The 288,358-nt window shown below is 37.7% G+C and overlaps 8 protein-coding genes and 1 long non-coding RNA gene across 13 annotated transcripts; 3 read left to right on the forward strand and 6 right to left on the reverse strand.

The window, feature by feature from the left end:
* Positions 1-18,447: 18,447 nt before the first annotated feature.
* LOC135083368 (gloverin-like) lies at positions 18,448-21,985 on the reverse strand. The gene is made up of 6 exons (XM_063978110.1): positions 21,895-21,985; positions 21,239-21,330; positions 20,949-20,987; positions 20,633-20,783; positions 19,705-19,890; positions 18,448-18,911 (listed from the first exon to the last, which is right to left on the reverse strand). Exons 2-6 carry the CDS (start codon positions 21,322-21,324, stop codon positions 18,783-18,785), a joined length of 591 nt encoding a protein of 196 aa, XP_063834180.1. The 5' UTR covers positions 21,325-21,330; positions 21,895-21,985; the 3' UTR covers positions 18,448-18,782.
* Positions 21,986-31,005: 9,020 nt separating this feature from the next.
* LOC135083367 (gloverin-like) lies at positions 31,006-34,030 on the forward strand. Its single transcript, XM_063978109.1, has 6 exons — positions 31,006-31,052; positions 31,343-31,430; positions 31,786-31,833; positions 32,147-32,297; positions 32,802-32,987; positions 33,362-34,030. The coding sequence occupies exons 2-6, from the start codon at positions 31,348-31,350 to the stop codon at positions 33,488-33,490; spliced, it is 597 nt and encodes a 198-aa protein (XP_063834179.1). The 5' UTR covers positions 31,006-31,052; positions 31,343-31,347; the 3' UTR covers positions 33,491-34,030.
* A 5,461-nt stretch (positions 34,031-39,491) lies between these two features.
* On the reverse strand, positions 39,492-113,883 carry LOC135083372 (myb protein). Its single transcript, XM_063978113.1, has 15 exons — positions 113,689-113,883; positions 97,266-97,379; positions 61,730-61,859; positions 61,093-61,242; positions 53,136-53,233; positions 52,606-52,740; positions 51,896-52,043; positions 50,385-50,590; positions 48,695-48,795; positions 48,145-48,293; positions 47,506-47,655; positions 45,482-45,573; positions 43,948-44,143; positions 42,988-43,188; positions 39,492-42,442 (listed from the first exon to the last, which is right to left on the reverse strand). The coding sequence occupies exons 1-15, from the start codon at positions 113,709-113,711 to the stop codon at positions 41,798-41,800; spliced, it is 2,538 nt and encodes an 845-aa protein (XP_063834183.1). The 5' UTR covers positions 113,712-113,883; the 3' UTR covers positions 39,492-41,797.
* Positions 109,373-110,232, reverse strand: LOC135083292 (uncharacterized). The gene is made up of 2 exons (XR_010259565.1): positions 110,047-110,232; positions 109,373-109,535 (listed from the first exon to the last, which is right to left on the reverse strand). It is a non-coding gene; the product is annotated as an uncharacterized LOC135083292 (long non-coding RNA).
* A 2,666-nt stretch (positions 113,884-116,549) lies between the features above and the next one.
* LOC135083360 (checkpoint protein HUS1) lies at positions 116,550-121,817 on the forward strand. Of its 2 annotated transcripts, none has more exons than XM_063978097.1 (6): positions 116,550-116,716; positions 116,790-116,996; positions 117,117-117,217; positions 117,868-117,978; positions 119,156-119,333; positions 120,899-121,817. In XM_063978097.1, exons 1-6 carry the CDS (start codon positions 116,665-116,667, stop codon positions 121,126-121,128), a joined length of 879 nt encoding a protein of 292 aa, XP_063834167.1. In that variant the 5' UTR covers positions 116,550-116,664; the 3' UTR covers positions 121,129-121,817. The 2 variants fall into 2 exon arrangements, with proteins under 2 accessions (XP_063834167.1, XP_063834168.1); XM_063978098.1 differs by having other exon boundaries at positions 117,886-117,978.
* A 33-nt stretch (positions 121,818-121,850) lies between these two features.
* On the reverse strand, positions 121,851-126,781 carry LOC135083366 (nuclear pore glycoprotein p62-like). Of its 2 annotated transcripts, XM_063978108.1 has the most exons (6): positions 126,660-126,781; positions 125,832-125,961; positions 125,128-125,169; positions 124,196-124,371; positions 123,176-123,287; positions 121,851-122,652 (listed from the first exon to the last, which is right to left on the reverse strand). In XM_063978108.1, the coding sequence occupies exons 1-6, from the start codon at positions 126,764-126,766 to the stop codon at positions 122,494-122,496; spliced, it is 726 nt and encodes a 241-aa protein (XP_063834178.1). In that variant the 5' UTR covers positions 126,767-126,781; the 3' UTR covers positions 121,851-122,493. The 2 variants fall into 2 exon arrangements, with proteins under 2 accessions (XP_063834178.1, XP_063834177.1); XM_063978107.1 differs by lacking the exon at positions 125,128-125,169 and having other exon boundaries at positions 121,853-122,652; positions 125,790-125,961.
* Positions 126,782-127,981: 1,200 nt separating this feature from the next.
* LOC135083210 (uncharacterized) lies at positions 127,982-137,943 on the reverse strand. Its single transcript, XM_063977944.1, has 8 exons — positions 137,754-137,943; positions 137,399-137,455; positions 136,858-136,950; positions 135,352-135,476; positions 133,269-133,344; positions 132,158-132,276; positions 131,464-131,602; positions 127,982-128,961 (listed from the first exon to the last, which is right to left on the reverse strand). Exons 1-8 carry the CDS (start codon positions 137,821-137,823, stop codon positions 127,982-127,984), a joined length of 1,659 nt encoding a protein of 552 aa, XP_063834014.1. The 5' UTR covers positions 137,824-137,943.
* Positions 137,944-139,811: 1,868 nt separating this feature from the next.
* On the reverse strand, positions 139,812-159,766 carry LOC135083356 (E3 ubiquitin-protein ligase MARCHF8-like). Of its 2 annotated transcripts, none has more exons than XM_063978091.1 (5): positions 158,969-159,766; positions 158,562-158,672; positions 147,501-147,588; positions 140,748-140,850; positions 139,812-140,241 (listed from the first exon to the last, which is right to left on the reverse strand). In XM_063978091.1, the coding sequence occupies exons 1-5, from the start codon at positions 159,661-159,663 to the stop codon at positions 140,033-140,035; spliced, it is 1,206 nt and encodes a 401-aa protein (XP_063834161.1). In that variant the 5' UTR covers positions 159,664-159,766; the 3' UTR covers positions 139,812-140,032. The 2 variants fall into 2 exon arrangements, with proteins under 2 accessions (XP_063834161.1, XP_063834159.1); XM_063978089.1 differs by having other exon boundaries at positions 140,715-140,850.
* On the forward strand, positions 153,631-205,846 carry LOC135083363 (uncharacterized). 2 transcript variants are annotated; one of them, XM_063978102.1, is made up of 7 exons: positions 153,631-153,760; positions 154,170-154,401; positions 199,577-199,761; positions 200,423-200,582; positions 204,399-204,572; positions 204,892-205,058; positions 205,658-205,846. In XM_063978102.1, exons 3-7 carry the CDS (start codon positions 199,591-199,593, stop codon positions 205,799-205,801), a joined length of 816 nt encoding a protein of 271 aa, XP_063834172.1. In that variant the 5' UTR covers positions 153,631-153,760; positions 154,170-154,401; positions 199,577-199,590; the 3' UTR covers positions 205,802-205,846. The 2 variants fall into 2 exon arrangements, with proteins under 2 accessions (XP_063834172.1, XP_063834171.1); XM_063978101.1 differs by lacking the exon at positions 153,631-153,760 and having other exon boundaries at positions 154,110-154,401.
* Positions 205,847-288,358: the final 82,512 nt, after the last annotated feature.

Below are 288,358 nucleotides of genomic sequence, written 5' to 3' on the forward strand. Positions count from 1 at the left end.
TCGGCTCTAACAATACCTACTTATGATTCGCGCCCCAAAACCCCTTATTCCGCCCCTGTTTTTAAACACTTACCTATTTCTCTTTAAGAGGTCCTTCCCTCGACAAAATGTTTCTTCAATTGTATCAGGGAAATTGTCTAAAACGAAACGTAAATTACCGAAAGCTTCAATCGAAACGACTTTTTAGTCGAATAACTGTTTCTTGGAAAAGCTCATTAGACAGTAAGCTTTCATATCCGTTTGGAATGGGATTTATTGGCTTTGGAATTGGAAGTTTTAGATGCAATTGAATTTTACGACAATCTGTCTGGAATGGTGTTTGATTTGTGTTTTGTTTTCTTTCCAGAATGGCTAGATGTTTTATCAATAGGCCCTTTTCAGTGCACCTTTAGACGTCAAAATTATAGCTTGACCTACCACAAGAAGTGGCGGAAGAAGTCATTTTTAAGGCTGGGTTGCTGCACTATCTTACTTTAACTTTAACGAACGTCAAAAATTTGTCAAACTCCATCCAAAAAATACCGGTTATCGTTATTTATCGTTCATGTTAGGTGGTGCAACTCAGCCTTAAAGTTGTTTCATTTATCAAAAGTGAAGATACCAAACATTAATAAAATTACACTTTTCTATTAAAGAAAAACTGCTCCTATCATTTCTGTATACGATATTCCTCAACGGTTCCCTTTGAATACATCGAAAGTAGAGTGTAATAAGTGTAAGTATCGTCAAATATGTTTGCTGTACTCTCCACGAGTCTCTGAATCTTTCAATTTCAAGAAGGGGAATGTCACTCCGATCAAAATAAATGGCGGCACAGTCAAGACCTTTTTGGCCCTTTTTCCCGATTTCAATAGACGCTGTTTTATCTAACATCTTAGTGCTTTCCCACCAAGTCTGTCGATCTTATTTTGTGCAGGTTAAAGTCGAATTTGTAACAATGTTTTCCAGTTTTCGATTCTCAGTTGAGGTTTTATCTGAGGTTTTTTATTTAGTGCGATATGGGTAACGTAAGGCCTGTATAATATTTGCCCTAACTAACATAACATAACATAACATTTCATACGAATATACACCTTATTTTTGAGAGTTTAACAGCGCTTTTTGTGTGTAAAGAAAAAAGGGTTTTGTAACTTAGTACGGTATTGGAAGTTCATTTGACTCTTCGAGGAAAATACTCGTATTCTTTGTTCGGAATATGAGAAATATTTGGTTTAGTTCGGAAGCGGTATCATGTTTGAGTCATGTTTCATATAAAAGTTACACGCGGTTAATAAAATGTGGAATGTTTGCCGTTCTTCGATACTTTTAGTACAAATTGTAGGTATTAGGTTTGTATAATACAAGTCGATGACTTGTCTTTGAAAGTGTTGGTTAAGTGACGCCTATACGAAGGTAACTATAGTGGAAATGGAATATTGGTGTAGGGGTTGAAGATCTAACGCTAAAACTAATAAATAGATTTTGAGAAATAACTATGATGCCAGCAGCTAATATAAATAAATATTTAATAAGTCTACTTTAGGTTACATTTTTAAGGCATTAAATCCTATCCTACTGTAAAATGTGAAAGTAAATCCCTTTGAATGCCTAACCACTGAGCTGATTTCGATGTTAGTTGGCATAGAGAAAACCATTTTATCCCGGTTTTTAGCGCGATAAATTTTAGTCTTTCTCTGACCGAAAACGTAGGCGAAACCTTGAAAAAGCTAGTAAATATAGAGATACATCCCAGAAGACGCCTCAAAACCTGTGTGTACCAAAGACAAACATCCAGGTCCGCATTCAGGGGTAGTTGGGGGTCTCTTTTTGCCAGAGACTGATTAAATTTTTTGTCTTCCTGTGACCGAAAACGTAGGCGAAATCTCGGAAAAGCTTGTAAAATATAGAGAAACGTACCACAAGACGCCCCAGAACCTAGAATCTCCGAAAATGCTAGTAATCTATACACAGATAGGTTCCAAGAAGCCTCAGAACCTGGGTGTGCTAAAGACAAACATCCAGGTCCGCAGTCAGGGGAAGTTGGGCGTCAAAAGAATGAAACATCGTAATAAATGTTCTAAGGTTAAGGAGGAAGATATACGGAAAAAAAGATGGAAATAGCACATTTTATTACAAGGAAATAAAAAGTGAACTTAGCAGTGCCAACCTATCACAACAGCGATGCCAATCGCAGTACTTAAACTGATGTTGTAGTCTACGGATTTTGGAATAAAAAAAATATTTCTTTCAATGGGACCCCACTCAGCATATGCCGTGGCTCACGTTGAGGAAGGTCACGACGCTAGTTTTTAGTGTGCCCCATGCCGAGTAGCCCATGTGAAGATACGTACCACAAGACGCCTCAGAACCTAGGTGTGTTTAAGACAAACATCCAGGTCCGCATTCAGTGGTAGTTGGGCGTCTTTTTTTGCCGGAGACAGACAAAATTTTTAGTCTTTACAGGAAGACACAGGCCACAGGACTGAAAACGAAGGCGAAATCTCGGAAAATATCTAGTAAATTATATAGAAACTTCTTAGCGATTGGGTCGCTTCTAGGAATCGAACCCACGCAAATCGAACGCGGCCGCATCCACGTATTACACTTGAAAATTTCGACGGGTTCATCCAGTGTCTAAGTAGGTCAGATAGAAGAGCAGTCGTCCTGCAAGCGAAAGGTTGTGGGTTCGATTCCCGTCTTAATAGGTTTGATTTTTTCAAGTTGTTTATTTATAATTATCTAGAAATACGTCCCACAAGACGCCTCAGAACCTAGGTGTGTTTAAGACAAACATCCAGGTCCGCATTCAGGGGAAGTTGGGCGTCTCTTTTGCCGGAGACAGACTGTGCTAACAAGTTGCCCGGCCCATTTCGCGCAAGATAGAAAAAAAGAAAGAATTATTACGATGAACATGAAGATATACGGAAAAAAGACAGAAATAGCACATAAATATTACAAGGAAAGAAAAAGAACTGAGCAGTGACACTCTGTCACAATAGCGATGCCCATCGCAATGGGGCTCCACACAGAGCATATGCCGTGGCCCACGGTGTGGAAGGCCACGACGCTGGTTTTCAGTGTGCCCCATGCCGAGTAGCCCATGCCAAGATACGTAGTAGGTATAGTCAGCGTCAAATAGTTCACGACACCTAAAGTGGTCAAAAACTTTACAACACAATCTTATACCAATTGTAACAAAGACGTATTACTTTTTGGCTACTTTGGATGTCACGAACTAATTTATGCTGACTGTATGTACCACAAGACGCCTCAGAACCTAGGTGTGTTTAAGACAAACATCCAGGTCCGCATTCAGGGGTAGTTGGGCGTCTTTTTGCCGGAGACAGACTCAATTTTTGGTCTTTACAGGAAGACACAGGCCACAGGACTGAAAACTAAGGCGAAATCTCGGAAAAAGCTAGTAAACTATATAGAAACTTCTTAGCGATTGGGTCGCTTCTAGGAATCGAACCCACGCAAATCGAACGCGGCCGCAACAGCGTATTACACTTGAAAATTTCGACGGGTTCATCCAGTGTCTAAGTAGGTCAGATAGAAGAGCAGTCGTCCTGCAAGCGAAAGGTTGTGGGTTCGATTCCCGTCTTAAGAGGTTTGATTTTTTCAAGTTGTTTATTTATAATTATCTAGAAATACGTCCCACAAGACGCCTCAGAACCTAGGTGTGTTTAAGACAAACATCCAGGTCCGCATTCAGGGGAAGTTGGGCGTCTCTTTTGCCGGAGACAGACTGTGCTAACAAGTTGCCCGGCCCATTTCGCGCTTCGACGGAACACGCGCTCCGGTGATTCGGCTGAGGTACACCGAGGGATGGGAATTTACTGAAAATTAAACCTAGATTTAATATTGGTAGAAATATCGGGCGATATTCTCGTAGTTGTTTACGGTCATTCTCACGATTAGGCGTTCTCAGCCTAATTACCATATCATTTTTGAAATTTGGCTTAATTGGCTTAAACGCATTTAAATATAAAATACATGAAAAGTACGAATTTAACAATCGTAAAGGCGTCAAATTATTCAAAGCGGTTTTCGCGTAAATGAGACCCAAAAATTTTATGGTCACGGTAATTAGATAAGGCTAACACTTAATCTAACGGTAATTAGAAAAGATATGTAAAATAGCAAAAAAACAACATCTTGCATTGATAAATTTGTATACAAATATATGGCATCACAAAAAAAGTTGTAGGTACTCTTAATAAACTTTGCAAAAAGAAAAACACTAATTACTATTATTTATTGTATCAAGATATTTTCAGTATACTGCAAGAACAGGAACACTTAGTTTCAGCAAGAAGGGGCTACGTGTCACATTTCAAATGAGAGCATTTAGCTGAATCTCCACCTGAAGCTGAATCACCTCGATTCTTTTACAATAAGTTTTCTTATTAATGCTATTCGCTTTCTCCTTAGCCTGAATGCAGAATTCTCAGAATAGATTTCATGATGGTCTAGTCTTTGTCTGTTAGCTTTACAGGAATTTTCTACACCCTCTTTGACGTTTGGTATCACTTCAGTGGACTTTGTAAACCAAGATGCACAGCTCAAGATTTTTAATACTTTATTTTAAAAACGTTAAAGTATTTCTACATTTGCGAGGCTAAGTCGATTCCATATATGTCTACATGGGTCTTAGGATGCATTTGTACACAGTTTGTTCTCCAAGCTTCTTCTGCCCAGTATCCATTGCATATCACGAAATTTTTTTTATGCATAACAATGCAGGTAGGATGCAGTCTAGGATGGTACAAAGTTGCTATACACTCTCGTCTTGAAAAGTCCCATTGTTTGTTGATTTGTTCCCTTTTGTTCTTAATGTGATCACGCCAGGTAAGTGTTACTGTTGGACAATCTCATCTTCTTAGGGCAAAAGTAATATGGATAGATTTTAATATATTAGAATTAATTAATGATTAAACATGTTAATATCAATGATAATGATAGGAAAAATAAATATCTGGTACGAGACATGTTTCACGCAGGGGTGACATCTCCTGGTTATCAGGAAGCCCCGATTTCACTTCAGCTAACTTTTTTTGTGGGGTTACCTTAGGGGTTAAAATAAACTCTAAAATCCAACAACCATGCAGCAACTGAAGCTGAACATTCGTCATGAAATCGAATCTATTTCGAGGTTACTCTAACGAAAGCTTTTCAAAATTTTGATGTCAGATTGGACGTAAAGTTGTTATGCGAAAGTCTAGGTATATTTCATATTTTATCATCATACTTATTCAATCGTGAGTGCAATTTGTAGGTAATAATTTCATACAACGGTGATTATAAATATATGGTAATTAGTACATGGAAATTATAAAACGATAGTTTTTCTTCAAAATTTCCAAAATCTGCAGGGTATGCAAATACTGTCTTACTACAACGTATGGAGGCCAACGTACTGATTCTATTTAAATTAACAACGTGGATCTACCTTCAAAAATCTAGTATAAAAATAAGGACATGGTAAATAGAAAAATTGAAAACCAAAGATATGGTAATTATACTCCAACGCAATTCATCGACGGTACGCCAACGCAATAAACGTCTACTTGCTAACAGGTCATAGAACTAACTAAGGGCTCGCGCCGTATGCGTAAATGATGTGTCAAATATTATTATTTAGGATTGTGTGCTCAAAAACAGAAAACGTCACGGAAATTAGGAGTTTCGCTCGGACAAGCATTTTTTTAATTCTAATTATTTACAGAATGGTTCTATTGAATAGATATTTTGCTATGCATAAGACAATCTTTTATACTTTTTAAAATGTTGAATGGAGTAAACCAAATCTATACGACATAAAAATTACAGCCAACTTTTAACATTAAGTCGGTGTGCGGACGCGTAACGGTAATTAGACACAAATACTTAAAATAGAGGCCTATGATTTAATGCACAACTGGATAGGGTTGTTAAGTAACATATAAAAATACTTGCATGTCTCTAATTTGTCATTTTTAACGATTTAACGGCCCGGACACGCAAAAACTAGCTCATCTGAGAATGGCCGTTTACTAATCGACAGAGAGATACTCTACACAACACAAAAGAATATAATTACAAGAATCAAAAGAATATCGACTGGGTTTCTATTACTTCAACAACTTCGACTTGGCTATCACATCGGAGCCAGCCATGTTGAGCAGCGTTCTAGAAACTTTTCACGACCAAAAAAAACCTTATTGAAGTCCTAGTACCTATCACGGCAATCAGACGTGAATCTTGATCCATAATTCTATGGAGAAATGGGCGGCCAAATCCCTCATAGAACTGACTTTTGGTGAAGGTTCTTGACTGGCGGATTGGAAAACTGTGCACTCAACGTACTAGTAATGACTTGTTAAATAAGGTAACTGGATGCCACTAGACAGAAACAGACTATAGAGTCGCCTGGTGTAGGCATTGCTTTTTTTCTTATTATGTAGTTAAAATTTTTGAATTCAAATCTGATTATCTGCTCCCAGTGCGCCCCGGGCCTCTGCTTATTTTCATAAACTTCTCTCTCGTCTATAACGAACTCCGCATTTCAGCTGTGCAGCCAACTGTTACAATACTATAAGAAAATTGGCATTTTCTCGCCATTACCGAGATAGTACTAGCTTTTTCACGTGGCTTCGCCTGCGTGAATTCGGGCTGTCACCGATAGATTAGTTAAGTCGGATGGCCAACCGGTTGATCACGACTATTAGTCCAGTCAATCGTGGCAAGGCAAAAAATACCACATGATTGTGTACTAAACTATGCTGTTTCATTTGATTTCAAGAAGTATGTAAGTGGTAGATCGCCCAGGGTTTCGTTAGTAAACAGATCTTATGTCTAATCAAGTTGGCCACTCCTGGTATAGATCGTGTGCATGTCATCCACGAAGACGCGCCCCACCAATTTTTGGTTGATGAAAGCGCGGGGTGTGGGGAGTTTGATCCGATCAATCCGAGCCTCATTATTGTAGTGTGCGTGTGCACTCATGGATAATTTTGCGTGTACCGATAACATTCAAACATTCGCGGAAGAATGGTGGGGCGAGTCTTCGTGGATGACACGATCTACACTGGTCATCATAAAAATCGACCCACCCGCGACAAGCACTTTCAAACGTATGCATCCCCACTTCCCACCAATATTACTATAACTATATTACCATTTAAAAGCCTAGTTCTGAACTTCATTTCATTAAAGGAAAGGTTTTTACCCCAAAAATGTGTCTGTAGAAGAATCCTTAAAAAAATAGGTAGTTACGCTTGAGTCAACTTTTATGGCTATAAAACTGTTAAGTTGGGATTAATCGCTATCCATCTGTTAAAGAGGACACGTGAGATCATTATTTGGTTTTATAACCATAAAAATTGGTCTAATTGATCCCAGAGGTGAGCCCAAAGTGAGGTCTTTTTTCAAGTTTTTCAAGTCACATTTATTGTATATGTTAATCGTTTATTAGGAAATTAAATGTGTTTTTCTTTAAGGATATTAATTGGGCTTTCAAATAACACCAATATTGTTGGGGCACCATGATTGTGTCAGTAGAAACGAGTTTTCCTGTAAAACGTAGGTGGGCCGATTTTTGTGATGACCAGTGTATTATGTTACTCAAGAATTATGCAGCTTTCTACTGGTTGAAGAATTTTCAAAACCGGTATTGTTGTACTTAGTAGTCAGAGATTGCCTCCTACAAACAAACTATCAAACTCTTTATAATGTATATTCTTGAATACAAGTAGTATGCTACTTGTTTGAAGTTGAAAGAGTTACAAGAACGTTGCTGGCGTAGCTAGAGTCGGACACAGGTTTTGATGATGCGTGTCCGGGCTTAGTGTCCGGCCTGTCCGGTATTTGTTGGATAAGATTTTTAAAATATTAAAGTTACTATTTGCAATATTTTGTGGTGTCATTTATCATGTCAAAAAGCGAGTTCCAATGCACCATCCCTGAGTGCATAGGTACACTTAATAGCTAACGAGAATGCCTTTCAAGGAAATTTCCATTAAACATTCCATACTATACTACAGCTCTGGTCACTAATGTAGTGTAATGTAGTCTGCGTAGCTCTCCGGTAGTGCCAAGATGTTTCTTATTAACTACAAAAACACTCGGGCTTGTGTTCGCAGCAATTTTTAAATGCCAAACGCGTAGTCATTTATAAGTGTTATGGCTATGCTAGTGGATACATCTACTACTACTTAAAGCACATACTTTATTACAAGAGTAACAACTCTTCCACGCAAAAGTTACGCACGAGATAGTTAATGACCATAACAGGGAAAACATAATATTTTTTACCCTGGCTGGTATAAAGAAGGAGTGCGGTAAAATGTCCTATGCCAGACTAAAATTTAACCTTTTTTACCCGTGTTACTACTGGTACTATTATGTTGTAAGATTGGTAAGCAAGGAACCACAGGCAAAAGCTAAAATGTAGTATTTCACTGACGCCCGTATTCACAAACATTACTATGAGGTCTCACAGTGCGCGCGGACGCACAGGGTGACACACGAATCAATCACAGAGCTCTATTCAATGTTGTGTATTCAACATAAGCAAGCATCGTTTATGAATACGGGCGTGTATTTCTTACGCTGCTTCTTCTCAGCACTGGCCCATATTACTATTCCGAAATAATTTACATTGTATTTTAAATCTGTACCTAGGTAGATCCTTACCTTAAAAAACCTATTAGAGATTATAACATCTACCTTGTTGTATTACCTTGTCTCGGTGAATAAATGAAAAAAAAAATTACTTTCATGTAGGAAATATTCTAGACGACTCTATAGTTACAAGAATAATAACTAGAGTTTAATCGATCCGTTGTCTTCTCGGAATATCACCCTTGTGGCGGGGCGTCAATCATGTAGCTTTTAGAGTCAATTAATTACAGAAGCGCGACTTGCTCTAGAATCTTAATGAATCTTGGGACATCGAAAGCAGGGCTCTATTTGAACTGTATACGTATAATGTACAAATATGAGCACTAACAGCAAAATATATTTGTGTGTTAGTCTTTATAGTTATAACACTAGAAGAGAAACCACAGTGTTTTTGTTTTAACACTGTTTATATTCGTTAGAGAATTCATCTTTATCGGCTTAGAAGTTGTGGATTCGATTCCCAGCTGGGACACCAAATGAATATCCTGTAAATGTCCTGAGTGAGATTCATGAAAGTAAAAAATTATGTTATGAAGGATCCATTTCCAGTTCCAGTTTGACTGGAACATTGCAGTCTAAAGGTAGCAGGAAGGCCGCTACCAACCGGGCCATGTGGAAATCATTGAGGAGAGCCTATGTTCAGCAGTGGACGTCCTGTGGCTGAAACGATGATGATAATGTTAAGATAAAAGATGTTTTAACTGCAACTAGAATTCGCAGGACTGTTGCCCGTATTCACAAACATTACTACGAGGTCTCACAGCGCGCGTGGACGCACAGAGTGACACACGAACCAATTACAGAGCTCTATTCAACGCTGTGCATTCTATTTACTGCTTTACTTAAGAAAGCATCGTTTGTGAATACGGGCGTGTGTTTACTTGCACCCCGTGTGTTTCCAATGTAACCTACTTATTTAGTTTAATACTGGAAGTTTCAGTTTGCTCGGCGAACTTCGCAGAATCTAATAAGTATTACTTTTAGTGTTTTTCTTGGAGATTGCATTTTCACTCTCCTCTTCGTTGTAGTGTACAATATTTAAATTCAGTACTTGGTATTTGGCAAAGTTTTGAGATTTTCGCAGCTTGTAAGTTTTGCGTTTTGGACTTCTTTATGTTTGTTTTACTGTTATCATGAGAGTTAATGTTGGTAGCTTTTGTTGTTTGTAGTGCATTTTATAAGTAGTACGTATGTGCTACGTCATATTTACGTCATACTTTTGGCGTTACGGATATTTAATGACATATGAAAGTACTTAATAGATATTTATAACAATACATTTTTGTCCCAAATAACATACAATTAAACATCCGTCCAGATACAACAGATAATTATATATTATTATTATTATGATGCATACAAATTTTTGTATGGTGCGGGTATCGAACCCGCGACCGCTAGCAACGTCAGTCAAAGTGTTTATTATGTCCTATATTATTATGTGACCCACCAGGCAGGCTACCGTAAGATTTTTCAATTGTTAAACCGATTTCTTTTAACCTTTTTAACATTTTATTATTATTACACTAGAAACAATGAATACTGTATTTGTAGCTCCACCCTGTATAAATATAGCTACTATTTACCAAACTACATCTATTTGTATACAGCCTAATCAATATTGCTAAAGTTTCTCTCGGCCCGAGTCTGTTTATCTTGGGGGCGAATACAATGAGATAGGGCTGTCTTCTGAAATAAAATGGAGAATATTTTCAGTCACTGCGGTAAAATGGTTTGAAAGTCTGTTACGTATTTAATCTTCTTATTTGTCGGGTACTCTTGTCAGAGTGGTCGTGGTTGCGCTGACGAGGTACATGGTGGGGTGATGTCATCTCCGAGGGTAGCTCTTCTGGCGATGTGCTTCCAATTCTGACGGTTAGAGGCGTCGCGAGGACACTGGACCATGGTGGACTCAGTGGCCTTTGTGATGGCGTCTATCCAGCGGGTTGGCGATCGACCGCGTGTTCTCTTGCCTTCAAATTCAATAATTTCTTGTTATTTCAATAATTTTTACTAAAATGGGAACGATTTTGGCCTGCGACTTTTCTAATAGAAAGAAGTGGAATTTAGAATCGAGCTTCATCCCGAATTTTAACTTCAGAGGATTGGATACTTACTTTGACAGTTTAACTTTCCCCCGGGATAAACTTGACCTTCACTGGTTGTGTTGTAGCCAGCTACACAGGAGTTGCAGCGGTGGGAAAGAGAGGTGGGAATAGTCCCGTTACTTACCTCCAGCTGCTGAAACACAGCAATGTTGTAAACATTACTGTACCCAATAGAGTTTGGACTGCTATTTTATAAAGTTTAATTAAATTAGGAATTTTGGACATCCTTATAGTAGGTTGACTGAAGTGCTGGCATTGTACACTTCAATGAGTATAGGTACTTAAAGACTTTTTGCTCATTTCGTTCGTTTGTTCGTTTCAGTCGAAAGACGTCCACTGCTGGACAAAGGCCTCCCCCAGGAAATTCCACAAAGACCGGTCCTGCGCCGCTCGCATCCAGGCACCTCCCGTGACCTTCACCAGATCGTCAGTCCACCTAGTGGGAGGCCTGCCCACGCTACGTCTTCCGGCTCGTGGTCGCCACTCAAGAACTTTCCTGCCCCATCATTTATTGCCGTTTGCTTATTTATTCATTTTATAATGTATTTCATTTCACACAAAACACAGATGACTAAAACACTGCGGGTTTTAAGTAGGTAATTGTAATCGATGCTATTTTCTGACAAAAACGTATACCTAATGTGCCGTCGACAACGAATGCATTTTTAAACAAGGAAAACAGAATCCAAATTTTTATGACCTTCAATTTACCATACATCACGCACATCCAAAAAAGGTAAATAACCATTTCAACAATCTAAATGATTTATCCTTCTACCGAATCAAACCAGATATGGAGTCATTATTCGCGTGACTTTTGACTCTAATTATCTCATTGGATGGGGGACTTTTCGCGTATCATCTGTCGTTAAGATAATTGAGACGTGTGCTATCGTTTTGTATACAGACAGACATACGTAATATGTCGCCTTAGTAACGTCGATGTAACACTACGTAATTACTTGTTGGCTAATTATATTATCTATTTTCCTTTAGAATTGATGAAAGGAGTATGAATTGGTATTTAAATTGTCTTTTAAGTGTTAGTTAATTCAAAAGAATTTAATTACATAGATTTTTTTGTTATAACCACATCACATTCACGTATCACATTCACATTTTAGTGCTTAACACACCGAGTATTACCAACTTAATTAATTACAAAACTCAGTCTTCTTTACTTTAAAAATATTCAACATTATATTCCCATTCCACCTTGCATTTGTAACATCTGATACCTTCCTACCTTCCTTTTAGCCTCATTAAGCTCAGCCATAGAAACAAACGTAGCTAAAAGCTCTGAGTTATAATTACAGGAATCAGAAGTTATTCGATTACACCTGTAATATCCATTTGCGTTGTTCCGACGTATTAGGGCCGCCAATTAAGGTCTGCTCTCCATTTAGGCGAGACGGTAGGGTGACTGTGCTTTAGAATTAGTTAGGATAAACCTGAAAAAAATATTATTTATTCAACACAAATCAGGTTCGTTCGTTCGTTTCAGCCGAAAGACGTCCACTGCTAGATAAAGGCCTCCCCCAAGGATTTCAACAAAGACCGGTCCTGCGCCGCTCGCATCCAGGCACCTCCCGCGACCTTCACCAGATCGTCGCTCCACCTAGTGGGACGCTACGTTACGTCACGCACGTTAGGTAGGTCCAACTTCGAGTTAAAGAGGTCAATCGTCGAATCCAACTCGGCTGGGCAGCGTTCGGGAAGCTTCGCCATAAATTCTCACGTCCGAAATACCGCAGTGTCTCAAGACAATCGCACCTGCTGTTAACTGAGATGCAGTCTAGGATGACACAAACTTGCCCTGTAAGTACCTATTCAATCTCGCCTTGAAGATGAAGAAGGCCGGATTATAATGCTCGAGAAAGACAGAAAGCAATGTAAAGTAAGGAAAGTACTTTAGTCATAGGATCCATTAAAACTAATTTTCTGCTGAATAGTACTCTTTTTGGGTTCGTTCGTTTAAATTTAATGGCGTCCACTGCTGGACAAATGACTCCCCCAAAGACTTCAAAACGACTAATCCTACATTGCCCGCATCCAGGGTGTTTTCGTTCAGCCAAATCACGTCCAATGCTGAACAAAGGCCTCCCCCAAGGATTTCCACAATGAACGGTCCTGCGCTGCCCGCATCCAGGCTCTTCCCGCAACCTTTACCAGATCGTCGGTCTACCTAGTAGGAGGCCTGCCCATGCTACGTCTTCCAGCCCGTCGTAATTAAACTTTATAAAATAGCAGTCCAAACTCTATTGGGTACATTTAACAGTAATGTTTACAACATTGCTGTGTTTCAGCAGTTGGAGGTAAGTAACGGGACTATTCCCACCTCTCATTTCCACCGCTGCAACTCTAAGTCGCCTTTCTGCCCCAACGATCATCGTCTCCATTCAGGGTTCAATTGTTAAAAATAACTCAAAAATATCTTGAAAAGTTCAGTCTTCTCACCACTTTATCATGGCCACCCTAGTTAAAGGCATGCGGTTTGACGGGCCTGGATTAAATGGCACTCCCGCGAGGGTAAATATGCCTCAATGGCTGTTCAGGTACTATTATAACGCCGGGCCAGGTGAGGGACTATTAGACTCTGGTTTGTTAGTGGATCCGTTGACATCACAAAATCATTCGAATTTGAATATACATATAACAATAGCAATAACTTGACGCTCTAAAAACTCTACATATTAATGTAGGTTACTAATAAACAATTGTAATTAATTTGAGCTACAAGTGAATCTCATCATTTCACCCTACGGCAATCCACTGCTGGACAACTTTCTAATGAGCAGGGTGCTCATTAGAAAGTTGTCCGTTCTAGTCCTTTTCATCCAAACTCTATCAGCTGCTTGGTCTTCAAATAAATCTAGCACTTCAAAACAGCTCGCGAAAACGGCAAGATGATGAAGAAGATGAGCCTTCCATTTTAGAAACATCTACAGAAACTTATAGCAACATTTTCATAGCTCTAAATAACTCTATCGTGTACATCATCAAGTCATTCATTTAGTCGCCACTGCAGGAGCACGCTCTACAATTATTTTATATTACTGATTTATCTGCACTCCCACGGCACAAGATGAGTTGGAGAAGAGACAGAATTCCGCGTGTTTGTCCACAAAGTTTCGAACAAATCAACGCGTGCAGCCTGCGTGCGCGATGGCGATCAGTGTGCTTACCATGAGTTTACGTTAGGTGTGCTCGCTAGCGACTGCGTAAAAAAATGACATTAATTGTATGACATATTGTGCAGCGCCCCTAGCGGCTACTTTCAAGAAACAAAATCTTCATAGAGATTTTTGACGTATTCGCTAGCGAGCACACCTAACGTAAACTCATGGTAGGTACACAGATGTCGTTTATGAATTTGTAGCGATGACTTCACATCAACGCAATCTATGCACGCGCAGTGATCGCCATCGTCGACGCGAGCTACACGCGTTGGTTTTTCCAAAGCTTTAGTCGCCTTTTACACCATTAAAGTGGGGGTGGTCCTACTCTATAACCCTATGCCTTTAACCACATCCGCGGGGTGCTCCTACCCTACACTACTGTCAGCAATCACGGATGCATCCCCATCCGCAGGGAGGTAATGCGATCAGCAGTGAAACGTCTTGCAGATTGCCTCCGGCAACCGGGACCTATTAGCATGGGGCTGAATTAAATTGTAGCGAAAGGGCGGTGATGTTTGATAGGAGATAGCGTTTTACAGCATTTGTGTAAATAGAACACCTTATCAATAGATAATTCTTCTTCTTATCGTGTCGACAAGAAATCATATTCATATTCATATTAATTTATCTACACAGTGTCAGCCCAAAACTCTAAACAAGAGTGGCGTTGTCAGTAACCTTCATTAAATCTTCCTGCGTGCAGTTGTTTGGGCACGCAGGGCACGACATCATGTGCTTTGTCGACTGGGGAACAAAACCACACTTGCACTCCAAGTTTGAGCCATCCAAGAATCCCTACTTGAACAGATGTCCTTACTACGGCCGAGCTGCGTCAGAAGTCTATTTAAAGACTTCCAGGTATGCCAGGGGAGCTCATGTCCAGGCTCAGGTCCAGTAGACAAGGATTGTGAATGTCGAAAAACTCTAGTGAGCGTCGGAAGATCATTCTTTTTTAATGGGTTTTTACGGCTCTGGGTGCAAGCCCTTTTTTCATGAGCCGCAGTGAGTGGTCATAGATACCTTTTTGTTTGTTTTTCCAAATATTTTATATCAAAATACTTTTCCAAAGAATGAATGTTTTTAGCCATTATATCCAGGCTGCTGAAACTGAAAATGATAAATGTCCTAATTAATTATTAATTAATTATTAAAATATAAAACTTTTTGGCTGGTGTTCTTAGGTAACCTTGAAACTTGAGATAGGTAATTTAGTTTTAATATTTTTTCAGAGCTTGTGACACGTTACTTGATTATAAGAAAACTTTTGAGATTAACTGATTCAATTCGTTTGTTGCGGCGCTTCTTCTCAGCACTTGCCAAATGTTGGTCTTGAAGCGCTTTGGTAGGGTAAAAAGATTATGAGACTCATTATGAGCAAAATATTTGACGTTTTGTAAGTACTATTTAATCTATACTAATATTATAAAGCTGAAGAGTTTGTATGTTTGTTTGTTTACTTGAACGCGCTAATATCCGGAACTACTGATCCGATTTAAAAAAAATTTTCAGTGTTAGATAGCCCATTTATTGAGGAAGGCTATAGGCTATACAACATCACGCTACGATCAATAGGAGCAGAGCAACAATGAAAAATGTTGCGAAAACGGGTTTTCACGCGTACGAAGTCGCGGGCACAGCTAGTAGTCTATACAAATAAAGAAATTTTCACTTTGACTTTGAATAAAAACACCGCTTCCATCGTCACCATAGTCTTCCCCTGCCATCCTGCAAACGCAATCCCGTCGATGCAAACTGCACCGTCCGCCTCCCCAATTAAGTGCAAAACTGCTCGCTGCAAACGCCAGGCGCAGCAGCCTGGCAATTAAGATTGCATGTCACTTCAAATTTGGTTAGAGTCAGTCCAATTTATCGGTCGGTTTGTGAGGCATCGTATTTGGAGCCTAATTCTGGGAACATGTTTCGAGACGCTCCTTTGAGACTGAGTTGGTTAAGTTTGGATTTGATACGTCCTGAAGTGGCTAATGTAGAGCCTAGTTTACTGAAATTTGACTGAGTTAACTGAAATTTAGTGGATTAATCAGTAGGTAAATTCTAAGATCTAAGTTTATCCTCGCACACTCAAATCAGTTTCTAGTCGCCTAATTATACATATAGTAGCCCTAGTTTCTGTAATGACAGTTTAACTTTCCCCCAGGACAAGCTTGACCTTCACTGGTTGGGTTTTTATTGGTCAAGCTGTAGAATGTAGATCCTGGCTACACAGGAGTTGCAGCGGTGGGAACGAGAGGTGGGAATAGTCCCGTATGTAGCCTAGTTTGCAAAATAAGTGGATTAATGGTAAATCTAAGTTCTAAGTTTATCTTAGTTTTAGTAATTAGTAGTTTCCAATAGCTTAATGTTCATATTTTTAGTAACCTTATTCTTATACTCGTACAAGCTATACAATCATCATCATCATCATTTCAGCCACAAGACGTCCATTTCTGAACATAGATCTTCCAATGATTCAAGATTGATTGGTTGGTAGCGGCCTGCATCCAGCGCCTTCTTGCTACCTTTATGAGGTCAGAATCAAATGGTTAAATTCGTCGTTACAAAAGGTTACCTACGAGTATTTCTATCTTATTTAACCTTAACTGCGAGAAAGTCTCAAAGAACGTTGTTATAACAAATCCTAAATAACGTCTACAATAAGATTTAGCTTGGAGCTCAGGATTACACAGATTGTGTTATTCAACGTTTCATCTTAGTTTCATGGAGGGCCGGAAGTTACGCATGTAGCAGGAAATTGCTCGGCAGGACAGGGCTGGATTTGGGAACATAGCGAATGGACAAACCCTCTAGTTTATTTACACCTGCTTTTTGAGCGTATCGGGACTAGCGTTGAAAATGACCAAAGCGGCTGAATTTGACTGATCGTCATTTACGGTCAAATTGGTCAAAAAAAATCATAAACTGTCAAAAACTGTCAATTTCGGTCAATTTGATTTCAGTAATAGTTTTTAAACCCATATCGACACATATTACTCAATGTACTTACTAGAATGTACGTAGGTAGGTAGGTATAGCCTGACCAGGAACATAAAAACCCTGGCATAGAGGCGCGTCAATTGCATTTGATAGAGCAACACTGAGTACAGTCGTACCTGTGTTAAATTAATAGGCTAACTTTATGTATCAGGATTCAGGATTACGGGCTAATTTGATATTTCATAAATTAACGGAAAAATATTATTATGTAAATTAAATGAAACTATCAATCGAGCTAGTAGGATTTATTTTATTATTCATCAATAATCAAATTCAGAACTTGAATATTCAACTGCAATGTCTGCTCATGAACGCTTCAAACTCGGTACTTCTTTCCCAATTCCATAAAATTCAACACTTAGAAAGTGACAAAAAACTTAAAATAGGTGGTTGAAACAAACCACAGCTAATTTTCATAGTGGACTGTACTATACGATAAACATGTCAGTCAATTTGACAACCTTTGTCGGAAACATTATTCAATGAAAATATTGTCCGAACCCTTAGTATTTCTCTTCGACAAATACTTTAACACATTGTGAACCACTTTTCTTTCACGACTATAAAAATATTTTAGAAATTTAATTCACAAAATCAATTGCGCACATTTAAAATAAAGTTTGTTTACACTTTGACAGCAATAGACTGACATGCAAGGTGACATGTCAATGAAGTTTTCAGTTACTGTTGCCATTAAAAGAAATTAGTACCATTAGTTTTCCGCAACATGGCGAGGGTTTTTATGTTCCTGGTCGGGCTATATAATATGTGCCGTCTTTTTTTATTACGCTGATTCTGCTCTACACTGATGGCTGGAGCCTATAATAGATCGTCGTATTGTTTGTTTACATACACATACAATGTCACTATTTTATGTAATAATGATTATGTAAAATCATCAAACTTCTAACGCTCCTAACTCAGTTCAGACTGAGTTTAGAGGTATACATGTAATAGTAAATTTGGTTTATTACACTATTTTGTAACCAAAAAACAAAGGTTGGTCGATGGCCGAGCGAAAAAAAAAACGCCACTTTCCATACAAAATCTGGCATTGCCATTTAATTTTGAAGCGACGCCGTCGTACGTACAACTGTAACAGCCTGAGTACGCATCTGTTTCTCATGCTACTTTGAGCAGTTTTAAACTTAGGTTATTATCATATTTCATGTTTCGTCGGTCGGAAGGACTACAGAGGTGCTCTGCGTAGTCATTGTGAACTTTTAAATTGTTTTTTATTTAATACGATGTGAATTTACTTATGTCATTTGCTTTTATAGTGGAAGTTATTTTAAAAATAATTCAATATATTGTCAAATCATAGAGCGATTGCAACTTGTAGCTAAGTAATACCTAGCTAAGTCTTCCACGTGAAAATGTTTAAAACTAATTTAAATCATTTATTTATAATTAAATCATTAAATATCATTATAATTATGATTAAATCAATCTAATCGTATCTATTGGATAATAAAACACTTACTTAAAATTACTTGTTTTAAGGGGCCATAGAAGAAAAAACGTAGTAGGTTTTAAATAAAATAATGTATTTCTAATATTTACATAGTAAATTAACTTATTCAAAAATGAAATTCAGAATAATTAAAGTAGCTATTTACAGTAATAAATAATTAAAGAAAACTTGTAAAAACATGGTCAATTCAAGAGTTTTCACATGACTGGTTTCTAAGTTATTTGTTGGATTTACATGATATTTTAAATCCAAGTTAATAAAATAGCCTCAAACGGGACAAAAGAACCCGCAATCAGTCTTAAACTTTCTACAAAGTTCAGATCTTTGATGATGATGAAGCCTTTTGACGGCTGATGATGATGATGCCTCAATACTGGTTCTACTTCTTCACCAGCGGTAGTTGTATGAAGCCCTGCCGCCGTAGTCCTTCATGCCTCCCATGCGGCTGTAGGTGCCTTCCAGGCCGAAGTCTCCGTTCTTGCCTACGGGCCAGCGACCGCCGCCGGCTGCGGTCCACTGTGGAAACCATAATAGTAAGTTAAAAGTCATAAAAGTGCTTTTACTAGCACTAACTACTAACCCTACCACTGCTTCGGGACAATAAATGGGCAGTAGAAGATGTAGCGCTAAACTTAGTCACCTCTTCGTGGTTTGATGTTGATGGCCTTTTGGAAAATGTGATAGTGAAATAAATTAATATGATCTAAAGCTGTATTTGTGGTCTGGTAAGACCACTTGTATCCCGTCCTAGACACAGAGGTCCTGGATTCCCAGGGCATTTTTTTCTGCTCAATTTGTTTGGTGGTAGGACTTGTTCTTAGTAAGCCTGGCTAACTATCATCACCATTTATCAAAGTCTGTCGCCATGACAATAATATTTACAGTGTTATGTTTCGGCTGTTAGAGGTAAGATAGCCAGTTCTTCAATGGTTGAGGATTCCAGGAGAAACTTGCTTTCACCGTCGGCTTGACATCAGGTGAGATGCAGGCCAAAGATATCAGCGTTGCAGTTGAATGTACCTACTCGTAAGTTGACTGGTAACAGTTACAATAATCAATCTATACTAATATTATAAATGCGAAAGTAACTCTGTCTGTCTGTCTGTCTCTCTTTCACGCCTAAACCACTGAACCGATTTTGATGAAATTTGGCATAGAGATAGTTTGAGTCCCGGGAAAGGAAATAGGATAGTTTTTATCCCGGTTTTTGAAACAGGGACGCGCGCGATAAAGTTTTTCTGTGACAGACAAGATTCCACGCGGGCGAAGCCGCAGGCGGAAAGCTAGTGTTCTAAGATGTGGTACTAACCGAGGTGGGTCCATGGACCTGCTTGTTGATGTCGAAGGAGGCCTGCGCGTGGTCGTCGCGCCACTTGAGCGCGCCGCCGAGCGCGCTGGAGTCGCCGTAGGGCCCGAGCGTGCGCGTGCCGAACGCCTGCGCGTCCATTTTGCCGCGCCCGTCGTTGAAGATGTTGTGCTCGTAGCCCGCTTTGCCCTGGACATAAGGTTCATATTCACACAGATGCTAACTCTTCCTTCGTTCGTTCGTTTCAGCCGAAAGACGTCCACTGCTGGACAAAGGCCTCCCCCAAGGATTTCCACAAAGACCGGTCCTGCGCCGCTTGCATCCAGGTACTTCCCGCGACCTTCACCAGATCGTCGGTCCACCTAGTGGGAGGCCTGCCCACGCTACGTCTTCCAGCTCGTGGTCGCCACTCAAGAACTTTCCTGCCCCAGCGGCCATCAGCTCTTCGAGCTATGTGCCCCGCCCACTGCCACTTGATTTTAGCGATTCTGCGGGCTATGTCAGTCACTCTGGTTCTCCTACGGATCTCCTCATTTCTGCTAACTCTAATCATGAACATTCGTAGGCAGCTTTGCTCGGGACATACGGTTCACTTTAAACTGGTACTTAACTCATAAAGTAATCATTAACATACAGCCTTCATTCCTCAAAAGAAGATCGGGCTGCGAAAAAGCATTCTGCCAAATTATACGAATCAGGTCTCCCCAACCCGTCTGACCAGTGTGGAGAGTGCGTGGCCCGAATCCTCAATTTACTTCTGGTTTCCTACAGTGACTGCTACAGCTGATCATGATGATGAAAAATCAGTTATAAGTTTCAATTTTATTAATACTCTTTCTCTCTTGAAAAGGGATAGCTGAATGAAAGGCATCAAACTAAAGGTAAGGCACAAGAGAGACGAGAAAAGGGACCAGAAAAGGCGAATACTTACAAATAGCCCAGCGTCGTTGGAGCCAACGGTTCCGAACACTCGTCCGTTGTCCATCTTGTGGGCAGCAGTGAGGTCGCCGGTCTTGGGGTCGATGCTGACGTCTCTACGGACCCTAGGGAGAGCTACGTAGTGCGGTACTAGATACTCGTCACTATAAAAAATATTAATCAGCATTAATTTGATCCCATATTGCTTCAAAAGAATAAGACAAGAAAACAAGCAGTCAAAGTTCATTTTGTAGAATTTCTGAAGTAGTTAAGCTTAATTTATTTAACTCCAAAAAGCAATAAGAAACAAGATCATGAAGATGACTAACCTGGACAATACGTGTTCACTCGCAGGTTCTGGGATTGCACTGGAATTAAAAAGAAAGGTTAAAATAAAAAAAGACAGAGCTACAGAATACAGAAAAAATAACAAAATAAGTTATGGACTTTGACGCCCGTATTCACAAACGATGTTTGCTTAAGTGAAGCAGCAAATCGAACGCACAGCGTTGAATAGAGCTCTGATTGGTTCGTGTGTCACCCTGTGCGTCCACGAGCACTGTGAGGCCTCATAGTAATGTTTGTGAATACGGGCGCTAGTCGTATTATGGTAAGTTACCTGAATATACTGGTATCATCATCCTGGATGAAGTACTCCTGAGCAGCAGCCACCATCAGGCAAGCGGCGAATACGATAAGTTTCATTTTTATCTACAATAAAGAAATTATTAATTAATTCAAGCTATTACTTGAAAAGGATAAAATATTGTTTATGATTATTACTGATTTTATTATAATTTGATTAATCACGAATGAGGTAGGAACGAAAGCTTATCAAACTAAACACTATTTTCAGTCGTTTGTAAAATGCAACGATAACAATGAGTGTCCATTTTTTGGAATGCCTTAGGGAGCGTTATTAGGACCAATGTTATTAATAATCAAAACACTATGTATGATAAGTTTGGCTAATGTAAAACTGTAAAATAGCTCAGAAATATATTTACACGTTATTATTCTCTGATATTCGCCTTACTATTTATGCATTATAGAATTGAGCATGTTTACTATACATAGAGATGTCGGAGGCACAAATTATATGGAAAGAGATAATTTTGTAATTTGAACTATCAATCCGATATCAATATCTTCGGTTCTAATCCCAGGTGTAGCGAAAAAAACCAAAGTTAATCACTATTCTGACTCACAATAATTGAAATGAAAAGTGAAACGTTATAAAAACATAAGTGTTTTTTACTACACTTGCGTACATACCTGATTGTTGTGTTGAACAAAAACTAAAGTTCTTCACTCTCCAACGAGTTGAAATCAAATGATACCAAATCCAGTCTCCTGTATGACTTTATACTATTCCTGGACCCTATCGGGGATTCCTTCTTTACCAAAAAGATTAGTGTAAAAGCGATCTTATACACTCCGAAGAAAAGGTCACTGCATATTAGTTCTTATTGCAGGTCCAATAGAGTTGATATTGTAATGAATATGAGGTAAGTGATTCCCCTAACACGTTCAGTTAAATGATAAGGCGTTTACTCTCGTGAAATTGTTATCAATGTGCTGCTTTAATTATCTTTATGACTAGAGGTTAGTGGTCAGAGATTTGGACTTCCTCAAAATAGAAGTTCTGTCTGAGTTCGATTCCCAGGTGGGGCAAAGAAAAAATTACTGAGTGTAGGTACTTGTTTACAATTTTTTTTTGAGATATCTGGCTTAGATTATAACGATTTAAACTTGTTGATCTGTGAAATTGTCACAACATTTTGTAAACTTTTTTATGTGCCACCAGTCACCACCGCGCCTTTACTAATCTACTTCCAAAACCTGTTATTAATGATAACGGTATTTTTTACTACAGTTTTATTGACGACTATGAATAGTCTGATGTGTATTTAGCTTTTAGCTTTTGCCCGCGGCGTCCAGCAGTGGTTTCGTATTTTACAGTAAGACCAAATCGTGGGCTTCCCCATTTCAAAATCGAAGATAATCTGGATACTAACTAGTTAATATCCCGTGTTCTTTCCTATAAGGTACCTATACATATATGCACTTTTTGAATAAATAATTTAAAAGAAACACCTGTTTTCATATACATTAAACTCGTTCGTACTGCACGTACTCGTGTAGTTTACATAATTATTTATTCCATTTAGTCATAATTTATTCTGACAGTATGTAACTCATTCATTTGGCTTAATTTAAATTAAATAAATATTTAATGCAAACGTACACATCATAAATGTTTTGCATACCACAAGGGGAATATCACACGGTGGGCTCACTTAGTTTTAACGATAGAATGTCTCTCTCTAATGCCGCCGCTGTCAAACTCTATAGAAAAACAAGTGCGCCCGACACTTCTCCGCTCGATCCATTTCCACCGAAGCGGAGAGGAGTGGAGATGTGCAAATATGCAATAATGGACCGACGACCTCATAAAGGATGCAGGATGATGCTGGATGCAGGCCGCTACCAACCATCCGGCATTTGTGGAAATCTTTGGGGGAGGCCTAAGTTCAGTAGGGAGTCCTATGGTTGAAATGATGATGATGAATGTAATTGCTCTACTATTCATACTTCTATTGTGCAAGTTACGAGCAGGAAAACGAAAGAGGCTTATCAAAATGTATTAAAGTCAGCGTTTCCAGGAATATGGGAAGCGACGCAAAGTTTGACGCAGGATTCCCCTGGGAAGTTAGTTGTTAAAACTAATAATAGGTCCCTAGGCTCCATTAATATTAATTTACCATAGGTAAAGCAATTTCATAATAGGTACTATTAAAGTTTTGCATAAAGAATTTGATCCTATGAGTGATCGCGCCGGCGATGGCGATTTGCACGTGTTGGTGTGGTTGAAGCATTAGTCATCCACATATCTGTATTTCTGATGATATTAAACTAAAAAAAAAATCCATCTAAAGAAAGCATGAAAATCTGAATGTAATGAGAATGGATTCCCAATCCGATGCACACATAAAAAAGTATGAATAGGACAGATAGGAGATAACCCCTACCTTCCCTCCAAGGTTTTACCTCCCCTCTTCAAAATTTTTACAACAAAGTTCATCTACCAAGCTATTCTAAGCCATTAGGCCTTTCAGGGTCCTCTATATCTGGGATCAGATGCGTGCCATGAAAAACTTTTATCGCGCCATTTTATCGATTTTACATGATAAGCCCATACGTTTGTCGTCTAAAATCATCGAAAAGATTTTATTACGGCGTGGATCTTTTGGCCAATACAGGACTCCCCTTATTAGAAAAAGTTAGACTCTGATTGCTACTAACTACATAATTATCTGGTTTAAATAGACATTGTTCAGGGAATTTAGACGAACAATAAAAGATTTGGATTTTAGAATATTAGGTTTATAGATTTACCAAGTTTGAATATAAATACAATGCAATCAAGTTAATAGTTCGGGAGGCGAAAGAGGTCTGTCGTTGGAGTGCGAATTTGACAGCTCGGCGCGGGAGCGCCCACGTTACGCGCTGTGATTGGTCCATAGATCAGCAGCGACATTATGGCGTAGACATCTTGCCGGCCCTTGGAAGCTCTAGCTAAATAGAGCTTTCAAAACTGGTTCTCTGATGTTGGTAGAAGGCAGAGGCGATTGAGTGCTCTCCTGATCGTTCCTTGCGAAGTGGTGACGTCAGCGACGCGAGGCACGCAGTCGGTTCCAGGATATATCTTGGCAATTCTGCCTAATCGCCAGCATAGGGGTGGGGTGCTGTCATCCTTGACGAGCACTAGATCATCTAGTTTCAAGTTAGTACAATTGGTTCGCCATTTTGTGCGTTGTTGTAGCTCAGCAACATATTCGGTGGCCCACCGCTTCCAGAAGTGTTGTCTGTATTGTTCGAGGCGTTTGAAGCGGTCGAGGCGATTGCTGTTGTGGTCCATGAGGCTCGGCGACGGCAGCGATGTCAGCGACCTACCGATCAAAAAGTGAGCCGGGGTAAGGGACTGATAGTCATTAGGTGAGGAGCTGAGGGGACAAAGGGGGCGGCTGTTGAGGATTGCTTCAACTTGTGCAAATAGAGAACTGAGTTCCTCGAATGTCAAGTGAGTTTGTCCGAGAACTCTAGAAATGTGATGTTTAGCTGATTTGACCCCCGCCTCAGCCAGACCATTGAAATGAGGAGCGTATGCCGGAGAAAATTTAAATTCGATGCTCCGACGAGCTCCAAAGTCTAAAATAGTGTCTTTATTGGACTCTACAAAATTAAAAATTTCCTTGGCTGCGGCAACAAAATTTCTACCGTTGTCACAATATACAATTTTTGGCATACCTCTACGTGCAATGAATCTATTTAAAGTTAAAATAAATGCATCCTTACTTAGTTCACTTACTGCTTCTAAATGAACACATTTGTACCGAAAACACACAAAAATACATAAGTAACATTTTGTGATTTTGCAGCCTCTCCCCTTTCTATCTGTAATGTAAAATGGTCCAGCAAAGTCAGTGGCCACTGTGTTAAATGGATAGTCAGGCTCAACGCGTTCATTGGGTAGATTTCCCATGATATTAGACATGGTCTTGCCCGTGAAGCGTCGACATACATGACAATTACGAACTGTTTTTCGTGCCAAGTTACGACCACCTATAGGCCAATACTGATCCCTTATAGAGGCTAACAAATGCTGGGGACCGCAGTGTAGGAGTCGCAGGTGTTCCTGTTGAAACATCATTTTTGTTAGAGGGTGGTTAGCGTTTAAAACCACAGGATGCCGTTTTTCATAGGCATAATTTGAATTGTCTATGCGACCCCCCACGCGCAGAGTTCCAGATTGATCTAAAAATGGATTGAGGGATGAGAGATGCTTTTTGGGTGAAATAGACTTATTTAATTTGAGACGATTTATTTCGTCATGAAAGCATTCGTTTTGAGCTATAATTGTGAGCATTTCTTTTGATTTAGTTAATTCATTTACTTGGAGTTCCTTAACAAATTTATTTTTAGGATTTTTGCAATTGTGAATGAATCTGAATACCCAAGCATAGACTCTTTGTAGAGTAGAGAGTTTAGAGAATCTATCAAAATCGACCACCTGTTCCACAGGTGTCACTTCCGCCGCCAGAACGGTAACGGGAATAGTAAATGTAGGCCAGGAAGATTCTGGCTGAAGAAGGAATGTAGGCCCGTGCCACCATAAAGAACAATCTTTTAGGTTTTGAGGATCTATGCCTCTAGAGGCCAAGTCTGCTGGATTGTCGGCAGTGGGTACGTGTCGCCACATAGAGAGATCGGTGAGTTCTCCTATAATAGCTACTCTGTTGGCTACAAAGGTTTTTGCTTTACCTTCGGACTTGAGCCAACCTAGGGCAATACTAGAGTCAGTCCAGTAGAACTGCCTATCGATTTTGCACCTTAAGGCCTTTGTTACTGACGAGCTAAGCTGTGCACCTAGGAGACAAGCACACAGTTCCAATTTTGGGATAGTGATGGTCTTTATGGGAGCGACGCGCGCCTTGGCGGTAAGCAAATGAACTTGACTGTTACCTGATGTGTTGGTTGACTTTAAATAGACACAAGCGCCATACGCTTGTTCTGAAGCATCACAGAAGCAATGCAGCTCGATTGTCGATCGATCTTGCATTAGAACAAGCCTGGGAACATTTAAAGCTGAAATGTAATGTACATTTTGAGCAAACTTTAACCAAGTTGTTTGAATGTCATCAGGGACAGGTTCATCCCAATCTAATTTTAGAGACCACAGTTTTTGCAATATTATCTTGGGTTTTATAGTGCATAATGAGAGCAATCCCAGTGGGTCGAATATTTTAAAGGTAGCGGAGAGAATAGATCGTTTAGAGATCTTTTCGATGGGATGAACTTCGATTTCGAAGTTAATTTTGTCTAAACTAGGCGACCAGCCGATACCTAATGTACTAGTGGCATGACTGATTATTAGGTTATCTTTTTCAGTTTGCAATTCATTTGTAGGAAATAAATCAGGAAGGTTAGATCTGTATTTCCTGAGGTTAAAACAGCCTTTGGATAGTTCATCTGACACTGAGCGCTGAATGTGACGAAGTTCTGTAGCCGAATCGCTTCCTGTAAGCAAATCATCACAATAGAAATCTCTTTGGATAATAGTTTTAACATTTGGATCGTCACATTCCTCCCCCAATTGCCAGATACACCTTGTAGAAAGGAAACTTGCACTCGAGAACCCATAGGTTACTGTATTTAATTGAAATGTTTTTAAAGTTTCGCCTTCATTGTTACGCCATATAATTATTTGAAGGCTACGATCTGATTCTCTAACATTGATTTGGCGGTACATTTTCTCAATGTCCCCCGATAAAATATATTTGTGTTGGCGAAAACGAAGAAGAATATTAAATAAAGAATCCTGTACTATAGGTCCAACCATTTGCAAATTATTAATAGAGAAACCAGAGGAAGTGCGAGCTGATGCATCGAACACAACCCTTAATTTTGTGGATTCACTCTTTTCTCTAATAACCGGGTGATGAGGTAGAAAATAACAATTTGTAGGTAATAGTGAACTCTTAGTTTCAGAGAGATGACCGAGTTCAGCATACTCTTCAATAAATTCTGAATAGGCTTTTTTGAGTTCTGGTTGCCTTTTGAAACGACTTTCTAAGCTAATAAATCTTTTCTTTGCTAATTGATAGGAATTACCTAAACAATCTCTATCGTCTCGTAAGGGTATAGCCACACAAAAACGGCCACTGTCCTCACGAGTGGTGTTGGCGATGAAATGTTGCTCACAAAGTCTTTCCTCACGTGTATAAGGCTTAGTGGGTGGAAGGCTCTCTAGCTCCCAAAAAATTGACATCTGTTTTTCTAGATTAGGGAAATCTTGATTATTTTGTGTGAAATTGCATATGATTTGCTTATTAGGAATAGGTTTGGTAAAACTTGGCAGAGGACCTGCAATTAGCCAACCTAATTTTGAATCACGAAGTATAGGCATATTTTTCCCTAGAGTTATTTGTTTGGACCCTATTAGTTGCCAAAATAGATCAGCACCAATCAACATGTCAATAGTTGAAGGATTGTGAAAATTAGGGTCTGCTAGCTTGACATTAGGCAGTTTTAGAACATTTGAATCAATAGGTAATTTAGGTAAGTTGTCTGCAATTTTAGGTATGACTAAGCATGATATGGATACTTTGAATGAACTTTGCTTGGATTTTAGACGAAGAGCACATCTCTCCGTAGTTTGCTTGAGTGGAGTTTGACCGATACCAATTACATTGACATTTGATGGCTGAGAAGTCAGTTTTAATTGTTGCATAACTGCTGAACTTATAAAGGATGACTGGCTTCCGCTGTCAAGTAAGGCTCGTATTGTCAAAGATTTGTTAGTGATAGGATTGGATATTATGACTTGAGCTGTACACAGCAAAACTTCAGGGGCTGAAATAACAGACATTGAAAGCGAATAATTAGTGCTGGTATTTTCATTGCCTTTGGAAATGTGTAATAATGAATTGTGGCGCTTTTTACAGACACGACAAGAACCTGAAAGTTTACAGTTGTCAGTGTTGTGTCCGGGCCGAAAACAATTTTTACATAAATTTAGTGACGTTACAATGGAGTTCCTATCTTCTGGAGATTTAGATTTGAATGTGGGGCACTCATAGAGGCGATGATTTGCCTGGCACACTGCACACACAAAATTTTTGTTATAATTAGGAATAGACTCCTTAGACGTAACGACAAGAGACCTTGTTTGAGTTTTAGGCTGAATTGGAGAAACTATAGGCTTCGTTCGGTCTTGCTTGTTACGAAAAACAGTTTCCAAAACGTCAGCACGACTTTTCAAAAAGCTAAAAAATTCATTGAGAGTAGGTATTTCTGAGATAGAATTCCTATGTTCTTCCCATTTAAAACAAGTAATGCCATCTAACTTTGCTGTAACCATGTAGATTATTAGGACGTCCCATTTATCGGTGGGTAGTCCTAGCGTACAGAGGGCACGCAGATTTTTAGTTACATGATCAATTACATTACGCAAAGACTTGTCTGACTCACGCATTGGTTCAAAACTAAATAAAGATTTTAAGTGATTATTAATTAATTGTCTTTTGTTGTCAAAGCGCTCGCACAGAAGTTGCCAAGCCTCTGGGTAGTTTTTCGCTGTAACTTCTAAATTACAAAGTACTCGAGCTGCTTCACCTTCCAAGTAAGAATTTAAATAGTGAAATTTATGTATATTGTTTATTTTATGATTGTCATGAACCAATGAACAAAACGTTTCTTTAAACTCTAACCATTTGTAATAGGTGCCATCAAAGCTGGGTATTTTGATAGTAGGTAGTTTAAACCCAAGTGGATTATGGCCCTCGTCATGGCAATGGTGATGAGTGGCATGAGTTGAGGTATTTGAAGTTATTTCATCTTGAGAAGATTTAGAAGGTGAGTACTTTTTTATAGTTTGTTGAGCCAATGAAATGTAAGTATCAAAATCTTGTTCAAAAATATCACGAGTTGTTAGTTCGACACTTAAATCTGACACATTCATTAGTTCGATTTGGCTTTGCAGCTCGTCGAACTCAATGTATAATGACTCCATTCTAGATAATTTCATTGAAAGTTTGCTAATTTCTAATTCAGATACAGTTTCTAGCGTTAATAAATTATCAACGTGATTTTTAAACTTTGTTAGACGTCCCTTGGCTATTCCACGCCTAGAATTAAGCGAAGAATACCCTTCGGGGGTCTTTGAGTCATTAGACATTGTGGCAAAATAAGTTACGTTAATGGAAAACTACAAAAAATAATGAATTTGAATACGATACGCTCCTCACTTCGTGTTCCGGCCGAGATGCACGTTGAATGCGCAGCGGGTCGATCAGCTGATGCGCTCGAGTCGTAGGTAGCAGGTGGCCGCGAGAACAATAGGCCGAGTGCACGTTCGTAGCGCGTGGTCGGTCGATGACCGCACCCGATCGAAGCACACTGGAATGTTATTTTTTGTGCACTTATTATGCGGAAATTTAATTAAATTAAGAAGCGGGGCGATATTTATGTACGCGTAGTAGCTTAATAATATGCTAAAATCGTGGTTTTGTCAATTTAAATGTACAAAATGAGTGCAAAATATTTAAAATAAATGCAATTGTAGCACAAAATTTAGCGTAGGCGAGCAAATTATTAAGCTAGTGCGCAGTATGAAAGAAGAAGTGATGGAAAATAATTAAATTTGAAATGAAGGTAGGAATATAGTGCCAAAAAAAATCGAAAGTTCTTAAAATAATGGAATTTAGGCAATTTAGAGCGTGAATTTGCAAATGAGAAGAGTTAATTTGAATAATTAGGCACAGAATATTGATTTGAAACTGCGAATGTAACGGTAAAACACCACTTGAATGCAAGTTACAAAGTTCACTAATATGCACAAGTCAAAGGGGACGAAATTAGGATAGAAGAAAAGGAACGGGCTCACAGTTAGAAGGGCAGGAAGCAATGCTGGGAAGAGTAGTCCAGGCTGTTGGCTGCTGTCCGTCCACCTCGTACGTAGGCGTGATCCGTTTTCCGTGATTTCTTCGATACTTCTGTTATGGGGCGATGCGGGGCGCGAACTGGCTGCGTGTGCGCTCCGTTGTAGTCACCGCTGATGGTTTCCGTCCTTGGTTAGGCTTGACTTGGTTTCAAATAGTTCCGCGCGCAGGCGATGACCTTTGCCCTCCACGCGTTCGGTTGACCGTTGGATTGAGACTTCGTGTTTTAGGCGGAATATTAGTCCTGTCACGGTTTTGTTCAGGGAATTTAGACGAACAATAAAAGATTTGGATTTTAGAATATTAGGTTTATAGATTTACCAAGTTTGAATATAAATACAATGCAATCAAGTTAATAGTTCGGGAGGCGAAAGAGGTCTGTCGTTGGAGTGCGAATTTGACAGCTCGGCGCGGGAGCGCCCACGTTACGCGCTGTGATTGGTCCATAGATCAGCAGCGACATTATGGCGTAGACAGACATTAACTTTGTTCTTTTAAAAAAAAAAAAATAATCCTGATCACTGAACATCTTATTCCTGAAAAATAGCATTTAATAAGCAACTGTTAGTAAATCAAAACAAACATTGATTAACCATATTATGTTTATTATTAATTGCACACTGATAACACGGGAGTGAACGCCTTATCACCGAAATTGCACGTACAAGGGGATTCACAAAGACCTCAGAATAACTACACTGCAATATCAACCATAATAACTTGTGATACGACTCAAATAGCAACTGTTTACTTTTCTGGACTCTACACACAATTGGTTCAACAGAATCTTTATTTGTTAATATGAAAGGATTCCCCGTTAACATCCAGGAATGGTATAAAAACATACTGGAGACTGAGTTTAATATCATTCGACTTACAAACTCACAAGAGTACGCATCGGTAGTTAATTGAAGAGCACAAATTAATCAGGTATGTAGGTATACCTTCTTAAGTGTTGAAATGGTTACAAGTTTTAATTAGTTAATATCAACATTTGATTTCGTAATTTTTATTTTAACTATCTGGTTCAATTAAACCACCCGAACTAACTGTGTGCAAAACCCACTTGGGAATCGAATCTAGAGCTCTCTTACTTTCCATCAAAGTTCTCCTAGATTTTATTGTGCCTACTGACATTCTGGAGTGACAATAACGGTAATATTATTTATTAATAACTCGTTATTATGATGTAGTAATTAATTATCTTCTTATTCTTCTAGACACAATGCAAGTCATCATCTTCTCCGCCTTACTGATGGTCGCTGCTGCGCAAGAGTTCTACGTACCACCGTACGCTCAAGATACAGGGTAATTATATTAGCTAGTTACATCAGCCTACAAAAGTTACAAAAAGTAGCCGCTGGGGCAGAAAAGTTCTCGAATGGCGACCACGGGCCGGAAGACGTAGTGTGGGCAGCCCCCCACTAGATGGACCGACGGCCTGGTGAGGGTCGCGAGAGGTGCCTGGATGCGGGCGCAGGACCGGTCGTTGTGGAAATCCTTGGGGGAGGCCTCGAACGAATAAAAGTTCACCGAATCAGAATTCTATGGGACCCAATTGGAATTTCTTGAAACTGCTGCCAATAACTTCTAAATACTTATTTACATGATTTTCTACTACATTTTTTATAGTATAAGTTTAACCTTTTCTTTCTCTTTTCAGTTATCTCCTTGAAGAACCAATGTATAATGATGAACACGCATTTACCAGGTATGAAACTTCTCAGTCACATTCTCTTTTTATTTTTCTTGCATTTCATAAGTAAGCTATTTCAGGGTTTTCATCTTCTGAAGTTTTGTTTATTTAATTAGCAAAGTTCATTTTTTATTACATTGCACATAAAATAGGCGAAGTTGTGATAGTCTTTCCCAGTCATCCTCTGAACATCCTTCCTTAGATTAGGTACTTACTATGCTCAAAAAGTTAAAATTGGCTAATAACAACTTGCACCTACCTAGTTCTATTTAGACTAATTTTCGAGCTCCTGAAATTGAAACTAACAACAAATTATCTTTGTTTATAGTGACGGGGAAACAGACCCGTTGTTCGGAGTGCACCCGAGGTTCCGTAGAGAAGTTAGCATCGACCCAAAGACTGGTGACCTCACTGCTGACCACAAGATGGACAACGGACGCGTGTTCGGAACTGTTGGCTCCAACGATGCTGGCTTATTTGTAAGTATTTAATTTCCACGTCGTCTTATACCCAGGTAATATCCTGCTGTTCCGGTATGATCAGAAATTTAACTACATTCTAGGATGTCTAAAAAGAGGGTCTACCTAAACACTACAATTTCATTTGTATCCTGAAATAATGCTCCATCTTAGATCGATATCCTCCTTTACCATCAGGAGAGAATGTGGATTCAGGAAACAAAAGTCTAGTACCTTTCTCCCCTATGCCTTGAGTAGGTACCTCTTATAACTTAAAACCTTTCCTCATTCAGAAGAGAGGATGGGTAAAATGATCAATTTAAAACTGTTACTGGAATTGTTATACCTACTTTACAAGTTGGCGGCATTATTTTTCTTGATCTTCGGTCATATTTAGGCGAATAAAGCCTCTATCTTCACAGTAGAGTTAACATCTGAAAGTGAACTGTAAGTCCAGGGCAAAGCTGCCTACCGAATGTTCATTATAAGAGTTAGCAGCTGTGTGATTGTGAACCTTATGTCCAGGGCAAAGCTGGCTACGAGCACAACATCTTCGACGACGCGCGCGGCAAGATGGACGCGCAGGCGTTCGGCACGCGCACGCTCGGGCCCTACGGCGACTCCAGCGCGCTCGGCGGCGCGCTCAAGTGGCGCGACGACCACGCGCAGGCCTCCTTCGACATCAACAAGCAGGTCCATGGACCCACCTCGGTTAGTACCACATCTTAGGGCAACTAAAGTAGTTACTTCAATCAAATGAATCCCACTGCTGAACAAAGGCTTCCCTCAAGGATAAACAATAGCCAGTCCTGCACCACCCGCATCCAGGCGGTTCCCGCGACCTTCACAAGATCGTCGGTCCACCGAGAGAGGCCCTAGCTCTTACCAGTCAACTTACATCGTGTTTTTATCACAATGGGAAAGCTTTTGGCCTGCATCTCGCCATCAGACTCTTTCAAGAGTGACTATTAGGCCCAAAGTTGAAGCTGAATTGTCAAACACTTATGAGCTTCCCATTAACTGCGGAAACATACTCCTCCACTCCATCAACATCTTTAATTGACTTACCATTTTCGCTTCCACAGTGGACCGCAGCCGGCGGCGGCCATTGGCCCGTAGGCAAGAACGGAGACTTCGGCCTAGAAGGGACCTACAGCCGCATGGCAGGCATGAATGATTATGGCGGCAGGGCTGTTTACAACTACCGCTGGTGAAGCAATAGTATTGAGGCTGTTGTAATATCCATGTAAAGCGCCATCTAGTAGTCTTTAGAAAAATTAGTATTGACGGCCATCTTTAGTCATTTAATTTGCGTGGAAAGCGCCATCTAGTAGTCTATTAAAAAAGTAATATTGAGAGCCATCTTTAGTCTCTAATTTGCAAGGAAAGCGCCATCTAGTAGTCTATTGAAAAAGTAGTATTGAGAGCCATCTTTAGCTAATTTGCATGGAAAGCGCCATCTATTGGTAATAATTGGTGTATAAACACACTTCTCTGAATTTTTCCTTTATCCTACATTGTTTCCGGCAGAACCCAGAGATGGCGCGATGGCGTAATTTTCCGAATATTGATTTTCATGATAAAAATTCTTAATTCCAGGCTATACTTTAGCGTTATAATTCTGTCCATTTATTATACTTACAAATAACAATGCATTTACAACTAGATATGTAATTATTTTTTTAGAGAACTGAATTTTGTAAATATTTTATTTGTAAATATTAGAAATTAATAAAAATTGGTTTTAGATAATACATTTTCTTTTTATTCCCTAATTAATCCTTCGTTTAAGACTGGACTTTAGACTATATTTCATGGGCAAAGAACAAAACACCGTACCTATTTATTCAATACTTTATTTCCTCCATGCCGCATACTCTATTTACAATACAAAACTATATTTAGTCATAATGTAAAACAGTAATATTCTTTGCGAAAACAATGGCTGACGAAATTATAAAACGCGACAGAAATCTAATTGAACGTGGCGAAAAAAAAACCACATGCATTGTTTATAATTCCCACATTCAATTAGATACTATTCGCATTGTACAGTCCGCATAAAAAGTCTGTCGTTTAAAAAGCATGCTCAGGAAGAACTAATCATATAGCATTGAATTAGAGTGCACATTACCAGATGTTAGAAAACATTCACGACTCTTTTGATGCTGACTGTACATAGGTTTTAAACAGTTGAAATAAATTTTAATAGTCTCAGATTAAAATGACGCTCACAATAGTAAGATGTGGATTCTGGATTATCTTGTGAAATTAAATTCAAAAAGCGCATTATCAAATCAAATTAAAAAATAAATTACTATAGTGTATTATTTTGTTTTGGTTGGACAGTTTGGACTATAATGACAGTACTATAAAACCTGTGCGATTAAACAGTATTCCTAAAAGTTAGTTTGTAATAATATGGTCCCATAGAGAGACAGTAAACAGATTTACAATAAGTAGGTACCATGTTGTGTACATTTTTATTGCAAAATACTACCTATTACAACTAAAGAACATAAAAAAGGCACAGTGGTTACGTTTGATGTGCCATCCATAACACATAGTAGGTAATATTCGAAAGCTACTCAAAGATTATCCAGAATCAACATCATATATTTATCTTATTTTGCTGTACGATACATTGAAACTCGAAAACACACGTTGAAGGCATTTTCCAAAACGCGCAAAAAATATACCAAAGCAAAATAAACACTACAAAATAAAACGTAAAATAAAGTTGTGTATAATATCGTTAACATAATAAAATCGAAATAAATATTGCCTCCTTAACTGCCTACGTAAACTAACTAAAAAAACTAAACTTAAAATTTACTCCGTAATTTTAGCGTAACCCCAGGTTTTTAACTAAAACTTTTAAAATTTACCAAATTAAAAACTAAAAATAAAATAATATACAAAAAACTAAACATTTATACGCTCGCAGCGAAGGCATTTTTAGTCAGAGGATAAAATATTCCTAAAAGGAATAGAAAAGAAACTAAATACTCTAAAAATGTATTTTCATTTACAAATGTCTATTACACTTGAATGAAACTACACTTAAACCTATGTTTGTACTATATTTCTTCTTTTTATACAAAGGACCCATAATTTTAAAATTTTACACCGGTAAATAATATGACACCTAAAATAAATCCTAATTTTTATAAAAAAAAAATTTCAAGCATTTTGTTGTTGGCAAGGAAAGTAGATTTAAATGCGGAATAAGTTGAAATGTAGTACTAAGTTATTTTATGAATGGCACTTATGTAATTCTATTTTATTTGGTCACAATAATAAAATCATAATATAAAACCTCGCAAGACACACATAAACACGCACAAAATGCTATAAATATAATGTATACTAAAAGAAACTTAATTATTAACTATTATACTCTGTTAAATAATTGACATAATATGAATTCTGATAGAAATATAATTACAAAAACAAAATAACTTGCAAATAACACTGAAGAAAAATATTTTTCTCATATTATATCAATCATTACAAAATGACAATTTTAAAACTAAGAAAATATACTCTAAAGGCTTACAGCTAAATCACACATTATTTTTTATTTACACACATTAAAATTACTCATATAAAAACTTCGATCAATATCAAATTGACAATAATTTCCAATTTCACGTGAAAATGTATTTTATATTGTATTTAGTGACCTCTTAATAATACATAAGCGTAATTGAAAGATGTTGGTGCACTGCACCGGGAAATAAATAACGTGTAGGTATACATACTATAGACCGTATTTTAAAGACACGAATCACTGTTGATCCATTCTGGAATAAAATTACAAGTATAGATCGTTTCATCCACGAAGACGCGCCCCACCAATTTTTGGTCGAGGGAAGAGCGGGGTGCGGGGAGTTTGATCCGAGCAATCCGAGCGTCATTATTGTAGTGTGCGTGTGCACTCATGGATAATTCAGCGTGTACCGATAACACTCAAACATTAGCGGAAGAATGGTGGGGCGCGTCTTCGTGGATGAAACGATGTATAAGGCCCAGGGCCAGCCAGGCCCGCCTAAGGCCCAGTTTCCACCAAGCTGGAGCGGAGCGGTGATGTGTTTTCAATAACCAATCAGATTTAATTATTCAGGAAACCAGGAAAACACATCCCCGTTGACGGGGATTGTCAATGGGGAATAGTGGAATAAGCCGTACTTCTTCTCCGCTCCGCTCCGTCTCGGTGGAAACCGGGCCTTACTCGACGCAAAGACTCATGGCAGGCGGGGCCATAAGTAATTTTTGAAACAAAGATGCACATTCCGCAATATTTTAATAATTATTACGTAATAAACAACGCTATACCTGCCTTTGTGTAACGTAACCCATAACCAGTGTATGTGAAAAATAATGCTGTTTTATTATAACACCGCCTGCCACGAGTCTTTACGCCGATTATAAATGAGGTTTATGCGGTAGTGAAGCATTACGGGAGGGGTTACATAACAGAGCTGTCACGATCTGACGTCTCGTAAATTACTTTTATACATTTCAAATGGGTGGTAGGTATAATGAGTAGTTTTACTTTTTTATCCACAAGAAGCTCTTGGCCTGCAGCTGATCGAAAGTGATGATCAAGGGGCATAGTGTACGTCAAACGCATTCGATATAGACTGCGTGAAAAAGTGACATTAAATGTATGACGGATTGTACAGCGCCCCTAGCGGAAACTTTCAAGAACTAAACTCTTCATACATATTTTTTAACGCAGTCGATATCGAGTGCGTTTGACGTAAACTCACACTACGCCCCCAGGACGAATGTGGAAGCGAGCTTCATACGGACATCTCAACTCAATCAGAATATCCGCTTTAATTTAACAACGAATACATCAGAAATGGATCGCGAGTTCTTGGCTGTAGGTAAGTGTTGTAACTTAAAAGTTAAGGGATCGCGGTTTGAGCGCCGTCTTCCTCAAGTACTGGTGAGCCAGCACTGTCAATTCGAGTTGGTCTTGAGTCTTGCCGCACGCGAAAATCTCCCATTTATCGTCCTTGTCACCCTGGAATATTACCACAAAATTGTGTCAAATTAGTACTTTATAGCCTGACCAGGAACATAAAAACCCTGGCATAGAGGCGCGTCAATTGCATTTGATAGTGCAACACTGAGTACAGTCGTACCTGTGTTAAATTAATAGGCTAACTTTATGTATCAGGATTCAGAATTACGGGCTAATTTGATATTTTCATAAATTAACGAAAAAATATTATTATAGGTAACCTGGTTTAAATAAATTAAATGAAACCATCAATCGAGCTAGTAGGATTTATTTTATTATTCATCAATAATAAAATTCAGAACTTGAATATTCAACTGCAATGTCTGCTAAGAACGCTTCAAACTCGGTACTTCTTTCCCAATTCCATAAAATTCAACACTTAAAAAGTGACAAAAAACTTTAAAATAGGTAGTTGAAACAAACCACAGCTAATTTTCATAGTTGACTGTACTATACGATAAACATGTCAGTCAATTTGACAACCTTTGTCGGAAACATTATTCAATGAAAATATTGTCCGAACCCTTAGTATTTCTCTTCGACAAATACTTTAACACATTGTGAACCACTTTTCTTTCATGACTATAAAAAGATTTTAGCAATTTATTCACAAAATCAATTGCGCACATTTAAAATAAAGTTTGTTTACACTATGACAGCAATAAACTGACATGCAAGGTGACATTATAATGAAGTTTTCAGTTACTGTTGCCATTAAAAGAAATTAGTACCATTAGTTTTCCGCAACATGGCGAGGGTTTTTATGTTCCTGGTCAGGCTATACACTGCTTTATCGAGTCTGGTTTTTTTTTAATTTTACTTCTTAGCTAATTGGAAACCGGATGACAATACATAGCATAAAATATATTGTTGTAATTATAACGCCTATGCCTCAAGGACCTGAGTGTATTCTCTTTTTCTTTTGTGGACCTTTCAGAAACTAAAAAGACCATAAACTAAAATACATATATTTTTATACAAAACAAAACCGTTTGAGCGCGCGAATGTGTTAATAATCATAATCGTTGCTCTGATGAAAGACACAGAACAGTGAATTATTAAAACACTGTTATGTATATTGTTTTAAGTTTTAGTTTTTAGTATTGTTGTTAGTTTTTAGTCAATATAGTATTAATGTTTTGTGTAATATTTTGTGTGTCTGTCCATAGTATAACTTGCTTGCTATGTAATATATTATTCTGTGGTAATACTAACCAATAAGAAAGACACCGGTTTATCTTCAATATCTTCCTCGAACTTGATGGAGCGCACTGCTGACTTCTTGATGACTACCATCTCATCGGAGGTCCGCTTCACCTATAAGACATTTTGTGTAATCGTCTACTAGTTTGTTTCACTTTAATTGCAAATATAAGCTTTTTTAATACTCGTGATAGTGAGATAAGCCTTTGATCTACACTGTTCAGTCCCATTTATTGTTCTAGTACTTATGTTTCTATTTTTTTTGTTATTTAAAAAAGCCAAGCCAAGCTCAATTTCGAAACCGGTCATAGGTAGCCCGGTTTTGAAATTGAGATTATTGGCTTGAGCGTGCTCATCATCTAATCAAAAATTAATTTTTCATACTAAATTCATTCTTTTGTACAAGATAAGCACGCTACAGCTAAAAATCTCAATTACTAAACTAGCCCATAGTAGTAACTTATTTTGTTTTATTGCATGTTATTTCGATCATTTCTTTCAAATTCATTCAACAAGTTTAGTGTTCAAAAAATGAGGTGAAAGTTTTGCCAAGTTTATGAGTGAATAATGTTGAATAAGGACATGGAATTCATTTTCAAAACATAATACGGTATGTTATCAGTGTGTAGTTAATTTGATTTAAGATCCACTATCCTTGGGTTGGAAAGGACTAAAATTCGTTTCATTTTATCATTAGTAGCGAGTTATTATCTACGTTTATTTTCTCTAAAATGCAGTCGCCAAAGATCAGTCAATATTACACGGTACAGTCGCTAACAGATCAGAATTAATATTTTCAGATAAGATGCTACATTGTTAAGCTTGATCTGCTGTCGCCGGCACAAGCCGTCAAGTTATCCATCCCTAATTACTAAAAGCTACCAGGAACGCAAATCTGTGGATCTAATATCAATTACAATAATAATGCAGAACTTTCCCTATGAAAGGTTAAGGCAGCAAGAAAAAATAAACCAAAGTATACTGTGAAAATACATTTATTGAAATAAAAAATGACATTGGATCAACTTTTGGACAGTGGATTGGATCACAAGCAATATTGACAGTGACACTATACTAACTCAAAATAAAAAGTAAAAAAAAAACACAATTTGTAAAATACAAAATGTTACCATAATACAAATATAGGGCCTACCACTACAGAATAAATTAAAACAATTTATATAAATCATAAATAGTAACAAAAAACAATCGTATTTAACAAGTTTAAATAAATAAGTTTTAAAAATAAGAAAATATGTAGATTCAACACTGGTCTGTCAATATTGTGATAGGATAGGACATCGGGAGGACGAAGGCAAAGAAAGGAATTTGGAGCAGGATAATGTCATTTATTTATTTCAAATAAAGTATAAATTAAGTATAGCTGCCGATTTGTATAAAAATGTTAAAAATTTAACAAAAAAAAATGATCGAAATAAATAACTTCACAACCGTTGCGACAGCAAACGAAATTTTTAATGTACGAAAAGTGGGTCTTTTTTATATTATTACTACTTCCACAAATATTATGTAAAAATTTACAAAAAATGTTGTAAAACCAAAGGTAAATATCGATGCGTTCGCATAAAAATATAATAAAGAAAACACAACTATTTCTTCAGATTATTTAACGTATTTTATGACACAACACTCAGTGTATTTGACAATTTATTTATGGAAGTGCTAACAATATAACACGTTTTAACCAAAGTTCGACGTAACCCACTTTCCTTGTCATAAAATGTTATACTTTAATGCAAATTACAAAGCAAAATACTATTATTAATAGACTTTCTAAATAAATAAATACAGGGGTAGGATAGGTGGCCTAACACAGGGATTCGTTAGTTCCTACCTAGATTTCAACATTTTTGGCTCAGAGGAATTTAGTCCTTACAGCCACGTTTTAAAATACTGCAAGCGAAGTTATCTCCGTGCCTTCTATATTTTTAGTCGCAAATCAATCTACCACAAACTGATCAATGTGCTGAGACTATTTGACACCATCTATACTAATATTATAAAGGCGAAAGTAACTGTCTGTCTGTCTCTCTGTCTCTCTTTCACGCCACAACCAGTGAGCCAATTTTGATAAAATTTGGCATAGAGGTAGTTTGAGTCCCGGGAAAGGACGTAGGATAGTTTTTATCCCGGTTTTTGAAACAGGAACGCGCGTGATACAGTTTTTCTGTGACAGACAAAATTCCACGCGGGCGAAGCCGCGGGCGGAAAGCTAGTTCCCCAATAATTCGAAATCACAACTTTTTAAAAATACACTTCATTATGGTCTTGAAAAGTTAATTGTAAATTTAAGATTTTTGGTTGCATTGTATGTAATTGCAAAAAGTAGTTTGAGTTGACAAAATAGTGACGTCACTTGCTTGTATTGCCCTACAAAATCTATGCGAGTCTCGTTTTGACAGTTTTTAAAGTACGTCAATTGATTGGTGGTGTCAACACGTCTATTGAATTTATGACCTTTTTTGAAGGAATAAAATTCAAAATGCTTTGAGAAATTCATCATTTTGTGGCAGATACATCTGCTGATGACCCTACTCGTTTTTTGTTACTACGCCGAACAAGTATTTAAATCTAAAACCCTATTTAATACTTGAAATCCTTAAAAAAGACGAAATCCTAACTAATAACACTAAAACGATTTGGTGCATGGTAAACTTGAGGTATACTTTTTGCATTAAATTAACTAAATTAATAATTTTAAAAACTAAACTTCACCAATATATTAATTAAATTCACAACGATATTCATTTGATGAAAATTTCATCTTTGGTTACTTACGACCTAATCTCGTTTTACGTTAAAATTAGTTTTAGTTTGGTGCTCTTATAAATACTATGAAATGCTAAAATTAAAAACGCGAATTAATATTACTTTTATGTTATATCCTAATTTTTTGTAAATTCATTCGAGAAATTATACGAAAATCACGAAAAAAATTAACACGATATTAAAATTATGATTGCGTCGTCGCGTCGCCAACATACCTATCACTAAAACTTATAAAAAACGTATGATTTCTTTCATTCCGAAATATTTAAAGTGTTTATTATGTGTTATTTTAGTTTATTTACAAAACGCAATAAAGTTTTTAGTTTTCAATTAATTGAAAATTAGTATTAGTTTTCATTTATTTGAAAATTAGTTTTAGTATTCATTTATTTTATCATTTAGTTTTAGTTAAGTACGATAAGCTTCACTAAATTAACTCTTAGTTAACATTGTACCATAAGCAATTGAAAAAAAAAACCTATCTACATTATGGTCATTCCCCATACCCGGTTCCGAATATAAAATAATCGTTCGGATATATCTCTTCGTTTTGATTCGTCGTCTTCTCCATTTGCCACCACTGGTTTTCTTTGTCTACATATTCGTTGGGTTTGTTCCCCATGATCTTATTCGTTAATATTTCGTCTATCCGAGACGTGGAAGGCTTTTGATTGGTGACTTTATAGATGTGGTCAGCAAATGCATTGGCTAATACTTCTTTAGGCGCTATTAGATTACTCTCGCACGCTAACTCGTTTGATGACGTAATAGTCCTTAGCCTATCCGCGTTCAACCTTGCAAAACTCCGCGGGGACTCATTAGTAATATCTCTAAATACGTTTTGGTTATCTAAATTCGTATAGTTTTGGTTTGTTTCATTACTGTATTGGTTCTCGTACATTTGGTATATTAATCGGTCGGGTAAGTTAGGTGTGGGATTAGTAGGGATCGAGGACCGGTGTTGTACCTTAGTTTTTTCGGTGATCACGGATTCTATGTCCAGGTCTTCGTATTTCGTATCCGGGGTGTTTTCAGCTGAGATTAGACTGTGGAGGCTGGTGGATTCTTCTAGAAGGGAGTGCTTGACTATCGAAGGTGGGGAGAACATGACCGAGCTGTCACCGGCCAGCGTTTTGCTCTGAAACAATTAATTGAATAAATTAATATTAGTGTTCAGTTGTTTTTTATTAAGTCATTTTAACTGAGTCGTGATAATGGTAATGAATGTGATGAGTAGAAGCAGCCAGCGCAAGAGACATCGATATTAGTCTCGTTTTCATACATTAATATAAATAACATAAAATTCTAGAACTTGAATTTACAATAGGCACAAATCAATCAACCTTTTTAACCCTTTAACAGTCATAACAAACAAATTTTTCATTGTTTTTGGACATTAAGACAAGCGAATAAGGTACAAAATGTGGTGGGAACTATATTCCCACTGCCTTTTAAAGGCTTAAAGATCAATGTCGTAGTGTCTCATTATTTTTAGGACATGTACTGGTATCGTCTAGTGTATCTTCCATACTTATTGTGCTAGTTGCGGCCCATATGTGGGCATCCCAGCCCACGAATGGGCTTCGCAAGCACACCGGCGTTTCACTATGAACAACACCACGTACTCTAGTTTTAATGCATGTAGCATGCTAGTAGCCCAGCCGTGGGCATCAATCTACTCACCGGTGTCTCCACAATAAACGAAACTTCAGGCACCAGGCTCTGATTAGAATGCGCGTGCGGCGTGCTAGTTGCCGCTCCCCAGCTGTTTGCCAGAGCCTTTCTGGCTTTCTTGTGGACCGTCCCCGGGACGTTTTCCTTGCCGGTTTGCGACGTTTCGGACACGCGACGCTTCAGGCTGCCTATACCGGAATCGTTGTTTACCTGGAAATGGGAAATAGGTTTTAGTTTTGTGATAGAAAAACTAAGTTTTGTTTTAGCATCCGACAGATGGAACAGAACAAACATTTATTATGAAACGCAGTGATGAGTTTACATATCGCCAACTTGATACCTATATGATGATGAGGATTACAAATCATCATTCCTCTATTTTAAACCACGTATTTTTTGCGACATAAGGTACCTTCATCAGTCCGTAGTTTCGTTGTTAAACTTAAGTAGCAGTGGGCGGGGCACATAGCTCGTAAAGCTGATGGCCGTTTGGGAAGAAAAGTTCTCTCGTGGCACGGAAGACGTAGTGTGGGCAGGCCTCCCACTAGGTGAACCAACGATCTGGTAAAGGTGTAGATGTATCTGGATGCGGGAAGCGCAGGACGAGTCGTTGTGAAAATCCTTGGGGGAGGCCTTTGTCCAGCCTTTTCATTAATAACGTCATTTGGGTTTGTAATAGACAGTTTGACACCATACTCCAATAATTCGAAACCACAACTGTTTTAAAAAGACCCTTCATTCTGGTCTTAAAAACTTAATTTATTTTCAATTACCTGTAAATTACGATTTTTGTTCGCATTGTAATTGAAAAAAGTAGTTTAATTGAGTTGACAAAATAGTGACGTCACTTGCTTGTAGTGCCATACAAAATCTATGGGAGAGTTTTGTTTTGGTAGTTTTAAAAAGTACGTCAATTGACTGGTGGGTGGTGTCAACATGTCTATTTAAGTAGGGTTTTTTGAAACTGACCTGTACATTGGCAGCATCTTGGTCAGCAATGGACGACAGTAGCGAGTCATTCAGTTGCACAGTGCTGTCGGAATTCTCCTCGCGTTTGATCATCTCGGTGATATCTTCTACTAATAGACCAGGGCTGGAAGGCTCGTAGTTCAGTCCGGACTTTTTGCCGATCTCTGCCATCGCAATTTTGAAGGGGGTTGGCGTTCTGGAAAGAAAGAAAGTTATTTATAGATTAGTAAAACCAGAACAAAAAGGGTCCGTGGCCGAGTCCCCCTGTGTTCGACGCACCCGTGGTCGACGCCCCCGGTCAGATAGAAGCAATTTTTAATCAAATGTACAGTCAGTCACAAAAATATTTATAAACGAATAAATATTTAAACTGATCGTACAAATAAATGTTTAATATTATTTTACCATAGTGATACCTAAAAATATAATAGGTTTTATTTTAACCTATCATATTTTATCATAGGTTTTATTTACCTATAATAACATGTAAATCGTTTTACCTAATCAAAATAATTGTAACAATCAGTCTTTAAAATAACTCTACTCTCTCTACATTTAACTAACTACAAATAAAAGTTTTAATTATAAAAGTTTTAAGTATTTTTAACAAAAAAATAAAAATTAAATAGCGTCAAACATGCATGGTTTTCGTTGACTGTACTTAGTGCAAAAGCCGAAAAAATATGATATTAAATTTATTCAAATCGGGGGCTTCAACCACGGGTGCGTCGAATACTGGGGGACTCGGCCACGGACCCAACAAAAAATCTTAAGTGTAAAAGTTGAGCGGCGAATCTATGATCATAGAAAATAGAAGTAAAGAAAATTGGCTAGTTTTGCGGCCCTACTCGCGCCTCATCATATTCTAATAGCAAAATCTACTTTTAATGTAATCATCACATAAGTTTTTGTCAGTCTAGTTAAACATTGTATAAAATCACTTCTCTTTTGGATTCCGATCGAACAACATCAAAATTGTAACGTCTCAAGAATACAAAGAAATAAGCAGTTTCCGAGTTTTTTATTTATAAAATTCCATCGCGTCTACAAGGCCCGAACAGCTAGCTTTATATACGTTTAGTGAAATATAAATCAACATGATGAAAATCTATTATTTAATATTTTGGATTTATGTAAAAATTAAATTATTTCCAAATCATAATAATTATACAAATTATTATTATTTCTTTTACTTGTCCTTTTCTAGAAGTTTGGTTTCTATCTTTTTTGGGAAGTTTATTAGAAAAATAGTGGTGTCCAACATTGTTAAAAAACTGTGCCCAGCATTGGCTCAATATTGGCAGCATTGGAAAGAAAAGAAAGAAAGAAATACTTATTACGATGAACATCACTTAGAGAACAAAGAAAGTATACGGACAAAAGACAGAAATAGCACATAAATAAGTATTACAAGGAAATAAAAGGTGAACTGAGCAGTGCAGTGCATTGGCTCAATAATGTTACACAAGCCTATGTCCAATATTGGCCAAACGTTGGCCCAATAAATCATTCAAACCAGGTAATATCAACTTACTTGGGAGTCGCGTTATTCCTAAGGTTGCTGTTGTTCCCTGGAGTGATATTAGCTGGCGTTGGAGTGTGCAGCAACGGACTGGCCGTCCAATCCTGGATGAGAAACAAACAGCATTAGTTATTTAAAATATTCCGTAAGATTAGAGAACTGTTATGTAAAGATATTTCTTTTGTAAGCTGTGAAACTATGTGCTTTATAAATTATTGTTTGGTATGAAGAAAGTAAAAACTGTACCTCTAGCATGAAAAACTTTCGACTTCGAATCGTTTGCGTATTCGACAAAATTCGATATTCAACCTTCGAATCAAACGATAACGTGACAATTTTGATTCTTAAAATAAGTTTCGTTCAACCATTTCTCATACTAAGTTCACTTTACGACACGTTCACAAGGGCGCTCTTGTAGTTTTCGTACTAAAACTTTTGACGGCGATTCGAGTACGCAAACGATTTGAACTCGAATGTTTTTCGTGCTAGCCGTACTGTGTGCTTCGTGCGAGTTTGCATTGAACGTCGCCTCGTCGCTAGCGAGTGCGCTAAAAATCTATGAAGATTTTAGTTCTTGAAAGTATCCGCTAGGGACGCTGTACAATCCGTCATACATAAAATCATTTTTTGTCGCTAGCGAAGACGTTGGATTTGATGTAAACTCGCACTAAGCCCCCTGAAAGTGGGAAGTCGATCTTTACTTCGAACTCCTTTGTTCTTCAAAGAAATAAATTTCCAATTACAGTTTAATTTTCCGTCGGGACCAACTTGACCTTCATTGGTTGGGTTGTTATTGGCGGTCAAGTAGATACTGCATACACAGGAGTTGCAGCGGTGGGAACGAGAGGGAATAGTCCCCATCTCTATCCTCTTGAAGACTCTTTAAACTCGTTTATTTATGCAAGTAGGCTTTAAAAAAGAACTTTTACACGTCCCAGTATTAACCCTACCACTGCTTCAGGACAATAAAAGGGCCAGTGCTGAGAAGAAGCAACGCAAGAAACTGTCACTATTGTCAGCCACTTTTTCAAGGGTTGATTCTTTTCGAGTTCAGGAACTGCGAGGGACTGAAGGGCAGCGCCTTGATGGGAGTCACTCCGCTGTCACTCAGAGTGAGTCCTGACACAATGAGCCGACACTCACTTTGTGCTGCGAGGGCCTCAAGGGAGTGAGTTCCCTCGGCGCGAGGCCTCCGGGCGAGTTCAGGAACTGCGAGGGACTGAAGGGCAGCGCTTTGATGGGAGTCACTCCGCTGTCACTCAGAGTGAGTCCTGACACAATGAGCCGACACTCACTTTGTGCTGCGAGGGCCTCAAGGGAGTGAGTTCCCTCGGTTCAGGAACTGCGAGGGACTGAAGGGCAGCGCTTTGATGGGAGTCACTCCGCTGTCACTCAGAGTGAGTCCTGACACAATGAGCCGACACTCACTTTGTGCTGCGAGGGCCTCAAGGGAGTGAGTTCCCTCGGCGCGAGGCCTCCGGGCGAGTTCAGGAACTGCGAGGGACTGAAGGGCAGCGCTTTGATGGGAGTCACTCCGCTGTCACTCAGAGTGAGTCCTGACACAATGAGCCGACACTCACTTTGTGCTGCGAGGGCCTCAAGGGAGTGAGTTCCCTCGGCGCGAGGCCTCCGGGCGAGTTCAGGAACTGCGAGGGACTGAAGGGCAGCGCTTTGATGGGAGTCACTCCGCTGTCACTCAGAGTGAGTCCTGACACAATGAGCCGACACTCACTTTGTGCTGCGAGGGCCTCAAGGGAGTGAGTTCCCTCGGCGCGAGGCCTCCGGGCGAGTTCAGGAACTGCGAGGGACTGAAGGGCAGCGCTTTGATGGGAGTCACTCCGCTGTCACTCATAGTGAGTCCTGACACAATGAGCCGACACTCACTTTGTGCTGCGAGGGCCTCAAGGGAGTGAGTTCCCTCGGCGCGAGGCCTCCGGGCGAGTTCAGGAACTGCGAGGGACTGAAGGGCAGCGCTTTGATGGGAGTCACTCCGCTGTCACTCAGAGTGAGTCCTGACACAATGACCCGACACTCACTTTGTGCTGCGAGGCCCTCAAGGGAGTGAGTTCCCTCGGCGCGAGGCCTCCGGGCGAGTTCAGGAACTGCGAGGGACTGAAGGGCAGCGCTTTGATGGGAGTCACTCCGCTATCTCTGCCTTCAAACGCTCGAAGGGTGTCCGACCATGGCTGGAAGGAGAATGGTATGCGTTAGTATTGATTGACAAATTAAGTATTCTATAAAATCAATTTTCTGGAAGTTATCACCTTTTAGAATCACACTAACCACCAGCGCGTTCTAAAACCCGCCTACTTAATGATTATAAATAAAGATTATATTTTCAACCGAAGCTGAAAAGCTACTGGACGGATTTTGATGTCATTACATTATCGCGACATATTCATTTAACTATAATTATTTAGTTACTTTTTTTCGAAATCTACGTTTTAGAAGTCAAAAACTTATCAATCAATCGAAAAAATTCAATTAAATAATAACCACGGATCCAATACTCCTAACTCACATTATGGACTACTTTTTACAGAAATCTACGCTTACGAAATTGCAGGGAAAAATAACTCTTTTATAAAAAAAAATAACCAAAAACATCTAATTGAATTTATTAATAAAGATGATAAATAATAAAATATAACCACCGATACAATACTTTAACTCACATTACTAGGGTTGGGCGTGAGCATCTTCTTCGGCTTTCGCCTCAGTATGGGAGGGGGACTGTTGGTTTCCATAGACTTCTTCTTAGGGGACGAATACACTGACGGCACCACGATTTCTTTGATGCCTTCCGACTGGACGGAGTATGTTACTGCAAGAAAAGAAAAAAATAGTATTTAAGAAAATCACGTGGATGTCGTGAGAGACGACAGGGAAAAATATGCGAGCTTCAGGCTTCGCCAAACTGTATGGCCAGCATTGGAAATATGGACCAAAACCTTCCAACAAAATTCCTGTTATGTGTTACCTTAGGGGTCACTTAAAAATGGGGGTTGATGGTGAAAACGGACATAAATGACCTGATTATGATGATGATAGCATTAGGTTTGTAAGTATAGCAATAAGTTAAAAAAATGAGTTCACTATGGGACAATTACTTTCAATTAAATATTTGGTTTGATTGTAGATTCACTGGGTATTTAGGACCCTGGGGAATTACATATATTCAAGATTTTTTCATGTTATTAAGATAAATCACAAATTATTAATTACCTCCATTCGAGTTTTCCTGGTTATTCTCTTCATTAGGATACGTTTGACTTAAATAACTTCTAATAGGAGAGTTTGTTGGCAACGATTCGATGTTGATGAATCTGTAAAGAAATATTTACATTTAGCGAGTCAGTTAAACATTACTTCAAGATTTTAGGAAGTCAGTTAAGGGGTATTATAATTAGCAAAAGATTGCGTGTAACAGTATTATATTATCTGTGGTGTAAGTGACAGATCAAAATTGATGGAACATAAAATAAATGAAGTCAAACTCGAGGGGTGGTTTGCCTTCACAGTTGTCGCACATGTTTATAGCGTCCAGGTTCTTAAACTTATGTCACTTCTGTGGTCTTGTCAGCAAGCATTTGTGAGACATCTATGTGGTCAGATTCGTGTTTTCGAAACTAACGAGTTTCTCTTTGAAGTCGCTTAAAGCATCCAAGCTGCCAAAAGAATAGTTGCAACATTGGCAACTTACTGATCATGTAGGAGCTTCGATGTCTTCATCAAGCACAAAATACCCTGATCAGGTGACTGTTGCCTCGTCAGCTACTGTAATATAGCACACTGACTGACGACCGTATCCACGAGCGATGCTTGCTTAAGTGAAGCAGCAAATCGAACGCACAGCGTTGAATAGAGCTCTGTGATTGGTTCGCGTGGCACCCCGAGCGTCCACGCGCACTGTGAGACCTCATAGTAATGTTTGTGAATGCGGGCGACTGTTGCCTCGTCAGCTGCTGTAGTATAGCACACTGCCTGATTCGCTACACTCACTTGACGCGGCCGCGGTCGCGCGACTGTTGCCGCGGTCGGGCGACTGTTTCCGCGGTCGCGCGACTGTTGCCTCGTCAGCTGCTGTAGTATAGCTTATAGCACACTGACTGAGTCGCTACACTCACTTGACGCGGCCGCGGTCGCGCGACTGTTGCCTCGTCAGCTGCTGTAGTATAGCAACTGCCTGAGTCGCTACACTCACTTGACGCGGCCGCGGTCGCGCGACTGTTGCCTCGTCAGCTGCTGTAGTACAGCACGCTGCCTAAGTCGTTACACGCACTTGAACAGCCGCGGTCGGGCGACTGTTGCCTCGTCAGCTGCTGTAGTATAGCACACTGAGTAGCTCCACTCACTTGAACAGCCGCGGTCGGCCGACTGTTGCCTCGTCAGCTGCTGTAGTATAGCACACTGAGTCGCTACACTCACTTGAACAGCCGCGGTCGGCCGACTGTTGCCTCGTCAGCTGCTATAGTATATCACACTGACTGAGTCGCTACACTCACTTGACGCGGCCGCGGTCGGCCGACTGTTGCCTCGTCAGCTGCTGTAGTATAGCACACTGACTGAGTCGCTCCACTCACTTGAACGGCCGCGGTCGGGCGACTGTTGCCGCGGTCGGGCGACTGTTGCCGCGGTCGGGCGACTGTTGCCTCGTCAGCTGCTGTAGTATAGCAACTGACTAAGTCGTTACACTCACTTGAACGGCTCGTGCAGGATCTCGATCTCGTCGGCAGGCACGAGGGCGCCGCGGTCGGGCGACTGTTGCCTCGGTCGCGCGACTGTTGCCTCATCAGCTGCTGACTGAGTCGCTACACTCACTTGACGCGGCCGCGGTCGGGCGACTGTTGCCGCGGTCGCGCGACTGTTGCCTCGTCAGCTGCTGTAGTATCGCACACTGAGTCGCTACACTCACTTGAACGGCTCGTGCAGGATCTCGATCTCGTCGGCAGGCACGAGGGCGCCGCGGTCGGGCGACTGTTGCCTCGTCAGTTGCTGCGTGTGTTGAATGCTGTTCAGTTGTTCCTTGAGCACTCGTCGGAAGTGCAGCACTGTGCTTGGCGTTTGGCTGGTTGATGAGGAGTTGCTTTGGGTGGACTCGTTGAATGGGTCCGTCCATGACTGGGTAGAGAAAAAAGATTGTTAGTAATAAAATTAAACTTTCATCAAACTCTATTTCTCATTATTATTGTTAACCATAAACTCTATGATCTATTGTTACTTGTGATTCAAAGTTATGAAACTATTGGACAAGTAATTTAATATTTGAATTTAAATTCTTATTTTGCAAAAAAAGGGATTTATAAACACAAATATTACGTACATTTATTTATCCCGAACATGTTAGGTACTAGCTTCTATGCTTTAGCAAAAATATTTTAATTTTGAAAGCAACGATTGATAAAGTTTTTAGTTCCGTTAAAAGTTATACTATTTTTTAAATCTAACTAATTTATTAAATCAATCCACACGACACTGCAATAATTTACACGCAAAAACATAAAACTACAGAGCTAAAACTACATAAAAAAACACAAAACAAACTATTTACAGAAATTACATACACTATTTACAGAAGTGATATGTACAGCTTTAGAAATAGTACACAAAATGGCACAACAAATATGTAACTTAATGACCTTGTCACCACCTTTACTCTCTAAGAAATAAGGGTTACTTTAAAATGAAAATGTTAAGATTTATGTAATAAATTACCAATGTGAAATGTCAACTAACAAAGCCCACAAAAACAATAGACAACTATGTATTAATTTGTGCACAAAAGCATTGTGAACTGCATGAAAAGAACATTGCGAAAAAGACAAGATCAGAAAACCGGTTATCATTATAACTTATTAAATTATTTCAAACTTAGTTACACAGAAAAATAATGCAATGAAGAGGCATTTTCTTTAATTATTTTTGTATAAAATGGCGTAACGGTTTTCTGATCTATAGGACAGTGTGAGAGAAATCGATGGTTAGTATTTAGATTACCTCTTTTGCATCGATATCTTTCCCATAACGACCACTTTGGCTTTTGCTGTTAAATTAAAATTTGTAAGTAGATAAAATAATAGCAATATAAAAAAAAATACTGTCACTTTATACTTAAAACTCGATTCAATTTCGGTTATAGTTATTCTGTGATACCAATCAGTCTAAATTATTGCTTAATTATAAGTACTTAACTGCAAGTGAAGTATATTATTCAGTGTTTCATTTAGCTAGTTACATATAATGTAATAAAACTTTTTCATTAGGTGAGATAGATATCTTTACACCCTCTAAAAACCATTTTATTTGTTACTTGTTCGCATTCTACTCTTATGGCGCGACGAAAATTTTGCAAAAGTGCCTATAAGGCTTATAATCGCAAGAACCAAAGTGCCGAAAGTGTGTGTAAAGCAAAGCAAACCCACTAACGTCGTTGTATGCAACTTGGACTTTCTCGTCTGCCCTTACGTCTCGCTTGGGCCGCTTTCGTCGGAGGCACTCGTACGAATCTATCATGTCTGGCTCGTACTTCCTACGCATTGTTGAGTTCCAGTGGTTCTTTATGGCGTTGTCAGTTCTGTGGGAGATAAAAAAAATCATTAATCTTTTTTTTTTTTTTTTTTTTTTTTATGTGATAGGAGGCAAACGAGCAAACGGATCACCTGATGGTAAGTGATTTATCGTCATGATAAAATCTTATCGATTTTAGACGACAAATGTATGGACTTATCGTCAAATCGATAAAAGTTTATCACGGCGCGCATCTTTGGCCTACAGGTCATTCAATAAGACTCTTCCCACGCTGGCCAGAGGTGCGTTCTAACGTATGTGATTATTTTAGAGATAATAAAATTTTGGATATGTAATCCATCAATCGACTAATAAGTTAAAGGATGAAGTTTTATATTGCTTTTGTTTGGTAATAAATCAATTTGTGTCTTGTGTATGGCACAATAGCGATAACTATAAGTACCTACAACATTTATTCAATAGGTAATGTCCATGTGTTTCTTCAACGACATCACATCAAGCTGTGTAGCATCTTATTTATGCCATTGTAGTCGGTACTATTTTACAACGACAATCTTTAATCTGATGTGCTATCAAGAGTACAATAAAGAGTATTCTCTCAAACTTACCGGCCAGGCAATAACTTGGCGATCTTGGCCCACTGGTTGCCAAGTTGCTTGTGCGCTTGGTATATCACGCGGTCTTCGTGCTCCGTCCATGCTGTCTTCTTTATTGAAGGGTTTAAGTGATTGTGCCAGCGCTCTCTGTGTACAAAAAATAATAATGTTATAGAAAATAGTATTATCATGATAAAATGTTACATATAAATTATTAGTATTTTCTTTAGCAACTCAAAGTAAGGTTACTCAAATCCCCTAGAGAGACTAAAAATTGCATAGAACTTAGGATTTAGGCAAACTGAGGTACGTGAAGCCAAAGAGTTCCCCTGTAATCATGTCTAGAAAATTTAATGAGGATCTACCTTCGTAGGTCCATGAGTTTGAAAGACCTTGACATAAAACAAAGGTTGATTGACTAAAATAATGAAAATTGTTGAAGAATTTAACTCTTAGAAAGTGATGAAATAATAAGGTACCTACCTTTAGGTACGATCTTTAGCTTTTAGATAACGTAATAGAAAAGATCACTAAGTACTCACCTGCACTGTTTTCCTATCCTGCCCTTCAAATGCCGGGCAATAAGCGTCCATTTTTTTGGTCCGTATTTGGCTACCAACTCTACCACCTTCTCGTCTTCCTGTAAAAGAAAAAAAACTTATTTTAGACTAAGGAAAGATCAGTGACTGTCTTCTTCATAAATTCATTCAGTATTTATTTCTATATATCTCTTCTAACCTACTGACAAATATGAGCATGTGAGCCCAGTAGACAGGCTTAATGAAATTATGTTCGTCAAGTTTGTATTTGTACATAAGCAACGATTGAGAAGCTGGAAGGTAGCAGGAAGGCACTGGATGCAGGCCGCTACCAATGACCATTATGAAAAACATTGGGGGAGGCCTATGTTCAGCAGTGGACCTATGGCTGAAATGATGAAACCTCCATCTACCACTGGTTTTATAGAGAGGGTCCACCTATACAGTGTAAACTAAATGACCTGATAATATCATACTAATTCAAAATCCTGACCCTAAACACAACAGGCGAAGGATTCATTAATTAGTATTGGAAGCATTGCATAATCTGACCATTGACCAATTTAATTGTCTCCAAGATTGCTTCTGGCAAACCCATTGTAACTACGATCAATAACAATAACAATTTATTATGGTCATATTACGATTACACGTAGTTATTTGATAAGGTTGAAGATTATTTCCTCGAAACATTTCTTACCAATCTACAAGTCTCAAGGCGTTCAAGGATGACCACTCAAAAGTACAAATGATACGATCATTTATAATAATAGCCCGATCCCTTGAAGAGCCTCCGTCAGGATGCGAGCTATCGATACATGAATGGCGGTGGAAAAAAATCGAATGATCGAATCGTGCGAAATTCGTTACTCTACAAGGTGAGCTGGTTTATGAGTGGGTGTAAAAAATGAGCGGATCAGCTGAGAGAGATGCGTGGGTTTGGGATTAATAACAATCGATAAAAGTTGGTAATAAATGGTTAGTGTTGCCTGAAAATTGAAGATTCCTTCAGCTATGGAGAGATTTTCAGGAAGGAAAATTGTGATTTTGTAAAAGTAGCTGAAGTTTATGTAAATAAAGGAGACGTTAATATATCTGAGAGACTCCGATTACAAAATTTTTGTCTTTTAGAGGGTATTAATCATTCTAATTTGAAAATTATAAATAACTTGAAAAAATCGAACTTTCAAATTAATTTTCAAATTAGTTTGAGATGCGACTCTTAACGCTAAAAATTAAATAACTATATTAATCATTCTTTTTAAAAAACCATGCGATAGACCATGGGAATGCAAAACCTTTAAAATTATTCTAGGCCCTAGACTACACTTTACTGACCCCTAGATTCTAGGGTGTCCTTGACAGTACCCCCATATAAAACTTTTAGTAACAATGATAATCCAGTTTGAATAAGCGTGAAATGAAGAGCACTTATGAGGCAATATTGTAGAGTCGGTTACTTTATTGGGTGCTAAATGGAGCAAGCTTATACTTTTAACGAGCTATGGTCACGACTGCTCCAATTTTCCACCTTAAGTAAAAACTGTGGAAATTGGTAATCGCTTATTCATGTCTTCTAGCACTTGGTAAAAAAGTTTTAGTGGTAATAGTAGGTATAAGCGTGAAAAATCAATAAAAAATCATTCACTACAACAAAAAACATGTATTAATACATAACGTCTTTTCCTGTTTGTTAACGTAGAGCTATGGGAAATCTAAATTTATAGACCATGACTTCTTACGAATTTTACTAGCAATACCCCAACCACTAAACTATGGAGAAGACGAAGGGAGGAGGCTTTAGTTTCTTCCGCCACTACAAAGCCTTGGACGAATAAACCACTGGACGCGTAACGAGTGACGTTTTCGTCTTTACCCCGCTAGCACTTACCAAGGCTAAATTAGCCATGGTAAATGTTGTCAGGTTGTCACTTTGTCAGTATGACGCGAGCTCTCGAAGAGTAAAAATATCACGAAAAATGGGTAAATGCGCCGTACTTTATTGCAAAAATTATTCCGGTCACACAAGAAATGTTTCTTATCACGCGTAAGTACATTTTAAATCTATTATAGTAGCTATTTTTTCGTAAAATAAATAAAATTTGATATGTAAACAAAATATGATTACGTCATTTTAAAAAGTACTCGTTGTACATGTAAATGCTTAAAACATGTAGCATATTTAATTTGGTTGGATTATAGGTTTCATTCATTCATTCACATCTCATTTTTTATGACGTAAAGGGCTTGAAAAATGTCGATAAGTTTATCGATATACCAAACAAACTGAAACTGAAATTATTCAAATTAATTTTAGATTTCCAGTGGATCCAAATAGAAGGAGAAAGTGGATAGAGGCAGTCAGAAGACAAAATACGTGGATTTCAACTAAAAACCACTGCATTTGTAGCATTCATTTTGCGGAAGAATGCTACAATGCCAATTCTACGAAACAGAGAAAACTGCACAAAGATTCTATACCTACATTGAATTTGCCTAAATTTGTAAGTACAATCATTATCAAATTTTATTAGATATTTTATCTTAAAAGTCAACTAATTCACCAAAATATCAGTAGACACAAAACATTTATGGTTCAAATTGTGTAACTGGTATGGCTCAAAAGATAAGGAGACATATAAAGTGCCCTAAAGGGCTACCTTTTTTAGGGTTCCGTAGTCCTGACAAGGAACCCTTATAGTTTTGCTATGTCTGTCTGTCCGAGGTTTTGCTTGGAAACTATTGGCACTAGAGAGCTGTAATTTTGTGGAGGTATGTATATTAATCACGCCGATAAAACAGTAAGATAAAATTTTGAAAAAAAAAATATTACGGTAGCTAGTTGCTTTACATCTAGGGGTAGGTACATGTAAAGTGGGGGTGAATTTTTTTTATCTTCTACCTCATCGTGTGGGATATCGTTGGACAAGTCTTTTAAAATTGCTTAGGGGTTTCTAAGGCTATTTTTCCATTTAGAGATCTGTTTGCAAATTATTAAAGTTTAAAGTGCCAATTTTTTTTCGAGTCCCCTCTAAAAACTAAACCGTTAGCTTGAAAAATCTGGGAAAATTCATAATAATAATTTATTTTATGAACTTTCAAGGAAAACTATAACGGTTAAGATACATCAGTTAGTTTAGGAGTAATAGTCATTTGACTCATGTATTATACTTAACTAATAAAAATTCCTTAGAAGAAAATACAAAAAGTTACTTTAGATGAAGTAATTGCTTGCTTCTAAAATATATTGTGTTAACGACGGACAACAACTACGGAACCCTACATTACGCGTGGCCCCCGCCCGACACGCACTTGGTCGGTTTTTTTAAGTTATCTTTGACATTCATAAGTGCCAAAACACTGGTCAAATTTGAATAAAATATTTATGATTTTGATGATCATTTACGATTACATATTATTATTATTTTTTATTTTATTAACAGGTTTTATTTTCGGTATGCAATACCGAGGTGGAACCTTTTAGATCCGTGTCATCCCCTCACGTTTAGTGAAATACCGGGGTGGTTGGAACTTGATTTGGTCCATCCTGTCATCAACTGTTTTTCAATGGGGCGACTTCTGAACATCAGAGAGATCTTGACTGTCAAGATACGTGAATTAGGCCACTGAACTTTTCAAAACAAAACCAACACAGGTGAAATATCTGAGCATCTCCTTTGACAACAAATTGAACTGGGCGAGTCATATCGACAACATGCATAGTGCCTAGCAAACATAGCGGCCACGGGTTGTATGAGAACCACTCTATCGGCATCACTTGACTTCTTTCTGAATCTCAGACATTTAGACCTCATTATTCAGGAGGAAGCACAAGCACCCACTCTAAGACTTAAAGGAAACGATCTATGAAAGCAAAACAAGGAGACAGGATATTCCGCGATTCTGCACAAAACCCTAAAAGAAATACCCCTCGTCAACAGGATAGGTACCCTGTGTACACATCTTCGACCAAAGATAATATCCAGCTTACAGCGGAAACGCCGTCTTCAAAACCGAAATAAGTACTGGGAGGTCTTCTCGAATGACCTAAACATAAGAATATCAACAACATTAGATAAGAATTAAATAATCTCAGATAGTGCATCCGTACTGCAAGCGCTACAAAGCAATACATTGTCATAATGTTATCAAATTGTGTTTTATGAAATGTATAGAAATAGGCTATTGATGAAACTTTTGTCCGTGACGTGAGACAGATTATAACATTTGTTGAGACCAAAAGCTAGTTAGCAGTCGATCGTAACAGAATATTACTTGTTTATTGCTTTACGAATTTGATAATGATAACACAGCAAAAAAATATTTCACCTAGTTACCTACCTATATGAATAATTTGTAATATTATTTGTACCTATGATTTACCAATGGCACTATAATAAACACGATACAATAATTAATTATAGTCTTTCAATTAAAGAAACTTTCAATATTAAATCAATCCATAATTCATTTATCTCGTTAGGTTCATTCATTCATTCATTTACATAACTATCGATAAAAATTTACGATCTTTTTCCAGCACTAAATGTCATTATTTGACAATTGTCAAACCTCTCCCCCCGCAAAAAGTGGTTGATCGTGTTTCCTTAGAAATCTTGTAGGTTTCGTGTCCAGTGGTTTATTCGTCCAAGTACAAAGCCCATATTATGTTGTCCCGAAGTGGTGGTAGGGCAAGCTATATTTGGGACGTGTGTAAGTGCCCTGTAAAGGGCCTATGTACTGAATAAACTATTTTATACAATTTATTATAAGGTCATTATTTTTTCGTAAATAACCTACTAATTCACTTTAAACCCTCACTACAATAGGTACTCATATTAAGCGGATTGCTAACGACCATGTCATTTATTTGTACAGCATAAAGCTGATAGTGATATAATATAATATAGATACCAGCTGACTTTATATTTAGACTGTGACATGTCCTATCTAGCCTTGACTCGGTCAAAGTTTTTGTGTGTTTGCTCCACCACGCTTAACACGTGCGATGGTGGATTGTGTGGTCTGCAAATATTGGGACCTAAGAAACCTAAAACGCTTGTGAATACTTTGAAATTAATATGTAGGTACTTAGGCATTACAGAAAAGGTAATAACGTAAAATAAAGGATGAGATATGATCATGAAAAAAATAAATTATTTAATTATGCGCTACTAACTTACATACGTATAAGGCATAAATTACACTTTTAGTTTGTTTTATTTTAAGCAAAAGGCGATAAATAATTAAAAAATGCGTCATTAAACAGAATTATAAGCAAGTTAAATAATACCTTGCAACTAAACATTTAAGAAACCTGTACACTGATGGTTAATTGTCTTCTAAATAAAATAGAGAATACTATGGCATACACAACTCGATTCAAAAAGATTTTATTAAAAGTCTTTTCCGTGTTTCGTTTATTAATTTCTTATTTATTCATATCTTCCTCAATCCTCAAGTCTTCATGACAAGGCTCATCTAATAGTAGGTATCTTACATCACTCAATCTATTTCTAGTGACAAAAAGCCTAAGGTGCGGCTAAATCACATTCTTCGCATGGGAATATGAACAGGTTTAAGCGTGGTTTAAGTAAGCTGATTTCATATCAAATGGCACAATTAAGAACTAACAAGTGTATGTTATTTTCGCAAATGGTATGAGATGAGGTAACTACTGGATTGCCTTAGTATTTATTAATAAAAAAAGTATCATAAGTATAAATTGATAGCATAGATTTACCACGAGACCACTGCCGTGCACTCTTCTATACTAATTTCAATTTATTATTTATTATTCCCACCTCTCGTTCTCACCGCTGCATCTCCTGGGTAGCCAGGATCTACTACAGCTTGACCGACAATAAAAACCCAACCAGTTAAATATTTTCTCCAAGGTTATCGTCTAGATTAACGAGTACCTAAGAGCTTGGTGTATAGAAAATAAGTAATTGGATTCTAATTGGACACTTAATGGAAAGCAATATTAACAAAAAGACAACAAAATAACATGGAAATTCCATGTCCATAATTTTATCATGACATAATTTCACGTGCACATCTCTTGCCTATAAATCCAGTCGTTTCATTCATATCTTTGCCCATAATTTAAATTCACAGAAGGCATGTCGACACAGAGATAGCTATTTATGACGTAGTAAACCCAACATATAACTTTGGTTTAATATTCTGTAGGCGCACCTCGACACAATGGATTCATTCAAGTTTAAACTGTGTCGCCAATGACGCCATGTTTGGTGTTTTTTGGTTAAGGCTTTGTTATTATTAGTACATCTCGTTCAGGTAAATTCATACTAAAAGAGATTTTTATATTACGTTACCGAATACAGAATTTTTGGTCGTTTAGTCAGAGCTGAATTTAATGGGTTTTCACCGTAATCTTTTTGCATTCGTATAAGACGGGTCCAGCGGCATGCTTAAATTTTATTTTGAAGTTGGAAGTAGGTATTTTGTATTTAGATATCTCAACCCACTCAGATCACTGCATCAAGACCTTTTCAAAGGACAACACTTAGGGTCAACATCAATAAGTCACAGTATACCTTAAATGACGGCTCTACTACATATTGGTCCCAAACTCCCAAGGCCAACGTCATCCAACGCAAGGATCTAGAAAATAGCTTATCCCAACGTTGGTGCCAATACTGCTAACACATTTTTGAGATCGTTGGATGTGAGGCGTTGGGACCAACGTTGGAGCCAAACTGCATGCTCTTTCATTTGACATACCAACGACCAATTCATAGAAGTGGAATGAGGAAACAAACTGACCGCACACGGCGCCGAACAATGAATGAACTGTATTAATTATGAGCGAATTCTATGCGTCCGTGCGAGCATCATAGTGTTACCAGGCGTTAGTAAAACTAACGTGGACACTGAGAAAAGGTTATTTGACCGAATTCGGACTAGCTGGACGATAATGGGGGGTTACCAGGCTATAGCATTAATGCGGAGATGGCAAGACATGAAAAAAAAAGCAGGAAAAGGTCCATCCATCCATCAAAAAAAATATTTTACCGACCACAGCTGGGCGACTTGGTGAAAAGTTTCGCATGATCGGAATTGTGCTTTTCCAACTAGCTTACAATAAAAACTAAAGTTTAATACTTTATTACATGCAGTTGTCAAAGAATCAGGTACTTATCTAGAAAAAACTTTGTCACTTGACTTGATATGTTCTTAACAAGTTAAAGAGGTTATTGTGGGGTTTGTTTAACACTTTCATGGCAACAAACGAATTTCTTGAAGCATTGCTTCTTTGATGCAACCTAACTCGGTGTCAGGTATAGTCCTTCATTATCCTAACACCTAGCCACCCCACAAGCACTGCAGTGTTAGTGACCTGCACCTAAGCATGAATGACTGAGTCATCCATCCTTTCGCCGAGACTGATTGGCGTTTATCGATCAATCGTTCACGACCGTGATCTATTCGGTGCATTTCAATCGTAATTCGAATGCGCTATCGATTCATTGATGCGTTTTATATGGATCGAAGATTTTATTGAGTCATTAAGGTAAAAATTGGCAATAAAGCTGCTTTTTTTGTTTTTGGTGGAATGCAAAAGAGCCAAGACTTCAAGTCTGATATTTAGGTAGGTTTCCCACAATGTATTATGGTATATGTAGATAACAAGTTGAACACTGTATGATGATGATGTAATTTTAATAATAATATGGATTAGCGCATTAACCATGCAGTTTCTCATTGTCAATGCGCAGCAACCTCGCGATTATCGTACCAACCAGTAGGCCTAGGATGCGCGCCGCTATAAGCTTTTATCGCGCTATTTTATCGATTTTAAGCGAAAAGCCCATACATTTGTCGTCTCAAATCATCGATAAGATTTTATCACGGCGCGCATCCTAGCCCGGCAGACCTAATAAAAAGGGATTGCCGTCAAATGACATCCATCTATGATAAGGATCATACATACCTCCTTGGTCCAGGGACCTTTGACTAGTTCAGGGTTGACGACCTTCGTCCACCGCTGCTGGCACTGGACGTCGGATCGGTCTGAGAACTGCGCCGATATCAGCTCCCAGTTCTCGTTGTACATCTTAACATACATCTTTAGCCTTTTATCCTGGAAATAGATGTTAAAATAGTTGTGAGATGAGATCAAAATACAAACGAAGTCATAAACGTTGAAATGCAGTCATGAATGTCATTCCGAAAAACATCTAATCCTGGGAATAAAATATGTTTCAGTCAACTTTCATGCATTATCATTTTGTTGGCCCTTTTCAGACCAATTATAAATAACTCAGTGTGATACGCTATTTACTTAAATAAATCTATTGATTAGAAAGAACCCCAAACTGCATCAAGCAATTCCATTCAGTAATCAAAGGAATATTTTATGAAAGAAAGAAAAAATGTTTATTCAGTATCATCGACAATACAATTAACTCCACTATCCGTCCGAATATGTAGGCAGACCAACAATCTAGAGCAGATCGCGGGAAGCACATGAATGCGGGCAGCGCAGGACCGGTCTTTTTAGAAATCATTTGGGAAGACCTTTGTGCAGCAATGGACGTCATTTGGCTGAAACGAACTCAGATACATACCTCCTCTTTCGTCCACCGCCCCCTATTGATATTCTTCCGCGACCCAGAGCTTTTGGCTGCAGCCTGCACATCTTCGTAGGCCGCGGAGTCCTCTGAACACTCGCTCGTCTCCGACTCATAGCCGCTTCGCCTAGGACAAGCAAAGAGGACATTAAAGTAACAGTCTTTGGGCAAATTCGTAATGATCCTCCTCCTTTATAACTGCAGTGCCCAACAGAGTCCCTATATTGTTGACACACCACCGCACTAAGCGTTTCGATGACTCTTATAATGCGAACAGCTAGGGACTGGAATTCGCTGCCTGCTGCTGTCTTTCCCGAAGACTGTAATCCGAGCCTTTCAAGGCGAGAGTGAATAGGGCACTTACAAAGCAGATATGTACCATCCTAGCCCTTTCAGACCCACGACGAAACTAAACAAGGTAGTAATAAAAAAACTCGATATTCATTATCTTTGGGGATCAGAGAAAATGAAAATTGAACATTTTCAGTGGTCCTATGTTGTTTTCATGGTTTTTCAGGGGGCGTACAATTGTATCAACGTGGGCCCAACTCATTCAAAGTCACAATACAAAACATTTTAATTCGAGGGCATTTAATGCAATTCATAGTCCCATGAACCCCAAAGATTATTTGGATTTCATTAGATGTACATTGCGATTTCATTTGCTGGCCCTTTTCGGCCATGTAATATAGCGCAGCAGCGATAGCAAACTTTACAAACAGATTGACTTTAAAATAAATTTCTGAGTGAATTCGCTGCCTGCTGCTGTCTTTCCCGAAGACTGTAATCCGAGCCTTTCAAGGCGAGAGTGAATAGGGCACTTACAAAGCAGATATGTACCATCCTAGCCCTTTCAGACCCACGACGAAACTAAACAAGGTAGTAATAAAAAAACTCGATATTCATTATCTTTGGGGATCAGAGAAAATGAAAATTGAACATTTTCAGTGGTCCTATGTTGTTTTCATGGTTTTTCAGGGGGCGTACAATTGTATCAACGTGGGCCCAACTCATTCAAAGTCACAATACAAAACATTTTAATTCGAGGGCATTTAATGCAATTCATAGTCCCATGAACCCCAAAGATTATTTGGATTTCATTAGATGTACATTGCGATTTCATTTGCTGGCCCTTTTCGGCCATGTAATATAGCGCAGCAGCGATAGCAAACTTTACAAACAGATTGACTTTAAAATAAATTTCTGAGTACTCCGCAAATGATTTGGGCTGTTCATTACTTTAATTATCTTGAGCTTGACTAGTAGTCTAGCCACGAAATCTTTTTTTTTTTTTCATTTGCCGTCACTTTGATTGGGGGTTGCCCTCAAAGATGAGAGTGGAGCATCATTCTTGGAGGAGTAAGAATCTTCCAATCTTGCACACATGCCTCATGAACATCTACCATGCTATACTGTTCCAGTTACTCCCCAATTGTATCGTAATTAAGGAAAAATAATGATCTAGCCATCGCAATGTAGTACCTAGTTGGGCCCGCAGTGATACAATTGTGACTTAATACTTCTGTGACACTTTTTCTTGAAAATTTACCAAAAATACAAACAAAGGACAATGGGCAAAATGGTACCCGGCTCCAATAGATATGTGTCTAGTATCGTTTGAAAGGTCTTACCAAGATGAACAACTTTTACTATGACCACCAGCCTCAGATCTGGTTGTGTACGAAGATATACATACTTTTTTGCAGAATGGTGCCCGGCTCCAATAGTTATGTTTGTAGTGTCATTTGAAAGGTCTTACCAAGACGAACAACATTTACTATAGCCACCAGCCTCAGATCTGGTTGCGTTCGAAGATAAAGATACTTTTTGTGTAACTTAAGTATCATACAGTATGAAGGGGGACGCGCTCGGGGCAGGGCACCGACGAGATGGTCGGACGCGGTGAGGAAGACGGGAGTTTGCATCGTGCGGTCCACACAGCTTATGACCGCAGTCTGTGGAGGAACACTATCTGTGGTCGCGATCCTCATCAGTGAGGGACCGAGGAAGAAGAAGAAGAAGTAACATACGTGTCCATCGTATGGTACTTAGGTTATGCGAGGCAGGAAGGGTTTACTGCTCCAGCATCCTTCCTTTACTCTATAATTATTGATGGGGATAATAATTGTGAAATAAATATTTTTATTTAAAGAAGTACTACCCCCTTATTAATAAAAAGTTACACCTAGGAAGAACCTTGGATTAAAATGACATTTCCATACCAAATGACAATTTAAGCCAGAGTTCAACTAGGGTGTAACTTTTATTAATAAAGGGGTTAAAGTTTTATTACTTCTTAAGGGTTTTATTTTATTATGGGTTGCTAAAGCGAATAAACCCACAAGACCCAATAAGTCCACCCACAAGATGGACCGATGACCTCATAAAGGTAGCGGGAAAGCGCTGGATGCAGGCCGCCACCAACCGGCCATTGTGGAAATCATTGGGGGAGGCCTATGTTCAACTGGACGTTCTATGGCTAAAATGATCATGATGATGATTATGAAAGCTAATAAAGGGCTAATAGCTTGGGTAGTTCATCGTAGGTATAATCCTTTCCTTTTCAATGCTTCTTTTAGTTATATTAATAGATTGTAGTCATAATACATACTCGTATACATGGATGATTGTGTTATACTTTCATTATAATACTTAGTGGAATTACTGCTTTCAAAACGTGAATTAGAACTGGCCCCATAGCAGACATTTTCCTACATCTAAAGGCCTTTTAAAATATATATTGGTTATGGCTATTGGAGCGGGTACCACTTTCCATACATTTGTGCCCATCATCCTTTATTGACTGTTACGTAAAACAGTTCATAATTAACTATAAATCACAATAATAACATAGCAATAACATAATTTTAATGTAATTAGTTTCACTCACACGCAGCGATACCCCAAACAAGAGCAACGGCAAAATGAACCCGTTTTAATTTGAACTTCGCGGCGCTTGCTGGCTATCTTACTCACACCAATAGATAGAGCATATCCGTCACAATCGTGCGGCTGTGGGCCCGATCACTTACGCCTTAAAATACCGCCAAATTTTTTCTTTAAACTAACGTCACAATTGTGTTCGGCTGGGCTGAAAGGGCTAGACTGCATCCCACTTAAATTCAGGTGCGATTGTGGTCAAATACCTGCCTTGTATACATAAAAAAAGAGTAGGTACATAATGTTTTAGTTTTAAAATTAATAATGGAAGCAATATCACACATGCATCGACACTCCATTCATAGCGACGACGTCCTAATTCGACACAACACTCCATACAAAATGTATAAGATTATTTTGACGATATGAGTCGCTCAAGATTTACAGACCACGGCGCATCAAGCTTGTAGGTACTGGTACAAAAATCTAAAGCAGTTGGTAAATATCGTAACTATATACGATTTTGCTAGGGTCTGAAATTCCGCATCAAAGTATAAATGAATAAGTGATTACTCGCTTAAAATATGGAACCCTAAAAAGGGTAGATAGGCGGTTGTGTTGAAATCAATAGTTTAATAAAAAACAAATTGTTCCTAACAACAGGAAAATGAAGTTCCAAAAATGCAGTTACATACAGTACGAGACGGGACGACAATGACCAGAATACCCAAAAACCAACACAAATCAAATATGACTTGAAAAATACAGTCAGGTGTACACTGCGCACACAGTTTATGTAAACAAATATGAACATCCTTCTCTAAGAGGAACGCTAGAACTTAGACAAACAAAAAGATAACTCAATAGATAATACAGAATCTTGGAGGAATTATACACGAACATCCCATGAATCTAATAAAAATAATAATGAAGCATAATATGGAGATATAATTACTATTTAAGCACAATTTAAAATGAAAATGAAAGAATTCAGTAAGTTTGAACATAACATACAGCAGAGAAGCGCTGGACGCAGGCTGCTACCAATCGATCAACGTGGAAAGCATTGGGGGAGGCCTATGTTCAGCAGTGGACGTCCTATGGCTGAAATGATGATGATGATGATGATGAACATAAAATCTAGGTGAACAAACCTAAACCAAAAAAATTTAACAAAATAAACAAAAACAACTGAATAACTTCACTTCCATATTCTAGGGTCTTCGCACAAGTCGGCGGTGACCTCTTCAAAAATTCGTCAATAGTCAATCAAATAAGCAAACGACTTATTTTTAAATGATACCGCGAGCTAAAACCGTACAGCGCCATCTAATGGAAACTATAAGAACTAGCTGTGCACCCGCGACTTCATGTGCGTGATTTAGTTTGAATATTTTTTCCCGTTCTTGTAATATTTTTCTTTACTGCTCCGCCTTCCTCGGTAAATGGGCTATCCAACACAAAAAGAATTTTTCAAATCGGACCAGTAGTTCCTGAGATTAGCGCATTCAAGCAAACGTAAAAGCTTTATAATATTAGTATAGACAGATAAAAAAAGCATGTCAAAAAAGTTAAGTATTGTACTAAATAATCGATATAGCTAAGAACAGAACAGATTACCAAACAAGTAAAAGATCCCACGATTAGCAAAATGATGAATGTTGCTCTTGTCGGGGCACATGAAACGCCATTGGTCACGCTCCGGAATAGACTTCGCGACAAAAAACACAAGATTTAGCCTTAGCCATAGCTCCACGCTGGGTTACGTAATCATACACGTGCCTTTTATTATTAAGAACAAGAGTAACAATAGCCTACCTTGAGGGAGACCATACTTAATAGGCACATAAATGAAAATAGGGATACTATCGCGATGAATTTAGTAACTGTTATTGTTGGAGATTAAATTATAAGGAGAGTAACAACAATTAGTGCTATGGAGTAATCAGGAATTATGAACCTCATAATTAAAACATTAAAGAAGTATTTAAAGCAGTCAAAAAGGGTTATGTAGATTAAAATTTGTATAGTGCAGTAAGCAAGGTATGATTTTTCCTCTACCACCAACATCGCTTAAAGGTGATCTGAATTTTAATATTGACAACCGCTTGTGAAATATTTATAAAATACCATCAACCAGGATATTCAAATTCGCAAAATACTTATCCGATGACAGTTCAAAGAAAAAAAGGTTGCAGGCGCCAAAATTCCCGATTTGTAAAACATGTAAGTCACTTCTCGGAAAAGGGACTAAGTACTCAGCGGGGCCCTTTGAATCTGATTTGGGTGATACACACGCTTGTCTCCAGTATTATAAAGGCCAGAATGCTGAAGCACAAAACGTTTCACGAATAAAGAAACGAGTTCTTATAATAGGCGTGGAAAAATATCCGACACCGGTTTTAAGAGCAATAATTTCTATATCGACTTTCGATGAGGTAAAGAGACGTATAAAAAACAGTCAGACAATTTATGCATAGTTTCCAGCCATCAGCTGATAGCCAAACCAGTTGTGCTCATTCATTGATGCATAAGATACATTTCCAGATTCTTTAGTGGGTGCTATATTATGCTTGCTTACTCAGTGAACGAGTATTTTATGACTAGTTTCTGTCTGGCTTCGTCCGTGTGTTGAGCATAAAAATATCACTAACATGCAGTTTATGGTTTATTTTAAAAAGAAGACAGACGTAGACTCTCTTAAGTTCTATTGTGATAAAAATTGTTTTAATGGCTGAACCATTGTGGCGTGAAAATGTATGATACAGACTTACAGACATTACATTCTTATTGTAAAATGTAAACTAGCATTTCACAACATTACTTTCTCATTCATTAAGTTGTTTTGTGTGGTAGCGATCATGTATGTTTGCAAGTCTTTCCAATGTTAAATGAGATATTCTGAATGTCTTTTCAACAATTTGTAGCTTATTTTCACTATAATAATGTTATAGAAAATATTCATAATGTATTAATTTTAGTAAACTAATTTCACTCACTCATATAACATCACGCCGAATTATCCAAAAAGTGACGCGACGACAGATCCCGGCAGCATAAACTCCATTTTCACATCAAAACAGTAACACGAACATTATAAACATAAAACAAAACACAAAAATGCCGACCAATTCCCGCCAAAACTCTCCACACTACATCGCTGAGCACAAGCGACGCACGCGCACCTAAAGACACGACTATTACAGCAATAAAGAAAAATTATATCCCTTGTTCCCACACTCACACATCGACATAAACACCTACACGACACGCATACGCAAGACGTAATAAGGGTGAAGGGATCCACAAAAACCCTGCAGGGACCAGAAAAAGGACAGCTAGAAGAAACATACTCGAGCAAGACAGGGACGCACGATCAGGTACAGAAATCATACCCTGCAGTGGGGATGTGACGCAACACAAGCAAAGGAAAGCAGGTGTAAGCAACTGGTATAGAAAAAGAACAAAGAAAATCGATTTTATACTTTTTATATTGTTGGATAGGTCAGCGTCTAGCTAGTTGAAAGAAATGATGTTAGGGAAAAAATCGTGCATGACAATTACAATGATTCAGGAATAATATTCGAAGGGATCTTGACTACAAAATATTGCAAATTCTACAAGCTTCTGTCCCTGACACAGTTCATAAGTTCGAGGTCGATAAAAAGAAGTTTCCAATAAGGCTTTCCTAAGAAACAGTAACAAAAAACACAAGGGTCGCCGTGCCCCAAATGTTTGGCGGATGTCAAACTAAACACAAGCAACGGGATTCGCTTTTTGCGAGGGCTGAATGTCTCCCAAATGTGAAACTGTAAGTCAGCTGATTTTGCGGTGTGCTGTTTGAGGCAAATTTTGATTTTGTTTATCTATTTGATACAACATTTCCTGCGTAAATATCAGATGGTACCTATTGAATCATACTTCCTGTCGTTGTTGATATCATTATTATAGTTTAGTTAGATCTAAGGGCATTGCCAGATAGGAATGCATCTAATCAGATAAAAACATTTTTTCACATCGACAAACGTAATTTCGGAATATCTAAACCGATGTCTAGACGGGGAATAAATAATAAATAAGAAAACCAGACGGCACTGTAAATTTCAAGAACACATTACTGGCTTATCGATAAAATTGCACATTTGCACATCTTTCGTTTCCTTAGAAAGACGTATTTTCGTAAGCTTAATATTCCATGAAGTGACCAAAGTGAACTCTTTATGCCTGTTTCGGAATTTGTAGAAATAGGAGTCCGTGCCGATATAAAAAATTAAGTAGTTAATAAAATATTCACCTACTTTAAACGAACATACGGCTAACAAACCCCTCGAGCAAATGATGTTATTTCACACTTGAACATTTCTCATTAAAATAAGGAGCAACTCATTTCCACCTGTCTCCTGAATCAGACCTTTGGATTTCACGACCGATTATAACAAAGGAAGTAACTATTAAAAGAGATAAGACTAAATGTTGAGCTTCGCGTTAAATTACGTTCGTAATTTTAGATCACACTAAAAATTAAATTAAAAACTTTTGTATGATAAGTTTGTCTTGCCGTGGACTGGCTTTTTTATTTAATATCTAAAAAATAGTTACGATAAAAGAGACCAAACCATATTTAAACCAAAAATGTTACTAATAATAAGGAGACAGAATAGTATCAACAACAGCCATTTCTAGGATAACCCAAAGCTGCAATGAGTCTGCTAAGACCTCTATTGTACTCCCCAAGAGCTTGAGTGGATACTCCAGTTTATACTACCTCTAAGATCAATTAACCTGTGATTTCGCTTCTTTATCAGTTCCGAAGTCAAGGGTAGTTAAACATTTAAATTACACCGATGACGCCCCAAATGTTAATTTCCTTAAAGAATCAAGACAAGGAATAAATTGTGGCAAAAAATTGTCCCCTGAGGGGTTCCTTGAGGAAATGTCCTGTTAACTCACGCATCGCCCGTGCTTCCTGTCTTCGTGTCCCCTTTTATTTGTATGAACTACTTATTACACACGTTGCCTTAGAAAGTGGTCAACAGTTCAAGACATATCTGATTTCATTATGTTGCGGATGCCAGGGTTATTTTCATCCGGTGTGTTACCGCTCTGTTGTTTTGGTCGAAAGCCTTTGTGTGGTAAAGCTACCTAAGTGTAAGTACAAGTATATCACGTCGCGTGCTGAGGGTTCCGTTCTTTTCGTCGCATTGCATAAATTCTAGACGAAATATTGCGATACCTTAAGCGATCCAGAGATACCTCGATTACTAAAGTACGGGTTTAGCTTAACCGTAAGAAGATCCCATTTTAAGAGAGGTCTATCCATCAAGTAGATTCTGAAGAAATTGATTATCCTGCAACGACTGTCAATAAGATAGACAAACATAATATGAGTTGCGCTTTAAAAAGTTTTACGTAACTAAGTATTCAATTTGATTATACTTATCGAAAGTTTCATCATACGTCGTCCATTTGGGTCATAACTCACAAGATAAGTGCGAGTTGAAATAATCCTAGAGTGACCTTACAAATTAACACTAAATTCTAATTATCTGATGACAACATGGCGCCAGAAGTCTAGACGTTTAAGGCATGTGTAAGTATTTAATATATTAAAGCAAAGACTGTATTAGTATAATATTCCAGCTTTTGCTTGTATGTACGCGTCTTCAAATTCAGGTAAGATGCTATCATAATCTTTAGAATTTGTAATAATAATATTCTAGTTTCCAATAAAAAACTTACAAGTAGAAATAGAACAATAATAATTGAACAACATAAATACATATTATTGCAAAATTAAAAAAAAATCCTATACAATACATCTACACAATGTGCCACACACAATGTTTACCTTAATGTATTGTTGTCATCCGTTCATTGATTTGCCAGTTGTCACCATCATATGTGGGATTACTTTATTTTCAAGCGGTGGTGGTGGTTTCGTCTAAACGTGATTTTTTTATAAACCTTATTATAGAATTTCAGCAATTTTAAGACACCGATCTATTCCATGAAGTTTCAATTATATCGCTTTATTAATGAAACCATCTATCAGCGTCTGGTTACGCAGTGAGAACCATAACAAAATAATAACTCAGTGCGATAACAACTCGCTCGTATTACGCAGAAATGTAACACTAATCGTCTATAGCTGTAGAACCAACAGGCTTATTAATCCAAACATATTTATGAGTCATAGTATACTTTTGGATTCGTCCTGATAAATTAATTGGATAACCTTATTAGAGGCTCCAAAAGAATCTAAAAATGAGAGCTTTCATAGCAAGTGCTAACAATTCTTGGTTCAACTGAATGAAGTCAACCTGCATTTTTGATTGCAGAGATATCATTATTAGTTTCTGACGAATCATTGTAATTTTTAGAGGCAACTATATTGAAAGTTTTTTCAAGAATAGTAGTCTCCGTACTGAGAACCTTGATTGGCAACATGACACCAGAATCCGCATCGTTCGGCCGTTCTGCGGTCCGAAGAGGCATCGTAACTCAACACTGACCAAGCGACTGGAATTAATGTCTCACATCCTTCGAATAAACGAGAGAAATCTTACACACGCCTCGAAAGCACAAAAACAACCATTAATACAAGTTAAAATATCTTATAAGTAAATATCCAAAAGGAAATTCTATCAGAATTCATTGCGCAATCGTGGCATATACTCGTATCTCCAGCAAATAATAATGATTGCGAAAAATCTTCTCACAGACCAGTGAGTTATTGCCATAGTAGCATTATGGTTAGAACACCTGAACTTATCTATGAAAGAGACCCTCCTAATGCCAATGCAAACAGGTTCACTGGGAATAGACAAATAGATTATCCAAAAGGATGCCTCACGTGGGACACAGACAAAAGAATAGGGCTTCGTAAGGGTCATGATGAGAAGGTTGAGTCTATTCATTTGGATTGTTTCTCACGCAAAATAAATGGCCTTCAGACTAAGTGACTTTTGCAAATATTAATTAGATTTTTTTCTTCTGATTCGTAGACGTGGATCCCTTTCTCCAAACGCTGTTTGAAAAGAAACAATTGCAGCGAATATTCAAGACATGTCATCAAGTAATTATTCAAAATCTATTCATTGAAGAAGTTAAACACATTTATTAAGGTCTTATTATTTTTGTTGCCCCAGTAACTAATATTTATCCACAAACAATTCTACTTCCCACTGCAAATGCTTCCGTTCGAAAAACACGGAATTTGCTACCTTATTTAATTAGAGGGGATTTTTTGTGTGATGCGTCAGAGGGGCTTCGGCATTCAGCATATGCCAGTAGATGACACATTTAAGCCATGTGTCTATTGGCAAACTACCGTCAATCTTTTAACTCTACCTTATCTAAGAACTGATAGTAAAACTCGAGTTTCTTTGGCACTCCAAAGTTGAAACAGACGTTTCAGAGCCAAAATGAAATTGAAAGAAGCTTTTAATACAGATGACATTACGATAGAGGGAGAGGGGTGAAATGACAAAGGACCAGCTGCTCTCTTTAAAATAGTGATTAAACCACGCGATAGGCCCTTGTATGTGAATAATGAAGCTCCGTACATTCAAATGACTTGGTCAATACACATTTTGGTTCTGATTAAAGCCATTGATTCGCGCATGTCAGACGGAGGGTCGACCGAAAAATTAGCATAGCCTGTAAATGTTTTCTGTATTTATATCATATATGAAACCGAGCAGTGTCTTTCTTCTTCTTACAAAGGGTAATTTTGCTCAGCGAACATAAAAATAGACTTGTCTCTACAATTTAATGGGTCAAGCGCCATTTGATGGGTACAATCATCTTCAATTTCACAAATATCAAGTTTCTCCCACTGATGGTCAACTCCTCAATAAAAATATACGATTATTGTCGAAGCTAAATGTACCAATAAAATAGCCAGACCCTCATTGTTAAAGTACAAAGGTCTGAGGGTGTTCACCTGGCCATTTCCCCTATTCCATCTAAGATTAATGTCTCAAGACTCCAGTACAATGACTCCCGCGCACATGGTCTGTCATTTTTACCCCGTGTATTTTTTTTATTTCCTTCCCTTATTATATCGACTTACAAATGCCCCAGCACGCGCTCGAAAGGTGTTTAGTGAAAGCTCTAATGAAGCATTCATTAAATTTCCTATTCTACAAATATTTTTTTCTGATAATTACATGTTTAGTTTTTTATTATAACTTGGCACGCGACTCTCTTTAGGGAAAATAAAGTTTGTGGGAGTCAATATCCCCATTTGCAGAAATCCTAGAGTAACACACAATGGCGTCTATTTTTAAATGGAACAGCATAAACATAAAACGTGACCATAATTCATACAGCCCAGTTTATGCGAACAGATTGGAAGCGAGGGGCCTCTTGAGAGGAAGATTGTGTGTTTATTGTATGAGGTCATTGTTCGTAGCGCCAGGGTCTAATTTGCTATTTATTTTATCGGGAAGACCGTATTGACAGAATTCCTTTGCGTCAAAAGACGGTACTTATTAAAATTTAAGGCGAAGACAAGTGACAACGCGTATAAATTTTCAAAAATCGAGCATTCCCAAGTCAACGACCGGTAGTGATGGGACTTCGTATTCTAAAGAATGCGGTCCCGGACAATCGAGTTCCGCAGTCTGATGGCAGACAGTACCCGCGAATCGAATGCGAGCAGGTGATCCACCATCTGGCCTTTACCACGTGTCAACGAACGGTGAATTTACGATAGCGATTAGCGATTATCGGAAATTTGATTTTGGAACGGGAATAGTGACTTAATGTGTCGGGTTGTTTTATGGGTGTCCAAATTTTGTCTTAATTAAATGATTTATTGAAACAAAAACTACACCCATCTGGTCAAAGCTAATCGCAAGCGAAACACCATTGCAGTTCTTTGAAATTAATATTATCATATCCACTTAATGCAAATAGGTAGGGTAGGCCTGTTATTTATTACTAAATAATGGTATGACACTATGACAGTTGACAGCATAACAAAATCAAGATTGAATATTGATTTTGTAGGATTCAGGTCAGGAAACTAAAGAAAAACCAAGAACCTACATGAAAAATATGTCCAAAAGTAAGTCTCATAGTAATTGTCTGTTCATACATACCTATCCCATCCCATAGTAGCATTTTTGGTGTACATAGTATTTCATTTTCTTTCCATAACGTTGGCAATCTTTTTATTTATTAAGTAGTCGTTCAGAAACTTTAAATAAATAAGAATGAAATGCTCGTAAAACCCATAAGACGCTTTTCCTCCAGAACAGTTCAAAAAAATCCATATCCAATCCAAAACTGACACGTCAGAAGCCGACGAATTTTCATTTTTTCCCAAACAGTTCCGTAAAAAGTCCGACCAACACATCGATCCGGGGACGCGTGCTGCGCCATCTGCGCCCCCCACGCACAAAGCCACGTTGATTGGTAAGCAGCTGCGCGAGCGCCGGGATGCGCATTGAACTAGCTGGGGGCGCCACGCGCGTGGGTTGGGACGAATAGTCTTTTAAGTTAATAGAAATAGAGTGTTGTTTCCTTTGGGCGATATTCTGTGACGCGATTTACTTACTACTTACTTCGGCTCAAATCAAATGCAGAAGACATCCCAAATTACAGCTTTGATGATGACTAAATTCTCAGTGTCAGTAGAGGTGTCAGGTACTGCATCCACAACTACTAGCATTGGAGGAGATTATGAGTGCTAATTTACAAAATTTTTAAAACGAAGATGTTTTTACTATCTGCCAAGGTCTAATTTTAAGAATAGGGAGTGCATGTTGGGGGTCTCGTTATACCTGTATATTCATACTCAAAAAAAAACAGCTTCGAAAAGTGATGGTCACCCTACCGAACCTTAGGTGGGCTATAAGAAAACGCCAAGCGCGTGAAATTATAGAACACATAGCAATCTTGGCCGACACTCTCTCGCTAAGCCTCATTAAAGCTGGACGACGTAATATAGTCTTGGATTGGTACTTTAGTTAGTAAATTACGACATGAAAGTACACAGTCAGTTAAAACATTTAGGTTCACAGAACGAAGCTCCTAACTGGATTTTTTAAGCTTAGATTGAGGCTTTTGATTCGTTGAACTTCAATATTTAGATCAATCACTGGACTGGACAAAATCTATGACTGGGAAACTGGGATCAAACCAGTTTTCTACGTTGTTTTGTAATACGGAAGCGAAGAAGAGACTTGAGATAGGACAGGATTAGGCACTTCGGTGCATCGGCGCCATCGGCGTAGGCCCATTGAGTTATAATGTACTTATTACTTCAATGCGTAGGCCAAACTTTTATTGACAACAAAGAAACAACTCATAAAGAATCAAAAAAAATCTTCCTATAAGAAGCTGGATGCCGTCCAGCGTCTTCTAGATCCTGAGAATTGAGATACAGCTTAAATCAAATGACCAACCGGTCAATCTGAAAGTCATTGGGGGTGGAGTTTGTTTAATGGACGTACTGTGGCCGAATGAAATTATTGATGATGATGGAACAACAAATGAGACAAAATTTAAAATCCTGGTAAAAAGGGTAAATTAACATTTGATTTTAGCCTTCAGGATGTAGGTCAAACAATATTTACAGTGAGATTTAATTATTAAGCGCATAACATGCCTGTTATCGCTGAACAATGTTACTGTTATGAGTATGTGTAGGCAGCGATAAGCCAGGAACTCCGGATGAAGTTGTAATAAATATACAGTTCTTGGGATATATTTTTATGTAGGTAGACTGGCATTACGAGACCATCACTTAAAATAAGGCAATACGAATATTTTACAGGACAATAGCACGGTAATAATATCATATAGTATTACCGTGACAATAGACATGAAAAACAGGATTGCGAAAACCTTAAGTCGTTGGTAATTATTGTAAAGGACCCTGTAGTAGAATTCTAAGACAGATTGTCCAAGCAATTTTTAGGTCATTGCAAAAATCTAACTTATCCTGAGTAAATTACGAATCATAATCAGTTTGTAGTTTGTACGTTGATTTGCGACATCAATGTTTCATTCTTTTATCAATTATAGAATTTAGCTTAGATAGATACGTAGTAGGTACTTATTATTATTCTGTGCTTATGCTTAGAATGACATCAACTTAATAAAAAAATATTCCTATACATTAATTAACACATCGCACCTGCTTCTAATGTACAGTTTCCTCACGATTAAGTAGGTAGTAATATAAAATATTAGATGGTATTTAAATAGCCTTTATTTCCTGATCCAGAACATAAGGCATTAAAAGGGCTTGGCATATAATAAACGCATTGAGATTAAAATAAACACTGACATTATTTCATTATAATGCAAATTAAAATAAATAATCCTGATGAAAGTCATAAAAGAATAAACGAGAAAATCAACAATAAGTCGCTAAGCAAAGTGCAAATGATCCATTTAAAGGGCAATGCACTTTGAAATAATGTCGGGAATCTTAACAATAGAGAACCCCTAAAAGGGTTTGAGAACCAAAAACAAGTATGGATGAGTAAGCTTACTTTTGAGAAAGGGAGAATCCATTCAAAGCACGTAAGATTCAACCTTTAGTCCAGTCAAATTAGACATGAACCCTGCAATAATTCGCATACAGCTGAAAATTGGTACGAATGTTCGGAGCACCATTATGAATTAACTGTGAAAAGTCCCCATCGATCCGACGTGTGCTAAAAAAAAAATTCAAGGTCAAACTTAAAAAATACGGGTTTTTGAGATTTTCAGCCAAACGGTAAGTTTTATCACAAAAATATGTATGACAAGGTTTAAGACCATACAACTATCTATCAAAATTGTCTATACACTTTCTCCTAAGAGTCAGCGTTTCTGAGATTCGATGATCCGAAGAGTCAAAAAAGTGTTTTCTTCATAACGGTCTTACACATAAATCCAATGTGATATCGCCTCGTGACACGACTCAGCATTGTATCATGATGTGTTGTCGACGTCGAATATAAAATGATTAACCTCAATGTCATTTGTCATCTTTAATTGTCGAAAAATGTTTGCAACTTAGACGAAGGACTGCACCGTGAGTTTCTAAGATACGAAGTTTTCGTGTCTATTATGTTTAAGAGCTCTTATAAGCACACGTCACTACTCTACTTGTAACTCTATGGTCACTCTTTTAGCCCGGTCAAGTCAGAAAATCCAGGTTATAATAATTCGCATAGAGCTGAAAATTTGTGTGATTGTTGAGAACACCATCCTTAATGAAATGTCAAAAGTCCCCAGCGATCCGTCATTTGAAAAAAAAATTTACGAAGTCCAAGTTTTTTGCATTTTTCCGGCAAACAGTAAACTTATCATAAGAAATGATAAGAAATAGTAGTAGATCATAAAATTATCTATTAAAATTGTCTTTGCCCCTTTTTCCTAAGAGTCACCGTTTATGTGGTAACGATGCAAAAAGTTGGAGAATTCGCATTCTGTTAACTACTCCAAAAGTCCACAACTTCAACTCTATTAAAATAGTTTTTAATTGAACAGGATAACAAATACATCTTAAAAAAGGCCTACTGGGGAAACCTGGTAAAAAAAATACGCCAAATAACCCTCATAGGTGTTGTGGAAACATGTGCATATAACGAGAACATCAAAACTAACTTTTTGAATCGTTCTACCTCATAATCGGTGACTCTTAGGAAAAAGGGGTAAAGACAATTTTAATAGATAATTTTATGATCTACTATTTTTTCTTATCTATTTTTATGATAAATTTACTACTTGGCCAAAAAATGCAAAAAACTTGGGACTTCGAAAACTTTTTTTTTAAATGACGGATCGTCGGGGACTTTTGACATTTCATTTAGGATGGTGTTCTTAACATTCACACAAATTTTCAGCTCTATGTGAATTATTATAACCTGGACTGTCTAACTTGGTCGGGCTAAAAGAGTGACCATAGAGTTACAAGTAGAGTAGTGACGTGTGCATATTAAGAGCTCTTAAACATAATAGACACGAAAACTTCGTATCTTAGAAACTTACGGTGCAGTCCTTCGTCAAAGTTGCACCCATTTTTCGATAATTAAAGATGACAGATGACATTGAGGTTGATTATTTTATATTCGACGTCGACAACACATCATGATACAATGCTGAGCCGTGTCACGAGGCGATATCACATTGGATTTATGTGTAAGACCGTTATGAAGAAAACACTTTTTTGACTCTTCGGATCATCGAATCTCAGAAACGCTGACTCTTAGGAGAAAGTGTATAGACAATTTTGATAGATAATTGTATGGTCTTAAACCTTGTCATACATATTTTTGTGATAAAAGTTACCGTTTGGCTGAAAATCTCAAAAACCCGTATTTTTTAAGTTTGACCTTGAATTTTTTTTTTAGCACACCTCGGATCGATGGGGACTTTTCACAGTTAATTCATAATGGTGCTCCGAACATTCGTACCAATTTTCAGCTGTATGCGAATTATTGCAGGGTTCATGTCTAATTTGACTGGACTAGAAATAATAGGAAGACGAAGAAAATCGTTTTTATTAAAAAAAAAATTGTTTTGTCTTTAAACGTAGTTAAAATTCAAAAATCATTCTCAGAGAAGCTTCCATACTGTGACCATCGTCTAAAATGAAAACAAAAGCAGAAATAGATTTTGACCAGCAAAAAGTAGATAAGAAACAAGATAAACAGACAAAGGAACCAGGAACTAACCACCAAAATCGCCATTATCATTCGCAATCTAAGATGACCGAACTTAATGGGGTCATGGGAACCGCAGGATTAAAAAAGACACCGTCACTCCATCTGCCATGGCATTTACAAATTTAGACAACGTAAAAAGATCGGAGGACATGCACCGAAAGTCCTTTGTCCAAACTATATGCAGGCCCCCCGTTTTTGAGTCGTGGGAATCAACGTACCTGTAGGGTGTTATAACTACCCTTACACATTAATTATAAACGCAATAAATTACAATCAGTATTTTGATTCCTTTCACGCGTGATTAGGTTATTCGATGCGAGAATTACGACCGTAAATCGAATTTCTTTGTTGGGTGGAGATTAAAATGCATGGAGGCTATGAATGAATTGGGATCAAAAATGAAACTGGAATCAATGGAAATCTAAAAGGATCAGTAGAAAATATACACATGCAGATGAATTACTTTAAGGAACTAGATATGTATGTATGTAGGTATAAACCTTTAATCAGAGTAAGAGAAGTTGATAATAAAATACACACGAATTAAACAAAAAAGACAAAAGTTTCAATGAGAAACTTGCAAGTATTTGCCTTTCAATTTTAGCTTGTATTCTCAAACAATGATGTCATCCACAAAGCGCATTTTGAAGAGCAAATGTTTATCAACAAAACGCATTAATTCAAAAACAACATACTCGTACTTTTTGAAGGGTACCCAAGTAAACACTGCAGTTCCCACAATCCCTCATGACATACAGCCGGTCGACCATGACGATGACCATGTGCAATATGGCGTCACGGTTGCTGATACCTAAACGAACGAATTAATATGAGATGTTAAACTAATTATGGAAATATGGGAATCGTTTATACGCTCTAGTTGTGTCGAGGTTATGGGAACTCTGATTAATTGGGTCATCATGCACGTTGCACACTTTAGAAAAAAGCATTTGTTTTGCAAAGCCAAAGAGAGCAAGTTTCTTGACGTATTATTTTGCTTCGTGGTTAGAAATCTATAATAATTGATCGGCCATAGCTTCATTAATGAGTATTTGAGTAAATGCATCAAACTCTTACAACTCAAATTCTTCCTTCAATAGAATGATTTCTTGTAACACTTCTTAAAGGACTTCTTTAAATTAAAACTTCTTTAGCAATAAAGTAAATATGAAATAAGGAGTTATCATTGACGTAATAAACACAAAGCAGGACCCAGCTAGAGCCGTAAAACCGATTCTAAACCCGGTTACCATATGTCGATCGGAAGTAACATCATTCGATATCTATTCAAAACCCTCATGGCGTTGAATTACCATAATGTGTACATGCAAGAAAGTACCACTTGAAACAGTAAAAATATCTACATGGGGGCTCGTCCCTAGGGTAAAGTTTTAAAGGTAGCCCGCATTGTTGTAGAAAGGTGTATTTAAGGCCGGGTAGCAGAGAAAATGGCGAAAATGAGGTTTTCATTTTTCATTTTTGAGGTACTAAACAGTAAAATTAAAGGCTAAGATTTTTATTGGGCATAGTTGAGGATATTTTCTAGGGCTATTAACGGATGGAAACACGATTTGATGAAGTTGACTCGATAGAATAAATTCCCAAAGTTACCTCTATTCGTTTTCTAATTATGGTTTTATTTTTAAAATAAGCGATTTGAGATTCTAGATCTTTTACTAAACTAAAGTTCAGAAATAACTTGAGGGCTTTTAACGGATGGAATTTTTATATTGCGTCTTATTTAGTTACTATGTTAAAAAATGTGGAAAAAATCGTCCATGACGGCTTGGACAATCTCAATCAGTCGCGCGGTGGCGCTTACGGAGGACGGACGCGTGTCAGTTTTTTGGACGTGACAGTTCGCGATTTGTCAATATTTTTGACAATGATGACTTTGATGAGTCACAGTATAATAATATCAGTGTTACTGGAGAAAGCTAAAATATTTGATAATTAAGAATTATCAATTTTGTCTACCTATTGAAATTTAAATCGTTCGCATCCTTTTAAACGAAGACTCTACTCATGATACATAGTAAATTCCTTAAATATGAGACAAAACCAATGAGTTAAAATTACATATTAATAGTACCTACATACAATCGTCTTACACTTATTAGAAGAGCACACTGATACAAATAAATAATAAAAAATTAGGTCAGAGGGTCAAATATAGGGGCAGCTGCACGTCACTGAAAGACGATTCTGTTTACTCGGCATCTGGGCTGGAGAACATGAACCCTTGTTTACAGATGCAGATGTAAATGGAGTTATAACTGGACAAATTTTACATGAAATGTTTAACAGAAATCAGTTAAAAGACACATACATGGAATACCAATAAGGTTGCGGAGGGAAAGCTACCTATTATAAACTAGCGGGCGCCCGCGACTTCGTTCGCGTGGACCTCGTTTTACCCCCGTTAGATATCATGTTGATAGATGGCGTTTCACGGCTTTCCCCGAATGAATATTTACGAACGTCATACAGTAGTTTGTCCAGCGCTGTAGATTTTAACCAATGACGATAGGTAGAGTTCGCTTTTTAGACACGTCTTATTTATTTATTGAAATTTATTTGTCACATATCGTCATAAGTTAGCCTATATGTTAATCTGGGTTATAAACAATAATACTATAAAGTTTCAACAAAATCCGTACAGTAATTTTTGCGTGAAAGAGTAACAAACATCCAGACATCATGACATCCAGACATCCGAACTTTCGCCTTTATAATATTATAGTAGGATAGGATATTCACAATCCAAACTAATATTTACTATTTAGCATTTACTTACAGTAAATATATTAGTTTGGTTTTCACAATCGAACGGGTGCGAATCGACCCCTTTGAGAACTAGTAATCGCATACTACTAGTTCAAAAAAGAGTCGATTCGCACGCGATTTTAATACTTCTAATACATGCGGGCGAAACGCCTACTAAAAAAAATTATTATTGAAAGGGGACGTTTCGCATATTCGTGCGAAGGAAAATCGTGCGAAACTACTACTAACCCAATAGGGGGTAATAGGATGTGTTGGTAAAATATGATCAGTTAAAAAAATAACACCTTGTATAAAAACCGAAAAATTCTTATTCTTATATTATTCTAATTATGTAAGAGCATAATTATTAAAGTCGAAGTCAAACATTCTTTATTTGTGTGGACCTTGTAATTAACGAGAGATTACAAGGCGTCAAATATTTCAAGAAAAAAATTAAAAACTATTATAAAGCTAAATTTTGCTCTCATGGAGCCTTTACCTACTCTGACAAATCAAGACTTAAAGAAGAAACTAATAATAAAACTATTTAACTGTCCTGCAATGAAAAGCTTGATCGGGTACAACACCTCAAGTTATTTTAGAACTTGATTTCATTAAGGGACTCTGAATATCAAATCGCTTAGGTATCTAAAGTCAAACGATTCTGAAATGTCAAGTGGTATAAAGTTGGGACTAATAAATAACCCATTAAGATAGTAGCGCCCTCCTGTCAATGACATACCTGGAACGATAGAGTATTGGACAACTAATAAAAATGCTTAGTCCTAAATGACTGACGGATATCGTAGAGACCTGAAAGTTGGAAGGTGTGTTCTTTGTATGACGTAGGCATCCGATTTTCCGAAATGGGGTCAAGAAATGAAGGGGGTGAAATAAGGGGGCAAAGTTTGTATGGGACAGTGATTATTTGGTTTAATCTACTTGAAATTTTGCTTAACAATTCCTTAATATTATAATTTATGACAAACGTGTAAAAGGGGTAGAAAGTTATTTTGGGAGTCTTACTGCTTTTGATTTAATTACTTTTTATTTTTACAAGTGTTTGAAAACTCCATGTCAGATTGCAATCAATGTCAAGTGAAATCTCAAATTGAAATGTCTCAATTTCAATGAGGAGGCTCTGCATTTATTCCTAGAATTCCCCTAACACCGTCAAATTACCCTTTCGAATTCAAGACAGTGCAGTTTCCCATCAAAATCTGCTTCGTAATGACTATAAACAAAGCTCAAAGTCAAACTCTAGCGACCTCTGCATAAACTCCCATGAGTGCTCAGAGCGGGTGCCTGCGGCAGGTAACCGCGTGTGATGCTCATAGTGATTTTCAATACACCAAATACAAGAAAACACCCAGACCAATACAAAAAAATATGTATGCAATTTTAGTATGATATTTTTATTTATTAATAAACAAAAAGACTGAACAAAATTGATGCGTGTACTGATTAATGTAATTAACCACATGCAAAGTTTCGTGAATTGCAACAACTATTATTTATTATCCAAGCTCTAAATAATCGCTACTAAGAGTAACTGATCATAAAATGTTTTTCCAATCGCTCAAGCTCCCGAGGACCTAACGATAGGTCGGGTGACGTAATCTTGAAAATTCCGGAAGGTCGGGTGACGCCACGCCTCTTTGAACCGTGTTTACTTTGGCAGTTATATTTTATATTTATTCGATTCTAAAATATATTCCCAAAAATTCTGAAAGTTGTTTTAATTTGTATCACTTGGATATGATTTGTATTAGAAAGTGCTGTGAGTGTGACGCTTGAACGGAAGGAAGTCAACCTAACCTAACCAACTGGTATTTCTATACTGTGTAGCCGCGAGAGCTCTTTGGCGCGCTGTCTTCGGCGAAGTATTGCGCGCGCAGATTTTGACAGCGCGAAATACCTACTTTAGCAGAAATACCAAGCCTTAAGGATATTTTTAGCGTCATGCGGTTTGAAACCAGTCTTGTTGAAAAGGTAATGATATCACAGCTTTAGTGAATCAAGATCGGTATAGGAACTTCTGAAAACTATTATGATTCAGTTGAGTATCACTATCAAGCGGACTTTAAATTCCTGCAAATTGGGGTCGTATCTTGTCTTACATCTTTTTATAGAATCTCCCGTACTTTCCTGATTTGCAACTTTGAGAATTTCTTGAATCAATAAATATCTTTTACTCTTATTGAACTTCTATCAAGTTTACATGTATCTTAAATTCCAAATTTTATAATGGTAGGACGTACATAAACTCAAAATCAAATTGGAAATGCTACTCTTTACATTCCTTTCGACAGGAATATGGAGGAAATTACTCAATCGTTTCAAGACTTCCAAGTTAGTGGTCCTGTGCTAATGAAAGTGAGCAAACATCTGAATGACTTCGTCCAGAACCTTATCAATATTGATTTTCCCGTTTTACTAATGATCTTGTAACTTTTTAGTTTACTTTAACTTTTTGGTTAAAAGTTTATTTGGGAATTCCATAAAATCTTAATTCATTATTTTGCTTTCCAATTCTATTCCAGTTGGAATAGAGCACAAATAAAATTGGAGGATTTTTTTCTCTTTTATTACTTGAACCCATTAATTTCTAGTAGGGCACAAATAAAATTGGAGGATTTTTTTCTCTTTTATTACTTGAACCCATTAATTTCTAGCAAAAAAGCAATCTTATAACGTGGACGCAATCCAAAACCTTCGATATTCCGTAGAATAATGACCTAAAGCAATTTCCAACGCATCAGCTTGCGCCATACCCGAAGACTGACGCATCAAGACATGTGCTAGCAAAAACCTAATTTAAATAAACCCCCTACGATCGGAATATGTAATACGACGCACCCTGTGCGTAGGCGCAGCCGTCATGGCACGCGCTTGCACCCACGATCCTCCATTCATTGTTGTCGCTATTGTAGCGAAATCGAAATCAGATGACGATCATAATGGGTTTTTGAGGTAGTGTTATTTTAGAAAAAATTGTGACGTTTACACAATTATTTAGGATTAAGAAAATTTTGGAGTAATAAAAGATTTAGTTGAATTTCGTGCATCAGAAAACTTCTCATGCAACAATTGCAGTTTTATTGTAAGCAACAATAAAAGGACATTGTCAGAAATGGCCTCAAAAACCGCCAAAAAACATTAACCCATCATAATCATTTTCTTATTTTTTTAATACATTAAGCACCCTTTCATGTTAATGGACACTTGAGCATTAAAAAATTAAATAAATAAGTCTTTTAACGTTTACTCTATAATACTATTACAACTTCCGGACGTTTTGGTGCGTGGCATAGTCTAAAACCTATCAAGTTCCATAATTTTTGCCGATAAAATCTGTACGAGGCAATAACGTACTTTATTGCTGGGAGTCCATGTATAGTGATGTTCCTGCGGCCATCATAGACAATAATATATCGATTTTGAAAATAAAATAAATCGACTAAATTGCTTTGAAGACTAGATTTGCGTTAAAAGCTAAAAAGATATTGACACTACTACAAGAAGCTATCTAAAGTGTCCAACTGGTCGAAGGTCGTAAATAAAATAAAAAAAATTGGGACCATAAACTGACATTGACAATGAAAACATCATGGTACTCGTATCATAACTGTAAAAGTATCAGAATACGATGTTGAATCTAATGCCAGTTGAAGTGAGAGAAACGTCTGTTGTTACGTCAGTAAACTATAAATCAACCTAATATCGTTTCCAGTCTCTCGTAATCTATGCCAATTCATAGCACATATATAATAGACCAAGGAACTTTTATAGATTGTGAAAGAGAAGATAAAGATTTTATTATTTTATTAAAATCTTGCCACGAGTGAGTTTTTCAGTAGAAACCAGGATTGGATAATCGCTTTATTACATTACAATATTTTTAATCGATTATATTCTTGTGAATCGTTATCAAATTGTCATTTACTTTTTCAATCAAAACTTTTTCAATCCTTAATCATGTCAAACTGCCATAATGTCAAAAAATTATAAATGTCACGTCAGTTAACTCAATTTCAGTTTTCTGTGCGTATTATTGTATTTTTATTTCAATTAAATAGTGCTAAAGGGTTAGTACTAAAAGTGAAAGCCTTTTTTCAGAAACAAAACCAATGTGGTGCCCTTATCTTACTGTTTGAAAGTTACAAGTCAGTTATACAGAGTTGCCGCCATTATAACTCCGTGATACCATACCAATGAAGAAGGTTTCCAAAACACTTGTGTTATTTTTAAATCTAATAAAATAAAAAGGATTAATTTTACTGCCCAAATGGAATAACTTATCCCAAGGGACCGAAGATAAATAAAAATCTCTCCATAGAAATTATCATCATCACGAGGATGTCATTTTTTTTAAGAATTTGATATTGGTCCTGTAAGAAAAGTTAGTTGTATTTCAGTAGTAGAATCAACCCTTCTTGTTTGATCAGCAAGAGTAACTATAAAAACGCCCTATAGGAATGCATTATTAAGCTGAAGAGTTTGTTTAGTGTCAAAGACTGTCACACAGTGTAACTTAAATTGGCATAATGATAATAATAAAGAAATATTCATGTTAATATTTTTTCTATTTATTTATTTTCCCAAAGCTTCACAGTGACAGCTGAAACAGCAATTCTGCTTTAAAACTAAACTTAGAACAAACTGTTACAAATATTTTACAAATTAAAATAAAACCGCATGTTGCTTTACTTTCTCGTATAGTTAATAATATGTTATTAATGGCTAGATTATTAATGTTATTTTGTTACCCTCAATAGTTAGGAGATCTTACAAAATGGTAACCCTGATTTTCATTGTCATTCAAGTACTCTTTCTTCGCATAGGCTTCTGTGACTTGGCCAATGTCACAATATTTTTACTGTATATGGGCCACACACATTGCGATAACATTAGGGGACATTGATTTGACAGCAGCGGAGTGAAGTCTTGCGACTATGCAAAATTATACCTTATAATAGTAGCGCGTATAGACATATACGTTATTGCGATGCGTATTACTGTTACGGTAATTGTGATTTATAAATGTAAAAATTATGAATAATTACCGACAGTCGAGGTAAAAGTGATAAATTAATCACATTTATCAGTGATTATTTAATAATGTAACCTTAATACTAACAAATGTCATAAAAGAGAACACCGGCTCATGTACAGTGCTCTTGTATAGCCACACATTTTGAACGTTTTGATATCATATATTAATGTAATTTGGCAAAATGAGTTTGGACTGTTTCTTGCGTAACATTACTTTGCCGTATTGCACATAACATATTGTTTTGATTTAAATTGAAAAATAGGTTAAGGTGCGGCGGGGAAGGCCCTTGGGCCACCCCTAAGCCGCCTATTTAGTTTTATACACACCTAAATGATCTCATATTAATCACATTTACCAAATCATGAGGTAATTATTCATAATAACCGGCGATTATTCATAATTTTCACATTTATCACATTAGTCAGGACTTTAGTCGAATTAAAACCCCGGTTGAACGTGATATAGCCGCATTAGAATACGGTGCTTTTTGGCATAATCGCAAGACTTCGTTCCGGTGTCGACCAAATGTTATCACGATGTATGTGGCCCAGGGGTTACTGTAGCCGCTAAGGTTTGAAACTTCTTGCTTATAATATTGTAGTCTTTGGCATAGACTACGACGGTAGCCATGGAGATAGAAGTTTGTTATCTCATGTCAGATGTAAATAGTGAAAAGAAAACCCATGATTCGTGTTATTTTTATGCAATATTAATATGTAGTATTTTATAAAAGTAGAACCCCGAGTCATTTCCAAAATCCATTCTATTATTATATACGATTTGGCTTCGATATCTACAATACAATAGGAGTTTATTTCATGAGTGTCAGATATCAAGGGTGGAAACAACCTATGATTCATGTTGTTTATTTACGTGCAATATGTGGGCATATTATAAAAGTGGAATGCCGAGTTGTATTTCTAAAACTTGTTCTATTATTTTATACTATTTGGCTGCGACTCGGCGTGACGACAATACAAAACATTTTTCGCGACTCGGTGTTCATACATTCACACAATACAATCAATGTGATTTAGACGCCATGTTGCCATAAAGGACATATTATAAAATCGCTGTGATTTAATATTCTTAATCATTAATTTTATGGCAAGTGTCCATCAGAAATCATTGTTCTTACACACAAAATCATATTATTTCGCTTTCGGGTAGTAATATGTCAAAATTGTTGGTTCTTAGGCGAACAATGTATGGAGAACGAACATTGTCCTTAAAAATAACAACATGCCTTGAAGTTATGCCCGTAGGAAACTTGAAGCAGTCGATTTTAAAGTAAAAATAATGTCCTACAAGATATTTCACCCATAGTCAACTATTAGATACGTGTACAAGCTCTGCAAAACTAAGTAAAAAAAACTCTGCATCGGGCTATAATAAGACGTGGAATGCAGATGCACCTCGTTTTAATGAGATTTTAAGTACGCTTTACAAAACCAATTCAGCTACTTTACCATCGTCAATGAAAGTGATGCATTCTGTGAGATCTACAGAATCGCATAAAAAACTGAACATGATTTCTTTTTTTTTCGCTCTTGCAAAATCAAAACGGGAATTGCAAAATAGGGACGCGCATTGATCGATAATCCAGATTCAAAAACCGACCCCGATTTGCAAAAAAAATTAAAGAACCTTGATGAACTTTGACACAAATACACGGTAGACCCATGTTACCCGTGTTATTTATTCATGAAAGAAAAATATACCTTCGCCTTCATACCATTGCAAATCTGTCTCGTCTGGGACAAAGGCTAGGCCTTTGTTCGACGAACGAATCCGATATAATAAGCCATTCCCTAACTTCTTGGGCCCCCTTGCAAGAGTATACAATATTTCTTCGGCCGGGCGTCAAACCAGCTGGCCTATTCATGCTTTTTTTTTGTCAAAAAAACATAGTCGTACCACAAAATATAACAGAAGGTAAACTCATGTATGTACCTCGCTTTGCATACTTCTTTCGCTCGCACGCTCGGCCGTCGCGCTAGGGTTGTCTTGTCATGTGTTGCGTTTATTTCGATAAGATAGAAAAATGTTACTCTTAATACTATGCAAGAAAGACAATAACAAATATCCACGTATACTTATTTATATTTAGTACGTTATTATAGTAATAGTTTGCAAACAAATACACGAGAAGGAAGTAGTATTTAGTTGAGTGACACTATTATCCAACTAATATTATAAATGCGAAAGTTTGGATGTCTGGATGTTTGTTGCTCTTTCACGCAAAAACTACTGAACGGATTTTGATGTAACTTTACAGTATTATTGTTTATAACCCTGAATAACATATAGGCTATAATTTATGACGATCTGTGACAAACTAAATTTCACGCGGGTGAAGCCGCGGGCAAAAGCTAGTTATCCAATAATTCCTAAAACCTCTCTAAAACAATTTGATATTCCTAATAATTGAGTTGGCTTTCAATTTCAATTGAAATTCAAATAAATAACTTACTTACCTCCCCGAATCAACTGTAATTTAAAAAATGAAAATTCGGTATTTAATGATGAGTTTAAGCAACCAAATACCGAACAATTATAATACGACTTTTTCTGTTCACTCATTTTCGTCAATTTCGCAAAACAAAATAATATCACAGGCGGTTGACCGGTGCGTGACTCAAGCGAACCACAGCGAACGTGTGGCGAACGTCTGTCGCGCCACGTCGCGCTCGCATTCGTCCAAGACAGTCTTGCTAGAGCGGTGTCTATGTGTGCGTGGCTCGAGCGCGTTTAGTATGGAGTTTGTCTTCTGTTATATTTTGTGGTCGTACCACGTGGTCGGAAATTCGACTGCCCTTTCAAGTAGATACATTCGTCCTCACGATATTAGTATTACTTCAATGAAAAATTCATTTGGCATACATAATTCATAAACACTATGAACTTTTTATGAATTTATTGCTATGTTATTAGTAGAAAAAACTTCATGCTGAAATGTCAACATCGCAACGCAAAAAGTTCAAAGCAGGCTTTAATGAACACATAAATATCTTGGTGTCATTAAAGGCTTGCATGTGCATTAGAAGTGAGCAGTTGCGATCGTGTGAAAGTTGCGTCCTGCACTCACCCCAATTACATTGGTATTCATAGAAAAGTCACGTTAGATGCGGCCGGCTCCAGTTTATCGAGAAAGGTTATCGATATTGTCGATATCGAAGTTATGAATGACCGCGCTTATCGACCGCTTTGTTTAGACGAATTAGGGCAAATTATTTGTGTACTTATTGCAAGGCGTATCTAAATTGGTATCTATGCAGAAAAAAAGGAGCAAGAATTTCTGTGTATAGTTATCTCTTTACTTCCAAATTCCATTTTCTGTATGACCATCATCCCCATTAGACAAGAGACAAAAAATTGTATCTAAGTTGTACGTTTAACTGAGTAGGTAATGGTAGGTATTGAAAATACCACCCAGGATATTTAAAAGATTCAAGAGTCAATTAATTTTAATGTAAGTTATCGCCGCAATGATGTCACCGACTGATAAATAAATAAAACAGACCGAAACAATTTACCGACTTTGATTAAGAAAACACTAATAAGATATTTACGATGACATATTTCTTACATAAATATACATTTTCCTTAACATCCCATGCCATTTTATATCAGATCAAGATGTTCCCATAGTTTCTATTCATACACCGCTTAATTAGTTGACAATCTGCATTAATCCACGACCTTTGCATGCTCTGTTCTGTACAACTGAATGAATAAATTACCGATATCGATGTACAATGCGCCAGCGCCTCCCTGGCTCGCACCTTGCCTGCCATCTGCCTGGAGTAATTGCGTTTGGGGGTGCCACCCTCCATGTCGTTTACCTCCATAGGGGAGGGAATGGTCAATGCACCGCTGTCTTGCAAGTTCTCACAGGATTCGACTTGTTCGAGTGTCTATTGACGTTTTTTGACATTTGGATTGACATTTTTATCAGGAAGATCCCGATTATATGGGTATTGAATCAAATATGCTTGAAACTTGCTTCATAATGGTTTCAGATTCAGTCCACTAGACATTGATGTAGTAGCGGCGGCTATAGTATCTCCGGAGTAGATTTTAGATAATATGAAATGAAGAAAGAACTTAAGAAGAGACCTGAGCCTGCTTCATCAATATAATAATATGTCATAATAATGTAACTTGTGTACCCTTAAATTTTATATTTTTCATTGTTCGTACAGAATAGAATAATAATATTTAATAAAGCAACACCTATTCATTGTTAATTTAAATTAATTATAATTAAATTGGTAACACCTGACCATTGCGCGTACCTACTACAGAAGAGCCCCTTATATGTATGGTTGTTGATAAAAAAATACATTTGTTCACGTAAATAATATGCAAAAAGATAATCAGCTGTTCATTTGCTATTCGGAATTTCGGAAAAGCGTATACTTTTTAATTTTCTTAATATCGTTTTTGAAAACGATGTTTTTTTTATCCACAACAAGGAAGATCTTGGCCTGTATCTCACTTGATTTTAAGTGATGATCAGGCCGAAGGTGGAAGCGAGCTTCACCCGGAATCCTGCCGGAACACAACTATGAAATTAGTTCCGACTCTCAAATAAGCATAGTGGTGATATGCTCAAACGTTCAAAAGTATTATGCAACATAACTCAAAATTGAATTAACCCTCAAGATTACAAGCCTCTTAGGCCAGCTTTCCACCAAATAGAGAGGAGAGGGGGGGGGGGGGGATGTTTGAATATGTTTTCCGAACCGATGCTGAGCGAAGCGGTGATGTGGATGTCAAAATCTGATTGGTCATTCACCAGATACATATTATCTCCTCTCCGCTTTGGTGGAAACCGGGCTTAAAATATAAAGTATGTAATTTTAAGTGTCGTTTCATATAAGTGGCTCTAGTTTTACGATGGCGATAACATTTATAATATCGTTAAGATTATATTATGGAAAGAATTTAGATGAGACTAAATTAAATATTAATACTGTTGGGTACAACGCCATTTATTTTGATTGATCCTAGTTACAATCTGTAATTTAAAATAATTATGTGAATTGGTCTTCACTCTTCAGGTAAGATACTCGTATGATCGTCGTGAAAAATCTTACATTACGTAACCTAAGGCTACAAATTAGTCAAATTACGTGATAACACCATCGCATTCTTGAATGAAGGGCCGGCCATATAAATTGCCTCCGGAATAACTGGTTTATAAAATATGTCCTTATCCCAAGTTAGTAAACTTAAAATAAAACAATATGGAGTATTCGCATTACATTGCGCACCGTGAGAAAACTATGCAGAAACACGAAGCCACGGAAACGTTTCGCGTTTGATATTTTATTGCAATAGTTGAGGGTAGTTTCGAAAGTGCCGCGTTCGCGGTTGTGAACGCGCGCGGTAGAGAAATTCTTGAAGGTATTCGTAGGTGTACCTATCATTTGACACGATTATTTTTACGTGTTACGTTTTAAAACCATTCAAAGATCGTCTGAAAAAAGATATAACTAGAAATTTTAACCGTACTATCGCGAGACGACTTATGATTATGAAAAAACAAAGCAAAGGTAACAAACACAGCTCAATAGTTATTCAAATAACATAAAAAATATCTTATACATCTTTATTCGCATGTCCTAAGTCTCATTACTGAATGGAATCCATCTATCAGATCCGATCTGTAACTAGGTGGAACTGGTCTCTAAGTACAGTCTACAAAATAATTTAGCGAAATTAAAATACAATAAAAAAGGGCACGCACCGACCACACGCAATTTAGGGTTCCGTTCGACACAATACACCTGGATCCAACTTTCCTTTCGAGCTAAACTCCATCTTTAAAAATTCCCCTAAACTTAATTGCAAATTGCAACTGCTTATTGCTCTACGAGCTACGAGCTATTGGGGCAGAAAAGTTCTCGAGTGGCGACCACGGGCTGGAAGACGTAACGTGGGCAGGCCTCCTACTAGGTGGACTGAAGATCTGGTAAAGGTCGCGGGAAGAGCCTGGATGCAGGCAGCGCAGGACCGTTCATTGTGGAAAACCTTAGGGGAAGCCTTTGTCCAGCAGTGGAAGTAATTTGGCTGAAACGAACGAACGAAGTTGCAAGTCAATTTGACACAACCCCTGAATTTACATCAATTGTACTGATTGTACATCATGCCGATTCCAAATCGACTCCAAATTGTGGAATAATTTAGACAACACATGACGTAATATTGGATCAATTTGTAACTAATTTCTACAATTCCGCCGACACTCCCCATGCGGGTTAGATTTATGGCCCTAAACTTGCCTAATCGACGTAAAAGTTGAACATCATTTGTTGCTATCCGTACCCATATGTGAGGCCTTGGTACTGGTTTCAAGGTCTCGGATAGCACGCAGGATAATCCGGGGTCCGGACTTCGAACCGAGTTGAAGGTCGCGATGTATTGGCATTTGAATTCATACCTAAATGTTTGCGACGTGGCTGTGACTGTGACAAGTATCTAATTTCCATGTGTGGGAGGAACTATAAATCTTCCAACTTTTTTAATGTCATGAAAAAGTGGGCAATAAATCTAAGATCTGAGCATTATTATTGAGTAAGATAATGAAGTAGTCAGTAGCCAGGTACAACGGGTACAACAGTCCCTTAGTTTCGCGAAACATTCTATTAGGATAAACATTAGATCGTCATTTATTTTATTTCAGTCCGATGTAAAAGATAAAAAGACTCGTATTGATCAGCATCAAATGCCAGGCTTTCAACTAGTGGCACTGGAAACCGGTAAATTTTACGCCGAAAAGATGGTTCGACAATTAATTTGGCGAGACAAGTTTATCCCTTAAAACTTTGGGAAAAGAGCTTTTTAACCGAGAAATGGGACAGTTAAGTTGAATGAGTGTCACCTATTTATTACTAGCTGTCATCTCAATGACTCAATGACCGTCTGGCCGTAAATATGGCAGCGTGGTTTGAATTAGAGCAATCGTCTTAATTGATAAGTTTTTTGTGGACTGTCTCACAGTAATCAACAATCATACAGTTCGTGGAGCGTTTTGGTATAAATTACAACACGTCATAAAGACGAATCCAGTCAACAGATAAGATAAATTCTTTTTCGCCGGTACCTTACTTACCAAGTAGGTAGATAGCCGGGATTCGCGAGACCTTTGGATTCGAAATTTAAACTAGAATTCTAAAATTCGATTTTAAAATTCGAATGCCACATTAATGTAAAATGTAAATAAAAACTACAATTTTGCTTCTGACTGTACAAGTGGCTTTTTTTAATTTTTAAGAGCAAGATAAGGCGAGAGTACACAATACCAGTATCAGGATATGGGGTCATACACATCTTCAACTCTACCTGGGTGTTCCCAGCTTAATGGTAAGTTTTGTTATTTTATTTCATTGCTTTAGCAGCCATTACAAAAAATACTTACGTAGGTAGTTGTGTCTAACCTACAAAGATCAGCTGTTGGCTGAAAAGATCAGCTGTTGGCTGATGTAAATATGGATCAAATGTTAAAATGTGGATCTTATTTCTTTGAGATTACGGGCGATTTTGCAACAAAAATGCATTGTCTAATGTGCTGTCGTCTGTACGTTTTGTTTCTGAATAATGTCGATTTAAAAATTAATCAAATCGGGACACGTGCTTCAATGTTTTAATAAAATACCGTCTTTTACATAAATACTATTTATGGCAAGAGGAAAACCATAGTAAGTGGTAAGGTAGGAGGTAATAAAACTAAAAACACCTTCAAATGAGTCGAAGTTATTAAGTCCATGCTGAGGTATGGCCTAAGGGTATGGCTCTTTTACTAAGATAAATCCTAAATTGGTAAGTTACTGTATAAAAGAAAATGCCGGTGTCTTTTATTGCTGTCCTTACTTAAAATAAAATATTTTTAATCGTAAAAATAAATATAATTTTCATGAAAATAATAATCTTTGAATGCAAATCAAGTGCAAATCGTAGTTAAGTAAACAAAAATAAAACTCACTTTCTACGGCGGTCGGACACCGAGCTTTCGTTCGGCAAGATGAAGGATTCTCCAAAAATCCGATATTGCAAGTCGTCGTCCTCATTACTTTGATATTGCATCGCTCACAACAATCAAAGGGCGCGATGACAAAACAAACCACCCCTACTAATTGACCTTAAAATCATCGTTGAACTTCCAAATCACTTTAACTGTACTTGAAACATTTTACGACATAACCTTAGATTAATAAAACCTAGATGGATAGTCTTCATACAAACGCTTCGTCAAGAGTGAGGCAAAAATCTTATGTCATTAGTGTCAATTTTGTTGGGGAGTGTAGACAGTGAAGGCGATTTTCCCGAAAGTAGGGAAATTTTTAATACGTTTTTAATTATTTTATAATTAACATAAACAAAACGCATCATGTACTTACTTATTTATTGAATTCAAAGTACCTACCTAATAACAATAAGGTAAATCGACTTAAAAGTCTCGATTTCATAAAAAAGGAAGTGTATTTGTACGGCGAACAATTGGGAAATAAATTTTCTTGTTACTGGTATCATTCCCGTATTTAATTTTTGAAAGCCAAATTCAAGCAAAATACGCGTCGAATTGTAGTACTTACTTATGAAATGTAACACTGGTCACTTTCTTTCGTTTTTCTGATGTATTTTAGACACCCTTACACAGCACAAACCGTTTTAATTAATTAAAATTCGTCGGACGTGTTTACCAATTTTTCACTTTGACAGTTCATGTGACGTTTACGGGTGAGCCGTGCCGGCTCCCTAAAAACTGCCTCACCTTTCGTGCACTGACTATCTATCTAGGTTTTATTAATCTAAGGACATAACCTACAAAAGTGCAAAACTAACCGCGAAATGTTTTTTTAATTTTATTTTTTTCGGCTACGAACGCGAGTGAATCACGGCTATGCCTAACGCGCGCGGGGCCGGACTGAAAGCCGCGCGAACTGAGCGCAAGCAACGCGGTCCCCCGTCCTGCCCCCCTCGTAAGCCGAAGGATTCCAGAGTTTTAATAGTACGGTTTATTACTAGGATGCATGAGAATGAATCCTTGGGCACGTTCGGCTATTTGCGACAGGTTTTTGTTTTTATAAAAGAAGGATGGACCTCAAGGTGGTTAATAGAAACCGCGTCATATTTTTTACTGAATTTTTACGAGAGATTCAATTTTGTTGATTATAAAGAAAGACAGATGGATAGCCAGCAATGAGGGCTATCGTTATTATACTTAACAGTTGGCATCCCTGGCGATTGACAGGACCTTACTCTACAGTGGCGCCATCTTGATGAGTGCAAATGCGATAGTCCTCCTACCACTTTAGCGCTCACCAGTTGGTGCCACTGTCTTCGCTACTAGCAAGTGACAGGACCTTACTCTACAGTGGCGCTAGCTGGTGAGCGCTAAAACGATAGCCCTCATTACGACTTCCGTCTTATGTTGTTGCCCTCTTTTGGGTGTCTTTTTTCCTATGTCCTTTCCCGGGACTACTTATACCGAATCTCTATACCTACCAAACATCAAACTCGGTTCAATGGTTGAGGTGTGAAAAAAGCGTAGAGAAACGGAGTTACTGTAGGGATTAAAGAAAATAAAACTCGTTCGTACTCGTGGGATTTTCTTTCTGTGAAAATCAAGACTATACTACTAATACGAAAAAAAAATACCAATGCGCGGCTACCAAAAGAACTTCCATAAAATTTGAATTGATTAAACATATTGTTCAATAATTCATTATCCAGCTGCCACAATTATCTTGTCTCGTCGGAATTCAATGGCTCTGTGGTTTGGATACCGGTTTTAGTAGCTCTGACGACCATGGTTCAATTCCGGGGTCGGGCAATGGGTGAAATTGTTTCTTCAAGGAGCTAAAATTACAAGATTTAGGACATCCAGAAGAATCTTGAAGGTTTTTCTAAATCAGATGATGTATCTTTGTCCGACCGAGTTTCGTACCAATGACTCCATATTAAATGAACTCGGCATCAGACAGCGCCTATCAACCACGGTTCAGTCACGCATTTTAGCCTTCTTCGGCCATGTATCTCGGCGCAGTAATGACTCCATAGAGCGTCTCGTAGTACAGGGAAAAGTTGAGGGCACCAGACCACGTGGTAGATCACCAATGAGATGGACGGACCAGATCAAGGCCGCAACTAAGTGCTCGGTTAGCGAAAGTACCCGGAAAGCTGCAGTCCGCGGGGAATGGCGCCGTATTACGAGGAACATCACTCTGAATAGTGATTCAAAATGATGACCACGACCACTCTGACAAGAGTGTACCGACTGAGAAGAAGAAGAAGAATCTTTGTCCAGCCAGTATTACCAACTGAAAAAGAACTTATCCTAGAGTTTGAAATCCGACCGAAAAACCGATTAACATACAATTAACTTTTTACTTCAGCACGATGAATGAGAATGACAGCTGATATAATTTATTAATAAGTGTTCTTTCTTTATCTAATTAGGTAATAAGACGCGGCTTGCCCGTATGACGTCATCTTCAGACTGTGAACTATCTGATAACTTTGAAATATCAAACGATATTAATTAGGCAGCATCAAAGCGTTTGCTTCCAGTCCGTGCGAACTCTATAATCTTGTGACTTTTTTTCGGTAAGGTTAAGTCAGTTTAGTTTTGGGGGATATCACCCTCAGGTCTCAGAGGTATGACGAATAAAAAAAACGTACGACAGACTAATTTTCCGACAAGACGCTTCCTAACTTCCTTTTCGGGTCTGTAACATCTTGATACCCAAGGGACTCACGATGAAATCATTATGAATTTGATAGGTAAGTAAGGTTCTGATGATTTGATCGATTAAGTTTTGATGGGTGATTATCAATCATCGAAGCGTAGCTTTCTCTAAGGTTTAGATAGCCAGTATTATTTAGTAACCAGTAGAGCGTTTGTGACTGCACCAGACAATCTGCCAACAGAGGGATGAGGAGGGAGTTCGCCTCTACAACCGATGTGAACAACGCCTCAACGTGGCCACGACCGCTCTGCCAAGAGCGAAACGAAGAAGAAGAGCATTCTCACAAGTGGTATATTGATAATTCACAAGATTTAAACAATAATTTAACTTAAAACACCATTTAATAATCTTGCCGAACTCCGAAAATCAAATACTTGGTACGGTTATTAATAAGTACTTACGGTTCAGCTTTAATAATAAAATCTTCCTCTGCATCAGTGGTTAGCTTGGCTCTCAAAGCTTTTAGCTTTTCAATTTGCAACTGTAGATATGACTTGGTGTTTTCATCCTCCATGCTGTAACAAAAGTGTAGATTTCAGTGGAAATGCGTATGAAATACTTATTTACCGAGGTTGCACAGCGAGCAGGTAAAACTACATACCACAAAAGTTTGGTTCTCATAATAAGGTAGTTATCAAAATCACTAGTCAATTGACATACTTTTTATGAGCTGTCAAACGGTGACGAATTTTGATATTTAAATTGACTGATTGATACAAATATCGCAAGAGCCACGCACGTCACGTACCTTGCCACTGTGAATATACCTTAAATCTTAAGAACAGTTAAGGATTTCAAGTAAACCCTTATTATGAGCACTAACTTGTAACCTAGTATCAGAGTTGAGTTTATGAGCATCGTCTCTAAGAGTCCTTGACAAGAAGCGAATGTGTAGAGTTCCGACTGCTAAGCTATGGTAGTTTAATAGAAGTAACGTGGAAGGTCCGAGACAATGGACTTTGTTCTTGTAGCTATTAGTAGCAACTAGATCGGTCCGGGTCACTTTACGAATTGCGTCTTATTGATGAACATTTTGTTCCGTAGAGCCCCCGAATTTAGACTTCCTATTTACAAATCCAGTGATGCTATTGCCTAACTAAACAGGAGTTATTGGAATGGTATAGGTCTGAAACTCAAATTACTTTGGACACAACAAGACCCAAGAGGAAGACTTACTACGTCTTCAGCCTTCAGGATCTTCTTACAAGATGAGATCAGAACCCCGAAAACTTAAAAAAAGAATCGAAAAGTTATTAAAATATTTTTTTAATACCTATTAGGTAGTAGTAGTAGTAGTTACGTACACAGGTCTAGTAAAATTGGTGGAATAGTTTTCAGTCATAATGGATTACGAAATGTTGGGTGCCTGTCTCCCACTGGTCACTGCTCTTATCCCCCGATCGATAGGTAATTAATTAGGTCTGTTCTATAAAATATTTTAACAGTAACCTAATAAATAATAAAATAATAAATAGTTTAAAAAACTAGAAATACGCTCTTAGTTTAGAGTTCCTATGGCTATCTCCCGACTCCTATCAGGACCCTGGACATCATCAACCCAAACTCGATGAGATTCCGCCGTTTCGTTTAGGAGTTCCTATGGCCACCTTCCAGTCCCATCATGGTACGCTAGATGGTACCATAATATTGCATTGTCATCTAATTTACAAATAATTGCCAAGTTTGATGATGATACAAGAATTAGAAGTGCGTGTAATTCAGATTCCTAGATTCCATTACAAAGTTACATACAGAACGACCTAATAAAAGCGTGTTAAAAATTGAGCGTAATCGCGGATACCTCCGTCTTAAATTAATTGGCAATTCACATTTTTAGAGGGATAGAGACCTGAATGTCTCCAACTTCCTCATTGGCCCTAGAGCAATTCCAAGTGTACCATCAATAAAAGCCTAATTAGAGTCATCAAACCTCTCAGTCATTCAATTAGAGCCATTAGAACTTCATAACTATGAGTTGTTTTCTATGTGTAAGCTGAGGACACGTGTCTCCAGCTGACACATCTGTATCTTCGTAAATATTTATGCTACGATAATGTATTATACCTCAAAAATTACAGTCGAATCCAAATAGTAGGCTTTCCACTTTTCAAGACTTTAGCTCAAATACTGTTAAAACCACGATCAAAAAACTATGTGCGAGCTGGAGTACCGTGTCTCCAGCTTACACATCTGTATCTTCGTAAATATTTAAGCTACATCAATGTTTTATATCTCATAAATTAAAGTCGAATAAAAAAACCCGACTTCAATTCTTTCAAAGCTTTATTTCGAACCGTTTTCGAACTACGAACCGATACGTATGTGTAAGCTGGTGACACGTAACACACGGTGGATTATTAAAACCGTATAAGTTAGAGTTGCGTTTTAAAGATCAAATAATTCGTTATAATTAAAGTACACACGAGACATAATTTCAAATCTCTAGGCCTCTTAGTTTCAGAATTAAAAGCCAAAAACTATTTTCCCGCCAAATAATTCAAATAATATGGCTCGACTGCGACGTTGCCGTTCCGTGCGTCCACTAGAGCAGTCGAATTTGAACCTAAAAACTAGTACTGTTTGAATCGTTTTTATTTGTAGTTTAAATCATTTAATTTCGATTATAAGAATTTTAGACTAGGAGCCGGCTGATTTCTGTATTGAGTACCTAATAACCTATAAAATATTTTGATAATAAGTTTTTATTTTGATCACAATGTTTTATTTAATCGAGGCAAAAACATTGCATCTATACTAATATTATAAATGTGAAAGTAACTTTGTCTTGCTTTCACGCCTAAACCACTGAACCGATTTTGATGAAATTTGGCATAGAGATGGTTGAGTCCCGGGAAAGGACGTAGGATAGATTTTATCCCAGTTTTTGAAATATGATAAAGATTTTCATCATTATCATATCATCTGAAAATTATAAATAACTTGAAAAAATCGAGTATTCGGGTAGCCCTAGTGATACTCTACCTCTGGGCTTCGGCTTGACAGTACTTTTTGGGAAACCTTGTACAGGTGAACAATGGTGGCGCCCCCTATCAATGTGTTTGGTGGGACAGTTCAGTTTAGTGGGTCTTTTATAGCTGAGACGGTTCATTGTTCAATACAATCAATTCTTTCCTCTCTATTATTTTAGGTGCCTTATGTACGTATAGATTACGCACATTCTTTTTATATGAACGTAAGGGTGGGATTTAGGGGGTCACAAAACCGGTTTTACCGAAACCGAAAAAAAAAAACTGTATTCAGACATGGCAAAACCAGGTTATTCTTGGAAATATAATAGCTAGAATGAAATACTAAAATAACAATCAAAAACGTTTTTATTCAGCTTGATTATTATCACAGATCAATTAACATTTTTAATAATTAAGGTAGATACACTATACTAGAAATCCGATGATCTACGTTCTTGTCGGGTATCACTAATGAAATAAAATTCCTACTTCATAAAACTAATTAATCAGGTAAATTATTTATCACAGATCGATCAACTTTTAATAACCTAGGTAGGGTAAGGTGGGGCACAATGTTACACGGGGTACAATGTTACAATGCATATTTCTCCGTCCCTTTCTATTAGTTGTATGATGTTGGTATACACGTTTGTCAAGCTCATAAGAGCTGCTGAACTGAGCCGCTGAACATCATACAACTAATAGAAAGGGACGGAGAAATATGCATTGTAACATTGTACCCCGTGTAACATTGTGCCCCACCTTACCCTATACTTTACTGTGTAGTAGAATACTGGTGATCCACGGTCGGGTCGGGGAGGTTTCCGGCTTTTTTTTTTTTGAAGGGACGCGCGCTGGTAGCTGGAGGAGCTTTTCCAGCTTCACCGGGCAGAGTGGCGAGTACAGAAGGTACTCTAGCCGTTTGGCGATCGTCGGTGCGCGTGCCGACGAGGCCGAGTGTGGGCTTCGCGAAGCGAAAGCGAAGACGTTCGCGATCGGGCCGTAGATTCCGGCTACTGGGACTAGAGGTGGGCGCCACGCCGGCGCGCCGCCGCCGCCGCGAATTTTTTCACGCCGCCGCCGCCGACGACCAGCTGTCGGCGCGCCGATACTGATACTGTACCAACTATTTTCAATTTATTCTTCTCCTACCGTGTACTAATTTGTGTTTCGAACGCAGAAGAACTATTTTTTTATTGAGTTGAGCGGCTATTCTAGTTCAATAAAGTCCTAGTATCACTGTGACCGGTACCGATCTATTGTGATCGCCGCTATTTTCCTTACAGTTTATCTCCGAGTCCTGCATCCATTAGGAACTGCAGTATCTTTTCAGCAGTATCTTGTGGGCTTAGGATGTGTTTACCCAGGTGTAAGCTCCGCTTGCGCAGCAAAGGTCCGCAGACGTGAGAATGTGTAGTGGCGTTTCATCTGCCTCTTGGCATCTGCCCCATAGTGGACAAGTGCTTGTTTAAGCTGCAGTGTCCAGTGGGGGCTTGAACTAGGATGCGCATTTTGATCCTACTCAGTCCTATGATCTGCTTAGAGCATTTTCGGTCATAGGGTTTTATGAGAGCTTTGGAATGAGTGAATCCTGGCGTGTCTGACCATGTCTTAAAGGATTGGTTTAAATAGATGTTCTCCAGGGTCATTCGAGCGAGACTTTTGGGAATGTCACAAAAGGGTTCTGGGCCATATTGTGTTCCCTCCGCTCCCGCTCTGGACAGTTCATCGGCATTTTCATTGCCACGATTCCCGAGTGACCTGGAACCCATCTCAGCGTTACTCTATTACGTTCTCCTAGGGTATTCAGTCAACTCATGCAGTTTTCTACCAACTTTGAGGTGATTAAGTTGGAGTTAAGGCGATGGCCCATCAGCGCGGCCTGACTGTCCGAGTTAATGTAAATATGTGGTTGGCATCATTTTTTCGCAGGTTAGCTTCCGCACATTCAACAATGGCGTAGACTTCTGCCTCAAAGATAGAGGCAAAATTTACCCAGGCTTTGAGATAGCCTAAGCTTCGGCTGCTCTCCATACACGCCAAAGCCTACGTTAGGGCCCATTTTTGACCCATCAGTAAACCATATAATAGAAGAACTAACTATAATAAGTATTTATTCTTTAATGCCATATAAATTGGTACACAAGGCGAACTTAATGCCGTTGATATATTAATAAATTGATTGAATAACTTAATACTAACTATATTAACAGTTAATCAAGTATATTATTCAAGTTTCTGCTTGGTCTAGTAAATAATAGATCGCGAGAGGCGCCGGTCCCTCTTGCTGCCAAGAAAAAAATTCCTGCCTTCGTCTGGCAGTCAACCCACACTATTGGAATATACTTTTAAGCGAATCACTCACACAGAGATTGGCAAATATGTCTCGGAATGCAAATGGGAACCACAACATCTGTAAAGCAACAAAGTACCTCCCTCAAAGTGTTCTCCGCTTATTATGTCCGATAATACATGAGTGCGAACTCAGAAGAAAAATCTCAGACCTTTGCCATGACAAGCCAGTTTATTTAAACCCATTGACACGGATAATCCAAAAAATCCACAATTCAATCAAAAAAATAAGATCAAGCGTTGGACTTGATCCGAGACTTGCAGCTATGCCTGCCTTTGATTCCTACTGATGGTGATGATTCATCCGACCGATTTCGGTCATGACTGGTCATGGTGACTGACCACTTCAACTTAGCTGTCTTAGCGGCGCTGGTGCGCCCGAAGATGGCTTACCTAGCCAATCTTCGCGGCAAACTCCTCGCACATTGAGAGTAATTACCCGCCGCCAACATAATTGTAGTGAATGGCGGCAGATGGACGGGATTTACATCATCGCGTTATGCGACGAGTTCTGTTTTGCGCTTTCGCCAACACAATCTCCTGCCATTCTAGGTGCTGTGCTGCCAAACCTTCCCATTGTGATTTGAGAGGGCCCATTTTGCATCTTTTCGTATGCTGCTTCTGGACATCTTTGTACTTGACTATCTGAGGAGTTGACCGCCATGTTTCCGCTTATCCTCCTCAAGTTCAAAGTAGAAGATTGATTCCTACTGCGCTAATTGAGGACGAAAGACGCAGGAGGACAAAGTAACTGACATAGCATAGCCCACAGAATCCTGTACGTCTGCTTTCGCTGCGGCTTCAGCTGGGTTTTATCATAAAGGACTACTCTATAAAATTAAAAAGTACCTTCTAGCACACTTCTACTACCTGCTGATGGATTCTTATCTCAGTGACAGACAGTTTTAAATCAAACTCGTTGACAAAATCTTCTCTTTTTAGCTGCAGAACTGGAGTACCTGCATTAAAATCCTGGACTGTAGGATTACATGGAAAGACCATAAATACAAATAAAACAGAACTGTATATAATATTCCACCGACAGTCAGCTAATCCAACATAAACTATGTGCCTCCAAAGAGCTCAAAAATACACGTTAAGGGTACTTTTATCGGCACATTGTTACGCTCGCCTTTAGGAAATACACGAGAACCTGATCTCAGCCAAACCCGCTATCCAAATATCAAAGTACCTATGATCAAGAGAGCTAATTTACTAGGGTAAACCACTGCTCTAGTGGCTCAAACCCCAACCAACTGCAAATCACCTAATTAGTCTTGACGACAGATACTAAAAAAGCAGATTTAAAAAATATATCTAATAAACAAAGGTCAAACAAGGTCACGCCGCCGACGCCGCCGCCGCCGAGGTCAAAAAGTCGGCGCGCCGCCGCCGGCCAATTGTATATCGGCGCCCACCTCTAACTGGGACTGCAATTAACTGGGACAGTGGTCCCAGTCGCTGGATCGATAAAAATTAAATATTTTTCTTCCAGCGACTAGGTTCACTCATAGATAACTTAAAAAAATATATTATTCAAGCCAAAATCGGTATCGTACTAAAAGGACAATGACCAAAAGTGGTCCAAATGTCCACCACTAATGAGACCTATATTGGCTTATGGTCCATTAAATAGAGATTAACTTTCAGTATGGGACGAAAAATAAATAAACTGTCAGTAAAAAGTTATGACTGTATGAAAAATTGTAGTAGTTTACGCGCTAATCTCAGGAACTACTGGTCCGATTTGAAAAATTATTTTTGTTATGGATAGCCCATTTATCAAGGATGGTTTTAGGTTATATAACATCACCCTACAACCAATAGGGGCGGAGCAGCAGCGACCACCCGACCATAATTCCAATATTGTTGTCTTTCTTCTGAGTTTTTTTTTCTTTTAGCGAGAATCTAACACGGCACACTAAGCGACATGACATAATATGCATAGATTAATCCGAAATGTGCGATGGATAGAATGATATCAAGAACATTAATTTTCAGATGAAAAGGTAAAAACATGACTTTTCATTCAGTCATAACTTTTTACTGACAGCATATTTTTGATTGCGGTTTGGTTATAATGAATCAGTATTTAGTAGACTATTTTACTACATAGGTGGTGGTTGACATTTGGACCACACTCCATACATTTTTGGTCATTGTCCTTTATGAATGGTCCCAGAAAAGTATTAAATTTTTACTGATCTGGCGATTGGGACCGCGGTCCTAGTTGATTGCGGTCCCAGTTGGCGGAAACCTCGGGTCGGGTATCACTCATCCATCAGAGATTCGTAAATCTAATTAATCTATTTAATTACCACAGATAAATCATATTTTACTAACTAAATCACCTAAAAGTAACCTTTTCATTAGTGTAACCTAAAAGTAAACCAAAGCAGTTCAAAAATCAGCTAAAAGGTTACAAAAGTAACCTTCTGGCAACACTGACTGTTTCTCAATATTGCAGTCAACTGTCATCTTTTTTTTTAATACAAGTTTTACGGCTATGGATATAGATCCTTACGGCCAATTCTGTGCAAATGCTGTGTTTCGTCTATTTTGTGATGTCTTAGTAGTGATTGTGATTTGTGATGTTAATGTTGTTATTTTTTTTTTTCAACAAAAGAAGAAGAATTCAATGAGGGCTTTCGCGATTGGAAAATCCGCCAGATGGCAATACGTAGACGCGAGGTCCAAATGCTGCGTGATTGGTGGATTTTGACATATCTGTCAATGTCATGCAAAATCTGTTTGTAACCATAGAGCAAAATACAGGGTGAAAACGATAAGTGATCTCACTCGATTTTTTCTAAACTATACAAGATATCAATAAACTAGTTATTGATCCTGAAAGTGCTTCATGAGCTCTATCAAACGGTATTAATAATAGGTTACAGAATAAACTGGATCTATCCGAAACTTCAATGTTTCCAGCTTCCATACATTTGGTAGTCACATTATTTTAAAAACTACATATGATATCGTAAAACTGATTACTGATTCTAAAAGTGCTTCACAAGCTCTATCCAATGGTATCAATAATAGGTTACAGAATAAACTGGATCTAACCAAAAATTCAATGTTTCCTTCTTCCATACATTTAGTACTACTACCACAGTCATGACACTCATCTCTTGACAATATTATAGCAAGTAAAGCCTTAAACCAATGTTTTTCATTAATAATTTAAAATAAGAATACAATTTACGAGTTTATTTTAAGTATTTATTATTAAATTAAAAAAATTACACTTCTAATATTGTGTGTCTGGCCAGGCCTGGCTCACTCCGCGCGGTACATCCGATAATTACCTACAGCGAAGCGCCCCGCCGGCGGGTATTATATCAGTCGAGTGTCACGCGCGCGCCCGTCAGGACGCTGGCGTGCGTTGTAGTACCTAATTCTATGATCGAAGTATTATTACAAAATGGACATAAAGAGAAAGAAATATTATTGTGCGGCGTTCGGGTGTTTAAATTCGAAAAGAAATCTACCAGATTTATCTCTTTTTTCGCTTCCCAAAGATGCTGAAAGGTATGTTGGCCATGTGTAGGTAATCAATAATTCTTAGGATAGTATAGGAACCTAACCTACCATGAGTACTGCTCAGAATGCGTTCGTTCGTTTCAGCAAATTAATGACGTCCACTGCTGGACAAAGGCCTCTCCCAAGGTTTTCCATAATGAATGCGTACCTACTTACCTACATACGTACCTCATTACAAATAAGTATATTAATTATTTTTTTACTAGACACTACTAGACAGCAACCCTAACAGCGTAAGAAGAGTTCAGAGGCACGCGATAGAAAGAGACAAAACTTGTAGGTGAATAAAATTGTAGGTACGTAGTGCTGTGCGAGCTGAATTCCACTGTATCGCGTCGTAGCAAGACTCGCATTTATTTAAATCGTCTTGCGGAGTAATCCTTCTGTACCTGTACTATTACTTATTCTGTGGTCTGGCATACATTTAGTATGGAAGCTGGAAACATTGAATTTTCAGATAGATCCAGTTTATTCTGTAACTTATTATTGGTACCGTTTGAAAGAGCTCATTAAAGCCTGACCTGAGCCCCGATTACGGTAATTTTTAACGTCTACAATCCAGACACGCTTCTCGATTCTGCGATACGATTGGTCGTTCAACAGCGTACGTCAGCTGTTTTGACCAATCGTATCGCAGAATCAGAAGCGTGTCTGGATTGTGGACGTTAAAAGTTACCGTAATCGGGGCTCAGGGACATAAAAACCCTCGCCATGTTGCGGAAAACTAATGGTACTAATTTCTTTTAATGGCAACAGTAACTGAAAACTTCATTGAAATGTCACCTTGCATGTCAGTCTCAGTCAGTCTATTGCTGTCAAAGTGTAAACCTCAGAATACAGAACAAACCAGTAGGCCTAAGATGCGCGCATCGACAATGACATGATATGATAAGACAATTTTCGATCACGTAGATAATTTTATCATTTTCCCTAACATGGGACCATCGATAGAAAAGTCTATCGACCGCTATCGCGTGATAACCCAATTGTTGCCATATTAAGAAAAATTTTGGCCAACCTTGAAATATTTTAGCTCATTCGTTCAATCTCGTTCATTTCTGCTATTAATTCGGCTAAAACACATATCTTAAAGCAGTGAGAACGTCATTAAAAAAAAGTTATGTCAAATTTGTTGACATTACATGACTGCTTGATTGTATTGATTGTATTTGTGTTTTTAAAATTGTATTTTTATGTTTCCAGTCTTATTTTTAATATTTCTAAAGTACGGAAAATATCAAACGAAGAGATAACCAAGTTAAAGAAAAACAATGAAGAATTCCTAATCATACCGATAGTATTAAAGAATGAAGTCTTCAAAAATAACAGAATAACCGAAGTCCGAACTCCACTACCTATCCCATAATGCGAGGTTTACAGTAATTATTCAACGTACATGAAGCAGTCAGAAAGTTTATTGAGATTTGAGAAATAAAGTTACACTCTTATGTAGCAAAGTAAGTACCTAAAGTCTAAAATATTAGCTATACTCCGCACATCTTGATTTTCATAAGTAATAACACCTGATAAAAGGAAAAATATCTTTATTCCTACAAATAAGCTTTCACCTTCTTTCCTATATTTATTTCACATAGTTCTTTCACTGTGTAATAATATTGATGATCAACATTTTGTATGTAAACTTAAAATACAAATAGGATTAAGTAAATGTTTCTATTTATGAACTGTTTATGTAATTGTAATAATATAATTGTGTTTAAATAATATTCTTTTTTTTTCAGACAGTGGATGAAGAAGTGTGGGATTATGAGTGATTATTTCATTCTAAAGCAGACATTAGCAAGACTCGCTCACTGTCATGAAAATTCACAATAACAATCAGCAAAAAACTTCAAGGATACTGGCTAGGCTAACCAATTCATGGAATTCTGTTGGTGTTTGAAATTATCAATAGCTATTGTAAAACAAAAGTTTTCCAAATAAAGATTTTGTAAATAATGGTTGAATTATTTTGAAATTACACTGCAATAATGAATTTATTGCCTGGTTGGTAGCGGCCTGCGTGATGTTGTCGGTCCACCTTGTGGGTGGACGTGCCACGCTGCGTATTCCAGTACCCGGCCTCCACTCCAGAACCTTGCTGCCCCATCGGGCAACATGGAAAGCATTACAGCAGTGGACGTCCTATGGCTGAGATGATGATGAATGAATTTATTATAATGGAATAAATTGTACAAGATTATCATCCTGTCACATTAAAGCCCTTAAAAAAGTCCAAACGGAGGAATTAGATTTATAGTAATGTGGAATGTATGTATGGTATCACCGTCAAGTTATAAAATTAGTAAAATTCATTTATTCTCATTGTTATTATAGCAATTTTTTATTGATTACATATCCCACCCAATGCTAATTTCTGACAATGACCTTGCCACTGTTTGAAAATAATGTAGACATAAGAAGCTCGGTCACCACATTCCGCCCCATTTTCAATAATTTTTACAAGATTATGTACAGATGACAGTAGGTACCTAGCTACTTAAATCAAGCTAAACACTATGGGGTATCTCACGTCATTTGCAACATAATATTTGTCTGATGTACTGTTGTTGACTGCCTACCTAAGTAGGTAAGTAAGTAATGGTTATTTTACAAGGTAGGTAATGTAATAATTAAATGTGGGTGGGACTGTGGGAGCACTTAGATTTTGCAGTTAATGATTATAAACTGTCGCAAGATTCGCCTCACATCCATTGCAATAATTACAAAATGCTGCTTCTGATAAACTCTTGAACTAAAACTCAATCTCCACCTAGAAGTAAAAGTATCACAAAGGTGCTAGATTCCTTTCTTTGAATTTTTCTAGCCTCAAATTAATCGTAAAATGTCATTTACCGTTGTAAATGATAAATAAATAGAGTTAAAGTAGCTTGCAAAAAAGTTAATCTCCTATCGTCTTGCTATCGTGGGCAAGGATCGAGGACGATAAAAACACCACATCCTATCCTATCGTGATGTCAAAATATGATATAGTTAGCGCTTCATGTTAGGGCTTGCCAGGTTTATCACAAAAAAAAAAAGAAATCTATCACTATCACATTTTGACAGATGACATGATAATTTTCGGGGTGCCATGTTAGCGCCGGTAGATAAAACGATATAGTGACGTCAAAATCGATATAACGCCGCGATAGCAGTTTATCACGGCGCGCATCTTAGCCCTGCAGAAGGAGTGTTCGATAACATTTCTACGCGGCAACTTGTGTCCAAAATACTTCCCCTCCCGCGCCCCTCTACCCCCTTTAGTGTTACTAGCGCCGTGTGACACCCCCATTTTTGGGGTAAAATTATGTAATTTTTTAAAGAGATGTTAAACAAGTAAAAAATAAGTAAGTGAAATAAGTACACACGGCCACAGTGTTAACTATCCATTTCCGTTTTTGCTCTCGCTCTTATCAAATGGTGATTCTTTGCGATAGAACGAGACGACATGACTGGCCATAGGCATAGATAGTACCTACCTACCTATGAATTTAATTTTTACTCCGAAGTAACTAAGTGTAGATGATTATTTATTTCTATTAAATAGTGTAATATACTATATGTAGGTATAATATGTTATTTAAAAGTCAATTACAAAAGTCGAATATAAATTTTAGAATGCCAAGTAAAACAAAAAAGAAACTTAAGGTTCTTTATTATGTAAACATATCGACAACAAAACATTTGTTTACGGCGCAGTAGTGCTTTTAGTTTAACTTTTCTTGGAGTCAAAAACAGAATCCAAATCAAAAACATCACCAATACTTGAATTTGATTGCGAGGCAACTCTGGCTGTGTATCCTGAAAGAAAATCAGAGTAAGTATGTAAGCAATAATTAATTACTTAAAATTATTATTAAATATACAAATATTGCTGCTGCTGATCTGTTGATACCAATGCCTTACTTTTGAATAAATGGGAAAGTATGAAATTCACGATAGTAATTTATTATCCCCTCATTATTAGGGAATAATATAAATTAATTCAATATATTAAAATCAAATCAAAATCAAAAATATTTATTCAGTTTAGACCACAAGTGGCACTTATAATTTAATTAATCAGGTTGTCATGTCATGGATGAAATTACACTAAAAACTAATTAAAACAAAAAGGATGGGGAAAATATTCCATTATTCTGTGGTAACGCTAACAAAATTAACGCGTGAATTTTTTATAGACAAATGTAATTCAATATAAAAAAGTAGGGTAAAATATTCCGTTGACCTGTGGCAACACTTACAAAATACAACCGTGATTTTTTTTGAAAATTATTATTTAATTAAAATGAATTGGAAATGTGCTACTTACGGATAAAACATGATCCCATGCACTTTCTTCGTAATTCCAGTAGCATTCTTACATGTTGGAACGGCACAAGACGGCATAATTTAATTATAAAGTGTCAATCTGACGGATATGTAAACAATGCGCGCGCCGGCCATTGACTAATTGCTCTAAAGTCAAATTAGTGCGATTTGGAGTAATTTATATGAATACACAATACACATTTACGCCCGTTGACGGTTTCTGGTTTGTTCCGTATTCTGAGGTGTAAACAAACTTTATTTTAAATGTACGCAATTGATTTTGTGAATTAAATTGCTAAAATCTTTTTATAGTCGTGAAAGAAAAGTGGTTCACAATGTGTTAAAGTATTTGTCGAAGAGAAATACTAAGGGTTCGAACAATATTTTCATTGAATAATGTTTCCGACAAAGGTTGTCAAATTGACTGACATGTTTATCGTATAGTACAGTCCACTATGAAAATTAGCTGTAGTTTGTTTCAACTACCAATTTTAAAAATTTTTGTCACTTTCTAAGTGTTGAATTTTATGGAATTGGGAAAGAAGTACCGAGTTTGAAGCGTTCATGAGCAGACATTGCAGTTGAATATTCAAGTTCTGAATTTGATTATTGATGAATAATAAAATAAATCCTACTAGCTCGATTGATGGTTTCATTTAATTTATTTAAACCAGGTTACCTATAATAATATTTTTTCGTTATTTTATGAAAATATCAAATTAGCCCGTAATCCTGAATACTGATACATAAAGTTAGCCTATTAATTTAACACAGGTACGACTGTACTCAGTGTTGCACTATCAAATGCAATTGACGCGCCTCTATGCCAGGGTTTATGTTCCTGGTCAGGCTATAAGCACTTTCAGGATCAGTAACCAGTTTTTTAATATCTGGTATAGTTAAGAAATAATCGAGTGAGATCACTTAACGTTTCCACCCTGTATAGTTGTTGCCCATTTTTGCCACTTGACGTGGTAGAATCGTGGGACTTCACGGTATTTAAATAAAAATTAAAGTAGTTGCGTTTAGAAACGCCACAAATATTTGAGTCTTTGGAAACAAGTTCGTTATTATACTTGTATACATATTAAAATATAACTTTTTCTTATTAATAAAATATAGGTTATTAAGTACTCAATACAGAAATCAGCCGGCTCCTAGTCTAAAATTCTTATAATCGAAATTAAATGATTTAAACTACAAATAAAAATGATTCAAACAGTACTAGTTTTTAGGTTCAAATTCGACTGCTCTAGTGGACGCACGGAACGGCAACGTCGCACTCGACCCATATTATTTGAATTATTTGGCGGGAAAATAGTTTTTGGCTTTTAATTCTGAAACTAAGAGGCCTAGAGATTTGAAATTATGTCTCGTGTGTACTTTAATTATAACGAATTATTTGATCTTTAAAACGCAACTCTAACTTATACGGTTTTAATAATCCACCGTGTGTTACGTGTCACCAGCTTACACATACGTATCGGTTCGTAGTTCGAAAACGGTTCGAAATAAAGCTTTGAAAGAATTGAAGTCGGGTTTTTTTATTCGACTTTAATTTATGAGATATAAAACATTGATGTAGCTTAAATATTTACGAAGATACAGATGTGTAAGCTGGAGACACGGTACTCCAGCTCGCACATAGTTTTTTGATCGTGGTTTTAACAGTATTTGAGCTAAAGTCTTGAAAAGTGGAAAGCCTACTATTTGGATTCGACTGTAATTTTTGAGGTATAATACATTATCGTAGCATAAATATTTACGAAGATACAGATGTGTCAGCTGGAGACACGTGTCCTCAGCTTACACATAGAAAACAACTCATAGTTATGAAGTTCTAATGGCTCTAATTGAATGACTGAGAGGTTTGATGACTCTAATTAGGCTTTTATTGATGGTATACTTGGAATTGCTCTAGGGCCAATGAGGAAGTTGGAGACATTCAGGTGGATAGAGCCCCCTTGATTATTAAATGCCAGGGGCCCCCAGTAGACTAAATACGGCCCTGGTAAGGTCAGCTAAGGGCACAATATAAATGTTACGGTCAAAGTGATAAATGTGAAAATTATGAATAATCGCCGGTTATTATGAATAATTACCGCATGATTTGGTAAATGTAATTAATATGAGGTCATATAAATGTGTGTATAAAACTAAATAGGCGGCTTAGGGGTGGCCCAAGGGCCACCCCCGCCGCACCTTAACCTATTTTTCACTTTAAATCAAAACATTATGTTATAGGCATCATGGAAAAGTAATATTATGCAAGAAACACTCCAAACTCATTATGCCAAATTATATTAATATAATATGATATCAAAACGTTCAAAAGTTTGGCTTTACACGAGCACGTACACAAGATGTTGTTCTCTTTTATGAAATTTGTTAGTACTAAGCTTGAATTATTAAATAATCACTGTTAAATGTGATTCATTTATCACTTTTACCGCGACTGTCGGTAATTATTCATAATAACCGGTTATTATTAATAATTTTCAATTTATCACATTAACCGTAACATAAACATAGGACCACAGGACCTAATAATGTATTTTTTACAAACTTTACATTTAACAAGCATCAGTTTTCGTAGCATATTACAACAGACTGCGTTAGTTACATATTTACAATGAATTAGTTTAGTCACGTAATTAGTATTTCCTAATTACAGAATTTGATTTGTAATCAAATCGCATCGTATAAGATTGAATGAAATGGAACGCTCTGTCCATTCATCGTTAACCTAAATCACAGTCCGGTCCGAATCACGCTATAAAAGTTACAATACACTTGAAGTTTGAAGATTTATAAAAAATATTTTTTGTATCTTGCATCACTTGACGTACCTTTCGGATTTATGTAAAAATGTTTTTAAATGTTAAGTAAAAATTGTCTTGTTTAGTCTGTTATCGAAAGCGAAACCAAATTGCCAAATTGTAATTTACAATATTATTTTAAATTACAATTAGTGTTGTAAACAAGACTATTATACATTCTTGCAATCATAAATATAGGTACGAAAAGAAACAGTAAACCTATAGAGACAGATTCGGACCGCGCAGCGATGGAAAGCAAAAGAACGCAAGGAGGAAATAACCTATTGCAACGTAGATAGAGTTGAATACCAAATGTATTTTTGTAACAAAGCAGGATGATTTCTTAGCTGTTTTTAGAGATGAATAAAACTTATCAATAAACCTGCAGAACCCAGTATTCTGAATGCATCAAAATCACGATATTGCATAAGCTCTTGTCCGAGAACGGCATTGACCCTAAATAACGCACTATTCGATGATAGCTTGATAACAAGTAGGTTTGGCTGAAAATAGTCATTTGTTTACATTCTACATAACCTGCACACTGACATTTGAGCGTTAATTAACTTTTAAAAAAGAATCCGTTAATATTCGAAGATCAAATTCGAAGGAAAAACGTTACCCTAACGGTGTTGTAGAGCTGAGATCATAAATCCATGTCTACCATTTATCAGCCACAAAATAAGGGTAACAAGCTATTGCAAACACTCCACGGATATTTTTCAACGAAAACAAAACACACAAGTGACTCAATTCGTTAAGTTTTGGTTAGAAAACATCCGTATTGACGACATTATTGATTGACAACTTGACAACATACATACCTTGCACTTTCATTATTCTCCATAAAATCGGTTTGTTTGTAGAAATAAACTTAAAAATAAATTAGTTAAAATATATCATACCAAACATTGAGTAAAATACGTAAGATTGCACATTCAATTTTGTAAAAATAAATAAAACTTTAATGTTCACGATTCGTTAATATTCGTTAGACTCAAATGGGGATCATCGTCTATCCTTGTCTGGGCTATTGTAAAATAGCTTTGAAAGAACGAGACAAAAATTCAAAATAACTAAGCAATGGCTTCCACGCTGACGTAACTACAGCGCCATCTTTGCAGGAAAGGGATGTAACACAGTTGTCTCTGGTTAGTTAATGTTGCCATGTAAAAGTGCAGAAATTATACTATTTTTCAATAAAATACATGAGCAGGCTACGAGGAGGACGTGTTACACTTTTTCGAGTAAACGAGACTATGTTAAATGGTTCTTTTTATCTATTAGGCTGGATCTCCAGCGCGTTTTTTGCCCTGCACAATTAACATTCAACTAAAATATTTACACAAAATATTGTTTTATTCACTACAGACGGATGTGTGCTTTCCTCCGTCAGGCATGGAAAGCAAAAACATTGTTGATGTAAGCAAAAATGTGCAGTGAAACAATGTTTTTTGTTAGCCGGGTCTGCAACTCGTATTTTACACTACACAATGTACAAAAACATGGTAACAAAACTCGCGCTGGAGACCCGGCATTATAAAAGATAGAGGCATAGAATAGACTAGTAAATACTTTGAAGTTTTGCTATTATACACCACTAAATTATTATCACCGAAAATTTTTTAACAGGTTATGTAGAAACGTGTGAAATATTTAAAGCAAAAGAAAAAGAAATGTTTTTCATAAAGTTAATTTTTTTATTAAAGGTCAATGACCAAAAGTGGTCCAAATGTCCACCGCTAATGAGACCTATATTGTCTTATAGTCCATTAAATAGAGATTAACTTTCAGTATGGGACGAAAAAATTAAGCTGTCAGTAAAAAGTTATGACCGTATGAAAAATTGTAGTAGTTTACGCGCTAATATCAGGAACTGCTGGTCCGATTTGAAAAATTATTTTTGTTATGGATAGCCCATTTATCAAGGATGGTTTTAGGTTATATAACATCACCCTACAACCAATAGGGGTGGAGCAGCGACCACCCGACCATAATTCCAATATTGTTGTCTTTCTTCTGAGCTTATTTTTTTTTTCTTTTAGCGAGAATCTAACACGGCACACTAAGCGACATAACATAACATGCATAGATTAATCCAAAATGTGCAATGGATAGAATGATATAAAGAACATTTTTCGGATGAAAAGGTAAAAAACATGACTTTTCATTCAGTCATAACTTTTTACCGACAGCATATTATTTTTGATTGCGGTTTGGTTAAAATGAATCAGTATTTAGTAGAGTCTACTAAGTAGACTATTTTACTACATAGGTCTCGTTAGTGGTGGACATTTGGACCACACTCCATACATTTTTGGTCATTGTCCTTTCCTTTAGTCCGTATTTTACGCGTCACAGCTTTGTCACTCCGCTGCTCGCTAGAGTAGTCGTACGCTCTCGCACGTTGCATCGATCTGTCTGTCTCGCTCACGCCTCGACAAAGCTTCCAGTGTTATTATTACCTACTTAGCTAACTTAGACCATTATGAATTCTAATAAGTGTTACATTATCGTACATAAATAGTGCTAGCGACGCATGTGTCCATAAATTACCAATTTTAGGAGGAAATTTTGAGTAACTTTATTTAACTTCTTTTTTTGCACAAATGGGATCAGTACCTAACTCATTACCCAGAATTTTTTTTTCGGTGATAAAAATTTAGTGGTGTATATTTAAGTAAACAAATGATTGCGTTGGGCAAATCACCCCGGGTGCCAACCCATGCTACTCGATCGAACTAGAGTGTTCCTCGAATCACGAATCTTCTTATTTGTTGCTTTGCCCAATCTTTATTTTATTTAAAATATTATAATATTCGATAATTACTACATTTTTTATACATATTATATGGCAGCTGAACGTGAATTGAATTGAATTGAATTGTTTAATTTATAATACATTTAAATGTTATTAAATTTATTGAATAATTTGATAAAGACTTCAATAGTGTAATAGGCTAGTGGACAAAAAAATATTTGTCCGTCAGACAGATGAAATGAAAATTAAATAATTTAAACAGTGTTTCATCGAGTAGAAATGGCGCGTGATCTGTGTATTCTTTTTTTTTACCTAAAACTCCTAGAAGTGATATCACGCGAATTTTCAACTCAATATTATAATACTGTATTTATTTATTTATTTATTGCAATAAAATACATTGTACACTAAGAAACTTAAAATTAGCTATAAGTTACCGAGGTAACTAATGTCCGTTTTCACCATCAATCCCCAATCCTTAATGCCTTGATCACACGTACCGAGCAAACGAGCGAGACAGTGCTCTCGGCCGAGTACTCGGTGTGTATGAACATTACGCCGAGTGCTCGGCAGAGCGCTCGAGTATGTGACTCGCTCACCCAACTGTCTCGACCGAGTAAACATTTTTTTACTGTCTCGCCTGTTTACTCGGTGCGTGTGATCAAGGCTTAAGTGACCCCTATCAGCCCCTATGGTAACATTTAACATGAATTTTGATTACAAAGCACACAATACATGCCCAATATATTTTTATTATCTGTCTGACGGACTATTTCATTACCCAGTCCACATACCTATTAGATTCATGGGTTAAATTACTCCTAAAATAGCAGAAATGGTCATAAGCTGGTAACATTATCGAGAAAAAAAAACACTAACTCTATGGTCTACTGTCAAATGTGTCAGTGTCAATTTTAGGTTGTCATCTCGTTTGCGGAATTTTGCCCGCGAACTTGTTTTTATCTAGTAGGAAATGTTAATTGAATTCAATAATCTTTAATTTTTCTTGATTTTATCCTGCTAATCATAACTAAACAAAATGAAGTTCCGTTCTGTGATGATAGACGCTGGGCCGATGAGGGAGTTTGCAAGTAAAAACGAAATTTAGAGAATGTAATTTCACATTAGCTTAACACATTTTAATTTGCGTTTTTTGTTTTCTAGACATAGTAACGACTATATCAAAGCTTTCCAAGGAGTGTGTGTTGAGAATAGCCGAGGATAAACTGTATTTTATAGTGAGCGATGATAGCAATGCCCCGGGTCCACCAATTCTGTGGTGTGAGATACCTCATACAATGTTTTTCTCTGAATATCAAATGGTTGGTTTGGACGATGAACATAAGGACATTTATTTAGGCTTTGCAGCAGGTAATATTTGTTATTGTTCAAATATTCATCTTAATTTCACACTAAAAAGTTACCATACAAAAGTTACCTTTTGTTAAACTGTCCAGCTTATCTCTAAAATGTTTTTGTGTTACGTTTCAGCAAATTTAGCTAGGTCGCTGGTGACCTTAAAATCTGCCAAGACCCTCAAAATGAAGCTCACTAAGAAGCAATGTCCATGTCTAACCTTAGAGATTGAAATGGTGAGTTTATACTTATTTATGGTGAGTTTACCTACGCTTTAATCTAGGTATATGTATTTTATATTACTTATCACCCCAATGTTTACAATGACCCATAAACCCCACTACAGAACCCATCAATTACTTTTACATTGTTTCCGAGTAAGTTTTACGGTGTATCAATTTGCCATAAACTTTCAGTAAAATCCTGAGACTCTTTCTGTGACAAATGATTCAATTTTATTGTTCATCCTAATAATAAATGTTAATCTTTTTACGTGAACTGCAAACTGGCAAACTGACATAACCCTCATTTTAACCCTTTACCTACGGGGCCTTGGAAACCAAAGTTGCCTCTCAATACGGGGTATTTTAACCTATAAAATTGTTTGCTCCACTTTACATCAAGATATTTTAAAAAGTATGAGACTTACGGTATTGAAATTTGGAATATTACATTCTGCAACTAATGTAGTTTCATAATTACAACGCATTTTACACTTAATTTGCAATTTTATTGTTTTTTTGTCGTAAACCGTGATTAAGTATTGGCTTTGCCTAAATAACAATAGGCGCGAACAAAAACGCGTATTGAGAAGAGGTGCCTCCCGTAGGTAGGAGGTTAACAGTAGTCCCCTAAGTAGCAACCATTATCTTTTCATGTTCACCAGCCTTCGTCAACTTCTCAGCAAACAAGACACGTCACACATGACATCCCAGTCGTCGTTATACCGAGGAAGATGTGGTCCGACTTCCACGAACCAAACACTCCGGTGCCTGACGTAAGATTTTTAGTGTTAAAATGGAGCAACATAATTATGCTAAATGCCTAAACAGCTTTGTTCAGTAGTCAACAATACTTATTTGCAAAATTGCCATATAGTGTCGAGGAGCCAGTAAGTAGTTAATTGGGTGTTGTCTATTTCTTTACTATCCATTCGCTTTAAGTTTGCCGCTGGCGATATGACGTTACTTGAAGGGAAGTGTCTATAACTTTATCAAACTATATTTAAAATATTTTTTATTTATTATTTTTTTATTGATAAAAATTGTGTATTTGCCTAAAATAAGTCACATTAATTGCGTCTAATCGCGGTTGGGGGAGGGGACGCGCATTTCACGGACCGGCAAACTTAGCGCGAACGGGAAGTAGTTTTTTAGTGTGTAGTTTTAGTTTTTTGATTGTACTCTGTAGTCAGAATTTAACTTAAGTTACAATTTTTATTCAGTCTGCTGTGAAATGGATCACCTGTATGTTAACTTGTTAAGTTCCAACATTCCCTGACTTATTGCCTTTCTTTGATCTGTAAAATCCTTTATTCCCATCCACCCCCTTTAAGCTTGCCACCAGGGTGGTGGTTGCCACTAAATTGGTGGCGTTTACCACCCCCGTGGTAAATAACACATAATTTAGTGGCAAACACCACCTCCGTGGTAAATAGCACATATTTATTCCCATCCACCTCCTTTAAGATTGCCAACTGGGTGGTAGTTGCCACTAAATTGGTGGCGTTTACCACCTCCGTGGTGATTGACACCTATTTCGTTTCATCTGCCCTCTTCGTAGTTATAGTACAGGGGCTCATACCACCTTTGTTCCCATCCACCCCCTTTATATATTCGTCACAGACTTGCTCCAATATTATTTAACTAAACAGCTATACATCAGTAATGTTATGAAAGCCATGGTTTATTCATATAGTCTGGTCTGTGAGCACGTGGAATTTTGTCTAATGACCCCAAGCTATCCATCCTTATCGCTCGCGCGTAATTATATTGCTGTCGCGTTCGCACACTCACTGCGGCCACTCGTCGCACAGTCGCGACAGGAATATAATCACGCGTGAGCGATAAGGATGGGTAGCTTGGGGTCATTGGACGAAATTCTACGTGCTCGGCGACCGGACTATAGTAGCAATGTTTGTGCAAATAGTCCTGAAATGTCCTTGCCACTTCCAGATATCAATAGAACTACCGCCACTGAAGCAGCTTCGCACGACCATAGACCGAATGCGTACAATGGCGCCCGAGGTGGTGATACGGGCGTCGGCCGAAGGTCGCCTCACGCTGCAGATTAAGACTGACATGGCGAAGGTGTCTACCAGGTTCAAGGATTTGAGGGTGGAGGCTTTTGCAGGTAGGAGAGAACAAATAGAATAGTGTTGTAATACTAAGTCATAATTTCATAAAGGTAGCAGGAAGGCTCTGGATGCATGCCGCTACCAAACGGCCTTTGTGGAAATCATTAGGGGAGGCCTATGTTCAGCAGTGGTCTTCCTATGGCTGAAATGATGATGATGAATTGATGAGCCATAATTTTAATTTTTTTGCAACACATAGATTCTGAAACAGTTGCAGTGGGCATCTTATTTGTGAATGGGTGGCACTGCTCAGTTTACTCTTGTTTTTATTTTTTCTTCCTTTAATTTATAAGTGCCACTGTCATGTCTATGTAATTGCCTGTATTTGTGTGATGTCCATTGTATAGCCCGACCAGGAACATAAAAACCCTCGCCATGTTGCGGAAAACTAATGGTACTAATTTCTTTTAATGGCAACAGTAACTGAAAACTTCATTGACATGTCACCTTGCATGTCAGTCTATTGCTGTCAAAGTGTAAAAAAACTTTATTTTAAATGTGCGCAATTGATTTTGTGAATTAAATTGCTAAAATCTTTTTATAGTCGTGAAAGAAAAGTGGTTCATAATGTGTTAAAGTATTTGTCGAAGAGAAATACTAAGGGTTCGGACAATATTTTAATTGAATAATGTTTCCGACAAAGGTTGTCAAATTGACTGACATGTTTATCGTATAGTACAGTCCACTATGAAAATTAGCTGTGGTTTGTTTCAACTACCTAATTTAAAAAAAATTGTCACTTTCGTGTTGAATTTTATGGAATTGGGAAAGAAGTACCGAGTTTGAAGCGTTCATGAGCAGACATTGCAGTTGAATATTCAAGTTCTGAATTTGATTTATTGATGAATAATAAAATAAATCCTACTAGCTCGATTGATGGTTTCATTTAATTTATTTAAACCAGGTTACCTATAATAATATTTTTTCGTTAATTTATGAAAATATCAAATTAGCCCGTAATCCTGAATCCTGATACATAAAGTTAGCCTATTAATTTAACACAGGTACGACTGTACTCAGTGTTGCACTATCAAATGCAATTGACGCGCCTCTATGCCAGGGTTTTTATGTTCCTGGTCAGGCTATAATAAATGTATCTTTCTTTCTTTGAAACATCCAAGGCAAAAATCAATAACTAACAACCTAGTAGCGCCCTCCTATGGCAAAAATCGGAACTAAATATTCAGTATAGATAGTAGCGCCCTCCTGACAATATCGTAGCTGGGATATATGGTTCATTGTTGGACATCTTTAATACACGAGATGCCTCAGACAGAATAGCTTGATGTCCTGTTGCCAGTTGCCACCATAATAATGATATTACAAAATCAATAATTCTATAGATATATTTAATGGCTCATAAAAAAAAACTCATAAAACTCATTTATTTTCTACACGTCCCAGTATTAACCCTACCACTGCTTCAGGACAATAAATGGGCCAGTGCTGAGAAGAAGCAGCGCAAGAAACTCAGTCACTATTGTCAGCCTTTTTTTCAAAGGTTTACAGACTTTAAAATATACATAGTTATAAATATTTATAAAGTTTTCTCTATTTCCAGGCCCCATTGAGCATTCAGACTCAGAAACCGAGACCCAAGTGAATGAAGACACATCCCGAGTATGCTACTGCAGGGTTGACACCAAAAAGCTATCGATATTCCTGAGCGCAGACCAGATATCCCACAACCGGACTGTTTGTAGCATTGTGCATAAAAAACTGGTGATTCTGTGTTTGCAAACCGAAGAAAACGTCAAGTTGCAATGTTTTATCAGTGGGATTGTGTACTAATAATTGCATGGAGGGATTGTGGAAAAGTTCAGCAGTGGACGTACTATCGGCAAGTGTTAACTGCCCATTGTCAGTCATATGTCATCTCGCTCTATCGCAAAGAATCACCATTTGATGAGAGCGAGAGCAAAAACGGAAATGGATAGTTAACAGGCCAAAAAAGTTGAAAAAAAACCTCTTAATAGCCTCTATGGAGTCGTGTTCCTGCAGTGGAGACTCAACGCCCGGATTCACAAACGATGCTTGCTTAAGAAAAACAGCAAATCGAACGCACAGCGTTGAATAGAGCTCTGAATGGTTTGTGTGTCACCCTGTGCGTCCACGCGAACTGTGAGACCTCAGTTATGTTTGTGAATACGGGCGTAAATGACCTGATGTGGGGTACAGTCAGCGTCAAATAGTTCCTGACACCCAAAGTAACCAAGTTCGCAACATGTCTTTGTTGCATTGGAATAAAGCTGTCTTATCAACTTTTTAGTCATTTTGGATGTCACGAAATATTTGTCGCTGACTGTACTAGAATAAGAGAAACTGAATTATTAATATAATAGTTTTTATAAATAACATCACAAGGATACTGTTGTGTACAAACTACAATGTATTAAATGCTTAGCAACTTATAATGTTAGAAATTATTTTTACCCTATAAATAGAGACTGTGATAATAATTATAAAATAAAAGAATTTTTTAATAAGTTGTATCACTTTTATTATCTTACTGACATTAAATTATGACCACTGGATACATTATTGTTTCAAATACATAATATTATTAATCAGACTATCTATTCTTCTTTATTATAGTACAGAAACCATTGGGACTTAAATCTTGTACAAAATATGACAGTAACTTTATAATTAGGCATATGGGAATATTCCAGTCCAGTTTTTGGATTACATTAATTAGATGACTACCTAAAATGATAATTTTATGAAATTGTGCAAGGCATGTTGATTCATTTCTTCAAACCATTGGCGAGAAAATAGCTTAGGACTGAGAGAATTCGAAAGAAAGGTAAAAAGAAGTGTCTTTTGTAAATAAGGTTTCATTTTGCAATATCAGGTTATTCAATGAGCAGAGAGAGTTGATGGAAAAAATTGATGGAGTAAAAAAATTACGGGTCATTTGTATCCTACGGTATTTATAAATACTGAATTCCCTGTCCCAAACTACTGATGTTGACATAAATCTTAATATTTTCTGTTACAAATCATCACCACATACATACTGTTTTTGAAAGGTTTTTGTCCTTTACAATTCGTACAACAGACAGCTATGGGAATCTAATACAAAATACAACATCCGTTTATGTGTAAACGTAACAACAGTATACGGTTATTAAAAAATCCTAGCTCCAAAATAATCTAATTATAAGTCAAATGGAAGGACCTTTCGTTGTCTCTTCGAAGTTCATCGTGGGTTGCTCTAAGCGCGTCTAAACGACTGGATATTTGGGCTATGGCGGAGTCAACCCACTGCATTGACGACATATGAGCGTTGAGGATCCGACCTATTTGCACGATCTGGAATGGAAATGCAATACGTTGGTTATTTTATTTTGATTTTACCATGTTCAAAGTACTAGATGTTTTTTTTAACTGTCTCGATATCTTTACGGGATGTTTTAACCATGAATATAATTCACAAACATTACTATGAGGTCTCACAGTGCGCACAGGGTGACATACGAACCAATCACAGAGCTCTATTTAACGCTGTGCGTTCGATTTACTGCTTCACTTAAGCAAGCATCGTTTGTGAATACGAGTGTAAGCCAAAACCTGGATTGTTCTAAGTGTAGGCAAATCTTGAAATGACAAACAATACCAGTACAACTATCAGTTTCAACTCTTGGTTGGGCGATTTACTTAAATAACTATTATAGCTAACGATTTTACTTAAACAGCTCACGTTTTGAAATCTTTAAAACTAGAACTATTGCTGAACAAAAACCAGGTGCGATTGCGGTCAAATACCTGCCTTGTCGTGCATAAAAAAATTACAGTCTGTATTTTCTGACGGATATTTAAAAATGTATTTACTCACAGGATCATTGCTGTCCTGACTCCTGTTGGTCTCGTTCAAGTGTTCTATGACCTCCTTCAGGTCTTCAGACATCTGCCTGAGTTGTGAGTCCAGATTCTCTGCCAAGGAGTACCTGCAAAGAGATTAGTTTTAGATTTCTGTAACTGAATGAGCTGGTTTGAGCTTTTAGTTGCTATGAAATTATTAAAAAGTGACACAATTACGTCCGTCACAAACATTACTACACTCGGCATCAAATAAATCGCAACAAGCACTTCTCAAACGTATGCATCCCCACTTCCCACCAACATTGGTTCCATTTGAAAGCCTAGTTCTAAACTTCATTTCATTGAAGGAAAGGTTTTTACCCCAAAAATGTGTTTTTAGAAGGATCCAGAGTCACTTCTTCAAAAAATAGGTAGTTACACTTGAGCCAAATTTTATGGCTATAAAATTGTTAAATTGGGATTAATCGCTATCCATCTGTTAAAAAAGACACGTAATATCATTATTTGGTTTTATAACCACAAACATTGGTCTAATTGATCCCAGAGGTGAGCCCCAAGTGAGGCCTTTTTTCAAGTCACATTTATGGTACCTGTTAAGTGTTTATAAAAAAAATAAATGTATTTTTCTTTAAGTTTATTTATTGGGCTTTCAAATAACACCAATATTGTTGGGGCACCATGATTGTGTCAGAAGAAAATCTTTAAAGTTCGCGTCGCGGAAGGTGCGGTTTATTTGATGTTGAGTATACATACTCGTATGTCTCAGTGCGCGTGGACGCACAGAGTCACACACGAACTAATAGAGCATAGAGACACAGAGCTCTATTCAACGCTGTGCGTTCGATTTGTTGCTTCACTTAAGCAATCGTTTGTGAATACGGGCGTAAAATAACCTAACAACCTTATGAGCTGTCAGCAACAGTCGGGATTTCGGAGTCATTTCTATCAGAGGGGAAATGACTGCAATCTTTCCCTGCTTATTACCATTCAAGTCGGCACCGTTTGATGATAGCGTTAAAACTATAACACTCACATGTGCTGTATCTCCGGATCTCGCGGGCGGTCGGGCGCGGCGTCCAACAGTTGCTTCTCGAGCGGCGCGAGCAGTTGTTCTAACTCGCGTTGTTGGGCGAGCACGAAGTCTAATTCGTGCTCCAGGCTTTCCTGCTCGTTCTTGACCGACTGGACCGCGTCGTTGAGTTCTACTATCTGTGGGAAAATAAAGTGAAGTAAATAATGAGGGCTATCGTTTTTATACTTAACAGTTGGCACCCCTGGCGATTGAAAGGACCTTACTCTATAGTGGCGCCTCAAGATGATGAGTGCAAATGCGATAGTCCTCCTACCACTTTAGCGCTCACCAGTTGGTGCCACTGTCTTCGCTACTAGCAAGTGACAGGACCTTACTCTACAGTGGCGCTAACTGGTGAGCGCTAAAACCACTAAAACGATAGCCCTCATTACATTATTAATTTTGTTCTTGACTGATTGGACAGGGTTGTTTAGCTTATCTTCTACTTTATTCTATGAATAATTTACTATTTCAACTTCGCGAGTTTGGTGAAGTCTTTTTCTTTACATTTGTTAAATTGTGAACAAAATAAGAAGACTAGATTCCGGGCCTTTTCAAGGCGAGAGTGAATAGAGAATTACAGGGCAGATATGTACCATCCTAGACTGCATCCCACTTAACATCAGGTGCGATTGTGGGCAAATACCTGCCTTGTTATGCATAAAAAAAATCGGTAGGGTGGTGTGTCGTTCTACAGGCAGGGCCCACTCAATGTTCGCTCGCGACCCACCACTGGGTCGCTACCCATAGTTTGGGAAACCCTGATCTAAGGTTCATAATTACTGGACACCGAAGGTTTTCGCGCTGTCATCTCAATGATTGCCAATCCTTGTACAGTGCACAGGAGTTGCAACGGTGGGAACTAGAGGTAGAAATAGTCCCGTTAGTGTTACCTTCTCTCCGTTAGCGATGAGCAGCCGGTCCCAGGCGTTGACCTGCGTGGCCTCCTGGTCTTCCAGCTCGATGGTCCACTTGTTGATGTTCTCTTCTAATGCGAAGGTTACACCGCACGAAGCCGGGGCGTGACGAAAGTTTTGAGAAAGTGACCATAATTTTTGGCAATGATATTTTGCGAAATGACGTTCTGCGTCGAAAACTTACCTTCTTCGCTTTGTACTGGAGGGAAGTCGAATATTAACTTCGAACTCCTATGTTCTTCTGAATAATTTCGTTGCGAGTCTAATGACAGTTTAACTTTCCGCCGGGACAAACTTATCGCACGAAGCCGGGGCGTGTCCTGTCTAAAGCCTGGTCCGTGAGCACGTAGAATTTCGTCCAATGACCCCAAGCTACCCATCCTTATCGCTCGCGCGTAATTATGTTGCTGTCGCGCTCGCACACTCACTGCGGGCGCCCGTCGCACTGTCGCGACAGCAATATAATTACGCGCGGATGGGTAGCTTGGGGTCATTGGACGAAATTCTACGTGCTCACGGACCAGGCTTTAGTATTTTATAAATAGTCCGTGACCCTCGATCGGCATGGAGCCACGATTTTGAATCAGCGTTCGTGGTCTTCGTCACCGTGGTAATTGTAATGTTTCTTTCTTTCTTACCTTCTCTCCGTTAGCGATGAGCAGGCGGTCCCAGGCGTTGACCTGCGTGGCCTGGTTTATAAACGTGGCCTCCTGGTCTTCCAGCTCGATGGTCCACTTGTTGATGTTCTCCTCTAACTGCGCGAAGGTTATGTTTGAAATCATGGCTGGTGGCGGGCCGGTTGCTGTTGTTCTGGAATATAAAACATAAATTGTTATCAAATTGGTAATTTATAGAGTATATCTCTTGCCCGTGGCTTCGTCTGCTTGAATTTTACAGGGTGTTAGGTAAGTGGGTATATGAGCCGACACTAACCCATGTTAACATATGCATATAAATGGTATGGTGAAGTCAGAAATTTGATATCATCATTTTAATTTTTTAAATGTTCATACAAAATAAAATGTATAAAATCAGATTTGTATGAAAATTAAAATTATGATATCAATTTTCTGACTTCACCATACCATTTATATGCATATGTAAACATGGGCTAGTGTCGGCTCATATACCCATTTACCTAACACCCAGTATATTGCATTCTAAGCCTGCATTGCACCATTATACTTTATCAAACGTCAAAAGTCTGTCAAACTCCATACAAAACACCAGTTATAGTTATAGTAACAGTTACGGTTAAAGTTAAGGCGGTACAACTGAAGTTAAATGTGAAATATATTTTTTAAAATTGATTTTGTAGTTATGGCGTTTATTTGTCACGAGGATTCTACACTAATAAAAGAGGAAGGATTTGAATGTTTGCATTGAATAGGGTTCGATACCCTTACTGGACCGATTTGAAAAATCTTTTCACCATTAGAATCCTAAATGATTTCTGACAACCATAGGCGGTACGGAGTTCGCCGGGTCAGCTAGTTTGAGTTACTCACGTGGCAGTGGTTCCAAGTGCCGGCAGGGTAGTTGATGCTGAAGTTGTGGTGCCTAATGCTGTGATCCCAGACGGAGCTGTGGTTGAAGCTGAAATGGTTAAAAACATGATTCATCATCATCATCATCATCATTTCAACCATAGGACGTCCACTGCTGAACATAGGCCTCCCCCAATGCTTTCCATGTTGATCGATTGGTAGCGGCCTGCGTCCAGCGCTTTCCTGCTACCTTTACGATGTCGTCGGTCCACCTTGGACCGTTGGGCGTCTAAGCAAATTTAAAGTAAATTGCTATGTATAAAAAAAAGATATTTACAGAACAATCAAATTGGAGGACATATTTTACCTTAATAACTAAAATTAACAAATAATTTAGTTTTCATTAAACAAGATTGTATAACGTAGCTTTCAAATGTTTACTTAAGTGTCCCTACTACCAGGCCTGTTCATCTCCGCGAGTTTACATCGAAAACAAAACACGCACGATTGCCCCCTACAAGAGTACTATTCGACAAGGCCTCACATACGAGCAAACATTGACTCACGCACGCGAATTCTTGTGTATGATGGAAAAAAATAAAGAAAATGGTGTACTAAATACTGTGCAGTATTTAACTGCCTAAATAATAATAAAAACACAGAATGTACTTTTTTAAGTTGCCTGAAGACTGATTTTCTGCAGATTGGCACCTCACGTCACATCATTTTACCGATGTCAGCCCTATAGCTTCGGCGCAGTACCGATCACTGACGTTTGTCAACAAAACTTCTGACAAACTTGCTTGACTCTTGAGACAAGCTAAATTACACCATATTGTTAATGACATTGAGCATACATTTTTTTAAATACCTTCGCGAAGTAAAACTTCTGTACGTAGTACTTATTATTATTCTGTGCTACTACTAAAATTTCATAGAATTACGAGAAAATTCAAATATAGTTACTAATATTGGCAAATAATTTTGACAGTAAAATGGCATGATATTTCATAAAAAACAAACGAAATGTAAAACAAAAATTGCTTTTAGAAAATAGATTCTATAACAAAAAAGGCGATTAAAAATACCAAAACAATGGAAATAATTAGAATGAAATAAATAACATTCACATTCACACAAATTATAATTTGATTGTGATAATTATCACTCGAGAAGGTATGTAGAAATGTTTAATGTTGGATAGTCATAATTGGCCTACAAAATCTACTAAAAATATTGTTATCACAGATTGATATTGTGCTGTGTACTATCCTTAAATAAATAAATAAATTAATAAAATAAATAAAAAAGTTACTGTTTGTTCTCTATAGGTGCTTTACAATTCAATAAATAAATAAAAATGACTGACCAGGGCTAGAAGTGGCGGTGGCAGCCGTAGTTTTAGTTCCGAAACTAAGCCCAGCTGTCGAGGTGGTAGTTCCAAAACTAAGCCCCGTGCTCGGTTGCGTAGACGCAGCCGACGTTGCGAAGCTTAATCCCGCCGTAGTCGCAGCCGATGACGCAGGCGTCAAACTAAGCCCAGTAGTGGCTGTGAAACTAAGCCCAGTCGAGGCAGCCGGCTGGCTAAAACTAAGCCCAGTCGGCGCCGTACTAAGCCCGGTAGTAGACGGCGCGAAAGATGGAGTCGGCTGTGTAGTCGCAAAACTAAGCCCAGTTTGAGTGGCCGGGGTCGTGCTTGGTTTGAAACTAAGCCCGGTTTGTTGACCGCCGAAACTGGGCTGAGTTGACGCGGCCGTGGTGGTAGCGCCGAAATTGAGACCAGTGGAGGGGGCTTGGAATGTGCCGAACGCTGGCGCGGCCGAACCGCCGAAAGATGGCGCTGAAGTTGTTTGGGCGAAGCTAGGGGCTGACGTTTGAGCCGGTTGGGAAGTCCCGAAGGCTGGGGCTTGGGTGGACGCGCCGAAATTTGGTGCCGGTTGGGCCGTAGAGGTGCCGAAAGCGGGCGTTTGGGCCGTAGAAGTGCCGAAAGCGGGCGTTTGGGCCGTAGAGGTGCCGAATGCGGGAGCTTGGGCCGTAGATGTGCCGAAAGCCGGAGCTTGGGCTGTTGATGTGCCGAAAGCTGGCGTTTGGGCTGTTGATGAGCCAAAAGCCGGAGCTTGGGTTGTAGAAGTGCCGAAAGCCGGGGCCGGTTGTGTCGTGGCACTGCCAAAGGCCGGGGTTTGAGCCGTAGAAGTGCCGAAAGTGGAAGCACCAAAGCTGAGGCCTTGGGTTTTGGCTGGGGTCGTTTGGGCGGTATTCGCCGCTGTTTGCTGACCGCCTAGCGCAAAGCTAGGAGTTGCTGTGGTGGCCCCGAAGGCAGGTGCTGGAATAAAACGTATTTAAATTAGTTTTTATTTAATCTTTTAAACTACACTCGGCATCAAATAAATCGCACCTCCCGCGACAAGCACTTATCAAACGTATGCATCCCCACTTCCCACCAACATTGGTACCATTTGAAAGCCTAGTTCTAAACTTCATTTCATTAAAGGAAAGGTTTTTACCCCAAAAATGTGTCTTTACAAGGATCCAGAGTCACTTCTTCAAAAAATAGGTAGTTACGCTATAGCCATTTTTTATGACTTTAAAACTGTTAAGTTGGGATTAATCGCTATCCATCTGTTAAAAAAGGACACGTGAGATCTTTATTTGGTTTTATAACCATAAAAATTGGTCTAATTGATCCCAGAGGTGAGCCCAAAGTGAGGTCTATTTTCAAGTCACATTTATGGTATAAGTTAATCATTTATTTAGAAATGAAATGTATTTTTCTTTAAGGATATTTATTGGGCTTTCAAATAACACCAATATTGTTGGGGTACCATGATTGTGTCAGAAGAAAATCTTTAAAGTTCGCGTCGCGGAAGGTGCGGTTTATTTGATGTTGAGTGTATGTTGCATTTTCACTATAAATTATTACTATTAACGCAGCAACAGACGACGCCGTATCTCTTCAGTCTGCCCGCGACAATAACTCGTGCAACCGAGTTGAAACGTCGAGATTTGTTTACCTTTATAAAAGTGTTTTGTTGTCAAATCCCGTAACAGTGATAATTTTTAGTTTTTATTTACCCTCTTTATGGTGCACCATGTTACTTTTAATTTTTACTTTACTTTATAATGAAGTTAATAAATGATGGTGCTAATTATGGACTTTAGCCTGTAGTGTTCGTTTAAATTGACGGTCTTCACGAGAATAGCCGACAAATTCGACCAAGCCGTTCCTCCGCGGTTATCTTGCCCTACGGCTGATGGGTAGCAAGGTTCTAGAATGAAAGCCACGTACCTACAAGGTGGACAGACGACACCATAAAGGTGGTACAAGGCGTTGGATGCAACCGGTCAGTATGGAAATCATTGGGGGAGGCCTATGTTCAGCAGTGGACGTCCTGTGGCTGAAATTATGATGATGATGATGATGATTATTGCTGTTGCTTTCAGTCTCTAATGCATGTTGTGTTCACCTCTAATCTACTATATAAAAATAAGTCGGGTTTTCCTCCCTGACGCTATAACTCCAGAACGCACGAACCGATTTCCACGGTTTTGCATTCGTTGGAAAGGTCTCGGGCTCCGTGAGGTTTATAGCAAAGAAAATTCAGGAAAAATTTAAAGGGGATAAAACGGGATCCACGCGTACGAAGTCGCGGGCGGCCGCTAGTTAAGTTTACATTTAACAAGAAGTGTCGTATTTGTAAGGTTTTCTTGTGAGTGCTACAATGTAACCTTGGTGATCAAATAAATAAATCACCTTGTTGGTGATCGTCGGCCGTTTGGTGTAGTGGTTCGAAACGGACTACAATTCCGGAGGTAGCGGGTTCGATTCCCGCACAGTACAAACATTTGTGTGCAAGAACATATTTGTATGTATTGGACTGGGTGTTTTCTATGTATAATAAGTATGTATTTACAAAAAAAAAGTATTTAAGTATGTTTATATCCGTTGTCTAGTACCCATTTTGGGACTAGAAGCGCAGTGTAAAATGTCTAAGGATATTTATTATAAATCCTACTTCCTACTAATATTATAAATGCGAAAGTTTGGATGTCATGATATCTGAATGTTTGGATGCAGGGTGGATAAAAATCACGATTTTTTTGATTAATTTGATTTTTTTGATTTTTATTAGGTTCTGCGATCATTTCTTTAGTTTTTCTTACGGAATACATTTTTATTTACGTAGAATTGATGTATGGAGCAGGCAACACCGCCAAAAAAATTAATTATGTGGTTATCTGGAAAATCGCAAATGTGATTGTATGGAAAAATTAAATTTTTCAGTTTCTCCATACAAAACGACAATTTCATACATTAACACCTAATATTAACATTGTTTTCGAACATTACAGTTGATTAATATTAACTCCCAGCCTTTCATTAATTCCATTTTCGGTCATTGATTTAAATCAATGATTTTTATTAAAAAAATCATGTAATAAAAATCGTGATTAAAATCATGATTTAAATCAAGTTGATTTAAATAAGCAACCCTGTTTGGATGTCTGGATGTTTGTTACTCTTTCACGCAAAAACTACTGAACGGATTTTGTTGAATCTTTACAGTATTACTGTTTATAACCCAGTTTAACATAAATAGGCTATAATTTATGACGATCTGTGACATACTAAATTTTACGCGGGTAAAACCGCGGGCAAAAGCTAGTAAATAAATAAATTGTAATTTATTCTTGTAGAAATTATTTAAATATTTGTACGCTGACTTACATGTACAGAAAATTTTGGCGATCTACTTATACTAGTTTTAAGACTACTATGTTTACCCAAAATTGTGCAAATAAATATTTGAATTTGAATTTAAATTACCTGCACTAGCGGCGGCCGCGGGTGCTCCGAAGGCAGGCGTGGAGGCTCCGAAACTGAACGCGGGCTTCGCCCCAAAGGCTGATGTTGTGGACGTTAAAAAGCTTGACTGCGTGGTTTGTGGAGCATTTGATGTGGTGGCCTGTGGAGATTTAAACGTTAAAATTGAAAGAAATAAATAAATAAACATTTCTTACAAAAGTTACAAAAACTTTTATTGAAAAATTGAGATTTTCTATACCTAGATACTACCAAGAATCAATACATTGAAATGCTTGTACTGGAAAAATAAAAATCTATTATGATTAATACTGGTAAAATTATCTAAATGTAGTCCAATATGGTGAAATTTTATCCCAAGGAACGCCTAAGAGCACGATCTTCCGGTTTTTTCACCAGTTAATGTCAGCTCAGTTATTTTCTAGCTAGCTAGAGAACTATAAAAATATTTTCCTTAAAATACTAAGTAGGCCCGATCGTAGTGGAAAATACTTCTTTTACAGATTGTCCAGCTAGATTTTAACTAACTAATTTTATTCAATCATGAAATAATTTTGCAAGTGTTCCCTATTTAACTAGGTAAAATATTTTTTCTAAAAACATTTTTATATTTAATTTATTCATTTTAATTGAATTTTATGCCATATCTTGGCATTATGATCGCCTTTCAAATGAAATAAATAAAATTAATACTCACAGTGGTAGCCTGAGGCGCTGAGAAACCGGAGGTGGGTGTGGCGAAGGCAAACCCGGTTGACGCTGTCGTCTTGGCGAAGGAGAAACCGCTGGATGCGCCTGCGCCGAACGCTGGGGCCGCTATGATAAATAGAAGTATTAGCACAGAATAATAATAAGTACTACGTACAGAAGTTTTACTTCGCGAAGGTATTTAAAAAAATGTATGCTCAATGTCATTAACAATATGGTGTAATTTAGCCTGTCTCAAGAGTCAAGCACCATTTTGTTGACAAACGTCAGTGATCGGCACTGCGCCGAAGCTATAGGGCTGACTTCAGTAAAATGATGTGACGTGAGGTGCCAAACTGCGGAAAATGGCGGAGGAAATACATGATTTAGCATGAATTATCATGAATAATATTAACTACTTATTTACCTCTCAGTGTCTTGAGGCAACTTAAAAAAGTACATTCTGTGTTTTTATTATTATTTAGGCAGTTAAATACTGCACAGTATTTAGTACACCATTTTCTTTATTTTCTTCCATCATACACAAGAATACGCGTGCGTAAGTCAATGTTCGCTCGTATGTGAGGCCTTGTCGAATAGTATCCTGTAGGTGGGCCATCGTGCGTGTTTTCAATATTACATCTATGTACAGGTCTATACTCGGCGCAGACTCGTGGCAGGCGGTGTAACAATAAAACAGTACATATCACCAGAGTAAATACAAATGAGTAGGTCATCTTCATAGAAACGCCCGAGCGCGGTTTGTATGTGAGCGCGCCAATACGTATGCGGCGCGCACGCACACACTGACAAATTCGGTGCAACTCCCCGCTTGTCAGTGTGTGCGTGCGCGCGCCGCATACGTATTGGCGCGCTCACATACAAACCGCGCTCGGTGCGTTTCTATGAAGATGACCTACTCATTTGTATTTACTCTGATATAACTTTTTCTCTCACACTGGCTATGGATGACTACACAGACATGATGTTGTTTATAATACGTAATGATTAATAAAATATTGGCGAGTGTGCATCTCTGTTTTAAAAGCTACATAATATGGCCCCGCCTGTAAGCTGTCTTGTTTTAGATGATTAATAATTATTAGGTTTTTATGACAAACCTTGTGTTGCTGGGGTTCCGAAACTAGGAGCAGGCGTAGACTGGGCAGCTCCAAATGATAAGTTTTGGGCGGTAGTCTGGAAAAAGGATATGAAAAGTTACACAAATACACATATAATATAATTGCTAGTACAACTTATTTGCTATGCCACTTTCCAAAGGCAAACAGTTGTAATTATAGCCTGACCAGGAACATAAAAACCCTCGCCATGTTGCGGAAAACTAATGGTACTAATTTCTTTTAATGGCAACAGTAACTGAAAACTTCATTGACATGTCACCTTGCATGTCAGTCTATTGCTGTCAAAGTGTAAACAAACTTTATTTTAAATGTGTGCAATTGATTTTGTGAATGAAATTGCTAAAATCTTTTTATAGTCATGAAAGAAAAGTGGTTCACAATGTGTTAAAGTATTTGTCGAAGAGAAATACCAAGGGTTCGGGCAATATTTTCATTGAATAATGTTTCCAACAAAGGTTGTCAAATTGACTGACATGTTTATCGTATAGTACAGTCCACTATGAAAATTAGCTGTGGTTTGTTTCAACTACCTATTTTAAAGTTTTTTGTCACTTTCTAAGTGTTGAATTTTATGGAATTGGGAAAGAAGTATCGAGTTTGAAGCGTTCATGAGCAGACATTGCAGTTGAATATTCAAGTTCTGAATTTGATTATTAATGAATAATAAAATAAATCCTACTAGCTCGATTGATGGTTTCATTTAATTTATTTAAACCAGGTTACCTATAATAATATTTTTTCGTTAATTTATGAAAATATCAAATTAGCCCATAATCCTGAATCCTGATACATAAAGTTAGCCTATTAATTTAACACAGGTACGACTGTACTCAGTGTTGCACTATCAAATGCAATTGAGGCGCCTCTATGCCAGGGTTTTTATGTTCCTGGTCAGGCTATACATTGGACACTATCAATTTTGTTATATCAGCAAGTAATACTAGTCTATGAAAATGAAGAATGTTCACTAATTTTGTTGTTTAGCTTTCTGTATTCTCTGTTAAAAATAAAAAATACACGTGAAAGAATTATTTCGATACGTCAATTAGTTTCCAAGATATTGAATTTTAAAAGTGCGGGCGGCAGCCGGCCCGCCATTTTATGCGCGTGACGTCATATTACAGTGACTGGCTCATATTTGTATGGGTGGAATCTTGCAAGCTGAATTAAGACCCACTTCCAGGCAACCGATTAAGCTGAAATTTCGCAAACACATGTGATTTGGATGACCATGCAATATTATGATGACATGGAGCTGATCTGATGATGGAGCTGGAAGGTGGCCATAGGAACTCTATAATAAAACGACTTAAATCCATCGAGTTTGGGCTCGTTCGTTTTGTATTGATGAGTACTTTAATTCTATATAGTAATCAGGGTTGAATGATGGAGCTGGAAGGTAATTCGCAATAAAACGACACAATCGCATCAAGTTTGGGTTTGGTTCAATTTGAATTTCTGTCATGGGTCTGGGTGTTAATATGTATAATAAGTTTGTATTTACAAAAAAAAATGTATTTAAGTATGTTTATATCCGTTTTCTAGTGAGCGGACACTGTGAATGTACGTCACGCGGGGTCACGTGACCGTCGGCGGGACTCAATATTTAAGCGAACTTTGAATGCCTATAAAATCATAACTACTGGGTATTTTTGAATGAAATAAAAACTAATGTATTTGTAAATGTAAAAGCCTAACTGTAACATAGGTTTCAAGTGATTTTGCATACCTAGTAACATTCTCAATTCCATCTAGTATCTATCTGTTATGTTATCATGAGTCCCTTTGGCATTCTATGGCCTCGTTTTGTTTATTAAATAAAATAAATAAATAAATAATTTATTTGCAAGAACATGGTTACAGATTGATGTTAATTTCAATAAATTTCAGAATATTCTGTCGCATGCGACGTGCAAAAGTTTTTGTTTTCGAAGTTATAAAATTGCTATACTTACATATTATTTAGTTTTAGACAACTCAAAATACATTAAACATTACAAAATTTTCTGACAATAAAATAAATTAAGATATAGGTACTTACTCAATAATCTATTTTACATACCTGTGCAGCAGGCTGCCCGAAGCCAGGACTGCCAACGGTCTGGTTGGGTGGTGATGCGAACCCGCTAAAGCTCAGCGGCTTGCTCGCACCAAACGCTGAAGTGGTGGTGGCTGGTGAGGCCGAAACTGTGGGTAAATGTATGTTTCAGATTATTTACAGGAATTATATTACAAGTTGTTAATATATTACAAGTTTATGTAAAGGTGCAAGTCTGTAGCCGACTGCACGCAAGCAGCAGACTACGTGTTGCCGCGACACGTCACTTTCTATCAGGGATGTTATAGATATGTAGTTTCAGTTATGGATACGGTTACGGATATTGGAATAATATTATACCGGTTTCGGTTACGGTTACGGACATCTATGCTTTAGCTGCTATCCCTGCTTTCTATGTATTTTTATGAAATACTTCCAGCCGACGTGTCGCTTACTACGAATGGTATTTCATAGAAATACATAGAAACCAGTAGTGTCGCTGCGACACGTCGTCTGCTGCTGCCTCATGTCGTGTGTTTCCAAATAGTACCTTTACACATAAATACAGATTATAAGTGACTGAAAATTTGTACTCATTTGGTGGGAGGATTTACTTGATGGCAGGCATTAAATTTATTTTGGGATATGTAGTTACTTAAACATCGCAAACTGCGGAATTCAATCAATTAAATACTAATTTATAGGTAAACTACCATACCCCTTTACAAAAACGATAAGGAAAGTCGGATAGTTATGTAAACATTTTTATAAGCTCATGCTCATTCAGAAATATCAAAGCCAAAACAGTAATAAATTGCAAACTATACTTTGTTAAAGTATCAACAAGCCATTTTTCATAATTATCTTTTCATAAACAATAGAAGCAACCTTCAAATCTATCATCATGTCCTCGAAATAAGTTTTAATTTGACATTTATTTAAGTAACAAAAATTAAGATTCTCATAAAAAAGTATGAAAGTCTATTGTAAAAAATCCATAACAATAGGTATTTTAGAGATAAACAATAGTTTTTTTATACCAATTTCTGCCCTTTTGAGGTTAACTAAATATTAAATAAGAGAAAAAGTTTTACCTCTTTTCTTAGAACTAAATCTATTCATTTTCACTAATCACTAAGATAATAAATTAATAATTACAATGATAATATTAGATAAATGAAATAATTTTAAATAAATTCAATAATTAAACTGCATTTGGTGGAAGAAAATTAATAACTGACTAATTAAGTTGAATTTAGCAGGTATCCAGTGTTTTTTGTGTTTTAAAAATACCCACATAATATTTTTATTATTATTCTACAGCCATGGCACAGAGCTTGGCTAAAAAGAAAAAATAACCTAATTAAAATGGGATGGAATTTAAAACATTTTTGTTTTATTAATTTAATATCAGAGAATTATGTAACAGGTTATGATTTTATTTATATGTGAAGATTCTTGTTGATAAATATTACAAGTATGATGATTTTTAGATAGTTCTGTATCCGGGAAAACGTTTAAAGAACTTACACAATGAAGACGCAGTTGTGGCGGATGTTTTAGCTCCGAATGAGAATGCGGGAGCACCGGTCGTGGAACTCGAGAAGTTGAATGGTTTGTTTTCTGTTGTTAATGAAAGATGAAATGAATTTCAAACAAAAACAAATAAAAAACAGACTAGCGTTATTGTGTTACAAGATAAGAATGCATTTTCTAGAGGTTTAGTTAGATTGGGTAGTTCACACGGCTAATTGGCATCTAGCATACTTTTAGAGCTAACAAAATGCAAGGATTCTATGCATTTTCTACCTTTAGAAACCTGTGATTGTTCTCTAAATCAATGTAGTATCAGCCAAAAATCGAGATTTACAACTAAATTGATTTTTTTACGTCTAATACAAAATGCAAAGTATTGTAAGTACCTTTATGTTAAATCTGAAATCTTTTTAAAGAAGCTTGCAATCTCGGGTCAATGGTTTCAACTACCCAATAAAAGTAGGAAGGTTTCTAGCAAAACTGTTTATAGGAAGTAACTCAAATGAAACATTCACAGTAGTAACTGCATACCAACCTGTACTTGAAGAACCGAACAGCGGTTTAGATGCATCTCCACTGCCAAATGCTAGTCCTGAATGTAATAAAACAGTAAACATAAGAACCAAGTAAAGAAAAATCACAAATAAACCTCCAAGGTTATGCTAAAACTCGTAATATTACGACTTATAAAGAGAAAATGCTGATTCTGTTCAATAACATACATTTTGTATGCAGAAATTGAGGTTATGTCATGGTATTAATTTTCTGCGATGCGCTTAGATATGGACGTAACCAAAATGAAAACTTATAAAAGTATTTTTTATCACAAAATAATAATAATAATTTATGTAGAATCTTGGTAGAATAATAGTGTAAAATGACAAACATACCTGTTGATGGTGTTGTGGTACCAAATGTACTTCCAGCGGTTGTTGTGGCGCTTCCAAAGCTAAAACTCATGATGAACGTTTACACTATCCTCACAGTACACAAGAAATGTGTTTAATTAACTTAAATACACTAAAAATGCAATAATACTCGTGGTACAGTCAAAAACGTTTGGCAACAAACAAACGTCAAAAAAATGCCGCCATTGATCGATCGATTTGTCAAATGTCACCTTTTTATGTTTTTAAACGTGCAACGTAATAAATACTATACAGCCTGTTGTTATTTTAGAAGTGAAATGGGAGGGGATGAAAAAAGGTAAGGATGATGTCTATAAAATAAGAAAACGAATATCTTTACCATTTCTTTACAATAATGGTTCTGACTGGCCTATTTATGGGCCTATTTGGTAAAATAAAGTTATTTGGAGATCCTGGGAATTCGGTTCCTAAACCCTACATAATCCTAATAGGGCCAAGCATCCGAGAGTTTTCAATCTTTGTCAATCGGTAAATTCGCAGTTCATTCCCAAAATGCCTAAATTAAACTCAAATAGCAATAACATAAATCTGCGCGTTTGCAACTCTTTGCAACCAGGCTGCTACACGTACTTACAGGCTACAGCCCATCAGGCTACACAAATTTTCGTTGGAAAATCGCTCTTATTGTAACTGGGTAAGATGTAGCAGCGTCGTGTTGTGGTACATTGCGGTTTACAATATTACACCAGGGGTGGCGAAACATTTACCAAAGTGCTATTTTTCTTTAAAAAATTGTAAAAAATCATTGACGTTAGGTAGCTAGGTATATCAATTGAAAACATTAAAAGTATTTGCTACATAAAAAAACCTTTGGATGATAATATAATTTATCCTATCTCCTACTTCCCGCGACCTTCACCAGATCATTGGTCCACCAAATAGGGAGCCTACCCATACTACCTTTTTCGGCTCTGTCAGATCGGTCGTTGTGGAAGGCCTTTGTCCAGCGGTGGACATCATGAAACGAAAAAGACTATTAATTTCATAGTTACTTTTCAATTGGTTGCGTGCCCAGGAAGGGAATTGCCTTTATTCCCATTTACCCCTTTCAAGCTTGCCCGGGATGGTGGTTGGCTGGCAGTGCTGGCAGTGCTGGCACCTATATTTGTCGTGTTCTGGGTTTTATTTACCACTCTAGAGCATGACACATGCTGAGCGGTGGCCAGTTTTGGTTCTAACTTGTATCTGTTTTTTGTTATCTGATTCTGTGTGTTATATTTTAAGTTGGAACCAAATAAATGTTTTTCTTTCTTCTTTCTTTCTTTCTATATTTAGTTTCATCTGCCCCCTTCTAGTACTTATACCACCGAGGTGCTAAATGACACATATTCTTCATCTGCCCCTTCGTAGTTGGGCTACGCATTTTCGTGCCATCATTGGCACGCGTGCCACTGGTGCCCCATCTCTGCATTACCGGGTCGAATGATGTGCGATCGCCGGGGCTGGCGCGGGGCCAGCCTACACCCGGGCATCCGGGTGTTTAACCGGTTTACAGCAGCCGGTAGTGGGGACACGCGTGCGAACATGAATCGATGAATACTGAGCGGGTTTGGCGCGCAAAACGGTTTTTGGGGATATGTAAGAGTAAGAAATCGTTTTTTTTTTCAGTTCAAACAAAGTGAGATTTGGTACAACAGACCTTTAAACTATATTTGTTGAAAAGAAGGATAGAGGAGGGTATTAGAAAACAGAATATTTTCTTCTATCTTCAGAGCTGTAGGTACGTGCATTGATCAAGCTCTACCGTTGCAACTCGAGGACATAGAACTAAGCTCGAGGACAATGGACTTGAATAGCATCAGACTTTGTATTGCAGTAATATCAATATGAAGACACTTGATCGATCATGCTGTAATTTGGCTTTGATAAGCCCAGCATTGGACGTCATTTAGTGATTGGAACGGGTCAAAGTTTCCTGTCACCAATTTTCTTCTGCTACTTCTTATTATCAGCTGATATCTTGTCCCAAATCGGTGGTAGAGAGAAACTATAGTGGGTAGAATCCAATAAAAAACCAAATGCTATGTAAATATTTTATTAATATGAAACACATTAACAATGCAAGTTTAATCTCACCTGATTGGTAAATAAACCACTATTACCTAAGTCATACAAACAGTAGCAGAAGTTTAAGAAACAATGAATTAACATGAATAATAAAACGTTTTAATAAGACAACGACGACATAAAAATATCACGTTCTAGAAATCACAGCGAAATTTTGAAATCACTCGATATTTTCACACAATATTGTAACGCGGGCGGGGCACGAATGGCACAGGATTGGCATCAGGTGACAGTAACAGTCTCACATTGACGTTCGCTCGTCGCCACCTGTTCCACATGACGTAGTGATCCTTCCAAAGTAGGTATACCGTGACAGAGTACCCGCACAACACTATTGCCATAAAGAAGTCCATTGCTGTTTCGGTTATGCGGTGGGATATGCCTGAAATAGTGATGGGATGAAGAATTTAGCATATTTTTTTAAAATTATTTATTTATTTAACTTAAAGGAGTTGGAGACACTATTGATCGATTTTATTAATTTATTTATACAATCTTTAATGGCAAATTAAATGGCCTAAATAATGCGAACTTGGTGCTATAAGCCGTTCTCTACCAGTGAACTTTGCTATTAGGTATAATTCAAAATTTAAGGGGCACTACTTGACGATTTGAACTGTTAATTTTAGCAATCGATTGATAGTGTCTTTAGTCTTTACCAAATTTAACCACCATAGAAATAAAAGAAGTAAAGCCGTAAGAAAAGTTTAGTACCTATGAAAAAACATTAAGAACCTCTTTTAAACTAAAAATATTAGTGATTGTTTTTTAAAACTAAACCTTTTCTGACGGCAAAATAAAAAAAACGATCTAATAAAAATTCAAAAAAAGAACGTGAAAAAAAATACCACACACCTTCCTCCTTTCTAAGACTTGCATCGAGCTTACCAAATTTATTGCCCTCGATAACAAAGTATTGTGTGCCAACGATGCATACCGCCAGCAGACCAGCTGTTACGGTGGATAGTAGCCAGAATATTAGGCAGTCAGACTGTGGACAAAAAACAACTTTACAACTGTTGCAATACGGTTAAAAATCTGTTCGCAAACTTGAGAAAAAAATAACGCGGGAAGATGCTTTACAGCCAGTACATGTAAGTTTTGGTGGTGCTAAACCATTTTGAACTCAATGCAGGGGTGTATAAAAGTTAAATGGGAGTGTTTCGGGGCTTAATGCACTTGTAAATGTTTTGAAGTTGGATTTTGTTAGGTCTTGATACTTTAAAACTCGAAGACTTTGATCTTAAAAGCAGAAGAAGCTTTCTAGAAAGTACCAAGGAACTTAATCTTGGTTAGGAACAAGTAAATTTCGCTTAGACAGAAGGTTGTTTTGGGCTGTGTAGAAAATAAGGAAAAAAGTTGTCCTACAGATCTTAGACAATTTCAGTCGTAGTTCAGCTCTATTAGAATTAAAATTAATAAAAATACAGGTGTGAAAAAAATGATTTTTCTTAGATAAGCTTTGAAAATTTTTTGTAACTACGAAACCTAGCTGGGACAAACATGAAGAGTATTTATTTATGTGGTAATTTTTCATTGTTTTTGGGCCTTAAGACAGGCTAATAAGCTTCAAAGTATAATGGAAACTATATTCCCACTGCCGTATAACGGGTTACAGCAGTAAAAAAAAGGAAAATAATATTATTGACGTGTAAGTGGCGTTAGAGTCCATACAAATTGAAAATATTAATAAAAATTCTAGTTTTTTGATAACCCAACATAGGTTACTCGTATTTCAGGTAACCATGATGTTAGAATATCGATTTCCAAATGGATCACATTCACTATATTCGAAAGAGGTAAAATATATTTTCAAAATTGACTGAAATTCGACAGTCGAATACATTGAATAATCAAAATCGGAATCGAAACAGAATCGAGTTCGGACTTCAAAGAGAATAAACGGGCGTGAGTTTGAAATCTAGATAGGATTTGCTCGAATCGTGGATTTTTAGGGTTCCGTAGCCAAATGGCAAAAAACGGAACCCTTATAGATTCGTCATGTCTGTCTGTCTGTCCGTCCATTGTACATGTTTGTCACAGCCATTTTTTTCCGAAACTATAAGAGCTATACTGTTGAAACTTGGTAGGTAGATGTATTCTGTAAACCGCATTAAGATTTTGATGCAAAAATAAAAAAATAATAATAAATATTGGGGGCTCCCCATACTTAGAACTGAAACTCAAAAATTTTTTTTTCATCAAACACATACGTGTGGGGTATCTATGGATAGGTCTTCAAAAATGATATCGAGGTTTCTAAAATACTTTTTTTCTAAACCGAATAGTTTGCGTGACAGACGCTTCCAAAGTGGAAAAAAGTTGGTCCCCCCCCCTCTAACTTCTAAAATAAGAAAATGAAAAATCTAAAAAAAACATATGATGTACATAAAAACTACATACTATAAAAACTACCAACGAAAATTGTTTTGAACGAGATCTAGTAAGTAGATTTTTTAATACCTCGTAAATCGTAAACCGCTTATTACCGCGTAATCTTTAATAAAAATAACTTAAATTAAAAAAATAATAATTTTAATTTCATAAATCAATGGTACGGAACCCTTTGTGCGTGAGTCCGACACGCACTTGGCCGGTTTTTACTTATAGCTACCTGTTTCACGCATCGGCCTTGTATTTGCTTTGATACGCGGTGCGGAGATTAGAATCGATTTAGAAAGGTTATTTAATTTATGAAATCGATTAGTTTACCGATTACGGTAGGAACCGAGAGAATGAGGGCTATCGTTTTTATACTTAACACTTGGCACCCCTGGCGATTGACAGGACCTTACTCTACAGTGGCGCCATCTTGATGAGTGCAAATGCGATAGTCCTCCTACCACTTTAGCGCTCACAAAATGGCGCCACTGTCTTCGCTACTAGCAAGTGACAGGACCTTACTCTACAGTGGCGCTAACTGGTGAGCGCTAAAACGATAGCCCTCATTGGTAATGTTTACTTTTGAATTTGGAAGTAATTTGTAAATACAAATTATTACTCGAGTGGCGACCACTGTCCGGAAGACGTAGTGTGGGCAGGCCTCCCATTAGGTGGATCGACGATCTGATGAAAGTCGCGGGAAGTACCTGGATGCGGGCAGAGCAAGACCGGTTGTTGTGGAAATCCTTGGGGGAGGCCTTTGTCCAGCAGTGGACGTCGTTTGGCTGAAACGAACGTCGAACGAACTATCGCAGGCAGCCGCTAGTTACTTTATTAGTTAAGGAAGCTAAGGTGTAGTGCTTCCTCGCTTCACTCGCAGACTCTCTTGTGTCGTCTACCTTATCTACACTTCTACACTTATAATATTATAAAGAGGAAAACTTTGTTTGGTTGTAATGAATAGGCTCAAAAACTACTGGACCGTTTTTAAAAATTCTTTCACCATTCGAAAGCTACATTATCCACGTGTAACATAGGCTAAATTTTATTTTGGATAAAAATAGGGTTCCGTAAAATAAGTAGATAATGTAGTCCACGCGCGCGAAGCCGCGGGCGGAAAGTTAGTTGCAAATAAAAGTTTTATCTATCTAGCGAGATAAATGAGTAAAAAGATTGATCAATCCTTTTTTTTGTCAATTTCAAGGAATGGAAAATTTTGGGAAAACCATCTGCACTTAATTATTATTTAAAAGTCTTCCGCCTTGAGATTGTATTTCCTTGGGATAAGTATTCTAGGAAGGTTACAATTTAAAAGGAAATGCAAAAATAAGCCACAGGGTTAATTGTATTTGTGGAAAAACCGTCTTTCTGAGAATATCCGTGGCGTAAATAAAATTTAACACGAAAAATGTTGTTTAATTTGTTCAACTTAAAAAGGTTATCGTACAGAAGAATCTGTACCCCGTTAATAATGGATAGAATAGATAATTTTTTAAGGTTCATTTAATAAAAATGAAACTAACAAACTGAGGCTGAGTTGCACCACCTAACTATGATCGTAACTATAATGATAACCGGTGTTTTTTGTATGGAGTTTGACAGATTTTTGACGTTTGTCAAAGTTAAAGTAAGATGGTGCAACCCTGCCTAACTGGTGCAAAGTCAGCATGGGGCAATGGCAAAGTCTAGCGATTTACTAAGTCAGTGACTGAGATATGGCGGCACGGAAGGGGTGACAATGACTGACATAATATTTATTATGACATAACAGAGCATACAAATCTGACGGTAACTTTTAACGTTTACAATCCAGACGCGCTTCAAAGATTCTGCGATACGATTGGTCAAAACAGCTGACGTACGCTGTTGAACGACCAATCGTATCGCAGAATCGAGAAGCGTGTCTGGATTGGAAACGTTAAAAGTTACCGTAATCGGGGCTCTGAATTACATTTTGAAGTGTTACTGACGTTTGACGCCTCAAAAACACCCTCCCGTGCCGCTTCCATATACCTCAAGCACCGCCCGAGTTAAGTGCTAACTATACTCGGAATTATAATTCGATTCCACATTTGACAATTTCAGTGTTGCAACGTTATGACAAGTATCTACTAAATAGTGACGTTGCGAAATTATTCGATATGGAAATGGAATATTTCCGGATCGATTCTTCTCGTTTATAATTTTACTCTCGTAAACTAAGTATATCAGGAAATTAAATATTTCTGCCCGATAATTTAGTTTTGACGATTAACTAACGATCTGAGACTTTTCTTTTATAATTGTGTGTGTAATAAATAAATAAATGTGATCATGAAGGAATCAATAATTTAGCCTTTAATTGGCACACTGATGGCACACACACTGATTGTTTATCGATTTTTGTGTACACATCACTACATTATTATATGTGGTATCATTATTTCACAAAATGACAGTAGCTAATGTCAAATGTAGAATCTAATTATAATTCCGACTTTAAACCTTTAGTTTACATAGATATAACTTGAAAACTATTACATTAAAACGATCGATATAATTCATGGCCATATAATTCATTTGTATTCAGGACTAGCGCTTATTTTCATACACCCAAAAAAATATCCAAACATTTTTTACCCCCACAATATTCCCAGCAAAACACCCCAAGCTTATTTCATAACAAACATAAACTTGTCAATTAAAGTCAACGGCACACGCTAGTTCACTTATACGAAGTGACAAGGGGCAGGAATCCAATATAGGGCGTCTTGTCACGCCGCGTCACGTCAAGAGGACGGGTGCGGTCATAGTGGGGGGTGACGGATGGTTTGAGAAGCTATGGAATATGACACGCGGAGAATTTTTGAACAGCCAATGTATAATATTAATGAAGATACGGAGAAATCGTGTCGAATAAATAATAATGATACTCGGAAGATGTCTTGAGGCTTGGATGCGTGACGTTCATAACAAAGTTTGTGATGAAAAATTCTGATAATTTTCTGTTGTTGTTGTTGAGTAGATTCGTCTATTAAAGACTAGGTACTGCTAAATTCTAAACGTTGTTAATACGAAAATTAGTGAAGTTATAATCTTACATGCAAAATCCAATTTTCAAGGCTACGATTATCTCTGAAATGTAATGTAGGAAATGATGTGTAGTCCGTGATGAAACAATATGAACGAAGTCACCTGTGTTAGGTATGTGTTTTAAATTAAATACATTGGACCGCAAAGAAAAGGGGTCGGTTACAAAATCTTCAATATTTAGGTACCTTTAGCTAGAAATAAAAACTAAATTAGTTCAAGCTTTTTATTTTTAATATAGGTAAAATAAATTAAAATGCTTAGATTTTCCAGTACTTTTTGTTTCATAAAGCTTGGTCAGGTACATCCATATTATATGAGTGAGTAACGTGGCCGACTCGACATCCGAGGAACGCGGATTCGAATCCCGTCGTCGCTGGACTATTATGGTAAGCCCACACCCGTAACACAAGAATATTTAGCTAAGTATCTACGAGGGGCTAACGGGACTATTGCACAAATTAATTATTAAAAATGTGGCTTTAAAACAATGTTAAACACTTAGGCTGAGTAGCACCACCTACTTTAGACCGTAACTATAACGATAACCGGTGTTTTTTGTATGGAGTTTGACTGATTTTTGACGTTTGTCAAAGTTAAACTAAGATGGTGCAGCACAGCCTTATTTGTTAAGATTAGCAGTATTGTACCCGCGCCCCTTTAGATCGCTGACAGCCGCGGTCAGAGTGGGCGTTGACAAATAGTTTGAGCAGCGGTGCCAATCCTTTATGGTTTGCTCGCGATTTGTTAGTTCACGATGTTTGTTACGTAAGATTTATGAGGCGACGGTAAATTAAATTCTGTTTGTACACTATGTAAATAAACGAGGCTGTGATATGATTTAGGTTTTTTTCAACTGAGAATTCAAGATGTTGTTTTTTTGAATAGAAAAAAAAACTAAATACATAAGTTTAGTTTTATTGGCTATAATGAATGCTGAATTTATTTTTATTTACTCTATTGGAGTCCTACTATGACCAGACATTCTAAGATGTGAGCCGTGATATACCTACTCTTATCGACGTCCAAATGTATGGGCAAAATCGATAAAATGGCGTGATAAATAGAATAGAAGAATAGAATGCCAGACATAGAAATAAACAAGTGGACAATTAACTGCTTGTGCCCCTCTGACAAAAAGGCACCCGCTCAGCGTACATCAAGACCGCCAGGGCTTGTCTTGAAACTGATTTTCAGCAGGCCTAGGATGCGCGCCGCGATAATCGCTTATTAAAAAAAACTCATTAAAACTCATTTATTTCTGTAAATAGCTTAAAATCTTATCGCGGCGCGCATCCTAGGCCTACAGCTGACTGATTAATATTCGTAGATAGTAGAAGCACTATTTACGTGGAAATCATTGCGGGACGCCTATGTTCAGCAGTGGACGTCATGTGGATGAAATAATGATGACGATGATGAACCACTACAAATATGAAAGTTCTCTACACTAAAAAAATTTAAGTATTTTTTAAATATTTTCGTCCTAATTTTAAGTTATTCGGTTAAAAGAAGAACAAACTCACCGCTTGACCTAATAGTTTACCGAGCCGAACATTCGTCTTGCGTGCCGAATTCGCGTACATTTTGGACGATACATAGTCGTTTAAACGCCCACTAGCGTCGTAAAAGTTGCTTTATAGCGACCCCCGTCACGGCAGATATACGGTTGCGAACTATGAGAGGGATTCGATGTGTAACGATTTTAAATATTTTTATTAAAAGTAACGTTGAAGCTTATGAAAAAGATATATCATCGAGCATGTAGTCTTCATCATCATCATCTCAGCCATAGGACGTCCACTGCTGAACATAGGCCTCCCCCAATGACTTCCACATCGCACGGTTGGTGCTTCCTGCTACCTTTATGATGTCGTCGGTCCACCTTATTGGTAGACGTCTCACGCTGCGTTTTCCGGTACGTACGGTAGTCTTACATAGGTATATCAACGTGAAATTGTGAGCTTCGTCAGTTTACAATATAACGCGTGAGATTGTATAGGTTAGATTGTAATCTAACTACGTCAGATCATAACCTGACGAAATTCACAATTTTATGGCGGTAGGTATCTATTTAAGTATAATTAATGTTAACATGAATCATAACTAACTTAACTAAGTAGAACTAGAGTTAGCTAGAGTTTAGTTAGAGAAAGGTAATTTTGGAGAAATAGATTAAATAGGTTTTACCTGTAAGTGACTCCTATTCCGAGGGTTCCCAAACCAGAGCCTCAGGGCTTGGAGGACGGTGTACCGAGGGGTCCTTATGGCAGGGTAGCTGGAACAAAACAATACAAAAACCTTAATTTTCTCTTTAAATGTGTTTTTTATAATCTTTAAACTTAGCTGTTCTGATTTCATGACGATCAAACATGTAAAAAAGTACATGATTAACTGAACTAGAGTACAATACGTAAAATAATTTTAAATTCCTTTACCCCATTATCTTGGAATTTGAACCGTACGAAAGCGAGTAAAAACACGTTTATTCCAAGAAAACTCCATTCCCGTGTTTCCATGGTTTAAGTATCATATTCCCATTCCCAACCCAAAGGTCCTCCATTCAATTCCCTATTGTGACACTCGAGTAGCATATTAAAATCATTTCCCAGTTTGGTTATATCACGGTTTCAGAGAAATTGTTATTAACCATTTCCTAGTACTTATTAATACCCTCATTTTAGCTATTAAAGTTTAATATTAGTTTTAGTATAAGCGGAATTTGGGAGTTTCAAAGCTCGTGCAAAATTCCTTTATAGAATTCATAAACATTTATTACCATTAAATTTTCCTGTATCTCAATTAGAGATGAAACGGATAGTTGTTTGGCCGGATACCGGATACCGGATATCCGGCCAGCTGCTAGGCCGGATAGCCGGATATCCGGCGGCCGGATAGTTGGCCCATTGTCTCGTTGCATGTCGTGACGAGTTTAGCGCCGCACAAGTGCTTCGAAGGCGATCAGTGGGTATTAGTCTCAGATCATAGAAGGGAATAGATGTGAAACGGGGGCGTGGCGCGTGTACAACAACATCGTACAGCGATTCAGTCGTACTAAGGAAATGTTCTCCGATATTGTTGGATAATGCGTCATAACGTGCAATAACATAAGTGAAACGAAGAACTACAGGAACAATGAAGTCATTTATCACATGTAAGTATTGCAAATCCATTGGTATTTTGCTAATAAATAAAAAAAACTAAACATTTTTACGAACGAATTCAGTGCCGTGACATTTACTGCGATATCGAAATTAGTGGTGATAAAAATTCAAACACGTTGTACATTGACGATTTAGTTAGCAACCACTTTATGTCATGCGTAACTACTGCGCAATGTATTTTATTTCTTCCGATATCCACTGACGCGTGAAAATACACAGTACGGCCGCATATGCCGGTCGTAACATAGTGCAGGGCTCGTGTTCTAATATGGTTTCCTATTATCGATAAATAGAAGTAAATTATTATTTTCTAATTTTGAATGAAAAAATCATGAGTTGCTTGCGATTTTTAAGTTTTTACAAAAACAATAACAATAGTAGAAGGGATTAGTAACTGTCAACTATGTAATTACTATAAGAGCTAGTTGAAAGCCTAATATAGGCATTATTTTTGATAAACATAGGCGGTACGAATTTCGCCATAATTAAAAAGTTAATGCGCGATAGTACTTAATAATAATTACAGTGATCCTGTTATTATTATTAAAGTAAATAATAATATATTACCAATATTGTAAATACTGGTAAAAATCGCAAGTACCTACTTAACCCACGACTTTTCATACAAACTTTGTCAGTCTATAACTTCTATACTCCATCGATAACGACATTGAGCTTTGGTTGGGGTAAATTAATATAAGGTAGGTAACTTCATTTAGTCCCAATAATTGATTCTGAGTTTTTCGTCCATACAAAATGGAACTGACTCCTTTATGCAAAAATCGTTAAAGAACATAATAATAACGTAATAATAAGCCCCGCAGGGCAGCTTTGTGGCGAGCTGTTGGTGAGTAGCGACACCACGGGGCCAGTTGTTAATCCGAGTGCTCCCGAGAGGCGGTCAAGACCCTCGTCTTCGGCTTGCCGAAGTGGAATCCGAGAGGGTCTGCAGGACTTTCACCTCTGGCTTGCCTTAACCGGCCGGCCAGAGTGGAGTCGCTAGAGCTATATGCTCCAGGGGTGGAAGTGTTAAAGGGCATAACGCCGCGAGTAACTTCGGAGAAAGCGCAGCACACCTCTCTACACCCCTGAGCCGGCAGACGCCAATGTTGCCCCTCAGTCCGGTCTATACGACCCATGACGCCAGGGGGGGCCCATTTAGTCGCTGGCTAGTCACCGCCTGTCATTTTTTCAGTCCGAGACTATGAACCAGGCAGGTGACCCGTAGTCTCCATCCATAGCCCAGTAACCAGTCCATCCATCCTTCATCCATAACCCTAGTCCATTCTCCAATAACTGCAATAGCTCCTGTGCACAGGCTGGGGATGGTCTCTGGCTACATCCCATGATATAGTCAGAGACTAGATCCAGCATGTGCACCACTCTCACTTTTGTCGATTATTTTGCGCTTAAAACGGCCTCTACGTGTTGGATCTGTATCCCCACGCAAGCCTTATAAAGGACCGGGCCACTTTTGACCCGTGAGCTCCAAAACGTATAATAATAAAAAGGTTTTCATACAAGCATTTTTTAAACCAATTTCGAGCCTTGCCCCCAGGATTTAAAGTATCGATATCTTATCGACTCCATTTTATCTTTCTTCTCTCTAATTGCTTTTTTCAAAGTGTGCGTCACGTCACGCGGCCATTGATTGGCCATAAGGCACGCCTTCTGGCCAATCACAGCACTTTTAAGCCGGTTGCACATGTTGTCGTAGACTCTCAGTCGCTTTGTTTTTACACAGTTGAATGTGTGTGTGGGAGCTGTGGTGGGGGAAATGTGGGGACACTGGTTCTCGTTGTAGTTACGCGCGACTTCATATCTATTCTCTTTCTATGATCTGAGGTATTAGTAGACTAGACTAGTCACACTTTTCGAAAATCGAATCCGTCCGAATAGAAAGTCAGATTTTGCCACTTGTCTAGGGGGCAGATCAACGGGCGATTTCGGTTGCTATCGTGCGTGATTGAATAGCGAAAATTAAATTAGTTTACTTGTTGCGTAATCTGGCTGAACTGCATGCATCATGTCATCAAACCATCAGTGAAAAAAAGATCGCCTTTTTTATTTGGCAATATTTCGACACTAACAAATATTTACTATTTATGTATTCGTCATTAGAGTGAATAGCCCAGAAAGAGAAATTAGTTTTTTGAAAGACCTTAATATGGCTTTTGTAACTTTTTGGACTTTAAACAAAAACCGTCATTATTATAAGCCATTTTATTGATATTTACCTCAAAGATTAATGTATTTCATTTTATTAATAGAAAATTGTCGTAGTTTTTTAATATCCGGTATCCGGCCGGATAGTGAGTTACTATCCGGTATCCGGCCGGATAGTAAATTTAGGCCGGATATCCGGCCTACCGGATAGTTACCGGATATCCGTTTCATCTCTAATCTCAATCAACAAAAAACTTTGTAGTTTCGTAGTATTTTCATAGCATGTAGCTACGAAAGGCTACGAAATTCTCGTAACGCTTGGAATTTAAATTGCAGAGGTAATTACTTCTTTGCTTACCTATTGTATGTCTCTGGTGATAATAGTATGATGGAGCACAAAGTGTGCCCTTCCTTAGTAATGTTTGTAGGAATAAAACTAAGATTACAAATAAAATAAAAAATAGTACTGAACTCTTGATCAGATTATCTCAATATACTCGTGTAGAATGTACTTGTGTATTGATACGCTTACGTAACTTGTTTTAACATATAAGATGCCGCAATATTTAGCTAAACGTACCATTCAACATACATAAAAAGAAAAATACCCTCAAAATTAAAATGTAAGAACCCAAAACATTGTAGCAGTGCACCGCGCTGTAGCAATTTCCTCGTAGCCCGTAGCATGCTACGAATCGCTACGAGCGTTCGTTGCAAATTCCCGGAGGATTGCAAGACGCTATTTGTAATCTGTGCATTCACACATTCTTGAGATATTATCGCAGAAACTAAACGCAAAATGAAAATGTCTGTGTGTGGATAAAATAAAGATTTGAGCAGAGTTACGCCCGTATTCACAAACGATGCTTGCTTAAGTGAAGCAGTAAATCGAACGCACAGCATTGAATAGAGCTCTGTGATTGTATCACCCTGTGCGTCCACGCGAACTGTGAGACCTCATAGTAATCTTTGTGAATATAGTTGTTTAACTGGGAAAAAAGGTTATGAAAACAGTTTTGGAAGTTGGTTCTTAGAATTTTCAAACATAAAACTAAAACTAATAAAAAGGCAATAAAATCGTTTCAATAAACGTACGTTGGAGGCACTTTTAGTCTGGATTTTTGTAAAATAAGATTACTAGGGCCGATTTTTCGCCAGAAAAGTTTTCCTTGGAGATAAAAAGTCTTAAAGACATATTTTCTGTACAAAAGACATCAAACTTATTCTATTACTATCTGAAGATTAAAAAAACTGGCTATAAGCCATAAAAGTTAGCATACTTTTAGCTAGTTTTTTTTTATATGTTTATGTTAAGTATTTATAAAACTTTAGATAAGTACGAAAAACCACAGCGTAAAACCATTTCAGCCTCTCATTTGTGTATCATTATTCTCATATTGCAAACAGATTTTTAGATCTAAATGCTAATAAGTACTAAATAAGTACAGTCCACAGACAAGCTAACTTTTATTTGAAAATCAACAGGCAGTTTATTTAAAGCTACATTTAGCAGAATATACCTATGTTTGTATTTAATTTTCATATTTATCAATGGTCTAGTAAACCTATTAACAGCTTTGAAATAATTGAATCGTAATAATTAAATGACTGAATTCGGGGTTTAGATTATTGCTAGGGGCATTGAAATAAATCTGTAGGTACCCTATTAATTAATAATAGCACGAAACTAAGTCACTCTGACTGTTTGCTACATTCTTTGATTTTTAGGTACTTTTGGTATCTACAAAATTGAAACTTTGAGAAGATACTACATTGCTATATGTATTTTGTCGCAAAAATCCTACGGAGGTAAAACAGGGGATGAAAGGAAAATTCTACTATCTATATACAGGGTGTTGATTTCAATACCCGCCATATTTAGGGAGTTGATTAAGTAGCTTATTCTGATCACGAATCAGCAAAAAAACTGACTTCAAAATTTTTTTAAATTATTTTTTAAATATCTACGATTTCCATAATCGACCACTACAGTGCAGAATAGTCCCCCAACGAAAACGGCGCGCGGCGCTCACCCGGTGACCCGGGCAAGCGCTGCGCCCCCCGTCCCGCGCCCCACTACCCGCGCTCGCCCATGAGTCAGTCAACTATCAGCCACAATCAGCTGTGAGTAAAGACGATTACTGGACTGAGCTTAATCCAAATCTACCCTAAAAATGTAATGACTAAATTAGTTACTTACACCTTATCACGTTACGAGTTTATTTTTTGTTCTAAAAACTAATTAATTAAGTACTCTTTAATTAATAAAAAACCTTTTACACGAATTTGCTTCCTTCCGCAAAATAATTTTTTTTACAGAACCTACATTATTTTTTTTTAAATTAAACCATGCTTTTATGTGTGTGACAAGCTTGTAACTACTTATCATTCAAAAGTACTGTAAACAGATGACAATAATGCTCTTTCATACAGGTTCGTTATTCCTTACATCTCTAGCTCTCTACCTTAATAACTTTTACGTCTTTACGATAGTAATTATTAAAATAAAACTTAACTTACTTAATACCGCAAACTGAACACCTAGAAATAACACACTGGCAAACTCTTGTTCCTTCACTTTCGATAGGAGATAAGACAAGATTTTGTTTTTAAACTCGATTGATTTCAGTATCTAAACAAAATTTCTATCTTTTAGCACTTCTTTCATTTAAATACTAATACCGCCCACGGACATCGGGCTAGCACTAATGTGCACTGACTGATGATCAATACATCAGTCTTTCCCAAAGTGGGCGATAACGCCCCCTTGTGGGCGCTGCAGTGGGGGCGGTAAGAGACCCAGAAAAAAAATCAGGACGTTGTGTAGAGGCTTGGGAGGCGTCATCTACGAGGATGACTCTTAGACATCGACTGACTCGATTCTTGACTACAAAAATGGGGGACGCTAAAAAATAATTTATTCTCAAAGTGGGCAGTAGACTAAATAAGTTTGGGAACCACTGCAATACATACTTCGCTCGCTCATCTTCGTGTTTCGGGCGTCCATCGGCGCTCAATCGTGGATCATCGATTTTCTCCATTCATCAGTCCGATTTTGCTTTCCACGTCGAGAGGCTGCGCGCACGCTCCGCGAAATCTAGCTCGTATTTAGAATTCCTAGTACTCAATCGCTATTTCTTTATTTCTTGCCTTGTAACTTCAACTTTTCTCTTCCTCTCTGCTTGATAAATGTTTTCTAGTACATAAACTTCTTACTACCGTGATCTATCTCTGTAAAAATTTGATTTAAAATAATAACGTAATTTAATTTCTATCGGCGTTTAATTTAAATTCCCTGAACGACTGTTAGGCTGTTAGTTAGTTTCAGGTTAAACTTCCATTCTTCATAACTTACATAAAATAATTCATCATCATGTTCGTGATTATTTTAAATGAACTTAATTTCATTACTTACTTACACGAAATAACTATCAAAATGTATTGATATTCTTATCGTTTTAATAGCTACTACAAATCATTTGCATTTGAGTATTTTGGAAGCTTGCTATAAGAGCATTAATTATGATAGGACGGATCTTTAGTTAACAAAGATCTTCGGTCATCGAATGTGATTTGCGATTTTTGATTGTTTTCTCGTGCGGTTTTGAGTAGTTAGTGTGTGAACGTGTGATAGTGAGTGTGGTAATAGTGAGTGAGTGTTAGGAATATGCCTAACCATACGTACAGTGCTCGTGATTAGATACGTAAACATGGTTTACTGTTACGGGAAGGCACGTGGAAACGCATCTGAAGTCGCATCGGTAAGTACCTAGCTCTAAACTTAAAGGAGATTCCTTTTTAATGTAGGAAGTGAATAATCTGGTAATTTTGTGTAGAAAATACTCCCGCCGTCGCGGTAGGTAGTGGCGGAAAGCGCTCCAATACACTCACACACAAATAGGAAACAGCAAACTAATTTAAAACGAACTTTAACTTTAGTTAGTCAAAGAAAAATACCTATTTACACTACCTACTTTACGTGGCTTCCTTCAGTAGACTATCCAACATGATAAGCGAGCGATCCGCGTAGTTCGATGGGTGCCACAATGTAAACGTATTGCATTATTGCGAGCCATAGTACAGTTGATGTTGCACGGAAAATATTCGCTAAAAATTCCACTTTCGTTTGTAATTTTTTTTTTGGTGGATAATGCGTTTATGTAAGTCATAATATATCACCTAAATAAATATGGCGAGTATTGAAATCAACACCCTGTATATAAAAGAAAGTCGTGTTAGATACTCCACTTATAACTCAAGAACGGCTGAACCGATTTAGCTGAAAATTGTCAGGGAGGTAGTTTAGAGCCAGGAGAAGGACATAGGATACTTTTTATCCCGTTTGAAATAAAAAAAAAGTCTGCTTATTTATTGCCATTAAGGCGGAACAAAGTTCGCCGGGTCAGCTAGTAATATTATAAATGCCGCGATAAAAATTGAAGTCGCGGGCAAAAGCTAGTTTGTCATAAAGTTAATAAGTACGGTCTGTCACGAGACAGAATGACATGAAGTGTGACGAATTTACACAAGCTTGTCCTTGTGACAAGTCGACCCTAGCAAATTAAGAATAGCAACTATGCAGACAAAACCGTGTGCCACAACTAGTGGATAGACTCGCTTAAATTACGAGTGTAGGAATCCGGCCGTCGTAGATTAAACCGGCTATTCCTTAGTGCATATTTCGTTGATTAATTCGTTTAATTTTGTGGATTTATACCAGTTTTCATGGTTTATTTCTAAGTAACACTGTTGGTTTTAATATGTTACACGCTTTAACGAGACAAGGGCAATGAAAACATCTATTTTTGTAAGCATTTTTAGTAATTCCTAGGCACAAATATGTAAAATGCTTACCTACTCAAGTTTAATATGTATGAAATAAAAAAATGTAAGCTAATTCAGTTCACAGCAACTGTTGGTTGGTTTTTACCATAATTGATTTATTTTTTATAGTTATCAAACGCTATTTTCCCATAGATTATTTCCCACTGGACAATAGACCTCACAATTTTCTTAAAAATTATGTAAAAAATAAACACTTCAAACTTCTTCTATTCCCGAAAAGATAAAAGCTAAGTACAAAATCGTAATTATGAAAGGGTTCGCGCAAAAAATCGACAGAACGTTTAATGATGATTGGCATCATTTTAGTTCGGCGAGGGTCCGCCAAGAAAATGTTTTAGAGAAACCGGGCAAGTGCGAGTCGGACTCGCGCACTGAGAATTCCGTGTAAAGTTCATTCGTTTGTTTGTTTCAGCCTAATGACGTCCCCTGCTGGACGAAGCCCTCCCCAAGGATTTCCACATCATCAGCACGAGTATAATATGCTCAGTATGTAAATAGTTACCCGAATGCGCCATTAGGAGGGTTATGTTTTTTGCTTCTGAAATTAAGGTTTTCAAGCAAAACGGCAAAAAAATCAAGTTTGTTTTATTCCCACTGGGAGACCCAATTAAATATTTATTTCAATCTGTTTTCAGTATTTGTTGTTATAACGGTAACAGAAATACATCATCTGTGAAAATTTCAACCTTCTAGCTATCACGGTTCATAAGATACAGCCTGGTGACAGACAGACAGTAGAGTCTTAGTAAAGGGTCCCGTTTTTACCCGTTGGGTACGGAACCCTAAAAATGTACGGTTCTTTTGGAAATATAAGAAAATGTTGACTGAATAATGAATACTTTTTAACTTAATTTGCGAGGGCGGAGTAAAATCATTATGGTTGTATCAGAGGATTTTGAATTTTATGCATGAGTAGGTTACTTAGTTTTAATTATGATGGGAAAATATTGATTTGATGCTTAAAAAACATAATTTAAGTCTAAGATAAAATGCCAGCAGTATAGTAGGTGCACAAACTTTAGGCGTGGACAAGGTGGACCGACGACCTAATAAAGGTAGCAGGAAGGCGCTGGATGCAGGCCGCTACCAAGCGATCAATATGGAAATCATTCAGGGAGGCCTATGTTCAGCAGTGGACGTCCTGTGGCAGAAATGATGATGATGTTTAATTTTGAAAGAAAGATACAGACTACGGGACATGAAACTTAGAATCCTAAGTACCTAGTTGTAATAAGTGTGAATTGGAAACAAAAATGCAAAGTCCGATGTGCTTCAAAGATCGTTTCATCCATGAAGACGCGCCCCACTAATTTTTGGTCGAGGTCAGCACGGGATGCAGCGAGTGTGATCCGAGCAATCCAAGCGTCATTATTGTAGTGTGCGTGTGCACTCATGGATGATTTAGCGTGTAACGATAACACTCAAATATTAGTGGAAAAATGGTGGGGCGCGTCTTCGTGGATGAAACGATCTATTATTGTCTACCGGTGCGGACTATACCAAAATATTTTATAGCACACCGAAGAGGCACTCGCGAAGTTTCAGGAACTGCTCGTCCAGGCCTGATCTGTCCTTCAGTGGCCGCAATTAGTTGTTACCATTGAGCTGAACGAAGATGTCGGTTTAATTGAACATCCAATTATTACTTTTAATAGGACACTTTATTATTAGAAAGAAAGAAAGAAAGAAAATATTTTATTTGGCCCAACATATAAAATTATTACAGTATACAGTTTACAATACTTGCACATTTGTGGACCAAAATGGCATCCGCTCAGCATTGTGTCCTGCTCTGAGGTAGACCCAGAACAGGACGCTGTTATTCTGCGGAGGCCACTTATTAGGCCACATGGTTTTGGTAGAGTAGACAGGATCACTCAACTCTTCCGTGGATGTCATATAAGGCGATTAACGGACAGGTTTATGAACATCAGGCCTCTTTAGTCTGGCTAGCGTGGGGAGTGTAGGCCAAATTCTCCATTTGTCTCTGGTTGGCAACACTCAGCGACGTAACGTTCAGTGTCTCGAGCAAAAAGAGGCCAACGGTGCGCGCGCCGCTCTGAGCTCCGCGACTGAGTGTTGCCAAAATTCTGGTAAATTAAAGGGGGTTTTGCTCTTCAAATGACCTGATGATGATGATGATGGAATATCAGCATTCGTTAGTCCACTGTTGGATAATATGCTTGTGCTACTAAGAGCCTATATGCTGAGAGAGATCAACCACGGTGGCGTAGTCATGTAATCAAGAAACTGACGACCGTATTCACAAACATTACTATGAGGTCTCACAGTGCACGTGGACGCATAGGGTGACACACGAACCAATCAGAGCTCTATTCAACGCTGTGCGTTCGATTTGCTGCTGCACTTAAGCAAGCATCGTTTATGGGCGTACGAATCTTATTCGGTTGTAATGGTACTATTTTGTATCAAAATATAGAGCAATTGCTACCTTAAATCCTTCCACAATGTCTCTTCCATCAAACTAAGCCGCGTCCACCTGGCTCTGTCGCCCCGAGCGGTGAAGTTTTAACAATCGCCACCGCTCGACTATCGATTAAATACGCTTTTTGGAGCGATATCGAGTGGAAGTAATCGAGCGCTCGATGTTGTCGCGATTAAGGAGTTTGGTCTAGTTTTAGACTAGACTAGAATAAAACTAGAATACTATGAAGTACCTGCAAATCAGCCGATTCAATGGTCGATAACTTGATTGGCAGTTTAGCTGTGCACCCCGTTCGATTTGATGCTCAAGTACAACTTTTGGAATGGGACTAACAATTCTCATATCAAGAAAAATTTTTCTCCACATTAATAACATTTTACAATTTGTATGAAGAAGTTCAACATTTTATTTTCATGTGTCCTGAGGCCACAGCATACAATAAACTCATCTCAATATCATTATCATCATCAACTCGTCATACATACTTGTTTGGGCATAAGAAACTTATCGACTCCTGGATTTTATCGTTTATAGAAAACGAAACGTACAGGCAATAGGCAATTTGCCATGTTTCTTTAAACATATTTGACCTAGAATATTATCAGCTTATTGGAATGGAAGTCCACATACCTGTATCCACACAGCTCACAGTGATTCCTGCCCACTTGGTTCAGCCACCGCTCCAAGCAACTCAGGTGGACATTCGCCAATGATCCCTTGCAGTTACACGGCGATATCAATCTGCAATCATACCATCATCATCATCATTATTTCAGCTACAAGATATCCACTGCTGAACATAGGCCTCCAACAATAATTTCAAGATTGTCCGGTAGCGGCCTGCATCCAGCGCCTTCCTTTGATACCTTTATGAGGTCGTCTGTCTACCTTGTGAAGAATTTAGCATAAACTCCAAAATAGGACTGAGTATTGTTGTACTAACGTGAATGTTTCCCCCAAAATGAACCCTCCCCTAAAAGATACTCTAAATGATGCCGATTCAATCCAATCAAAAAGGTGTACAATATAAACCTGACCTTTCCCTTCCTCTAGTCATGCAGATTCTACAAACGTTAGATCCGATACTCGAAAGCGAGTCCCTTTGCGCAACCGGGAATTCCCTTTCTGTAGATCTTTCTGACAAATTCCCTGAAGTCTTTTTCTTGTCTGAACCCACTTTAGACACTTTTTGCTCTACCCCAGATGTTACCACAACCTCATTTGGTTTAATTGGAGCAGTATTGCAACTTGTATTTGGAACTTCTTGTATCACTTCACCAGTAATAACAGGGGCTGCAACATTTTGTATGTCACCAAGAATAATGCCACTATGAGTTTCTTTATTAATTTTAAAACAAGACGCCATGAATTTCTTCAAATCAACAAACGTCGTAGGATCAGCTTCTTCTTTGTCATCTTTGTCGAAAATCGGGATTTTGAGCTCATTTATATTGGTTTTAAGGACAGGATTTGCACTAATGTTTAGAGATCTTAGAGCATTTGCTACATCTTTGGTAGTGATAATGTGGCATATACTGTGTTCGGATTTAGATAGTCCAGGTGTAATTTGTAGATTGATTTTGATGTTTTCTGTAGCTCCTGGAAGAGGCAAGGATGACGGTCCTGCATCATTTTGGTTGGTATTGTTATTTGGCTTCACATCTTTGTTAACATTTACTGTATTCGTCAGATCTTCTGTATCTTTCGTATCAGGTTTATCTTTGTCATCCATCAAAAGATGCGTACCATTTGTTTGTATGTTTAGTGAAATATTTCAAATAAACCTTGCTGTAAATGATGCAGTTTTTGACAAATGCATTTGACGTTTTTATTGACAAGACAGCTAATTTAACATGTTTAAAAGCAATATTAAAAAAAAAGGTTTTAGTTTTGAGTATCTTAATTGATAAAAATAATATTTTCAAGGAATGTAGTTATTTGAAACCTTTTGAAACATTCAACAAGCAGTAGTAAAAATAAGTTCGTTCGTTTGTTCGTCGAACGAGCGAATGAACTTGTTGTGGAACTTACTGTGGAACATTGTGGAAGACCTTGGAGGAGGCCTTTCCGTGCCTTTGTCCAGCAGTGGACGTCATTTGGCTGAGAAATAAGTACCTACTTACAAATTAACTATGATCGACTTTACGTAACTTAAAATATTATGAATCTGTTTTAATCAATAATTTTTCTGGTATAGACAAGAACTAGGACAAGTGTTCGTGTTAAAATGTACCAATAGAAATAAATATGTTCTAGCAAAAGAACAAAATGGAGAATTGGAAGCGTTTTAGATTTTCCTCTTGAAAGAGAATGTTCAAACACTCCCCAGCTTTGAAGATTTTAATATAACTAATCTGCAGGTTCTAAAGGTGCCTCACAATAGACACATAATTCAGTAGATCTAAGATATTTGATGGATTCACCTTCAAACTTCTTTTTTTCTTCTTTTTTTGTTCTGATCAATTTCGTTGACACCTTTTTTTAGGACTGGTGTTTCTAATTGAAGGTTGAGCTGTAGATTCTGCGTAGGAGTAGTGTCAGTGAGTAACTCTGTTTAATCTGTGAAAGGGTGCCATTTTTTACAGATGAATGTCAACAATAAGTTATAGGTCGCGCAAAGAATGTGTTTTTGTGTTTCAGCTATTTTTCCAAGCAAATGTGTTGATTGTGTTAATCTTGTATGTGTTTTTTAATTTAAGCAAGATAGTTAACTCAGGCCTACCTGTTGGGGAACTCGATTAAGGTCTTCGAGCAATTCTGCCAAGATCTACCAGCGATTCTGCCATGACCACAATATCGTCGGCAAAGCTAGACTCTTTTTTAGTAAGAACAGAGCTTACTGACCCTTCTTCAATACTGTTTTCAGTTAAAATTCAGGTGGTTAAGATTATTTTGCTGAGATTATTTCGGTTCAGTCCAGTTGCTAAGGCAATGTGGTTTTACAAATTGCGGTGAACTTAGTCTAGGGAATCGTGGAGTATAGCGGTTCTACGAAGCAGTCTGGTAATGGAATTCCATTTAATTAAGTAATCACAGAAAAGCTTTCAGCTATGTATGTAATAGCAGTAATAGTAAAGGCACAGAATAATAATAAGTACTAAGTACAGAAGGTTTACTTCGCGAAGGTATTTAAAAAATGTATGCTCAATGTCATTAACAATATGGTGTAACTAGCTTTTGCCCGCGGCTTCACCCACGTGAAATTTAGTTTGCCACAGATCGTCATAAATTATACTGCACAGTATTTAGTACACCATTTTCTTTATTTTTTTTCCATCATACACAAGAATACGCGTGCGTGAGTCCATGTTCGCTCGTATGTGAGGCCTTGTCGAATAGTATCCTGTAGGTGGGCCATCGTGCTTGTTTTGTTTTCGATGTAAACTCGCGGAGATGAACAGGCCTGGTAAAGGCAAGAACATGCATAGGAGGACGGAGATCGAAGAATCAACTTGTCTGTTTAAAAAAATATTTAGGATCAACACCGTATTGCATTTCGCGAGCTGTCATCGCCTTTCGCGCGCTGTTAACCGCAATGCGAGGTGTTTACGTTACGGTGCGGAAGCATATCCAATATAGCTTGATTAGAATGACGGCTGTCAAACGAATGTGACTAGTGCTGGGTATGTTTCGTACGGGTCACATAGATGTATCGATAAGTTTTCGAAAAAATAATATAAAAAGTGCACCCAATTTTTCTTCATATTTTTATTCATAAAAATGACAATTATGATTTAAATTTAAAGACAGTAAAATTTAAAATTCATGTCAAGGGTGTACAACCTAAGTCGTAGTCATTATCATCAGTGTTCTTCAGTGGCTTTTTCCTCTCGCTAGAGGGCGGTGGGCATCTCTTCTAGAGCAACGGTGCTATGAATACCCAAAAAATTACCGGTGATTGATTTCCGATGTTTGATTATTTAAGAATGAAATGTTTTTTGGTTTTTAATAGTGAACATTTAGAAAAACGTATAACTTGACTTAAATATGTTAAAAAATTAGTTAGAAAAATTTTTTGTTAAATATGTTAAAAATTAGTTTTAATTTAATATGACATTTGTCGATATGTCCCAACACTAACATTTTTGTAACTCGAGATAACCTTGTAGAGACGTCGTTAATACTCTAGCTTGATTTTTATAATTTCGAATTACTACTTATTGGAGTAATTTAACGCTGCATTTACACGAAATTAACATCTTTATTGGAAGCACTGTCGTCGAAAATATTGTTTGTAGGTCAGACGTGAATTATTTCTTGTCCGCCAATATTTAGCTCTCATTGATCGATACTACAAAGTTATGTCGTTACTTTTGATGGCAGCTGTCATTCTAATCAAGCTATATTGGATAGACTATATCTATACAGTATTCCAACTCGGCCATATTTTTGAAATAAATGTCAACAGTCGCGCGGTACGTCACAGTGTGACAACATGCGATAGGGCTGCCCACCTACATTACCCAGTTTAATTACATCTGCCTACTTAGAATTTCTATCTAGTTTGGTGATTGTATTTTTTTATTTAGTTAGACAAACAAAATACTTTGTGAATGGAATATGTTAAAAATGTGTGTCGTTTTGTGATTAGTAGATTTAATTTAGGAAAAACTACTTTAATAATCATAATAATCTGTTACTTTAATTTTGGGCGGGCGAATTCGTGGGCAAAAGCTGGTTTTGGAATTTGACCGTAAATGACGGTCAGTCAAATTCAATCAGTTTTGTCATTTTTAACACTTCTTGGTCACCGACGTCCATTCGGCACATTCGCGACACCCCCGACTTTTGCATACCGAGCGCATACCAAGATTTGAATTTCGAAAGAAAGTTCTCGTTTCGTCTGTTTATATGAAGTTACAATACTGTATGATATTATTACCGTGGCGGAAGTGTGCGTTGCAGTATGGAGTTTCATACAAAGAATACTGACCGCCTCGTGTGGCCTCGTGTTGATACGGTTACGATCCCTTTCCTTGTTGATAAATGTGCTACGTCCTTTATTGAATGGAGTTTCTTACAAAATCAATGAGTTAGTGCTTCTTTCAGAAGTTATAAATATGAAAATTGCTTTGGTCTATCCTAGAAATTTCATGATTAACTACCCGAATGGATTATTAACGGCAAATTTAACATTAAAGTTAAAGTAATATTAAAACAAAGCCAATTTGTTAATCTTGTTCTGGGTAAGTTTAGAAACTTATTTCAAAACTTGATTGAAAACTAGACAGGTCTAGACTTTAAAATTGAATTCATTTTTGAGCGTGATTTCTACACGAATCCGAACTTAGGCTGACATCACACGGACTGCATCGCAGCTACCGCGATCGATCTAGTTGGGTGATCGAGTTAGCCTCACGTGAGGGTGATTTTGGCATAAAATATTATGACGTGACAGAGCATACAAATCTGAAGCACATTTGAAGTTTGGACTTCTTGGCGGGAATCTGAAGCGTCATGTTAGCGGTTTTGTTTTCTTTCCTTAAATTCGTGTTTGGGCGACTATTAATGTGTAATAATGGTGGATTATTAACCATTGAGTGTTTGTGAACGTGCATGAGTGTGGGCAAGTGAAGCAAAGCAGTGCATCGTGATTCTTCTGGTTCTCTCAAGTTGTCCATAGGAAGTCTCAGTAAAGCACCACAACTTTACTAAGACTCAAAGGGGTATCATCTATCATCCTTCATTATATCATGACTTGATCTCATTTTGTAACTCATATCACATAAATACTTGAAAATGGCACAAATCAAGTCGACCTCGACGTGTATTGCCAACATCATCAAAAAAGAAGAAGAAGAAGTTTCGCTGACGATTGACGTCCCAAAAACACTCTGCCATGAAGCGCTAGACCTACATATAATAATTTTAGTTTGATGTGACGTCGACTGCAAAAAATCCCGTTTATACCGACAGTACATTATAACTCAATGATACCGACACAGTCATTTGGCTTCAAGAAACTAGAACACGATATAAATAAAATCTGGGTTAAGATAGTGAAATACTAAGAAGATGTAATCAAAGGAGATTCGCGGAAACCTTCCAATTAAATACAATCTAATTAATAGCCCGGTTGTATCACCTTTACGTTGCCACAACTGGAAAAAGCTCAGAAACTGCTCGTTTTATAATATACCTAGTTGAATTACCCCTAAATTATTGACTCTATGATTCGCAATAGGCGTCTGAAATAGCTGAATGGTATTTACGACGGCACAACAATTAATTCGTAGATTATTTCAGTCTCGAACTTGTCCCTGTCAGAACTTGGCTGCGACAAGTAGTATTGGAAGAGGTACGTCAGCAATGGACTTTCTTAAACAAAGGTAATTGTTTGTATGTTTTCCAAATAAAATAAAATAAATAATTCTGTGGGTGCTGATAAAATGAAAAAGCGATATAAATACTAGGTAGATTACAAAAATGAAAAATGGATACACTGTGGTGTACTCGATTGTGGTGTTAGTGTTACTTTGATAAATAACTTCGCAACAAACTTATGTTTGCAGTCGGAAAACTAATTATAAACCTTATTTGCATAAATACAGTTTGATTTATTATTTACACGGAAGCAATTACGGAACTGTGCCGAATCACGCTCGCAAACGTTACGCGTTAATAACGTAACATTAACGTAAATAACGTTAAAATTTTACCGTTAACTGTTACATCAGTTTTAGGGTTCGTTGTGAAGTTGAGATCGAAACTAAATAGAATATGAATTTCGACGTTAAATTATTGAACACAAAATATTTTTAAAGACAAATATTTGGAAACTCTAGTTTAATTAACTCTAGTTAGGTTCTAGGTATTCATGGAAGTTGATAGTTAATTTGTCTAAAAACACTTTAGCTTAGCCCTAAAATCATAACGAATTTTCAATTAACTCTAAGTTTTGATTTAAATCGCTCTGAAATTAATAACTTGATTGGTTTGGTGAACTACTGAAGTTATAGAGCTTGTTTGTAATTTGAGAAGAGGAAATTAAAAATGTATATCATAAATAAAATTGATTGCGAAAATGTGGGAGTAAAAACCCAACCAGAGAAGGTTTTTGTCTCGGGGGAAAGTTAAACTGTCATTGGACCCGCAACGAAATTAATCAAAAGAAAGAGGACTTCGAAGTTATGGTGCGACTTCCCTCCAGTAAAAAGCGGATGACAGGTATGATATAGAATAGAATAGGATTACATTATTAACTAGCGGCCGCCCGCGACTTCGTACGCGTGGATCCCGTTTTACCCCCATAGGGGTGCAGTTTCGTAAAATCCTTTCTTAGCGGATGCCTACGTCATAACATCTACATGCATGACAAATTTCAGCCCGATTCGTCCAGTGGTTTGGGCTGTGCGTTGATAGATCGCTATGTCAGTCAGTCAGTCACCTTTATATTGTGAATTCCGTCAGATTATAATCTAACGTAGTTAAATTACAATCTAACCTAACCTAACCCACTGTTAGTTTACAATCTCACGCGTTTAAACTGACCGAGTTCACAATTTCGCGTAGACATAATAATTTATACATTTAGAAGATAGGAAGGAACCCACAGCGTACTCTCTCGCGCTTGGCAGCTTTTTGCAGTTCCCGCATTGAAGCGACATTGTAGTTTATAGCTTGAATTTAAGCTGTAAAAGTTCGGGATTAATTAGTAAGCTTTATTGTGGTAAGTTTGCTATGTTTGTTTGGTTATTGCTGAAACATATTTGCTAACGGGTCCTCTGTTATCTGGCTCTATATTTTAGCTTATTGTCTGTCTCTATAACTAGTGAAGGTAACTTTTTACTAATACATTTCAAACTGTGGTTCCCAAACATTTCTTGACAAAGCCCTACTTTGATTTCTTTGTTGGTAGATAAGTAGGTACTTTTTACTTGAACTTTGTAACTGCTAAAGTATACTGGTCATCACAAAAATCGGCCCACCTACGTTTTACAGGAAAACTCGTTTCTACTGACACAATCATGGTGCCCCAACAATATTGGTGTTATTTGAAAGCCCAATAAATATCCTTAAAGAAAAACACATTTAATTTCTTAATAAACGATTTAAACGATTAACATAATTATGACAATAAATGTGACTTAAAAAAAGACCTCACTTTGGGCTCACCTCTGGGATCAATTAGATCAATTTTTATGGTTATAAAACCAAATAATGATCTCACGTGTCCTCTTTAACAGATTGATAGCGATTAATCCCAACTTAACAGTTTTATAGCCATAAAAGTTGGCTCAAGCGTAACTACCTATTTTTTGAAGAAGTGACTCTAGATTCTTCTACAGCCACATTTTTGGGGTAAAAACCTTTCCTTTAATGAAATGAAGTTTAGAACTAAGGCTTTTAAATGGCGCCAATATTAGCGGGAAGTGGGGATGCATACGTTTGAAAGTGTTTGTCGCGGGAGGGTAGATTTTTTTGATGACCAGTGTATTTATTTGTTGGCTTGCTCACAAACTAGTATAAGTAGGTACACAGTATTTATTAGTATCATAGCATAGCGTCAAGTTCAGAGGAACTGCATTGCCTAATGTCATTATACGCTTGCATGCAGCTTAACGTAATCTTAGCTAGCCTTCGATATTCCGTCGCAGAAATGTTGATAATCTTTGCCAATAAGTTTATCAAGTTCATAGGATGATGAAACATTTCGATTATGAGGTACTATCATAATACATTAATATTGTCACCATCGTCAGTCATTATTGTCACATTCTGAACACAAAAACAGCGAATGACTCTAAGCTTGAAATGACAAATGTTTTTGTCAAGAATTTGTTGAAAGTCAGTATAGATGACCCACGCTGAACTGTCCCACCAAACTCAATGACAGGGGGGCGCTACCATTGTTCAACTAATATGGTTTCCAACATGGCAAAAATCGGAACCAACGATCCGGTATTGACGGTGGCGCCCCGCTGTCAATGTCATTGATAGGACTGTTCAGTATTCTGGAACTATATTCGATTATTTTATTAAATACTTTTTGCAAAGAAAGGGATCATCATGGACGACATTTTCGTTAAGGAGTACCTACAATGTACGAGCAGTGCAACAGAATCCTTCCACAACTTTTCACATAGTTAAAATATTTACAACTTCACACACTCAGCTATTGAGCCAATATTTCCAAACATCTTGCCCCCTCTTACGAATCTGTAAGGTTTGCCCAGCCGTAATCTAGAAGGATTTTATCCACAACGAGGAAGCTCTTGGCCTGTATCTCACCTGATGGTAAGTGATGATCAGGCCGAAAGTGGAAGCGAGCTTCACCCGGAATCCTCAACCACGGAGGAACGGGCTATCTTACTTCTAACTGTCGGAACACAACAATGCTGTTAACATTGTTGTTATGGCGACAGACTTAGGTAAGGTGGTGGTAGCTAGCCAGGCGGACTTAGAACAAGCCCTACCACCAACCAAGGATTAATTTGCAACCCATCTTTTCCGAACGAACACTTACAATATTAATTATAAGTAAAAAAACTTAACCGAAATTTTCCGAGACCTCGTATTTCCACTAATTAAAATCACACCAAGCCACCTGATTCCTGAACACAATAATAATTAAGTTATTAATTATTTTCTTCCAACCGCCCGATTTTCGGAGTTCATAAATTCGCAGGTTTCGCGAAAATTTATCAAAATAAATTTATGAAAAATCGTTGTAATTATTACGTTGCACTTAGCTGGCCTTTTGTGGGTAGGCGAATATTTTAATTAGGTGGTCCGAACACCGTCAAGGGCCGATGTGGGTATGGACGGGGCTATGCGACAGACGCTAAGTGATATTAAGTAACAATAATAATTTAATACTCTTTGTAGGTATATAATTTTACGTGGCACTATTTGGTCTCAAACTAAGCTTCTTCATCTATATTGGCGCCCGTATTCGCAAACATTACTATGAGGTCTCACAGTGCGCGTGGATGACACACGAACCAATCACAGAGCTCTATTCAACGCTGTGAGTTCTATTTTCTGGTTCACTTAAGCAAGCATCGTTTGTGAATATGGGCGTGAGCTTCTTTGTAAAGTATTTAGTTATTGGTATTGATCTGTGTTTATTTTCACGCGAAATCGTGAGTAAAACCAGTTTAAGGATATACACGCCACCATGTTTAGCCACCAGCTTGAGGTACTACGTCTGTAGGTACTAAAACAAAAATGCAACACAATCAGTATTTATTTCTAATGGCTGGTTCTTTCTCGCACAACCCTGTCCGTGGTTACTCTGACGTGGCACCTGAATGTGCGCACTAATTTGTAATTACAGTGCCTGAGTTAGGCGCAGGCTACACGAGCTTTTAAAAATTAACTCGTCTATATTAAAAATTACCCTACTCATACAGGGATAAGTGGACAGGCGAGCTGTATTAGCACAACCTTTTTTAATTGCCCTGTTGTTTTTTAACAAACTCATTATGTCGACGTCCCTTTGGGATAATTACCGCAATTGGTATAGGTACCTAAGCGGTTGTCGAAAGTGACTTTATATTTTGGGAAGTTTTATTGTCCACTAGCGGCCGCCCGCGACTTCGTACGCGTGGACCCCGTTTTACCCCTTTAGGGGTAGAGTTTCGTAAAATCCTCTCTTAGCGAATGCCTACGTCATAACATCTACCTGCATGCCAAATTTCAGCTCGATCCGTCCAGTGGTTTGGGCTGTGCGTTGATAGATCACTATGTCAGTCAGTCAGTCAGTCAGAGTTATACATTTATAATATTTAGAATCATTCGGAAAACGTTGTGTAGGCAGGATTCCCTACTCGATGGACCGTGGTGAAGGTCGCGGCAAGGATCAGGATGCAGCGCGCAGCATCGTTGTGGAAATCCGTGGGGTAAGCCTTTGGTCAGCAGTATGTAGATGGAACTAAAGTCAATATAATTTTTCAAAATTTTCAAAATCAAAATCAAAATTATTTATTCAGTTTAGACCACAAGTGGCACTTATGAACGTCAAATATAAAAAAGAAAAGGTAGCCCTTATGGGGCACTTTACATGTCTCCTTATCTTTTGGGCCCTACCAGCGCTTCGAGACAAACATAATTATGGCAAGTGCTGAGAAGAAACGCCGGAACAAACTCAGGCACCACTAATTGCCAGGAATTATCTAACGGTAAGAATAACCAAATTCAAGTAGGTACATCAAATATGTGCAGACTGAACTGACCACGCATCCTTGTCATCAATTTAGTCTCGAACCTTGTAGTAACCCTTTGGACATAAGGGTATTTTTTATATGTATCTTAAATTTGTTTATTGGCAATTTGACAAGGTTGTGTGGTATTTTGTTAAATATGGTAATACATTTCCCCAAGAATGAATTACCTATTTTATGCAACCTAAATGATGGAACAGCAAGTTTATTCTTATGTCTCGTGTTAAATGAGTGGACGTCGCTTTTCTTTGTAAATAAATGTACCTATATGTTTACCGGACATACATAATGTTATCAAATATGTATTTTCATTCATACATTTTCTTACTTCTTTAAAAGCACCTTACCCGAATATATTTTATATCGCCACGAAATTGTTTTTTAATCTAGGAAGATTTGGAAGGGATACATGCATGTATCCCGAGCCTTATCGCAGTAAGGGTATTATTTTGACGTTTTTTCCCAATTAGTACCAAAAGTAAGGGAAATTAATTATCACAGATGTTAATAATATGTGAACATGCCTTCCCCAAGTTGCTAGACCTTGGAAAATATTAAGGTTTTTATCAGGCTGTCAGAACGTGTGCTTTGATTTAAGAGATTTGAACTACTGAGGAACTGGACATCTTAGCTCTAGCTTACGAAATACCATAAAGCTGTATCGTAGTTAACGCGACCGACTTATAAAGTTATTAGATGGTGCTATACTGGCGTATTAAATATTCTTCTTCTTCTCCTTAGTCGGGCACTCTTGTCAGAGTGGAGAGAGAATACTGAAGTTCTTTGGTTACGTCTCTAGAAATGAGAACTCGATGGAGAGACTGGTAATTCAGGGCCAGGTTGAATGCAGGAGAGCATGCGGTCGATCGCCAACCCGCTGGATAGACGGCATCACAAAGGCCACTGAGTCCACCATGGTTCAGTGTACTCGCGACGCCTCTAACCGTCAGCAATGGAAGCACATCGCCAGGAGAGCTACCCTCGGAGATGACATCACCACCCCACCATGTACCTCGTCAGCGAAACCACGACCACTCTGACAAGAGTGCCCGACTAAGAAGATTAAAATAATTATGTATTTGAAACAACATGAGCGTAAAAATGTACCTACAGCTGGCATGAAACGAACGCAGTTTACTATCGCTTTATGGTAGCTATACTATATGTATTCAGGTTCCCAAGTCTATTTTCCCATCACACCAAGAATCCCCAGTAACGTTGATCCTCTCAATACGTATGTAAAAACAATAACATCGAAGAACCAACATTGTTATTCAGAAAGAAACGTGGCGTAATAAAATTTTATGTAGGACGCTCTGCGTAGACCGTACTATTGTACCATATTAAGTGGCACTTATATGCTATCCTCTATTCAGCTTTAAGTGGAAGTACAAAGGGTTTCCCGACTATGACAAAGGAATCTAATGCCCGTTTTCATCATCAATCCCCAATTTTTAAGTGACCCCTAACCTATGAAATTCGTCTAATGCCCGTTCTCACCATCAACCCCTAATTTTTAAGTGACCCCTAAAATATGAAATTCGTCTAATGCCCGTTTTCACCATCAATCCCTAATTTTTAAGTGACCCCTCTGAAAACAAAATTCCTGATGTGTTATAGGGGTCACTTAAAATTTAGGGATTGATTCACCATCAGCAACGTGTCTTCGCGCAAGTGTCCCGATACGATTACTATGTACAGTCGCAGAATGAAAAGGTTCGTCACCTTAGTGTCGGTTTTCGCTTGCACTAGGTACTGTAAGAGTCAAACCTGCCAACATAACAGTGCAAGAAACAGTGCTGCTAACATTTAAATAAATATGACGTTTGCTAACGAATAAGGTTTTGCTTGTTTAATTTTCTATCCCATGCAATGTTACAAAATGTTTTTTTTTTTTTTTTTATTTAATAGAAACAATAATGGCAGGTTGAACCAACAAGAAGGTTTTAGTTTATCAATCATAATAATCTTGACAAGATAAATCGTCAAACAACTTTGATCTGAATAATTTTGAACTTTACTGACGAACAGTTAAAGATTATTTTCTCTAACTCGAGATTATTCTGTAACATAGTTTCAAAAGGTAATAAATGTGCTCGCGATTCGTTGAAGGAATCAATTTGAAAACTGACGAACCTTTTCATTCCGTGACTGTACTTCTCTCTTCTCATGATAAAATCTTATCAAACTATGTCCACCCATTAAGCCCATGCGCATATTAGGCAAACATCCTAAGCCCTTCGCTACAAACAGCCATAAGGGTCCCTTATAAAAGCAATAAATACCGGAGGGTTCTGGATACTTTATATCAACACGTTCCTTTGAAATTCAAATGCGCCAGTAAAATGCGATGGCGCTCATATACCATGGAATCGCGTTATTTGCGGGTATTTGCAAATAAAATATGTGGGGTAAGACTGACGTTCGGCTTTTTTGATGTTAGAATTTTCACACGATATAGAGACCATTTTGCATTAAACGTATGGTAAGGCTATATTTTGGCTATATTTTACTTGCATTAAGTAAGATATCACCAGATCGTCAGTCCACCTAGTGGGAGGCCTGCCCACGCTACGTCTTCCGGCTCGTGGTCGCCACTCAAGATCTTTTCTGCCCCAGCGGCCATCAGCTCTACGAGCTATGTGCCCCGCCCTTGATTTTATGTCTTGATGTCGCGGGAGGTGCTTGGATGCGAGCGGCGCAGGACCGGTCTTTGTGGAAATCCTTGGGGGAGGCTTTTGTCCAGCAGTGGACGTCTTTCGGCTGAAACGAACGAAGTAAGATATAGTCGTCGTAGCAAACTTCTATTTGGTCCCGGTTAATCCTGTGGGCCCCTCATTAAGGTCCCGTTATGTAGAGTGGGACGATGGCACGAAGGCGCCGACCACTATGCGGCAGATGGAACACCCTAGGTTTTTAGTGGGTTCGAGCCCCACATAATCTGCGGTAGGTATAAGGATAGGCCATTTTTCTGGGTAAAAAAGGTCAAACTTCTATTTGGCAAGCCTATGGTAAGTATATTACTGGGGTACTACTGCAGTGGAGACTAAATGACCTAGGCCTAAGATGTGCGCCGCGATAAGCTTTTATCGATTTTGCCCGATAAGCCCATACATTTTGTCGACTAAAATCCTCGCGCGTGCATCCCTTTTTTTTTTCGTCAGGAAAATACATTGATTTGTATACCCACCAGCCGCGGGGGCAGTTAGTGGGTTATGTGGGGTTCTCCCTGCCAGAAGGGCAGGGCCTACCCACTAAAAACCTGACGTTGCCCTCGGTAGCCATATGAGTCGGGAACGCGGGCCATCACTATCGGCGTTTGCCTCAAGCATTGAGGCTAGGCTCAACCGGATCTAGGGTCGTTGACGTAAAAACTGAGATGGAATGATTACAAGGTTTTGATCCCAGTATTTGTAGGGGGAACACGGGTTAACTAGGATCCAAGATTACGCAGGCAAAATCGGGGGCTAAAGATGGATAGCCTACATACAAGTATATTTAAGATACATTCAAGACTTCCACATGTCTACCTATTAAAAGTACGTACAAATACACCTGCACCAAAACCCTAGTATCGGAAGCGGGCATAACGCAGCAGAGCAATCTGGAAACCTTCGTTTATATCTGGAACTTAATAAGAAGGTGATAGAGTCCAGTTTGAATCGGACAGGGTGGCATGGCAAGACAATTGGCTAGGCATTAGATGGCCACGACCAATGCTTGTTAGCTTGGCCACATTCCAGGAGCACCTCCGGTGCTATGCGGTACACGAATGGGAGCACTTTTAAGACAGCACGTTAAGCTTAATGCTGCCTTATATGGTTGTTCGTTCGTTTCAATAAAATGACGTCCATTGCTGGCCAAACCAAGGATTTCGACAACGACCGGTTCCGCGCTATATTTGCAATGAAATTAATTAATTACGCTTTTAGTAGGTACACTATTCTAGTCCAGCGGTCGACAGGGATCGTACTCTACCCTTAAATTTCGAATCGCTTGGTGCTGTTATCATCTTTAATTAATGCAGGTTAGCTAATTAAAGGCCTCTCAAACGCCACTAATTTGGTGTCCCTTTACACGTTCACATCTATTTCCAAGTAGACTGTCCGGCAAAGAATCCAATTCACCGTATGTGCTGCCCGGAAACGTAGCTCAACGAGAAACACCATCTCATCATTAACTTCTCCCGGAAAGTAATTTGTAGTTGAAGTAATGAGGGTTTTCGCGAATGAAAAATTCGCCAGATGGCAATACGTAGACGCGAGGTCCAAATGCTGCATGATTGGTTATTTTTGACATGACATTGACAGATATGTCAAAATTCACCAATCACGCAGCAGTCAGACCCCACATCCACGTCCCGTAGCGGATCATTCATTCGCGAAAACCCTCATTGCTACAGTTTGCAATTAGAATTCGTAACACATTTTTGTAATGTAGTCTCGTTGGAGTAAATAGTTATCTTACTTTTCTGTTGTTTAAAATAATAGAAAAGTAAGATAAATTTCACATAGTTGACTTGATATGTTGTGGTTCGTACATTTACTATGAAAATATAAAATTAGCATTGTGATTGTGACCTTTAAAGATAATTAACGCCATGGTTTAATGCACAGCAAAAAATAATTTTCACCAAAAATATCTATGTAGAGTTTCCTATTTAAAAATTTTCAAATGATACCAGCGAGTAGGCACGATTTCTTTATTATTTAGCCTTTTTGATGTGATATTTTTAACATGCTGGTATTATATTCAAGTGGGTTGTTTCTTCTCTTTGCTCTATGGCAATCGTTTTTATCTATCAGCCGAGTTCCATGAAGTTTTTATCAAGAAACAAGACCAGTACCTCTAGTAGGAAAAACTTTCGAGTTCGTTTCGTTGCGTATTCAAAGTGTCATCGAAAAATTTTGTATGAAAAATTAAACAGCGCCCCCTAGGGCGGCTATAATATAGGGGGCGCTGTTTAATTTTTCATACAAAATTTTTCGATGACACTTTGAATACGCAACGAAACGAACTCGAAAGTTTTTCCTACTAGAGGTACAGATGTAGAAAAATGCATTCGGGCACTTTGAGCGTTTGTGAGTAACAAATCGAATGCTAATATACATTGATCCATTTGGACGGTTTGTGTCCAGAGAAAAAGTATAGGGATGGGTATTTCGATAATTTATTTATCGTGGAAAAATGCATATCGGTAGAATCCAATTTATAAAGATAAAATTATCGACAGACAGATACAAACAATAATACTGTAAAGTTTCAATAAAATTCGTTCAATACACTCGCGAGCAAAAATATGGAATCACCCTATTTATTTCGAGCGATCACAAAAACTAAATGACTAATAGAAGACAAATAAAAATTGTACCATTTTTAAGGTAATATTATAAACTTTAAATTGATACCACAGATACATACATAATCATTCAGTTCTTAAGATTGCTCGGAACAAAACACAAGGGGATGATTCCATACTTTTGCTTGTAAGTATAGTTTTTGCGTGAAAGAGTACCAAACATCCAGACATTATTTATAATTAGTAGGATAGTAGGAAGTAGGATCTATGTAAATATTTACCTAAATTAGAGATGCGAAATATTTATTAATGAAAGTTATCCACGCCAATATTCTGACAACATAATTATTATTATGTTATTAGTTCTGTCATATTAGCTATAGTTAACTCTGATAAGTTATATTAATTCGTGGAATTATTTATTGACTTTTATTGACATTATATTATTTCTCTCAAAAGTTACCAATAGCAAAAGTTTGGTACGTTGAAAATAATATTATTTTCGTGCGGCAACCACGTGAATTCGCAAGATAACTTAGTTCGGCGTAGTGATGTGTATTAGGACGATAATTTGCACATATCGATATTATGTGTATCTGATAAGTCAAAAGATTTCTATGACAATGCAAACTTTTATTAATTATCTAATAAACGAAAAATTAAGAAGTTATCTAATCAATTTTTAATGAAATAATTATGTATTTAATTTTATAGTTTTATCAGATTTTTAGTCAATTTGATAAGCGTTAAGAGAGCCTGTGGTAGTTCCGACCAAACATTTGATTTAGAAAAATATCTAGATTACTAAAATCGCTGGCCGTAAACTTGAACAGTACTAATAGGTAGTTCTCAACTTTATCCTCGTAAGTGAAGCATCGGTTCAATTAACCTGAAAGTTTTGCTGCCTATGGTGAATTATAAATCAACTATAAGTAATGACATTCACTCCAAGAATTTCTTATCAATACTCATATATGACAGTCTATCGATAAAATAATCTATCTGTCTATCGATAAAATATCAGAACATCACTACTAGGTTCCCGTAATTGAGTTTCCAACGGGAATTAAATGAGTGTCTCAGCGTACCACCGTACGTAGTTACGTACGCTCGCGACACTAATTTGTAGCTACACGATAATATTATTATGATAAATGATATTTAATGCTTTCCGCTTGGAAACTTCTGGAAGCTTTCATTTTCATTCGCAAAAATAAATGAAATAATTGATATCAAAACTGACTCGGTGAACCGATTATTTGGTGAAGGTCGCGGGAAGCATCTAGATGCGGGCAGCGCAGAGACGGCCGATGTGGAAATTCAAGGATTTAATTGGACAAAGACCTTACCTTCCACTACGGGACTGCTCCCACCTCTCGTTCCCACCGCTACAACTCCTGTGTAGCCAGGATCTACAGCTTGACCGCCATAAAAAACCCAACCAGTGAAGGTCAAGTTTGTCCCGGGGGAAAGTTAAACCGTCATTGGACTCGCAACAAAATTAATCAGAAGAACATAGGAGGAGTTCGAATTTACCATAGGGGTCACTTAAAAACTAGGGATTGATGGTAACAACGGGCATTTCTTTCTTTTCTTTCGTCTTCTGAAAGTTATAGTGAAGCGCCATAGTCATTTGTTCTGTTCATAATTTGTTAATTAGTTCGCTATTTATGGTCATTATGTAAACAATAGTATGAGACCTTAACTGTTGAGGGCTGCGTAGTTCCGATGATTAGTGCCCTCCAGGGAGCTCTGCTATTGATTTATAGCCGTGAAATATATTAGCAATGCACATGCATATTACAAACACATGCAGTATCATCACCGGACAGCACTCAAAGTCAAAACTCCTTTACAAAACAGTCATTAACGCCCGTATTCACAAACGATGCTTGCTTAAGTGAAGCAGAAAATCAAACACACAGCGTTGAATAGAGCTCTGTGATTGTTTCGTGTGTCACACTGTGCGCCCACGCGCACTGTTAGGACTCATAGTAATGTTTGTGAATACGGGCGTAAAAACATGAAATTCTACAAATCATAAGCTTCCATCTATGAAAATTCAAATTCAAATCAAATTCAAATTGTTTATTTTTCCAAAGAGTAGTAGAGTAGTTTTCTTATAAGCGTCTTAACTCTACCACTGCTTCGGGAAAGTAATACGAGGCAGTCCTGAGAAGAAGTAACGCAAGAAAATCAGTCGCTATTGATTAATATTGTATAAGTAGAATTTTGAGTTTCATTCTGAAATACGCTTTTCACCTGAGATTCCGAAACATTAGGTAGCATTTATAGGTCATTTAGTCTTTACTGCAGGATCACGACCCCTCTAATTCACCAGAGGAAAACTTTTGCCCTTTGAAAACGCGTTGAAAATTTTATGTTGTAAAAACGAAATTACTAATAATAATATCGGTGCTACCGTGTCGGTGCACTTAGGTTGGGTTGCACCATCTTACTTCTAACTTTGACAAACGTCAAAAAGTCGAAATCCATATACAAAGCACCGGTTATTGTTATAGTTACCGTTAAAGTTAGGTGGTGAAACTCAGCCTTAATAATCTTTCCTCAAGTCTTGAATTGGCAGACCAAAGCCTCCACCGTCGCACAATCTACTTTAATTGCTTTACTTTAATTTTGCGACTAAATGATTTTCTGAGTGATATACGGGGATCTACTGTATCACGACTGTTATGGTTGGTTCTGTATGTTACACACAATAGGATAGCTTGTAATCATAACGGATCAGCAGATATGAGGTTATCCGACAGTCGAGTTAGCCTCTGTTGGCATATAACCCGTCAGTGCTATAGTATTCTAGTGTATAATCACAACCTATAATACTTAGGTCTTGTTATATAACCATGTGAGTGACTTCAAAAGAATTTATTTCTCGCACTCGTATAAAATGAAACTCTTTTTAATTAAAATTAAACCCTTAAAAACTCGTCATAAATGGCGTCCGTTTTCGTGAAAACCTTACAGATCTTAATTTTCAATTATGTATGCTTAGCATAATGTTGGTTGGCTAAAAAAATTGTAAGGCTGGGTTGCACCATCTTACTTTAACTTTGACAAACATTCGCCGGTGGTGTCGCGGAAGTCTAAGGCTACGGCCGGATACTCGCGACACCGCCAATCCACTCGGGCGATGACGGAACGCCGCGGAGGTTTTAGTGGGTATACCCCGTCGTTTTCAGGACGGAGCAGAGCCGGGAGTCCCACACACCACCCTGTCCCCCGGCAGTGGTGACGGTGCGCAAAGCATTTCCTCCGCGACAAACAAAAAAAAACAAACTTTGACAAACATCAAAAATCTGTCAAACTCTATACAAAAAGCACCGGATAACGTTATAGTTACCGTCAAAGTTAAGTGGTGCAACCCAGCCTTAAAATTATGCTTTGTCGTTCCCAAAAAGTGTCATCATCTTTTTCAGCGTTAGTCAGTTTTATTTTAATTTAAATCAGCACAATTATGGCAAAAACCCTTTCATTTACACAGTCGGGTAAACGCACAAAAACACGTCCATATCCTGGTTAAAACGCGTTAATCTAAATTGATATTCAAATTATGTTAGTATCTGATAAATCTGTCACGTTCCTTGACATGGTTTACATACTAGGTATGTACAGAGTATATAACTACCCCCGGATCCAATACAAGAAGGTACAATAGGCTTACATCATGAAGCATATGCCTAAACCCTGTGAGATCTTCTGTAGTTTTGATAGAGTCGATTTTGCTATAAATAAACATACCTACTTAGTAGTATGTGCAGTAATAATATCGTACTTAGTAGTGTGTGCCGTATTGTACTGGCCACTATGAACCAAGAAATGAAAATTATTGGCTTCTTCTAAACGTGTTGACAACAAACCTACACAGTGTCAGCCCAAAACTCCGCTACAAGAGTGGCGTTGTCAGCAGACGGCCCGGGCACTCAGGGCACGACATTATGTGGCTATTTAAGTATAACACGCGAAAGGTCTCTTGCAATTTCTTTAAAAAAAAATCCCAAGCACATAAAAAAATTAACACTGATCTCTAATATGTGCTGAAATCCTTCTATGTTCTTCTGATTAATTTCGTTGCGGGTCCAGTGGCAGTTTAACTTTCCCCCGAGACAAACTTGACCTTCACTGGTTGGGTTTTTATTGGCGGTCAAGCTGTAGATCCTGGCTACACAGGAGTTGCAGCGGTAGGAATAGTCCCGTAATGTGCTGATTTCCGCAAAACAATTAGCCTGATAACTGTCGATTGTACCTTTTACCTTACAACGTACTATTTTTATGGCAAAATGAAATATCAAGTCTCCTTTCCACACCTGCATTGTAATGTTAGCTTCAACCCGTACGCTCCAAAAGCGAGTTTTTGTACCGGCCTCACGTAGTGGCTGATCCCAGAACCAGAACATGTCAGGAATATAATATGTTAATGACGTATCATTTGAGACAGGTCAACATTAATATTTATGACGCCTGATGCATGGGAGCCACGTAATTTGACTGCGTGATGCCGGAATGGCCGGACTATAAGGGATTTATTATGGTAGGGTGGGGTATGAAAACGGTTTGCTATTGGAATACATTGTGGGGAATGTTTTTGGGAAAAAGATCTCTTAATAATATGTAATTTAAAAGAAAACCGTCTGAATGTTGTGCTTACCGGCAAGTCGCCAGAGGCCAAAGAATTATAATATTTTAAACCACCTTTTCTTAGGTCAAATAATAAATAAGGGTCAAAACCTGTACTTTGCGGTTATTTTTTTAATATTTCTTCGTGTGGCTGGCACCTTTTCTGAGACGTCTTTCATTTCTAAGATCAGATTTCAGTGAAGTTTCACGGATATTGAAATTCCACATAGGCTTCAGGAATATTAACACGAAAACGTACTCTCAGATAGGATTATTGCTGCTACTTGTCGAATTGCAGGCAAGTTAAGTTGCTTTGGAAAAACTTCCAAAAACATTTATACCTGTAGATATAAGAAATTCATAACACAGGGAAGTGGTTTCAACTTCAATGTAACAAAATAAACAATAAAAATAGTTATTCCTTGATCAAAGCTCAATTAATTAAATATTTACATAAAAATTGGCAGGGACCCTGCTAGGTGGACCGACGATCTGGTGCATGTCGCGGGTGGTGCCTGGATGCGGGCGGCGCAGGACCGGTCGTTGTTAAAATCTTTGGGGAGGCCTTAGTCCAGCAGTGGACGTCATTTGACTGAAACGAACGATATAGTTCCAGGTAGAGAAGCTGTTTATCACCAGGACCTCACGAGTAGTCGCAGTAACAGGATCGCGATGCGCGAGTTTGCGCATTCCTGGCACACAATCAGGCGAAGTTTTGAGAGGAAGTGATGACATTTATCAACGATAGCAGCCCGACCCGAAGTACCGTATTTGTGGTGTCAAGCCCCAGAAGGGGGAGAATTGACTAAGAGAAGGGACAAGGATCAGAGAAATTCGTAGGGAGTCAAGCAAAGCGCCCGGGGAAAGGAGCCCAGAGCAAGTACCCGCGCGCTCTCCCAAGATTCGGTTCGTACGCCGTGAGGCAGGAAGAACCATGGGTGGTGGTGGGAGTTCCAGGTAGAGTTCAAGGTCAAGCAAGGTCAGTAGTAAACATTACTGATCTTATTGGACTTTAAAACATTCAGGATCTCTAAACGCATTAGCAATTTCGTTCAAACATGAGTCACTGCTATACATCTTGCGAAAGGTTCGCGCCGCTTGTGTTGCAGTCACTGAGAAAAGTTACGCATTTCCGCGTTTCATAGATTTAATTACGGTTTTTTCGTTTTAACCGACTTCTTTATTAATTACAAATAGACGTGCAGATTGTGGCAGAAAACGAAATGAAAATTTAAAGCCAATGACGTATTTTATTTATTGAAAATTTAAATCCTTGAGCACTAGACGTAGGATCGTTGATTAGCGATTTGTTAATTTTATAAAACTGGTTACCGACACAAACTATTATTACTTTAACCCATTTATGCCTGGTTCGTGGGTACTTGATGGGTTAAATTGCCCACAAGATCTATTAATAGAATACGCAATAAAACCACATAAAACTCAGTGTAGATTAGATGGGAAGGCCTTAGATGTTATTTCGCCTTTTATACATTCCCCCACATTTTCATTTTAATATTAAATTTTTATTTTGAGTGTCTACTTCTTAACTTAATACCTACCTAAAATTTTGGTGCCAGTATTTTAATAGTCAACAACAAAAAATACGCTTTTTATCCAACTCAAATCCCATTTAGCCTTTCCGCGTAAATCCCGAATATCCAGTTTATCCGTAACGTTCAAATCGCATAGGATTTCCAGACACGTTCGCAGGAGCTCCGTTACGCAATGTAATGGGAACTTCAGAGCCAGCCGGGGTCAGGGTTACCATGTAAAAAGGAAATGCTGGCAAAAAGCAGGATAAAAAAACTTTATTTTCATCAATATACAAAAGTAGGAAAAAAATCCATTTGCCTCTGGTAAATTAGAGAGGGTTGTACTTCTACAATGGAGACTAAATGACCTGATGATGATGATGTTAAGAAAGTGGGTGTCTCCAGTACTTTTTAGAAAATGATTGTGGAACCTCGATGTCAAAGAGAACAAGGTATCTTTGTTATACTATTGGCCACAGTCCCAGATACCCATTTCAGGTCATGTCTTTTCTTTCTATCGCAAATAATCACCATTTGATGAGAGCGAGAGAAAACACGGAAATGGGTAGCTGGAGGAACTGTGGCTCTTTGTACACCACTATACATCAGAACAAATATTCAAAACATTGTGCTTGCAAAATGGTACACTATTATAACTGTGAACATAACACACATTATTCTATCAATCAAGACCATTTCTTTTCTGGAAAACGCGGAAGAACATTATTTATTTAATGTAAAATATTATGAAAGCCATCTTTTAAAATCTGGAATCCGGATGCTTTGTCCGAACCGGCTGAAAGTTCGGACTTGTCCGTACAAACCCGAACAGTTGGTGACCCCACGGATAGATCCGCGTGAGTGATGCTGCGGGAGCCTTCCTGTTACCGATCGACTTGTCATAAAAATGCTAGCGAATATCAAATACATCATCGCTGTGGAGTCATTCGTTATGGTTACGAAGCCATGGAGCTGAGCTGATACTATTCTAGTCTATTCCATGATAATTTATTTTAAAATATCTTAGGTAAATAAGTACTTAAAATTTCTTAGCGATTAGAGTGCCTTCTTAAACTAAATTATAAATAAACAACTTGAACAAAATCAAACTGCTTAAGGCGGGAACCGAACCCGCCACCTTTCGCGACTGCTCTTCCATCTGAGCTACATAAGACACTGGATGAACCAGCCTTAGGCAGTTTGATTTTTTCAAGTTGTTTATATAAAAGTAAGTCAAGTACCTACTTACTTATCGATATTTTTAGGGTTCCGTAGTCCTGACAAGGAACCCTTATAGTTTCGATATGTCTGTCTGTCTGTCTGTCCGAGGTTTTGCTTGGAAACTATAGGCACTATAGAGCTGTAAGAGCTTGTGGAGGTATGTATATTAATCACGCCGACCAAACGGTAGAATAAAATTTATAAAAAACATTTTTTTAGGGTAGCTCCCCTACATGTAAAGTGGGTTGTTTTTTTCTTCTTCTACCCAATCGTGTGGGGTATCGTTGGATAGGTCTTTTAAAATTACTTAGGGGTTTCTAAGATTATTTTTCTATTTAGGGATCCTTTTGCAAGTTATTAAAGTTTTAAGTGCCAATTTTTGTTCGAGTAGGGCGCCCTCTCCCCTCTAAAAACTAAACTGTTGGCTTGAAAAATCTGAAAAAAATCATGATAATAGTGCTTTTTATGAACTTTCAAGGAAAACTATAGCGGTTAAGATAAAACAGTTAGTTTAAGAGTAATAGTCGTTTTACTCATGTATTATAAAATGTCATACCTAATAAAAATTCCTTAGAAGAAAATATTAAAAGTGACTTTAGATGAAGTAATTGCTTGCTTCTGAAATATATTGTGGTAACGAAGGACAACTACGGAACCCTACACTGCGCGTGGCACGACACGCACTTGGCCGGTTTTTGATTCTTCATTACTATGTGTAGACCGTAATAGGCCCTTTTCAAGGCTCTTATTTTAGAAAATAGCTTGATTAAGCTTGGTTGGTTCAGTAGTAAGTGGTAAGGCTTATTCTAAGCCTCCTGGCTAGCTACCCCCATTTGTCACTTAACATTCAGGTTAACAACATTGTTGTGTTTTCGGCAGTTGGAGGTAAGATAGCTAGTTCCACCGTGGTAGAGGATTCCGGGTGAAGGTTACTGCCGTCTTCGACTATATTTATCTCATCATCATTTCAGCCATAGGACGTGCACTGCTGAACATAGGCCTCCCCCAATGATTTCCACAAAGGCCGGTTGGTAGCGGCCACCCACAAGGTGGACCGACGACCTCATAAAGAAAGGCGCTGGATGCAAGCCGCTTTAATATGCAGGGAAGACTTACCCTGATGCCTTTAAAATGCAGGTTAGTTATTAGTTTTAAAATTTACACCCAAGATATTGAATTCGTTCCACTCCAAACCATAACCAAACACAACATGGCATTTCAAATATTTTTCGATTTTGTAAAATGTCATTTCCGGAGTCCCGAGTAATATCAAACGAGACAAAACGTTTCAAACAGTGCGCTCGCAGAGCGAATACACAAGTAGCCGGATATATGACTGTGTTTTGGTTCACAGAAACTTGAGTAAAAATGAGTTTTCTACTGATGTTGTTCTGTAAAAATATAGCGACTTTGCAGTAGAATTGAATAGACGACTGGAGACAGAGCAGGTGCCATTTTGGTGCTTGTACTTTTCTGTTTGGTTTTGCTATACTTAGTTGTTATTTTATTTTGTATTTGCATCGAATAAATACTTTTTCAAGGTTCTGGAGTGGAGGCCACGTACGGGAAAACGCAGCGTGAGACGTCCACCCACAAGGTGGACCGACGACCTGATGAAGGTAGCAGGAAGGCGCTGGTTGCAGGCCGCTACCAACCGTGCGATGTAGAAGTCATTGGGGGGGCCTGTGTTCAGCAATGGACGTCCTATGGCTGAAATGATGATGATGAAATACTTTTTCTTTATTTCTTTCTTTTACAAGTACTGAAAGACCTTTTTACAGGAATCTACTATGCGAGATCCTGGTCCTTTGCAAATCAGGTTAATTTAAATTGCACATCATCATCAAGTAATTTAAGCTCTACTGTAAGAGCAAGTCCCAATTGAAACTACTGTGCAGCTAGGATCTACAGTTAGAAAACAGCCGTGTTCACAAACGATTGTTGCTTAAGTGAAGCAGCAAATCGAACGCACAGCGTTGAATAGAGCTCTGTGATTGGTTCGTGTGTCACCCTGTGCGTTCACGCGCCCTGTGAGAGCTCATAGTAAGGTTTGTGAATACAGGCGTAGGTTTCTACCTGACTAGTGAAGGCCAAGTTTATCCCAGGGCAAAGCTAAACTATTATTGGATCTACAAAGTTATTCAGAAGAAAAAGGAGTAGTTCAATGTTTGATTCTGTCAGTGAATTCATTTCCTCAACAAAAACAAACAAAATCAAACTACAATCAATTTTGGTGGTGTGTGACGTATTTTTAAGATGGCACAGCTAAATCGACGGGCTTTTTTTGTTTTGTGACAAAACGTCTTTGTTGTTGAAAATGACAACATCTCTTTTATCCAAATTGACCGGAAATGCCAGGAGATACATTATTTCTTCCTGATGGCAACGTTTCGAATGAACGATCCCTAGGGACGTATGTTTAAAGCATTCGTTTTTTAAATCGCATACGAATTTACTCGATTCGTGTAGTATTTTAAATAAAAAAGCACATTTGAAAAGTCATCAGGTTCTTATTCCAATAGAATATAGATCAGAATTCAAGGTAGGTTCAATATTTGAACTCAAAAAACAAAAAAAAATATGAAATATCAAGAAAGCGCGTTAAAGTGGTTAGATTCACAATAAGTAGGTAGTCAGATTTCGGGAGCGGGGTGGAAGCTTTTTAAAAAGGATTATATTTAATTAAACTAAGTGATCACGTCCTCGCCGAGTTGGAGGCGATTTAATAATGATTTAATATTGTGGCCGATCGCAGTCGTCCAGTACGGTGTTTACAATTTAGTTCTGCTGACACATCTCTTATGTGAATAACAATTCTACGAATGCTTACACTGTAGAGCGGAAAGTGATGACTTATCTTGTTTAGTCTAGAGCAGAGGGAGCTGACGGATGCATAACTCCTCCCTCCCTAAGTGAGAAATTATCGGAAGTTTCATTTTTATGAGTATTCCGATAATTTCGTTTACATAAAATTTCTACATGTTTGCGGAAGGCAATTAACATAATTAACATAAAAAGAATCAAAACTAATACAAATGTAAAGTATGTAAAATAAGAAGTGTCTGTTTCATTTTCACTAGCACTGATTGCTGCACTGTGTTTCAGGGCGTACGACATGTATTTGATTTCATCCAAATTGATTCCATGCATATTGAGTGCGCGTGCACCGGATAGCGTTGCGTTTACAGGTAGCTCGGGTAGGTGAATCACCGGTATGTGTTCTACGATGTCTGATGAAATGTAGAGTCGATGGTGGATCTGCAGGCCATGGATTTCCAGGTCACAAGGCTCATCGATGGTGATGATGTACGTGCCGAAGACTGACTGCTTACTGACTTCGCTGTCGCAGTGTTTGGTCAGCGTGGCTTTCAGTCTGCTGTACAGAATCCAGTTGTTCGCGTTGAGCTGCTGGAGTTTTACTTCTTCCAGCTGGATCTGGTGCTGCTTGCAGGAGGTAAGGTCCTTACTGAACCTCATCAGCTGTTCCACGCAGGTAGGCTCGTTATGTAGAGCCTGGTTGTCCGTAGAGCACAGGAAGCGATCGCCGGCGGCAAGCGGGCGACACGGTGTTACGATCGGTAAGTATTTCAAACCCTTCGCCAAAAGGTAAGGAAATTTGGGGAAAATGGAAAGCGTAACGTTTTGGAATTCCGTAGAATGAGAAATATTTCATAAGTGCTCTAGTAACGTCTGATGTTGATTTGCTAGGTATCTCTATTGCTTGTCCTAATTTGCTGAAGGCGTCAATTAGGGTTAAATATGTGATTCCTTCAATACTGAAGAGATCAATGAAAATTTCCTGAAATGGGGAATCTTGAGTTTTAGTTAATTGTAAAAATGGTTTTATGGGTTTCCTATCGTATTTCATTTTACGGCAGGCTTCGCAAGCGTTAATGATTGCGGAAACTGTTTGTTGCATGTTAGGCCAAAAATGATTTCTACGAATTCTAATCAATGTTTCCTTAATACCACGGTGGCATGTTTTTCCTTCATGGTATTGGATAACTATTGCTTTTTGTTCACCCTCGTCTTCTATGTAATTTACCCGTTCTGTACACTCGTAAAACTGAACTACATCTTTCTTAAAAAGTTTAATAATTACGTCTGTGAAAATTCGTCTAAGTTGATCTGATTCAAAATAAATGAAATACTTTGTTTTAGGTTTGATATATTCTTTTAAAAACTGTTTTACTAATTCTGCATTATTATCAGGTAAATGTACTTCAAGAACCTTTTGTTTATCGCGTGAAAGGTTTTTGACTGAAAGTTCATTATCGAATCGTTCAAAGACTAATATTTGATTAGGTTTGTTATCGATTGCTTCGTTTAAGATTGGGATGCCTTGTGATTCGGTATCCTTTGCGGAATGAATAGTTTGTGAGTTATTTGATTGTTCATCGACACAGTCTGAATTATTTGACGACGGAATCGGATATTCTGAACCTAATTGTCTACTTCCTTCTGAGGATGTAGAGTCGGAAATTACTATTGTACTTCCTGATGATAATTTTTCTATTTTCTTTACAACTTTATCAACATGTTTTTGAATACGTTTTTCCTTTTTGCTAACATTTACTTTCATGGACTGATTATCTGAATCAAGAGCATTTACTTTTATGCGGGATAACGCGTCTGCGTTTGTGTTTTGTTTCCCGTTTTTGTACACGATATCGAAATCGTAATCCTGTAAGCGTAAACGCCATCGAGTTAATTTGCTGTTTGGATCCTTTAGCGAGTTAAGCCATGCCAAAGGTCTGTGATCTGTGTAAATGACAAATTTACGACCATAGAGATAAGGTCTGAAGTGTTTTACAGCCCATACAATAGCAAGTAATTCGCGTTCGATTGTACTGTATCGAGCTTCAGTATCACTAAGTGTGCGGCTAGCATACGCTATGGGTTTATCTTTGCCTACTTGTCCTTGTGAGAGTACTGCGCCCAATGCTACATTCGATGCGTCTGTTGTTAATATGAATTGCTTGTCATAGTCTGGGTATTGTAATAATGGGGCATGTGTAAGTAATTCCTTACATTTGTTAAATGCGTCTGTATATTCCTGATTTATTACGATTTTATTTCGTTTTTTTAAACATGACGTTAATGGTTTTGTAACTTTAGCAAAGTCTTTAATAAAGCGCCTGTAATATCCTACAAGTCCTAAAAAGCTCTTTATTTCTGTGGTCGTTTTCGGAATTGGGTAATTTAATACAGCGTCAATTTTATCATCATTAGGTTTAAGACCGTTTTTCGTGATGGTGTGTCCTAGGTAAAGCACTTCCTTACGAAGGAACTCGGATTTATCAAGTTGAATTTTAAGGTTTGTGGCTCTAAGTCTGTCGAAAATTGATTTTAGATGTTCCAGGTGTTGATCTAAGCTGCTGGAATACACAATTATGTCATCAAGGTAAACCATGCAATGGAGTCCTTGTAGACCTCTAAGTATATTATCCATAGTTCTTTGGAATGTTGCCGGAGCTGTTTTAAGGCCAAAGGGCATTCTGAGAAACTCATAATGACCGTTTTGTGTGCTGAAGGCAGTTTTTTGTCTGTCGGATTTTTCTACCTCAATCTGATGATATCCGCTAGCTAAATCAATCGTACTGAAGTAAACGCTTTTTCCTAATTTATCAAATAAGTCATTAATGTTTGGTAATGGGTATTTGTCGTCTATCGTTATGTCGTTCAAACGTCTGTAGTCGATAACCATTCTGTATTTTGTTTCACCAGATGCGTCCATTTTTTTTGGCACTAGGTGAACTGGTGCACTCCAAGGAGAGTGGGATTCCTGGATTACATTATCTTTTAACATTTTTTCTACTTGTTTAGTAATTTCAGCTTGCTGAGCTGGGGCCTGTCTGTATGGCTTTACGTGGATTGGATCCTCATTTTTTGTCCTTATCTGATGTTTAATTTTGTTTGTGAATGTTAATGGAAGTTGATCGCAATAAAATATGTCTTTATATTTATGACAAAGGCTGTAAATTCTTTCACGCTCTTCGTCGTTTGTGTGGTCTAATCGTAACTTTACCAAATTCTCTTCAAGTAAATTGTCAATTTCGATGTCATTCATGTTTTGTGTCGTGTTAACTTGAATGTCAGTCAATTCGAATTTATTAACTTTAAATGGGCAAGTGATTTTATAACTGATTGGTCTGTCTAAAGTGTTTTGAATAATCGTGGATGCGTATCCGTTGCGACAGTTAACGATTGCACTAGGCATTCTAACGCCGTCTGTAAATTCTCTGTAATTTAGAATAGCGTCACCTGAATATTGGTCAACAGGTAACTTTACGCGTTTTTCTGAACGTGGAGGTAAATTAATAACGTAGTTAAGGTTGTTATTAATTATCGGAATACATGCTGTTTTAGTCCTAAGGACCCTGTTTTTCAAATCAATTAGTGCTTCTAATTGTTCTAACAAATCATTTCCAATAAGACCATCGTATCTTTTGTCTACATCATACAAATAAAATTTGTGGTGTTTGTCACTGTTAAATGTTGGTAAAAGGGGGATTTCCATAGTTTCATCGTGAATACTTGACGAGTGTGTACTCACAACTTGGAATGGTTCATTTTTTATGAATTCACTGAAATACTGATAGCCAATACGCGGACTGAAGAACGAACGCATGCTGCCAGTGTCGATCATCATGCGAGCATCCAGTTCCGGTAGGTAAATATATGGTAATGTTAATTCCGGATCGCAATTAATGTTTATCTGTTCTGTTCTTTGATGGAGGCTGTTTCGTGAAAATCCTGTTGGAATTCAGTTTCCTGGGTTTCCTCGGGAGTTTCCTCGAAATCAGGGTAATACTGTTCGCTGTACATGTTATTATATTCGTCTATAGGGTATTCACAATAATATTGATCGTAATAGGACTGTTCTGATTCGTCGTAGTTCAGATCATTTAAGTTTGTTTCATTTACATTGTTTGGTTTTGTAGCCGTACGCATAGACACGTCGGTCAGCTGCATACGTGGCGGCTGGACTTGTTGGGCTTGCTGAGCACCGAACTGTGGCTTATAGCCGAATTGAGGCGGTTTGTAACCGAATTGCTGAGGAGGATGTCTATAGCCAAACTGCTGGGGCGGTCTATATCCGAACTGCTGTGGAGGCCTGTAGCCGAACTGCTGCGGCGGCCTGAAACCTGGTTGATGCGGAGGCTTGAAATAGCCGAATTGTTGTAAAGGTTTGTTTCCATATTGCTGGAAGGGTTTGTAGCCTTGATTAGGCGGAAGGCCAAATTTAAATTGTGGAGGAATTATCGGTTTGAAAGCATTAGAGCTGACAAAATGAGGCTGATTGCCTGAAAATTTCTGTTGAGTTGGCGTAAACGAATTGTTAGGTTTGGGTTGCGAATGCATTTTGCTTCGCATGTTATATTGGTCCATAAAGTTTACTTCCTCGAGCACAATCGAGAGGGCGGCTTCCAAAGTGGACGGTGCCTTTAATCTCACAATGCGTACGAGGTTTTCTGGTAAATTATAGAGAAACACGTTTAACGCGGTGTTGTTGTATATGGTGATTTTGGCGTGACGGATTGACTCGTCTGCTATGGTGTTTACTTTGGATATAAGCATTGACCTGGTTGATTGCACGCGGTTGCAAAAGTCTGTGTACGATTCATTCGATCTGATTTTTAGTGATTCTAATTCGATATTAATACATGCCTCACTACGCGGGTCTCCAAAATGTTGTGTCAGAATTTCCTTAAGTTCCGACCAGTTTGTTAAATTTTCTTGTTCTGATAACAGTGCTGCTGCATTTTCTGTAAGGCGGCTAGTGATAGCGTGGTACACGTATAAATCTTGCTCAACCCCACCTCTATATCTCGATATAACATACTCACATTTTTTAAGGAACAAATTTAGATGTTTTTTGTCACCATTAAAAAATGGAATTAATCTGAGCATCTCGTTGGGTATTGGCGTGATTTGTACGGATTCGATTTGTGGTGAAGCCATTTTTACTGAATTTAAATTTATTAATTGATATGCGCCAGTCAGAATTTGTAACAGTACTTTACACAATATTCACAATTAAAATACACGTAGTGATTACCGTGTAAAACACACAATAAAATACACAATAAAATACACAGTAAAAATACACAGTAAAAATAAGAGTGGTTCTTAATTTAATTGTTCAATTTCGAGAGACAATTAACTTAAAAACTTTAATAATTTTTACTTTACACAATAAACTTATTTAATTCAATTTAATATTCAATTTATTTACTTTATTTCACTTTATTTACTTTATTTCAATTTATTTACTTTACTTTGTTTCAATATTTAATTCACTTAAATCTAAACGAAAAGTGTTAACGATAAAGTTTTATGACGAAAACACAAAATGCGATACCCTGGGAGAAGTTCTATCCCGGAGTAGCAATATTTCCCTACGATTTAAAAAGCATGAAAATTACACAGAGGATAAGGAGTGGAAGGATTGGCGAAAAGTTCTACTCACCAACCGACCGTTCTCTGCATACTCGTTCCACCCGTACTTCGATGACAAATTTATTTGGTTCGGCGGATTTATTAGTTTCCCGTAGTATCACGAATTTAAACGGCGGATTTTGACACCAATCGCGTAAACTTTAGGAAAACTTGCAGCAATAAATCCGAACGGCTGCGCCAGTCAGATTTCGGGAGCGGGGTGGAAGCTTTTTAAAAAGGATTATATTTAATTAAACTAAGTGATCACGTCCTCGCCGAGTTGGAGGCGATTTAATAATGATTTAATATTGTGGCCGATCGCAGTCGTCCAGTACGGTGTTTACAATTTAGTTCTGCTGACACATCTCTTATGTGAATAACAATTCTACGAATGCTTACACTGTAGAGCGGAAAGTGATGACTTATCTTGTTTAGTCTAGAGCAGAGGGAGCTGACGGATGCATAACTAGGTAGTTTCTGTCGAGTCGAGCAAAAAAGCGGCACGGCCGTACCATCCTTTTCTCGAAGTAATTCAGGCCATTTTCGACCCCCTGTATCATCGTTGTGGATAAAACTAGAAGACTGAATTTTCAGTATCCATGCAGGCACTGTAAAGACACGGTATATTTCAAATTTCATTCAATTTGAACCAGTAGTTTAAGAATTATAACGGGTCAAAGTTTCTTAATTTTGTCACTCACTGACTGACTGACTGACTCACCGATCATCAAAATTCTAAGGCACTTCTAGCAGACCTAGAAGCTTCAAATTTGAAATATAAGTAGTGTTTGGTGTATGAATCAAGGAAAAACTAAAATATTTGGGGGCACGGTAGTGCAACCGCTAAGTCTAGCAAAATTTTTCAATTTCGGTCCAGTTTTATAAATATTTAACTACTTACCTAAATAAGTTTGTAATATCATATAAAATTAAATATAAAGGCACACGGTAGTGTCCCCGCCAAGTCGAGTAACATTTTTCAATTTCGGTCCAGTTTTCAGCTCAAGAAGTAGAACCGGAAAAGAGAAAACGGAAGGCTACCTACAAAAATAAGAAAAATTCATAAGTCAGAGAGAGGACTTTAAGAAAATTCGTTGCTGGTTAGATATAGAACTGTTTACAAAATACAAAAAGAAATGAGATCCCATTAAAAACAATACTTGTCAAAAAAACCAAGTCTCGCAACTCACAACATGAAAACACGTGTAAATTAAATTATTTAGTGCGATGGCCAAGTCAATATATTTATGTAAAACGTTAAAGATTTCCTGGCCTGGACTTGGTATTACATGGATCTCACAACTTTTTACCGTAGAACAACTGAGTTGCGAGACTTGGTTTTTTTGACAAGTATTGTTTTTGATGGGTTAATTATTTTAGTAACAAGGTTTGATTGATAGCTGAGTTAACTACCCACGGAACAAATAACTGGCAAAGTAACAAAAGTATGAGACAGTGAAAGAAATAAATAACAAACGTTTTTTTGGTACTGAACTGACAGGATTGTTTTCGCGCACGATTACAATCGATTCGCATGCTTCAAAAATACCGTTCCTGAAAGCGCACTACAAAAGATAAATTATGTGTTCTGAACATCAAAACATACGTTTCCAAGTCCTTTATCCTTGTCTGAGGTTTTTTCTTGAAGGCCGTTACAATCGCGCGGTGCCGGCCGCGTATGCCCGGTCACGTGCTACGGGTCATAGAATAGGATGTTACAGAGAAGGCATTAGTGAATATTGTTAAGGTCAGAAAAGGAAATGGTGAGTAAAAAAAGAAAAGAGAAATAAACATAACATCAACTTTACATTTTTAAGTGTAGCTGTTTTCAAACACATGAAATGTGCAGAGGGATATTATATCAATAAAATAGAATAGGAAATATTTATTTCTCTGAAAATAGGTTAAATAGATAATTTTTAGTAAAACTTAAAACCTTAATTGGTTGGGTTTTTATTGGCGGTCCAGCTGTAGATCCTAGCTACACAGGAATGGTGGGAACGAATGCAGGGTAATTTAGAAAGGTTTATGTTTCGCCCTTATTACATCTACAGTGGGAACTACAGAAGGTTAATGAAAAACTTCTGCCGAAAGGTGCTGCCAGCTGCCAAGTAAATACCTCGACTCGAGTGTTCCGACACTAGCGCAACGCCTAACGAAACTTATTTGGGTGGCGTAACCAGATGGTTATTATGCCTAATGCACCTTCTGTATCTTTCATCAGAGATAACATTACATCCCTTTTATGTGAACGGCCGCTAGAGATTGGATTGAAATTACAGAAACGGTCTTGAGATAAACATATTTATGTAAGTATAGTAGGTATACGTATAGGTATCCGGACGCTGAGTCTTTGGGGCACTACTGGGGCGATTTAAAAATACAGGGTGAAAGCACAAAGTAGACAGTAACAGAAGAAAATCAAGTGATTGTATAAATCGTTTCATCCACGAAGACGCGCCCCACCATTTTTGGTCGAGGGAAGCGCGGGGTGCGGTGAGTTTGATCCGAGCATACCTACATAGCTCGTAGAGACGATGGCCGTTGGGGCAGGAAAGTTCTCGAGTGGCAACCACGGGCTGGAAGACGTAGCGTGGGCAGGCCTTCTACTAGGTGGACCGACGATCTGGTAAAGGTCGCGGGAAGAGCCTGGATGCGGGCAGCGCAGGACCGTTCATTGTGGAAAACCTTGGGGGAGGCCTTTGTCCAGCAGTGGACGTCTTTTGGCTGAAACGACGACGACATACCGATAACACTCAAACATTAGCGGAAGAATGGTGGGGCGCGTCTTCGTGGATGAAACGATCTATACTTAATTTACGTTGAGATTGAGACACGCCTGTCTCAAGAGGGCAACATTCGCGCTCGCACTGGTTTAGACTGGTTCGCGACACTTCGCGCGCTATTGGCGATATCCATGGTTTTTGTACGTAGATAGTCTTCTGCTTCTATCTATATTGTGGTGAAAGTGAGCTGGGATGGGTCAAAGTGTGGGGCTTTAGTGAAATCTTAGCGCCTTGAAGGGTGTCTCATGTGTTTTCGATGAAAGCGATCACAGGTGCGATGTGTGTGGATGTAAAATGTATGTTTTGAAGAAAAGGCGTAGGACAGTTTCCTTGTCTGTTGAATAGGACAAGTTTTCTATGATTTCCACAACGACCGGTGCTCAGGCACCTTCCGCGACCTTTACCAGATCGTCGGTCCGTTTAGTGGGGGGCCTACCCACGATAAGATAGTACTAATAGGCGTATAGGACAGTAATAATAAGTAAATAGATAGATAATTTTTATCATACCACCTTTTAGGAACGAATTGTGACAGATACAGAAACAAGATTCACAGTATTTCAAGAAAATTACTATTCTGTTGTAACAGTGCGATGTGAAAGTCATTGGGGGAGCCAGTGTGGCTGAAATGATGATGATGATGATAACTTTTTTGTTAATATTTTTGTGCTACAAAATATAACACCATAACATCAGGATCACACCTCGTGTCATCAAAATCTATGACATAATTATCAAATTTTAATAACATCATCCTGTCACATCCTCCTCAGTTTAATTTACGCGGCCCGTCGTATACGTCACGGTTAATAGGTATGTTAATTACAACGTCATGGACACAGGGCAAGTAGATCAGCCAGCGGTTAAGCCACGATAGCCGAACGGTGAAGGGGTCGGGCTGGCTCCTGCCTCGTCATTTGAAGAACGCGAGTTCGAAACACAAGCATAATTTAGCTTAGTACGAGGGGCTAAGGGGAGTGTATTAGCCATTTCTGCAAAAACAAATTACTAATGTTCTTAAAAAAACTTACTTGATTTAAGTACAAAGACAAAATCTTTGACCAGTGTGATGACATACGGAACGGAGACGTGGTCGCTTATTATGGGCCTCATAAGAAGAAGGCTCAAGGTGACCTAAAGGGCTATGGAGCATGCTATGCTCGGAGTTTCCCTGCGTGACCGAATCAGAAATGAGAAGATCCGCAGGAGAACCAAAGTGACTAACATAGCTCGCAGAATTGCTAAAATCAAGTGGCAGTGGGCGGGGCACATAGCTCGTAAAGCTGATCTCGATATTTACGTGCTGAAATAAGAGTAAAATATCCATCTGGCAGTCGAACACTAAATACTGACTGATCTATTCGAGCTGTGGCCATCGTGGTTATACGGAGGGCGTATCGGCCTTACCCTACTATTCGTATTAAATGTATATGACACCGAAATCAATTACTTCGGAACAATTAATCACTTGTGGGAAGCATCGATTCGTCACAAATCGCGATTGTCGATCAATCTAATCGAATTGTATTCGATTGTAGTCCGATTTGTGATATTAGCGTGCTCTGTCGGTTGTAATTTGGAAGAGTTGATCTATTATTCTGTACGAAGCTCGATTTCAAACACTTGAGTGTTTGGAATTCAATTGACTTAATCAGCGATTGAGCTTATTAGCCCGTATTCACAAACATTACTATGAGGTCTCACAGAGCTCTATTCAACGCTGTGCGTTCGATTTGCTGCTTCACTTAAGCAAGTATCGTTTATGAATATGGTCGTAAGTGTGAAGGATAAGTTAGAAGTGAGAAAAATGCTTTATGAAACTCACTTTCCAAGTTTTCAACAAGTTTTTAAACGACGTAATTTAGTTAAAAGAGTTAGTGGAAGTGCTTTTTAATTCTTCATAGTTAGATTTAACAACATTCTTTAAAGTAAGTATTATCAACGAATCCCCATAATTATGCTTTTACAGAGTTCTTAAGATGGAGAATGGAGAGGAAAATGTTGATTTTGGACTGTAATGGTTTGGAGAGATCTAGGGAGAACTTTGCCCAACAGTGGGCAGTATTGTGTCCCTTTTCTGGACAATTTTCTTCCCCAAGGATTTCCATCAGCCTTGTCATATGGTGTTTTCACGTTAACCCTTTACGATCCCTGCCGAACCCCTGGGGTATCGTGCACCCCAGTTTGAGAAACCACGCTCTACGCTGTTAACTTCAATAGATATATTCCGAACTTTCATACTCCATCGAAAATTATATTGCTAACTAGCTGTAACTTTTGCTAGAAAATCAACCATGTTTCAGAAATTTCTCGGCGTGTATTCCCAATTTATCTATAGTGAAACAATGTAAATTCGTAACAATTTATAGAGGTTCAATTCTTTGGGGAGCGAACTAGAAGTTAGTATATGCTTCAGCCTTTACTCGATATTAGTTTTCTGCGTACAAAAGTGAACATATTTTGAAAGGCTTGAGAGATATTTGGTGTTTGAAATGAGCTTTCTTAAAGGGTATAATGAAAATGTCCTACACATTGTCATTGAATCTAGCTAGACCCAGGTAATTAAAAAACTGATAATGTCAACAACTATCACTTCTCGGGAGCTGACTGGAAATGATTAGTAGGTAACTCCCAAGTGATTTGTGATTATCTGTTTTGTACAGTTAATAAAGTTAAGCTTCTACCTACGTTTGTAAAGTTGTGAGTTTCATAAAATACCGTCCTGTACTTTCCATAACATTCACAAACTCGCGTTTTTTATGAATTCAGTTTATTCTACTTTTTCTTTGTAAAGAAAGAGCATGACTGATAAGTAACTTACCTGCCTTTTCCTTGAATTTTTCACTGAGAACCTTTGGCAAACCTATTAATATTTTCATAGACAACGCAGTACATCCGACAAAGGACTTTGCGCGAATGTTTCCGCCGTGCTTTCTTTTAGCATCGACCAAACTCTATTGACTCGCTCTATATCGATTTAAGCTTTCAGCGCAGTTAGGGTTCTGTGGGAAAAAATGATTTTTTTGCGTTGACCATCTTGCGTCGTCATCATCTTCACTGGCAGTCAATACTTTTGGAGAAAGACAGTTGACTACATCAGACTGTACAGTATTGTTGTTTAGAAGTATTGCAACTAAAATAGAGAAAGAAACACGGGTCTCAAAGCGATATTTTTTATATGAGTTACAATACATTGTACTCACGGCTTGATGTTTCGGCTGCTATGCAAATTGTAACTGTTGATGCACCACTCTTTAGCCTGGTGTCGCTATCTGCTATGCATGCATGCTAAAGGATAAAAAAAAATTGAACTATCTTGATACAGGATTTCAAAATGCAAAAGACGTTTGATTACCTAATACCCAAGTACCTATAGCCTACGCTACGCCACGATCTTAAGTTAATCATCATTGTAGCACTTCTAGATTAGTTCTAGAAAAGTTTTAGTGAAGGGAATGAGATGGGACCATCCTACACTGGCTAGACGATTTACGGTGGCCCGATGTTCGTATAATTGTTCGCAATAGTGATGGTTACTACGGAACTGCACTTTTTACTTCCACTCAATCTTGCCTTCATTTTTCCGTCCAACTCATTTCGCCGACGTCGCGCAAACTTTGACGTCCTTACCGTAACGTTATAACGTTATTATTGATTTATTTTTCTTTCTTTTTATAACCGACTCAGTTTTCCGTACCACCCTGTATTTGGCGGTCTCTCCCAGTGTTTTCTTTGTGGGATTCAAATAATTGGATTAAACTGAGGTAAGACATTTTCATTATGGTAATTGTGCTTTTAGGCTTTCTCTGTCAAGTTTGTTAGGCTTACAAAAAATTTGATTAGAGACGAACGCTCGCTAAGCGTTTTCGTAATTAGAATTTGTTTCGACTTGAGCTTGTGTGGAATTTCTTTTGTGTTTACCTTCTTTTCCAATCATGGGGCGTGTGGTTCATATAGGCAATGTGGCAGCGCCTGTATGGAAAATTTTATCTAAATTTATGAAATTAGTATATCTGAAAGTCAGGGGTTATTCGCTATCAATTTTTGAAGAAGTCAGATATTTCAATAAAATTCGAATAAGTTACATAATATTACGGAGCACGTACCTACTGTTTAATTAGACACGAGTAATTAGCAATTAGGCATATCGGAGATTCTGAAATTCAGTTACCTACTTTAAGGGTCTATTGTAATGATGTACGAGTAAATAGGTATCCTCTTAATAATAATTTATTAACACGCTTTGCAAAATTTCAAGAGGTAATTGCCAAGTTCTTCAAAACTCTCATCAAACCCGAATCTACCTTCACTTCAAACATAATAATAACCCAGATAAGCTTTATTTATCTACAAAACAACCTGAATGTTGGTCTGTAAAGGGTCAACAATGGCTGGAGGTCTAATCAAGAATTAAAACAATGCCGATCCGGCGAGTTTGCCCGCCAATCAACGCACCTGAAAGTGCGAGGTGACCATGGCTCATTTTTTTGAGGAGACTAATGCCCGTTTTCAATATCAATCCCTACTTTTTAAGTGACCCCCATGGTAACACAAACATGATTTTTTTCAAAGGGGGCTTAAAAGCTTAGGTGACACATTTAGGGCTATATTTCACCGGGACACCATGGCGGCGCAACCAGTCGCCGGCTACCAACAAAATGTATGCAGCTTTGCGCAACCAAACGGACACCAGGTGAGTAACTCTCTATAGAGCTGCATACATTTTGTTGGTAGCCGGCGACTGGTTGCGCCGCCATGGTGTCCCGGTGAAATATAGCCCTTAGAGGTAAATATTATGATCTTACATTCGAATTCTTTTCTATCAAACAATTCATTCAGATAAGCTAATAGTAGGCCACTGTCTGCAGTGCAGTGCAATAACGTCCTGTCGTTATTCTTTCGAAACGTAAAAAAGCACGATCTTCCATTTCTTCACCTAGCTAGGTACAACCACTTATCTTTTTGAGCTCTTATTGAGCAAGTTATAGTCCTGCGTTTGCTGAGACGTGGTCTCCATTAGAGAATTCATTTTTCGTCGGCTTTGCGGTCTTTCATACAGAATTAAATAGTTCAGGAACCTGAGAAAGCATGGCCGCCCTACAGTTAAGAGGAATCGGAACAAAACCAGGTGCGCCTGATTAAACACAGCCCGAATCATTCGACAACATCCAGGCACTCGAGTTTCGGGTAAATAGTGGCGAATAAGTTTGGCCGATCGATGTCATTAGCTATACGGTTAGATAGATCCGGATACTGATCCGGGTGAGTTTGTTTGGGATCCGTCCTGTTTTTTGGACACCCTGGGAATTTAATGTGTGATTGGAAAAAATGGGAATTTTGGGTTAAATAATAAATGTGGTAAATGCTTAGATGAAAGAATGAAGATGATGAGAATTGTACATAAAGAAAGATAGATTTGTATAATTTTTCTTTGTTTGTGACATGATTAAAAAGCCTTGCATGATTTTACTGTTTGACTAGGTAAAGCAGAGATTATTAATTACTTATCAAAACTTTTTTGATACTGAACTTCATGTAGTTGAAACTGTTATGACAGTGAAAACTGTCATCGCGGTTTGGTGTAACGTTTGTAAACAATAAAAATATTTATAATATCATACGATTGAATTTCCAAGAAATTGTAAATAGATTAGGGTTTTTATAGATTATTTTTACTTACAATTTACGATTATAATCAAAACGGTACGCTTTTAGTTATTTATTTCTATTTTAGCCTAGGCGCAGACCACCGAGTTTTAGTTGGCCGATAGTTGGGCCCGATCCTAACTTGTATGAAGAATTGGCCGATACCAAATAGGTGTGGGTACTTCCATACTGATCAGCAGCCCGATTCAACTATCGGCCAACTAAGTCTTAGACTAGGCGTAGATCACCGATTTTTAGTTGGCCGATAGTTGGGCCCAATTTTAATTTCCTTTTCAAGGCAAGAGTGAAAGCACCTACAAGGCAAATGCCATCCTAGACAGCAACTCGCTTAACATCATGTGCGTTTGCGGTCAAATACTGCCTAGTTCTGTATTTTAAAAAAATCGGTGATTTGCTGGCGATTGTACAAAAAAGTACAGTATCTATTTTAGCGAAGTATGAAAAGTTGCACAAAATCCACAAAACACAAAATATGTATTAAAATAACTAGCATTTCGCATTGTAATTTATTACAAGGATCCCCGATTTACATTTATAAAGTACACAAAATGTAACCCTTTGGGAGTAAACTGTTAGATTTATTCGTGCGAATGAACCTTCAATAATTACAACAGTTTATGTTTAAAATATCTTGTTACCCACCGCTATTTATGAAATCAGCCCGGCTACAAGTTAACCCTTTAACTGCTTTAACGGACATGTTAAATTGTTCATCGTGTTTTGAACCTTCATACAATGTGTTAAAGTTCACAATATCACGGCAAAAATTATTTACCGTGTAAAGGTTTAAGTTGGTATTTTATGTGAGCGTACATTGCAACTAAAAGTCGGTGGTCTGCGCCTAGACTTATGGTCTACTTTAAAAAAGCTCTTTGTATTCTTATCATTGTTTTAGGTTTTTAATCAATAATGGCGAAGAGTGCAGAAGCAGAAGTAGAGAAGATGAAGCTTCTAGAAGAGAGGATAAAAGCGCCCTCTATATGGGGCCGAGTGGCCTGCGGTATCAGGTTCGAGGATCTACAGGATAAGAGGTACGAGGATGCTGTTAGATTGCTGAAGAAGCACTATCTTCCGGAGGAGGTAAGTTTAAGCATTTGTTCATTGAGTGGCAATTAAACTCAATAAAATAAACGGTACGAGCATATTTTCTTTTTGAGCGTTTTACAGGTTGGGTAAAATTCAATATTAACATTCTAATATGTATGTATATCATATAATTCTAACAATAACAATAATGATGACATTGAGTCACTCACAGTCCATTGGCCAAAAACCAAAGACTGTAAAACTTTCGAAACATACAAAACTAATTTTCAAAACTAATTATGAATGACCTTTAAAATTTTAATTGATTCATAAATTAATTTAAAGACATTATGATGTTATTTTATTGCACAAACTTTTAAACACTAATATTTATACTGTTTTGGTGCATATTTAACTCTATAACAGATAAAATCTTCATTGCTACACAAGGATAAAATAATAGCAGTGACTTGGCAATTATTGTTGTCTTGTAAAATGTTAATTCATTTTATTCCCATTTGGTTCAAATATAATTTCAACTTTATAATACTGTCTAAAAGTTTATTTTTTTATTTTTTTTATCCACAACGAGGAAGCTCTTGGCCTGTATCTCACCTGATGGTAAGTGATGATCTGGCCGAAAGTGGAAGCAAGCTTCACCCGGAATCCTCAACCACTAAAGTGTGAATTTATCTCAGCTACTTGTAATTTTCAGTTAACCTACAGATCAGTAAAGATAGCAGAAGACAGAGAAGGCACCGACGAATTCGTACACAACGTCAGGATATGGATGAAGGACAAAATGTCAATAGCAGCTGTCAAAGAGGGAGTTGACAAGTTGGTCGGCGTGATGATCATGAGGATACAGGAGAAACGTATGTGTAGTTAGCATCATCATCGTCATCGTCATCATCATTATCATCATCATCATCATCAGCAGGTCATTAAGTCACCACTGCTTGAGCACGAACCTCTCTTAGGGCTATATTTCACCGGGATACTATGGCGGCGCAACCAGTCGCCGCTACCAACAAAATGTATGCAGCTTTGCGCAACCAAACGGACACCAGGTGAGTAACTCTCTATAGAGCTGTATACGTTTTGTTGGTAGCGGCGACTGGTTGCGCCGCCATGGTGTCCCGGTGAAATATAGCCCTAATTTACCACCACTAGTTACTCTCTCCTGTAGAACCGCGATTTCAGTATAGCTTCGTGCAAAGAATACTGACGGCCTCGTGTTGATACGGTTACGATCCGTTTCCAGGTTGATAAGTGTGCTTCGTTCTTTAACATACAAAGAGCAAAATGACTTTTATTTTTAACTAGCTTTCCGCCCGCGGCTTCGCCCGCGTGGAATTTTGTCTGTCACAAAAAAACAATATCGCGCGCGTATTAGCTCACCGTTTAGACCGATCCTGGACTACGACAAACATTTTAAAACCAAAATCAGCTCAATCGGCCCAGCCGTTCTCGAGTTTTAATCAGACTAACGAATATCGATTCATTTTTATTTATATAGAAGATAGAAGATAAAAGCTCTCCATGCCACATAATTGTTCAAAAAATATTTGAAATATCAGAATGTAAAAAGTGTATGTTATGCAATGTACGCTGACATAAAATATCTACTTAAACCTTTACACGGTATTTGCTATTGCAAATACATATTTCCCATGATATTTGAACTTTAACACATTGTATGAAGGTTCAAAACACGATGAACAATTTAACTTGTCCGTTAAAGGGTTAACTTGTAGCCGGGCTGATTTCATAAATAGCGGTAGGTAACAAGATATTTTCAACATAAACTGTTGTAATTATTGAAGGTTCATTCGCACGAATAAATCTAACAGTTTACTCCCAAAGGGTTACATTTTGTGTACTTTATAAATGTAAATCGGGGATCCTTGTAATAAATTACAATGCGAAATGCTAGTTATTTTAATATTTTGTGTTTCGTGGATTTTGTGCAACTTTTCATACTTCGCGAAAATAGATACTGTACTTTGTTTACACCAACAAACCATCGACATAACTATTTTTAATGCAAAATGGCACCTATGAGAAGTCGAGTAAATGCCACAGAGTTGCACCCGTATTCACAAACGATGCTTGCATAAGTGAAGCAGCAAATCGAACAGCGTTGAATAGAGCTCTGTGATTGGTGTGTGACACTGTGCGTCCACGCGCACTGTGAGACCTCATAGTAAGACTCCCTGCAGATTACAGACTTTTTATCGATAGTTTGCGGGATGCTTCAATAACTTGAGTTTTTATAACCCTCCTTTTGGCACAGTCGGTTAAAAATCTGTTGTACTACGCAATGCTACGAGTCTACGGCATACTACGGTTGACTTGTGCTACGGTATGTTTACTGGAGTGCTACGAAATAAGTCATCGCTCTCTGCATGAGTTTTAACTGGGATCTTCTTCTTCTAGGCTGGGTTAAACATCAAAAATCTGTCAAACACCATACAAAACCACCTGTTATGGTTAGTCACGGTTAAAATAAGGTGGTGCAACTCAGCCTTAGTATTATTGTGCTACGAAACAAAAGCCTAACGATTTTTTTCTGTTTAGCCCAAAGATTATCTGGGAGCAATGTCTTATGGTCTTATGTCACATTAAATTAATAACATACTTAATTATTATCAAGTTCTAAACGTCTTTCTATATTCCTTCTCTCTCATTTATACCAGCAACTCAGAATAAACAAGAGTGACGCAAACCAAAGACGAACACGGCCGAAAAGGAAAACCGCGTAACTGTAAATCCCGAAAACCTCGTGCAAGGAGTCAACAATAGCAGACGTATAGACCGAGTATTAATCGAGCCACCATTTAACCGAGTCAGTAAAACGCAAGTGGGCAATAAAAGCCGCGGTGATCGCGAACTCAAAAGGCAAACAAGTTCACCTTACGTTCTTATTCCGGTGGCGCCATCAGCCTCCCTAATATAGACCTATACCGATCGACTGCTTGGAATCCAATTTACGTATAAGAAATATGGCGTAAGCACGAGTGGGAGCGGTTAGCGGGTTAAATTTTATTTGAAACTGCATTTTAGTTCATACCACTGCTCCACTCGCTATTCTGCAGTAGATTTTGTATGGCAATAGGAATTATGACGACCCTGATATGTCGCGAACTAAATTGTTTGATTTCAAAGCTAATAAGAATGTAATTGTACAACCAACCGAAAAGAACTTGGCATCAACTGCCCAATCATTTGATCTAAGGAATCATATGGGTAGTCCTGAGTTCGCTGGATCGACGATCTGGTAAAGGTCGCGGGAAGCACTTGGATACGGGAAGCGTAGAACCAGGGTCACTGTGAAAATCATTGGGGGAAGCCTTTGTCCAGCAGTAAAAGTCCTTTGGTTGAAACAAATCAATTATTTTGCTCTGGAACAGGAAACAACAACAACTGGAACAACTTCCAACTCCTCCTATAATCTTAATTAATTTCGTTGCGGATCCAGTGACAGTTTGACTTACCCCGGGACAAACTTGACCTTCACTGGTTGGGTTTTTATTGGCGGTCAAGCTGTAGATCCTGGCTACACAGTTTCAGCGGTGGAAAAGAGAGGTGGGAATAGTCCCGTATCTTAGTACGCTACCAAACGAGCGATATGGAAATCATTGGGGGAGGCCTATGTGCAGCTGTGGACGTCAATGTGGCTGAAATGATGATGATAACGAATAACATCTTTCCATTTTCCTCATACTTACACCAAACGTCAAATCCGAAGCTGAATCGGAATTCTTTTTACGGATGCAGTAAAAATTTAGGCTCAAAGCATTGAAGGAATTTGGTCCCTAATGTAACAGCTATCGATACAGCCCGAATCGAGTCTCGTCAGATTGTATCGATACGCAAATAGATTCCGAATAGTGTGCAGAGGGAATTGTAAATCGATTGTTTACTTGGACGGTTTTGTGTGACTTAAGCGATGCAAGGAAGTTTTATATTCATTCAGGATTTTTTTGGGTAACTTAGTAGAGGTTTTTATTTAGATCTGTAGTTGATTGGTATCAATGATGTTACATTTTATTATGTTACCTATTAATTTACATTGTTTGATAACTCAATACCCATTAAGGTGTGGGCTATATTTTAATTAAAATACTGTAGGTTCTGAGATTTAAAGTCCGGTCGCCGAGCAGATAGAATTTCGTCCAATGACCCCAAGCTACCCATCTTTGTCGCTCGCGCGTGATTATATTGCTGTCGCGCTCGCACAATCACTGCGGCTGCCCGTCGCACAGTCGCGACAGCAATATAATAACGCGCGAGCGAAAAGGATGGGTAGCTTGGGGTCATTGGACGAAATTCTATCTTCTCGGCGACCGGACTTTAGTTTAGTTCATCTACAGCACACAGTCTCACAAAGAAGCTTTTCTACTTAAGTGACTGAGTCTCATGGGCTGCTTCTCAGCACTGGTGCACATTATTATCATTGATAGTTATGAACAGTTAGCGTCATAGTTCGTGGCACCCAAAGTAGCCAATAAGTTCGCAACACGTCTTTGTTACATTTGGAATAAGGTTGTGTCATCAACCTTTTGATCACTTTGTGTGTTACGAACTATTTGATGCTGACTGTACTAAGACTTATAAATCCCTTTTGAAAGCTGAATTCCAAAAGTAAATTGCCTGTAAGACTTTAAGATAAAATATTGTTCTTTCAGATGCCTTCTCCCGCACATTCAGTAGAGTGAAGATAACCCACAACCCCCTGTATTCGAGTGTGATGACCTTCTACAACGCTGTTGAGAAACCAGTAAATCTTTTCGAGAAACTTGGCGTGAGGAAATACTTCAAAGTCTACATACTAGCTCTGAAGAAAAGGTACCGGCACAGAGGTGAGTTTATGAAGGTTATTTGTGTCATCACCATCATTATTATCGTCATCAAAGGCTCATCATCATCCTGATCATTTAATCTCCCCTGCCGGAGGATGACCCTCTCTTACCAGGAGCAAATATGTAACATTTGAACTACACTCCCCACGCTGGCTAATCGGGTTGGGGAGGCCTAATGTTCGCTTGATTCCCCCTTAGTTACCTCTTAATAGGACATCCACAATAAAAGTTATTTACTTTCTTTGCATTAAAATAAATGAAGGTGCAGTAGGTTTAAGAAACTCAAAATTTTTATTTTAATAAAATAATATTTTTTCAGGCATAGCAAAGGAAATGCTGAAGGCTGCCATTGGCCTGGCCGCCAGTGCAAACGTGCCAGCCATCGCTGGCATATTCACAACTGGCCGTAGCCAGCAAGTCGCTGCTGAGATTGGCTTCGAGAAGTACAATGAAATATACTACATCAGATACCTTATTGATGAGCAGGTAAGCCTAGATTTCTTTCAATAAAAAATAATGGATACAAAAAACGAGTTTTCAAAAGAACTTTTATTAATAGGATTTAGTTGTAGTCTCAGAGTAAAGCACCGTTTTGTTTACATACGTCAGTGAGTACCGATCACTGCCGAATGCCGATGCCATAGAGCTGACTGCCACAAGAAGCTACTGTGTCGCTATCTAACACACCACACGCGTGTTTTTCTTCTTTCCATAGCAAATATTTTTTACAATGGGTGAAGAATACTACCCATTCGCGCTAAGTTTGCCGGTTCGTGGAATGCGCGTCCCCTCCCCCAACCGCGATTAAACGCAATTAGTTAGTGATTAAACGCAATTAATGTGTCTTATTTTACGCAAAAACACAATTTTTATCAATAATAATAAATAAAAAATATTGACGTCATATCGCCAGCGGCAAACTTAAAGCGAACGGATAGTACGCGTGCGTAATGCGTCACTCACAACTCGCTTGTGAATCCCTTGTAGATAAAACCCGCTGGGTACGCCGCGCGTGTTTTGTTTTCGATAGGAGAGAGAGAGAGTTCTCAGGGAGATGAAAAGGCCTGATTCTTGTTCTGTTCCAGATAGTCTTCTGGGATACAGGCCTTGGCAACTATGGTGCTGCTCTGATGGCGTACCGCATCCCAGGAGTGGAGGAACCGCAAGAAGTGCATGCGCAACACTCCTCAAGATTTAATATACAGCCGCTAGACGATGATGATGACTGATGACTTGATTATAATGTTTGTTTTTATTATATTTATTATGTTATACGTTGGGTTTCTTTTCTTGGAGGTCGCGTTAAACGTCTGGATGGCAGCTTCAGATGAAAGTTCTAGAAGAATGTCTGTACGTCTTACTGGGAACCACTAAACTGGTAACAACTACCATTGAACTTTTCTTTTAACTATTTTTTCAATATACTAATAAAGTGGTCTCTTTACCATTTTCTGTGTCCACTCCAGGAACTGAAACCGGGTTCTCTAATTTGTGTCTCTCAACCACTAATCCTCGAAGACGTTCACTCATAAACCCAACATTGTCAAATACCGTAGCGCCACCTGTAGCTGACGAGAAGATAGAAAATGTCCGTCAAATTAAGGCCCAGTGTCCAACGATTAAGAATTTTATGGGTGCTCGTAAAATTCTTTCTAGTGCCCCTACTACGGCACCCTCGTCTGTAACTGCCCGTAAAGATGTAATTCCGTATTAAACAATGTTATTGGGCTGTCCAAGTTTTAGTATATTGCACCTGTAATGTGATAAGTAATTTGTTACATTATATTAGGTCGGTTATCGAGTAAGTGAGATGATAAAAAACTGATTATTTTAGATTGAAGGCAAGTGTCAATGTTACAAACACACAGAATATTTTATTTACTCAATAATCAATTGTCTTGCTGCCCAATCGGCCGTCATCGGCAGCAAGGTTCTGGGGTGGAGGCCACGTACCGGAAAACGCAGCGTAAGTCGTCCACCCACAAGGTGGACCGACGACATCATAAAGGTAGCAAAAGTCGCTGGATGCAGGCCGCTCCTAACCATAATGTTCAGCAGTGGACGTTCTGTAGCTGAAATGATGATAATGATGAGTCATTTTTCAATAGCACTATTGAGAAATTTATGTTTTTCTAGTTGACACTAGTTGTAATAATAAAGGGCTATTAAAAAACAAAAGGTTTTATCCGGTCAAAGTTTAGACAAAGGAAAAGTTATTACTTCATAATAAGTTTTTAATCAGGGATGTACAATTTGTTAAAACAATGAAGGTCTATATTTATGGCGGCTGCCTTTTATTAAAACAAACACTAATATTCAAGAATCCAATTAATTCCTAGGTTAACCTAATTTAGTTGGAGCACGAAAATTATCTAAAGGAGGCCTTTGTTCAGCAGCGGACGTCCTACAGCTGAAATAGCTGTGATCCTATTTGTAAGTACTATTTAAAAGTTTAGACAAACAAAGAAATTTTGACTTTAACTTACGCCCGTATTCACAAACGTTGCTTGCTTAAGCGAAGCAGCAAATAGAGGGCACATCGTTGAATAGAGCTCTGTGATTGGTTCGTGTGTGACCCTGTGCGTCCACGCGCACTGTGAGACTTCATAGTAATGTGTGTGCTTCAAAGCAAGCATCGTTTGTGAATACGGGGCGTATGTCTTGTCAAAACCACAAAGGTTGACAACTTTTAGAGCGAATGTCTCTTTAAATACATTCCTCAAAGTCACACCCCAACCTGAAACCTTAATAGCTTCCCAAGAATTCCCAAGGTTCCTGAAAAATTACATCCGACCAATCAAAGGATGCTCCGCTAAAGTACTTTAATGAAGTTTGGGCTTTTTCGTAACTGAAAAATAAGTAATTTAACTTTTCAGATAACAACTTGATCTCATTAACATTGGCAGGTCGGGGGAAGGTGCTTTGCTGTTATTATACAGTGTGAGTCACGTTAAAGTGTACATATGAAAATAGATGAAACTATAAACGAAACGTTTTATCTGTCTAAATCACCATCATAAGTTGAATGAACTATAGACCTATTTTTATCGACAATAAAGAGGTCAAATTTTTTTTTTTATAGATTTTTTTTCTTCCAATTACTTATTGTAAAGAAAACGTAATAACTTTTAAACTAAGCGGTATATCCTGATAAAATAAAAACAGTAATAATGCTAAATAACAGGCGATACTAAAAAAATACATAAATACACAAAAAACCGGCCAAGTGCGAGTCGGACTCGCGCACCGAGGGTTCCGTACAAACCTGCAAGGTTTACAAAGTTCGTTCATTACGACAATCGAGTCATAACTATGGTATTTTTATTGCAAAATGAAATTCATAAGTTTATATTTATTAAAAAATATATATTTTGTAATGTAACTAAAAATTTAAGGTTTTCGGAATTTTTCCTTTATGTGTGCTATAAAACGTTGCTTCATGCCAAATTTCAAGATTCTAGGTCGACTGGAAGTACCCTTTAGGTTTTGATTCCCTTGCGAGTACTTGCGAGTTTCAAAATATGCAGCTTAAATTGCTGTTTCTTTTGATTGCGTTGACATAGAAGTTTGATTTTGTTACAGCTTAAAGGTATTATAGACCTGAGTATTTGGTATGAATTTCAATTTAATACCTCTACGCGTTTATGAGGAAATGGGTAGTAAGTTTAAAATTATTAAAAAAAAATATATTATGTGATGTAACTAAAAATTTATGGTTTTCGTAATTTTTCCTTTATCTATGCTATAAGACGTTGCTTCGTACCAAATTTCAAGATTCTGAGTTCACGGGAAGCACCCTGTAGGTTTTGATTCCCTTGCAAGTGTCGAAAATTTGCGGCATAAACGGCTGTATCTTTTGATTGCGTTGGCTTAGAAGTTTGATTTTTTCACAGCTTCAAGGGACAGTAGACCTGAGTAATTGATATAAATTTCAGCTTCATACCTCCACGCGTTCCTGAGAAAAAGGGTCTTGACAGACGGACGGACAGACGGACAACAAAGTGATCCTATAAGGGTTCCGTTTTTTCCTTTTGAGGTACGGAACCCTAAAAATGCCAACAAATAATAAAAAATGATACTTTTTGAAAAAAAATTGCTTTTCTTGGTTATTTGATAAATGAATTCGTGTTTTTTTGGTTATTTCATAAATATCTCCAAAAAATGCCCCTATAACAGGTGGTTTTTATTACTTTGTATTATTCTCTATCATAATATCTTTGTAAAACCAAAAATCGCATGTCTCTATCCCTATCACAACATTTGCTATGATCGTTACGATAGAGAATAATACAAAGCAATAAAAACCACCGGTTATAGGGGCATTTTTTGAAGAAATTTATCAAATAACCAAAAAAACACGAATTTATTTATCAAATAACCAAGAAAAGCAATTTTTTTTCAAAAAGTATCATTTTTTATTATTTGTTGGCATTTTTTGTGTATTTATGTATTTTTTTAGTATCGCCTGTTATTTAGCATTATTACTGTTTTTATTTTATCAGGATATACCGATTAGTTTAAAAGTTATTACGTTTTCTTTACAATAAGTAATAGGAAAAAAAAATTCTATTAAAAATTAAAAAAAAATCTCAAAAATTTTTTGACCTCTTTTTTGGTCGATAAAAATAGGTCTAGTTTCATCTATTTTCATATTATGTACACTTTAACGTGACTCACACTGTATTGGGCCATGGTCCATTCCATAGAAGTTTAGTTCTGGCAGAGAATGGGGCCCTTTACTCCCATCTACCACCTTTGAGCCTGCCACCGGGGTGGTGGTTGGCTCCAATAGGTGGCGATTACCATCCCGGTGGTGAATCATCATTATCATTTCAGCCATAGGACGTTCACTGCTGAACATAGGCCTCCCCCAATGATTTCCACAATGCATGGCCGGTTGGTGGCGGCCTGCATCCAGTGGCCGGTGTTGAATGACACCTATTTATTCTCATCTACCCCCTTCGAGCTTGCTACTGAGGTGGTGGTTGGCTTTAAGTAGGTGGCGTTTAACACCCCGGTGGTGAATGACACCTATTTTGTTTCATCTGCCCCCTTCATATTTATAGTTCAGGGGCTTATATGTATCATATTGGACATTATCAATGGCCCGGTTTCCACCAAAGTGGAGAAAAGAGGAGATATGTTTGAATAACCAATCAGAATTCCAAAACGAAGATGAGCGGAGAAGTGATGTGGAAATTATCAATTTTTATTCAAACATATTTCCTCTCCTATCCAATTTAGAGGAGACTGGGCCTAAGTGGTAAACGTAGCGACTAACAACATGAACGTTTCGATGGACATCGGACCTTAACGTGTAAAAGCAGAAAAAAAATGTTTTGCTAAGAAAAAAGAAAACGTCTTTTAAACAAGAAACGCGTCCGACATTTATTTTTTACTGTCAGCTGTAGCTTAATAGTTTATTTCCCTATGCTGATAAATGATTAACTCGGGTCGGTTTATTTAAGAATTACTCGTAGTGTAGGCTTTAAAGTGCGTTGGAGCGCGGCACGACACCATGTTAATAGTGTAAATATCGCTTAACTGTTTGCATATAATTTGCTATTTAAATAATGGCACGTCTGCTTGAATTTCAATAACATCAGCCTGTAGCTTCGAGATCTGCTCGAGTTTATCGAAAATTGCGTACCTTCTACGAAAATTAAAATAAGCTTCCAATACTAAATTTCATTATGCCCTAACTGAATAAAATTTATTGTGAAGGAAATTATGAAACGGGGTCGCTTTGTAACCTGCCCACGCGACATTCAAAATGAAACTCAATAGTTTTGTGTTTGGGCGCAAAAATGCTTGCGGAACGCAGCTGAAGACAAATTAGAGTTCCAGTAAATACCCAATCCGCAATAAAAGACTGGCGTCAATCAAAATTATGTTTTGGAGGGAAAGAGAGAGGTGTTTGATGAAGTAGCGTTAGAAGGAGACGGTGTTTTTCGGTTTAATCAAAAACAATCCATTTCAATATTATTAATTAGCGTCTCGAACGAGGTTTGGCTTGGTGACCGAGAGTGTGTGCGATAAAATTTGGACATGGTATTTCTCAGTTTATTTTTCTTGATATCCGTTTAATATGGATATAGAGCATAGAAATTTCTAGATTTGACATCAGCCTATAGTACGGCTATCCGTAAAAGATAAAACATCTTAACACTGATAGGTAACGTTTTATAATTTTTCTAGTAGTTAGTACTAAGTAGTTACTTAACATAAAGCGTCATCCTTATATTCCGTAAATTCGCAATGGATTCCTCTCTTATAATACTTTAACCACTGCTTAGTGGCCTGGTAACATTTTGATAGGCTGAGTTGCACCACCTAAATTTAACGGTTTTGTATGGAGTTTGACAGATTTTTGATGTTTGTCAAAGTTAAAGTTAGGTGGTGCAACTCAGCCTTGATAGAATAAACATAACTGCAAAACCTGACAGATCTTTTACTACAAACTGTCGCAGGACATAAACCCACACGGGCAAAACCGCATGCCGAAACTAGTACATAAAAGTCATATCCATTCGACCGTGCATCGGTGGTTGAAATGAATTCCTCAATTTATGTAAATTAATCGAGTTTCGTTTCACTCGTAAATGTCTGTCATTATAAAGGAAATGATTATATTCGACATTTCGACCTCTCTATTTTGTATCGAAAGTTCGCAAACAATCACAGTCAGGCGTTTCAATTGCGTTTCAGTTGCGTTTCACGTTTCATGAGCCAATCAAATACAGGGATGAAATAACAATCGTGAAATGATTGGTTATTTACATACTAAGTTGGCTCGTGGATTCTATCAATCGGTAGCGATGAAACTTGCAAGTAAATGAGATTTACTAGCAATGAGACATTTTGCCTGAACTTAGGTATTATTATTATCGAGGGTAAAAAGGGTGTGTTTTAGACTACCTAGGCACTACCTGCAAAAAACAGGAACTAGTAACTCACCTACTCGATAATTATACTCGTAGACTCGTAGCTTTAAAATGCATGCAATAGAAAATAACAATTAATAACTATTAAAATATTCGCAAACCAAATCACTCAAACTCGGAAAACGATTTAAAATAATTGGGACGATTGTCAATTGTCTGTCTGTCGAATGGCAGAGGCCGCATGGAAAGTTAATTATAACTGTCACAACTGATTAAATTGATTAAAAGTCATAAAACCGCAGCTTTTGCCGACATGAGTGAACTCAAAATCAGAGCGATTGGAAATGGACTTTTGTGTACGAGAATATTATTATTTAAACGGTACCGATTCGATTTAATTTCGTTTCTGTGAAATTTAAAAACTAAAAAACTCCAATTAATGTACATAATTAAATATACTTAGGTATTTAATACTGAGCCAGCTCATCGCTTTGGGATTAGTTAAACTTTTACCAAACGACAGAAAAAACGTTGAATGTTTTTGGAAATACATTGCATCTTTAACACTTAAGCACATGTATATTTTTTGCCTTAAGTAAGTAAACCACCAGTAAGTCCAAATAAGCCGCAAAATCAGTCAACATGCAGGCGTTATCGGTTTGCCGTTATTTGAAACGATCTGGGGGTCCACCCTGAGAACTCATTTCGAACACCTCACCTACGAAATCTACTCCAAAGTATTCATCATCATTCTATGACGTTTGCTGATGTTGCTGCTCAATAAACTACTTTAATTAACCAATAAGAGATTTCTTAATTAATTTGTCCTTAATCTTAAATTCACGTTTTAAAATAATAATTTAGATTAACTTATTGCTTAACTACTAGTATACTTATTATTGAAAAAGTAAGACTTCAGCCGAGTTGCACCACCCAACTTTAAACACGTAATTTGTTTGTAATAAGAGTTATAATATCAGCGCAAAAGATGACCAAAGTAGTCTTGTCTTAGATCTGAGACAAAGCAGTTGACAGTGGTTGCACAGATCTGAGACAAAGCATAGGAGAGGTTAACCGAGACTATGTTTTTTGTGTAAAGTTTGACAGATTTTTGACGTTTATAAAAGTTTAAATAAGGTGGCGCAAACCAGCCTTAAGCCCGTTTTCACCATCAATCCCTAATTTTTAAGTGACCCCTATGGTAACACATAACAGGAATTTTGCTTTCATTAGGATTAAATTAGGGATTGATGGTGAAAACGGGCATCAATCTTTTTTTCCTCTGCCAACGTTTTTCGCAGTACAACAATATATTAGGTTAGGTGCTAGGAAGAAGCACCGCAACAGAATTACCACTAATGACTGTCTATAATACACCTACATAAAACATTACGAAATCGAATCTGTCAAATAAGTATAGGTAGGTACCTACGAGTATGTATGGTGTGGCACAGACAGTGTGTAGATTATTCAGTAAGAACGTAAAGACCTACAATATCGAATAGATTATTTTCAGAATAGGGTCCAATTTTGACACGCATTGTTTTCAATATATCGGGCGTGGTAGACCGCCGTAGATAGCATTCAATAAAGGCAACAAACGTTAGATAATTTAGACAGATACGCGTTATTGTTTTTCATTAGGGCCATATTGATTTTATGAAGCGTATAAACTGTAAGTTTAATTTCGGGGTAAAATCTGATTAACACAAACTGTTGTTGCGGATTTCCTAAACGTACAGGCAAAATTATTGTTTAACATTTAGGTAACTGCCAATAATTAGTAAATTAGCGCAGTAACTTTCCCTAAACTCTACCTATATTTCCGGAACGCGATCGTGGCAAGTCGTGTTTGCAATGAGTAAAACTTTCCACCGTATAAATAAATAAACAGAGAAGGCATTATGCCTTATGTAAGAACTTTGTGGTATTCAAGTATAAATAAATAAAGGTGACTGAGTTTCTACCACCACTTCTCAATGCCAGCCGATGTACCTAGTCCTGAAGTAGTGATAGAGTAAGTTATACAACGTTTCTGGCGATATACCATAACTCTATTATAGGGTATTAATAAGGCCACCCGCAACGAAATTAATCAGAAGAACATAGGAGGACTTTGAGCTTGAGATTCGACTTCCCTCCAATACATGGCGGATGACAGGTGACAAAAGAAAGGTTTAAGTAGTACCTTTAAGAAAAGATATACCCCACGGACAGTATAGATCGTTTCATCCACGAAGACGCGCCCCACCAATTTTTGGTCGAGAAAGCGCGGGGTGCGGGGAGTTTGATCCGAGCAATCCGAGCGTCATTATTGTAGTGTGCGTGTGCCATGGATAATTTAGCGTGTACCGATAACACTCAAACATTAGCGGAAGAATGGTGGGGCGCGTCTTCGTGGATGAAACGATCTATAAGTATCATTATGGGGATCTATCTTGTGAGCTATAATCAAATGGCAGTCAAATTAACGTGCATGATACCAGCGCAGTGTAAACACCGCGTGTGCAGCCAGCAGCGCTATCGGAGAGCGCACATCAGTGCACGCCGACACTAAACCTTTATTAACCATAGCACAGTCAACCTTTATTGCAATTGCATTCGCCAATAGCTGCCAAACCATTATACCTACTAGAAAGTGTTATGAATCATTAAAAATACTAATCATGGAAAAAGTTTGCAAGTAATTATAAATAAATAAATAAATTATCAACGTTATTAAAGATTTAATAGGTAAGTCCGGAATCGCAGCGTGAGATATCCACCCACAAGGTCCGACCTCATAAAGGTAGCACTAGCGGTAGGAAGGCGCTGGATGCAGGCCGCTACCAACCGGGCGATGTTAAAATCATTGGCTGAGGCCTATGTTCAGCTGTGAACGTCCTGTAGCTTAAATGATGATGATGGTGATGACATGATGTGCTGAGCCAGACCTTCCACTTGCTGGACGGACGATCTGGTGAAGGTTGCGGGAAGCACCTAGATGCGGTCAGCGCAGGCCCGGTCGTTGTGGAAATCCTTGGGGGAGGACATTGTCCAGCAGTGGACGGCATTAGATTAAAGTGAGACGAGTGCAGTTGAGAGAACGGACTTTAAGGTAGCCTTTCGAACTAAGCGTCACTGACGCAGCGTCTTTAGATTTGAAAGAAAGAAAGAAAAAAACATTTACCAGTCGCGACAGCAACATAATTACGCGCGAGCGATAAGGATGGGTAGCTTGGGGTCATTGGACGCCCAATGGTTTTACTTTACTACCATTATAAAATCTGACTGACAAACTGCAACTTTTTATTGGTATTTTAACCTATTTGGTACCAAAAAATTAAACAATAAGTGCCACCAACAACGCCGCGTCACTAACTCGCTTCGAAAGGCTACCTTTAAGGTAGCCTTTCAAATTAAGCGTCACAGACGCAGCGTCTGTAACTTTGGTCTTGTGCCACCAACGCCGCGTCACTAATTCGCTTCGAAAGGCTACCTTTTAGACCAAAGCTAAAGACTGTGACGCTTAGTTCGAAAGGCTACATTTTTCAAAGAAATCTTTCTAAAAAACCCAGACTATTTAAATTCAACTCATCTACTGAGGTGTCTGTATAAATTTTTCATTTCCTTAAATACTTTTACTCACTATAAAACGAGTTCGGAGTTACGATCTCCGAACGATTCAGTCTCACTATCGGTAGGGTTGTCGCTTGCCAATTTCATTTAATAGGATTGACTCAGCGGGAATATTGAAGAATCCAGAACTTTTTCAACGAAATCCACGTTGGATTTCTTTACTTTGGGAAAAGGGGATACGATTCGATGGTGGAGTCTTAAGACGGCAATGTTTTAATTACTCGAGAAAAGTTTTAAATTAAAAAAATATGTGAAATGTCTTTAATTTTGTTACACATTTTACTACTAATGAAGCATTTGTCTCTATGTTTTACTAGACCTAAGCAATACTAATTACTAGCACAACGATGGTATGGTTACAGTTTACGGATCAATTATCTATCTATTGTCTATCTAGGTATATTGATTTCTGTGTACCAACAAGAGGCACTAAAGCTATAAAGATATTGCCTATTGACTAAAGTTGTCACCCCTACATGACGTTGACGACTTGTTTTATATCCTTTACATCCTGATACTCATTTTACACACGGTAAAAGTTTGGGAATTTTTATTACTAAGGTAGTTTATGATTAAGGTAGTTTATGATTAAGGTAATAAACCTTCTATTTTATTGATATTATATGGAGTGATAGGTACCTGAAAACCCTAGAAAATATCTTTACTAGAATTCGGATAGGTATATGTCAAAGTACAGAATTATACTATTAGTTTCAGCCAATTTCCACAAAGACCGATTCTGCGCCGCCCGCATCCAGGCACCTCCCGCGACCTTCACCAGATCGTCGGTCCACCTGCCAAAACTGCCAAAAGTGTTACTTTCACAAAAGATATGGCTTGTTTTATTAATTACTCGAGCGTGTAACAAAAATTAGCGTCAAAAGAAGTGCGAAGACGACGTCAAATTAAGTTTATTGTCCGGCGTTACGGCGCGAGGCGGGTCGCGGTCGTAACTTATGCCGCAGCTTAAATTGATCAGACAGCCCAGTAAAAATAAATAGAATAGTTTTTTGATTTATAGTTGTACTGGTTGTACCGACGACCTCATAAGACGACGACGAAAGGTAGTAGGAAGGCCCTGGATGCAGGTCCCATCCCAGTAGAAATAAATAAAAATAGATTTTTGATTTAGATGTGGACCGACGACCTTATAAAGGTACCAAGAAGGCACTGGATGAGCGTCGCTACCAACCGCGCGGTATGGAAGTAATTGGGGGCGGTCTATGTACACAGTAGTGGATGTCCTGTGGCTGAAGTTTGATGTTTAAGAAAGTTTCTTCCCTGGTGAAAAACTGGTAAATCCCAAAGAAATATAAGTATACCTATTTATTTACCTCAAAAGTTTTATGGAAATGAAAACGAGCTATGACGAACGAATGAAAACACTATTGTATTTCATTTATTCCTACTAATTATTGTCTATTATAAAATACGCGTACATGCAGTTTAGGAGCATCCTTATAATGCAGCTTTATTAACTTCATTTACCTAGGTACTTGTTTCTATCTTTATTTTGTTGGTTTATTTTTCAGGTGGAAGAAAACTCTTACCCTTGAGTATAACTACCTTAAGTTCTGTTTTCTTACAGTCCACATAATACCAATTAAGTTTGAATTTTGCAAATAGAAAATTCATTTTGGTTAATTGTCGAAAGACACAAAGAAAAAATTGGTTCCGAAACACAGTAGGTACAAATCAACTTACGAGCAAAAATAAATTGTTGTACCTAATTGATACAATTGCTCAGTATTCTGAGGCAATAACGTAGGTAGGTAGGTACTATAAAAGATTGTAGGAAGACTACATTGAATTTTTGCTGGTCTGTGTTGGCTTTTCAAACTTTGCTTTGTCATGTCTGAACATAAAGACCGAAGGCTGTTTATATAGCCTTGTTTCGGCCAAATGTTCCGTAGTTTTGGACGAAGTACTATTTTAGGGGCTTGTATTAGGTAAATTGCAGCATGATGTTTTAAAAGAAAAAAGCTAAGTAGTGTAGGCAGGCTCCCCACTATGTGGATCGGGTCCATATTCGGTTGCATAAAAAATATTGTCATAATTTAAGAGTGCATAAAGTTTTTTGGCATACTCATCATTTCGCATAACGTTCATACAGAATAAATCATAATGCATATTTTTTTTGCCATAACCACTTTTATTATAATAATATTTTAGTATAATATATACTAAAATATTATTATATTTTCTGTATTCTTGTTTTTTTAATAACGATTTCTAGGCATAACATTTATTGGCATCTAAACCAATGCCATAAATATTACCATTCATAATATACAAAATACCATAATTTTAACAAATATGAAATATAAAAATGTTATACATATAAAATATAAGTTAACAAATATAAATAGACAAGCAAGCATGTAAGCATGCATGCAAGCAAGGATGCAAACAAGCAAGCCTGCAAGCAAGCAGCAAGCAAGCCTGCAAGCAAGCAGCAAGCAAGCATGCAAGCAAGCAGCAAGCATGCAATCAAGCAGCAAGCACGCAAGCATGCAAGCAAGCAGCAAGCAAGCATGCAAGCAAGCAGCAAGGAAGCACGCATGCAAGCAAGCAAGCAAGCATGCAAGCATGCAAGCAAGCATTAGGATTGCCTTATCTCCGGCGCTGCGGGAAGTGCGGTCCTTCCGCTCTGGCGTAACATATACCCGGCATGCCATGCTCACTTCCGCAGCTTCGGCTTGCTGGTCGCCTCCGGCGACCAGCCTCAGCCGCTCCAGCTCGCACGGCTGCCGAATATATGTTACAGCGAGCGAGGACCGCACTCCCTCCGCGCCTCCGGCTTTTAAATTACACTCTAGTATAGGGCAGACTAGTACCACGTGGAAGAGACCACGGCCAGTCGGGATCAACATAATTTCAGACCAGGCAAGCTTAATGTTGTAAAATAAATGTGGACTGTATAATATGTGCGTTATAATAGATAAGAGGGACTCGAGATCAAACAGAATGTATTTTCACGAGCTTAGGTTTTCTAAGAGACAGGTCAAAAATTAAGAACAAAAATGACAATGATTCAGAGAATTTAGTTTTTGCAAATTTATAGGCCGAAAGGGTATAAAGGTGGAAGGAGGATCGTTCGCAACATCACAAATACATAATTATTTACTCTTCAATGTTGATTGCTCTTATAGACAATATTTATGACTTTAAAATATTATAAATAATTAAATTATGTTTATAGTATTTTATTAACCCTCAATTGGGCGCGCCTAAAAAGTTGCATAAGCGGTCGCGTGGGGTGTTTGGCACCCCAGAATTAGGAAATCAAATAAAATACGAAATACATGCAAAATCAGACTTTTATTAATTAGGACATTTGAACTTACATATTAATCAACTTTTAAACGTATTTTTAACAAAATTAACCTTCTTTTTTAATATGAAATATTTTTTTTACAAATCCTAGTTTTTATCATCACAATTTCGACAGACTATATTCAGATTATGGTCATTGCACACATGTTTTTGGCATTTCGAACATTCAGTCTTTGTTTTCTTGTCCTTACTTCTTGGACATACATGACACCTTTTGTATGATTGCGATCGGCCTGCTTCAGAAAGAGATTCTTGGTCCTGAATTCCATGTTGTGTTTTTAGTCGTTTTTGCAGCGGTCGTGGTAGTGTGGGTATGCTGGCTCTTGATATTTGGTGAGGTTTGACTAAATCAACAGCTAGTCACTTTAAAAATACTCTTCGGGATATATCAGAGTCAATTTGAGATTTGTATATCACATAGAAATTGATACTTGTGATATCGAAAAGATGAAAAAATATCACCATCGGCCATCTTTTGGTGCGTCTTCCTACATTATAACTGGCGCACATTTGGTCGTTTGTACCAACTCCCCCTTTCGTTTTATTGTAAAAATGAATAATTTCGGGCTTTCTTTTCTCTATTACAATGTTTTAAAACAGAAATAATGAAATTAACATCATCCACTACCTCGAAATTTAGACCACACAAACAGTCACCTGGGGTGTTACGCACCCCAAACACGCTCTCCGAGCCCAACCGTTCACAACAGAGCGCCGCTCGCAACTGAATCGTGTACGTTTTACGTGTTTACGAAGCTACCTAGAAGGCCAGCGCGCTAAATTCAAATTTTAAAAAGATGTGAGCCTGGAAACCTGCTCTGGGGTGCATGACACCCCACGCGACCAATTAAGGGTTAAAAACAAACTTTATGTATATAAAAATTATGTTCTTTACATTTATGATTATTTAAATTATGGTATTGAAAATTAGAGAAAGTTATTATTATGCCTAAGAAACCATTATGCATTTAGAATACTATGCATATCAAAGTTTATGCGAAAAAACTTTATGCAAATACTGTTATGCCAAACTAAATTATGATGAATCGACGATCGATAACGATCTGGTTAAGATCGCGGAAAGTTGGTCGTTATGGAAATCCTTCAAGGAGGCTTTATCCAGCAGTGGATGTCCTTTAGCTGAAACGAATGATTGAAGTATAGGTACAATAGCGACGCAAAACTGACGTCCAATGGGGCAGCAAAGTTCTGGAATGGAGGCAAGCGCAGGGTAGGATGATAACTCTTTTGTTTTCAAAATCAAAAATCAAAATCAAAAATATTTATTCAGTTTAGACCACAAGTGGCACTTATGGACGTCAATAGAAAATAATAAAAAAAGAGTAGGTAGCCCTTATGGGGCACTTTACATGTCTCCTTATCTTTTGGGCCCTACCAGCGCTTCGAGACAAACATATGGCAAGTGCTGAGAAGACAGCTGTTTCAACCACACTAACGCGTGCAGATCGCCATCGCCGGCGCGATATCGGCGCGATCATAGGGTCATATGATATGTCAGGTCGCGTGAACTGTAATGGGTCGCGCGACCTGTCATTGGCCTTTGATCGCGCCGGCGATGGTGATCTGCACGCGTTGGTGTGATTGAAGCTTTTTGTCCCATCCACTACGTAGTAACGTGGCCAGCTCATCACTAACGTGGTTAAAACAATTTTGTCCCAACTGCCACGCTAATGTTGCGAACAACGTTGTTGATGGGACCTATTCATAAGGAAGAGTAGATGACCTCATATAGGTAGCAGGAAGGCGCTGGATACAGGCCGCTGTCAACTGGCCAATCTGGAAATCATTGGGGTAGGCCTATGTTCAGCGGTGGACGTCCTGTGGCTGAAATGATGATGGTGATACAATAGTGAGTCTTGCAAGAACTTGGTTATCTTTCGTCGGTTCTCCGTCAGATTATTATAATAATATCATTAGGGGAAGCATATGTTTCAGCAGTGGACGTCCTGTGGCTGAAACGAAGATGATGATACGATAGAAAGTCTTGCACTTGGCTACCTTTCACTTTTCCGTCAGATTATATTAATTATGGCCGTCTTACTGCCACTTCAGTCGAAGTTCCTTATTAACTCAAGGGGTAATCAATAAAGTTTTCGACAATTACAAGTTAAGCATCTACCGTAACAACATCACCTGCCTGCCTAACAATTAACATTACCCTGGCAACACATGATAAATTAACCTTGAAGGCTTTCCAGACGCTTCACTCTGGCTCATCAGTTAAATTACATCATATAAATCCGCTGCGTCGGCGAATGTACGACGGTACAACGATATTGTAGTACCTTGTTCAGACGTGATAAGTTCGATTTTATAACAAAATGTGTAGGCGTTGTGCTGTCGACTGTACATAACAAGCTTTGCAGGCGCTCTGTCTTCAAATGGAATAGCTATTTTCGCATATTTACTCTGCGGGTGTACATACGTTCGAGTATTGCGAGCGCACACGCCTTTTCTTATAGTAAACAATTAATCGGACAGAATTTTTTTTCAGAGTAGTTAGAATTAGGAATGGTATTCTACTTATTGTGATTATTGTAGGTAGTATAACTTCAGGTATTCCTAAATTACTTTTAAGTACAAAATCAAACCATATTGGAAATAGGGATTTACTCAAATTGAAGCAAGTCTCTAGTCAAATTCAGAACCACCCAGTTGAAAAGTTGCAGTCTCTTACCACTAGACCAAGGTGGCATTTATGAAATAAATACAAGATATGGATTGACCACAATCCTAAATAACAAATTGATTGAAGCATTCATCCAAATCGGATGAATACTTTAGGCGCTACGAAGGAACATACGTAAATACAAAATCAATTAGCAAAATCATGAAGGATTGGCCACACTGGATGGTAAGGTAATAACGGGACTATTCCTACCTCTCGTTTCCACCGCTGCACTCCTGTATAGCCAGGATCTACAGCTTGACCGCCAATAAAAACCTAACCGTGAGTGGTCAGGTAAAAGTAAACGCAGCCCGCATCATATAGATGATATGACAATGTTGTTCAGAACTCTGCCCCCAGAACAACAGCTTTCAAGAAGAGAGCGTGTCTTCACCTTAAAGGCCGGTAACGCACCTGTAACGCCCCTCTGTCTGCGGGTGTCTATGGGCGACGGTAATCACTTACCATGAGATGATCCGTCTGCTCGTTTTCCTCCTGTCACATAAAAAAAAAGAACGCATCCAGTGTGGCAAGGATATCCCTTCCAATTCACGGTTTAAACGAAAATTAAACGAAAGTGTGAACGCGCAGTTACGAGCCCCGTATGTTTAAAATTGCTATGTCTGAAGGTATCGGTACTTTGTCCTGGCTTCACGTGTGTAATGTAAATGCTAATTCTTTGAAACATTCAGGGAATCAAATCATCCAATTGGTAAATGCATTTTACTAGAATTGTACAAAAATTAACATAAATCTAGACTTAGCCCTATGTCTTAGAAAAATCTGAATGCAGATCACGGGGTCCAGTGGTTAGAAACTTAACCTTTTTACCTATCTTTCGTTACGATCTACAAAGGCATTAAACCGTAGTAGACAATCCATGTCTTCAAAGAGCTCTAGAGAAAGAGAGAGATAATAAGAAAGCGATAAACAGTGCAGATCTTAATAAGCAGCAAAGAAAAGGAAGGCCTAAAATGTTTAATCTTTGATTTTTCACATATCGTTGCCCCATTTTATTTGAGTGGGGGCTCACGTTGTTCCAAGACACGAAACAATCGCCAAATATTTTATTAAATAAACCGGAATTTTCAATCAAAAAGTTTGTGAAATCCTTTATTCATTAGTGAAGCCTCGTCTATCCTCGGGTAACGTTTTGTTACTTGTGTTAATTGCCGTTTTTAACGAAATGGGTTTTCAGTTAAATGTGTCTGTTCGTACTGAAACACAATACAGTGAGCAGGAAAACGAGCGGTTTCATTTGGCTTACATACACGTGTAAATACTTGATTTCAATCAATTTAGAGCTTTATTTTAAGCTTGGGCTTAGCTTAGAAATTTTCCTAACCAAATCTAGCCTGGTTGTAGGTGTTTTTAAAATAGCCTGGCTTTCGTAAAAAGGTCTATTTTCAATTCAAACTAGGTAGTAGTAATAGATCCTACTAATATGCGATTTTTTTGTGGATGCTGTGATATGTGGATATTATGTTATGATATTAACATGTTTGTTACTCTTTCACGCAAAAACTTTTGAACGGATTTTGATGAAACTTATAATACTTATAACGTATTTTTGTTTATAACTCAGAATAACATCTAGGCTATACTATAGGACGATCTGTAACAAACTGAATCTCACTCGGGTGAAGCCGCGAGCAAAAGCTAGTTGACAATATTAACCTACCTACCTGCACTGCAAATAGTATATTTCATCATCCAAAAATCCTATCTAAGACTTATTTCCATTCTCAATTTTAATACCAAACTCCACAGTCTTAATAAAGTCGTTTAACTCAACAAAAGCAAAATAAATCAAGTGTAATAAACACATTACTTCAACAAGATTAAATCAAAGAGGCAAATACACTTAGTTCAATTTTCCATGATGACCAGCGTAAAAACAAGCCTGATGTACTGCTCTGGAGATTCAATGAATCACGTCTATTGCCTACAAAAGGCATTGCCTTTAGGGATGGGAAGATATTTTTACAAATTTTATCGATGAAAGTTATAAATGCAGAACTTTGTCTTCACTAAGGGACAATTATGTAAAAATAGTTACGTTAGATGAGACAATGTTGTCCAACGTTAGAGATATATTTTTTGTGGCATCGCTGCAACTCCTGTGTAGCCAGGATTTCCGTGAGGAAATCCGTGAATTAAGAGTTGTGAAGATTATGTCAATGCAGACTTTTTATCTGCCGACCAAACTATTGAGTGATAAGAAGTCTGTAGTTTGTAGACACTCCAAAACTAAGGCTGGGTTGCACCATCTTACTTTGACTGTAACAAACGTCAAAAATCTGTCAAACTCCATACAAAAATCACCGGTTATTGTTATAGTTACGGTCAAAGTTTGGTGGCGCCACTCAGCCTAAGTTGTACCACTTTACTTTAACCGTAAATGTAACCGTAACCGGTGTTTTTATCCATATAAAACTAAAAAAAAACTTCATTACACTTTTGACGTTTGTTATAGTTAATGTAATATTGCGCAACACAGCCCAAGAGCAACATTGTTTTATTTATATCTATCTTGATTTTTTAGATTTGATTTTATCGATATCTCGCACATCACTACACCTTTCATGACAGCGAAAACGAAGTGTTACCTTGTCAGGAATATTAATACAAGCTAATGTACCGTCTCATTGCGCGCAGGCACGCGAGTCTTCGTGTCTAGTCGCGCTTTGCCGAATGGCCGAATTGGCCGACCATTAGCTGTAGACACAAAACAACAATCGCGAGTAACAGTTGTGTAACATTTGTTACTGCGGTTCCGTTTGTAAATGAACGATGTTTTTTTAAGGCTGAGTTGCACCACTTAACTTTGACCGTAACTTTAACGATAACCGGTGTTCTTTGTATGGAGTTTGACAGATTTTTGACTTTTGTCAAAGTTAAAGTAAGTTGGTACAACCCAGCCTAAGAGTAGGCGCACACCGTTGATTTTTAGTTGGCCGATAGTTGTGCCCGATTTTAATTTGTATGAAGAATCGGCCAAATCGAATCGGCGTAGTGTGCGCACTCCCATACATGCCCATACTGATCAACTGCCCGACTAAACTATCGGCCGACGAAAAATCAACGGTGTGCGCCTACTCTAAAGGTTTGTACAATACTTACTTAGTAATAGTCCAGTTGAAGCGTCCAGATAAGCTACATTAGTTACATTACGCTTGTGTTAGGAGTGGGACTGTGGGACTGATATAATCCAGCGGAGACAGTGTCCGACATTTAGCTACGAGTACACATACAGTAATGTATGTTTAAATAAATAATGTCCCATCACTAAGATTCAATCAAGGATTTCCATACGATGCAGTAGGCTTCTGAGAACGCACACGGATTTCTTGAGAGAATTTAGAGAGAAGAATCCTTGTTAGTATTTCGTCACGGAACTACTAATCCAAACGGTCGTATAATAAATAGCTCTAAGCAACTTCACAATATCAGCACACATTAATTTAAACCAGTAAATATTATCATCCATTTTATTACCATCAAAATTCCATCCAGATAGCTTAAACATTCCCGTGCCCCATAACTTTGCCGACATATCAATACTTGGACAACAAGTTCTGGGACCCCATGAAACTTAATGGGACCCGTATCAAACAATGTGCGAAGCGGAGGGATCAGCCGCTTGGGATTGGGTATAAGATTGTTTAAGAAGGATTTTAAAGCTTTGAAAGTAATCATGATAGTTAGAATTCATAAAAATAAAATGCGAAAGTGTTGCTATCTTTTGACGTTTCGCACTAAAGTAAGGATTGCAGTACAGTCAGTACTTTACATAAGTAAATAATTCAAAACAAAACTTTATTTTTCTCTTAACTCCAGGGACAGATTTTAGTGCCCTTCGATTTACACATTAGTATTGGCTTCAGGAACAAAATGCACTATGGGTTGATTCTGAGCAGCACTTGGTCCAGACCCTGGCACTATCCTTTTTCATGAACATCTGCATTATTAGACTAACTTCTTACCTTCCGCTAAACACCCTGTATACTAACCGTAGATAGCTTTCAGAAATGACAACAGTGACTGAGTTTCTTGTGCTGCTTCTTCTCATCATTGGCTCGTATTATTATCCTGAAGCAGTTGTACGACTTAAATGAGACTTGTAAAAGCGCTTTTTAAAGGTCTAATTAAAAAATAAGTGCTGTATTTGAACAGGCATTATTTCGTAACAAGGATATCGTTTTATCCACGAAGACTCGCCCCACCAATTTTTGGTTGAGGGAAGCGCGGGGTGCGGGGAGTTTGATCCGAACAATCCGAGCGTCATTATTGTAGTGTGCGTGTGTACTGTGCACTCATGACTCATTCATTAGCGGAAGAATGGTCTTCGTGTATAAAACGATCTATATGTATCTACGATGGAAAAAGATAATTCAGTATTTGGTTCCTTATTACAGGATGCGTGGAAAGATGAGGAAACCAAATGAAATGTAAATTATCCGTGGCTTGATGACTTTTTGATTACCTTGATATTTAAATATGCGTATGACAATATATCAGGCGGAGTTATTGCGGATTCTTTCAGATGTCATTTAACATTAGGTTTTTGTAGCCGAAAATGTTTCGGGTTGTTTATTTAGAGCCGAACTAATTAATTAGGAAACACATTTCGTAACGGGTATTTCGCTGAACCTGAACTTATGCATTTTATTCGATTCTAACACCCGTACCTATTTACAAACATTACTATAAGGTCTCACAGTGCGTGTGGACGCACAGGGTCCCAAAAACCTATTCAAAGACAATACTTGAGTAGCGGAGTAACGCCCGTATTCACAAACATTACTACGAGGTCTCACAGTGCATGTAGACGCACAGGGTGACACACGAACCAATCACAGAGCTTTATTCAAAGCTGTGCGTTCGATTTGCTGCTTCACTTAAGCAAGCATCGTTTGTGAATAAAATGATCAATTTAATTGTATACCAGATGCAAATCATGGTCAATGTTTTACACAAATAAATTTATTAGTCGATGATTAGGTAATAACATAAGGTGTTATAAGATAATAATATACTTACTTGAGAAGTATTTTATTTTTAGTTAGCCACTGAAAGGAACTATTTTCAACTTTCGTTTCAGCAGCAAAAATCGTATATGCTCGTAATAAATACTGCATAAAGGAGCCAATGTACTCGTAGTTACCTATACTTAAGTAGGTCCCAACCAGAACCTCTTCTGATATAAGTGGCCAGGTAAGCAAACATTGGCCATACCCTCTGTTGGCAGAGGCGGAGTTTGTCGCAAACATTTGTCAAAGGATCGATTCATTTCACTCGACCCTACCTTTAATTCGCAGAACCTTTGTTTGTGTTTTACAATGTTTGGCACGCGTCTAAGGGCTCAACAAACAGTGGAATGGTATATTATAATTGTTGTTACGTAACAATTAACCCTTTGGGAATTTTATTTGAAGTATCTACGCGAGAAATATCAAGTTTCATATTCTGATTGGTGATATGTACGACTCGTTCGTTTGTTCGTTCGTTTCAGCCGAAAGACGTCTACTGCTGGACAAAGGCCTCCCCCAAGGATTTTCACAAAGACCGGTCCTGCGCCGCTCGCATCCAGGCACCTCCCGCGACCTTCACCAGATCGTCGGTCCACCTAATGGGAGGCCTGCCCACGCTACGTCTTCCGGCTCGTGTTTGCCACTCAAGAACTTTCCTGCTCCAGCGGCTATCAGCTCTACGAGCTATGTGCCCTGCTCACTACCACTTGATTTTAGCTATTCTGCGGGCTATGTCAGTCACTTTGGTTCTCCTAGGGATCTCCTCTTTATGTACGACTCGTCACAATAGGTACATACCTAAATGTATTTCTCGTGATAAATTGACGCGTATTTCGTTCGTTTGCGTCAGCCAAATGACGTCCACTGCTGGACAAAGGCCTCCCCCAAGGATTTCCACAACGACCGGTCCTACGCATATTTATTTTGATGATCAAACTCAAAAACAACTGAACGGATTTTCAAGCGGTTTTCACCAATAGTTTAGTGTTTCATGCGAAAGGTTTGGGTACATAACACACTCAACATCAAATAAACCGCACCTTCCGCGACGCGAACTTTAAAGATTTTCTTCTGACACAATCATGGTACCCCAACAATATTGGTGTTATTTGAAAGCCCAATAAATATCCTTAAAGAAAAATACATTTCATTTCTAAATAAATGATTAACATATACCATAAATGCGACTTGAAAATAGACCTCACTTTGGGCTCACCTCTGGGATCAATTAGACCAATTTTTATGGTTATAAAACCAAATAAAGATCTCACGTGTCCTCTTTAACAGATGGATAGCGATTAATCCCAACTTAACAGTTTTATAGTCATTAAAAATGGCTATAGCGTAACTACCTATTTTTTGAAGAAGTGACTCTGGATCCTTGTAAAGACACATTTTTGGGGTAAAAACCTTTCCTTTAATGAAATGAAGTTTAGAACTAGGCTTTCAAATGATACCAATGTTGGTGGGAAGTGGGGATGCATGCGTTTGATAAGTGCTTGTCGCGGGAGGTGCGATTTATTTGATGCCGAGTGTAGTTTACTTTTTAGGATATACAAAGAAGTGTTTGTATCCCGGTTTATGCAAGGGGGATGTGCGCTATAAAGTATTCTTCTATGACAGACAATGTTCTCGGAAACGCGGTCAAAATCAGGTCAGTAAATTACTTAAAATGAAATTGCATAATTGTAAAACCCACACTTGAACCAACGATGGATGGAACTCAATCAAGGGTATAATAATTCACGAGGACGGACACGATAAATCAGTCCATAACAGTTCTGGTGCACAGCACAGCAACGTAAACACTGTGGCATCTTACATCGTTGAAATAAGAGCGATTTTCCAACAAAAATGTAAAGCCCGATGTGCTGCGGTCCATACATTTTGCTGGGATCCCAGGCGTCGGCGCCTCGGGTTATCCCCTGGAAATCCCGTGTATTGGGATACACACGGCCGCCGAGGATAGACAACTTTTAATTAAGTACATAATTATGTACCTTTTTTTATGCAACAAGGCAGTGTACCTACTTGATCGCAATCGTACCTAACGCTAGGTAAATGAGATGCAGTCTGGGGTGGTATATGCCTGCCTAGTAAATGCCTATTCACTCTTGCCTATGTGGTCGATTATGGTATTGGATTGAAATAATAATATGTACTGTTAGGTATTTTACTTCAGTGAAATGTTTCTCCAATAGTCTTTCTACTCAAGTAGACGTCAACGTCTCATCGCTTTTTTATTGGTTTTATTCACCTTCTAAAAAGTAACCACAGAAAAGAAAAAAATATAGGTACCTATTTACAAACCATACTTAAAGAAACACTTGCCAAACTGCATTTAGTAAAGTTATTTCAAATATTCATCAAATTGTTTCTAAGATAGTTGCTTGTGATAACAAACTTGCAGACGCATTGAGCTATCATACTCACTTAAAGTATTATTGACCTTTAATGTTAAGCTCTACCTAAATAATTTTAGAGATGCAGACACATCTTTCAAATGGAATTCAACTCCTAAAATAGCACCTAAATTGTACATTCAGAAACAAGGATTTAAAGGATTACTTCTTGTTATGAAGTTGCAATTGACAAATAAAGCTTGTGGCATACAGCGTCAGCGCGACGATATAATTTCGATGCCAATTTTACAGTTGCTCTTGCAACATTCCGTTCTTGCAACTCACGAAGGCGAGTGAGCTTTACTTGTGTGTGTACGTGTACAAGCACATAAAGATAGAGTAATGTCTCTTAAAACTTGAAAAAAAAAAACGAACAGTTAGTGAGCCACAACCTCAGATCATAGAAGGGAATAGATGTGAAACGGGGGCGTGGCGCGTGTCTCCGCGATATGCCCAGAAACGAACATCGCCCGCGACGCCAGGTTAGTCGCGATTCAGTCGTACTGAGGAAATGTTCTCCGATATTGTTGGATAATGCGTCGTAACGTGCAATAACATAAGTGAAACGAAGAACTACAGGAACAATGAAGTCATTTACCACATGTAAGTATTGCAAATCCATTGGTATTTTGCTTATAAATAAAAAAAACTAAACATTTTTACGAACGAATTCAGTGCCGTGACATTTACTGCGATATCGAAATTAGTGGTGATAAAAATTCAAACACGTTGTACATTGACGATTTAGTTAGCAACCACTTTATGTCATGCGTAACTACTGCGCAATGTATTTTATTTCTTCCGATATTCACTGACGCGTGAAAATACACAGTACGGCCGCATGTGCCGGTCGTAACATAGTGCAGGGCTCGTGTTCTAATACGGTTTCCTATTATCGATAAATAGAAGTAAATTATTATTTTCTATTTTCTAATTTTGAATGAAAAAAATCATGAGTTGCTTGCGATTTTTAAGTTTTTACAAAAACAATAACAATAGTAGAAGGGATTAGTAACTGTCAACTATGTAATTACTATAAGAGCTAGTTGAAAGCCTAATATAGGCATTATTTTTGATAAACATAGGCGGTACGAATTTCGCCATAATTAAAAAGTTAATGCGCGATAGTAGTTAATAATAATTACAGTGATCCTGTTATTATTATTAAAGTAAATAATAATTATATTACCAATACTGTAAATACTGGTAAAAATCGCAAGTACCTAAAAGTCATGGGTTAAGCCCATGACTTTTCATACAAACTTTGTCAGTCTATAACTTCTATACTCCATCGATAACGACATTGAGCTTTGGTTGGGGTAAATTAATATAAGGTAACTTCATTTAGTCCCAATAATTGATTCTGAGTTTTTCGTCCATACAAAATGGAACTGACTCCTTTATGCAAAAATCGTTAAAGAACATAATAATAACGTATAATAATAAAAAGGTTTTCATACAAGCATTTTTTAAACCAATTTCGAGCCTTGCCCCCAGGATTTAAAGTATCGATATCTTATCGACTCCATTTTATTTTTCTTCTCTCTAATTGCTTTTTTCAAAGTGTGCGTCACGTCACGCGGCCATTGATTGGCCATAAGGCACGCCTTCTGGCCAATCACAGCACTTTTAAGCCGGTTGCACATGTTGTCGTAGACTCTCAGTCGCTTTGTTTTTACACAGTTGAATGTGTGTGTGGGAGCTGTGGTGGGGGAAATGTGGGGACACTGGTTCTCGTTGTAGTTACGCGCGACTTCATATCTATTCTCTTTCTATGATCTGAGGCCACAACACATGTAAAGGTCACCTTCGTGAATTCAAACAACTATACCTAATGTTTGACTCAAGGGAGTGTTGTAGGTTAATCATGACCTCGAATGATCATAGGTGGGCCATTCTTAAATTTGTGCCAATTTTTTTTTTAAAATTAAAGATTATTTTTTTTAACTTTTTGCGATGTGTATCGAAAGTATAAACCAAAAGCATACTTTTGATGTATATGGACAACCTTAAAGCCCTCGGAAAGGAAACAAAATAGCCTACGTAAACACGGCTGTGACACTGCATGACACGGATGTGACAGTTTTACATTTTTACTGTAAATAATAATATTTATGTTGTTAAATTTATATCATAATAGTTTAAATTTATTAACAATAAAATACACTAAATTCGTTTCATCAACAAAGGTGTTATTTGGTAATATGTACTTTTTTCTGAACATCCAAAAATTTAATTGAAATTGAGATCAAAAATACCGTCAGGTAGTTAATATATCTACTAGATAATAAAAAAATAGACTTTTTATTATTGGCACTATCTGATCATGCTTCCGATATGCTACCTACATGGTTTCGATATGATAATATGCTTAACAAATTAGTAAATCTTAAACACAGTAGGTGGTACCTAATTGAGTATCAAATGAGATTTCTGTAGGATTCACATAACAGTTGGTTTTGACAACTTAAACATGTTTCATAGTCACCGTACCACTAAAAATATGGTTAATAGCAATTCCTTTTAAAACAACTGCGACCACCTCTGCAGGGCATTTACCGGGAGCTGTCTCAGTAAAATTTGATATTACTGCAGAAATAAGAAAGTGCAATAATTTTTCCTTCGTGGCATCTAGAAAATTATACTAGCGAAAAATAAGTACACTTACTAAAAGCCTACTCCTAAAAATTGCACAATACACAAAATAATTTAGCAGAACAACAAAAACTATTAAAATAATAAAAATAGAATGTCACAACCACGCGTTGTAATGTCACGACCATGTACTTAAATAGTTTGCGGTAGTGACACATTTTTAATAGCATGGCCGTGACAATTTGGAACGTGTCCGATATATCCAAAAAACTATCTGTGAATTAGCAGATCTTGTGCAATTATCTGAAACTATACTGCATGAGGTACATAATTATGTTTTATACAATAGCGTGACATTGATACCTACCTTTAAAAACCGTACACGGGATGGACGTGTTATGGTTGTCCCTTTTTTCAAATAAATAGAAAATATTTTTTTGCGGCTCACTCACTACGTTCAGCCATTTGCAAATCTAATAAGATGAAAATGTTACTGTTCTAAAAAAACTTAGCAAGGGATGTCAATATCAAAGATAGTTTTTTACCGAGTTACGCATATTTAAAGTGGCGCACGTGGTTGTGACACAAAAACTGCTCACACAATGTTTGGTGTTCAAAATCAAAAATGGTAATTATTATTGATATAAATTTTTAACAGTCTTATATAACATGTATTAATCTTGCATAATTACTGTAATATTTATGAAAATAACATAACATCTCTTTAGAAAAAAATATTGTATGTCCAAATCCGGGAATCTCACACTACACGGTCCGTGACATTTTGGACTTGTAACTTTTTTTAAATATTCTTCTAATAGTTTTATGATAAAAATGATATTGGGCCTAGTTAATAGAGGTATTTTACTAAGTAAATTAATATACAGTGCACTGATTTTCTTTAAAAACATATGCTATTCTTACATCTCACACAAAAATGCGTAAGAATAAGAATGGCCCAGGTAATACAAGTGAATTTTTGAGTTTTTATTTTAATTTAAAGCATAGCGCAGCACTCATGCCACTGGTGTTAATAATTGCTTGCAGACAGTGTCTACGACAATATCAGTTCATTAACGCCCACTTGTCTAGTCTATACAGGTCGTCAGTCTTTATCTACCGTAATTTTAAAATAATATGAATAATATTTCAAATCAAATAATAGGAACATTGAGAAGCCCTTAGATCTATCAGCAATAGTAAAATTTGAACGAAAAGTAGCCCTTTTCCAAAAGGCCCAGACAGAAAGTGAAAACCTATAAGATCTTAGATAAGGGCTGATTTTTAAGAGGTTATAATTACAGAAGTTTAGAATATACATTTAATTTTAAAGCCTAGCATTTTTGCTGTTCGTGGATAAAACTATGAAAAGTGATTTAAGTTTAAAACTAGCAAACAATAGTGGAATGTTAAAATCGTGTCGGAAATGTTATTTATTTAAATACTTTATTGCACAAATAACATACAAAAGGTGGACTTAATGCTAAAAACATTCTCTTCCAGTCAACCTTTGGGTCATGCAGAAAGCTGTGAGTGCGGAAATAATGGTCTGTATCTAAATTAATTGACTGATTCAATATTACTACTCTAAAATGTAATTGAAAATTATTTACACACTACTTACTCACTTGAAATATGGGGTACACATTACGTTTCCAGAACATTTTCTAAGTACAAACATGCATATTAAACAATGTTCCCCGAACTAACAAGCAGTGTGTCACCAAAAATATACCTGTGGAACATCGCCGATTTCCACGGCGCCGGATCCGATCTCTATAAATGCTAAGCTCACTGAACTTGCAAATTTTATTTTCTCGAGAACTTTATAAGAACGTGGAAGAGCTAGAAGGTTACTTGAGTTATTATATTGAGCTCTGAAGCAGCTCAAATTTAGTAAGTTATTGGTACTTTTAGTTTTGAAAACTCTGTTATCTGAGGTTAATTATTTTTTGATATTAATATTTTTAAAGGACGTAATGTATGAAATGGATGTAATAGACGGAGAGCTATATTCGCCGCTACAACCTACTTACGTGAAAGCCGCTCTGCCAAGAAGGAATCGAATAAGAAAGAAGAAGAATATAATATGAAATAGGCTTTAGGATGACGAAGATTCTCTTTTCTCAGGCATACTATTAGTTAAATTATCATTCAATCAGGCAATCGAAACCTGACCATACATGGGTACTGAGAAAAAAGACACTCTACTGGTTATATTACTCTACTGGTTAAAAGGTGGCAGGAAGGCGCTGGACGCAGGCCGCTACCAACCGGGCAACATGGCAAGCATTGGGGGAGGCCTATGTTCAGCAATGGACGTCCTATGGCTGAAATGATGATGATGATGATGATGACAGATTCCATGTATAAATGTTATGATCCCAATGCCCTCCCAACCCGACTGGGCAGCGTGAGAAGTGTAGGCCGAATCCTCCATCTGCCTCTGCCGTAAATTAGCGAGGAGAACCTGGATGAGGGCAGCACAGGACCGGTCGTTATTGAAATCCTTGGAGAAGGCCTTTGTCCAGCAGTGGACGTCATTTGGCTGAAATAAACGAACGAAATAGCGAGGATCGTGCTCATACAGTGGAGACAACATGACCTGGTAATGATGATGATGATTATGATGTTTCTATGATCAACATAATCACATATCTAAATATAAAACTCAAAAGTGACTGACTGACTGCCTGACTGACATAGTGATCTATCAACGCACAGCCCAAACCACTGGACGGATCAGGTTGACATTTGGCATGCAGATAGATGTTATGACGTAGGCACCCGCTAAGAAAGGATTTCACGAAACTCCACCCCTAAGGGGGTAAAACGGGATCCACACGTACGAAGTCGCGGGCGGCCGCTAGTAGTAGCCTTCTAACATCGCAGCTATACGCAAATTGATCAAACCTCTTTGGTCATACTAATTAGTTAGGTCAACCCTTCAATCACCGGCGGTGCGATAACTCCAATAAAATACCTTGATCCAATTAAGTAAAGGGCCGGGGCGTTAAACTTTCAATAATAAGATTAACCCTCCAATTGACCAAACTTAAAAGATGTCCCCGCATTGCGGAAAAGATCAAACAAACCGATAACGGTGTAGTGCGGTTGATAAGGGTAATCGATGAAATTGGGCTTTATCGATAGTCAGATTGATTTCACACGACACAAGCAATGTATCTGGTACTTTAGACCTTTGGCGGGTTAACGTAACTGTGTATATTATGTGCCCTCAAAAGGGCCTGATAAAGAAGTAGAGTTTTCATAATCTGGTTATGACGACCCAAAAAGGTTTTTGCGTGCTATACTACATTGTCACAAATAAAACCATCAGTTTGTAAATAATTTATTATGCTCTACACAATTATACATTTATTTACAACAGTGTCATTTAATATTAATTGAGACAGCGTGAACTTTACTGACCCTGAGATCCTAGATTCGATTCCTAATGCATTCAAAAAATCGTAAAATCACTACACAGTAGTACTTAAATGGTGGAATGTTATGTAGACCAAACTGATTGTCAGTCCATAAGAGTACCTTGTGAAAGGCACCCTCACCACATAGCAGATGATGGTACAAAAATATACTTTTTAAAGTCAACTATCGATATATCGTTACATCATTACCAAAGTGACCAGCAAATTAGCTGTGAAAAGATAGTGAGGGAAACTCTTTGATAAGACCCATCTCGAACTGAACTTTTCGCTAAATTAAATTGGGACAGAGGACTTGTGTAGGGAAGCATCCTGGGCCTTTTCACCTTTGGGCGTAAAAGGAAAGTGTAATCAATAAAGTGTGTGATTCTTTAGGACGTCCTGTGACAGGTAGTTCCTTTGTTGTAACAAAAGTTTCTGAAGAAACACATTGAAAACTCAAAAAAGTTTGGCAGTTTTTAGGGTGAAATTATTTTATTTTATTTCATATGAAATGAAACTCGAATAATATGGACTATTCAAGTATAGTACAGAGTCCAGCTTGCGGTCTATCTAAATATTAAAATTACGCCGATCACATGTTTGAATCTAAGCTAAGCGAAGCAAGTTGTTTGTTTGTTTGGTTGTTGTTGTTTTCAGCTTGGTTTCAATAGTTACAGTTAGTTCTTTGTTGGATTTAAAAACTTTCTTTTGGTCTCTTTACAATGTCTCATTAATTAAGATTCTTTGTAGAATTCATAAACGTACAGCATTTATAATGGCGATATTTTCACGCCAACAAATTTTGGTATTGTGCGGGAATCGAACCCGCAACTTCTAGCATATCACTAGGCCAGTATTGCACTACTAAATATGACTTATGCTGTCACCTGTATTCACAAACATTACTATGAGGTCTCACATTGCGCGTGGACAGGGTCACACACGAACCAATCACAGAGCTCTTTTCAACGATGTGCGTTCGTTTTGCTGGTTCACTTAAGCAAGCATCGTTTGTGAATACGGGCGTGTGTCGCCAATTGGAACCGAATCTGTGCCATATTGTGAATGAATACTCGCTCCGAGCGGTAAAGCAACAAACGCTCAATCAATACGCTGCGAACGAAAAAGCTCGCTTTTTTGTCTAAGGCTACACCGGATATTACGAGTGGTATAAGGATGACTACGCTGCAGGAATATCAGGGATCGTGGAAAAAAGCAGCCGTGGCAGACACTAAGGCTTGGGACGGGATTATTCCCACCTCTCGTTCCCAACGCTGCAACTCCTGTGTAGCCAGGATCTACAGCTTGACCGCCAATAAAATCCCAACCAGTTTTATTTCGAGGTAAGCATTCGCCTACTCAGTCACTTTAAAATCATGTCCATAGATATTTTCCTTAATAAAAAATGTCGTTGGCAAGAAAACTCCGATTGTTTTAATGGACCTCTTCTCCTCTGACTGTAACTTTTTGCTTTGGATAATTTTGATTTGATGTCGAAAAATTGAACTAAGAAAGTAAACTGTTATTCTTCAAAATAATTATATGAATCAACCACAATCTATGCTTGTGATTAAATCGAGTTTTTTATGAGAGAAGAGGCAAACAAGCTACTTCTGTAATCCGGTGAGAGACAATGAAATAATACTTATTGAAACTTATTTTTAACGATTTCAAAAAAGAGGAGGTCCTCAAATTGGCTGTATTTTTTTGAAAAATCAGTCTCTATCCCCAAAGAAGCCATGGTCTTCCTACCCACGAGATATACTCAAATTGTCTTAAGTGATCTAAACGTCGTGCCAAAATGAAATTATCGACGAACGACGTCAGAGCGGGACGGCGATATGATCCAATAAATATTGAACCGGGATCTATGTTATGGGACTGGCAATATCCTGTAAAATACTGTTTTCGGGTCAATAACTCTATGGCGTTTTTAACTGACTTAAAAAAGCAAGATGTTTTAACATCAATTTTATTAAAATCACCTCAAAACTCCGTCATTTACTAAATGATTTGAAAAAACCATTACACAAAATATTACTATGAGGTCTCACAGTGCACACCCGAACCAATCACAGAGCTCTATTCAACGCTGTGCGTTCGATTTGCTGCTTCACTTAAGCAAGCATCGTTTGTGAATACGGGTGTAATACCCATGATACCATTTTATTAATGAATTTTTATAAAAAAAAATAGGATTGGGAACCGATTTCAGTTTAGTATTTCTTCATACATTAATGATCAGGTCAGTGAGATTGTTTATTTAAATTCGTTTAGAAAAGATTCAATTTAAAGGAGAACCAGTAAAAATAAAACATTAGTATTTCAACGAATGCCAGGTACACACACACGACACTGTTAAAATAAAATGAATGTGAATTTTAGAAAAGAGAATGTGTTTTTATATCAGTACATTGCACTGGCGTAGAAAAATTTCAGGTTTTACTTAGATGTTTTTATAATACAAAGAAATCATACACATGAAAATTTTATAATTTTTCTATGAGTTCTTTTAGAATATTCAGGCTAGGTTAGAAAAATCAAATCGATGACGAAGATTCCGTGGATGTAAACACATAGATGTACATTAAAATGATCTTCATCAGAAGTTTGACACTTTCATTTTATCATCATCATCATCATTTCAGCCATATGACATCGAGGCCATTGGGGGAGGTCTATGTTCAGCATTGGATGTCCTATGGGTCAAATGATGAGATCTCTAACTTTAATCGAGTATGTAGCAAACATTTAAAATGTGCTCTTAATACATCTGCAGCTGCTGTAGATCCTTACTACACAGGAGTTGTAGCGGTGGGAATGAGAGGTGGGAATATTCCCGTTCCTACCAATGTGTTGCTAATACACCCGTAAATACAATAATTAAAACCTATGGCACAGTAACCGTAGGGTTGTGTCGGGCAAATGCCAGGAAAGGCTGAGTAGCGTGATCAATGACGGCACGGCTGCCGGGTAAGGGTATAGGTTTGGTGACGAGCGGTACCAAGTTTTAAATTCAAGTGGATTTTTGTTTTTATGATAATTTTACTCAGATATGTTTTACTATAACCAATTATTTTTTTTACCGCATTTTTTTTATTTACTGATAAAATATTATAAATGCCGTTGGGGCAGGAAATTTCTCGAGAGGCGACCACGGGCTGGAAGACGTAGCGTGGGCAGGCCTCCTACTAGGTGGACCGACAATCTTGTAAAGGTCGCGGGAGAGTCTGGATGCGGGCAGCGCAGGACCGCTCATTATGGAAAACCTTGGGAGAGGCCTTTGTCCAGCAGTGGACGTCATTTGGCTGATATACGACGATTATGATACACACGGTGCAGGTCAAAGGCATATCTTTATAAAAGAGTTTATGGCGTTGCAGCGTTGGACACATCAATTATTTGGCTGAGGCAATTTATTTCGACATTATTAAGCAAAGTACATGGGATCTCGATAAACAAAAAGGCATATTACTGCTATTATGGCTATTATTATATTATATGACAAAGGGGCACCGGATTATCTTGAACCCGCGTTCTCTGACGATCAGCACTGGCAAAAAACGGAACTATTCCCACCTCTCATTTCCACCTGCAACTCCTGTGTAGCCAGGATCTACAGCTTGACCGCCAATGAAAACCCCACCAGAGAAGGTCAAGTTTTGTCCCGGGGGAAAGATAAACTGTCATTGGACCCGCAATGAAATGAATCAGAAGAATATTAGGAGGAGTTCGAAGTTAAGATCAGCATTGCCAGTCAGCTTTTAGGATATTATTACTCTTCTTCTTCTTATTCGTTACGCTCTTGGCAGAGCGGTCTTCGTCATGTTGAGGCGTTGTTCACATCGGTTCTAGAGGCGGATGCAACTCTCCAAACGATCTCCCGCCATCTCTCTCTGTTGGCAGACTGTCTGGTGCAGTCACATGCGCCGTCTCCCACTACCGATTTCACTTGGTCGGTCCAGCGCATTAGTGACCTGCCACGCGATCGGGTTCCTTGGACGACCATTATTACTCTAGGAATGTTTATAAAAACATTATTTCGTATTTCGCTAATCCATGTTCACCCAATCCGCACCCACCGATTCAGTGCGGCCATGAATAAGGCATATATCCCCCGATACATGCCCTAACCGGCGCGATATGACAAAGGGGCACCGGATTTTTGGGTTTGAATTTATCGGAATTTATTACTCCGTGTAATGTCCAATACTGCGAGGATTTAGTACGTTTCGCGGGAATAATTTTGTATACTGGTACACTGGATTTAGAGGCCTATTATGTGTGCTGATCTATTCATCTCTGTCACTCACGCTGGGGTTTAGATGAAGGAAAAGGATAGATTCAGCTGAAGAACGTAACGTGGTTTTACTTAATACGGCCTGTGAATTTGTGGAAGCGATCAAATTGTGTGGAAAGTTGGGAAATACGTCAATTTTACAGAGAATGTGAAAATTGGAACCAATTCGAGAATATTTGCCCAATATGTCGAATGTAAGCCATCTCAGCTTTTTCATACGGTCATTTTGCTACTCATTAAATACTAATAGATTGAAATGCCACTCACAGTGTAAGTTCAAACTCGTAGGTTTCGTCAGTTAATTTAACAGACAAAAAAACCCTTAGAAAAACGAAGGTATACGTTTTATTTCGGGACAGTCTTTAATTCAAACTACTCGTTTTTATCCATTAAAGAACTACTAATAAATATACAAAGGACATCATCCACGTTTCATATATTTTTGGTCCAAAATCAAAAGTGCCGGCCAACAAAAAAAAGTGCTGTATTCTGACAGAATACATCTGCCTTAGCATTTGTTACTATGGCACCAAAGCCGTAGCTCCACTGTGCGTCGAGTATTTGAGATCTAAAAGTCATCGACTATTCATACATTTTTTGTTCAAAATCAAAAGTGTCGGCCAATAAAAAAAAAAGTGCTGTATTCTGACAGAATACGTCCGCCTTAGCATTTGTTACTATGGCACCAAAGCTGTAGCACCACTATGCGTCGAGTATTTGAGATCTAAAATTCATCGACGATTCATACATTTTTTGTTCAAATTCAAAAATGTCGGCAAATAAAAAAAAGTGCTGTATTCTGACAGAATACGTCCGCCTTAGCATTTGTTACTATGACACCAAAGCTGTAGCACCACTGTACGTCGAAGTATTTGAGATCAAAGTCAGTCGCTTCATATATTTTTAGAACTCAAATACTACGATGCACAGTGGTGCTACAGCTTTGGTGCCATAGTAATAAATGCTAAAGCGGACGTATTCTATCAGAATACAGCACTTTTATTTTTTGGCCGGCACTTTTGATTTTGGACCAAAATGGATGATGTCCTTTTTGAAAGAAGGTTACCTTGTAGGTACTGCAGAATTAATCTTTTGTACTCGTAGGTACACTTCAAACGCCTGAATGTATCAAGCTCACTTAGGGTGGATTCGACCAAACAAGAGTAAATATTAATCTCAGAATAAATCGTCAGTTTTGACATTATTGCCCATACTGTCAATCAATGTGCCTGTTGAGGAGAAAAACTCTGGAGCCGGTTTGGTAAAGTTGTATTTGTACTACACGCAGTAGATGTTGCTTTTACATTGGTTCGAGAGAGAGTGGTACAATGGTCGCACTCGTGCACAGCACGGACGGACGCGATTCCTTGTTTAAATCATTTCGTAAACTGTTAATTGTATTGTTAGTTCTTATAAAGCAAGATGAATTATAGATGGCGCTTTACAAACATTTGTTTTATACTAATATAGGTAGATGGCGCTAAAATGGGTTCGGAACAGTGCCAGTTATACCAAGAGTTATTCTCGGATAAAAGTTTGGTCGAATCGGGCCTTAGTCATTTCATTTTGCTTTTTTCTTTAAATTTAAACCGTACCTACTATATGTACCGTAACCATAAACTTGTTTTAGCAATTGTGTTTCTTTCCCCTACAAAGATAACTCCCCAACAATACAAAAGTCAGCACTCCGGTGTGTTCATATATCTGCGCGAACGCAGGGGCTGGTTAACCGTGAAATTGAATATGTCCACTGGATTTGTACGGAAGCGTAGTAGCATGTGCTTCGATTTAAGGATAAGTATAAAATTTCTGGATGTGGTATGTTAGCGAAAATAAGTTTCTTATATCTTTTTTATCGTGATTTTCATGGAAGACGTTCACCCACAAGGTGGACCGACGACCTTATAAAGGTAGCGGGAAGGCGCTGGGTGCTGGCTGCTACTTACCGGCCTTTATAGAAATAATTGGGGGAGGCCTATGTTCAGCAGTTCACGTCCGATGGTTGAAATGATGATGATCATAGAGCTCTACAAATGGCTATTAGACACGGCTTAATCATGGTTGAATGAGGTCTCCGTAAAAAGATGGTATTTATGATCAAATTAATTCAAACTCTTTAAATACATGTTTTAAAAATCGTATTACCATTTCGGGATAACATTATGAGACGATGCTGAAAAAAGTGTCGGAAGAAACTCCCTCACCTTTTCAAAATGGATACTTAGATGAATTGTGTCAAGGGACTTGAAGGGCTAAACGTAAATGGTGTTAAAACAGCTGCCTAATCGACAAATTCCATCAACTTTAGCATAAAGAAAACCTCATCAGCCAGTACTGAGAATTCACACATCGTCGATAACCACATTTCCCTTCTAGGAAATGTTACATCTACGATATGCGCGGTTTGGGTTAAAACGTGTGCCGCTTCTCATTCATCATCTTGTTTTTCTGACTACCCACAAAATGGCGGATCTCCTAACCAATGCAAGGGACTTTCAACTCTAAATTTAAGGGTTTATGGTTGGATTTGGATTGGTTTTGCTGAATATAACAGATGCCATAGTACATTGGAAATTAAAGTTCATCCTAAATAGTGGATCTGCTGACAAACACTCCATCCTTTATTCGGCGAAGCTTTGTTTGTCATCGCGAACTATGAATTTCAGAGGGATTTTTCATTAATTAAGAGGAATTCGAACTGTAGGAGACATAAATTATTCAGTTTGAACTTTGAAGTTTATAGTAGGTAGAAGACAATGTGAGTAATTTATTTAATTAAGTTTAAGGTTAGTGAATCTAAAGAATGTTACTATGAACAGGTAATTTTGAACTGATTCAGTGATAGGTAACTTAATTTTCAAATTTTAAAAGATAAGCTGGCTCTCCTAATTCTGCGGCACCAGAACAAAATCATTAGATTATCATGAGATAATAATCTTCTTACAAATCCAACCTCGTTCTCCAAAAAAATGCGGGCAAACCCGCATGCCCTAACTAGTCCCCATAAATTTTCCACCTCAGCCAATCACACGGTACATAAAACTTGCAAGGATGGGAAATTGAAAATCCTGTAAATCCTTGTAGGGATGAACGTTCTGCAGTTTTGATATATGCCGGCCTAGCCCTTGGCGTTCCCGGAATTGTATGACGAAGGGATGGGAATGGTTTCTAGCTGATAAATGGATCTTACATATCATGGAGCGTGAGGAATAAAAATGTTATTCAGATTGAAATATGTATATGGGTTACTGATAATAAATGTTGCCAAAAAAACCTATACGTCAACTTTAACACATTTTGATGCACGATTTTTACATTGCCGTTGTTGCCTTTTTCGTCATCATCATCATATCAGCCATAGGACGTCCACTGCTGAACGTAGGCCTCCCCCAAAGATTTTTTAACGACCGATTGGTAGCGGCTTGCGTTCAGTGCCTTCCTGAGCTCTAATTTTATAAGGTCGTCGATCCATCTTTGTTAAAACCTTGCCTTACCTTGCCTTTTAAATTAACGTTAATTAATGTGATTTCTTCTTCTGCTTTGTCAATCGTGTACGAGTAGTTACTTCACTATAATTAAAATTATTGGTGTTAATGGTATTTTAAAAACGGGGCTCACAACCTTGCAAGCAATATTCACCGCTGTATTCCATGGCTTCACTGAAAACAGCGGCGAATATTGCTTACACCTCGTATAGGTCCACCTACAGCGTACGAACTACAGAATTTCTGTTCTAAATATAGGCTGTCCAATATCCTAACCAAACAGGAACACTTGCTCCAAGGGATTTTGAACGTAGTGGGTCCCAGCATCAAACCAAATAGTGTGCCGAAAGATTCCAAACCTTACACCAAGTATTACTAAAATTCCTAACCCATATATGCCAAGAACTAGGTATTAATTAGGTCTCAGATTTTTATAGGCATCGCAAGAGAATATACACCATTGGGTCGTTTTCGTACCTCTAGGCATATATGGGCTAATTTCATGCACTAAAAGCCCATTAAAACTTTCTTAGATCCTTTACAAAATTAATTGCGTTTAAACTTTGGCAAGGGCAAGGTTTAGTATTGTTTCTTATGCTTATACATCCCAAATCATGTTGTGTACCAGTAATCTTAGCTACACTGACAATAAAACCACCAAACATCCCCAAAGTAAGGGCTCTTTCCCATGGGAACATCACGTTTTTTTGCAGGATTCCGTTTATTTTATTTATTTTATTTGTTTAACAATGTATCAACAGCACTTAATTGTACATAAATGTGCAGGAAGATAGTATTAGAACATAAGCATAACATTTAGTAGGTACTATACGTGGTTTGGTTGTGGTTTAGTACTCAAATTCACACGAATAATCGGAATCGAACACGGATCGGTTTTTGGCTACAACTGGGAAGTTGTAGCCAAAAACCGATCCGTTCGAGTTTACTATTCGGTATTGCTATTAAACTAGACCAGTAAAACACAGGATTCAGTTTCCAATAGAAGTGTTCCCACTAGCAGCTTCCTCGTCATCATCATCAGTAGCTTCCTGCATATATTTTCTGCAAACACCCATATCCCAAAAAATCTTAGCTGCAAAAAGCGTACTGCCGTGTGAAGACAAGTCGTTTTGCGGGATCCAGTAATGTAGTATCCCGTAAAATTGGACTGCCATGGGAAAGGGCCCTAACCAAACCCCTTTTAAAGGGCCATAAAAGCAGCGAGCAACTTCGCAGCCGTCTTTAAAGTTCATAATCTCCATTTTAATTCAGAACTTTTATCGCGTAATGAATTTACAAATCCTTGGGGATTATCTGGAGTTGAGGAGTTGGGCCTACGCCGTGTGATTTATGGATCGATGGGAGATTGTAGGGCTCTTTTGTTTTAGAGAAGTCTTGCGGGAACAGTATTGGGTATAACGCCATGATATCATAAATGTGAAAGTTTTTGAGGATGATGGATGTTTGTTAAATTGTTACTTTTGCAAGCAAAAATTTGTAAAAGTAATAGCTAGGTATTGATAGCAAAAACAGGCAATAGTTCTCTGAAAAGCAGTTTTTGTGTCATTGCATAGTTAATTTGGATTTTGTAATCAGTATTTAAATAAACACAGAAGAGTGTTGGTTTATTCAATTTGTTTTAGACATATAATTTTTAGAACGTTAAAACTGTTGCACTTGCATCGATATAAATTTTAAAACCTTTGGTAAAGAGGCTGTCAATTATTGTGACTTAGTTTCAACACTGGCTTCTAGCTTTATGTTCTGAAGTAGTGATTGTGATAGGATGGCTTTTAAGAAGCTCTTTAAAGGTTCATAAAGAAAGACAATACACGAAATAGTTTAGCAGACCATGCAGAGGCTCGAACAAGCACCAGTATGTGCCATAAAAATATCGCATGTGAAATGTGTAAATGGCTTCTCGATAAAAAATGCCAGAACACAGAATGATAGCGAAGTGCCTACATATAGTCCAGTAGAATTAGCTTTTAAATCGGAAATAATTCCTACAAAAGATTTTATTGTTTTAATGGCTTCATTGGTTGCCCATTAAGACTCTCCTAAGTTTTCGACTTCGACGGAGTTGTGCTTAAGTGGTGGGGGCCCCCGAAAGGGGCATTTTTTCGGTTTTCCGGTTATACCGCGTAAAGGACTTACCCTATCAAAAAGTGGTCTTCATGACGGTTGAAGGGCACTTAATCCTGCATTGAATAAGACCAAATTCATATGTTTTGGACAAACCGTTCTCGCGCTAAAGTTCGGCAAAGTAGAAAATATACGTATAATTAATGACCCTCTCAACGTCCAATGATTTGTTACCCACAGGCTTTCAAGCCTTGTAAAGGGTCGCCTTAACCAGTGTAACCCTAACAAGGCTCACGAGTTTGATTCGCTTATCCTTTTTCGTCCCAGCCGTTCCTTAACTGCGGTTGCTGCACCTCTTCCTGGCACTCTCCTGAACGACTCTGTGTTACCTACTGTGGCTGCCCCTCTTCCTTGTATCCTCCTGCATGACTACGTTGCCTAGCCGTGTGCCTGGTCTAAGGTTCGACGCCAAAAATCAACAACAACAAGTTCATATTAAAACGCTGAAGAGTTTTTTGTTTGTTTGTTTGAACGCGCTAATCTTAAGAATCACTAGTTTGATTGAAATCATTATTTTTGTGTTGAATAGCTCATACATTGAGGAAGGCTATAGGATATATACAATCACTCTACGACTAATAGAGGCGAAGCAGTAAAGAAAAATGTTGCAAGCACGGGAAATAGTATTTAAACTATTTTCACGCGTACGAAGTTGATTTTGTGGCGTCGAACCTTGGACTAGGCATATGGCTAAGCAATGAAATCGTACAGGAGGGTACAAGGAAGAGGGGCAGCTACATTAGGTAACACAGAGTCGTTCAGGAGAGTGCCAGAAAGAGGTGCAGCAACCGCAGTTAAGGAACGGCTGGGACGAACAAGGATAAGCGAATCAAACTCGTGAGCCTTGTTAGGGTTACACTGGTTAAGGCGACCCTTTACAAGGCTTGGAAGCATGTGGGTAACAAGCCATTGGACGTGGAGAGGGTCATTAATTATACGTATATTTTCTACTTTGCCGAACTTTAGCGCGAGAACGGTTTGTCCAAAACATATGAATTTGGTCTTATTCAATGTAGGATTAAGTGCCCTTTAACCGTCATGAAGACCACTTTTCGATAGGGTAAGTCCTTTACGCGGTATAACCGGAAAACCGAAAAAACGCCCCTTTCGGGGGCCCCCACCATTTAAGCACAACTCCGTCGAAGTCGAAAACTTAGGAGAGTCTTAATGGGCAACCAATGAAGCCATTAAAGCAAAAAAATCTTTTGTAGGAATTATTTCCGATTTAATCAATTTTTGTGTTTAATTCTACTGGCCTAATATTAAAAGAGTCCCATTGGCAGCTTTTGAAACTGTAATATGGCTTCTAAACAGGTATGTATTACAAACAGACATATTATATAGATGATCTACACTGAACTGTCCCACCCTCAGATCAATGACAGGGGGGGGGGGGGGGGCGCCATCATCGTTCAACTATACAGGGTGGAATTTTGTAATGCCACCTGAAGGGAAAGTACTCTTAATACTGTAGATAGAAAAACATTTTCAAACAAAACATTCCTTTGTTTTTGAAAAGAAAGAACTGCTTTAGATTTTTTTTCGAAAAGAAGATTTTTTTTTCGAAAATTCGCCACCGTGCCATACAATTTTCTGTAAATAATTAAAATAATTTAAGATTCCATAGTTTTCCTTTCCTTTGATTTGTCAAGTTTGTTAGAGAGGTTTCATCCTTATACTTAACCTGAACGATCGATGCAATAAAAATACAGGGTGTAATTTTTAAAAGATTTTAGTTGGTTCAATTCCTGGGTGTGCCAAGCAATATTTTGGAAATCTTTGAATGCAGTTCTATTTCTTTTCAAAAATAAAGAAATGTTTTCTTTGTGTAAAATTTTCTATCAACAGTTTTAAGAGTATTTTCCCTCCAGGTGGCATTACAAAATTTCACCCTGTATACTAGTTTCCAACATGGCGAAAATCATTGTGTTGGGTCCATAGACACAGATACCTGACCTGGAACTGTTAATAAAACCCCGGACACACGGTAACGGGATGTATTTCCTAATTGCGCGTGATTTGAGTGCTACCTCCGAACGTCGGAGATAGGGTCTGATTGGGTCGAGTTTGGGTGTGCCCAGGCTGTACTATTACTTATTCTGTGGCCCAGGTTTCAATTTCCGCTCCATCCGATCTTGGAAGGCGGTGTCTGCCTACGACCTTGAGTTTGGTTCAAGTGACAGACTAATGCCCGTTTTCACCATCAATGCCTAATTTTTAAGTGACCACTATGAAAACAAAAATCTTGTGTGTTACCATAGGAGTCACATAAAAATTAGGGATTGATGGTGAAAACTGGCAAAAGACTATTTTTCTTTTGTAACCTTACACCTCACGTCGATATGTTAGATTTTTTGTGCTTCATTAGACGATTTATGTTCACTTTAATTTTCATCGTCATCATTTCAGCCTATAGCTGTGGATATCTAGAATGTCGTGGTCCTCAGACTATCGACTAAAGTGTCTTAAATATTTGCTTAGACGTGGCCTCCATTCAAGAAGTTCAATCTACCTGCTATTTGGTTTTACGTTACGACACATGGAAAACAACACACACGTCATTTGTCCACCTTGTGGGTGGAAATCCCACGCTGCGCTTACCGCTTAGTCATACAGTTTAGCACAGCTACGAGTATACATAGGTATACTTATAAGTTATAAAACTATGCCGCTCCCGCTTATGTCTTCCACCCTCAAAACTGGGCAAAGTTTATCTTAACCGTACCATTCACGAGTTGAGGCCCCAGGCGCAACTTTGTTTATAAAGAGTGTACTTTATAGTGAGCGCAGACCATTTCATGCCTTTACGAGTTTCAACTTTTTACTAGACGTTTTTACGACTTCGAAAGAAGCTTCCGATCGCGCAGCCTAGCTTTACGGGCTATAAACATTTTTTGAATAAAAACTTTTTTGTTTTCCAACCTCTGAATGCAGGTAAGTGATTTCAACCCTTTAGTGGGTCGTAGGGGTTTTTGAAACGTTCGACGTAGTATGACGAAAAAACTGATTCACACATGGCCTAGCGCTTAACTCAGGTAATGCCTAAGGTATGGGTGGGGGAGGGAGGGGTGACATTGACATATTTATGACAGAGCATACAAATCTAAAAGTTCAAGTAAAAGGCAGGAAAGTTCTTGAGTGGCGACCACGAGCTGGAAGACGTAGCGTGGGCAGGCCTCCCACTAGGTGGACCGACGATCTGGTGAAGGTCGCGGGAAGTACCTGGATGCAAGCGGCGCAGGACCGGTCTTTGTGGAAATCCTTGGGGGAGGCCTTTGTCCAGCAGTGGACGTCTTTCGGCTGAAACGACGACGACGATACAAATCTAAAGCACATTTGAAGTTTTGCTAACATTTACCGTTCAAAAAACACCCACCCTCTCGTGCCGCTCCCATACAGGCACTGACTGAATTAACCCACTTGCTCCTACTGTATCGTTTACGATACACAAACTTTTAAAAAATAGAGATTTTTATGAGGGTAGTTTAAAATTGTGTTTTAAATAGTTTTTAGTCGTTGAGGTATTTGTCAGTTGGTATAAGTGTACGTGAGTTGTAGTTAAGCGCTAGACTTGTGTATAATATTCCCATTAACCCAAATTACTTGCTTTTTAGTTGAAACTTGTCTAAATAATTGATAGTGGAATAGATATAACGACGCGAACTGACAACTTCACAGCTGCCATTAGGGCCCATCAATCAATAGCAGGTGACGGAACTAAACGCTTGTTAATGTGTCTGAACTATTTCCGCGATAATATTGGCAGGGAAACTGACATTAAACTGATAACACTAGTTTACAAGGTTTTTTACCCAGAGATAAAACTGATATGTATCGTTAGAGTTATTAACCCTTACTTAAAAAGTGAACTTAGAAAAAATTTAGGACGTCAAATTTTGTAAATATTGATTATGTTAATTTTTATCATTTTTATACATTTATTTCTAAAAACAACCAAAAATGAGTCGTATTACTCCTTCTTTTATATTAATTAGTATCAGTTTCCCTTATTATAGACCAACAGCAATCCGCTAACATATTTTTATCCCAAATTCCTTGGTATCTTTCCTCAAAAACCTTCAAATCCTGGTGAAAACTTTCGCCATGCTCAACACTCACGCTTCCCAGGTTCTCAGGAAAAAAATCCAGGTGAGAATGTAAAAAATGAATTTTTAACGACTTATTCACACCCAATCTTTGGTAATTCCTCAATAATTTGGAAACAATTTTTGCATAATTCTCAGATAAATTTATAGTTTCCCAGGAAACTTTTCACTACTGCTTTAAATTAATATCAAGCATCTTTCCCTTACTGGAATTGCTGGGTAATAACTCCTTCAGATTGTAGCACAGGTCTTGTGACTGATGCAACATCAAGATATTGTATGTTCTTGGTTTTTGTTGTTAAAACCTGTAGTTTCAGTGAGGCAGAAGTAACAGACATTAGTGTGATTTGTTGGTTCTCTCCATAACATTGGGGTGCCAATTCGTATATGTTTTCTTTTTCCTGCAGCCTAGTGCAATAATATACTCCTCAAATTTTCGCACATTACACCAGGAACCCATTTTTTATCAGGTTTGTTACCGAGATTAGAAAGTAATAGAAATAGGCCGGTTTTACGGCCTTAGTGACTGGTCTCTTCTTTTTTGACAATATAATTTGGCCACAAACTTTGCAAAAGTTATTTGGGCTTAATTTACACTGCCTTGGTGACATTTTAAAACAAGTGAAAATGTTAAAATAATACTTAAACGCAATTAAAATAAAGTAGAAACTCCGTCACGGCTAACAAGACAGCTTACTTAGGTAAATGTGGATATCTCAAAAACTTGACGTGATAAAAATATGAGACGTATATTTTTGTAATAAGGGGGCTGATAGAAAACACATCCAATATGAATTATCTTTGGGTAAAAGAAAAACTTTTTTTTTGTAAACTAGTGTAATCTAAGGTGGTGTTACATCCCTTACTAACCACATTTATCTATGTAAAAGCGAAGGATCACTGACTCACTCACTCATCACAAAATCTCAGAAACTACAAGTGCTAGGAGTCTCAAATTTTGCATGGGGGTTCCTTTTAGAACGTAGGTGCTCACTAAGACGGGATTTTACGAAACTCCACCCCTAAGGAGGTTAAACGGGGTCCAAGCGTACGAAGTCGCGGGCGGTTGCCAGTAGGTAATACATATGTATAGGTACCTGCATTATAAAACACATTACCTTTTTTGTGTTGCGAAGTCGGGTAAAAATTTACACGCACTAACTACACATCATAACACTGAACTCGTTTTGAAAGGCTTTAGAAGTCAAATTAAAAGAAAGTTAAATTGTACCGAAAACAAACGAATCATCAGTTCGGAAAATGGGAAACTTTTTTGATGATCGATCCACTTTACACTTTTCGTTACAGTTATAATAATACGCTGTTAGTTTGAAGAAAGAATAAGCTATTATTTTTAAGCATACGAGTATTTAGCTTTAGTCCAGTAGAATTAGCTTTTAAATCGGAAATAATTCCTACAAAAGATTTTATTGTTTTAATGGCTTCATTGGTTGCCCATTAAGTTTCTCCTAAGTTTTCGACTTCGACGGAGTTGTGCTTAAGTGGTGGGGGCCCCCGAAAGGGGCATTTTTTCGGTTTTCCGGTTATACCGCGTAAAGGACTTACCCTATCAAAAAGTGGTCTTCATGACGGTTGAAGGGCACTTAATCCTGCATTGAATAAGACCAAATTCATATGTTTTGGACAAACCGTTCTCGCGCTAAAGTTCGGCAAAGTAGAAAATATACGTATAATTAATGACCCTCTCCACGTCCAATGGTTTGTTACCCACAGGCTTCCAAGTCTTGAAAAGGGCCACCTCAACCAGTGTAACCCTATCAAGGCTTACGAGCTTGATGCGCCTATCCTTGTTCGTCCCAGCCGTTCCTTAACTGCGGTTGCTGCACCTCTGCCTGGCACTCACCTGAACGACTCTGTGTTACCTACTGTGGCTGCCCCTCTTCCTTGTATCCTCCTGCATGACTACGTTGCCTAGCCGTATGCCTGGTCTAAGGTTCGACGCCAAAAATCAACAACAACAAGTTCATATTAAAACGCTGAAGAGTTTTTTGTTTGTTTGTTTGAACGCGCTAATCTTAAGAATTACTAGTTTGATTGAAATCATTATTTTTGTGTTGAATAGCTCATACATTGAGGAAGGCTATAGGATATATACAATCACTCTACGACTAATAGAGGCGAAGCAGTAAAGAAAAATGTTGCAAGTACGGGAAATGGTATTTAAACTATTTTCACGCGTACGAAGTTGATTTTGTGGCGTCGAACCTTGGACCAGGCATATGGCTAAGCAATGAAATCGTACAGGAGGGTACAAGGAAGAGGGGCAGCCACATTAGGTAACACAGAGTCGTTCAGGAGAGTGCCAGGAAGAGGTGCAGCAACCGCAGTTAAGGAACGGCTGGGACGAACAAGGATAAGCGAATCAAACTCGTGAGCCTTGTTAGGGTTACACTGGTTAAGGCGACCCTTTACAAGGCTTGGAAGCATGTGGGTAACAAGCCATTGGACGTGGAGAGGGTCATTAATTATACGTATATTTTCTACTTTGCCGAACTTTAGCGCGAGAACGGTTTGTCCAAAACATATGAATTTGGTCTTATTCAATGCAGGATTAAGTGCCCTTTAACTGTCATGAAGACCACTTTTCGATAGGGTAAGTCCTTTACGCGGTATAACCGTAAAACCGAAAAAACGCCCTTTTCGGGGCCCCCACCACTTAAGCACAACTCCGTCGAAGTCGAAAACTTAGGAGAGTCTTGATGGGCAACCAATGAAGCCATTAAAGCAAAAAATCTTTTGTAGGAATTATTTCCGATTTAATCAATTTTTGTGTTTAATTCTACTGGCCTACTTACCTCGAGGGGTTAACGTTCTTTCTGAAACGAAACATTTTAATAATGTTAATAAATAAATATTGCACTTCTTAACTGCGCTGTTACTTCCCGAGACTTAATTTTTGGGCTGACCCGGTATCTATTTAGTACCTACCTATTGTTGATCGAAGCTTAGAACACTAAATATCTTATCCTCCTTGCACGGGTTAGCTATTATAGCTATCGATTCGAACTGCAGCGAAGTCGAAACTCCAGATAAACGGTGCATAATTTGTCCCACTTCTACATTTAGGCACTTACTCGTACCTTACTAAGTTCTAGCTTGGGATGGTCTTTGAATGCATTTGATTATTGATCTTGGTGTTTTAGTTCATATGTAAAATTGGTGGCGATCTGTTCTGACTTTTACTTAATCAAACTAAAGTTATATTCGATTAATTCATTGGATAGTGATAATGATAATAAAATTAACACTGTTAACTCGTGGAAGTCGAACCTTAATTTCGAAGTCTTCTTCTGATTAATTTCGTTGCGGGTCCAATGAAAGTTTAACTTTCCCCCAGGACAAAGTTGACCTTCATTGGTTGGGTTTTTGTGGCGGTCAAGCTGTAGATCCTGGCTACACAGGAGTTGCAGTGGTGGGAACGAGAGGTGGGAATAGTCCCGTATACATGTTAACTCGTGGAACCATTAGTGGTCGCATGAGACCACGGTAATAATAATTCTAAATTGTATCTCGATTCGGTAGCACTTGAAGGGGTTAAAAGCTATATTAATTTTGCCTTAATTTTTGCTGCCTTATTTATCCGCATGAGAGAGAAAGCTGTAGGTACTATTTGTTTAGGTGAGAGACCAATATAAAACGCTTGTCAGGAGAGTTATTCTTGACTTGTTTAAAATACTATGATTCCTCATAGAAATGCTTACGGTGTATTTAGATCATTGCATTACTTAATAGTGTTTTGGTTGATGAAGTTTATTTGAAAGTACCTATTGAATTAACTGAAATAAAATATTATCACCCACTCATAGATAAGTATCATTAGTTACAGACGACTGTCGACAAATAAATACATATTAGCCACTCATTCGCAAAAAACATTCCAAATGAAATTCTGGCTGGTTTCAGCACCATTTACAGACGCAAATGTAATCATTGATATGAATAACTTTAGTCAGTCGACATCAAAATGATGCTGCGAAAAACATTTCATACCCGACATATTTCATTGACCTTTAAAACGGTGGAAAATTGTTTATGTATTTTCAATGTCCATTACATTGATTTTATATTCGTTTTGCAGAACTGGGAACTTTTTGACTTTTGATTTTGTTTTTTTTTGTTTAAGTCTAGCCGATATTTTTGTTCTTTTCCATGGATTTTTTTACCAGATTAATTTTCACTAGACACTAAAGGCTGGGTTGCACCATCTTACTTTGACTTTAACAAATGTCAAGTCCGTTAAAATCCATACAAAAAGCACCGGTTGTCGTTATAGTTACGGTCAAAGTTAGATGGTGCAACTCAGCTTTAGTGCAATGATTCCCAAAGTGGTCCAGGCTCAGATCATAGAAAGAGAATAGATATGAAGTCGCGCGTAACTACAACGAGAACCAGTGTCCCCACATTTCCCCCACCACAGCTCCCACACACACATTCAACTGTGTAAAAACAAAGCGACTGAGAGTCTACGACAACATGTGCAACCGGCTTAAAAGTGCTGTGATTGGCCAGAAGGCATGCCTTATGGCCAATCAATGGCCGCGTGACGTGACGCACACTAAGAAAACGCTAGTGAGAGAACAAAGATAAAATGGAGTCGACAAGATATCGATACTTTAAATCGGGGGCAAGGGGCAAGGCTCGAAACTGATTTCACAAAATGCTTATGTATGAAAACCTTTTTATTATTATACGTTATTATTTAACTACTATCACGCATTTACTTTTTAATTATGACGATCTGCGTACCGCATATGTTTATCAAAAATAATGCCTATATTAGGCTTTCAACTAGCTCTTATAGTAATTACATAGTTGACAGTTACTAATTACTTCTACTGTTATTTTTTTTTTTGTAAAATCTTATAATCGCAAGTAGCACATCATTTTTTTATTTAAAATTAAAAAATAGAAAATTATAATTTACTTCTATTTATCGATAATAGGAAACCGCATTAGAACACGAGCACGGCACTGTGTTACGACCGGCACATGCGGCCGTACTGTGTATTTTCACACGACAGTGGATATCGGAAGAAATTAAATACATTGCGCAGTAGTTGAGCATGACATAAAGTGGTTGCTAACTAAATTGTCAATGTACAAGTGTGTTAGAATTTTTATCACCACCGATTTCGATATCGCAGTAACTGTTACGGCACTGAATTCGTTCGTAAAAATGTTTAGTTTTTTTTATTTATAAGCAAAATACCAATGGATTTGCAATACTTACATGTAGTAAATGACTCCATTGTTCCTGTAGTTCTTCGTTTCACTTGTTTTATTGCACATAACGACGCATTATCCAAAATATCGGAGAACATTTCCTTAGTACGACTGAATCGCGACTAACCTAGCTACGCGGCCGATGTTCGTTTCTGGGCATATCGCGGAGACACGCGCCACGCCCCCGTTTCACATCTATTCCCTTCTATGATCTGAGGGTCCAGGTGAGACTTTATCCACACCATGCAGTGCAAAAGCTACGTTCCCCAGACAAGGAACTTAGGTATGCGCTCTAAGTTAGGTCACTTATCGATAGTTGCCTCTCTAACAAGTCGGATTTCAATAAGTAGCGACTAGCAACTATTAGTATGAGTTTCACATTTGAATACTTTGCTAAGAGTTCCCTGTTTGGAGAGCTAAGTTTCACTTGAACGGATTTCCTATCGTTTTCCTTTTCTATCGAGTGTGGAGCGACTGACTTTGGTAAACTGATGAATTCTAATGTCAGACATTATGAACTTTTTTGACGTCTCTCATAATAATCTATACTAATATTATAAAGAGGTAAAGTTTGTGTGTTTGTATATTTGTTAAATTGTAAGGGGTAATCTCGGGATCTACTGAACCGATTTTAAAAATTCTTTCAGTAATAGAAAGCCACATTATTGCTGAGAGTCATAGGTTATATAAAAAACCGAAAAATTCCACGCGGGCGCAGCCGCGGGCGGAAAGCTAGTTGGTTATAATTTAGGATTTATAATAAAAACGGCTACATTTTGCAGCGATACAAACGCTATTGAGTCTGCAACTTCGATACAGTCGCTAAAATTCTACTTTAGCGCCAAATCCACAGTGTAGGTACCTACCTACTTATACAAGTCCTTGACATCCCTTCTGAAGTAGTCAGTGTCAAATAGTTCGTGACACCCAAAGTGGCCAAAAAGTTGACAACATAACCTTATTCCAATTGTAACAAAGACGTGTTGCGAAGTTAACGGCCACTTTGGGTGTCACGAACTATTTGACGCTGACTGTACCTACGGTTCGGTTTTTTGCAAGACACTGCAACTAAGATGTTCGTGTGGATGTTAATATTAAAACACGGCTCCTGCAAAAAATAGTTCCTGTAAAAAACGGCACGTCTCCATAGGAAAGAGCCCTAAAGGCTCTTTCAAATTAGACGTTTTGAGACGGATGGTTGTTGTCCGTTTTTAGACCGTACACGGAAAATTATATGATAATTACATGATATGATATAAAATTGACAAGTACCAACAAACAGTAAGGCTGAGTTGCACCACCTAACTTTGACCGTAACTATAACGATAACCGGTGTTTTTTGTATGGAGTTTGACAAACTTTTGACGTTTGTTAAAGTTAAAGTAAGATGGTGCAACCCAGCTTAAGTGTGCGGACTTGCATACGAAAGACAACGGTCCGGTTCAAAACGTCTAATTTGAAAAAGCTCTAACGGCCTTATTCATAAACGATGCTTGCTCAAGTGAAGCAGCAAATCGAACGCACAGCATTGAATAGAGGTCTGTGATTGGTCACGAACCCTGTGCGTCAACGCGCACTGTGAGACCTCATAGCAATGTTTTTGAATACGGGCGTTAAGGTTCGGACAAACCAAAAGTTGTGCAAAAGTTGTTTCACACTGCCACGACCGCGATCACTGCGCGTGCAGGTTGTCACTGTCACGCACACTGTCACTTTCGCTTTCCAGGCGTTTACAAAGTTGGTTCTGCAGATAATATCCCAATTTTATTTTACAAAGATGTTATTTGATACCGATAGCGAAGTTGAAGAAGCATTATGTATTAAAGTCTAAGAGGTTGACACCTATCAGGGTTCTCGAGAGAACTAGAATAATTTTTTTATTACACTAAAATAAATTCTGATATTGATACTCTATTCTAAAACCTTTTTTATTATTCAAGTAGGTCAGACTAGTGGCGTGTTATGATTAATTCATTTTTTTATTGTGTAAAACCTTTTTAACAGGTCCTATTTACTATTTATCTAGGCTTTATTACATCGATTTAAAAAAAAAACAGAAACGTCACAGCGACAAATGGCGCGATGATAACTGCCCCCCTAGACAAAACGCACTTTTTGATCGAATCGAAAATCGAATCCGTCAAAACTCCATACAAAAAAGGGGCTTTTCGACCACTTTTCGACTGGTTTGCGATTATAATTTTCATTTTGTCTAGACCCACTGATCGCTGCGTGCAGACGCTGCATAGATCGCCGCGACCAATGACAGGACGCGTTGATGTGAACTCATCGCTACAAATTCATACACGCTGTCTGGTCGCCATCGCCATCGTCATCGTGCACGCCGGCTGCACGCGTTGGTCTGGTCTAACCTTTACACTCTCAGAGCAGCAGCGTCTCGGCGTTGTATGCAAGCGTACACCAAGTTTATAATGACAAATACGCGTCTAGCTAGAACGCTACGTTGCAGTGGACAATGGTGCTTACTCTTTAGCAAATATCATACACTATTGTAGCTTTGTTTTGACCAAAGCATTTCTGCCGGAGAGTTAAAATGCGGGCTAATTCCATAGCTAGCAATTCTGATTTAGCTTCTCACAATCTTTGCTAAATATGGTGCAGCCAAAAGCAACGCTTCGTGTGGCTCAAACATTACTCCAAGGGTTCCCAAACTTATTTAATACGCACCCCCTTTCAAACATACAAAAAATGCGCGCCCTCATCCATCCTCCAGTCCAGATATTTATTGGTCATATCGAGCAGTCTGGAATGTATTCTGTCAGCGGTCGCAGGTTTCATAATACACTAGCGGCCGCCCGCGACTTCGTACGCGTGGTTCCAGTTTTACCCTCTTAGGGGTGGAGTTTCTTCTCTCAGCGGTCGCAGGTTTTATAATACACTAGCGGCCGCCCGCGACTTCGGACGCATGGATCCAATTTTACCCCCTTAGGAGTGAAGTTTCGTAAAATCCTTTCTTAGCGGATGCCTACGACATAACATCTACCTGCATGCCAAATTTCAGCCCGATCCGTCCAGTGGTTTGGGCTGTGCGTTGATAGATCACTATGTCAGTCAGTCAGTCAGTCACCTTTCAGTTATTACTTAACTACACAGATAAAGGTCTTTGCGCCTCCCCTGGGGCACGCCCCCCACTTAGGGAACCCCTATATTACCCCTTTCGGCACACGTGAGCAAAGCAACGAGACGGAGATAATGCTATACATTTTAAAGTGGACTTTCCTAGTTGATCCAACGTGTATCCATTTTAAAGCAAGACTAGCATTTCCAGATTTTGTACGCCAAAACACGTTCTTGGTACTTGTAATGTGATGGTGAATTTTGGATTTGAAAGGCTGAGTACACAGCTGGAAGTGGCAAATGCCACAATTAGGTACAAAATTGGGAAAGCATTTGTAAAGAGATATTTTTTATGCAGCTCAAAGTAAGTATTATACTGATATCGCACCCGATGTTAAGCAAGATGCAGTCTAAGATGGCATATACCTTTTTTTTATCCACAACGAGGAAGCTCTTGGCCTGTATCTCACCTGATTGTAAGTGATGATCAGGCCAAAGGTGAAAGCCAGCTTCACCCGGAATCCTCAACCATGGAGGAACTGGCTATCTTACCTCTAACTGCCAGAACACAACAATGGTGTTAACATTGTTGTTATGGCGACAGACTTAGGTAAGATGATGGTAGCTAGCCAGGCGGACTTAGAATAAGCCCTACCACCAACCAAACCGAACAGAAAAATCTGCCCCCACTGGGAATCGAACCCGGGACCTCTGCGTCTGAAGCAGGTGGTCTTACCACTAGACCACAGAAGCGATTATATCTACCTGCCCTTTAAGTGCCTATTCACTCTCGCCTTGAAGAGGCCTGGATTATAATGCTCGGGAAAGACAGCAGCAGGCAGTGAATTCCAGTCCCTAGCTGTTCGCATTATAAAAGAGTTAGCGAAACATTTAGTGCGAGCCGCTGGAATCTCGACAATGTAGGGATGGTAAGTACGTCTTGCGTTGCGTCTGGTTCGCCAGTGATGGTAGGGATCTTGGTGGAATTAGACTGTGTACCTTCCTTGTGTTATTCCTTCACACATTCTCCGAAGATGAAATAAAAAAACGCCTCCGTAGCGTACTTGTCAGAGATTGACACCCGTATTCACAAACATTACTATGAGGTCTCACACGACCCAAATTGTCCTAGGTTTGGTTCCCTAAACAAGTGTTACAGTTTGGTTATAATATTGGATAGCAACTTTAATCAACTCTTATGATTTCTTGCTTCAGAAAGCACATTAAGCCGTGGTCTAATTTGCGTCAAATTTAGTCTAGACAGACACTTCACAAAGACTGATACCAAGGTTGTCATCTAATAAGACCGAATACTATGAATTTTAATTTAAACAAGCAAATGTTAGATGTTTTGTTCTTAAATATTTCTGTCTGCGGTCTTATACAGTAAAACTGTTTTTAGTTTTCAATAGGAGATATAATTTTCAAGGTAATACGATTCCTTGAAAACTTAACCCTTAAGTAACACCGTGGGGTAATTTTTTACCCCAGGCGCATAAAAATTGACATATCTTTTTTTCTAGCGTAGCTAGTGCAATGTCGTTTTGTGTATTTTCAATCCAGAGTGTGCGCTTTAAGCTCGTAGATGCGGGATGTGAAAAAAATCATCCGTTTCGCTTGTACAGGTAGTTGGGGCAAAAATTTACCCCAGGGTGTTAGTTACGCTTACTTTAATTTATCATCACCTAACATGTTATTAATAGGTTTTTACAACATTGAAACAAAATTAGTAAATATGTATATGACGATTAAGTAGCACATTGTCTCTAGAATGCAGAGAGATAATTAGAACTTGATTTACATGATACTTTTCGAACTTTGAAGACATCCCCTCAGAACAGAGCGTTCATAAATTCGATACAGAAATAGGGCTCAAAAAAGTGATAATTACGTAGTAATTCAGCGTATCTGATGTGTTTTGAAAAAAATAATTAGGAATAATATAAATAAAAAATATTTTTAAATATTTTTTCATAATTTTATAAAAAAATAAGTTTTTTTATTTTGCTTTATTATAAAGCCAGAAATTTTCGTTTTATTTCATTTTGTGTTTAAAATATGCATAAAACATCTATTTAATGTCCGATTAGTGTAAGTTTTTGGTTCCCATAATAACTTTCCAAGATTTTTCTAGAAGACCATTGTGGAGACTATTAGTTGCCAATGACAAATTATTTGTTTTTTGTTATGATTGATTTAAGGTGTTTCTTTACGCTAGATATACGTTCTTTTAAAGCAATCGTATAATTCAGTGAGTCCATTAATACATTGTAAATCACAAAATTAAATTGATTTTAAATATTTACTTAATCTTTTTCAATTTCCGTTTGGGGTATTTTTTGCCCCAGGGTGTTTAAAGTGTAACCAAAAATAAGGATGTAACCCTTAAGGGTTAAACAAAAATGGAAGGCGAGGCGAGAGTGAATAGGCACCTACAGGGCAGATATTTTATGTACCATCCTAGACAGCATCCCACTTAACATCAGGTGCGATTGTGGTCCAATACCTGGTTTGTTAAAAAATAAACAAAAAATAACATTTCCAAACATTCCCGAATCGAGTTTCCCACAAAAATCCGAATTGATGGTAACACTATTCCCCAGGATTTGCAGGAAACGTGGAAGTCAGCTGAATATAAAAGGTATTGTTTACTGAAAGATTTGGCGTTTTTAAAACTAGCTTGCACTGCTGTATTTTTATAGCAATAAAGCTGATATTGCTAAATCTAGATTGAATAGTATTTTCAAAGATTTAATAGCGTTTTGAGCTGTGTTTATTCAGTTTAACTTGCGCACGTGAGATTTATAGAAGAGAGTTGTTTTTATAAGCCCGATTTCAACTACAGTGAAATCTATTAGAGAGATTTATAGAATTCATTTCGGTTGGAAAATGCTGTGGTATTTTTCTGGAAATGTTAAGAGCTGATTCCAAAAGCTTAAATCGAGCTTTGGAAATGTAATAATTAAATCATCTGTTTATTTTAAAGTTCAAATACGGAGATTAGTTCTGAGAATTTTAAATGTCAAAGGTTTGTTGATGAAGGGGGGCCAGGTATATTTTGAAGTAAAAATGCGAAATAATTTCAACAGACGTGTGTACTGATCGGTTCCACAAGGCAGAGAGAGAAACTTAAAAATCTAGGGTGTACGACGGTTGGCACCACTGTCAATGTCACAATTTTTATATAGGGTATCACTCGCGATCGCGAACATGCCCCCGCGCGTTGAAGGCTCGTCCTTCAACCGAAACGTCTTCTTCTGGGAGCAACGGAACAATCTTGCTGAAGCTACGCCGTACGATGCCGTTTGCAGTCTGTATGTCAGCAACTCGACAGATCCCATCACTGGCACCAGGAAAGACTTTGACAATGCGCCCAAGTTTCCATTTTAGAGGTGGAAGTCCATCTTCTTTCAGTAGGACAAGCGTGTCGACTTCTAGGGAGTACTTGCATGAATGCCATTTGGCTCTTTGCTGAAGTTCTGCAATGTACTCTTTGCTCCATCTCGTCCAAAAGTGTTGGCGTAATTGCTCAATGCGTTGAAATCGTGTTAACCTGCTGATGGGGCAGTCTGCGTAGCTGGAGTTCGGCAGGGCGGTGAGAGGGCGGCCGATGAGGAAGTGGCCGGGCGTGAGTGGCGTCAGGTCTGCGGGGTCCGATGACAACGGAGAGAGTGGCCGAGAGTTAAGTATCGCCTCGATTTGCACCAAAGTGGTAGTGAGCTCTTCGAACGTAAGATTACAATTTCCCAGCACTCTATTCAAATGAAATTTAACTGACTTAACGCCAGCCTCCCAGAGACCTCTAAAATTAGGACTATACGCAGGTATAAAATGAAAATTAATACTTTCCTGCGCCATGTCCGAAGCCAATGAATCACAATTGCCTTTCAAGAATTTCAAAATCTCGTTAACCGCTCCTACGAATGAGGTACCGTTATCTGAAAATATGTGAGAGGGTTTTCCTCTGCGTGAGATGAATCTGCGCAGCGCGAGAAGGTAATTATTACTTGTTAAATCACCCACTAGCTCAAGGTGTACCGCTTTGGTCGTGAAACATACAAAAATTGCAATGTACGATTTAGTGAGTCTACAGCCACGGCCTGTGCGATTAGCGACAGCCATAGGGCCTGCATAGTCTACACCTACGCTATCAAATGGGTATCCACCTGGTTGAAGTCGCTGCTGCGGCAAATTTCCCATTAATGGGTTAAAAGTCTTACCCTTCATGCGATTACAACGTACGCATTGACGATAACATTTTCTTGCTAAGTTGCGGCCGCCTATCGGCCAGTAAGTTTCCCTGATGGTAGCCAATAGTAGTTGAGGGCCGGCATGCATCAATTTATTATGTTCATATTCAAACATTAATTTGGTTACTAAATGAGTGGACTGTATAATGATAGGATGTTTCTTTTCAAATGAAAATTCTGAATTATCTAAACGACCACCAACGCGAATTAAATTATTATCATCTAAGTAAACATTGAATTTAATTAGTGGGCTTTTACTAGGTAAATCCTTATTTTTCGTTAATAAATCATATTCTGGGAATGATTCAATTTGCGATTGTTTTAAAATTACAATTAGTGCTTCATCTAATTCACAAGCATTTAAGAAGCTTTTCGTTCGCATCGTTCCCTTTTTGCAATTATTTATGAATCTAAGCACATAAGCCACAGTGCGTTGAAGTCTAGAAAGTTTCGAAAAACGACTAAAATCAATAAATTTACTTTGAGTTTCACAGTTTACAATTAAAGTTACCTCCTTTCGAGTTTCAGGCAAATCACCGGCTGTACTAGGCGCTGTTGGGGTTGCAGGCCAGTGCGATGGATCGCGTTTTAAATAATCTGGTCCGTGCCACCATGAATTAAGCGACTGAAGAGATTCTATGCTAACTCCACGAGATATTAAATCTGCGGGATTCTCTTCAGACGGAACATGTCGCCAAGTACAGTGACCGGTTTTGTCTAAAATTTCGGCTATGCGATTGCGTACGAATGGTTGCAACTTCGAAGGCAACATTTTGAGCCAACCAATGACGACCATTGAGTCTGTCCAAAAAATGACTTGGTTGACTTGCAATCGTAGTGCAGCAATTGCTTTCTCGTACAAATGAGCACCCACTACGGCGCCGCATAGCTCGAGGCGTGGTATTGTTGTCGGCTTGATTGGAGCAACTCTACTCTTGGCAAGTAATAAATGGACTGAGACCTCACCTTCACAATTAATGCTACGAACATACACACAGGAGCCGTACGCACGCTCAGACGCATCTGTGAAAATGTGTAATTCCAGCCGCGAAGCTGAATCACAGATAACACGTCGCGGTATGCGTAAGCTGTTTAGACCCGGGAGGCCTTGGACCAGCTCCGTCCAAGTTTGTTGTATGTCCACAGGTAGCTCATCATCCCAGGACAGTTTTTGTAGCCATAGTCTCTGTAATAGAATTTTCATGAGGATGACACAAGGTGAAAGAAGGCCTAATGGATCAAATATTTTGGCAATTACAGAAAGTATATCACGCTTTGTGTTTCCTTTGGCTATTGAACTGATTGGAAAGTAAAATTCGTCTAAAACTGAGTGCCACCCGAGGCCCAGTGTTTTACCGGCGCCAGAGTCACAAATGTTTACATCGGGAGATGACTTATCAGTCTTAGGCAATAATTGAGGCTCATTGGACTTCCATTTTCTGAGAGGCATGCAAGCAGAGGCTAACTCAGCTGTTACTTGATTACGTATGTATAAAACTTGTTCAATTTCATCACCACCACTCAAGAAATCATCGACGTAAAAATCATGGATAATGATTTCACCTATTTGAGAGTCTCTACATTCTAGACCAATTTGTTTTAGGCAGCGAGTAGCGAGAAATGGAGCACTAGCGGTGCCGTAGCTTACCCGGTTCAAAGCATAACATTTCAGTTGCGAATTGGGTTGATTTTGGTCACGCCAAATAATTTGTTGCAACGGTCTGTCTACGGCATCGACTTCTATGCATCTATACATTTTTTCTACGTCTGCTACAATCACATATTTGTGCTGCCTAAATCGTAGAAGGATTGAAAGTAGGTCATCTTGAACTGTAGGCCCAATCATTTGAAGCTGATTAAATGAAACACCTGTAGTGGTTGGACTACTTGCATTAAATACGACGCGAAGTTTGGTCGTAGTGCTACTCTCACGAAGAACTCCATGATGAGGAATGAAATAATGAGGGACCGATGTGATCGGTTCGCACTCAGTCATGTGACCTAACGATTCGTATTCTACCATGAAGTCATTGTACATTTTACTAAATAACGAATCTTTTTTGAGTCGACGTTCTAATGATAACATACAATGTTTAGCTCGCTGATAAGAATCACCTAACACGCTTGGTGTTTGCTTTAATGGGATCCTAACACAGAATCTACCGTCTGAGAGGCGAGTTGTATTTTTTACAAAATGTTCTTCACATTGCTTCTCCTCTGGAAAATAATGAGATGACTGAGGGCTAACTTCTTCGAGCTGCCAAAACCGCGTAAGTTGGGCTTGAATGTCATCTTCAGTGCAATGTGAAGTCAATGGATCAACCTGAGTAAAGTTGCATTTAATGTGTGGAAAATCAGATACACGACCGCGACTAACAGGGCCGGAAACTATCCATCCTAGTCTAGTTTCATAAAGTATTGGTTTTCCATCACCTAACTTAATGTTTTGCGAGCCTAAAATGTCCCAAAAAACATCAGCGCCGATGATCATATCAACGGCGGCGGGCGAATTAAACTGAGGGTCCGCTAAACAAATATCAGACGGAATGTTTAAATTCCTTACATTAATTTTACACCCGGGAACACTATCTGTGATCGACGGAAGAATGAAACAATTTAAGTTAATTGAATAAGTTTCACACAAAGACGTAATAGGCAAACGACACATTTTATTTATGTTCGATGTTTTATTATTTATACCTACGACGATTCTATCAGTGCGATCAGCTGGCAAGTTTAATTGTTTAAATAGCCGTTCGGTCAACAGGCACGACGTACTGCCGCTGTCTAAAATGGCGCGAGCGACGACTTCGCGATCATAACAGTCTCGCAGTTTTACTAATGCAGTCGACAACAAAACCTCACACTGATCTGACGCGTCGCATGCGGCGGAGACGCTTCCCGAGAGTGCAACGCTCGAACCATGCGCACCTGTAGGCATCGAGTTTTTTGTACGAGTGCCGTTATCGCAATCAGCTGTTTGGGCGCTAGTTATAGGTATAGGTGTAGACATTTGCTTTGATGCTTCTATCTCGTTAATGTGAATGAGCGTATGGTGTTTGCGTTTGCATATTTTACAACCAGGACGCTTACATGAATTAGCATAATGTCCACTACGGAAACAATTAAAACATATCCTATAACTAGGCAGTAACTTATACCGTGCTTCGCTAGTCAATGCAAGAAACCTAGGACAATTGTTTAAAAAATGATTATCACTGCAATTAGGGCATGGTTTTAGTGAAGATGCATTTGAATCATTATTTTGATTGTTCTGATAAGATACCATTGCCTTTATTTTAGTTGCAGGTTTGCTCTTTGACATGATATTATTTTGTGATAGTTCAATAGTCTCAAGTAAGTCTGCGCGATTACGTATAAAACTAAGTAAGAATTCTAGACTTATTGGCTTATCATTAGGCAATGAACTCTTGTGTTCCTCCCACTCACGATATGTTTTAGAGTCTAGCTTTTTTGTGATGATATAAATTAATAATGTATCCCAATGATCGACAGGTTCTCCTAGGGATTCTAAGGACCGCAAATTCTTATTAACCTGATCGATAATTCCCTTTAAATTAATCGAGGATTCTCTTGTGATCGATTCAATGTTGAATAAAGCTGAAATGTGATTTTGTATCAATAAACGTTTGTTATCAAAACGATCACACAAGAGTTTCCACGCAACAGAATAGTTTTTAGCTGAAAACTCAATGGAATTAATTACCACAGCAGCTGACCCTTCCAAAGATGCCCTTAAATAGTGGAATTTATTTACCTCATCAATTTGATCGTTATTGTCAATCAAACTGGAAAAGGTATCGTGAAATTCCATCCAAGTTTCATATGAGCCACTAAATTTTGGCAATTGTATCGTGGGCAATTTAACAAGTTTTTGATTGTTGGAACGACTACCGATTGATTGCGCATCTAATTTATCTTGTGACTTACGATAACTGTCTAGAATTTCTTGTGCCTTGGCAAGGACGCGATAATAATTTCCTTCAAACTCATTCCGTTCACTAATTTGCAGATCATCATCACACGCACACTCAATTTTCAACTGCACCTCATCGTATGAATCGTATAAATGTTCAACCTTACCGATTCGCAATTGTAACTCCCTGGCATCCTGACAACTTAGCGAGGATCCTTCCAAACCGGCCAAATGATTGGAAAATGCAGTGAGACGACCTTTTATGCTTCCACGTATCCTTTTTAAGTCCTTATCGTCCATCATTTTGGGAGACTGAGGTCGGCTTGGTACTTTCAATTCACTTGTCATCCTGGAATGTATACAATTGAAACTTTTACTTATGTACTTAGTACTATTATACAATATAAGACAACGAATGAGTGAATTGAGGTGTGGAATAGATGCAATTATTAGAAAATATAAAAACAATTAATACGGAATTTGGATAAATTAATTAAATTACAATGATTGGAAATTATTATTGAGACTAATATTCACAATAAATACGAAAATATAAAGTGGAATTATAACCTATAAAATCACGACCGTTACAGTGAGTGTTAAAATAATGATAATTTGGCTTAAACAAATACTAGATAAATTATTCGGCACTTAATTGCGAATGTATTAACAAAATAATAAGATTTAACTAGCTTAACAGATTGCCAAATGTATCTACACTGCTACATTTAAATTGTAACGGGTAGGTAAATCGGTTACACAGTCATTATTTCACAAATTTTGCATAAAATACACATTAATGATTACTAACCTGATATATCCTTACAATTACAGTTAAAATATACCTTATTAGAGTGCTGGGTCCTAAAATTAATCACTTTTTATACCACTTTGCTCACGCGTTTTATCCGTTGGACTTTGAACCTCGACCACTCTTTGACGACGCGCAATCCCCAATGCAAATAACTGCGCTTTCCGTGAATTCCTCGTAGCGGTTTCTCGATTGCAATAATAATCTGGCTCGATCCAGGACCATGAAGGGGGGCCAGGTATATTTTGAAGTAAAAATGCGAAATAATTTCAACAGACGGTTGGCACCACTGTCAATGTCACAATTTTTATATAGGGTATCACTCGCGATCGCGAACATTGAAGAAGCTTCATTTAAATAGAAACGGTTTTAGCATCGGCAATTTTCAGAGTATCAAAGTTTCAGATGACATCAATTAACTATATCACAAATAGATTGCTGATTAGTTGTGACTTCACAGATTCAGTTTCTATTTGGGACTTGTCAAACCAAAAGTTCTACTTTGTTTATCAGACAGATAAGTTTCTGTTAGGCTATCTGGGATTCTATTCATTTCCACCACTTTTTCTCAGCACCAGCCGATATGTTGTCCTGAAGTTCATTTCCATAAATCAGCTAGTAGTGCAAAGAGGCAAAGCATGTTTGTAAGATGGGGATAGCGGTGCGGGTTGTACAATAACTAAATGTCGATGTATAACTTTACTGCATATCTGAATTGTACAATTGTTTGTTATCCTTAATAAAATAAAATAAAATAAAATAAAATAAAATAAAATAAAATAAAATAAAATAAAATAAAATAAAATAAAATAAAATAAAATAAAATAAAATAAAATAAAATAAAATAAAATAAAATAAAATAAAATAAAATAAAATAAAATAAAATAAAATAAAATAAAATAAAATAAAATAAAATAAAATAAAATAAAATAAAATAAAATAAAATAAAATAAAATAAAATAAAATAAAATAAAATAAAATAAAATAAAATAAAATAAAATAAAATAAAATAAAATAAAATAAAATAAAATAAAATAAAATAAAATAAAATAAAATAAAATAAAATAAAATAAAATAAAATAAAATAAAATAAAATAAAATAAAATAAAATAAAATAAAATAAAATAAAATAAAATAAAATAAAATAAAATAAAATAAAATAAAATAAGTAAGGCAAGCTATACATATTTGGGCCGTAAGTATATAAGTGCCCTGCAAAGGGCCTATATAATTATCTATACAGTGGCTGTACTAAATGTATGGAACCTGAAAACATAACATTTTCTGATAGATCCAGTTTATTCTATAACTTACTATTGATACCGTTTCAGGATCTAATCAAGCAATTTTTCGATCGTATCGTTTAGTTTAGAAATAATCGAGTGAGATCACATAACAATTTGACATGTTACTAATAAGGAATTTGAATGTTTATTTAGCCTAATAAACAATTTGAATTTATTTTAGTTTGCCGTTTGGTGTAGTGGTTCGAAACGTACTACTATGCCGAGAGGTCCCGAGTTCGATTGGGGCTACATGGCGCTGTGTGAAATTGTCCAAAGATATTTATTATTATTTGAATCAGCAAGTTGTGAAAGCCAGTATCCATAGCAGTGTTGCCATAACATCACTTATCATTAACTCGCAAGGTCCATGTTGATGTAAATGCTGATTGGAGTGATCATCCAAGCTTTCGCCTTCGTCTTGTATGTAAATGTATTGCAGCTAGAATATTCATGATAGGAAAGCCGATTCGGACTTCGGGCGTTGCATTAGCTCGATTATTTACGATACTTACGCCCGTATTCACAAACGATGCTTGCTTAAGTGAAGCAGCACATCGAACGCACAGCGTTGAATAGAGCTCTGTGATTTGTTCGTGTGTCACCCTGTGCGTTCACGCGCACTGTGAGACCTCATAATAATGTTTGTGAATAATTATATATAGGCATATAGGCATTATTCTGGGTTGCACCATTTTACTTTAATATTGACAAACGTCAAAAATCTGTCAAACTCCATCCAAAATCGCTGGTTAACGTTATAGTTACGGTTAAAGTTAAGTGGTATAACTCAGCCTTAGTTAGTTGTTATCTGGGCTTTCTTGAAATCTATAGCGATTTATTTACTTTTTGGAATAGCCATCAAGGGAACTCACTAAGGGCATTTCCCACGGAGACACCCCGTTTTTTGCAGGATCCCGTTTAGTAGTCTCGTACACGTGTTTTATTGAAATAAATAATAACAATAATAAAAAAATATCCTTGGACATTTTACACTGCGCCGCTAGCGCCAAACGCCAAATAGTCCAGTCAATAAAGCATTATAGATGGAAAACTGTAGAACACAATTTCTGACTTCAGGACTTTATTTAGACTAGTTAGGAGGTGAACATAGCAAAAGTCCCCGCCCTTAGCCCTTGAGCCGGCGGGGAGAGGGGGGTTTAAAGGTGCCACTTTTCGATTTTTCGCTTAATCCTCGGAAACTATGCGTCCTAGTGACATGACTACTTTGAACCAAAAAAAGCATATTCAATTTGCTACAGGTGAGATAGACAAGTTTTTCTATAAATTGTATAGTTTTCGCGGCATCTGCTCTAGAAGGTCTGTAATATTGGAAATTTTATTTTTGTCTTACATGTTCCCATCAGGAGAAAATCGACTAAATCAACATTGAGCAATCATCCTAGACATGCGGAAGCATGTTAAGCCTAGTTCCAGGGAGGGGACTGCACCGTGCGTATATTTAGACGAACTACTTTGAGCCACTTTTGACTCCTCATCACTCAAAAACTACTGTGCATTAACACTTCAAATTTGGCTCATGTGTTGAGACTTGCAAGATATACATCAGTTTCAAATTTCATAAATATGCCTCAAACGGTTCTTTAGATATTGACATCCAAAAATCTACATGTCTGACCTATAGACCAAATTCTAACCACTTCCAGATGACCTCGAAGGTTCAAATTTGGCATCCAGAAAGGTAGTTATGTAAATACAAAGGAACAAATAAAAAACCAGTAAATTTTAACATTTCACATGTGATAGATAGATTTTAGTGCTCTAAATATCGATTTTTGAACGTCAATACCTAAATAACCGTTTGAGGTATATTTATGAAATTTGAAGCTGATGTATATCTTGCAAGTCTCAATACATGTGCCAAATTTGAAGTGTTAATGCACAGTAGTTTTTGAATGATGAGGAGTCAAAAGTGGCTCTAATTAGTTCGTCTAAATATACGCACGGTGCAGTCCCCTCTCTGGAACTAGGCTTTACATGCTCCCGCATGTCTATAGTGTTTGCTCAATGTTGATTTAGTCGATTTTCTCCTGAAAGGAACATGTAAGACAACAATAAAATTTCCAATTTTACAGACCTTCTAGAGCAGATGCCGCAAAAACTATACAAGATATAGAAAAACTTGACGGTCTCACCTGTAGCAAATTGAATAAGCTTTTTTTGGTCCATAGTAGTCATGTCACTAGGACGCATAGTTTCCGAGGATTAAGCGAAAAACCGAAAAGTGGTACCTTTAATCCCCCCTCTCCCCGCCGGCTCAAGGGCTAAGGGCGGGGACTTTTGCTATGTTCACCACCTAACTAGGCTAAATAAAGTCCCGAGGTCAGAAATTGTGTTCCACGGATTTCTCTCTACACCATCGTTAAGGCATTCATTGACTGGACTAAAAACACACTTTTCCATACAATCATTTCAAAAATCAAAATCAAAAATATTTATTCAGTTTCTTTAGACCACAAGTGGCACTTATGATTATGATTTCCTTCTCCAAAAATTCCCTATTCCATTTCCCTATGCCAAAATTCATCATAATATGAGTATGCTAACGTTAAAGCATAATAAGAATATAATCATGATAAATCCACCATATTACAATAATTATGTCCTTCTCGGAAATCGTACCGGTAAATTCCTTCTTTGAATTCAGAGGCGCTATTAATACCAACAGCTTAATGAAACTCAAGGTGGATTACAGTAATGATGATTGTTTAAAAGTCGTCTAACATTTATTTTGTACCTAAGTATGCACATACTAGCTTTCCCGCGGCTTTACCCACCTGAATTTCAGCCTTTCAGTCACAGAATGACTTATATTATACACTAGGTACACACTTTTTGAAAAACTAGGATAAAATATATCCTATGTTTTTCAACATCATTTCAGCCACTCCACTGCTGTCCTTTTATTTTCCATAGGCCTTAAATTCTCTCCCTCTCTTTCTAAATAATTTCATCTAAATCGGTTCGTTACATGAAATTATTTAGAGAGATTCGGTAGCTGATGGGGCAGCAAGGTTTTGGAGTGGAGGCCGCGTACCTGAAAACACAGCATGTGACGTCCACTCACAAGGTGGACCGACGACCACATAAAGTCAGCAGAAAGGCGCTGGATGTAGGCCGCTACGAACTATGCTACTAAAGGAAAATACTCAGTGTGACACTGACTTAATGTACTTTTATTAAAAGGGGATTCTGATGAACACACGAGTTCACGGGGATCCCCCGGGGGATCGGGTTAGGGGGATCCTAGTGGACGACATGGCCATTCATGTACGGTCGGAAATCATTGGGGGAAGCTGCTGAAATGATGCTGATGAAAGTATACGTATAAATAGTGCGAGTATGGACAATATTGGACATGGAGGCTTATTCCCAAAGCTCTATTGTTTTCAAAAATGTAATTTCATACTTTGACTCCCAACCCAACGGATCCATGAGTTCCACGACATTAAAAGTAAAAAAAGCATTTTCTTAGTATATTTTAAAATTTTATTGACCTTTGGGATAGATTAGATTCGTTGACCTTTGGGAATAAGCCGACATGGATTATAAACCTTAATTAGCCTTTTCACCGGGCAATTAAGTTCCAAAAAAAGATAAAAGGAACAGTGACAATACGCGGTGATTTATCACAGTCGATACTTATCGTTTCTCACACAAAATCAGGATATTTGATTCTAGCCGTTTCAATGGCGTTTCAATGCTTGGAGAAATCTCGTTTAATAAAGGTCAAAAGGCCCACTCGATTTATAGGTTTATAGCTGAGAATACGGCTCTTTGAAATGGCCAGTGATTTTGTATTAAATTTATTTTATGCCAGAAATTTTTGGGCAGACAAAAATAGGGCCGTATAAATGTTACGATCAATAAATGTATTTTGATGAAAAATGGATTGAAAAGAAAATAAAAACTTAGTATTTTGCTGAAATGATATCTTGCCTTTTTATTTACAAAGTTTGAATATATTATTCAATCTCACAATATCTATGTTAGGTACAGAAATAATCGTAATAAAATACATTTTATGCTATGTAGATGATAATAATGTTACGACTTTTTTTTAAACTGTCTGGTACCTAGTTGTAGGTGGGTGTTTTTTTTCAGCCTCATCGCACTCAAACTTACTTACTTACTTATTTAGGTTACTTAACTCAAATCAAGAAACCTTTTCAACAATCTGATAATGTTATTATCATTATGTATTTGTTCCTCATCCTACTTCGCTGTGTGTCACAATATTCTTTTGAAAGAGCATTGTAAGAAGAAAATTATTGAGATATTTCTGTTATGAAAGGCGATCAATTTCAGTGGGTGTGTTTTTGTACTCATATCTATAATAAAGTCATTCATCCAAATTAGAAACCATATGACAAAAGGCTAAGACGTTTTTATGAGTATGAGTTTCTCATTAATAAATGAGAGGGAAAAAAATAGCTAAGATAATATTGAAAACATCGTTAGCAAGTTTAATAGTGTTGTTAGTAACATTTAAGAAAATTAATTTACTGTACAGACGGCGGCTTGTTAAATTCATCATCATCATCTTAGCCATAGGACGTCCACTGCTGAACATAGGCCTCCCGCAATGCTTTCTATGTTACCCGGTTGATAGCGGCCTGCGTCCAGCGCTTTCCTGCTACCTTTATGATGTCGTCGGTCTTGTTAAATTAAATACTATGTATCTTATTCAGTCTTAATAGGAGCTATTTTACAAAAAAATATATGTATTGATGTCTGTACAAAGTAGGTTTGTTTTCTCTACCCCTGCCAAAACGCTGCGTTCGTAACGATTCTCACAAAAAAATCATAATTCGTTTAGCGCAAAGGAATTTGTTAAAATTTAATTTAATTCACTCCGGCTGTTTACACAGGCAAACTTTGAACGGTTACGAGCAGGGTTGCCGACTGTAATAGGCTAAAATCTCCAAACGCATTTTCGAAATTCCCCAGAAAATAGAAAAATTAAACTCTTTGGATACTATACTAATCCATTTGAAACCAATCAAGACTAACAGTTTGCTGTTAAATTTCATGTACCTATTTGTCTTCACACTTAGGCTGAGCTGCATAATCTAACTTTCACCGTAACTAAGTATAACAATAACCGGTGTATATTGAAAGTATGGAGTTTGACAGATTTTTGACGTTTGTTAAAGTTAAAGTAAGATGGTGCAAACCAGACTTAGGAAAATGCGGGGATTTTCCTAAAATTAAAGCTCTTCCCACACATTCCCCAATCGGCTTAAAGCGACGATAGCCAAACAGCGAAGATGTAGGACTGGCCAACTCGTGATCCGAGAAACGTGGGTTCAATCCCCGCCGCCGCTCGACTATAGTGGTGAATCCAACTCGTACTACATAAGAGCAATGAGCATGTCTAGCTTTCACGAGGGTTTCGCATTCCCCGCAGTTTGGGGATTCCCCGCAGTTTGGGGATTCCCCACAGATTGACAACCCTGGACGAGTTGCTGTCTATTTTGATGACCCACTTTTGACAACAGGAGCCTACCTGAACAGTTAGTTTAAAGTTAAATTGTTAAATTAATGTTTAGTGAAAATACTGTCATTTGATAAGAAGTTAGAGACGCTTTGATCAAACTTCAAACTGAACTGGTCATTCTTTATTTTGTTTTCAAGTTCAATTTAACTGGCAACTATTGACTTGTTTGTTCCGGCGTTTCTTCTCAGCATTTGCCTTTTTATGCAGCAAAAGAAGTTCATTTTCATCATCATCATATTTTCAGCCATATGACGTCCACTGCTGAACATAGTCCTTCATGAATAATTTCCATAATGACTGGTTGGTAGCGGCTTGCATCTAACGCCTTTCTGCTACCTTTGTGAGGTCGTCGGTCCACCTTGTGAGTGCACGCTGCCAGGTATTTGACCTCAATCACACCTGATGTTAAGTGAGATGCAGTGTAGGGTGTTTGTTTCTGACTGCTGATACGTTCCAAAAGATAAGGAGACATTTGTATAAAGCTCCCTAAGGCTTCCTTTTAAAATTTTAGTAAAGTAATTAATCGCACTAAACGTTTCGATAACTCTTTTATAATACGAACAGCTAGGGACTGGAATTCGCTGCCTGCTACTGTCTTTCCCGAACATTTTATAATCCGGGCCTTTTTAAGGCGAGAGTGAATATACATTAGGGTGGTCCTTATTTTTCGACTTTTGAATTCTCCCCGGGGCACTTTCTCATTCGATTATATACCTCTAAATATGAAATTAGCTTTTTTTGTTTTTTTTTTTGGTTAACATTTAGAGGTCGCTACCAGCTGTCAAAATATTTACAAAAGCTTTGAAGATCTTAAATCATGGTTTCATAAATGTTTTATTTAAGTGTTTATATCACATTTTAGGTGCAAATGAACATCGCATAGATAGAATAGACAATCACTTTTTGTCCCCTTCTCCCCTCAACCCCTCTTCTGTACCGACCATGGTACCGACTCGTCGATATACTAACAATTAAACACTCATGTCTTAAAAATAATTGATTCAAATAATGTACATTGTACATAATATCTTAGTTCATAGCAACAACAATAATTTTGTAATATTTTTATTTGCCTTTGGCTAAAAATAAATGAATCTAACAAATATAGATTTTGTGTTTTTACTTAAAATTCAAACCTTGGTAGCGACCCCTAAATGTCTATTAAAAATTAAAAAAAAAATAATGAAAGACTTTCATATGGTATATATTCAAATTACGTGGTGCCCCGCAAAATATAAGAAAAAAATTTTTTTTCGTAGGAATAAGGACCACCCTAATATACATAGATAGACCTAGACTGCATCTCACTGCGATTGCGGTCAAATACCTGCTTTGTTATGCATAAAAAACTTTTAGGTCCAAATTATGGTCAAAATTTTTGTTGTTCCTAACTCAGTTGATGGTACATTAAGATGGTACCTATTTCACCGTAGTTACAGCCATATTACGCGGTTTGATGGAAGGTTAATGTCATCATACTGCCCGAGCTATCAGCAGACGAGACACCAGAAGGTTTACGACTTACATCAAGTGATATTAGAACTAACAGCCCATTTATGATAACCCACTTGATTTTAGATTTCAATATAACAGTTGAAAGACTACGGCGGTTATCACACTGCGCCGCGCTCCGTCGCGGAGCGCGGGGCGACAGATTTAATAATTGTATGCAAGTACCTCAGTTTGTATGGAAAACACACTGACAACGCGTCCGCGCGCGTGATTTTTTATGAAATCACGCGCTCCGCGGCGGAGCGCGGCGCAGTGTGATAACCGCCTAAACGCCAGTTTGAGCTTCAGTTACTAATGCAAATTTTTTGACCCGTAGTTAAAATAACCAATGCCAAAAATGACAAATGAACGGTGGTTAATTAGACTTTAGTAAAATTTTTACTATTAGTTATTTTAACTTCGGATCAAGAAACTGAGCCATTCTAATAAGTTATTGGTAAACAGCAACCAACAAAATTAAATTATAATAATTTAAAGGTTGCTCGTTGCCCGTGATTTTATCTGCCTTTACTTGAGTAAGAAGAGACAAGTAAGTTTATTATAGTCTAGTGAAATTAATAATGATAGAGTCTATCTTACAGCTAAGTATCTAATAGCTTATCTGGGTCTTTATTAGAAAGCTGTGAATTAAGGTGCGTAATTGAAACAACGTTCAAATCTAACGCTGGGTTGCACCATCTTACTTCAACTTTGACAAACGTCAAAAATCTGTCAAACTACATTAAAAAAACACCGGTTATCGTCAAAGTTAGGTGGTGGAACTTAGCCTAAAGCTCAAAACTTCAAATAAGTATGACTGTATTTATGAAGCTCTCTGAAATGCAAAACCATACAATCATACCCTCAATCGAAACTAAACCCACTGACCCCGGGACTGAAACTTTCAGGTAAACACCCGTAATTAAGTAAAATGATGTGGAAATGCAAGCACTCAATGCAGTGCACTCCAGTGTAGGGATGGGAAAATCTTCATCGACTTTGTCGATATTTTAACTTTTATTCGTTTTGATTTACGAATAACAAAAACAATCACTGCATGCAAACTCAAAAACCTCTGAAAAGATTTTATATGGTTTAATTCAACGGTAGAATGACTTATGAGTAAGGTTTATGTACTTGTATAATATGCCAAGTTTTGAAAGGAGGACGTGCGCTATAAGTTTTCTGTGACAGACCGATATTCACGCTGCCGAATGCGGGGCAAAAACTAGTGTAGTACAGTTAAATTGCAGTCCAAATGTTATTAAAAAGACATACCCAATTATCATGCTACTGTTTATACGATAGAAGAAAGAGACGGAATCAATCTCAATTAAGTAAAACGAGGCGGATAAACAGAAAAGTTTGACGAAACTCAAACAGAATTACCATTTCTTGGTAAATGGTAAGCTTTTATTCCATTGATTAAAAGACAATTAAGAGACATTTATAGTCTATTATAGCTTTAACACTTGATGGTATTTTTTAAGGTTTTGTGATTAAATTTAATCATATAATATTAATGTAGGTAGTTAGTCGCATGGATGAACAAAACTCTTAATCTGTGGGTTCTCTTCATCGTTTCTTTAGACCTTAGTACGTTACGACATTATCCAATATAGTCATTTTACCCATGTGTTTTCATACAAAGCAGTAATACTATAAAGCGTAACGTATAAATACTTTATCGACTGTCGATACTTTAATCCGAAACTTACCCATCACTAGTTCGGTGCATTTGCGGGTCCGCTTGACTATTCCCCTTTCATTCTTCGTATAAAGAGCTACTTTCTCGAAATGAATGGCCTTGTTCGTAGGCTTTCGGCTACATTTTTAAAGTAAAAACGTGTGTAATGAGCGCACTAATTATGAGAGGTATTGTTGGAAGGATGGCCTTAAATCTTTGTGATTTATGTTTACATTCGTTTTGACTTAAAAGCGGGGGAAAATGGGTTAAAATGGGAATGTGGTGCATAGATTTGAGGCTTAAACATCATAAAAAATACGGATTTTTACAAATATTGCACTTGGAGTTTTGCTTATTCTTTCATATTAAGAGGATTGTAATAGCTGACTTCACAAACTTTATTCTAGTCTATTTTTGAGCTGCTTTAGGCACAAAGTTATAACTTTCACCGTCATCATCATCATCATCATTGCTAAGGAGTACCTCCTCTCTAATTAAAAGTATATTCTAAGCAAATGGCGGATTTGGCCTATCTATACTCCCCAACCCTTAACGAATTTGAGGATAAAGATCATCAGTAAACTGAAATAGCAAATCGATTCAGAACTGCAAAAATATGGTTGTAAATTAGGTAAGTAAGTGTGATATATCACTCACTTCTCATCAAAGATTTTATTAGAGTTTTTGGCATTAATTTGTTCACACCAGTGATAACTATTCTCTAAATTGCACTCTTCACACTAATACCTCATCGCTATGATTGTCATTACAATTTACAAATGGCCTACTGTCTCAAGACATTTGTCCTAATAACTAATTGGTCTCAAAGTCTCGCAGCCAACTTGAGACTCGAGATGCGCTCGCTGCGGTAACTCAAGGCATCTGAATTAGTGTTGTGAAACCATTGATGGTTTTACTATCGATAGTTGACTTCAAAAATATTCAGGATATATTATTATAGGATAGGAGGCAGAAAAGTTCTCGAGTAGTGTCCCACTAGGTGGTGCTACGATCTAGAGAAGGTCGCGGGAAGTATCTGGAAGCGGCTGGAATAATTGTGGAAATCCTTTTTCAAATTTCCTTATTGACCGGTGGGTAATAAGGAAATTTGTCTTTCTTCTTATTCTTTGGAAATTTGCCTGTATCCAGCGCCTTTCTGCTACAGTTACGTGATCGTCTGTCGCTGCGCTTGCCGGTACGTGGCCTCCACTCCAAAAGTACTGTGAAAACTGTCAAAATAACTAAAAAATATTTATTGATGCTGCGATACATGGCGATACTGTCATTAGTATTGATTTGCCTTTAATATCGATAGTCTATCGATAGTGGACTATCGGTGAGCAACACTATCTAAATCTGCCATTGAAATTCCGAATAAACTTATATCTGTTCGGAGGCGAGTTAGTCACTTAGCGATTCGCAAACTTGGAACTGTGACGTCATTGTTGTCGACTGTGCAAACGGAATGGGTTTGTCTGTAGTTTGTGTTGAATTTCTTTGTTAGATTTACAGTGGACAGTTGCGAAATGACAAGAAAAATGTAAACTTTTTGAAAGATGCAAGGTTTTCCCAGATAAGATTTCAGTTTAGTCATGTTAGGTGCCTTTTAAGCTGGGCCCAGCTGTGGACTGCTTTAAGGTGCACTGGGACCAGTTTAAGATCTCAGTTGTTACCTGCAAGAGAAGTCTTTCTCCAAGCATTAAGTGCAAATCGCTGATGATGATGATTTTCATCACAGAATAAGTTTTGCCTACTTTGGGATTAGAAAATTGATTTACCACGGTTCGTCCGAGTTTCATGTCATCAAGGTGACATTGACCAAGAAAAACCCCTTCCAAAAAAATTAGAAACATTATCTGAGATCCTAGGGACATATCTAGTTGCCTGAAAGAGATCTCCTAGGACCACCCAAAATGTTCAATTTTATATTCTTTTAATTGTCAGCTTTTTGAGAGTATTTATTTATCTATTCATAGGCTTCAGTGTACCGGAAAACGCAGCGTGTTAGCACCCACAAGATGGATCGACGACATCATAATGGTAGCAGGAAGGCGTTGGACACAGGCCGCTACCAACCGGGTTACATGGAAAGCATTGGGGGAGAAGGAACATGTGTGTTCAGCAGTGGACGTCCTATAGCTGAGATGATGATGATGATGAGGCTTCAGTGACTGTATTAGAAAACGGTTAAATATAAATACAGTTGCAGACAAACCCGTCAACAATGCTAGTGCAAGTATAATTGTAGTGCAACTGGCAGCAACTTCGGGTGTGTTCATTTGCTGAACTTGTGTATGCAATTATGATTAGACGTCAAGAACTCGCGCATCAAGGAGTGCTTAGGCGAGAGGTATGACGAACTTCATGACGAATGTTGAATGCTTGTGACGTAATTAAACAGTTCAATTATTCTTTGTATCAGTTTGAGTGGAAGTGTGTAGATAAACTAAAAGAACTTCTCTTAGATTCCAAAAATAAATACATATAAAGTAAAAAATCCATCAAAAACGTCGCCAACAGAGTAGCTTCAAAATCACTACATGCCCGGACACATTGTATAAATAAAACCGGCCAAGTGCGTGTCGGACTCACGCACAAAGGGTTCCGTACCATTGATTTATGAAATTAAAATTATTTTTTTTAAATTTAAGTTATTTGTATGAAAGATTACGCGGTAATAAGCGGTTTACGATTTACGAGGTATTAAAAAAAACTACTTACTAGATCTCGTTCAAAACAATTTTCGTTGGTAGTTTTTATAGTAATGTACATCATATGTTTTTTTAGATTTTTCATTTTCTTATTTTAGAAGTTAGAGGGGGGGGGGGGGGGGGACCAACTTTTTTCCACTTTGGAAGCGTCTGTCACGCAAAGTGTTCGGTTTAGAAAAAAAGTATTTTAGAAACTTCGATATCATTTTCAAAGACCTATCTATAATCTATAGACACACCACACGTATGTGTTTGATGAAAAAAAAAATTTTTTTGAGTTTCAGTTCTAAGTATGGGGAGCCCCCAATATATATTATTATTATTTTATTTTTGCATCAAAATCTTAATGCGGTTCACAGAATATATCTACTTACCAAGTTTCAACAGTATAGCTCTTATAGTTTCGGAAAAAAATGGCTGTGACATACGGACGGACAGACGGACGGACAGACAGACATGACGAATCTATAAGGGTTCCGTTTTTTGCCATTTGGCTACGGAACCCTAAAAACGGGCTTTTTTATAGAATAGTCTTCAAAATGTTACAATTTATCAACAGCAACAACTTGATAATAATGCTACGAAATATTTTGAAATTCTAAAATATGATACTTATTGTAAAGTTCAGAAACTTTGTATGAAAGTTACTTTTATGACTGCATGTCTAAATCTAGTGATGGGAAAATATTATTATCGACAAGTACGAATTTATTATTTAACCTTGGCTATATCATGTACCTGGAAAAGGATCGCATACCAGTTAAAATATACATAAACTTTAATTTAACAGATAAATAAATGATACCATGATGTTTTGCGTGGTAATATTGCTTGGTGACTCTTAATAGTAATGTTTAATACCTACACAATAAGAAAAATATATTGTTATGCGATAATTCAATTTGCTGATTTTTCATCAAACATTTTCATTGTTTTTACTTCATCTTCAAAATTTATTTCAACCTTTTGAGCAAGTATGTAGGTAATAAAAAACATAATATCGTTTTCCAACCGTCCTTCCAAAACAATGAAAGGAATTGTTTCTTTTCAGACAAATGTGATACAGCTCTATAGTTGTCACATCGATATATATTATTACCAAATAAATAAATTTGAATTTGAATTTGAATTTGAATATGTCGTAACTATCGACTGGGTCCCATCACTACTAGCTTATTTGTGAACTTAAAGCCAACTGGTATAATAATAAATTCACGAAGTTTTCCTTCAAAGAATATGAATACATGAGCATTGAGCTATGTTAAAAGATGTAGGTACCCGTACAAAGTAAAATGTTTCCATTTTTACACTGAGATTTGCAATTAGTCGGTATTTTAAGATTTTACAAAGATGAACGTAAGATAAGTTGAAATATGATATTAAATGTCGTACCTACCTACTCGTGCAGAACATTTAACAAACCCTTTGTAATAATATTATTTTACCTAACTTGAGTTAAATAATATAGGTAACAGCTAGTTACCTACCCCGACTTCGCCTGTATAATTCAGTCTGTTAATATTTAAGTAGGTATCAATTGCACTCCATTGCTGTAGCGTGATCACTAGTTCTGTTGACCAGCTCTATCATGTCAACTATTTTCTTGGATTCGTCAGTCCATCGAGCCAAAGGCGGCCTGAAATACGTTTTAGTGGATGCGACTTTTACCAAGTTTGAAGTTTCATCTATCTATATATATAAATAAAAATGAATTGATGTTCGTTAGTCTGATTGATTAAAATGTTTGTCGTAGTCCAGGGTAGGTCTAAACGGTGAGCAAATACGCGCGCAATATTGTTTTTCTGTGACAGACAAAATTCCACGCTGGCGAAGCCGCGGGCGGAAAGCTAGTGTTCTAGTGTTCAAATAAGTTTCAATTCGGAAATTCAGTATGTAACTAGAATTATACCTAAGTAATTTTTTTTTAAATTTTAAGATATTGTTTTCCCCATAGGAACCGAACCTCAGACCTCTTGCTCGAAAATCGGACTTTTAGAACCGTTGCGGACACAATATGATTTTTTTTTAATAGCCATCAATATCTACCTTAAATGTCTGTTTCTAAAACAAGCAACTAAATACCCCTTTACCTGCACAAAGAATTTTTTAGTCGATACTAAATAGCTATATTTTATGTTAAGTGCGGACCTGTTAGATTTACGCCCGACCTCACATTTGGGCTTCAAGTTCGAGTTAAATGCTTATTTGATAGCCTTTTGACTTACCATGTATACATCTTTGCCAATATTATGAAGATTTAAAGGAAAATAAAAACTATTTTTGTGTTATTTTAGAATTAACTTTTCTGTAAATGACGGAACATTGATCGGCGAACGTAGGCGAACGCGAGCAATCTTCGCTCGCGAGCAAACGATGATATTGGTAACTTCTACTCGCCTCAGTAGCTTCATCATCGTCATAAGGTCACTTAATGTCCACTGATGGAGCACGACCCTCTGCAATTTACCAGAGGCAAATGGAAAATTTGGAATGGAATGTGATAGATGCAGGCGGCTACCAACCAGTCATTCTGGAAATCATTGAGAGAGGCCTATGTTCAACAGTGGACGTCCTGTGGCTGGAATGATGATGATGATGATGAAATGGAAAATTTGGCCTACACTTCCCACGCTAGCCAGAGCCTGCTGATGGTTAGCGAGGCTTGATGTTCGCATATTTACCCCTTAGTTGCCTTTCACGACATCTGACTGACCATTTACCGTAAATCGCATTATTAATTGTAATAGAATTTGGCGAAATTTCTTTAAAATACACTTTGTTATTTTACTTTATTTCTCTTCTCCACGATCAATGTTCCTTCAGTTTTCTTTATTGCTTCAGATCTTATCACTTTTGTTACTGTTTCTGTAACAGTTTTTCTCCGACAAAGTTAAAACAGTGCAGTAGATAAAGATTAACTGATAACCTTTAGGTTTAAACTTTAGATTTAGGAACTCTGTTCGTATTAGCTTCAGCTTTTAGTATCTATTTGTGTTTTATAGAGTTTCGTCCTTTTATCAGCGTGAAATTTTTACGGTTTACATTTTTTTAAAGTGAGTTTTTGTTGATTTGTTTTTGAGTAATTACCTATGATGTTATAAAAAATAGTATTGTAATGGGATTAAGTTCGTTATTGATTTTAATGTTTTATTGCTATTTAATTTATTAACAGAATGCATATTTGCATAATTCACAATATGGCGACAATGGCCTAACGGTGTCGGTATCGGTCTCGCCGATTCGAGATTCAAGGAACAAGCATAATATTTAGCTTAACTAGAGAAGTTAAAAGGTCTACATAATTTATTAACGAATTGAATTTGGTCAATCATGGGCACATCATCATCATCATCATTTCAGCCATAGGACGTCCACTGCTGAACATAGACCTCCCCCAATGCTTTCCACTTGTTAATCATGGTCTGCTTGTATTGTAACCCTAACCGCTGTATATTTTTTGCCGAACCCCGGTCTTATATCAAGAATATTAAAAGTAGATGATAAAGATTAAACATTTTGGCACAATAAAGCCGCCTATTAAGCCGCAGTCTCCAAGTTTGACCCACCATAATTCCTGCTGGCCGTTAACTTAATATACTGCGCTGTGCACACTTTAGAACAGAGTTATGTTCAGTAGGCCCTAATGAACCACAGGAGGTCACGGTAGTTTTAAAGAAAAACATAGATTAGAATAGAAAGCTCTAGTATTTTGTTAGTACAAAAATAAATGAACCTAAGAAAGTACCCTACTCTACAGAGCCAGTCGCATCAACTGATGACTATTTATAGTGAACCCACTCTCCCATACACTCTAACACAATTATTTAATTTTGGGAAATCGTTTGTTCGTTTAAGCTAAATGACGTCCACTGCTGGACAAATGCCTCCCCCAAGGATTTCCACGATGACCGGTCCGGTGCTGCCCATATCCAGGTACTTCCCGCAACCTTCACCAAATCGTCGGTTTACCTAGGTGGGAGGCCTGCCCACAGTACATCACGAAGTTTGGACAATATAAATTACTAATATCCTTCACAAAAATAAATGTATGATTCTTAGAATGGGATTATCTTTGAGTGTTCTTAAGATAGTTTTATGAATTAGAATATTCTTTTTCATTTACTAGATTACGAAAATTATCTACTATGAAGGATAAATTATCTTGTGTTGTAAAGCGAATGTGGACTGAGCCTGTTATTCCTTCGTACATTGTGTTAAGGAGCAGTGCACATTATAGCTATCGGCGGTGCCGCTAGAGAGAGTGAACTAAGTTATTTCACTGTTTGTACCTCAGATCATAGAAATATGATCTGAGGTTTGTACTAATTAAAACTGATAGTTGGCACTCTGGACTACGAATTTTTACTACTTTATCATTTTTGGAAACTTCAAACTTGAAGACAAGTTCGGACTTCTAGACAGTGATATGATATTCACTATTAGTCGTATAAAATCGAATTTATCTACTGTTTTGCACATAATTTAGAGCAGGGTTTCCCATTTTTATTTGCCAAGGAACCCTAATTGATTATACTTTTCCTAGCGGAACCCCCGTACTACTCCGCCCGCACGCCCTGCCCCTCCCTTGTGCGTAAACAAGTCGGTGCGAGTGAACAACGTCGGTCACGAAACGTGGGATAATATTTTTTACGGAACCCTTGCGGCCTTTCCACGGAACCCCAGGGTTCCGCGGACCACCTTTCGGGAACCGCTGATTTAGAGACATGGCAAAGTAATCATGTACTCAAATGTAATACATACTTAGTATTAAAATATGGTAAAAACCATAATTATCTTAATAGAGTAGAGGTTACATAGTATTGTAAAAACCTACGCTTTAATCGACTTAAAAAAGGAGGAGCTTCTATGTTCGACTGTATGTAGGTAAAGAGTGTGAGATTGTCTTAGGGTGGTAACATGAGCCAATGTGTGCTATTTTTAACGATCTTCGGACGTTCCTATAAAAAATATACTTTAGTATTTACTTTAACAATGTGTGAATTCAAATTATTTAGGTTTAAATGCCTTATTCTCAGAAGAACAATACATTTATGTGGTATAGTTTACTTAAAATGAGATAAATATTAGATTTAATTTGTCTCTACCAATTTGCCTCATATCACGAGCAAATTAATAGATACAAGATTAGCAGCAAAGCTGACCAATACAGCTAGCAGCTGCCACAAATTGATCAAAGCGCAGTACACCGCAATCAGTGCGATTGTGATTGTGTTAACGAACTTATAACGGAATTAGAACGTCTCAGTACGATTATGATGGAGGTTGTTGTCTCAGGCCATGTCTTAAACTTTTACCTGGTAGTGGTAGAATTGTTGCCACCATATTTTGAACCTTATTGAGAAAACATAAGGTATCAACTAATGAAAAATATTTTTCTCTATACCAGTTAAAGGGTTAAGATAGTGGAATCTGAGATACAGTCTCAGGATTATTTCCTGAGATCAGTCAGTTAAAGGTTAGAGTCTTTCACATTTGGAAAAGCTCTTGTCCACTTTAGGAAAGTTTCGATTTTTTATGCCTAAAATTAATAACGATATTTTGACCAGTTATTAGCTAAGAATAAATATAGAGGTGTATCATTTAGTCGTATTTTTAAAGCATTAAGCATGGCTTAGTAACTACAGTCAAGTATTTATTACATTGGAATCATTTCAGTGCTTTAATGACTTTTTAGCTATTTTCCGAATTTTACACTTGATTATTAATTTTCAATTACCTTTGTTACGATTTTGTAACACCCTTGTAAAGTTACGCATGAAAAATATAATTTTCAGCCGTAATCAGTACTGATGTAATATGTAATACATTATGAGCCGCCATATTAGGCCGGACGTGGTTCAATGAAGCGTTGTTAACCCCAGATGGCCCTAATGATAGCCGAGAAACCTCCTCAGGATGATTTCCATTTAACTAGGTACATGTGTCTCTTGCACACGTTCTATAATGATGGCATGTGTGAGAGAGATGGGCTATTAATGAAAAAAAAATTAATAGGTAAAAGGAAATGATGGATAGGTTCTAATTTAAAAAGTATTCGGTCTTAATAAGAAGTAGGTACTGAAATTGAACTTGAAATAAAAAAGAGAGTTTAAAATATTTTTTTTAATTGTTAGAGGAAATTCCTATTTTTAGTGCAAAGGCACCCTTCATTTATTCTGTACTTTATGAAAACATTATATTATTACTACTATTAAAAACTTTATTATCTACAAAAAATAGAAACACAAAAGGCGAACTTAATGTCATAAGGCATTCTCTACCAATTGATCTTTGGGCCTAACAGAAAAGAGTAGGCAAAACTGTATAATTCTTTTTTATAAAATACTAAATTATAATCTACAAAATATCACTCAGTCATAACATACGAGAATAAGCTTCAGTTCAAGCCTCAACTTATTCTTATATGGGAAAAAATTGCTTAAGAGTAAGGGTGCAAAAATTAACATAGAAGTACAAAGGTAACAAGATGCTAAAATATTCGTGCTAACAAGGGACAAATTAAACCTAACCTTTTAACCCAAGTAGCTTAATCTAGCAAGACCTTCCAGAAACATCCGCCACTATTATAGGACCTCTTTAAAATAATTCACTTTAAAAACATAGCCGACCCTTTTCAAACTATCTAAAACTGAGACGGTCAAGTTAGCAGTTTACTTTGAACTTTATTTCCAGCTGTTAAGGTTCAACTCTTGGATGTGGAAGTAATGAAAGAAAGACCACATACAGCGAAGCAAATTGCTTTTAGACGACACATTGCATTAGAGAAAGTACAGTCGGAAGGAAAAATGTGGTGCTAGTAACTTTGCACGCGTCTCTACTTGTTACACGAAAAAATATGCTCGTTGACACGACAAAAATGATTACATATCTGACTTTTTGTCGACTGAAAACATTGAGGAGTTTAGACAGTAATTTTTTTTTGTAATGAAGTATCTTCTGATTTACTTAGGTGTTAAGTACCTGCCTTTAAAAACTAGTAAGTAACTTTAGCTATTTATTTTCAATTATTATTAATTACAATAGAGACATATGTATTTATATGAAAGTCATAATACAAAACAAATAAATATTCTTTTCTTTCAAGAACAGACGACAACTTGCTTGTTTTCAAGAAGTTACACATGTTTTAGGCCAAGTTACACCACCTAACTTGAACTGTGAGTTGGTAAGTATACTTATCCGATTTTTATTGTATAAAGTTTGACAGATTTTTAACGTTTGTTATAGTTAAAGTAAGATGGTGCAACCCAGCTTTAGTAATCAAACAAATATAAAACAGCATCGACATAGTTTTACCACAGTATTTCTCGCAAAGATCGACAGAAGAGTGTACAAATAGATTATTTCCGACCCAGACTGTACAACCTATCCTTAGTGATCGTTCCTGTTACGGGTAATGTAGAAAAATGGCCGAATCGAGAACTGGCTAGTTTGCATTGAAATATTAGCCGGTCGAGACCAAAGTCGTGGTACGTACTGAATATTTAACTTTTTAATATGACTTATGATGTAGCAGTTGGTTGTTTTGATTGGCTCGATCGAAATTCGAAATTGACAAAGGTTACTGAGTTTCTTCCGCCACATCTCAGCATTTTCTTCATTCAGTACATAGGCCCTTTCCAGGGACTCCCAGGGCGTTTATATGTATACGTTCTAAATATATCTTGCCCTACCACCAATTCGGGCTGATGCTGAGAAGTGGCGCAATAAACTCATGCCCGTTTTCACCATCAATCCCTAATTTTTAAGTGACCCCTATGGTAACACATAACAGGAAATATGTTTTCATAGGGGTCACTTAAAAATTAGGGATTGGTCACCTTTGTCAGTCTTTGGTAGAACTTAAAAGCTAACCATAAGGATCAACTTTTGGTGCAATGTACAGGACATTCCTAATAGTCGTTTACAATCCTTGTAATTGCCCTAATAATCAATAACTTTTTTGACAGTTAAAAAATAGTTCAGAGATTTATTTTTAGTACCCATTTACTTCGCACAGGTTTCCCTTAAATTCGAAATTAGTTCCTTTATTTGAACACAAACTCGCTCCATTATGGTTTGTGTGCTATATTATGTGCTTATATAGGTTTAGGGCAATATTAGGTAATGTTATTATATGTACAGCGGTTACATGGGCGGTTGTTTCGGTTTATTACGTACTAATAGGACCGTTAACATATACAGGGTGCGCGCTGAAACCGAATCTCACGCGTTAAAACTATAATGGAAAGCAACAAAGGATGTGCTTAATTTTAATTTTGTAAGCAGGCTAATAAGAATTTTTGGGGTAAGAAAATTGTTAATAGATGGCGCTGTTTGTGGTTAAAAGAGGGGATTCAAGCGTTTTAGAATCTACATTGATTCAGAGTGACAGTAACAATCGGCATCGGGGATACGTAACAGAACTGACGACCTCATAAAGGTAGCAGGAAGGCGCTGGATGCAGACCGTACCAACTGGTCAATATGGAAATGATTGGGGGAGGCCTATGTTCAGTAAACGTCCTAACGCTGAAATGATGATGGTAAGAAATATGTAGATACCTACTTAAGTAAGTATCTTAGTAGTGAAATTGTGTGATTTGTTGAACACTAGTTAAAAGCTACGATAAATCAATAATTCGTGTAACTTTTATTATTTAGGGGCTAACATTTTACGAAAATAGAGCATTTAAAATATTCTGTTACAGCAGATATTTTTATTAAAATATACGGTTGCATCTAAAATGATGACATGTCGTATATTTTTACAGGAAATCCATCGTGATTGGTAAAATAAATAAAAAATAACGACCGAAGCCGTATTTTTGGATAGGATCAGCTGCAAAAATGTTCTAATACGACAGTTCCTCGTATCTGGCAAAAAATGTCAAAACTAGTTTTGCACGCGAACCAAATCTAACCGGATAGAGAGTGTGGCCACACGATGGCAAAATTCAGGATATCTATGAGTAGATATTTTATATCTGTTTCTTAAGATGATCTTAAAAGGATCTGGCTTCGATTCCCAGACTATCCAATAAATGAATATCTGGGCTAGGTTTTTATCTCTGCCTGTCTGATTTATCAAGCAAGATATAGCGTGGGCAGAACTACCTACTATTAGATAAACCGATAACTTTAAGCGAAGCCCCATGGTTGCAAATATACAGTATAAGTTTTGAAGATAAAACTCTCATGTAAATTAAGACTTTAAACTTTCTGCTTGTGAGCACAGCTGAAGTGATAGCCGAAACGTCAAGCTGCATAATAAAAAAATGTTCGACCCGTGTTTCTCTATTTTAATTGTCCTACTTCATCTATCGGGGCTGACTGCTCACTTATAATTAATTTATACTGGTTGATGATAATGTAGTTTTTTATTATTGTTTTTTGAAGACGTGTCCTATAACGTGTCATATCCATGGTCACCCTACACCGTTATATTTTGACGAAACCCGACGCGATGGGAGTTCACGTGCGAACCAGATATGGACTGTCGCCCATCGATTTTTAGGACGCCATCGGAATGAAAATGTACTTCTATGGCTTTGCAAAATATTTATGTTTCAGCGATAGATATAGCACCAGAATTAACAATATTAAGCGTTTATTGCATCGGAGGGAAGTCTAACCTTAACTTCGAACTCGTATGTTCTTCTGATTAATTTCGTTGCGGGTGCAATGACAGTTTAGCTTTCCCCCGGGACAAACTTGACCTTCACTGGTTGGGTTTTCATGGCGGTTGAGCTG

The sequence above is a fragment of the Ostrinia nubilalis genome, chromosome 23 (assembly GCF_963855985.1).
Source record: "Ostrinia nubilalis chromosome 23, ilOstNubi1.1, whole genome shotgun sequence".
NCBI classification, from domain to species: Eukaryota; Metazoa; Arthropoda; class Insecta; order Lepidoptera; family Crambidae; genus Ostrinia; species Ostrinia nubilalis.

Bases quoted from the DNA above. Each gene is read 5' to 3' on its own strand.
- LOC135083368 (XM_063978110.1), bottom strand. From the start codon at position 21,324: ATGAAACTTATCGTATTCGCCGCTTGCCTGATGGTGGCTGCTGCTCAG. The intron at 20,988-21,238 runs GTAACTTACCAT...TTTTAATTCCAG, and splicing joins GATGATACCAGTATATTCAG to TGCAATCCCAGAACCTGCGA. The intron at 19,891-20,632 runs GTAAGTATTCGC...CCTTATGTCCAG, and splicing joins CCAACGACGCTGGGCTATTT to GGCAAAGCGGGCTACGAGCA.
- LOC135083367 (XM_063978109.1), top strand. From the start codon at position 31,348: ATGCAAGTCATCATCTTCTCCGCCTTACTGATGGTCGCTGCTGCGCAA. The intron at 31,834-32,146 runs GTATGAAACTTC...CTTTGTTTATAG, and splicing joins GATGAACACGCATTTACCAG to TGACGGGGAAACAGACCCGT. The intron at 32,298-32,801 runs GTAAGTATTTAA...CCTTATGTCCAG, and splicing joins CCAACGATGCTGGCTTATTT to GGCAAAGCTGGCTACGAGCA.
- LOC135083372 (XM_063978113.1), bottom strand. From the start codon at position 113,711: ATGGAGAATAATGAAAGTGCAAG. The intron at 53,234-61,092 runs GTATGTATGATC...TTTCTTTTACAG, and splicing joins AAGGTCCCTGGACCAAGGAG to GAAGACGAGAAGGTGGTAGA. The intron at 52,044-52,605 runs GTAAGTTTGAGA...TATCTCCCACAG, and splicing joins GCCAAGTTATTGCCTGGCCG to AACTGACAACGCCATAAAGA.
- LOC135083360 (XM_063978097.1), top strand. From the start codon at position 116,665: ATGAAGTTCCGTTCTGTGATGATAGACGCTGGGCCGATGAGGGAGTTT. The intron at 116,997-117,116 runs GTAATATTTGTT...GTTACGTTTCAG, and splicing joins TTATTTAGGCTTTGCAGCAG to CAAATTTAGCTAGGTCGCTG. The intron at 117,979-119,155 runs GTAAGATTTTTA...TGCCACTTCCAG, and splicing joins CAAACACTCCGGTGCCTGAC to ATATCAATAGAACTACCGCC.
- LOC135083366 (XM_063978108.1), bottom strand. From the start codon at position 126,766: ATGTTTTTAACCATTTCAGCTTCAACCACAGCTCCGTCTGGGATCACA. The intron at 125,962-126,659 runs GTGAGTAACTCA...TTTATATTCCAG, and splicing joins GCACTTGGAACCACTGCCAC to AACAACAGCAACCGGCCCGC. The intron at 124,372-125,127 runs GTAACACTAACG...ATTTTCCCACAG, and splicing joins TCATCGCTAACGGAGAGAAG to ATAGTAGAACTCAACGACGC.
- LOC135083210 (XM_063977944.1), bottom strand. From the start codon at position 137,823: ATGAGTTTTAGCTTTGGAAGCGCCACAACAACCGCTGGAAGTACATTT. The intron at 137,456-137,753 runs GTATGTTTGTCA...TATTACATTCAG, and splicing joins TACCACAACACCATCAACAG to GACTAGCATTTGGCAGTGGA. The intron at 133,345-135,351 runs GTATGTAAAATA...TCCTTTTTCCAG, and splicing joins TCGGGCAGCCTGCTGCACAG to ACTACCGCCCAAAACTTATC.
- LOC135083356 (XM_063978089.1), bottom strand. From the start codon at position 159,663: ATGGATGACAAAGATAAACCTGATACGAAAGATACAGAAGATCTGACG. The intron at 158,673-158,968 runs GTCAGGTTTATA...GTATGATTGCAG, and splicing joins ATGACTAGAGGAAGGGAAAG to ATTGATATCGCCGTGTAACT. The intron at 140,851-147,500 runs GTAAAACCTATT...TTTTGTCCACAG, and splicing joins GGAATAGGAGTCACTTACAG to TCTGACTGCCTAATATTCTG.
- LOC135083363 (XM_063978102.1), top strand. From the start codon at position 199,591: ATGGCGAAGAGTGCAGAAGCAGAAGTAGAGAAGATGAAGCTTCTAGAA. The intron at 199,762-200,422 runs GTAAGTTTAAGC...TGTAATTTTCAG, and splicing joins AGCACTATCTTCCGGAGGAG to TTAACCTACAGATCAGTAAA. The intron at 205,059-205,657 runs GTAAGCCTAGAT...GTTCTGTTCCAG, and splicing joins GATACCTTATTGATGAGCAG to ATAGTCTTCTGGGATACAGG.